Raw genomic sequence first — 288358 nt, forward strand, 5'->3', positions numbered from 1 at the left:
TGGAGGTGATATCCCCACGAGTCCCCAAACAGCAGGATAGTAGCGCCAATGGCAAGAAGCAGAATGGAGATTCAAAAGCTGAGCTGGAGCAAGCAAGGGAACATTTTCTACAGGGAAAGTTGCAATTCTCAGCTTTCCTGGATGAAATAACAAAACAGGTTATAAGTCCATCATACCTCACCATTCTCGGTGTGAACAACAAAATTACAAACAAGACCTGCGCACCAGCTCAAACGCTTGACCCAGTCAAACCTGAACTCCCACCTAAAAAAAATAAGAAAATCGCTGGTGAGGAAAGGGAACAGTACCCTAAACAACATGGGAGTGAGGAAAAAAGTCATCGCAACGTCTCAAGAAAAGATTCATCTGGCTCCAATCCGGATAAACTGATTTCCTATCCGGCAAGGAACCACCAGGGTAGCCCACCCCCTCATCAATACAGCTCCAATCGAAACCCTCACCACGGAAGAAGCCGTAAAGACAAAAGGCTATCGCCCATCGGGGGGGCCTTGTCGGAGGACAGGTACGCCCGAAGCGTTTCCCATTTAACTGATGGAACCAGCACCAGTCCTGAACCAAGCCAGCCCAAACCGCGGCACCACCACAAACCACAAGGCCATGCGTTTTATAACCCGCACAACCAGCATGTTCCAAATCCCATGCACCCCAGCACCAGCCAACGGGGGCCTAACGTGTCCCCGCCGTCCTCGGCTCATGCTGCGAGAGCCGGCCTCGGGTCAGAGTCCTCTTCGAGTAAATCGGATTCGTCCAGGAACCGAGATACGGCCTCCACTGCTACCAGCCACAGCTCGGAACGGAGAGGGCGGCACAATTCTGACCATGCAGAAAGTTCCAAACAATACAGAGTGAGTTTTTAAACCAAAAACTAGACAACATGGCCTGCGGTCTGCTGACCAATTTTAAGTGGGCAAGAGTAAAAATTAAAATTGATACTTAGGCTACCCCTCAAAATAAATTTTAATAGTCAAGTCACGTCATGTTTATTTGTATAGCCCTTAATCACAAAGAGTCTCAAAGGGCTGCACAGACCACGGACCACTGCAAACCATAGACCATTATCACACCATCCCCTGATCCAAAACCCACAGTTTTTCAAACGTCCAAACATTTTTTTTTAGGGATGGGCTAGTACCGTCAGTACTGCTGCCGATGTTAGCTTTTACTTACTATATAACAGGCGTCTTCAACCTTTTCCAAGGAGAGAGCTACTTTCTTATACTAATAGCAAATAGGGCACCCAGTTTGACACGCATTTCTAAAACATGAAGTAATCACATTACTACTGTGTTGATGCTATGTTATTACCAGGTTAATTATTGGAAGTGGGGTTAAATAGACCTAGTCAATCCCCCCAAATAATTTTACGAGAAAATCACAATAACCCAGCACTGGTGAGCCATTTTCAGAAAAGGTCCACGGGCACCTCAGCTGTATTAACAACCGGGTAAAATATTTGAGTTGAGTTACCAATTTCACAAAATCTAAAATAATGGCAGCATGACAGCTGAGTGGTTAGCACGTCTGCGGCACAGTTCTGAGGTTATGGGTTCAAATCCAGCTATCAGTGTTCCTGTGTGGAGTTTGTATGTTCTCCCTGTGCTTATTTTTTGTTAATGAGTTTATTTACCAAATAAACAACACAAACAGTTATTTAATCATCTTTATTACTTCTTTCCCCTGCTGCGGTAAATTTAGTGTTTCGTATTACAGTTAGGGCATCCGTGGCACAGTTCTGAGGTCATAGAATCAAATCCAGCTAGCAACCTTCCTGTGTGGAGTTTGCATGTTCTCCCTGTGTTTGCGTGGCCGGGCACTCCGGTTTCCTCCCACATTCCAAAAACATGCATGTCAGGTTATTTGGCTGGTTCAAAATGGTCCCTATGTGTGAATGAGCGATTGAGTTGTCTGTCTCTGTGTGCCCTGCGATTGGTTGGCAACCAGTTCAGAGTGTCCCCTACCCACTGCCCGATATAACTGGGATGGGCTCCGGCCCCCCCGGGACCCTACTTGGGATAAGCAGTGCAGATAATGGATGGATGGATAAAATAAGATTTTAATTTTGTTTATTTTTTCATAAGTCAATTCATGTTTATTTGTGACGCCCTTAATCACACAGAGTCTCAAAAGGCTGCAGAGACCACAGATTATTGCAAACTACAGACCATTATTGCACCATCCCCTGATCTAAAACCTACATGAGGGCACGGAAAAACTCAAAAACCTTAATATGAGGAACATGAAGGCCATGCCTTCACTCATTCACTACCTGGTGTAATAGATATCTGACACCGATAGCTGTCAACAGCACAGAATGAGAACAACCCCACAAATTAGTTTGTCTAATGTTCCTCAAATTACTCTACAATACTCTACTCGCTTTATTATTCCGTGTGTTTTATGAGTCAGGATGATTAATGAGACTATAAAACAGGAACATATTAAATTCTGGGGGCGGTTTTGCACACTCCAAGTGCAGAAGCTGAGTCATTCTGACGGAGGTGTCAAATACCACATGCACGGAGTCATCTCACAGCAATGCAGCAAGGCGCAGTGCTTTGAAGGAAAACTTCAGCCAAAAAGGGAGTAGACCTACCCCTAAATGGCCTCATTGCAACCAGCGGCATTTAGAAATCAGTAGCCGAGGTAGAGAAACTAACATTAGTTATCGTTTTGTTACATCATCTTTTTCCCCGGTACGGGAAAAGAGAGGAAATCGATTTGTAAAGACAGCTGTGCCACAATCGATATTAAATCATGTCTTTCGTAACGAAGCAGTGACCTGTTATGGGTGCATGTTGACTTTCACGCATAATGCTTCCTGTGTTCCCCCAAACATAAATACACAGGAAGCAAATTGAATCTATCCTGGTGGCCAACTACAACGATCCGATCAATGTTCTATATCAGGGGTAGGGAACCTATAGCCCGGGAGCCATATGTGGCTCTTTTCATGAGTACATATGGCTCCGAAAAGAAATGTAACTATTGCACACCTCTCTGTGGCGTTCCAAAGTCAAGTGATTTCATCCCGATTTTGGTCCATATAAAGCCGAAGCAACTTAATGCAGAAGTTCGATAAAAAACCATTTGAACTGATGAATAAAAACACTAGCAAACGACTTTGATTTGGTGAGCAGTACAGGTGGGCGTATCCCTGCACACAGCGCAAGGCACTTCCTCCTCTCTCTCTCGCTCAGTGCAGTCTACACCGAAAGTGAATATGAGGACACGCTTATCGTTTGCAGTCATTTGTGACATTTTTACAAAAGAACTTTGCATGCTCACTGTTTTGAAACCGTTATTAAGGACAAATTTCATGGAAAAAAATGTCTCAACACTCTTAACTGAAGGTGGAAGACAAATTGTAAATGGCATATTTACATTGATTTGGGACACAGGATTTGGCATTATTATCATTTCATACATTTGATTAAATCATTAAATGACACACAGTGAAATAAAATGTGCTGAAGAATTTGCTTTTGTCTAGAGAGTGTGTTTGGCAGTTTTTTTTTCGATTTTGTCTGAAAATATATGATGTAGCTCTCTCAATTTCTTTTTAAAACATTTTTTGCTTTTATGGTTCTTTGGGTCAAAAAGGTTCCTGACCCCTGTTCTATATGCAATTGGTGTCATTTAACGTCATATTTTCTTCACTGTCACGTTTCTATAGGACAGACTACGTGATGCTGAACAGCTTCAGTAAGTATTTCCTTTTTTTATAATGTCTATAAATCTTGCATTGTTATCACATGATCTTAAAGAAACATTGTCAAATCAAGTCAAGTCATGCTTAATTGTGACGCCCTTAATCTCAAAGGGTTGCACAGACCAAAGATTATTGCAAACCACAGACTTTTATGACACCATCCCCTGATCTAAAACCTACAGGAGGCAAGGAAAAACTCAAAAACCTCACCATGAGGAAAACGAAGAAACCTTGAGAAGGGACCACACATAAGGGAATCCCCCTTCCAGGATGACCAACGCAATGCAATGGATGTTGCATTAACAAAAAATAAAATTACAAATAAAATCTAAAATAATTAAAGCAGAAGAGAAAAATAAAAATAAAATATTCAATAAGTTGATTTAAAATCTGCCCTTTCATAAAAAAACAAAAAACAAAACAATATAGAGTATGTGATTGCTTAATATAGGATAACATTTGCTAGCGTACTGTGACAATATAGCAGGGGTTTTCAACCTTTTTCGAGCCAAGGCACACTTATTTTTTGTAAATCTCGAGGCACACTGTTAAATATGTTTAAAATGTATTCTCTCTTTTTTTTTTGCAAGCTTAAATTATATGGCCACCTAAAATTACAGTATAAATTGTTTCTTCATTTCATTTTGAGTCACGGTATTCCTGACATTTTGATTTTTCTAAATGTTAAACCTGTTTTCCATGTAGAAAAAATAACAACAACTGTGTATTATTTAGCAACTCCTAGTGATAAAAACTTCATCCATTCAAAAAACAAAACAAAACAACCTATTATTGATTTGAATAATAAGCAAAAAATACAGAACTAATCATATAAATGTGCATTGTTAAAATACCTGTAGGTCGAGAAATCTGTATTTATTTTACATAACATGAACCTCACCTAGAAGGACAGGATTCAGATTCAGATTCAGATTCAGATTCAGATTTACTTTATTGTCATTCGTGTACACGTGTATACAGAACGAAATGTCGATACATCTGACCCGCACAGTTTCTTTGAACGTCAGCCGGGATAGATAAGATTAACCATGTCTTCGTCAGAATTTTAGCGCAGCAGTTCGTCATCTCGCGGTTCGATGCCTCTTCCAGTTGTTAAATGGTCCAGTTTATTGTCCAGAGAGCGAATGTTAGAGGGGTTAGCCTTTAGCCTAGCTGTTAGCCCGGCCCGCTTCGTCGAGGGGTTAGCCTTTAGCCTAGCTGTTAGCCCGGCCCGCTTCTTCGTCGCGCCGCTGTCTTGCCACTCTGCTTCGCTGCTTTGTAGGCCGCTGGTCTTGTAGGTCTTGTTGACATAGCAGTCCGTGGCTAATAAACACTCCCGAGTGGTCGTAGCACCGAGCGCTTGATGTCGAGTGGTCGTAGCACCGAGCGCTTGATGTCCTCGTTCGGCGGTAACGCCGCCGTCTTGCCACTCTGCTTCGCTGCCTTGTAGGCTGCTGGGTCTTGTCGACATAGCAGTCCGTGGCTAATACACATCAAGCGCTTGATGTCTGGATGATCGCATATCCAGCAAAAAAAAACTGCGATCGTAACTTAATCTGCAGTTCGAGCCGACTTTGTGCGCCATCAAAACTGAGTCGAAGACTGGATCTTATGGCCGACGCGTAAAAAAACCGTTGCAAGTCGATGCGGCCGCAGCCATCAGGGCGCCACCATTTTGCTGCTACGGGTACCCAAAGTCCCCAAAACGTTTTGCTGACGTGCTGTGGAAGTCCAACCAAGTACACAAGAAGCAAAATGCTGCTGTTTGGTCGCTTTGAGTCTCCATAGTTTGTATTCTTCTTTGTGCTACACAATACAGCAACATATAATTGTCAAATATAATACGGTGTCCCTTGAAGTTCAAGTCGAGTCAAGTCATGTTTATTTGTATAGCCCTTAATCACAAAGAGTCTCAAAGGGCTGCACAGACCACAGATTATTGCCAACCACAGACAATTATTACACCATCCCCTGATCTAGAACCTACATGAGGGCAAGGAAAAACTTAAAAACATTAACATGAGGAAAATGAAGAAACCTTGAGAAGGGACCGCACATGAGGTAATTCCCCTTCCAGGAAGACCAGGCTGCAACGAATGCTGCAATAACAAATATTACACATATATTGTCAACGTGAAATATAGGCCATTCATAATCTATTGAAAAAAGTGTGTTTGAAACATAGAATCGAACAGTTCCACTGAGGTTGCAAATCGAATCTCAGTCGGCAGATCAGTCCACAGCACCGGGGGCCTGATGGAGAATCCTCTCAAACCTGAGGTTCTCTTCTTGGCTCTCGGGATAACTAGTAGACCAGCTTTGCTCTTGTTAATATCAATTTCCGCATTGTATGTGCATGAATAACATGTATTATTGGGGTTTTATTAGTGCCAAAATTCTGTATATTCACCCAATAATGATGAGGTTCCATTAATGCCCAAAATGGACGCGTTCTAAGGAATGGGCAGGGCACTTGTATGATGCGGCAGGGGTAAACCAGTGAAAGCTGTCGGGCCCTAAACAGAAGAGTGTGTTGCGTCACCCTGATCCAGGTGACATGGCCGCTTTCTTGTGTCCCGTTTCATCTGGAGGGACGAAAGCATGCCTGACTCGGGTGCCGAGGTGCTTAACTTGTTTGGGCATTTGGGTTGGCCATGGTCAATTTTTTTGTGTTTTTTGCTACTTTTTCCTTTTTTTCTTTGTTTTTGTGTATGTGTTGTCTTGCTGTCGGTCACCCCTCTCGAGGGATATGACGGTCGATAGATGTATAGATAAAAAGACGTTCCGTTGGTGCCATTTTACAGATGTTTAGTTTGCCAAAGTTTTGGTGCGCGTATGTGAAGTGTTGTTGCTTGTCTTAATGTTAAATTAACATGTAACGTGCACAAAAACTACTGAAGTTTAAATGAACACGAGATACGACACATATCCACACACCAAGATCAAAATGTCACAAGCCAGAAACGGAGACAGGACCCAGTAGCGTTCGTTTTACTCAATTTTATTGAGAAAGAGAGCAGTGCCTGTTTCCACAATCTGATGATCGTCGGACACGGGTCGCTGGTGGCAGGAACGCGGAAGTGGCACTTCCGTGTCGAGCCAGGATTGTCGTGGGCGGCAGGAAAGCTGGTCGATAGCTGGGACGAGGGAGCAAGGGCGGTAACGAGTCCAGAAAAAAGGTCGGCAACAGGTATCAGGCAGGAGAAAACAGGGCAGGAGATTGTCGGAAAGTACAGAGCTCAAAGCGTTGGTTCGCAGGACTGTCTGACAGCTTCCTCTTGGAAGCCGGGGGTTTAAAAGGAGTCAGGGAACCAATCAGCGACCAGGGCTGTTGGCGCCAATGGGGCAGTCGCAGGTGCCCCGAATCAACAATCATGACACAAAACACAAATGGAACGCCGCTTTCTTCCTGAAAATTGTTTGGCATCAATGCTACCCCTTTACATCCCCTTATTCTGTTTTCAGGGTGCTACAAGAGGAGAATACTGATCTTCAACAAAACCTACTCCAGACAGTGGTCTGCATTGAAAGCTTAGAGTCAGAGCTGCAGAGAACCAGGGATGAGCTAAGCAATGTCAAAGACAAATACAAAAGGTTTGTAACACTAAACACAAACATTTCAAACAGGGAGCACTTGCAAAGATATAAAACACAGTGTCCGGTGGAAGTAAATCTCCTTTTAAGTCTAAATCCTTGTCACATGCGCTGCAATGTGAGCCTCATCCGAGCAGAGCGTAGCTTTGGGCTCACTCATTGATTCCACAGGAAGCCGCATCAGCTCATCATGTACCCAATTGATCGATCAACCATTCTGTGGTTTGACACAACAGTTATTTATTGATCTATGGAACACGCTGAGTAATTGTGCATTTGTAAAAGGACATTCTGGTTTGTACTTGGAAATATTCTACTTTTTGCAGCCCATCCCAGCTGTCTTTGTCACGAACCAGGATGGGAAACATGAATGAGAACCCAAACGCGTAACGTTGCTCACAATTTATTGGGGAGAGGAGGAATGCACGCTCACTCGATCCGGGGATCGATGGTCGCGGAAGTAGATCGAAATCAGACCCAAGGAGTGGTCAAAATCAAACAGATCGGGCCGAAAAAAAAACCAGGATCAAAATACAGGCAAATTCACGGGACTTGGCATATCACACAGAGTCTAGCAAGAGTCTCGCAGACGCTCTGAGAACAAACAGCTCAAAGGACAGGGTTTAAGTACTCCCAGGGAGCAATCTGGTAACACGTTTCAGCCGTTGTCCATGGGCCGGGCTGATTGGGCGCCGTGGCAACTGTGACAGAACCTGGCGCCACACGGCTGGGACCAATTGGGCGCCATGGCAACCGTGACAATCTTCGGGCAGTGGGCAGGGGACACCCTGAACGGGTTGCCAGCTAATCAGAGGGCACACAGAGACATACAAGCATTCTTAGAGACAATTTGAACCGGCCAATTTACCTGACATGCATGTTTTTGGAATGTGGGAGGATACCGGAGTGCCCGGAGGAAACCCACGCAGGCAGGTGGAGAACATTGTCACAGACCAGAAACGGAAACAGGACCCAGTAGCGTTCGTTTACTCAGTTTTATTGATAAAAAGGGAGAGCAGGGCTTGCTTCCACGATCCGGGGATCGACGGACACAGGTAGCAGGTGGCAGGAACGCGGAAGTAGCACTTCCGTGTTGAGCGAGGAATAATCGTAGGCAGCAGGGATACTGGTCGCTAGCCGGGACGGGAGAGCAAGGGCGGTATCGAGTTCGGAAACGAGGTGCGAAACAGGTTGGATGTCGGGATGGCAGAACAGGGCAGGATCGAGTCCAGAAACAGGTCGGCAACGGGTATCAGGCAGAGGAAAACGGCAGGAAAAATGTCGGACGGAATGAGCTTGCCTAGCTGGGAGCATAGGGTCGCAACGATCTGACGGTGTTCTCTTGAAAGCCGGGGGTTTAAAAAAAGTCTCTTAGCCAATCAGCTCTCAGGGCTTTTGGCGCCAATTGGGCAGTCACAGGTGCCTTGAATCAGCAATCATGACAAACATGCAAACTCCGCACAGGAAGCTTCGATCCCATGACCTCAGAACTGTACCGCGGACGTGCTAACCACTTAGCCGCCGTGCTGCCCTTTCACATGAACAGTTTTACTTTGATATAAGAGAAAGACAAATGCTCAACCTTTGGCTTCCACGCATCTGTTATGTCCCTTCAAATCCATGAGCAAGTGTCTTACTTGTGTCCTCCGGCAAAACAGGCCTGGCTTTGTGTTTATTGTGAAACTGCAGCCACCCGCCAACATATGCTACATAGTATGAACAGCCTGCAGCAAAAGTCAACTTGTTTCTGACACTTTTAGGGCAGGGGTGTCAAAGTCAAAAGGATTGAAGGCCTGGATAAAAAACGCTGCTGTGAGCTGAGGGCAGGGTTGGGTAGGCTTACTTTAACTGGATTACTTTCAATTACTTTTGGATTGCTCCAATACCAAATATGCTAATAAAAGACAAAAGAAACTGAATATGAAAAAAATGATGACTCACAACACGTGGTAAGCTTTCTCTCCTGGCTTTGATCTCTTTGATCTCCGGCAAAACTAAAATAAAATGCGACAGAAACAAAATGAAAATACATCCAAACAGCTCGCCAACATCATTTTTGCCGTTCCATGTATTCCGTTACTCCCCAAGCCTGCACAAAATGTAGTCATTTTATTCCTATTTAGTTTCTTTTGTCTTTTATTAGCATATTTGGTATTGGAGTAATCCAAAAGTCATTGAAAGTAATCCACTCAAAGTAACCCTACCCAACCCTGGCTGAGGGCCATACTGATCTAATCTTGAAAATGACGCATTTTGGTTTAGTGAACATAATTGAACCTACTGAAAGGTCATGTTTATTTCTCCTTTCTCACTCTTTTTCTTCCTTCGCACTCCCCCTCCCTTTTTGCTCTTCTCAGTCTTTCTGCCTTCCCTCTCTTTCACCCTTCCCTCTTTCTTTTTCGTTATCCCTTCTCTCTCTCTTTATCTTTCTTTCTTCTCTCTTGCTTTCTCTCATCTCTTTCTTTCTCCCTTCTCACTCTCCCTTTCTCCATTTCATTCTGTTCGTCTTTATTTTTCTCTCATTCTCTCTTTCTTGCTCTGTCTCTCTTTCTTTCTCCGTCTCTTTCTTGCTCTCTCTCTCTTTTCTCTTTTTCCTGCTCTCTCTTTTCATTGCTCTCTCTCTCTCTCTCTCTCTCTCTCTCTCTATCTCTTTTGCTTTCTCTTGCTCTCTTTTCTCACTTTCTTGCTCTGTGTCTCTGTTTTGCTCTCTCTTTTGTGCTCTCTCTCTCTCTCTCTATCTCCCTCTCTCTGTCTGTGTCACTCTCTCTCTCTCTCTCTCTCTCTTTTTTTTCTCTCTTTCTTGCTGTTTCTCTTTTTTGATTTGTCTCTCTTGCCCTGTCTCTTTTTTTGCTCTCTTTTGTGCGCTCTCTTTTCTCACTTTCTTGCTCTGTGTCTCTTTTTTGCTCCCACCTATGTGCGCTCTCTTTCTCTGTCTCTGTCTCTCTCTCTCTCTCTCTCTCTTTCTTTCATGCTGTTTCTCTTTTTTGATTTGTCTCTATTGCTTTGTCTCTCTTTCTTACACTCTCCCTTTCTCTGTTTTGTGCTCTCTTTTTTTCCTCTTACATGTTTCTCTGTCTCTCTTTCTTTCTCTCTCTCTCTTTCCTCTCTTTCTTACTCTGTCTCTCTTCCTTGCTCTCTCTCTCTCCGTCTCTCTTTTCTCTCTCTCTTTCTTGGTCTCTCTTTTGCTTTTTCTCACTCTCTTTTCTCTCTTTCTTGCCCTGTCTCTCTTTTTGCTCTCTTTTGTGCGCTCTGTCTCTCTCTATTTCTCTCTTTCTTGCTCTGTCTTTCTTTCTTGCTTTGTCTCTCTTGCTTTGTCTCTCTTTCTTGCACTCTCTCTCTCTCTTTTGTTCTCTCTCTCTCTCTCTCTCTCTCTCTCTCTCTCTCTCAAAAAACCTCATTAGAGGAAAACCTCATGATGAGGTTTTTGAGTTTTTCCTTGCCCTCATGTAGGTTTTAGATCATGGGATGGTGTAATAATAGTCTGTGGTTTGCAATAATCTGTGGTCTGTGCAGCCCTTTAAAACCCCTAGTGATAAAGGGCTATACAAATAAACATGACTTGACTTGACTAAATGAGGTGCTCGTTTTTAGGCACTATATTTAATGACACTGTTGGCACCAAAAGTTAACCACTCTTGGGGGTGCCCTAGTGGTTGCAGGGCAGTAAACAGCCGTTCAGCTCGCTTATGCCCCCTTAGGGCATTATGACTAACCCAACATCCCTGCTTGTGACTTTGCAAGATGCAATACTAGCGTGTAACATATTCTTTTTTTTTATTTATTCTGATTTGCAGCCTCCTAGAGACACACGGTGGAACGAGGCAGGCTAATAATCTCCCAGGGGAGCACTTGCACATTGCGGTGAGAAAACATACAAGGCAAGAATAACACGAGGGAGCCTTTTCTTGCTGTTTGAAACACTACTTTGTCCAACCACACTCTTTAGTGCCTTGTAAATATGTGTTCTTTTTTTCACTCTGTGCAGTCGGAGAATATGAATACAGGCAGTGAAAGGAAGTACCTTCTCAATCGTGTTTCCCAGCTAAGCTCGGAACTCGAGGAAGCTCACAGGATCATGGCAGCCATGGAGAACATAAATGTAAGTATAGCTCTCTCTAGTGGTCAAAGAGTGAACAAGCACATGTCATACAATTCCGGCTCTTCTTTTTTTAGAGAACCGTCTCTTCAGATTGTTCATTGATAGATAGATAGATGGATGGATGGATGGATGGATGGATGGATGGATGGATACTTTATTCATCCCTGCAGGGAAATTCACATTTCCAGCAGCATCCCTGAGCTGAGAACAATACAATAATAAAGCAAAAAAGAATACAAGATGCTTTATTCTATCTTTTACCTTTCTCTACCTTCTATCTTTTATTATTTATCATTGCACACAAAATTACTTAAAAATGGGATGGTAAAGCAAATAAAAGAAAAGAAAGATTATAATAAAAATAGTGCTACAAAAGAAAAAAATAAAATAGAAAAAGGAAAAGGAGTAAAAAAGATAAAAAAAGATGAAAGCAAGAAAAAATGCCATGAAAAAAATCAAACAGAAGAAAATGGAAAAACGACAAAAGAAGAAAAAGTAAAAAAATGTGAAAACATGAATAACTAGGAAAAGAACAGGAAAAAGGAAAAAATAATAAAAAAGAAAAAAATCTCCCACTTGATCTAGTCTTTCTTTTTTCTCTTTTTCTGTTTTCATTCTTTCTCTATTTTTTTGTCTCTCTCTTTCTGTTTTCCTCTCTAACTGTAATCCTCGCTTTGTCTTTTTTTCTCTCCCTCCTTTTTCTCCCCGTGTCTATCTCTCTCTCTCTTTTTCCCCTCTCTCCCTGCCCCCCTCACTTTTTCCTCTATGTCCCTCTCCCTCTCTTTTTCCTCTCTCTGTCTCTCTGTCTCTCTGTCTCTCTCTCTCCTTCTCTGATTTTTTCCTCTCTCTTTCTCTCTCTTGTTCTCTTTCCCTCTATGGCTACCCCTCTCTATCTTTTTTCTCCCTTTTCTTTCTCTCTTTTACTCTCTCTTTGTTTTTCTCATCCTATTTTCTCTCTCTCTCTTTCTCCCCTTTTTTCTCTTTCTTTTGTCCCCTTTCTTTCATCCACTTTCTTTTTCTGTTTTTCTGCCTCTCCTTTTTGTCCCTCTTTCTCTTTCTTTTTTTTTTACCATGTGGGCCCCGAGCACAAACGAGTTTTAAACTCTCGATCTCGGCGTTTCGTTCTTGAACGACGCATGGATAAAGACAATATCTGTTTTTCAGCTGCCGTGCCTGATAAAGGACTTACTGGAGAAGCACTTTTCCTCAGTTGGAGTCGTGCAGAAGATTGGAACACCTTCTACTGTCACCAACCACTCCACCATCTCTGCATCTGCTCACAAGCCGCCTCTGACTCCAAAATCAGAAGCTTCGGCGCACAAGTGGTCAACAGAATCCGACCCCGGCACGGCTTTTGCTCCCTTCAAACAGGAAATCTCCAAAAGAGGAGGTCAAAACTCCCTGCAAGACCCACTCGAACCCATCGACTGCACACCTTTCTCAATGGAGGACATCAGCTCCTCTATCTATAAGAAAATAGTCAATGATTCCACTACCCCAGCACAAAACTATAAACAGCAATCCAGCCTGGGGGCAAAACACACAGACCACCCTCTTAAGCCTCAGCAGATTCACCGGTCTGACCATTTGGCTGAGAAAGGGGAAGTTCTGGTGACGCTTTTGGAGCAGGATGCTGTGGATGTGACTTCTGTGTCCGCCCAGCAGATTCTAGATGAGTTCATGCAGCAGCTGAATACTCGAGAAAGGTTGGGAGAAGGGAGAGAGCAGGAGTCGTAGGCAATGTTCCCTCTCATGGTGCGTGTGTGCACAATTGCGCACTACCCAGAGCTTTTTCGCGCACAAGAAAATCTAGCCAGCTCACAAAAATGAGGGCTCGAAATTGCTAATTAAGAAGCGAATTAAGTCAAAGTTACAGTGCATGAAGGTAAAAATACACGGGCTCCCCTGACGCTGTGTTTTAAATGCGGTATTTTGAAGTCAATGTCGAAGTAGAACGAAGTTGCGTAAAGTCAGTAGAGTTTTTTGAGAACCGGCTTCTTCGGCTCGGCTCACTAAAAAGAACCAGCTCTTTCGGGTCCCAAACGGCTCTTCTGGTTGGTTTTGCTTCTTTAATCCCTACACGACCAAATATTATGTAAAATTGTGCACAAAAAATACCAAAATGAAAAAGTAGTGAAAAGCTGAGAAAAAAAGAAACAAAATGAAGAGAAAAAAGAAGGAAAAATTCAGAAAAAAAAGCCAGAAAAGAAAGAAACAAAGGAAAAAAAGTAAATCGAGAACAAAAAGAAAAAAGTAACAGCTAGGAAAAAATAAACACAATGAGATTTTTTTAAAGGAATTCAAATTTAAAAAAAAAACAGGGAAAAAGAAGAAAAAGTTTGTGTTGCATTCAAATAATTTCCAATTATGTCAAGTGAATCTTGTTGCCAACATTGTACTTCCACTAAAAATGTAATTAAATACAGTTCTGTATTGTGCAACCGCCTAAATAAGCCCCCCAAAATGTTAGTATAATGCGTCAAAAGATACCAGGAAAAAAAAGAAATGGAAATCTTGTGAAATAATTATTGTAAAAACTAATGATGTTTGTAGGTCGTACAACCTTTGCAATAATACAATAGTCAATTCATTCAAAAGTGAAAAACAATTTTGCATTGCCGGAAACTCAGCAAAATGTAACGTGATGTCAAGTTTTTGGACATGTTTGATAATGACTTAGTTGCCACACTTGGGATTGCTGTTGCTCACTGTTGCTTCAAGCGTTGCTTACCGACTTTGTGTGAATTCTCAGACCGGTGGAAAATTAGAGGGAACATTGGTCGTAGGTAATAGGAAAACAGCAAAGAGGCAGAAAAACGATCTATTAAGTAAAATAATATAGTGCAATATATTTTGATACTTTGGAGAAATGTCATTCTCAGTTTGGCTCTGGATCTAGACTTTCAGGCCAAATCAGTAAAAGAAAATCAACTCCAAATTTTTAGCTTGATTTTTCAGTAATATGCTTTATTATTTACCCTACATTTGTCAGGACCAGAACAGAAACAGGACCCAATTGCGTAGCGTTTACCACAAGTTTTATTGAAGGAAAGAGGAAGGGCTGTTCGCTGGACGCGGGAAGCAAGTCGCTCTGGTACTCAGACTGTGATCCGAACACAGAAGTGGATCTTCCGTAGCGAGCAATGGCGGTGTCAGGGACCGTAAAACTGGTCGGTAGCCGGGACTGAGAGAGAAAGGCAAGGTCGGGGTCGGAAATGAGTTGCAAGCCAGAACGGGAGAGTAAACGTAGTCGGGGACAAAAAGAGGTCATAAGCCGGGACGGGAGAGCAGACGTGGTCAGGATCAAAACAGGTTGTAGCTGGAGACAGACGGGAGCAAAAACGGGACAGGTGGGAGTCAGGGTCGAAGAAGGCTTGCCTAGTATACACTGAAGTTCGGAGACGGACTGACAACAGGGGATTGACAGGACTGGGTTCAAATAGTGACAGGGAGCCAATCAGAACCCGCGGCGTTTGGCGCCACAATGAGCAGGCACAGGGGAATCACACCAGTAATCATGACAACATTAGTAACCCACCCTACATATTATAATCACAGATAACATGGGGTGTTTTTTAAACTCACCATTCATTCAAAAACAATGGCTTTTGGTATTAAACAAGTAAACCAACTCGACACTGCCATCTAGCGGTTGGAGATGGCACTTGCTATGCATTGATTTTCAAAACAAAATCATAACTTTTGATAGAGATGACGTAGAGACTCGCTTCTTTTGTTCTTGACTCAGAAATGTATGCCGGGCCCGATTAAATCATCCAACGGGCTGGATCCAGCCCGCAGCCCAAATGTTTGACATTTCATCTCCATCCATCCATCCATCCATCCATTATCTGCACCGCTTATCCTCAGTAGGGGTGCGGGGGTGCTGGAGCAATCCTCGGGCAAATTTTTTTTAAAGTACAGTGGAACCTCGGTTCTCGACCATAAACCGTTCCAGAACCCTGTTCGAAAACCGATTTGTTCGATCACCGAAATCATTTTTCCCATTAAAAATAATGTAAATCGTTTTAATCCGTTCTAACACCCTAAATGTTTACCATGAATGATTAACGTAAACATGAAGCTAACCCAGGCTAATCGTACGTTCGCGTTATCGTAATCTTCTGTACGAAAGATTACGCTTACATGAACGTGTAAAAATAAAAAAATCAGGTCGTTTACAAGTCATTTAGCACCCGGGTCTCCACAACAAGTGGTGAGCGGTTCATTGGAAAGGGGGCTGTGTCCCAACACCCTGAATGTTGGGCTCCGTTCTAACACCCTGAATGTTTACCTTGAATGTTTAACGTAAACATGAAGCTAACCCAGGCTAATCGTACGTTCGCGTTATCGTAATCTTCCGTACGTAAGATTACGCTAACATGAACGTGTAAAAATAAAAAAAAAGGATAAAGAAAATAATTATGCATAGGATTTCTTACCTTTGTGGTGGTCAGCAGAAGGCGCAGGTGGACGTTGGGGAGAGCATTAGACACTCGCACACCTCCTTCATGTTTTGTTATTATTTCTTTCTTAAATGCAATAGTTGTATGCACTACTTTTCTTTTTTCACCTGTGGCAACTTTGCTGCTTGCACTGACTTTCTTCTGAGGCATAATAAGGGGCTAAAACACGCAGCTCAGCATCGCACCCTAGCGTACGCACTCACGCATTACCGGCGTTCGAACTCCGATTTTTTGACCGAACAGCGAAGCAAGAATTTTCTCGAAATTTTTGGTCGAACTCCGATTTGTTCGAACTGAGAGGCGTTCGAAAACCGAGGTTCCACTGTATCTACAAATACAGTCTCGAATCTGATACCATGACCATAAATGAGGAAAAAAGAACACGTAGGCTCATCCAATTTTCATTTTATCATATGCTTTATAAATAAATACACACGCAGACGTTTACAGTTATAATCCTTTTTTTGAAACACTCGGATAAAAGGAAGAGTAATATATTATGCCTCTCTTTTAGGCACAAAATGTAATAATTTGAATATAAAAAACTCAAATTAAAACGTGTTTTTTTATTGCATGACATTTGATAAATATCCATCCATCCATCCATCCATTATCTGCACCGCTTGTCCTCAGTAGGATCGCGGGGGCGCTGGAGCCCATTTGATAAATATTGTGATGAATAATAAATAAAGATAAAAAGGATCAGCACCTCTAAGTTCAAGTCTATGGTACTCAGCCGGAAAAGGGTGGCATGCGCCCTCCGGGTTAGGGTTGAGATCTTTCTCCAAGTGGAGGAGTTTAAGTATCTGGAGGTCTTGTTCACGAGTGTGGGTAGGATTGGAACAAGAGATTGATAGTCTTCTGTCATTCGGACCCTGTACCGGTCTGTCTTGGTGAAGATCCCGGATACAAGTGGCTGAAATGAGTTTCCCTTAGAGATAAGGTGAGAAGCTTAGTCATCCGGTAGGGACTCTATGTAGAGGTCCTCCGCATTGAGAGGAGCCAGTTGAGGTGGCTCGGGCATCTGATAAGGATGCCTCCTGGACGCCTCCCTCGGGAGGTGTTCCGGGCATGTCCCACCGGCAGGAGGCCCCGGGGGCGACCCAGGACACGCTGGAGAGACTATGTCTCTAGGCTGGCCTAGGAACGTCTCAGGATGAGCTGGAAGGAGTGGCCTGGGATAGGGAGGTCTGGGCTTTCCTGTTAAGAGTGCTGCTCCCGCGACCCGACTCCGGATAAACGGAAGATAATGGATGGATGGACGACAAAAAGATTAAATTGAGGACATAAGCTGCACTTAAAAACAATTTTTACCATACACATTGTCAATATAACATACCTGTCGCGCTCCGGGGCTCCATGCCCTTACAAACTGTTGTATTTTCCCTTACAAAATACAAAATAATCTTACACCATTCTTTTTTTCAAACGTGTTTATTTATATACAGTTTAACATGTTACATTGTACGTGTGTTTCGTTATATCATATATATTGTTAATTAACATTTTGTTGCGAGATACTGAGTTGCTCGATATGAATGAGGTTTATTATGAAAAAAGTTAAAAAATGAAGTCCCTTGGACGTTCACTGTAGAAGGGAAAAATACATGCAAATATAATTAAGTAGAACAATACATTTTCTTATTCAAATTATTAATTCATTTTCTGCATTAAATTATTGTTGGTAATATACTGATTAAAGGGATAACCACAAACCTGTCTTTTTTCATTTTCTCATTTAATACTTCCCTTTTTTCTTAACTTTCATTATACAACATAATCATTCGTAATGTAATGCCTCAAAGCAAGTGAGCTGTTAGAGAGCCGGCTCTCGAATGGCAGCCACTCCAGCAGCTCCCGTGTTATTTTCGATTGTTCTCGATTGTTCTCAGCTCAGGGATGCTGCTGGAAATGTGAATTTCCCTTCGGGGATGAACAAAGTATCTATCTATCTATCTATCTATCTATCTATCTTTAATGAGTTGAGCCGAAAAAGCCGGTTCTCTAAAAAGGGACGGACTTCCTTTCACTACACAACCACCTCGTTAAATCCGATGTTTTTTAAGATCGTATTTCAAATTTACTCAATCAACCCTGCCTGTTGTTGTCAGATCAGAATGACTTACGGCGTTTTAATTCCGGTTCGGCCATTGCGACTTGATGATTGTATCCAAAGAAAATTCAAAACTATGTTGTAATGTAGGCCTACTGCTCTGTTTTGCTGTGTTCACGTGTGATCGGAATGATGCATGCTGGGAAATCACCAGGCGGCAGAAGCCTGCGCACAGTAGCATCAAACTGCTTGCTTCGTTTGCAACGAAAAAAACGATACCAAGATAGAAGCTACCGCGGCGAACTAGTTTGACTTGATTTATTTGCCGTTTCGTCATACCGGATGGTACCCATAATTGACAAATTTGCGCTTTTCTGCACAGATTTTCTCGTACGTCGTACACGTCTTAAAATGCATAATAAACGTACTTTGTACGGCAAAAACGTGCAGGTTGACAGGTATGATATAATTTCACTATTTACGTTGGGCGGGCCGGATATAAAGTCTTTTCGGGCCAAATGTAACTTGCGGGCCGTAGTTTGCCTACCCCTTGCTCTAATTGCACAGAATTCGACAACCTTAACATAAAACGGTGCGATGTTATTCAATACTACCTAAAATACAATTTTTCCCCAAATATTAATAATAATATAATAATTCGTTATAAATAAATATGCCCTGCGATTGGCTGGCAACCAGTTCAGGGTGTCCCCTGCCCCTGCCCTGCCCACTGCCCGGAGATGGTTGGGATGGGCTCCAGCCCCCCGCGACCCTAATAAGGATAAGCGGTACAGCTGATGAGATGAAAGATGAGCGATATAAATAAATAATAATAATCAATCATAATGACGTATTTTGGTAATAACAATTAAAATTGTGTATATTTATTGTTTGGATAGTTATCTCGTTATTGTGGTGTAGAATTATAAAGATAATATAAGTGCAGAAAAACTATCAAGCCTTCTGTCTGTTATAGGTGTTTTTTCCCTCGGAAACTGGTCTCTTAAATTCTAAATTAAAGGGACACTGTGTATTATTTAGCACCTTCTAGTGGTCACAAAAAAAACAATCATTAAAAAAACAGCGTTGATTTTAAAAATAAGGAAAATATATACCAAACTCTCATTGCATTTATTTTACATACCATCTTGCTGCTACGGGTACATAAAAAACCCAAAAACCTTGTAAACAAAAATTTTACAAGTAAAATTGTGCAGTTTGGCCACTTTCAGTCTCCGTAGTTTGGATCCTTCCTTGAGCTTTTAAGCACTCGTTTTGGGGTGCATTACACAATACAGCGGCATCTAGCGGTCAAATAATACACACTGTCCCTTTAAAGACACGACATCAGGCCTAAACAAGCTTATATTTTACAGATTTCTCTACTCATGTACATTTGCTAGTAATGCACTGTTGGTTTTTATGGGATGCGGTGTACATACCATATGTAGATGTAAATATTCGGAAATCTTGGGGATAAGAAAAAATGTATTTGTGTTACAATGTTGATTTGTCAATCTACACACAGTTTAGCATGTCGTGTACAATAATGGAATGTATATAATAATATATAATGTATTATATTCCTGTTATTCCTTGTTTTAATAATGTAAGTCAAGTACCGGTAAGTCATGTTTATTTGTACAGCTCTTACTCTCAAATGCACAGACCACAGACGATTATAAACTACAGACTATTACTACACTGTCCCCTGATCTAAAACCTACATGAGGTCAAGGAAAAACTCAAAAACCTCAACATGAGGAAAATGAAGAAACCTTGAGAAGGGACCGCACATGAGGATGACCAGGCCAACATGGATGTAGCATTAACAAAAAATACACAGATATTATCAACATAGGTCATCCATAAACCAGAGAATAGTAGTGTGTTTTAAGCCTAGATTTAAACAGTTCAACAGAGGTTGCAGATCGAACTTCAGGGCAGAACAATCCACAGGACCGAGGCCCGAATGGAGAACACTCTTGAACCTGAAGATTTCCTCTTGGCTCTTGGGATCACTTCTAGACCAGCATTTTCAGAGCGAAGCCTCCGGACCGGAACATAGGGGGAAAATAAATCTCCAAAATCCCTTGTATAGAAAAAAAGAATATTCCAGTAAATGTAAGGTAGGATGGTAAATTCAAGCTTCTCCATATTTCATGCGAATAAAAGTGTGATGCTATTCTAAGTCGTGTTTCCTGTTCAGTTATTATCAAAAGAGACAACTCCAACTACTCATTTGCTACTACTATCTTTATCTATTTTTACTACAGAGGATCTATCTATCTATCTATCTATCTATCTATCTATCTATCTATCTATCTATCTATCTATCTATCTATCTATCTATCTATCTATCTATCTATCTATCTATCTATCTATCTATCTATCTATCTATCTATCTATCTATCTATCTATCTATCTATCTATCTATCTATCTATCAATTTTTAGATCTCTCTCTTTCTCTCTCTCTCTCTCTCTCTCTCTCTCTCTCTCTCTATCCATCTATCAATTTTTTAGATCTATCTATCGATCTATCTATCTCTCTCTCTCTTTCTCTCTTTCTCCATCCATCCATCTATCTATCTATCTATCTATCTATCTATCTATCTATCTATCTATCTATCTATCTATCTATCTATCTATCTTTAGATCTCTCTCTCTCTCTCTCTCTCTCTCTCTCTCTCTCTCTCTCTCTCTCTCTCTCTCTCTCTCTCTCTCTCTCTCTCTCTCTCTCTCTCTCTCTCTCTCTCTCTCTCTCTCTCTCTATCTTGCAAGCATACTTAAAGCATTCCCCCAAATCCGAATCCTTATTTAGTCAAACTTACATAACTTGGCCTAAATTATCTGTGGCGCTTCACGGGCAAAACCAAAGTTGTCATAAACGCTCATCATAACAACTTAATCCAACTGATCCTTTTACTGTGTGGGCGCTATTGCATGCACTACTCGCTTAGCAGGCTCATGTCAAATGAAAATGTGCACGCCAGAGATACTTTAGAGCAGGGGTGTCAAACAGGCGACCCGTGAGCCGGATTAGGCCCTCCGAGGGTTTTAAAATCGGCCCACAAGACAACATTGAAAGAAGCAAAAAAGAGAACTGCAGTTTTAACTATGTCCACTTGGTGTTACCCAAGCCAGGAACCACTCACAAAGGAGTTTTAGCAGAATTTATTTTTCTTTTTTTTTTTTTATCTCTTTCTCCCTTTCACTCTCTATATTTTTTCTTCTTTCTTGCCCTCTTTCTTTTTTATCTCACTATATCCCCTTTTGATATTTCTCTCTCTCTTTTGCAATGTCCTTCTTTCATCTCACCTTCTCACTCCCTTTCTCTCTCTTTTTCTAATGTGCACTCTTTTTCTCTCACTATATAACACTGTCCTTTTCTCTCTTTTTGTCTCTATTTATTTAGTTTTCTTTTCCTGTATCCTTTCTCTCTTCTTTTTTCTCACTTTCTTTCTCTACTGTGGTCTTTTTCTCTTTCTCTCTCACAGACACACACACACACACACACACACACACACACACTCTGTCTCCCTTGTTCTATTTTGATCTCTCTCTGTATTTCCTTCTTTTTCTTTCTCTCTTTCATTCCTTCTTTCTCTCTTTCTCCTAAACCGACTTGCAGTGTCTGAAATTGTCATGCCCAGCATGGCACCGGCTGTAGCAGTTTTTCTATTTTGCGTGTGTGCTTCTTAAGGGCGGGTTTTGGGGATTGCCGTTTGCAGGTTCATTGCATTACTTTGCATTATTCTGTTCTGTTTGACTTGAGGAAACCTGTACTTGCCCGTTCAGAGTAAAAGCCTGTTTTGTGAGTATTCCTAGTCTGAGTTCCTGTTCGCCTGTAAGCCTGTTTTTGTTTTTGTCCCTGAGTGTTGGACAACTTTTATTTCCTTAATAAAAGTAACTGATCGTTAACGCGAATGAGTTCACCCTTCCTGCCTCCTGCCTCCGATCTGGTCCGGTCTCCTGACAGAAATAACGTCTGCCCGGACGGCCGGGCTGTGCATCTTTTACGACGAGGGTACACCTTACAAAACGTCTCCGTGCGGGTGGACACCAACCTTCACATGAAAAAAAAATCTTTCATTTTTTCCCCCCCAAATTAAACGTTTGCTTTGTTCCGATTCCGAAATCTTTCAGAAATTTATGTTCATTTTGCATCTGCATACTCGGCAGCCAATCAGAAGCCTGCATCGAACTTTCATTTCACATTTAAGGTCGTGCATTTGCATATAATTTTCCAAAGTAGATGCACAGAAAACACAAGAGAAATGGATAAGCGGTTAGGAATCAAGCCAAAACCTCAGCCCCAGAAGAAATACTCAAAAGAAGCTAACAAAATTCATGACGCTACTAAAAGTAAAAGTACATTAAAAGCATCGTGGAAAGAGGAGTTCACGTGGCTTGTAGCAGACGACGCAACGCAAACATTGCATGAATGAAGATGAGTAAATACAGCTACATACTGATGGCAGATGGAATATACATGCAATGAATGTTATAAGTAGATTTATAATAAACTAAAATTTAAAGTGTTGTTCTGTTATATATTCTGATTATCAATCCTTAATACCGGTACTTTGCAACAACGGGTTTTTTTGCGATTAGTCGTCCTTTTGCCCAATTTCGTTGTCACAATATGTTAACCCATTTTGTAACAATGACAATAAAGGTATATTCTATTCTATCTATTCTATTGTGTTCCAAGTTGCGAAAAATGGGGAAGGCAACTTTATGGCTGGGCAGGCAACTTTTCATGTAACTTTTTGTCATGAGTTTCAGACACTCCTACTAGTCCGGCCCCGGCAATTTTTTCTTCTTCTACTATGTGTTCCCCGGCTAGAACAAGTTTGACACCCTGCTTTAAAGGAACACTCACTAACAAATGTGCAAAAGTGATGCCTTGCACAGGATCCAAATTCAAGCACTTTATAAGGACTTTCAGAGCCAATTTTCCAATTTCTCCACTAAAATTAAAAGAAAAGAAAAAAAACCAGCACGTATTTTTCAGAGCCACAAATATATCTGCAATTTAGATATGGAATTTTCGATGTTGCGGGTACATTAATCAAGACATGAGATCTTGAGTAAATCGTATTTGTTTTTGAGACAAATCTCTCCACATATAGGTGTTGGGTAGAAACGATAGTATTATGTAGCTTACATTTTCAGTTACGGGAAGTTCTTCCTATTACAATTTACCACTGGGAAATGTTACCTTAATTTTTTGCATGGCTAATACACATTTTCAAAGTGCCCTGTTTGGCTTTAGCTTTCACCCGTAGGAGGCGACGACACTTCATCGGACAATGCAGTATAAACTAATGCCGGCTGCCGTTAATCGCGAGGTAGGAAAAATGCAATGGCAAAGCATAGACACCGGAGAGAAGTGGCTGCGTCATTTTTAAGCAAAATTGTTGAGAAACATGGCAAACATTTCAAACATTTACAAGAACATCCCTCAAAATTGAAGCACTTTTCAATCCTTGAAAAGAATATTAAAATGTAAGCATTTTCAAGGATTTCAAGCACCTGTATGAACCCTGCTTGCATGAAACTGTTCATAATATATGTTGAAAATATCGTTAACAGTAGAATTTAATCTGTTCACAAAAAGGGGCGGTATAAAACAAATTTCATCTCTTGGATTTTTTTTATTCGAACACTATTGGGATTTTAAAAATAATTTTAATCAATATTTATATATACCGTGTAGTGCTTTGTGGTTCACAAACGTAATGGCTCTGTTTAAATTGTTTAAAAGTTAAATTGTATGTATTTTAGTTTACTTATAGCACTGAATAATTCATATATGTACATTTTACTTAGTTTTGCATCTTTCAGCGATTCTGTCTTGCTGTTTGACTTTTGTTTTTGACTTTTGTTCACTGTATAAAAAGCTAAAATATTTTTATATTCTACAATTTTTTGGGTGGATCTGTAAATATGTTTATTTTTGGGATTTTTTAGGTATTTGTGTTTCACTTGAAAATTCTTACTTATAAAAAACCTAAAATGTAATTTTATAGTTTACTTGTTGCACTGATAAGTCAATCTTTGTTGTTTACATTTTGTTGTGTAATGTGTTTTTCAGAGATTCCGTGTTGCTTGACTTAAAAGTCAGGGTCAAGTCAAGTTAGGTTTATTTGTATAGCCCTTAGTTACTCGAAGTCTCAAAGGGCTGCACAGACCACAAATTATCGCAAACCACAGACTATTATGACACCATCCACTGATCTAAAACCTACATGAGGGCAAATAATACTCAGCTATTGTCAACATAAAATATAGGTTAATTATATGCTATAGAATAGAAGTGTGTTTTAAGCTTAGATTTAAACAGTTCCACTGAGGTTACGGACCGAATCTCAATGGGCATTCCACAGCACCGCTCTTGATTCTGTGGATCTCTTCTTGGCTCTTGGGATCACTAGTAGACCAGCATTTTCAGAGCGAAGTCTCCCAACCGGAGCATATGGGAAAATTAAATCTGAAATACATGAGGGAGGAAGTCCATGCATGTTTTTATATACTACCAACAGAACCTTGAAATCACATCTTGAGCTAACAGGGAGCCAATGCAGGTTAGCTAAAATCGGGCTATTGTGATCAAACTTTCTTGTCTTAGTTAATAGCCTCGCTGCAGAATTTTGTATGAGCTCGGGATCTTGATTTTGGACTTCGGGGGGACCAGAGAGTAGTACATTACAGTAATTGAGACAAGAGGTAACAAATGCATGAATTATAATCTCCGCATCAGATTGTGACAGCATGGGGCGAATTTTAGCAATGTTGTGAAGATGGAAAATAGCTGTTCTATTACCTCAGGGTAGAGCGATTGTCTTGGGATCAAGAGATCGCAGGTTCGATTCCCGGCTCCTCCGTGTTATATGTTGAAGTGTCTTTGGGCAAGACACTGAATCCCTAATGCCCCCAATAAGCAGATAGGCGCCTTGCATGGCGACTCCCCATTGGTGTGTGAGTGTGTGTGTGTGAATGAGTAAGTGTGAAGTACATTGTAAAGCGCTTTGGGAGGTCTTCATTGACTTGAAAAGCGCTATATAAATGCAGACCATTTACCATTTACCATTTAACGTGTAACTGGAGGGACAGATTAGGGTCAAATGTGACACATAGATTTTTGACTGAGTCACTCTGGGTAATATTACATTTGTCAATGTTTAGAGCAGTGTTTGAGAACAAGTTACAGCATTTAGATGGACCAATGGAGTTGCTTTGTATAAAAGAGTCCAAAGTAGTGAAACATTTACTTATCCTCCCTAGGGTTCTGGGGATGCTGGAGCCCTTCCCAGCTATCTTTGGGACACCCTGAACTGATCGCCGCCCAGTTGCAGAGCAAACAGAGACAGACAACTTAAAATCAATTATTAGTCTTTTTTTGTGCATGAGGTTTCATCATTATTATTGGTAATACATCACACAACATATCACAGCAACAACAAAAAATTGAAGAGCCGTTTGGGAGCTGGCTCATTTCAGTAACCCGATCACATGGAGCCAGTTCTCTAAATAGAGCTAGACTTCCCACTCATCTCACTAATCTATACTGTATTTGATTCCGCTTATCATCATTAAAGTTGATTTCCAATAAATATGAGACTTCAATCAACTGTAGTAACCTCTCCTCAGGTTGCGTGAGCACTATGCATGATCAGGGTTGGGTAGGGTTACTTTAACTGGATTACTTTCAATTACTTTTGGATTACTCCAATACCAAATATGCTAATAAAGCACAAAAGAAACTAAATATAAATAAAATTACAAAATTTTGTGCAGGCTTGGGGAGTAACGGAATACATGGAACGGCAAACATGATGCTGGCAAGCTGTTTGGATTTATTTTCATTTTGTTTCTGTCGCATTTTATGTTAGTTTTGCAGGAGATCAAAGAGTTCAAAGCCAGGAGAGAAAGTTTACCACGTGTTGTGAGTCATAATTTTATTCATATTTAGTTTCGGTCCAAATTGTCCCTAGGTGTAAATGAGCGAGTGAGTTGTCTGTCCCCGTGTGCCCTGCGATTGGCTGGCAACCAGTTCAGGGTGTCCCCTGCCTACTGCCCGATGATTGCTGGGATGGGCTCCAGCACCCCCGCGACCCTACTGAGGATAAGCGGTGTAGCTAATGAGATGAGATGAGTTTCTTTTGTCTTTTATTAGCAAATTTGGTATTCCAAAAGTAATTGAAAGTAATCCAGTTAAAGTAACCCTATCCAACCCTGTGCATGATATAATTGTCAGGTGACTAACATTTCAATCGGCCCTCCCTTTCAAAGTGTCTATCAGAACAGGTTTGCTGATCGGACATTGGCCTGCTTTCTTATTGGCCCCTTGGGTTATAATAGGATCCCAAAGACTCTGATGGGGGGATTAAGGTTCCAAATTCTTTACTTTGCCCAGTTCGTGTCCTCCAACTATAGTTATGGCGGTTTAAGGGGGGGCTGAATCCACCAAAGCGCCATCTCACCACAAGATCACAGCAAGAGGGGGAAATCTTTGATTCCGGATTAGAGGGGAAGGGGTCCACCTCTTGGTGTTTACTTCCTTCCCTTCCCTTAACGTGGTATCTCCTGCGAAGGAAGACATTTTTTCTCTTAATTATTTCAAACTTTTTTAACAGTGGACAATACGACTTGACGTTTATTTCCCAAAATTCGTCGTCAAAGTGAATTTGCGCTTTTGGATTATCAACCCAGAGACTTTCCTCAAGCATCCAAGGGATCTATCCACTTATCCTTTTCACCTGGAACAACTTAGATGAGCTCAACCAGCTAATAACTCACAATCGTAGACCTACTTTGACCGCTGGATTACAACACAACCGCTCGGTGGTTTTGTTTTTTTATGCAGCTGGCAACATCTGGATTCACAAACCATTACAGAGTACAATCACCCCTTCCTCAACTTTAACTTCAGTTCCTGGTCGTTTCTTTTCTTTTGTGTTCGGAGTGGTGAGAAGCTATGGTGCTGTTGAAGTTGAAGTTCACCCAGCAGAAGCGGGTTCGTCTGGCCCAGGGTTTGTGGCTTTTGTCATGGATGGCCATGTTATGCGGGTCTTTCGTCTTTACACTGGGGGTCTATCTCAAGATAGAGCTTCTACGGAGAGCTGAGGTAAAGCCTGAATCAAAATGTTTATAATCAGAGGTTTATAATGTCTAATCTACCATGTTTTTTCACTGAATTATAAGGTGCACTCCCCAAAAATAGTCATTTTGTTACATATTTTTCAAATATAAAACATACAAAACTACAGTTATAGATATTGTTGCATAAAAATAAATAAATATAAATTAATTAAAATATTTTATTTTATAGAACATGAATAAACATTAGGACTTACCACCAAAATGAATTTTAGCAAAAAACAATTACCATCTTAACCACAAGAGGGCCCTCGAAGACCACTCTCTGTTTCTCAAAGGTAGAGCAGTTCCCTTATGCAGTAGCATTTAAAAACAATTGAAACTAAAGTGTGTAATTTTGTACAAAACGTTACCATAAACAAAAATCTTCCTTCAAATAATCACAATACGTTAAGACTTGAGACAATTATTGTCCAAAGCAGCAACAAAAGAGGATTTTCAATGATCTTTGAAAGTTGGCGTGTGAAACCAAAAGGGGGCACTCAAAGACCACTTTGTATGTTTCTTAAAGACAGAACTGTTACTGTTTGAAGAATCATTGAAGTAGAATTCAATGAAGATTACTTAATTTTGAACAAAACGTTACCATAAACAAAAATCTTCATTCAAGTAATCACAATAGGTTTCATATTTCACTATTGTCCAAAGCGACAACCAAATTTTTTAATATATTTTTTATTTGCTTAAAGAAAAAAATAACAATCAACATGTTAAACACAAGAGGGAACTCGAAGAGCACTATATATGTTTCTAAAAGGCAGAACAGTTACGTCATTGCCAGCACCTTAAATTTATGACCATTTTTTGAGGTTTTTACGTCCGCCTTATAGTCTGGAAAATAAGTTACATAAATCTGAACACCGAGTTGGCTGAGTGGTTAGCGCATCTGCGGCACAGTTCTGAGGTCATGGGATCATATCCAGCTACCAGCCTTCTTGTGCGGAGTTTGCATGTTCTTGCCTGTGTCGTGAACCGGAACAGGGTGAGAACCCAAATGCGTGACGTTTTTCACACAAGCCTTTTGTTTTACGGGAAATGGGGAGTCATGCACGTTGGGCAGCAGTCTGGTGTGAAATGACAGGATTGATATCGAAACAGGATATCGAAATTAAACAGGACAAAAATAGACGGGAACGATACCGGACTTGAAATTAATGCAGGAAATCGGACAGAGTCAAAACCCACGTCTTGCGGGGCAGAGGTTCGTTGATGGACTGACAAAGGGAGAGTGAGAGCACTGAGCTTAAATAGAAGGCAAGGCAATCCGTCAACGAGCTGCAGCTGGCGCCACACGGGCGGGTCCAATTGGGCGCCATGGCTACCGTGACTGCCTGGGTTTTCTCCGGGTAGTCCGGTTTCCGCCCACATTTCAAAAACATGCATGTCAGGTTAATTGGCCGGTCCAAATTGTCCCTCAGTGTGAGTGAGTGAGTGAGTGAGTTTCCTGTGTTCCCTGGGACTGGCTGGCAACCAGTTCAGGGTATCCTGCCCAAGGATGGCTGGGATGGGCTTCAGCACCCCCTGCTACCCTTCTGAGGATAAGCGGTCCAGATAATGGATGGATGGATGGATGGATGTGTAAAACTGAACACTTCTTTAATCCGTCCCATTGATCAGTCAGAGGTCTGTTATTTTTGCAGTACTTCACTCATTATCTACTCTGGAAGTCTTTAGCTGTCAATGTCAGTGAATGAATTAATTCCAACAACAGCTGTCAATGAAAGCTAATGTGTTCTAGCTTCTAACATATGCCTTGTGTTGAGAGATCTGCTGTGATCACTGCAGCCATGCACGTGAAGTAGATGACCTCTAAACCCATTGCGACCTTGCTGCTGTCCTCCGGACGGACATTGATCACAAACATTAATAAGCAGCCGACAGCAGAGGACAGCTGCAGGCCATCAGCGTGCAACCTCTGCTATGTTATTGATCACCAGAGAGAGCGAATGCAGCCGTGAATCCTTAGTCGTCGAGCAAAGTGTTATCGATTTTCAGCTGGAGATGTTTGGGAAGGAGCTTTGATTGACGTAGAAAGGATACCGCAAGAGAGAAACACTTGCTTCGAAAGTCGGGAGTTTCGGCGACTATTGATTTTTATTGTGATTCACAAGTTGTACTCGTCCACATCAATCCAATTTTATTTTTCGTTCATTTTATTCAGCACAGTGCAAAAAGTCCAGATATGAGAATTGTGTCAGGACCAGAACGGAGACAGGACCCACTCGCGTAACGTTTCTCACAGTTTTATTGGGAAGAGGGGAAAGGATCACTGGTCACAGGGGAGCAGGTCGCTCTGAACGCGGAAGTGGGACTTCCGTGGCGAGCGATAGCGGTGTCGGGGACGGAAAAAAACGGGTCAGTAGCCGGGATAGAAGTGCAAAAACGTGATAGAAGTGCAAAAACGTATTCGGGACGGGAGAACAGACGTGGTCGAGATCAAAACAGGTCGTAATTCGGGACGGGAGAGCAGACATGGTTGAGATCAAAACAGATCTGTCGGGAGACAAACAGGAGCAAAAAACAGGACAGTCAAAAAAGGGGTTGCTGTGTAAAAACAGATTCGCAGACGAACCGACAAAAGGGGACTGACAGGACCGAGTTTAAATACTGACAGGGAGCCAATCAGTCAACAAGCTGCAGCCGGCGACACACGGGTGGGGCCCATTGGGCGCCATGGCAACTGTGACAAATTGAGGAAAAAAATATAGCAAAGAGGGTAAAATAATGCTCAATTTAGGAAAAATTCCCTTGCGCCACTGAGAGTTAATTTTCTGTCTATCTACCCTGGTCATATCCCTCGAGAGGGGTGAGTTAATTATGCAGAGTTTAAATATTAGTTTCATTATTTCAAATCATGACTAAATCCTTTTCAGATAAAATACACAAAACCAAGAAAAAACGTTTTCTTTTATAGTAGTTTAGTTTTCTAATTTAGTTTATGATTGAAAAATAGGAATGATAATCATGATAATAATGATAATAATGATAATAGCAAAATTATCATCAAGAAAATGTTACTTGGAAACATAAAAATTACACTAGTTTAAACTAAGTAACATAATGATTTGTGTGTTAATTTTAGAATAAATTCAAGATAAGTGATTGATCTATTATTCTTAGTATAGAAGTACAAATGTCATGACCAGAATGGAATTAGGACCCAGATGCGTAACGTTAACCACAAGTTTATTGAGATAAAGAGGAAAGGCAGGTCACAGAATCGGAACGTGTTCTGAATGCGGAAGTGAATTTTCCGGAGCGGGAAATTGTGGTGTCGAATAAAAAAATAAAAATAGGTCGACAGCCGTGACAGGAGAGCAAAACGTGGTCGTAACTGGAGACAAATGGGGAAATCAGGAATGAACGGTGGAAAACAGGTGCAAAAATCGGTACCGACGGGAGTCAGAGTCCAAGTGCTTGCCTTGTATAAACAAAGGTTCGCTGATGGACTGACCAAGGGCGAGTCAGAGCACTGAGCACAAATAGAAAGGAAGCCAATCTGTCAACAAAATGCAGCTGGCGCCACACGGGCGGGGTCAATTGGGCGCCATGGCAACCGCGGCAACAAATAAATATGACTTGGATTGACTTGACTAGATTTCAGATGAAATATTTATCTTTGGAGCGGCAGTAGCACAGGAAGTACGGCGCTCAATTGAGAGGTGGCAGGTTCGATTCCTGGATTCACCGAGTTAAATATCGAAGTGTCCTTGGGCAAGACACTGAACCCCTAATGCCGCTATCGGTGTGTGAATGGGTAAGTGTGAAGCTTATTGTGAAGCGCTTTGGGAGGTTTTCAGTCACTTAAAAAGCACTATGTGTTTTAAACCACACTCAACGCTGGCGAATCATTTCCTTAATCAGTCACGGGGTACAATCGCTGCACGGACCTTTAAGCGTCACTGCTTACGTCATCAACACACAAATCGACTCGTGGTTCATCTAAAATACTCACCTCAGGGATTCGAGCCGAGGAGCGCATCACTTGTTGCTAGCTGTTCCTGGAGCAACTGTAATGTCAATCATTATCGAAACAAACACTATTGATCTTAATGGTCTGAAGGAATAGCTGCTGGTGAGATTCTACAACGCCAGAATAGAGAGCCCCCTGGTGCGCAGGATGCTTTGCAGCAGACAGTAAAGCCCTACAGAGGATCATAAAGACAGCCTAAAAGATCACCGGCTGCCCCCCCTGCCCAGCCAAGAGGACATTGCCTGCTCTTGCACATCCTGAAGGACTCCTCATACCCCCGCCACCACTTTTTCGAACGGTTACCATCGGTCTGACGGTTCAGGTCCCACAATGCCTGGACGAACAGGCGGAGAGATAGGCCACGAAGTTTTCCGCTTCTGTATAATTTTTAACCATCTATGTAAATACTTTATGTAAGAAGTGAATACTTTAAATTTTCCCATGTATTATACAGTAGTCTATATTTGTATACTTTGGTCAACTGGAATGCAACTGTAAATTCATTGTAGCAACACATGTATTATAAAAGTGAAGCTAATTCTGAATGCTTTGTTTACCGGGTTCTCATAAAGCTTACTGCCGTGGAAATTTCCCCCAGGTTTTTCCATTCAAGTTTAAGACTTTTTAAGACTGTTAGGAATTAAATATTAAAATGTACCGTTTACCAAATTGTTCGAATTAATTATCTGACTCCATTAACCAAACACAACCAACATTCACCTAACAATGCGCGCTCGTTTCTTGATGGAAAAGATGGACAAGAGACAGATTTCATTTAACTAAGTGAACTCCATCGAATATGGCCGAATTAGCCTAATTAGTGTCGTTCGAGTCCCTGTCAAGCCTCCTCTCTCTTGTTCTCCCGCTTCTCTTCTCGGCCCACGTTTTTCCGCAAACTGGTGGGCCGTCCTCCCATGGGCGTGCCAGGGAAGCCCCTGGGCTCCACCTCAGGGACGAGCGTCCCGATGTCTGGACCAAGCGAAACAACTTCTCCAAACAATGCCTACCGTCCTGCGTCAGAGTCCTGTTATCAACATTCCGCATTCGGATCAGCGTGACCTGTCATTGAACTTAAGCCGACTCTCTGAAAATCTTCATTGCACTCAATAAATGTAACTTGTATTCAATCGTATAAAATCTTTTATTGTCATATGTACAAAATCCTTCAAGAACATATCCAATGAAATTTAGGGCCAATCTCGCACCTATTCTGGTATACTGAAGCGGGAAGCAGGTACAGAGTCGTGACGGAACCTGGCACCCGATGCTGTCCGGCCACAGGGGCGGGAACATTAAAGCCCCACGCTGAAGAAACAGAAAGGTATTGCGTACCCGGAGGCTAGGGTTTGGTTTCAAGGGCGGCTGGACCACACCGGCAACCACGGGGGACAGGCCTCTGACCTGGACACGGTCTAGCCCAGACTAAGGTTGGGACTGAGGCGGTCAGAGCAAGACCACCAAGGCGACTCGTAAGCCATAATCATCAAGAGTAAGGGACCAAGTAAAGGGCCCTAGGGAACGCTGCATAATGCAACGCACCCAGGGGCGGACACAGTGAAAAACCCCGACCACCAGGCTGCACAGGCGTGTTAGGGCGAGCTTGCCACAACCTCTAAAGCCCATATGTACTCCCGGTCTTCTTTGGGTCCGGGCGACGGACAGGCGGGCGTGGAGGCGGGTGACTGTGTGGGGGTCAACCGGGACTGTCTTGGGTGGTGTAGCAGCACGCTAATGGGACAAGTTTGGGATGTCAGCCGGGCAACCCTGTGGCAGATATCCGCCCTCGACTGCTGCCGTTATCCCTGGTGAGCCGGACAACCCCACCACGAAAGGTTATGGCATCAGCTGGGGGACCCGTACCACTCATTTCCTGGTACCGCCAGAACCCAGTCATACTTCAAATCACTCAACTACAACAGCTTAAATCCACACTTTACCAACCCAAGCAGTTTAGAGCAGGTTAGGTTAGAGACTGAATGGACGTAAAGCTCCAAATAATGCTGCATTTTCGAAAACGCGTAAATCTGGATTTTTTAAATAAACATGCATTTATCGATCAGAGAACAATAAAGTCTAAAAAAATTAAAGGTAAATTTATGGCACAACGTTCCCTTCTTTTGTTAGTGTACTTATTAGACAGTTATTAGCGCCATCACACAGATAAGACAGAAAAATTAAGACATTTAAGAGTTAAATTTAAGACTTGTGTCACAAACCAGGAATGGAGACAGGACCCAATAGCGTTCGTTTTACTCAGTTTTCATTAAGAAACAGAGCAGTGCTTGCATCCACGATCCGATGATCGTTGGTCACGGGTAGCTGATGGCAAGAACGCGGAAGTGGCACTTCCGTGTCGAGCGAGTGTAGTCGTTGACAGCGAGAAAACAGGTCGATAGCCAGGACGGGGGAGCAAAACAGAAACGGGTCCAGAAAAGAGGTCGGCAACAGGTATCAGGCAGGAAACAGAGCAAAACAGGTCGACGGCCGGGACGGAGGAGCAAAAGCAGAAACGGGTCCAGAGAAAGGTCAGCAACAGGTATCAGGCAGGAAAACTGCAGGATAATGTCGGTTAGTACAAAAGCTTGCCTAGCTGAGAGCATAGGTTCGCAGACGGTCTGACGGCTTCCTTTTGGAAGACGGGAGTTTAAAAGGAGTCCAACAGCCAATCAGGTCCCGCGGCTGTTGGTGCCAATAGGGCAGCGGCAGGTGCCCCGAATCAGTAATCATGACAACTTTTAGACAAAATTTATAACCTTTTCAATGCCTTAATTTGTGGTTATCAGATGTAAGACTTTTTCAAGTTTTAAGACCTCAGGGAACCCTGTTCCTTGTGAGGTAAATACAATTTCGCTTTTATTTCCATATTTTCTGTAACTTTTAATTTGTTCTTCCCTTGTCAAGGTAATGGACAACGCAGAGATCCACGTAGTTCCTAACCTCCTGATGTTGGTGGGCCTGGCTTCAATGGGCACCAACTGGGTGGCGGGACGAGTGTGTCAGGATTCCATGGACCCCAACCGTTTTCCCCGTTGGAAGGTTTTTCTGCTGGGTTGGTATGCTGCGGCCGCGCTTATCTGCTGCTTTCTAATCGCAGTGGTGGTGCTCAGCTATGCCCTGCAGGGACGCCTGGAAGAATCTCTGAAGGTGAGAAGACAAAAGATTTGTTTAGAGACCAATTTTACATTTTAAAGTTGGATGTTTGCGACAGACTTTATATCCTTTCATTGACAACACCTATACTTTACTGAAAAATAGGTTTGCTGTTATATGTCATAGTGCTGTTACCATGCATGATTTTTAATTTCACTAGTACTGTATTACAAAAGAAATGGCACTTACAACTCAAGCCAGTCTCCAAGCATCTCATAAATATTTTGCCTAATTATCCTAACATTGTTTTATCTCATTTCTGCCTTTTCGGTCATTTTTTTGTGTTTATCTTGTTTATCCTGGAGTCCCATGTCTAATCTCATCGTAAACAAAGCTCACTGCATGCCAACCTTTTGACATTAAAAAGCGGCACTCTATTTTTACATGTGAAACACAATCCGTCCTTGCAATAACAGAAAACAACAAAAACATGTGGCATGATTACTGATTTGGATCACCTGTGCCCGCTCATTTGGCGCCAGCCGCTGCGGGCTACCTGATTGGTTCCCTGTCCCTTTTTAAGTCCAGTCGTGTCACTCTCCGGTTGTCAGTCCGTCAGCGAACCTCTGTTGTTACAAGGCAAGCATTTTGACCCTGACTCCCGCCTGGCCTCTCCCGTCCCGGCTTACAACCCGTTTTTGATCCCGACCACGTTTTCATGTCCCGGCTATCGACCTGTTTCTTTTAATTGGGAAACAGGGCAAAACAGATCGATGGCCGGAATGGAGGAGCAAGGCAGAAATGGGTCCAGAAACAGGTCTGCAACAGGTATCAGGCAGGAGAAAACAGGGCAGGGGAATGTCGGATAGTACAGAGCTTGCCTAGCTGAAAGCATAGGTTTGCAGACGTTCTGACAGCTTCCTCTTGGAAGACTGGGGTTTAAAAAGAGTCAGGGACCAGGGCTGTTGGCGCCAATTGGGCAGTCACAGGTGCCCTGAATCAGCAATCATGACAAGTAATGGACAGTTCACAATTAAAAAAGCCAACTCTATGTATTGTGACCACCTTATACATATATTAATAACCATGTGATGTCTCAATAAAACAACCCTACTGCAGTGTCGAAGAAAAGGGTCACAAACCTTTTAGTCACAATGCCTTTCCATCCACACACTTTTTCATTTCCACAGTCATTTCAAACATGGAAACTAGCCATTCTTAATGGCTCCTTCCCTCTCCACGCAGGTTGGCTTGAGGAATGGGATCCGTTTCTACAAAGACACAGACGTTCCAGGTCGTTGTTTCCAGAAAGAAACTATCGATCGTCTGCAGATGGAGTTCCGTTGCTGTGGAAACACCAACTTCAGGGATTGGTTTGAGGTCCAGTGGGTCAGCAACAGATACCTGGACTACACCTCGAAGGATATCAAGGAGTAAGTGTGTATTATGCAGGGCACGGCTAAAAAATGATTTATGGGGAGAGAGGAAACAGATAACGATAAATATCTTATACGCATGAGTGAAGTAAAAGTGGAAACCCAAATGCGAAAAAAAGGACGAGCGTGAAGAGAAGGTCATTCCATTTAAAGTCTTAATAAAGGGAAGACAGCCTAAGCAAATAATAAGTTGGTACAACAGAAAGATAAACTTATTAATGATCAATGCCATTCTGTTTTAAATGCTATCATATAAGAACCTTTGTCAGGATCTGGTAAGCCACCTAAGCACTAAGTGAGGGGAGTGGTAGAACTGCGCACGACAGTGTCCAATCATCCAAACAGACGCTAATCATCAAAGAAAAAAACCCAGTCTTTCTTTAGTGAAATTTAATGCAAAATATATTCACTGGCCTTACTTCCCTCCTTCCTTCCCTCCTCCCTGCCATCTCCAGTCGCATCCGAAGCAACATAGACGGGCGCTTCTTGCTGGATGGCGTCCCATTCAGCTGCTGCAACCCCGCATCTCCTCGTCCCTGCCTGCAGTACCACCTGACGGACAACAAAGCCCACTACAATTACGAGTTCCAGAACGAAGAGCTCAACCTGTACAATCGCGGCTGCAGGCAGGCTCTGATCGACTACTACATGGATCTGATGAATTCGACCGGTCCTGGTGTGCTATCAGTCATCTTGATACAGGTGAATTATGCTCCTAACAGGTTCTGTAAAAACAGAAGTTCACGGTTCACAGTTCACGGATACTTTAAGTGAATGGGTCGTCGGGGCACCAATATACCTGTCGCACTCTGGGGCTCCATGCCCTTACAAAATGTTGTATTTTCCCTTGCAAAATACAAAATAATCTCACTCCATATTTTTTTCCAAACGTGTTTATTGATGTTATATTGTACATGTGTTTCGTTATATCATATATATTGTTAATGAACATTTTGTTGTGAGATACTGAGTTGCTCGACATGAATGAGGTTTATTATAAAATAGATTCAAAAATGAAGTCGCTTGGACGTTCACTGTAGAAGGAAAAAATACATGCAAACATAATTAAGTAGAACAATACATTTTCTTATTCCAATGATGAATTCATTTTCTGCATTCAATTATTGTTGGTAATATACTGTCAGGAGGACCAGAACAGAGCAGGAGACCCCAGAGCGTTCGTTACAAGTCTTTTATTTGGGGAAGCGTACAGGGTTAGCGGGAGACGCGATGACCGTCGAACGTCAGCAGCAACGCCGTGAAGACAACTTCGGAACACGTAGCCAATCGTAGCGTGGGACGGAAGCAGGTCGAGTTTACCGGGACTGGAGAGAAGATCGTAGCGTGGGACGGAAGCAGGTCGAGTTTACCGGGACTGGAGAGAAGATCGTAGCGTGGGACGGAAGCAGGTCGGATCGGAGGCAGGCAGAATCAGGTGAACAAGTCAAGAAGGCACAGGTAAATCAGGAGATCAAACGGGGAACAAAAGTAATCCTCAGACGAAGAGGTCTCGGCGTAGCGTGCTTAAAAAGGGAACATAAACCAATCAGGAAGCACATTCCAGCGCGCCAGATGAATACCCCCAGGTGGCTCCATTTAGCTAATCATGACATATACTGATTAAAGGGATAACCACAAACCTGTCTTTTTTCATTTTCTCCTTTTATACTTTCTTTTTTTCTTCACTTCTTTATACAACAATAATGATTCGTAATATAACGCATCAAAGCAAGTGAGCTGTTTGAGAGCCGGCTCTCTTTAATGAGTTGAGCCGAAAAAGCCGGTTCTCTAAAAAGAGACGGACTTCCTTTCACTACTTTAGAGCCCTTAGCTGCTACACTTGTGCACTTAGCTGGCGGCACACGGGCGGGGCCAATTGGGCGCCATGGCAACCGTGACAGTTTCGTTTGTCACATTGGCTAAGTAGCAGATGCTCGGAAGTTTCCCTGTAGCATCGCATCTCCATTCTCTGGATTTCCTTTTCTACATTTGCTGCGAGAGTCCATGTCTCGCAAGCGTAGAGGAAAACAACAACACTGTCTAGTATGTACAGTACTTATATAATAAAGTCGAGTTTGTGTAGCTTTAGAATCTAAGGATCAGGCTGTACTTGCCCAAGACATACCACAGGAAGTGGTGCCCTTACGACCCTCGTGGTTAAGGGATACCCCCATCTACAGATCATCACACTTAACTACATGTCACAGACCAGAAACGGACGCAGGACCCAATAGCGCTCGTTTTCTCAGTTTTTATTGAAAAAGAGGGAAAGTAAGGCTTGCTTCCATGATCCGGTGGCTGACGGACAAGAGGAGCGGACTATGCGGAAGTGGCACTTCCGTGTCTGGCGAGGAGGATCGGAGACAGGCAGGAATAGCAAGTCGTTGGCCGGGACTGGAGATCAAAGGCGGTGTCGAGTTCGTAAGCGAGGTCGGTAGCAGGAGGCAGTAACGGGGCAAAACAGGTCAGGTAACAGGCAGGCAGAACGGGGCGAAGTCAGGTCCGGAAATAGGTTGGTAACGAAGGTCAGGCAGAAAAAAGCAGGGCAGGCACAGAGTCGGACAAAAAGGCTTACTGGGCTGGTGGCAACAGTTCGCATAACAATCTGACGGCTTCCTTTTGGAAGGCGGGGGTTTAAAAAGAGAGTATCAGCCAATCAGCTCTCCAGGCTGTTGGCGCCAATTAAGCCGTCGCGGCTGCGCTCAATCGCCAATCATGACACTACATTGTCACATATTTGATTGATTTTAAGAAACTATTGCCTTGACATGTCAAAAGTTGACCAACCAATATACTTGTTGTCCCCATACAACAACCTGGCTCACATTTTCTCCAATTCCATCTACTCTCCTGTTTACAGATGTCAGTCTTCCTGAGCATGCGCTACCTCCAGACATCAGTGGAAGGTGCCATGTCCCAGGAGCCACCAGAAGGTGACAGTGAAGGTTTTCTTTTAGAAAAGGGAGTGAAGGAGACCTTGGAAGAAGCCAAATTCAAAATCATGCTCCTGATGAAGTTTGGCCAAGTTGACCCTGATGCAGCTGAAGGCGCTTCTGATGGAGAAAAAGCCCCGCCACCTTCCAGCTAGAATCAGTAGATTAAGAGGGAAGGAATCATGAGGAAATGTTCTAGGGAGGATGGCGGCAGGTAGATGACCTCTTGGTTTTGAAACATAAGGCTTTGTTTGTTCTCCACTGATAACAACAGCCCAAGGGAACACAAATTGAAGGATCTCATCAACAGACTTAGAACCGTTCTGTTTACCAGATTTGTATTAGGATTTGTTCTAGTTATCTACAAGTTTAGTTGGCCTTTTGACTGTCATCTTTATGTCATAGCTCATCCTCGTTAGAGTTTTTACTAAACAGCAATAAAATGCTTTGGGAATTAATCAAAAATGTGGTCATGGAAGTGAAATCTATTGAAAGTAAACATTTTTAACCGCTTTGCAGTGTCTGCTTCTATTTTGTGATGGAACAATGAAGGGGAAATAACATACTGCGGGTTATATGAGCTGTGTTGGATTAGTTTGTGAGTGCGTGTGATGCTCGGGTGCCCTATATGAAGCTGTCATCTTGTCTATGCAGCTCAGAAACAATCGGATAATCCCTGGTGTACTTTATCCAAGAAGTGCTGCACGGGCAGTATCTGTGCACACGGCAACACACTCTTCCCTATAGCAATATTGCAGCAGTGTAAGATGTTATTCCCCCTATTACATGATCAGGCTTGGGTAGGGTTACTTTAACTGGATTACTTTCAACTACTTTTGGATTACTCCAAGACCAAATATGCTAATAAAAGACAAAATAAACTAAATGTGAATAAAATGATGACTCACAACACGTGGTAAGCTTTCTCTCCTGGCTTTGATCTCTTTGATCTCCGGCAAAACGAACATAAAATGCGACAGAAACAAACTGAAAATAAATCCAAACAGCTTGCCAACATCATTTTTGTCGTTCCATGTGTTCCAAGCCTACACAAAATTTAGTAATTTTATTCATATTTAGTTTATTTTGTCTTTTATTAGCATATTTGGTATTGGAGTAATCCAAAAGTAATTGAAAGTAATCAAGTAAAATAGTAAATTCAGACAATAAACGCCAGACAAAAAATAGAAAGTGTGGATCACAAGGTGGCTCACTATTTCAATAATTGAATTTTCATAATAATATAGATTATTGTGATGAAGGAGAGAAAAATCATCAGGAAATTCTCATTAAGATTACACAAATTATTCCTATGTATCAATGAGCCAGTGCAACCCAATTTAAGTACAACATTTATTTACATGTAATATTACTGATATCAAATAAATCATTAATACAATTACGGTATTTGTTTATACGATACAAAGCTAATCTAAATGCCTGAGAATTCTTAAGTAATTCTTACCATGATTCCTTTGTTTTCAATTATGAAAACAATTCACAGTTTAGCCGCTAGAGAGCGCCAATAGACAACGTGTAAAGTAAATTAAGAGGGTGAAGCCAGAGAGTCCAAACTCTTCGTCATTTAGTATGAGTTTTTTTTTATAATGAACTGTTTTTATAATGTTGTTTTCAAATATATTCTGTTTTTAAGTGATAGTGGGTGAAATATTTTAGGACACTGGTTCTCAAATGAGGTTACGTTAAGAGGTACTTGAGATTATAAAGTATATTAAAAAATAAATCCACACATAAGCAAAGCACTTGCTTTGCAACAAATAAATACATTTAACAAACAAACGTTACATTTTCAGATTACTTTATTATAAGAATTATTTATTTTCATTTTTTGGTTGGTTGGTTGGATGATTGGTTGGATCCCTTAACCACTAGGATCATAGGGACACCGCCAACATTTTTATTTCACTTAATTTAAAAAAGAAAATTTCCAACAAAACAATACAAATAATTGTCTCATCTCATCTCATCAGCCGTACCGCTTATCCTCATTAGGGTCGCGGGGATGCTGGAGCCCATCCCAGCCATCTCCGGGCAGTGGGCAGGGGACACCCTGAACTGGTTGCCAGCCAATCGCAGGGCACACAGGGACAGACAACTCATTCGCTCATTCACACCTAGGGACAATTTGGACCGACCAATTCACCTGAAATGCATGTTTTTGGAACGTGGGAGGAAACCGGAGTGCCCGGAGGAAACCCACGCAAGCACGGGGAGAACATACAAACTCCGCACAGGAAGTCTGGAGCTGGATTTGAACCCACGACAGGTTCCCATGACATGAACTGTGCCGCACAAGCGCTAACCACTGCGCCGCCGTGCTGCCCTACACAAATAATTGTATACATTATAAATAATCGTATATATTAAATGTCATGTATTTTTAATTATTTTAAGATTTTTGTTTTACCTAAAGAGGAAGGGTTAACTACTAAAATTGGAAAAATGAGATGTAAATATAACAAACAATATGTACTTAAGAAATAATTTAAATTTAAATGCAAAATAAAATATTGATAGCTCAAAAATAATAACCTCAATATCCTTTTCCCATAGACTACAAAAACAAAAGCCTGAAATGCAAAAAATAATACACAAAATTAGTTTAAACAATGTCATATTAATTTGCACTACACAATGGCAGAGAAGAAGTCGTTTTGGGAGTAATTGGCGATAAAAACATTAACATTTCTGAAACATTACACTGGCATATTAAATCTCAGTTTTCACCACTCTTGCCTATGTAGGTATAGAAAAAAATAGATGCATATTTTTTTCATCTAATCTTATTTTGGACATATTTTGCTGCTAATGTCATTGCATTATGTGGTAATGTACATACGTAGACCACCTTGTAAATATTTTTATTATCTTATTTCTTAGTTTTTAAGTCTTTACTAAATGTAAGCGATGTACACTAAGTTATAAACAATAATAACAAAGACTATTCTAGTGAGAAAGGATAAAAAGTAAAAAATAGACCGTTAAAGGTTAAATGCTAAAGGTTAGCTTTAGCTTAGCTTAGGTAAGCTAGAAAATGAGCTTTCATTTGTATTTCTCTACCTGTAAAGAAATAAACATGACTTGACTACTCTTAATTTAAAAATCTGCTGAATTTTTGATGCTATAGAATAGAATAGAATAGAATAGTTATCATTATCATCAATTATATAAACGTAGTGAAACCTTGTATCCCCTGGGATTAGACATGGCCGTCCTAGGAAATAAAGATTCTAAAAAGAAAAATGAGACAAAAGAATGTGAGGATAAATAGGCAACAAATATTTACAACAAAGTTCTTAGAGACCAGCCGAAGTTATAATAATAGTGCAATGAAAGAATAGGCCATCATAACAGCAGTGTAATGACATTATGCAGCAACAACCATTCCCAAATGAGTCACAAGATATATACTTTCACAGTTTTGCGAGCTTGTTTAGGGTGGTGATGGCCCTGGAGAAAAAAAACAGTCTCTGAGCCTGTTTGTTCTTGTTTTAGGGGACTTGTAGCTGTCACAGTTGCCATGGCGCCCAATTGGCCCACCCGTGTGGCGCCAGCTGCGGCTCGTTGACGGATTGGCTTTCCTTCTGTTTAAGTTTAGTGTTCTCACTCTCTGTTTGTCAGTCCGTCAACGAACCTCTACCCCGCAAGACGTGAGTTCTGACTCGGTCCTGTTGCCTGTTGGTATTTTCTCTCAGGTATTGTTCCTGTTTATTTTGTCATGTTTAATATTGGTTTCCAGTTTTGTTCCCGTCTATTTTTGTCCTGTTTATTATCCTCTCCAGTTTTCATTCCTGTCTAGTTTGTCCTGTTTAATTTCTATATCCTGTTTCTATATCAATCCTGTCTGTCCCGTTCTGTCCGGTATCGACCCCATCTGTTCGATATCTGCTCGGGCAATTGGTGTCGATCTCGTCGGTCTCTGGCTTCCTATCATTCCACGTCAGACTGCTGCCTAACCCGCATGACTCCCCATTTCCTGTAAAATAAAAGCTTGTGTGAGAACGTCACGCATTTGTGTCCTGATCCTGTTCTGGTTCAGGACAGTAGCACATTCCATAGGCCAGTGAAAGAGAAGAGTCCTATATATAGTTGACAGCTCCGCCGCGGTATCGCCAGCCGGCAATGTCCTCCAGACTGGGCAGGGAGCAGCCGATGATCCTCTGGGTTGCGTTGATTACTCATTGCATGTTTTCCCTTCCTATTCTCTTGTAAACAATGTTTATTATTGTCATGATTATTGATGATATTCACCTGTGTCCGTTCATTTGGCGCCAACTGTTGTGGGTTCTGATTGGCTCCCTGTCCCTACTTAAACCCAGTCCTGTCAATCCCATGTGGTCAGTCCGTCTGCGAACCACAGTGTATACTAAGCAAGCCTTTTTCGACCCTGACTCCCACCTGTCCCGTTTTTGCTTCTGTCTCCAGCTACGACCTGTTTTGATCCTGACCACGTCTGCTCTCCCGTCCCAGGTTACGACCTCTTTTTGTCCCCGACTACGTCTACTCTCCCGACTGGTTTCCGACCCCGACCACGCTTTGCTCTCCCAGTCCCGGCCACTGACCAGTTTTTCCTTCCCTGACACCGCCATCGCTCGCTACGGAAGATCCACTTCCGCGTTCGGAGCACCATCCGAGTACAAGAGCGAATCGCTTCCCGCGTCCAGCAAACACCGGACCGTGGGCGCAGCCCTTCCTCTCTCTTTCAATAAAACCTTTGGTCAACGTCATGCAATTGGGTCCTGTTTCCGTTCTGGTCCTGACAAATATGTCGTTATCAATGTCTATTCCTCATGTTGAGGTTTTTGAGTTTTTCCTTGCCCTCGTGTCGGTTTTAGATCAGGGGAAGGTGTAATTATAGTATTTGGTTTGCAATAATCTGTGGTCTGTGCAGCCCTTTGAGACTCTTTGTGATTAAGGGCGTCACAAATAAACATGACCAGAGTTGGGTAGGGTTACTTTAACTTGATTACTTTCAATTACTTTTGGATTACTCCAATACCAAAGATGCTAATAAAAGACAAAAGAAACTAAATATGAATAAAATTACTAAATTCTAGCAGGCTTGGAAAACATGGAACGGCAAAAATGATGTTGGCAAGCTGTTAGGATTTATTTTCATTTTCTTTCCGTCGCATTTTATGTTAGTTTTGCCGGAGATAAAAGAGATCAAAGCCAGGAGAGAAAGCTTACCACGTGTTGTGAGTCATCATTTTATTCATATTAAGTTTCTTTTGTCTTTGATTAGCATATTTGGTATTGGAGTAATCCAAAAGTAATTGAAAGTAATCCAGTTAAAGTAACCCTACCCAACCCTGAACATGACTTGACTTGACTCAAAATTCTAAATCAAAATTTACACAAAATTGACCACAAAAACAAAAGAAAAACACACAAAAAATCTTATTTTTTCCAACACGTGAGAATATCAGGCCTCGTCATGGGATGTCAGCGCATGATTGCCAAGCAACCCTACGGCATCGGGGGAAACAAGCTAGCGTGGAAAGAAGACAAACTTAAAGAACGCAAGGCCAGTCTTTTTCACGATTCCGGTGTGGTTTTGCAATGAAACACGAGTCGTGGCACATATAGAGGAAGAGGAGGGCCAGGCAGTAGAGGCGGGGGGGGCGGCGAGGGCCTCACAAATGTCAAACGACTTCACTTGACAAGAAGATGGACTCCGGCAGAGTCTCTACATTAAAGCGCTGATATTGTTTGTTAATCATCTGCCTGACTGCAGTAGTGCCTCTCATCTATTGTGGCTCTACAATGGACTCAAGTGTGATGGAGATAATAGAAGAATTCACCGAGAGTGCCTTGGTGCACTGGGTATGTCATTTAACATTTATCGCTCTCGCCCAGAGAAAAAGGTCAACATTATTTTTTTTTGGTAACAATGCCGTGCAGAAAGTGTAAAAAAAACATGGCTGCAGTGGATAACTCCCACCCAGTCTTTATCAGTCAGCCGTACGTTCGGCTAAATGAAGAGAGGGTTGCTAAATATATCAGTTCATTATGTGCAGTGCCATAAACAGCCCACTTCTGCTTTTTTTTTGAAGCTTCTTCATAACTGTTTTACTTCCTTGTCCTTAGCCGGCTTCTTTGTTTTTTCAGTTGTTCTTGTCTTCTTCTAAAAAAAGCTAAAAGCATTTGTACAAAATGATAGAAAACCTCATCTGTTTTCCTCATGAGATGATAATCAGCCTGAAGTGTTTTTTTCCCTTTCACTCAATGTGTGATATTAAAAAAGATGTGGAGTGTACACGCAACTTGGGGAGCAGGTGCTTGAGCCTAAAAAGGGCATCTGATAAAGTAGGGGTGGGCAAACTGCGTGCTGTGGGTCACATGCAATCCGTCAGGCTTTTTCATCGGGCCTGCAAAAAAAAAATATGACAGTATGTATAAAATGGGGCAGCGTGGCGGTGCAGTGGTTAGCGCGTGTGCGGCACAGTTCTGAGGTCATCAGATCGAACATTCTTGTGTGGAGTTTGCATGTTCTGCTTGCGTGGGTTTCCTCCGGGCACTCCGGTTTCCTCGCAGATCCCCAAAACATGCATGTCAGGTTAATTGGCTGAAATGAAATGAAATGATCTGCATTTATATAGCGCTTTTCAAGTCAATGACTTCCCAAAGCGCTTTACATTGTGCTTCACATTTCCCAATAGCGGCCATGATCTGTGCAGCCATGTAAGGCGCAAACCTGCTTATTGGGGGTAATTGAGGGTTCAATGTCTTACCCAAGGACACTTCGACATGTAACACGGACAAGCCGGGATTCGAACTGGGATCCCTTAATCCTAAAATTAACTGGTTGCCAGTCAATCGCAGGGCACAAAGGGACAGACAACTCGCTCATTCATTCACACCTAGGGACAATCTGGACCGGCCAATCCACCTGAAAATGCATGTCTTTGGAATGTGGGAGGAAGCCGGAGTGCTCGGAGGAAACAGGCGAGAACATACAAACTCCGCACAGTAAGTCAGGTAGCTGGATTCGAACCCACACAGGAGGTTCCCAAGACCTTAGAACTGTGCCGCACATGCGCTAACCACTGCGACGCCATGCTGCCCTGTCTGTACGTTTGTTTATTCTAAAATGTATATCGTCACTGCTATTCTAAAAAGATTTATCTCCGCATTTTTGTAATTGTTACATTTTTGCCTGAATGGAATATGCTCGAATATAAAAAATTAAATGATCTTTTCCCCCTCATTCAAAACAACGAAAAATGGGTTGATTTGTTCACTTTGAGTCTCTGTAGTTTGCGTTCTTCCTTGTTTTCTGCAGCACTACACAATACGGCGATATCTAGTGGTCAAATATTACACAGTGTCCCTTTAAGAATGTGTCTAAAACAGGAAAAAAAAAACAACCTCAAGATTCATACATGGCCTGTTCCTTTTCTCTGTGCTTTCGCTGCCTTTCTTTCCTCGCTCGGCTTTACGCTGGGAGGGGAAACTAAATCAAATCAACATTCTGAATAATAATCAGCACCAACTGACTAAATCACCATCAAGCTGAGAAACTAGGAACACTCAATTCATTATTGTTTTCGGAATAAACCCTACAGTAATAACCTGACGTTAACTTTATTGTTATTCTTTGCCTGTCGTACATCACAATTTAAGACTTACCTTTCATTTCAAAACAGAAAACTGTTTGTGTGATTTAATGGGTCTTTTATTATGGTTTGTTTTGGTGATTGTTTATATGAATGCTAATGCTTTTTTTTTAATGTTATGTATTGCATTTTAATTTTGTAATAATTGATGAATGGAGAAAAGGAATGGCAAGAAAAAACAGGCTTTAGCAGGTCTTGGGGTGCACGTGCTTGATATCCAGTAGCTGTATCCAGGGTTGGGTAAGGTTACTTTAACTTGATTACTTTCAATTACTTTTGGATTACTCCAATACCAAATATGTTAATTAAAGACAAAATAAACTAAATATGACGAAAATTACTGAACTTTGTGCAGGCTTGGGGAGTAACGGAATACATGGAACGGCAAAAATGATGTTGGCAAGCTGTTTGGATTTATTTTCATTTTGTTTCTGTCGCATTTTATGTTAGTTTTGCCGGAGATCAAAGAGATCAAAGCCAGGAGAGAAAGCTTACCACGTGTTGTGAGTCATCATTTTATTCATATTTAGTTTCTTTTGTCTTTTATTAGCATATTTGGTATTGGAGTAATCCAGTTAAAGTAACCCTACCCAACCCTGGCTGTGTCCCCCCGGGATACAGCAACTTCACTTTATGGTGTGGAACAGTGTCTGAAACTCAGGACAAAAATGTACCGAACAACAGGGCAGACAATTCTGAAAAGTTGCCTGCCTAGACAAAAAGTTGCCTGCCCCATTTTTCACAACTTGAAACACAATAAGACGACTAATACAAAAAACCCCGTTGTTGCAAGGAATATATAACAGAACAACTCTTTGAAATTAAGTTTATTATAAATCTATTTATAACATTCATTGCATGTGTATGACATCACTGTTTTCCATCTGCCATCAGTATGTACCTGTATTTACTCATCTTCATTCAAGTAATGTTTGCGTTGCATCATCTGCTGCAAGCCACGTGAACTCCTCTTTCCACGATGCTTTTAATGTACATTTACGTTTTGTAGCGTCATAGATTTTGTTAGCTTCTTTTGAATCTTTCTTCTGGGGCTGAGGTTTTGGCTTGATTCCTAACCACTTCTCCATTATCTTGTGTTCTCTTTGTGCCTACTTTGGAAAATTATATGCATTTCTTTTGAAAAAGTTGTCGGCCACCCGGGTGGAGACGTTTTGTAAGTTGTACGCCCAATGTAAAAGATGCACGCCCCCGGGCAGATGTTATTTTAGACACTGTGTGGAATAACATGTTCATAGGCTCCTCTTTACAGCATCTTCTCCATTATCCAACATGGACAACAAATTACTTTGTGTGTCAGAAAACTTTGCAGGGTTTCTTTGTCTATAGAGTTACATCCTCAAGTTGCCTGTCTGCTATTGGTCAACATCATACAATCGGCTGTTATGTCAATTCTTTGCATCTCGGTATCATGAAGATGCAGTTATGCTATTTGCTGATTTAGTTCCTAGAATTCCTCTCTAGTTCAGACAGACTTTGCGAGTCAGTAAAAAATGTTTGTACAGTATTTATTTACGATGGGTCCCGTGGCTCACTCTAATGCTTAAGGGGTAAGCAAAAACATGCTAACTATGGAAACAAGGCTTGCGGTTATCTAGCATTATGAAAAAGTACACAGATCACTACCCACTCTGGTCATAACCAATCAAAAATCGGTAGTATTTGTCATGATGACTGATTAGTATCACCAGTGCCCGCTCGTTTGGCTCCAGCCGCTGTGGGCTACCTGATTGGTTCCCTAACCTTTTTAATCCCAGTCTTTTCACTCGCCTGTTGTCAGTCCGTCAGTGAACCTCTGTTTCTACAAGGCAAGCATTTTGACTCCGACTCCCGTCGGTCCCGCTTTTTGCACCCGTTTTTCCACCCGTCCGTTCCTGATCTCATTCTGTGAACGGCTTGCTTCCCGTGTCCGGCGAGCACCGGATCGCGGGCGCTGCCTTTCCTTGTGATTAAGGACATCACAAATAAACATGACTTGACTTTACTAAGTTGGATGCAGCATGCAAATAATAAATCCAGTTTTTAAATTTAAGGATTGGAAAAATATTGTGCCCCTTACCTGTTCCACAAAAAGAGTGCAATTCATTTATAAATAGCAACATTTTGAAAATGTACAGCAAATAAAATTCTATTATTACAGTTTGAGTTTGATTTCCGCGATTTACTGTCATGTCCTGCACGGTTGTCATGGCGCCCAGCTGGCCCCGCCCCTTGACACCGGCTGACCTGATTACTCCCATGGGTACTTAAACGTGCCTTTTGGAACTGCCCTTTGCCAGATCATTGTTTACCATTGTTGAAAACCTGTTTATGCCTGTTTGATACCTGTTTATTCTTGTTGTGCTTGTTGGGCTTTGTTGCACTTCGGTGTAACATTCTGAGAGATTCCTGCAAGTTCTGTTTAATCCCGTTAAATGCCTAGTCTGTAGTTTTGCCTGCATTTGAGCCTGCTTTGTTTTGTTTTTGGTCCGTTTGAGTGTTGGACACCTTTTCTTTCTCAATTAAAGTGACAGATCATCTACGCAAATGAGTTCCAACTTCCTGCTTCCTGACCCGTTTCAAGACAGTCCCGTTCCGCTTCGTGACGTTTACCTTTGGTCTCCATTGCCGTTACTACCCACCTTTGGCTCTCGCTGGCCAGTAGTCACGCGCTAAGTGACGCGCAGACCCTTGTTTATACACTCAAGACCTCAAGCACGTGGTCTCACCTCAGATGTGCAGCCACCCCCAGGTTGTGTGTTTCTGTTTACGGACGGTGCAGGTGGAATTCGACTTGATGATGCTGCCATTTGCATTGGCAGGCGCTTCTCAGCAGAGCTTCAAACGTTGGCTGCGGGCCATTTGGCCGCTTGTCAGCTTGAAGCGCTTTCTAAAGCCCACCTGTCCACCTGGGCGTACGCGGCTCCTGTGTGGCGTTTTTGAGTGAAGAGGCTCCCGCTTTCTTTTGTGCCTGTCTCAGGGATCCTGGTGATCTCCAGAGATTCATCAGGACCAAATGCTCGGTGCTTTTTCCAGTCTGCACTTGGAGCTGGTTTGAAGCTCCTCGTGATGATGTATGCTAAAATCTGTTGGAAAAATGGGTTGTTTAAGAGTTAGAAGACAGACAGCTGAAGTTATCCATCCACCCATCCATTATCTGCACCGCTTATCCTCAGTAGGGTTGCGGGGATGCTGGAGCCCATCCCAGCTATCTTCGGGCAGTGGGCAGGGGACACCCTTGAACTGAAAGAAAATGTCAAAGAGCAGACATTAAAATAAGACAAATCATATTTCAAATGAGGGTGGCGTGGCGGATGGGTGGTTAGTGCGCAGACCCATGGTGCAGAGGTTCGGGGTTCAAGTCCAGCTACCTCCCTGTGTGGAGTTTGCATGTTCTCCCCATGCCTGCGTGGGTTTCCTCTCACATCCCAAAAACATGCATGTCAGATTTACAGGCCAGTCCAAATTGTCCCTTGGTGTGAATGAGTAAGTGAGTTGTCTGTCTCTGACTGGCAACCAGTTGAGGGTGTCCCCTGCCCACTGCCCTAAGATAGCTGGGATGGACTCCAGCATCCCCGCAACCCTACTGAGGATAAGCGGTGCAGATAATAGATGGATATTTCAAATGAGCATTTTTATCTGTTAAAAAAACAAGAATTTGTGTGATTAATTTCATTTGCTAAATGACCCCCGCCTATTGTTGAGCAGTTTAACTTTTTCTAACATTAAATACAAGGAGTGAATATATTACAAGCAACACATATTCAACAAGATGGCTTCACTTTTGTCCACGCCAGGTAAAACCGAGAAGGAAACATGATTATGGTCTACCCAAATTACCAGTGTAACAATAATGTCCATTAAATGCATCAATTACCAAAGATGGTGTTTTGCAAAATAAATCCTGTTTCAGTTTGTATCTGCTTTTTAACCCTCCCCCCCTAAAAACTGTAATCCTCTCTTAGGTCCACCTCTTTGAGAAGATGGTGGAAATGGAAAACGTTGTTCTACTCTCCAACCAGGACCTCAATGACGACGCCACTCCTCACAATCCTCGGGAACGCTACCTAAGACTGACAAACGGGATTTTCCTTAACCATGTCATGAGGATCATGTAAGGCTTTTTTTCAAAAAAATCATGCAACACGCTAAAAAAATGTCATCTTGTCACACGGACCGGATTTATTTTTAAATCTTGTTTTGGAGGAATTTAAATGTTTTGCTACTTTGCAAAACAGCAGGCCCCTGAAAAGCGGCATTAATCCGATAGAAACGTATGCTGATGCGTAGCTAATGCGTTCCCAACACCTGATACCCTGGAATCAGGGGTGTCAAACTCATTTTAGCTGGGGGCCACATGCTAGAGAAAACCCCCACAGGGGTCTGCACAAATAGGTTTAAGAGAGAGAGAAAAAGAAAGAGAGAGAAAGGAAAAATAGAGAGAGAAAGAAAAGAGAAATATTATAATTATTATTATTATAAATATTATGTTTATTTTTATTGTTGTTATTATCATTGGTGCCGCAGTGACATTTGGTAACTAGACACATTATGACGTTGAGGGATGGGTATTGCGAAGATTAGTGTATAATATATGTGATTATTGTAATTATTATAATTATTGATATCTGACCTATGTAATAAGTATATCCATGAGATTTTGTTATATTAGACATAAGAGGAAAGGAGGATTTGTAAAATGTATTTAATAGGGAAGATAAAGGGGTAGGAAAAATAAGCATTCGAACATGTTATGTGACATTATGTAAAGTTGGCCGTTTTTAATATGTGCATTTCTCAGCATTCAATGCAATAAAAATAACTTGTTTTTATATTCCTAAATATAAAAACAATCTTTCTCACACACACACACATAAAGTAACGTTTAAATCATCAGTCTAATTACATCTTTTATACGTTTATTAATCTTATATTCATTTATTGTGCAGTCGTGCTCATGTGTGTGTGTTCCTTTTCCTGTTTTCTACTGACGAATAATAAACCACGCCTACGGAGTGGTAGTTCCTGTTCGCCGAGAGAAACAGCCGGGTGAGCATGGCGCTACCACGAAGTAGTTTTATAACTTAATATCTGTTTTTACTTGGGAAATACAGCCACCAAAGAGTTTTTATAATGTTTAACTTTAACACATTATTTTGTTGTTGACTCATTGTTTGTGTCCTGTTTTTATTTTAATGTTCGAAATAAAAGTTTTCATTCATTCAAATATAAAAGAGTGAGAACGCAGCACGGGGACGCAGTGGTTAGTGCGTGTGCCGCACAGTTCTGAGATCCTGAGATCGAACCTCCTGTGTGGAGTTTGCATGTTCTCCCCGTGCTTGCGTGGGTTTCCTCCGGGCACTCCGGTTTCCTCCCACATTCCAAAAACATGCGTGTCAGGTAAATTGGCCGGTCCAAATTGATCCTAGGTGTTAATGAGCGAGCGAATTGTCGGTCCCTTGTGCCCTGCGACTGGTTGGCAACCAGTTCAGAGTGTCCCCTGCCCACTGCCCAAAGATAGATAGGATGGGCTCCGACACCCCCGCGACCCTACTGAGGATTAGCGTGGCAGATGGTTGCAATGGATGTTAAATTAACAATAACATAAATTAGATGGCAACACAGCGGCGCAGGGGCTAGCGCGTGAGTGGCACAGTTCTGAGGTCATGAGATCGAACCTCCTGTGTGGAGTTTGCATGTTCTCCCCGTGCTTGCGTGGGTGCCCGAAGATAGCTGGGATGGGCTCCAGCACCTACGCGACCCTAGTGTGGATAAGCGGTGCAGATAATGGATGGATGGATATAAAATAAATAAAATAAAAAAGAAGAGCAGGTTACAGTGGATGTTGCATAAACAATTAAATTAAAAATAAAATAAACCAAGTATAAAATAAAAAATAAAATAAAAAAGAAGACCAGGTTGCAATGGATGTTGCATTAACTAATAATACACAGATATTGTCAACAGGAAATATAAGTCATTCATAAGCTAGAGAATAGAAGTGTTTTAAGCTTAGATATAAACAGTTCCGAAATTAGCACAAATACATCGCAACTAGATTTGAAAAATGATGCCGCATAAACATAATATCCACTATTAAAAGGAAAAAGATTTTCTATTGCCTTGCATGATTACAATATAACATTCATCACACTCACATACCTAATGCTTGCATTGTTAAAGAGTCCTTTTGATAAATGGCATTCATACGCATCCCATTCATTTTTGCCGCAAATACCCAGCGAAACATGAAATGAATACTGCATATGAGTCACCACGACTAAACTCCTCATCAGCTTGTTCTCCAAAACCCCCCCCTCCATCTTTTTTTTGCAATTGACAAGCCGGCATCTCCGGTCAGCAGTTGGCGGAAGGCTGATGAATTTGGCCTGACTTAACCTTGGTTATTTCAACAGCTAATTGCATGAGGATTCTCACTGGCAGCGCGGAGGGCTCATTAAAATTGTATTCATCGACTGCAGGATTCCAACGCCGCATACAGATTTTCTTTTCTTCATCTGGGGCCGAAATGCGGCAATGGTCTGTTTGATCAAGCTGTAGTAAATATACTTTCCATGCATATGTGTTTCAGAGATCCCAACCCGAGGGTGGAGAGGTTGTTCGACGGCGACGCGGACGACTACATGCAGAGAATACAGAATTTCTCCGTCCTAAATCGACATTTGCGAGCCTTTTATCAGGTAGGGGGGAAGAGCAAGATGCTACGTTTTTAGATTTGGGAGTTCTACGCATGTAAATCCGGTTTGGATTCCGAATGTGAGCTTAGAAAGGGCCACTATGAGCTTGAAAGCAGTTGGCTAGCATATAGCATGTTTCCGGGTAGTACACAATTGCTCATTTTATAAGTTTAAAGTTTAGTAGACACTCAAAATAAGGAGAGAAGACATCAATTTGTTTTGAGCTTGCCAGGAGAACAGGGGAAGACCCCGAACTGAATGTACCAAAACATGACCCACAAGTGTAGCCATGTCTTACATAATCAATTTACACGGAATAGGACTGCAGCGAAACCACTACAAACCATTCAGTATGATTGTATTAACCGCTCTCAACCACATGCAGCCATCGCAGTGTTTTCGCTTGTTAACACTACTGGTTACATATTGAAAATGAAAACAGTGAAAACGTGATATTTGATGAGTGTTTGTGAAGCTTTTTGGGAAACAACAGTTAAAAAAATGGTTGGTGTTCATTTTAATGGAAGTGAAAAAGCTACCTTCTGACAATAACAACATACTTTAGCTAGCGGCATCGAACGGCTTTTACAACAAATACACGAAACCACACACACTTAGCCGTGTTTAGGTAGTACAAACAACCGCTCGCTTTTGGTATAAAAAAGTCAAACTTGAGATGAAATGTGACGGAAGAGAATATACTTACATCGCGTCGCCGAGTTCCTCCATGATAAACAGCGCCACAGAAGAAGGGGGTGAGGTGGGAGGAGTTGAAGGAGGGGGGGTGAGCAAAGCGGTAACTCACCATGACTAAGCATTGTGTCAGGGCCTCCCCCTCCCCTTCACAATAAGAGTGTCCACACCGTGTCCTCAGTTGACATAAGCTCGCGCTTGCTCAAGTCAATAAATGCTTTTATTAAGTAGGTAAGGTATATTTTTTAGACCCGCGAAGCTCTGAACCCGCAAAAGTGGAACCGCGAACTAGCAAGGTTCCACTGTATAGTCTCTCATCTCATCTCATTAGCTGCACCGCTTATCCTCAGTAGGGTCGCGGGGGTGCTGGAGCCCATGCCAGCAATCATCGGGCAGTGGGCAGGGGACACCCTGAACTGGTTGCCAGCCAATCGCAGGGCACACAGGGACAGACAACTCGCTCACTCATTCACACCTAGGGACAATTTGGACCAGCCAATTCACCTGAAATGCATGTTTTTGGAATGTGGGAGGAAACCGGAGTGCCCGGAGGAAACCCACGCAAGCACGGGGAGAACATACAAACTCCGCACAGGAAGTCTGGAGCTGGATTTGAACCCACGCAGGAAGTTCCCATGACTTGAACTGTGCCGTACATGCGCTAACCACTGCGCTGCCGTGCTGCCTCACTGCATAGTCAAATGTATAAAATCCTTTAACTTCTTAAAGCTACGGTAAATTATTGAAAAATGTTGGATTTTTTTTATATTTTGGGTACAAACTTCTATTATTTAGTGGCTACTCTACAGACGTTTTAGGGAGTGTCTTATATGCGATTTAGGCTTAAACGCGAGTGTATACGGTACTTGAAGTCGTTTTGGTTTTGTTCCTTGCAACGGTTTGATTTTGACACCCCTGTGCTGGATGAATCCTCGGCTTTATCTTTCTCAATTTCACATACTCGGCGTTTTATTTTTAGAAAATCAAACACAGCAGTCTAGTTATTAACTCCACTCAGACTGTTCTCTGTGATGTTTGATATTCACAGGAGACTTTACTTTACTGGGACTCCGAATGAGATGTTGGAAATTAAAGGCTAATTAGTTAATGAGACTTGCTAATGAGATTTGCTTTGCCCCCCCCAAAAAAAAACTGCAAACGTGGTTTAAAAGCATTTCCAGATGATAAAAAGAGGTGCAACGTCTCTTTTCGGGGCAAGAACTGAAACGACTTCCGACTCATTATAAATAGAGAAGCCTTTTAAAAGGCAGAGACATTCCTCAGCTAAAACATAACTCAAGGCTACAAGGGAGAGGGAGGGAAGGAGGAGAGCGTTTTTCGCTGGAAGGTTGCAAAAACACGGAGGAAGATGGAAAAGCCAGGCAACTATTAGTCTCACTACAAGAGCATTCCTCCTAGGGAGATTGTAAATAGTTGCAAGTGCACTCAGGGGATGGCGGGGCATTTGCACGAACAAGAAGATGAAACAGAACATCTCCTTCCTCTATTATGGAGCAAATTGGGTGATTTGCTTTTCTCTGCCATCCTGGTTGGTCGTAAGGGCTAGTTTTGGGGCAGGAGGTCCAGTAAATAAGTTGAATTTATTGGTTTCCCTCCAGAAACGCCAGTCAGGTGGAGTCTGCAATTTTTTTGTGTTTCACTTCCTGTTTTGCGGTGAATCATTTGTGTTTTTGAAGGCTTACAGCAGGGGTGTGAAACTCGTTTGAGGCCTACATGTTAGAAACATACTCTAATCTAGATAGATAGATAGATCTAGAAATAGATAGGTAGATAGATCTACAAATAGATAGATAGATCTAGAAATAGATAGATCTAGAAATAGATAGATCGATAGATCTAGAAATAGATAGATCTAGAAATAGATAGATAGATCTAGAAATAGATAGATAGATCTACAAATAGATTGATTGATCTAGAAATTGATAGGTCTAGAAATAGATAGATCGATCTAGAAATACATAGATAGATAGATCTAGAAATAGATTGATAGATCTAGAAATAGATTGATAGATCTAGAAATTGATAGGTAGATGGATTTAGAAATAGATAGATAGATAGATCTAGAAATAGATTGATAGATTTAGAAATTGATAGGTAGATGGATCTAGAAATAGATAGATAGATTCCAGCAGTATCCTTGTGTTGAAAATAAAACAATAATAAAGTAAAAGGAGTATAATACATAAATACCCGTGTTAAAAAGTTGGATTTTTTAACACGGGTATTTATGTATTATACTCATTGTGTTAATATAGAGTATTTAAATAGTGCTACAAATACACACTGTGATAAAAATAGGGTAATATGCAAGGTTGAGTAGGGTTACTTTAACTGGATTACTTTGAATTACTTTTGGATTACTCCAATACCAAATATGATGTTTGCAAGCTGTTTGGATATATTTTCATTTCGTTTCTGTCGCATTTTATGTTAGTTTTGCCAGAGATCAAAGAGATCAAAGCCAGGAGAGAAAGCTTACCACGTGTTGTGAGCCATAATTTTATTCATATTTAGTTTATTTTGTCTTTTATTAGCATATTTGGTTTTGGAGTAATCCAAAAGTAATTGAAATTAATCCAGTTAAAGTAACCCTACCCAACCCTGGTAATATGCAAATGTGGGGGATGTGGTTTAATGTGGGCTTTTACTCCCCCGGGTGGAGTTAAAGAGCCTCATGGCATGAGGAAGAAATGATCTCCGCCATCTGTCCGTGGAACAAGAAGTAATCTAGAAATCTAACCTAATCTAAAAAGTGGCCGAGCGGTCTAAGGCACTGTATTTTAGTCGCAGTCCCTCTCGGTCGGAATCCCACTTCTGACATACCATTTAGGATTAAACTGATTTTATTAAACGGCCAGTGCAGTTCATTTTACGTAAATTTAAATGTGTTTAAAATGGCTGAGTGGTATAAGGCAGTCCCTATGGATACATGGGTCCGAATTCCACCTTAGACATTCCATTCAGGGTTGACCATGTGAACGCAATCGTTTTGCCTTAAACAGCGCATCCGTGACTTTTACTTTACGATAATTACAACGAACTGGGTGTGTCCTTAAATGTTATCTGCTTGTTAAAGGGTAGTCAGCAAATTATAGCTACAGTGGGTGCTTTGCTTTAGTAGTGGCGTAGTGTCGCGACGGATCACCACCTTATCGTGGTGGGGCTTTTTGCACGTCTCCATGACCCCTAGAGCTATGTCGGCGGGAGTCTCGTACTCCTGGTAGGGTTACCCAAGCCGAACAGGTCGAAGGGTAGAGTCCAGACTAAGAGTGATCCCAAAAGCTGGTGGCGGCACGCTTTGAGGCGGTTTCCTACAGACCTGGATCCCGTTAGCCGCCTGCAGTTGTAGAAAGATGCCGGTCGTCTAGGGTCTCCCTTGCCACTGGAACCATCTTCTTTACAATCAAGATAGTGGCGTTGGGGAAAGCACACCCCTTACGCCACTTTAAAAACCATCAATTGCGCAGGTATCCTCTTTTACCTGAGTCTCTAACCACAATCCAGGATCGGACTGTTCAAACATCTGCAGACTCACAAATAAAAGAAGATGGTCATCATCGAATCGATGGACAACCCCAACAACGAGTGGCGCCTGGGTTTGGAGACATCAAGTGGACATATTTAAAACTGCAAGTCATTGTTTGACAAGGATGCGCCTCATTTTTCTCCTGCGCTTCTCAGCATTGTCGCGCAGGCCGGATTGAATCCGTTTGCGGGTCTTATCCAGCCCGCCAATGGTATTTTTCACACCTTTGGTTAAGAGACACATTTGATTTAACCAATATAAGACAACGTGACATGTGTGCTTGACACCCGGTCTCTAGACGGTAAGATTTTTCACACATCAAATGTGCTTGGGACGAGTATTCTTCTACCGCCCAAACCATCGGGGATTCATTATAAAAGTTCAGAAGTGAAATAAAGTTTGAACGTGGCGTAGCATGGACTAAAAGTGTCAAGGGAGAGAGTGTCAAGTATTTGTAGCTTTAATCCACCCTTGGCTCCCTGAGTGCAGTTCTGAACTCTCTGGGAACCAAAACAATCGTAGCAAGCGTATGTAATGAGCTACATTTGTTTTAGGGTCGAATGACAGATAAACATACTGAGACTCGTTTGCTTTGTGCTTCACCGTTGATTTTTTTAAAAAACTCCCCCCTAATAATCAAAAACAAAAATGAAATACGTTGAACACTGTGTCAGTCTCAAATCACTTGTATTTGTAGAGCACATTTCAGGAAATTAAGTGCTATATAAAAACATTTAGTATACAATAAGATTATAAAATCCTCTCCTTAGCCCTACTGTCATGTCCTGCATGGTTGTCATGGCGCCCAGCTGGCCCCGCCCCTTGACACCGTCTGAGACGCATTGGACTGATTGCTCTTGGAGTACCGTATTTTCCGCACTATAAGGCGCACATAAAATCTGATTTTTTTTAAAAAAGCTGACTATGCGCCTTATAATCCGGTGCGCCTTATATGTGGATCAATATTGAATTACAGGGTCTCGCAACTTACGGTAAGCAGCCACGGACTCCATTTTTCGCGTAGAAGAAGAAGTGCGCTGTGCATACTGGGAAATATTAAACAACGATTCTCTTTTAACTGTGACGAACCACAGAAAACAACCTCTTGAAGCTTATCTTCAAAAGTAAATATCTTTATAGAGCTTATTATTTTATGAAATGTTTATTTTTTAGAACAAAACAATACAGGCTACTTATACAAGCCTTAAACATACTTATCTAAACCTTAAACATACAAAATATAGCACTGAAGCAACTTATGAACATACTCAATTTACAAACGATCGTCTGGTTCGTAAGTCGGGCAGCGTCTGTACATTCATACAAACATACACAATGGTTAAAATACAATAAAACACATAATAAATAGTAATACAAATAAAATATAATCATGGCAAGGCACAGACTAACCATGTTAGTTATTCAAACAGATAGGGATGGCAACGGATTTTCAGCCATTGAAGCACATCCTAACAGTGTGAGCCCCTCAAATGAGAAAACACTGTAATATAAAAATAGAAATAAAAACCACTGCTGAAAAAAACAGTGCCTGAGTGGTTAGCGCGTCAGGGGCACAGTTCTGAGGGCTCCACCAACCCGGCAACCTTACTGAGGATAAGCGGTGCAGATAATGGATGGATGGATGAAAATTCAGGTACAAAGTAACAACAAACACAAACAAACAAGTACCGTATTTTCCGCACTATAAGGCGCACCGGGTTATAGGGCGCACCCCCAAAAAATAGTTTTTGGTCCTATATTTTCCATACATAAGGCGCACCGGATTATAAGGCGCTACAATGGGAACGTCGACAAAACAGTCAGATAGTTCAGTCAAACTTATTAACCCCTTAACATTCCAAAAGCTTGCAAAGAAGCAAATACGTGTCCCAGACATATACGGAAACAGTGTCTGTAGGATGTCACCAATCACTCAAATGCATCGTTCCAAATATCATTCGCAAGGTTAAAGTCTTGGGATTCAAGAAATGCCAAACAGTTCTTAGTTTCCATTTTATTTTTTGCTGGCAACTGTGTGGACAGCAAAGTAAGAATTTTATTGTTCAGGGAAACGGGGTTCTTTACTGTGCATATGACAATAAACACTTTGAATTGAATTTAGTTTAAAAATAGACTCATCACAGAAACATCAACATCGTTCTAAAACAAGATACCGGGAAAAAAAAGCCGCATAGCTCACCTGAGTTCTCTTGCAGCCATCACGTTCAATAATGATACATAACCATGGTCTTCTTACAACCGTGAGTGTAGTAAATCCAGGAGAGTCATACAGAATAGTAAAAAATGTTTTCTCTATGCCGTAGTGCAACCCAACGTGTGATTCACATTCATCTTTTTTGGCCAATTGCAGGCTTTGTTTCGCCCCTTTAGCCTATGCGAGCCTGTAAATGATAAAAAGGATCCGCCCCCTTTACCTCCGAATAACTTTAGCCAATAGTGACTGATTCAAATGATGATTGACACATTGGTTAGGAAATGAAACGCCGGTATCTAAATCCCAGCATACACCGCGGACTACTTCGCCTTCGGGGAAAAATCGAGTCGGCGGCTGCTTGCCTTAGTTGCAAGACTTTGCGACTTAATATTGATCCATATATAAGGCGCACTGTATTATAAGGCGCATGGTCAGGTTTTGAGAAAAATAAAGGCTTTTAGGTGCGCCTTATAGTGCGGAAAATACGGTAGTATAAAAAACAACAACAAGAAAGAAGAAATGGAAACAAACCTGACGAGAATACAGCAAAAACCTGACGACCTCTGCTGTCGGATACAGTCAATATAAAGAGCCGCAATAACGAAGTGCAGGTGTGGAGATAAATTGGGTTCAGGTGGGTGCTCTACCTCCATTCGTCCCAGGTTAGTGCCATCCAGGGGGGGAATAGTGTGCCAGATCCTGACATTAGGATCTATTTGGACCCTAACTGTAGGTAAGTACAGTCCCAAACCAATTGCAAGGTTTATCGAAAAGAATCTCCATCCATCGCTTCAACCCCCCAGATGTAAAGCTAATGAGCATCCGCAAGCGACATTTTAATTAAGTTGGATAATCTACGGAGGAAATCTGGCATATAAAGCGCTTCAATCCGAATAGCCAAACTCCACGATATGGAGATCATAATGTCACAGATGGATTTTAATTCTTTTTACTGGCGCAGCCAGAAGCCTGGTGGGATTGTTGATTCTTGAATGCAGAACTCTAAAGCGGTTGATTATTTTCAGAGGCGGACTCGTAACACAGATTAGAACAAATTCCTGCCTCTCTGTATTTGTTATGGAAAACGGCACTTGCCGCTCTTGATCCCGGCTGGCAGATGCCGGCGTGTAGCGTGGCGGCACGTGATTGCACGCGTATCAACCGTGTCGTTAATCTGTGGAATAAACGCCGTCTTGATGAGGACGCCAAATGGTTATGTTTGCGCAAAACTAGGCGACATTTTCAAGCAAATCGCCCAGGAGAATGACGACAGCAATGGTAATCTTTGACTGTAAACTGTCAGGTTCTGCACGGTTGCCATGGCGCCCAGCTGGCACCGCCCCTTAACACCGGCTGACCCGCATTTTCTGATTACTTCTGTGGGTACTTGAACGCGCTCTTTTGAACTGCGCTTTGCCAGATCGTTGTTGGAAAGTTGTTTATGCGTGGTTATACTTGTTGGACTTTGTAGCACTTCGGTGTAACATTCTGAGAGATTCCTACAAGTTCTGTTTGATTCTGGAAATGCCTAGTTTGTAGTTTTGCCTGTGTTTGACCCGTTATGTTTTTTTGGTCTGGTCCCTTTGTGTTTTGGACAACTTTTCTTTCTCAATTAAAGTGTGAGGACGTCTACGCAAATGAGTTCCTACTTCCTGCTTCCCGGTCCGTTTCATGACATAAACAGCTATATTGTCAGGACCAGCACGGAGACAGGACCCACTTGCGTTACGTTTCTTTCCGTTTTTTTTGGGGGGAAAGTAAAGGTTTGTACCCACAATCCGGTGGGCGCTGGGCACAGGTCACTCTGAGCGCGGAAGTGGGACTTCCGTGGCGAGCGATGGCAGTGTCGGGAAAGGAAAAACGGGTCAGTAGCCGGGACAGGAGAGCAAAAATGTAGTCGGGGTGGGAAACGAGTCGTAAGCCAGGAGAGGAGAGTAGACGTGGTTAGGATCAAAAACGGGTCGAAGCCGGGGAACAGACAGGAGCAAAAAAACAGGTGGATGTCAGGGCCGAAAAAGGCTTGCCTACTGTAAACTGAGGTTCTCAGATGGACTGACAACAGGTGACCGGAGTGGGTTTAAATAGGGGCAGAGAGCCAATCAGAGTCCGAGGCAGTTGGCGCCAAAGGAGCGGGCACAGGTGCATCACATGGGTAATCATGACATATATTTCCTATGTTATGATGGACTGATCTTGCTATATGTAGAAATAAATGTATAAATAAACGCCTACAAATAGATGCCATAAAAAAACTCCCGCCGATGAAGAAATTACTCAATACCTTAATATAAAACCATTGCAAAGTATTCATATATCTATGCATTTTGTCATTTATGTCACGACCAGAACGGAATCAGGATCCAAATGCTCAGCGTTAACCACAAGTTTAGTGATAGAAAGAGGAAGGGCAGCGCCTGCGATACAGTGCTCGCTCACACAATTGGATCGTGATCCGAATACGGAAGTGGATCAAGGACGGAAAAACAGGTCGATAGCCGGAACAGGAGAGCAAAAACGTGGTCAGGATCAAATACGGGTCATAAGCCGGGACGGGAGAGCAAACGTGGTCGGGGTCAAAAACAGGTTTTAGCCGGAGACAAACGGGGAGATCAGGAACGGACGGGTGGAAAAACGGGTGCAAAAAGCGGGACCGACGGGAGTCAGAGTCAAAGGGCTTGCCTTGTAGAAACAGAGGTTCGCTGACGGACTGACAACCGGAGAGTGACAGGACTGGGGTTAAAAAAGGACAGGGAACCAATCAGGTAGCCCGCAGAGGCTGGCGCATAATGAGCCGGCACAGGTGATACTAATCAGTTATCATGACAAATTATTTGACCATTTGGGTCTTTAATCATTTTTTATAATGTTTATTTTATTATGTAACTTGTCTTGTATTTCGTCACGTGTTTTTCATGTATTTATGTGGTTTGTGGCGACAAAATAAACAACAAAAACACCTCACACAATTATGATAAAATAATGAGATAATACACCACAAAATACATGTAAAAATACACAGGAACAAAAAATACATTGATGTAAATAATTATGTTCTTATGTATTTTGTCGAAAACAAAACATAACTATATAATGACATAATACACGATAAAATACTGGCCAGAATAAATGACAAAATACATAACAGAATGAATGAAAGAATACAGAGCCCAAAAAATATTTGCCCCCTTCCTGAATTCTGTGTTTTATGCATATTTATCACTCACAAAGGTTTCAAATCATCCAACCAATTTAAAATTTCAACGAGACAACCCGAGGAAATACAAAATAGAAGTTTGAAATATTGATTGCTTTTATTAAGGCCCTAAAAAAATCAAAACCTATCTGGCCCTGCGTGAAAAAGTAATTTCCCCCAGTCTTCCTAAATCACAAAATAACTGTGACGAACCACAGTTTTAAAAAAGCTGTGGTCAAATCCACAGACCACATCCAAAATAGTTTGCCACCACCTGTGTTGAATCAAGAAATCATTTTCTGATGAATCTGTTAATATCAAGAACACGATTGACATGCCACGATCCAAAGAAGTTCCAGAAATAATTAAACAAAAGATTAAAATCTATCATTCCGGAAAAGGTCTCAAAGGGATTTTCAATACTGTGTTTTAAGTCAATCACATAGATATGTTATCTGACTGATAGTGGTAGGATGTAAGGTTGGGGAGGAGGACGTTATCTTGCATTTGCGCATCAAAGGTTGCCGTGAAAACTCCACCATAGGGGGTCCACCCCTCCCAGGAGGCCGGAACCGAGAGCTGGTACACGTCTCACCTGGCAAGGGCAGTCTGATTTTGGCCAGCCAGAAGGCAGGAGGGATGTCCTAACAGGAGGAACTGGACCAAGGTCCTGACCAAGTCTCAGCTCAATGGGCAGCCAGAGAGCCTTACCAAGTCAGCAGCCAGGCTTCATCAGGCTAGCGGCCAAAAAGGTTGGACAAGGCCAGTGATCTCAGAGAAGCCTCTGGCCACCAGCAGTTAACCTCTGCTTCAACACCCTGCATCCTGTGGTCCTCGTCCCAACCGGCTCTCAAGACTACCAGGATTCCTCATCGTTCTACAGCCAAGGAGATCAAAACAAGGCTGTCATCTTCATCGAAGCAGAACTTCGCAGAACATGTCGTTGTTGCTAGGCATTGGTATTGTGACGTAAAAGGGGGAACTCTATCAAAATACAATAACGTAATAATCAAGCCAACATTGTTGTCCATCCAAATGGTGCCAGATTAAGTTCTCAACTTCTTGTTTTGTTTTGTTTTATTGTCTTATTATTGTTTTGTGTTCTATTCAAGTTTCTTCTGTAGATGGTTAGTAAAATAAAACTCCATAAATCTGTGAGTGTGTGTGTGTTGATTAAAGTATATTGAACTATCAAAAACGGTAACAAGAATTTGCCTAAAGTGTGTGTAGCCACCCTTCAGAATAACTAAACAAGGTTCTACTGGCAATGGACTCCGGCGCTTCATCACTCTTGCTGCTGCTGACTTTAGTGATGCCTTTGACACTGTGACCATAATATCAAACTAGAACGGTTGGAAAAATGGATTGGTCTCTCAGGAACCGTCCTCTTATGGTTCAGATCCTACCTTTCAGATAGGACCCACTGTGTTAAATATGGCGAAATGACATCTGAGCCCTTTAATGTTACCTGTGGTGTTCCGCAGGGTTCAGTACTTGGCCCCCCTTCTTTTCAGCATTTACATGCTTCCATTAGGTGATATTGTACGCAAGTATAATATAAGTTTTCATTGCTACGCAGATGACACTCAACTATATCTTCCGATGGAGGAATCTGCCACACTAAACTGTGGAAATTTGGAGGCCTGCCTCACTGAGATAAAAGTATGGATGTCATTCAACTTCTTGCACCTTAACTCTGAGAAGACCGAAATGCTAGTTATTGGTCCATCTAAATGCCGTGACTTGTTCTCAAACGCTGCTCTGAATCTAGACAAATGTAATATCACCCAGAGTGACTCAGTGAAAAATTTAGGTGTCATATTTGACCCTTATCTGTCCTTTCAAACACACGTTAAGAATATTACTAGAACAGCTTTTTTCCATCTTTGCCCTATGCTGTCTCAGTCGGATGCGGAGATTATAATTCATACGTTTGTTAGCTCCCGTCTCGATTACTGTAATACACTACTCTCCGGTCTCCCAAAGTCCAAAATCAAGAGCCTTCAGCTAGTACAAAATGCTGCAGCGAGGCTTTTAAGAAGAGAATGTTTGGAATGCTCTTCCCCCTGAGATTCGATCCGCAACCTCAGTGGAAATGTTTGAATCTAACCTTAAAACACCATTCTACTCTACAACATGAGTAACCTATATTTTATGTTGACAATATCTGTGTATTATTTGCCCTTGTGTAGGTTTTAGATCAGGTGATGGTGTAATACTTAGTCTGTGGTTTGCAATAATCTGTGGTCTGTGCAGCTCTTTGAGACTCATTGTGATTAAGGGCTATACAAATAAACATGACATGACTTCATCCGTTTCCTGACATAATGATCTCAAAACATATGTGGTGCTCCAAAAAGGCAAGACGAGTTTTGAAAAAAATAAACTCTGCTCTTTTATCCAGCTGTTTGATAAATTGTTAGAATAATTTATTTACCACCTATATTCGCTACATAAGTAATCAGCGTACATTTCCAATCGAATGATCTCGGCCTTGTGTTGTTTCCCTCAAACAGGGCACACTTAAAACACGTGCAATGCGGCATTAACCAATAATTTGGACTTTTCCCCTCCCTGTCCACAATCTAATGATCACGTGTCCATGGATACAGCAGAAAAATGCGAACAGGTGGTAAAGCAGCCAGCCAAAGTCACTATGTGGCTCCGTGACAATAAGCATTTTTAATTAACGGCAAAATAGTTTGAAGCTCGTTCTCTACACATGGCAAATTAGCAGCTTGGAAGGAGGCACAGTTTGTCCGTCTTTAGCGTGAAAAAAACAAAACAAAGGCTCCACTTTGTTCCCGCCAGAAATGACAGGTTTCTGGACGGGGAACGCGTGATAATATCCAGTTTGATTTAATAATATTCAGATTTTGCATGGAGGTTTGTGAAAACTGTTGGCATTGATACCAACTGTCTCTTTATTACTGATTTAATTGGTTGACTGAAATGGAAAAGATTTGTGATAATCATGCCAGACGTCTCGATATTGATACTATGAGATAGCGGGTTAATTGAAAACTAAGCATTAAATTCACATTTTGATGTGTTTGTTTCTTTGTTGGGACGATATTCTGTATTTTCCTGACACGTTTCTGTCAAGACCAGAACGGAGACGGGACTCACTTGCTATTCTCAAAGGTTTTATTGGTAGAAAGAGAAAGGGTTGCGCCCACGATCCAGAGGTTGCTGGACGCAGGAAGCAGGTCGCTCTGAACGCGGAAGTAGATTTCCCGTGACAAGCGATGGCGGGAACGGAAAAACGGGTCAGTAGCCGGGACAGGGGAACAAAAACGTGGTCGGGGGTCGTAACTGAGTCGTAAGCCAGGAAAGGAGAGTAGACGTGGTCGGGGACAATACAAAGTCGAAAGCCTGGAGGGGAGAGTAGACGTGGTTAGTATCAAAAACGGGTCAAAGCCAGGGGACACACAGGAGCAACAACAGGTGGGAGTCGGGGTCGAAAAAGGCTTGCCTAGTGATGACTGAGGTTCCCAGACAGACTGACCAAAGGGGACAGATAGGAGTGGGTTTGAATCGGGACAGAGAGCCAATCAGAGTCTGAGGCAGTTGGCGCCAAAGAAGCGGGCACAATTGGGGCAAAGGTGATGCATATCTGTAATCATGACAGTTTCTGAGCTGGAGAATATGTATTTGAGAGTGTTTTCAGGACCCACTTGTGTTGTGTTTGTCACAAGTTTTATTGGAAGAAAGAGAAAGGGTTGCGCCCACGATCCAGTGTTGCTGGACGCGGAAAGCAGGTCGCTCTGAACTCGGAAGTGGATCTTCCGTGAGAGCAATGACGGTGTCGGGAACGGAAAAACGGGTCAGTAGAGCAAAAACGTGGTCGGGGATCGGAAGCGAGTCGTAAGCCAAAAAAGGAGAGTAGACGTGGTCGGGGACAAAAACGGGTTGAAGCCGGGGGACAGACGGGAGCAAAAACAGGTGGGAGTCATGGTCGAAAAAGACTTGCCTAGTAATAATCGTAGACGGACGGGCCAAAGGGGAAAGATAGGAGTGGGCACAGTTGGGGCACAGGTGATGCATATCCGTAATCATGACAGTTTCTGAGCTGGAAAAAATGTATTTGAGAGTTTTTTTTTTATGTACATCCTGCACAAAAAAACCCAGCTGTAGTTTAGTTGCCCTTAAAAAAGAAATTCCCCTTGAGAAATTTAGTCATAATTGCCGATCATCGTGTGGAATTTCCTTTAAGAAAAAAACAAAACACAAAAATAAATTAAAACATGATTCGCAAAGCATTCGGTTTTATCACACTATTTTTTTTCATGGTACCAAAAACGAACTTCAGAGAATGGCAAATACTGTCACCGTTGCCATGGCGCCCAGTTGGTCCCAGCCGGGTGGCACTGGGTTCTGTCATGGTTGCCACAGCGCCCAATTGGCCCTACCCATGGACACCGGCTGAGACGCGTTGACTGATTGCTCCTTTGAGCCGTTATTTGTCTGAGCGTCTGTGATACTTCTGCAAGACTCCTGTTAGAACTCTGTGAAATGCCTAGTCTGTGAATTTGCCTGCGTTTGATCCTGTTTTATTTTTGGCCTGATTTGTTTGATTTTTACCACTCTTTTGTTTGTATTTCAATCCACTTCTGCGACCATCGATCCCCGGATCGAGTGTGCGCGCATTCCTCCTCTCCCTAATAAATTGTGAGCACGTTACGCTATTGGGTTCTCAATCCAGGTTCCTGCCCTGTTTCGTGACAAATACAGAAAGTCTTTCGAAAAGATATAAATAAACGCAAAAAGCATGATGAGTGAAACCACTTTTTGGTGCATCTGATGATAAATCACGCTTCAAAGGATATTAGGTTAATTCATCGTGTTGTATATTAGGAGTGAACCCGAACGCAGGCGACATGAAAAGGCCAAGTACTAAAAACAGGTTGCATTTAATCACAAAATCATCAACAAAGTAAGAAACAAACGGTCAAAAACAAAACAAATACTGTCAGAACCAGAAACAAAAAAAACAAACCACATAAATCAGACACTGGGATAAGTGATGGTGATCTTGATGGTGGAAAATGAATGTCGAAATTGAAACTCACCTGACCCTTGTTGCTTTTCAAAATGTCCTTGAGAAGGGTCAGGCTATTTAGGGACAGGTGTCTGGTGATTGGACACAGCTGTCCCAATTACAAATTGATTAACACGCGTCAGACACTGTAAATTTTATGTTGGTATTGTGATCGTAGTTTACGTTGTCAATAAATGATTTTAAACTTGGCCGAACATATTCAACAACGTTTGTCTCTTACAATGCTGAGTTTGAGCTGAAAAAAAGTGAAAATACATTTTATATCCATCCATCCGTCCATTATCTGTACCGCTTATCCTCAGCAGGGTCACGGGGGTGCTGGAGCCCATCCAAGCTATCTTTGGGCAGTGGGCAGGGGACACCCTGAACTGGTTGCCAGCCATCGCAGGGCACATAGAGACAGACCACTCCCTCACTCATTCATACCTAGGGACAATTTGGACCAGCCAATTAACATTTCTTTGGAATGTGGGAGGAAACCGGAGTGCCCGGAGGGAAACCCACACAGACACGGGAGAATATGCAAACTCCTCACAGGAAGGTTCGATCTCATGACCTCAGAACTCTGCCGCACACGCGCTAACCACTGTGCTGCTCCATTTTATATCAGTTCTTTTAAAAAATTATGGGTGCGTATTATACACGAGTGTGGATTATACAGCAATCCCCTTTTTTCGCGGGTGGTGCATTCCAAAAACGTCCTGCAAAAGTCAAAACACGCAAGATAGAAACCGTTATTCATTTATTATGATTATTTTTTTGTATTGACTAGCCAAGAAGAAACCCGAATTATAGGCTTAAGTATTTGTTTAACAACAAAAGTACTGTAATTTATAAACGTTTACAAATGACTTCTGTTGTAATTTGCAAAAATGTAAGGACACGATCCACTTGACTTTTGATGATACTTTGTTATGGAAAACTGCATTTACTTTTCGGATCCGTCCGACAGAAACCATATATTTTATTATCATAGAACATGAAAGAGTGCCAGGAAGCCACTAGGGAGCCCCAAAGACCCACACGTGACTGCAGAGCAAGTTTAGCGGGTCAGGAAGTCCAAATCTGTTGCTTTTGTGCTCTTCAGTGTTTTGTTTACATGATGAAAGCGAAACTTGAAAATTAAAACGATTCATGCATACATAATGTTCATAAAGCGGTTTTACAAATGTGTCCAACTCAGACTGCAATGTCATTGACTCAGGCAGACACAGGCAGAAACTGGTAGACACAGGCAGAAAAGGGGCAACTGTTTAGCCAATCAGAATGTAGAACACTATGCACTATGAAAATCAAGGAGTACTGAAACTATGATTGGTAAACTGTGATACAGCAAGGGATTACTGTACACGAAAAAATATAGTATATACAATTAAAGCTAGCCTACAAGGTTGGTTGGTTGTATTGCTTAACCACCATGGTCGTAGGGGCACCATTTCCTTTGGTGTACATTGGGCAAGTTTATCTCCAGACAGAAGAGCAGCTTCAGCGACACACTGCTGTCACAGTCTTGCACCACGGACAGACTGAGGAGATCTTTTCTTCCTCATGCCATGAGGCTCTTTAACTCCACCCGGCGGAGTGAAGGCCCACATTAAACCACACCCCCCACATTGCATATTACCGTATTTTTATTGGAGTGTGTATTCTGTGTAGCGCTATCTAGATACACTATATAACACGCTACATTGGGTATTAACACGTCACATTGGGTATTTGTGTATTGTATTCTTTTTGCTTTATTATTGTATTATTCTCAGCTCAGGGATGCTGCTGGAAATGTGAATTTCCCTTCGGGGATGAATAAAGGATCTATCTATCTATCTATCTATCTATCTATCTATCTGTCTGTCTGTCTGTCTGTCTGTCTGTCTGTCTGTCTGTCTGTCTGTCTGTCTGTCTGTCTACAGCCTTGTGGCACCCATCCCTTTCAAGGCTAACATATACAAGGACCATCTTGTAAATAGTGTTTATCCAAATAATATTTTTTATGTTTGAGGTCTTTATTAAAAATCTATACTAGAGTTTCACGTGTAATTTTGTTCTAAAAAACACTACACTACATTGTAATCAATGACAATACAGACGCTGCCCTACTTACGACCATTCGATTTACGAAAAACGGTGATGCCGAAAAATATCCCGACATTGCTGTAAGTTAGATTATGTATTGTGCACCTTTTTCCGAGTACAGGACGGTACTGTAGTGCTTCTTTCCGCCGCTACTGGCATGTGGTGGCACTGTAGGAGGTCACCCAGCATCCACCTGGAAATTAGCTTCCTCTTCCTAGTTTGTGTGTAAACATTCTATACTGTCTATACTATGTCTATACTATACTAGCACCCTAAGAACGTTTTTATTGTTCAATATCTCGTGCATCCATTCAATATGGTTGGTGTCAAGTGTAAAGAAGAGGCGAGCTGTTTCATTTAAAATGAAAGTGGAATAAGAAAGCTTGATGCGGTTGAGAAAATGGTTGGATCGCTTTTTTTGGCCACTTTTTACCACGGAGGAGGAAGTCGCCTAACTCTTGAAGCTCATCTTCCAAAAGTAAGTTTAACTTAACTTTATTTTTATAAAGCAAATTATCTTATGAAACGTTTTTTTTTAGTACAAAACAATACAGGACACTTATACAAGCCTGAAACATACTTATATAAACCTTAAACATACAAAATATAGCACTGAAGCAACTTACAAACAAATTCAACTTACGAACGATCTTGTTCGTAAGTCGGGCAGCGTCTATAAAGACAAATCTATTAAAGAGAAAAGTAAATGGGGCTTTCCCTTCGACTGAGCCTCAGCTAGCTAACCAGCTGTACATATATTTAATCGACTGAAATTTAGAAACAAAAAGTTCCACTTCCCTAACTAAAACACATTTTGTTAAAGCACTTTCCATGTTTTCCCGTGGGAGCGAATGTTGAACAATCTTGAGTTGCCGGCTCATCCTGCACGTCGGGTTTTCAGTGAACCGGCATCATCATCATCCAAACTGTGTTTGTATTGGAAACAAAAGCCAGGAGCTTTTGCTTGTCTAGTACTTTTCAAAGTGCTTTTTTTTTCCCACACTAGAACAGATTGTTAATAGAGCCGAGCCAAGCGCGTTATGTCGCTACAGACAGACTCAAGACCTCATAAAAGGGAAAATAACTTGACAAGGGTTCTGCTTTGCGCTCATAACAAGGAGTTTGTGTCAGGGCGGCGGTAGCGCTGTTGTCCACCTTGCGTCAGGCTGTGTTGATTATTGTTTTTCTGAACTTTGGAGATGTGAACACGCAGCCGGGGTAAGGGTGGAAAAGTAAGCATATGGTTTCACACCCGGCCACAAATCTGCTTCACCTACGTAGAAGTGGGTAGAGTAGCCGGAGGTTTTACTCAAGTAAAAGTACTGTTCCTTCAGAGTAATATCAAGTAGAAGCCAAATGTAGTCATCCAAATAATATTGTGAGTAAAGTAACAGAGAAAAACTAACCTAAACAAACCTGGCGTAATGTAATGTATTTATTCAACCATAACATGTTATATACAAGAAATCATTTGACACGCGAACTCTCAATAATGATAATATAATAGACGTAAAAGAATAAAAAGAATAGAGTAAAAAACATATTGCAGTGTATAATACAAGGTAATTATATAGAATAGTTTAAAAAAAAAGAATAAGTAAATAACTAGACTAGAGGTGAATAGTTCGGAGGAACGTCGTTGGCATAATAATACTATACATAATAATCTAATCATTTCTCGTTAAACATGCAAATAGCGGAAGGGTAAAAACTCTCTTTAAGACGTGTGGTCTTGCTCCTAATGGAGCGAAGACGGCAACCTGACGGCAGGTAAGTACCTGTGAGCAGGGTGACTGGGATTGTCCATAATTTTTAGTGTCCGTTTTCTCGTTCATTCGATTTAGATATTATGCAGGGACGGAAGGCCAGTACCTATTATTTCCTCTGCCGTCCTCACTACTGATTATATCTTTGACAATTCTTTCTGATTGACGCGAGCAAACCAAACTGTGATTGACCTAGTTGAAACAGATTCAATGATAGCGCGATAAAAATTGACTAGAATGAATTGACGGACTCCGAATGATTTGAGTTGACGAAGGAAGTAGAGCCTTTGTCTGGCTGACTTTAGAATATCAATAGCATTGACAGTCCATGTGAGGTCAGCTGACAAGTAAGGACCTAGAAATTTGAATGAATGGACCAGTTCGACCTCACTACCATTAATTGACGGAGGCACATGCTGTGGAGGCTTAGTGCGGAAATCTATTATCATCTCCTCAGTTTTACCTACATTCATGGTGGTGGTGGAATGAAATGACAATGACCTAACTGCGTGTAATATTGGAAACATCCTTTTAAAAGCTTCTGGATAATTGGGCACAGGTGTGATTATATGACACACTTCTTTCTAGTTCAATTCCCGGTTGGGGCCACCCGGTGGTAGGAGGTATGTCAGGGCCCGGTCACACAGCCGTTTGCGTCTGTATCGCGGGTAAAATTTTATTTTGCGGGTTTTTTTTGCCCGTGGTTGCCCGCGATGGAAAATGCGCAAAATTGGCCAACCCGCTCTTCATCGGTGGTATGCCCGCAAAACAGACGCCGGCGACTGTTCCGCTTCCTCATCGCGTCATATCCGCGTCATTTTCCCGTGTGGACCACGGGTATAAAGGCTGCCGAGCCGGCGTTATGCCGAGAAATGCATCCTTGCCGAGATTTGCATCCCCTCGCTACTACAACCACTTTTACCTCGTTTTATCTAACTTTTATATCACTTTTAGGGAATTTAATGGCGAACATATAACCAAAACCACTTCGTTTTGCATTGGTTGGGAATGTAATACAACTTAAACCATTCCGTCTTTGTATTTGTTGTGAATGTAATCGAACGGTAATGCACGCCGTATACAAATCACTTTTAAGCAGGTTACATGTTTATTTTGCCTTTTTCTATTCAAATCGCTCGTATTGAAACTGTTATGCACTCTACCATAAAGCTTATTTCTGCATAATAAGCATTACGGTAGAGTGCATAACAGTTCTCAAAAGTGATTTATATGCGGTGTGCATTACCGTTCGATTACGTTCACAACAAAAACAAAGACGGAATGGTTTAAGTTGTATTACATTCCCAACAAATGCAAGACGAAGTGGATTTGGTTATATGTTTGCCATTACATTCCCTAAAAGTGAGATAAAACGAGGTAAAAGTGGTTGTAGTAGCGAGGGGATGCAAATCTCGGCATAACACCGGGCTGTAGAAATCATAATCGCTCAAGACACAGTCCCGTGAAGATCAAGATTTCAAGCTATGGCACCGAAGAAGCCAATATGTTATTATTGTAATAGTTTTTCATTTTTATTTTATTATCTTGTTATGAAATGAAAAGAAATGTCAAGAAATAAAAATGGATTAAGACGAGGTCACTACGGTGACGGGGATCCATGTCCACCCCTTGACGTCTCGAGCACAACTGACGTGTGCTCGGCAAATCGCGCTGTATTTACGCGGAGAAAGGCGTTTGACCGTCACACGCGTAACACGCTAATTTCACGTAATAACACCGCGATACAGGCGCAGAACATGCTATGACCGTGCTCCACCCAAGATTACCCGCTGAAATTTCGCATCCTACCCATGTGTAACCACGTCCTGGCCGCGGCCAGAGCACGTCGTTCCGCGTCATTTCCGCGTCATTACCTCGTGTGCCGCCCGCGGTTAACACGTGCTCAAAGTTTTGAGCAGCTCAAAACTTTTTCGCGCGGCCAACCGCGTGTGAATTTCCGACCGCGTGTAAAACACTGCTGTATCTCGTCTATATGGCGATCTCAAAGCGTCCAACATCGTCTGTTTCACGGGCAAAAATTTCTGGCCGTGATTCAGCCTCGATACGCCCGTGAAAGGCTTGGTGACCGGGCCCTAAAGTTTTGAGCAGCGCAAAACTTTTTCGCGCTTCCAACCGCGTGTGAATTTCCGACCGCGTGCAAAGCACTGCTGTATCTCGTCTGTATGGCGATCTCAAAGCGTCCAACAGCGTCTGCGTCACAGGCAGAAATTTCTGGCCGTGATTCAGACGCAAACGGCTGTGTGACCGGGCCCTTACCGACCACAAGCCACTATTTCTTTTCCACATTTTTAACCACAGTGTTAAATACGATGCGGGTATATTTTTTTCACTATGGTGTCGAACATCCATCCATAATCTGCACCGCTTATCCTTAGGAGTCCATCATTTCAGACAGTGGGCAGGGGACACCCTCAAATGGTTGCCAGTCTGGGGCAGAACCCGACAACTCACTTCATTCCTTAGGACAATTTAGACCGACCAATTAACCTGACATGGATGTTTTGGAATGTGGGAGGAAACTGATGTAACTAGAGGAAACCCACGCAAGCATGGGGAGAACATGCAAACCCCGCACAGGAAGGCTGGTGGCTGGTTTTGTACCCATGACCTCAGAACTGCCTCTTTAACGAGGTGCGAAGGTTGTGGATCTCCATCTTCTTTGTCCCCATTGTCCAAGGTGGCAAATACCAGTCAGGCCCCCTACCCCCATGGTCCTGGCAGCAAGTGTGAAGAGAAGAGTGAGAGCAGGCGCTCGCTGATGTCACTGGAGGCGTGTCCGGAGACTAGTTGGAGTTCCTGTTGTTGCTTTTCAAAATAATGGTTGATTAATTGGTAATAGGCAAAATTTAATTTGGACATAAATCTCTGGCATGAAACATGACACACATATGCAAATGATTAATCTTTTGATTACAAATGAACTTCAAAACCTTATTATACAGCTGGAGTTTGTGAGTGAAGGGACCTTGGTGTGCACACAAGAGCATGCACACCAAGACAGAAAAAGGAAGGGTTTTGAGAATGAATTGTGGGTCTTTCATGTTGGCAGAGTTGGTGGTAGAACTAAGTTATGTGAAATGCATTTTGTAGCAGGGTAGTATAGTACCCTCCAAAGGCCAAAACGTAAAACAGAGACATAAGATTTTTGTTCTTATAGGAGGACCTACAGCAGTTGATATTGATGCCTCTCCCGAACGTGGCCATTTTGGGCCAGGACCCCTTCACAGGTAGGAGATAATGTTGTGATGCTATCAGTGTGGCAGGAAAGTGTTCCTCCTTTATTCGGTAGTCCTTATCGCTGCAAAGCGCCGCAGTGATAATGACAGCGTGGCTTTGATGGTGATGATAATGATAATGATGACACTTACTGTATCTCTGTGTATTCAGAGGCAGCCGTGGAGGAACTGAGGCGGCTGCTTCTACTGCTGCTCGGATGTGCTGTGCAGGTGAGGCAAAAATATTCTGCGCCGATGTTTGAAAACGGTAGACCCCCACGATACGGGACGCAACGTTTTTGACACCAAATTGTCATTATTACCCGATCCGCCATCCGCCATTGTTGTTTTGGTCTCGCGGCGATCTCGGCAAACGAGATCTCCTTGTTTCGAGATGACCTCATTGTTGTGGCGGTTGTCGAGTGAAAGAGAAGCATGCCTCCAAAAAAACAATTGGTATTAGGTGCAAATCAACAAAAAAATGGTAATTTCTTCAGTGTCGGTAATAAGTCGAAACATAACACAGAAAGTGGTAACAACGGCAATGATTCCGGGACGAAAAAACGGCGGAGAAATTCTTCAGAAGACCGCGAAGGCAAGGAAAACACGTGTTTTGAAGCAAACGATTCGACGAAAGAAAATAAACAAAAGAATACTAGCAAGAAAAGGTCTTTTCTGCCAAAGTTGACTAAATTATATTCCTGGTTACACTATGAGGAGGATGATAATGGACTGGACCTTGAGAAGGCATTACAACTGTGGCGGGACAGCAAACCACGAAGAATATATGAACTGAAAAATGTGAAGTGAAAACTGCTTTGTATTTCCAATTAACTGTGCTGATTAAAACTGCATGAATATATAAATATTTCAGCAATACTATTTTGTATAGTGTACAATAGTGTGAACTGCAAAATCTGAAGTGATAACTGCTATGTATTACCAATTAACTGCTATGATTAAAACTGAATGAAAATATAGATTTATATAATTATTTCAGCAATAATATTTTGTATAATGTACAATATTGTTGTGAACTGAAAAATCTTGAAGTGATAACTGATTTGTATTACCAATAAACTGTGATGATTAAAACGGATTAAATATATAGATTTATATTACATATTTGTCACCGATTTACAATTTCAACCTCGATAACACTAAATTTTGGGGACCCATAGATCTCTGTTGGGACCCATAGATTTTTGAGCATGCGAGTCCCTGGGACCCATCACTGTTCAGAGGTAAAACGAACACTGACAATGTGGAATAGTTTTTGTCAAGGTGTTTTCCTCAGTACATAACATCAATAACGATCGATATGAGTTTTATTTGGAAGAAAAATCTTGCATACGACGGAAAACACAGTTCACAAGCATTCCCAGTGGCTACCGCTAGAGACCGCCAGAGATCACTCTCCAGCCCCATCAGCGTTCAAGTTGATGTGTCATGTCATGTGTCATGTCATCAGCCGTACCGCTTATCCTCATTAGGGTCGCGGGGGGGCTGGAGCCCATCCCAGCCATCTCCGGGCAGTGGGCAGGGGACACCCTCAACTGGTTGCCAGCCAATCGCAGGGCACACAGGGACAGACAACTCATTCGCTCATTCACACCTAGGGACAATTTGGACCGGCCAATTCACCTGAAATGCATGTTTTTGGAACGCGGGAGGAAACCGGAGTGCCCGGAGGAAACCCACGCAAGCACGGGGAGAACATACAAACTCCGCACAGGAAGTCTGGAGCTGGATTTGAAGCCACGGCAGGTTCCCATGACATGAACTGTGCCGCACAAGCGCTAACCACTGCGCCGCCGTGCTCAAGTTGATGTAATTAATGTTATTTAATTAAAGAAATAGGTGCTTACGTATCATCAACAGTTTCTCAATCTTGGAATTCCCCTTTTTAAGCGACACTAAACGTTACCACACACAATGTGGCACTTGTTTACTCATATCAAGAAAGACTATGTAGAATACAGCGAATTAGAAATCTACAATGACAATGTCATCTGTTACCGGTGACAGTCACGGTCAGGATTAGAGCTAAAATGGGCAACACAAAATCAGTCTTTTTAAGATAAAATTCTCCCGTATAAAAAATTGTTGTACGCAATTTGAAATGATAGAAAACATATAAAATACTGGGTAAACGTTGACGGGTATGCGATCCCTGCCTCTGTTCTTTGTACTGAATTTCTTAGCTATGAGTCCCAAAACATGCAGAGATGCTAAAGACAAAACCAAAAACCTAATAACCATGGAAACACAGATTGCGATCATCAAAAGTATGAAGCCATTGGCATCGTTGTCACTGCTAAGGAATGTGGCTGTAACCAGGGTTGGGTAGGGTTACTTTAACTGGATTACTTTCAGTTACTTTTGGATTACTCCAATACAAAATATGCTAATAAAAGACAAAATAAAGTAATATGAATAAAATGATGACTCACAACACGTGTTAAGCTTTCTCTCCTGGCTTTGATCTCTTTGATCTCCGGCAAAACTAACATAAAATGTGACATACACCCAACCCTGGCTGTAACCAATCAAGGATCAGGGCAATTATTAAGAGTAAGGAGGTGATTAAGGCAACAAAGTATTCTAAGACCATGTGCGGTCCCTTTTCAAGGTTTCTTCATTTTCCACATGTTGAGGATTTTCAGTTTTTCCTTGCCCTCATGTAGGTTTCAGATCAGGTGATGGGGTAATAATAGTCTGTAATTTGCAATAGACTGTGGTCTGCAGCCCTTTGAGACTCCTTGTGATTAAGGACGTCACAAATAAACATGACTCGACCAGACTCATGTTGTGGTTTTTGAGTTTTTCCTTGCCCTCGAGTAGGTTTCAGATCAGGGGATGGTGTAATAATAGTCTGTAGTTTGCAAAAATCTGTGGTCAGCGCAGCCCTTTGAGACTCCTTGTGATTAAAGGCTATACAAATAAACATAAACACTTGACTTGACTCATGTGCAGTCCCTTCTCAAGGTTCATTTTCCTCATGTTAAGGATTTTGGGGTTTTCCTTGCCCCCATGTAGGTTTCAGATCAGGGAATGGGGTAATAATAGTCTAATTTGCAATAGACTGTGGTCTGTGCAGCTCTTTGAGACTCCTTGTAATTAAGGGCTACACAAATAAACATGACTGAATTTGACTATATACTGTACCATATGTTTCTATTCACTGCCATACGATAACAAACCTTTCAATCTCCATGTCCGAATGAATTAATGTTGTAACCTGAGGGTCTATTCATTGTATTGATTTTTTTTTAGTTTAAAAGTGAGTGGGAGGGAACGTACCAATCAAAGTGGACCTAAAGCAAGATCTGCATTATTCCCAAATCAACCTTGAGGTCAGCCCAAGGATACATTTTTTAAAAGGGAAGAAAAAAATATGACAGAATTGATGTAGTTGAGTAAATGCAATCTGCATTTCATAAAGTCAGGCTTTATGCAAGGGGAGAAAATAAGGCAGATCTAAGAATACGGAATGCGGAGTGTGGGCTTCCAAGCGGATCACTGAAGCCTTGAAACCTTCGGTGGCATTTGGAAACTTGGCATCTGAGGCGCGAGGATTATTTCATGGAAAAGAAAATTGGCAACTGAAAGAGCTTGTCCAGCAAAAACAAAGATTGGTGAGGCGGTTCATTTGCAGATTCAAGGGCAAGTGAGGGTTTCTCCCTTGTTGCTGTGGTTAAATCTAGTCATTAGCGGTGTGTGTGTAAGCCCAACTTTATACTTGAAATGTTTTACACAAGTGCACAAGTCACAGAGAGACCTCCATCTCTATAATTCTTTTTACCTCCCTTTATCTTTCTTATCTTTCTATATCTCCCTTTATCCCTCTTATTTTTCTATACCTCTATCCCTCTTATCTTTTTATTGCTGTCTTTCTATAATATATGAAGTTTTAGATAAGGCTTACAAAAGCACAGCTAATAACTACATTTGACCACAGCAGCAAAGAAGAATAGATGGATAGATATGTAGATAGATACATAAATAGATAGGTAGATCGATAGATACATAGATAGATACGTAAATTGATAGATACGTAGATAGATACGTAGATATGTATATACGTAGATAGATACGTAGATATGTAGATACGTAGATAGATACATTGATATGTGGATACGTATATAGATACATATAGATATGTACATGCGTAGATAGATACATAGATATGTAGATATGTACATAGATACATAGATAGGTAGATACGTAGATAGATACGTAGATAAGTAGATACGTAGATACGTAGATAGATACATAGAGAATAGAATAGAATATACCTTTATTGTCATTGTTACAAAATGGGTTAACATATTGTGACAACGAAATTGGGCATGACACTCCAGTTTTACACATTCACAGTGAGGTATGAGCCAAGAAGATAAAGGAACAGAGAAGATAAGGTTATAAATCAAGGGGGATAAGGCTATAGTTATCATTGACATGGTATTTACACAAGAAATGTCGGCATGTGGGATGTTACATACAGTGTTGTCGTGATACCGTTGGTATCGTAAGGGTTGTGCAATATTGCGTTTGGTGCAAAGTCATCATAGTGCAAAAAATAGTCAGCATATGCATTGGTGCAAACATAGACAACATAGTGCAGAAAAAAGGAAATGGTCAGACATTGTGCAAGGTGAGCAGTAAACGTAGTGCAGTCGACATGTGCAAGAACATAGACATTAGTACCATTATATTCGTATTTTCCATGATGATGTTTTCTGCTCTGCTGAGGTAGCGAGAGCAGGCAATGTCCTCCAGACTGGGCAGAGAGCAGCCGACGATTCTCTGGGCTGTTTTGATGATCCTCTGGAGCTTTTTCCTGTCTGCTGCTGTGCACCCAGCATACCACACCGTGATGCAGTATGTTAGGATGCTCTCCACTGTGGCTTTGTAGAAGGACACCTGATATAGATAGACATAGATAGATAGATACGTAGATAGATACATAGATAGATAGATATGTAGATCAATAGATGCGTAGATAGATACGTAGATATTTATATAGATGTGTAGATATGTAGATAGATTAGATGGATAGAGAAGATACATAGAGAGATGGATAGATAGAGAAGATGCATAGAGAGATAGATAGATAGATAAATAGATAGATAGATTTAGAAATGCATAGATCTATAGATGATAGATAGATCTAGAAATGAATAGATACGTAGATAGATACGTAGATAGATATGTAGATACGTAGATAGATACATAGTTATGGTGATAGATACGTAAGTAGACGATAGGTAGATCTAGAAATTGATAGATCTATAAATAGATGTAGAAATGAATAGACCTATAGAGATATCTATTATTAATATAGATGCTTTCTGCCCGTCTTTCTGTCTCTCCATCTGCCCGTCTGTCTGTCTGTCTGTCTGTCTGTCTGTCTGTCTGTCTGTCTGTCTGTCTGTCTGTCTGTCTGTCTGTCTGTCTGTCTGTCTGTCTGTCCGTCCGTCCGTCCGTCCGTCTGTCTGTCTGTCTTTCTGTACCTCGATCTTTCTATCTCTATCTTTCTATGTCACTATATATATCCATCTTTCTATTTTTCCATCTTTCTTTCCAACTTTCCAACTTTCTATCTTCCTCTTCTTTTTATCTCTATCTTTGTATCCATCTGTCCATCTCTATCTTTCAGTTCTTCGATCTTTATCTTTCTCGTTCTCTACTTCTATCTTCCTGTCTCACTATTTTTCCATCTTCATCCCTCTATTTGTATCATACATTATCTCTTTCCCTCTCCAACTTTTTATGTCTCCAGTGCTCTCTTTAACTCCTTAGGGCGATTATAGATGTGTATTATAAGATAATAAATTAAATTTGCTGGTTTGGAAAAAAATGGAAAGCTCCACTGAAATCAATGATGTTCCCATGCCACTTGTGAACACATCTAATTGAGTTTCCCTTTTTGTATCCGCAGTGCGAGCATAAAGAGACGTTCATTCAGCAGATCCAGTCGCTGGGTATCGAAATGCAGACCGAGCTCGCCGTTTGCATCCAACAGGTGCGTTCAGGTGCAAATTTGAACCTAACTCACAAGGACGTTAATATTATTCACAGATTGACCCTCAGTTCCAAGGAGATTTTCCATGGGGATTTTTATTCTTTGAAAGGATTTAGTAGACTTTTTTTCCTTTACCTGAAGCGTGAAAATGAGCTCTTTTTCATTCAGGCCACATTGCTCTTTCTGCCCTTATTTTCTGTCAAAATGTCCCTTTCAATAAAGCATGGATGCCAATTGGACGTTTAGGAAAAAAAAAACGCCCCGTGAATAATTGCCCACATTACAGAAACAGCATGCTGCAGAGCAGCGTGACTGAATTACAGTAACAGCATGCTGCCCACGAGTCTTTTTCGTTCCAGGCTTCTTTGCCTCATAAATCAGAGCGGTGAAGAGGTGTCCTCCCTGTGTGGATGGATGCACCCCCGCTTGCTTCTTAGAACTTCCACTTGAGGATGTTTTCAGACCTTGACTCCTTTCCACGCCATGATTCCTTTTGCATGCATTATTGGGCCGTTCACAGGGTCTAGCGAATATTGCTTCATTTCAGGCTTCAAATTTCAAGTTAAGAATCTGAAAATATATCCCGAGAATCCACAACATGTGAGACAAAATCGTCAAGTCAAGTCAAGTCATTTTTATTTGTATAGCCCTTAATCACAAAGAGTCTCAAAGGGCTTCACAGGTTATTACACAGACTATTTTTTCAGACTATTATTACATCATCCCTGATCTGGAACCAACATGAGGGCAAGGAAAAACTCAAAAACCTTAACATGAGGAAACTGAAGAAACCTTGAGAAGGGACTGCACATGTGGCATCCCCCTTTCAGGATTACCAGACAGCAAAGGATGTTGCAATCACAAATAATACAGAGATATTGTCCACGAAAAGTATAGGTTATTCATATGCTATAGAGTAGAAGTGTTTTTTTAAGCTTAGATTTAAACATTTCCACTGAGGTTGCAGATCGGATCTCAGGGGGGAGAGCATTCCACAGCACCGGTGCCCGGATGGAGAAAGCTCTCGAACCAGTGGAACACTTCTTGGCTCTTGGGATTACCAGAAGACCGGCGCTCTCAGAACGAAGGCTTTGGACCAGAACATAGGGGGAAATCAGACCTGAAAGATATGAGGGAGCAAGTCCATGTATGATTTTGTTTAATACTAAGAGAACCTTGAAATCACATCTTAGGCTAACAGGGAGCCAATGCAGGTTAGCCAAAATCGGCGTGATGTGATCGGACTTTTTTGTCCTAGTTAAAAGCCTCGCTGCGGCATTTTGTACCAGCTGAAGACTCTTGATTCTGGAATTCGGGAAACTGGAGAGTAGTGCATTACAGTAATCGAGAGGCGTGAATTATGATCTCCGCATCCGACTGAGACAGTATAGGACGAATTTTAGCAATTAAGTGTAACCTAACTATTTAAACATTTTATATTATATTATCAAACGAAAAAAACTGTAGGTGTTTCAAAAATATTCACTCAGCTGAGTCAACTGACTTAAGAATATCTTCGATGACATGTAAATGACCCAATGTCAACTTAAATAGAGGGCACCTGAGTGTCATTTAGTCTCTCTGTAATAGGCTCAGAGGTCTGTGAAAGGAAAAACTGGAAAACAGACCACATTATGAATACCAAAGAACATACCAGGTAGGTGTGGGACAAATTTGTGGAAAAGTTCAGAGCAGAAATGGTTTACAAACAGATTTCGCAACATTGCAAATCTCCCGGAGCACAGTGTGAGCAAAAATATTAAAATGGACAGAGCATAAAACCACTGCAAACCTGGCCTTACTAAACTTTCGGCCCGAACAAGGAGAAAACTAATCAGAGAAGCAACCAAGAGGTCCATTATCGCATGCAGGCATACACAGCTGAGGTGGGACAATCTTTGCATAAGACAACCATTAATCGTACTCTGAATAAATATCCTCCAATGGAAGAGTGGCTAGAAGAAAGCCCATTGGTGTTTGCAAGAAGCCACATGGTAGACACAAATAGTATGTGGAACATAGTGTTCCGGTTTAAATAAGACCAAAATTGAACTTTTTGGGTTGAATCCAAAGCGTTACGTTTGGTGTAAAAGAAACGCTGCACATCACCCTCACAACAACATCCCCACTGTGAAACATGGTGGTGGCAGCATCATGCTCTGGGGTTACTTTTCTTGGAAGATCATTAGAGTTGATGGGAAGATGGATGGAGTGAAATACAGGGTGATTCTGGCAGTAAATCTGTTGGAGTCTGCAGGGGACCTAAAAATGGGGCGCCGGCTCACCTCCTAACAGGACAACGACCATAAACATAAAGCAAAATCTACAATTGGATAGTTTAAAACAAACAACATAACAGTGTTAGAATGTTCAAGCCAAAGATATGAAAACTGCTGTGCACAATCACACTTATACTTTTTTGCTATTTAAAGCAACTAGGAGGCACTGAATAGTACACACTATCCCTTTTAGTGGAGCCCAAACAGATTATGGATTAAAATATTACCGTTTTTTAATTTATTTTCATATATTTCTTTTTTTTTTCATTTTTAGATCGTGTTTCATGTAGGAAAAAAAAAAAGAAACGGTATCTGAGAAGAGCAAAAGGTTTAACAGAACTTTATTGTGGAAAACCCGATACGGTCTTCACCTGGACCTTAACTCTGGCGGTCCACCGAATAAATCGAGTTTGAGACCCCTGCACAGGATAATTTACTTTGCATGCATTATAGGGCCATTTCCAAACATGTATATTTATTTAGTTCGATACATAAAAAGAAAGGTTAATCTTATTTGTCCTTAACACCGCTGAGTAAAAGATTACCTCGTTTACATCCCGTCGAGTCACCGTGTTTTCACTGCAGGTGACTCAGGATCCACTGTCGGTGCTGCCGCTCCGGTGGGAAGACTTGCTGGAGGTGGATGGTGCAGAAATGAAAATGGTGTTTAGTTCTATGGCCAAACAGATTCAGAATATGTTGGCTCAGAGAGACACTCACCTAGAGGTAAGCAAATTCGAATCAGAATATTCTTTACTGTCATTGATAACGTAGTGTACGTGAGTGCAGTGAAAATAGTGCATTAGCATTTAGCAGCAACATTGCGCAAGAAAATAAGGATAAAGGATAAGATATGATTATAACTTTTTCCAGATAGTAATCTTTATCCATTTTCTTCTATAGCACCTGTTAAAGATGTCATTAAAACATAAGTTTTTAAGAAAACCCATGCAAGCACAGGAGAAACAAGAGCAGAGTGTGCTTAGGGACAGCCTATATAAAAGTGTGTAGTACTGCACCACGTCCGAAGGTGGCGCTGCTCTGTTTTGGTTACAACTCTGGGACACTTTTCACATTTTCTTCTATAGCACCTGTTAAAGATGTCAATCAAACATCAGTTTTTAAGAAAACCCATGCAAGCACAGGAGAAACAATAGCAGACTGTGCTTAGGGAGAGCCTATGTAAAAGTGTGTAGTACTGCACCACGTCGGAAGGTGGCGCTGCTCTTTTTTGGTTGCAACTCTGGGACACTTTTCACATTTTCTTCTATAGCACCTGTTAAAGATGACAATCAAACATCAGTTTTTAAGAAAATCCATGGAAGCACAGGAGAAACAAGAGCAGAGTGTGCTTAGGGACAGCCTATGTAAAAGTATGTAGTACAGCACCACGTCAGAAGGTGGCGCTGTTCTTTTTTGGTTGCAACTCTGGGACACTTTTCACATTTTCTTCTATAGTACCTGTTAAAGATGTCATTAAAACATCAGTTTTTAAGAAAACCCATGCAAGCACAGGAGAAACAATAGCAGACTGTGCTTAGGGAGAGCCTATGTAAAAGTGTGTAGTACTGCACCACGTCGGAAGGTGGCGCTGCTCTTTTTTGGTTGCAACTCTGGGACACTTTTCACATTTTCTTCTATAGCACCTGTTAAAGATGACAATCAAACATCAGTTTTTAAGAAAATCCATGGAAGCACAGGAGAAACAAGAGCAGAGTGTGCTTAGGGACAGCCTATGTAAAAGTATGTAGTACAGCACCACGTCAGAAGGTGGCGCTGTTCTTTTTTGGTTGCAACTCTGGGACACTTTTCACATTTTCTTCTATAGTACCTGTTAAAGATGTCATTAAAACATCAGTTTTTAAGAAAACCCATGCAAGCACAGGAGAAACAATAGCAGACTGTGCTTAGGGAGAGCCTATGTAAAAGTGTATAGTACTGCACCACGTCAGAAGGTGGCGCTGTTCTTTTTTGGTTGCAACTCTGGGACACTTTTCACATTTTCTTCTATAGTACCTGTTAAAGATGTCATTAAAACATCAGTTTTTAAGAAAACCCATGCAAGCACAGGAGAAACAATAGCAGACTGTGCTTAGGGAGAGCCTATGTAAAAGTGTGTAGTACTGCACCACGTCAGAAGGTGGTGCTGCTCTGTTTTGGTTGCAACTCTGGGACACTTTTCAGTTTTTCACTTTTGCAATGCAAAAAACTACAAAATCTTATTATCTTTGCAGAAAATTGAGCTTGTTGAAATGTAGTTTTTTTCTATTTTAAGATATTTTATCTCGTTTAGATAGTCATAAGAACACACTTGTGTATTATCTGCTAAATAAGATTTTGCCCATCTAAGAATTATATTGACATTTTCATTTTTTATCTGACTTTTTGAACACTATTATTTACTCATCTCATCTAATCTCATCTCATCTCATTAGCTGCACCGCTTATCCTCAGTAGGGTCGCGGGGGTGCTGGAGCCCATCCCAGCAATCATCGGGCAGTGGGCAGGGGACACCCTGAACTGGTTGCCAGCCAATCGCAGGGCACACAGGGACAGACAACTCGCTCGCTCATTCACACCTAGGGACAATTTGGACCGGCCAATCCACCTGAAATGCATGTCTTTGGAATGTGGGAGGAAACCGGAGTGCTCGAAGGAAACCCACGCAAGCACGGGGAGAACATACAAACTCCGCACAGGAAGTCCGGTAGCTGGATTTGAACCCACGCAGTAGGTTCTCAAGACCTTAGAACTGTGCCGCACACGCGCTAACCACTGCGCCGCCGAGCTGCCCACTATTATTTACTTTATTTTTTTAATCCGCTTCTTTCACCTTTACAGTGTAAACCACCTTTGTGCTGCCATCTCGTGGCTTGGAGGAGAATTATACCCAAAGTTTACAACGATTTTGTTAAAAAGTTAACAAAGTTGAACAGTGAAACCAAAACAGGAATTTTAGTATTATTTAGCACCATTTCGAGACATCTTTGACTATGGCAAGGGACATCAATTGGGTTCCCAACGGCACTCGGTAGCTCTTAAGGAACACCTGCTCACCAGTGTTCGGTCATTGTGATTTTCTAGAAAATAAAAAAATGAACAGAAAGCATTTCCTGTTGGTAGTATCTGTTTTTAAAGTGATGTGAAAACATTAGGCAGCATGTCAGCGCAGTGGTTAGCGCTTGTGCGGCACAGTTCTGAGGTCATGAGATCGTACCTTCCTGTGTGGAGTTTGCATGTTCTCCCCATGCTTGCGTGGGTTTCCCCTGGGCACTCCGGTTTCCTCTCACATCCCCAAAACATGCATGTCAGGTTAATTGGTTGGTCCAAATTGTCCCTAGGTGTGAATGAGCAAGGGAGTTGTCTCTCTCCGTGTGCCCTGCGACTGGATGGCAACCAGTTCAGGGTGTCCCCTGCCTGTTGCCCAAAGATAGCTGGGATGCGCTCCAGCACCCCCGGGACCCTACTTAGGATAAGCGGTGCAGATAATGGATGGATGGATAAAAACATTAACATGAGTATCTTCAAATACCTGATTAATTCTTACAAAATTTCTTTCTAAAATTAGCCTGTAATTTATATTATTTATATATATGTTGATCACTCTGTGCCTTCATACAAGGCAGATGGTTCTGTGGTTGACTGAGCCTGTTTAAACCCAACTTTTAATAACTTCAACCTTGTAATAACATAGTAACAACATAGTAATAACATGATGAAACTTGCCTATAAAAATGGCAGCCCGTTGCATAAATCAATTACAAAGAGGTATCTCTCAGCTTCAAAATGGTTGCTGTTACTATCGTGCGATGACCTGCAGGGAGGCAATTTGAACAGATGGAGCATTGCACTTTCAAATGGAAAAGATGGACCCATAAAATTCTGTCCAGCGATCCTCGGTTTCAATCTATGGGGTCATCCAGACAATTTAGGGTTGTCCATGGTAAACTCGCACATTTATTTATGAAATGAGTTGTTCAATGTGTGTTTTTTTGCCCATGTAAATCTCTTCCCCTAGTTGGCCGGACTCAAATATGCCCTTTTGCCACTCTGCCTTGAAGGCCAGCATCTCGGAGTCGCCTCTTCTCAGTAGATGTTGACACTGGTGTTTTGCGGGTACTATTTAATGAAGCTGCTAGTTGAGGACCCGTAAGGCGTCTAATTTTCAAACGACTGACTCAAATGTACTTGTTCTCTTGTTTTGTTCTGCCTCCCACTAGTTAAAAGCCTGTTTTTGTTCTATGAAGGGAGTAGTATACAACGTTGGAGGAAATCTTCCTTTTCTTTGCAATTCTTCACAGGGAATAGCCTTTCTTTCGTCGACAAATAATTTTTACACGAAAGTTTTCTTTTTCTGCCCATTCTGAACTTTTATCAAACCCATTAATTTCATGCTCCAGATACCTGACTAGCTTAAAAAGGGTTTTTTTCATAGCTTCTTGAACCAGCTAAGATGTTTTCAATTGTGCACATGTCACGATTTGTCAATTGCCCTCACATGCGCTCACTCTTTCAGCTCAGCTGCCACTTGTTCCCTAATTAGCCCTTCTCCTATTTAAGCACTTCAATCTCATTCTCTCCTGGTCAGTCCATCTGCGAACCTCAGCGCATGCAAGGCAAGCACTTTTGACCCTGGCTCCCATTTTGATCCTGACCTGTTTCCTGTATCTATCCCCGATCTAAGCTCCAATCTCCGGTCCCAGCTACTCGTATCCTGATTCTGTGTCCTGTATCAATCTCCGATCCAAGCTCCGTTCTCCTGTCCTGGCTGCCCGTATCCTGATTCTGTTTCCTGTATCGATCCCTGATCCAAGCCCCGTTCTCCTGTCCCATCCACCCGTATCCTGATTCTGTTTACTATATCGATGCTCGATCCAAGCTCAGTTCTCCTGTCCCGGCTACCCGGATCCTGATTCTCTTTCCTGTATCGACCCCAGATCCAAGCTCTGTTCTCCTGTCCTGGCTAACCGTATTCGGATTCTGCTTCCTGTATCGATCCCCAAACCAAGCTCCGTACTCCTGTCCCAGCCACCCGTATCCTGATTCTGTTTCCTGTATTGATCCAAATCCAAGCTTCGTTCTACTATCCTGGCTACCCATGTCCTGCCCGATTATGTTTCCTCTTGTTTCCTTGGCTTCCCACTCGTCCCATCTACCCGACTTGTTCCAGTCTCCGACCACGCTCCGTCTCCCTTCCCGGCTACCCGACTTGTTCCGACCACGCTCCATCTCCCATCCCGGCTACCGGACTTGTTCCGATCTCCAACCACACTTCGTTTGCGAGGGCTTTCCGCTCCTCCTGCCCAGCGAGCACCAGATTGCAAAAAAAACTGAAAAACTTGCAAAAACACTACCTCACACTAATGTAAAATGGTACTCAGGTCTATGTTCTTGCACATGTTGACTGCACTATGTTTACTGCTCACCTTGCACAATGTGGACCAAATGCAAAATTGCACAACCCTTACGATACCAACTGTATTACGATACCAACTGTATGTAACATCCTACCTGCCGACATTTCTTGTGTAAATATCATGTAAATTATAACTATAGCCTTATCCTCCTTGTTTTATAACCTTATCTTCTCTGTTCCTTTATCTTCTTGGCTCATACCTCACTGTGAATGTGTAAAGCTGGAGTGTCATGCCCAATTTCGTTGTCACAATATGTTAACCCATTTTGTAACAATGACAATAAAGGTATATTCTATTCTATTTTCCCTCTCGCCCTGACTTCCCCAATCCATTAATAAAGCATTGTGTGAAACGCTACGCATTTGGGTCCTCTGCTTCTACCGATCGTTCCAGCACAAGGGTTTTCTAATCATTCAGTAACTTTCTAACACAATTAGCAAATGCACTATTTGAATGTTTTTAGAGTGTTGGTTGCTTGAAATAGGACTCTATGCAGGTTTTGCATTAAAAACAAACATTTACAGGTAAAATACTCCTTTACCATGGTAACAATTTATGGGGTGTATTTTTGATCAGTTTATTGTTTATTAAGAAAAAAAATCTTGATTTTCCCCATATAACACGTGTACATGCTGCTTGCTGCACACTGAATTTCTTATTTCTGAAACTGTCTTTTCTGCTGACCTACCCTACCCTTTACCCAGCGCATCGCCGAGTTGTGTCGAGAACGGGAGGGGCCCGCTGACTCACTTTTGGCCCCCCCGGGTGGTCAAAGTGCCGAGGCCCCCCGAGGTCTGGCACTGCAGCTGGCAGACAGCAAGGCCAAAGTGCGTCGCCTCAAACAGCAACTGTGAGTGTGTGCACATTCATAAGCATAGATTAAACACGGGCACCCGCGGGTGCTGCCACCACAGTGTTTTGGAAGGACTCATGTGAGAATTATTTATGTTGATGATTGCACATGCAGCCTCGGATACAATGAATAACAAAGTGTTTGTCACTATGCCGAAAAAAAATGGAGATTTGGGAGTTTTACATATGCAGTTCTAGTTCAGGTTTCTGATGTGAGCCCCTATTAGCTTGCAAGCTAGCAGGTGGCTATCATGCAGAAAGCTGTGGGCTAGGATATCGTACAAAAATAAATCGAAACTTTTCCTGCTTAAATTTGTATCAAACTTTATCCATTTTGCATTTAAAGGTCTAGGAACCAGGTGATTTTATTTTATTCTGTTTACTTTTTATATCTAGCAAGTCACCTATGTCCTCTTTCAACTGAAATGAAAGATTCATTTCAAGGAAATGCTGACTAACTATTTTGGAGAGGATGTTGTTGGCAACGCCCCAAAATATGCGCAGAGACGAAATATGGCAGAGAGGGAACGTCCTTTATTGCAACATTCACTCAGCAACATTCAGCCATGTTCAAATTCGTCCAGGAGACGCTGGGCTTTTTATACTGTGTTCTCGTGATCACGTGATGTTTTTCTCGGATTCCAAAGTGTTTTTCTCAGAATCGACTCGCTTAGTCAGCAACTTGTGATTTCTTGCGTCAACATTGTTTCATAACATCCTACCAGATGTCTGTTTTCAGCTCTGTTATCAGCTCTGTTAATCCATAACAATTAAGCCATTTCTTAAAGGAACAGTGTGTATTATTTGACCATTAGATCTTGCTACATTGTGTAGTGCAACCATAAACGAGTGCTACAAAGTTAAGGGAGATTACAAACTACGGAGACTCAAAGCAACCAAACCACAACATTTTGCTTCTCATTTTTTGCTCAGCCGCTAATTGAGCCTTATCTTATGTAAAACAGATACAAATTTCTCGATGCACAAGTCTTATAAAAAAAAAAGCACGTATATATGATTGATAAGTTTATAGTTTAGTAGACCCACAAAATAAAGAGAGAAGACATCAATGGATTTTCAAGAAGAGCAGGACAGGACCAAACCCTCAAACCCTCACATAAGAAGTTCTAACCTGTCTTCCCCAAGCCCTTTCTGTTAACTAAATCTTCTATGTAACAAAAAGCAGCCTTAAATGTTGTGGTCGTCAAAGAACAGCAACGTGATTGGCCAATAGTGAAAATGATGTAAGAGTCAAAACAATGATCAATGGTGAGCAATGATAGTCAAGATAACAAACTGGGATCCCATTACATCTCCTTTGCAGGTTTTCTAATATTAAAAACAGAATAAACCTACCAAGCATTTAATAACAGAATCAAAAACAAAGTAACAAACTAAAAAAAGTTAAAATAAATCAACAAACTATCCAAACCAGAAAAACAAAAAACAAAACCTTGATGTGAATATGGAAGTGAAATACAGAATGGAAATGACAATAGAAACAAGGTTGACAGACTCTGCTGTCAGCAGAGTCCTTAAGTCAGGGGTCTCAAACTCAATTTACTTAGGGGCCGGCGGAACTAGGGTCTGGGCGAGGTTGTACTGAATAGGGTTTTTCAAAATAAAACCCCTGATTTAAACATTCCACCATTCTCCTAAATTTTGAAAAAAATGCTACACAAAATAAACACCCGAAATTATAGTGCATAAAAATCAAATGTGAACCTGCAAAAAAAAAAATCCTGATTTGCGTGCCTGCCTGTGCTTGTGTGTGGCTTATAGACTCCAAAACGGCTGAACCGATTTTCGTGAAAATTTACACAGTTGTACTTAAGGTATCCGGGAGTGTTTTTAGCTAGGTTTCATGTCCAGGCGCCCCCAATAAATACTAACAAATTGATAAACATCTGCTTTCTTGTACAAAAGGCTCTGGAGCTGTGTCTCTTTTTCAACAAACCGCAGCCTCCAACAACCTCGCCCAAGTAGAATGCCCGACAACGCCATTATGCTTGTAGCTACTATTAGTGTGAAATAACAGACACAACAATGAACATTGAGCCAACAAAAAAAGAAACAACTGTGGGGCAAAATAACAAACAACCTCCTGATAGTAAAAACAGAATAAACGATATACTTATCATAAGTTTGTGTATTGTTTGGTTATATTTCAAATCAATATTGTTATTTCTAAAGAATCACGTTTCTTTTTACCCCTAGGAGTCCTTAAATAATACACAATGTCCCTTTAATGAAGTCCCCTGCCATTGAGCAACCAACCAAGACTCTCATTGATCAAGGTTGACTCCAGTTCAAATTAATTACGCCTGGAAAAAGGGTAATGTGTCCATTAGCGAGGGGTTTATTTATTAATTCGTTACTTTTTTTTTCAGGTTCCCAACCAGGGTGCTCCCTATTTTACTTCCCATAATTGCTCATGCACTTATCTTGTCTAGATTGTCATTTTGATGGAATCATTCTCTTTGTCGGAACAAAAAAAAAAAGAGGAACGGCTTCTTTTTTGTCTTTTAGGGAGGACAAAGGCGATCAATTGTTAGACTACAAGCAAGAGGTCCAAATGATGGAGGAGCAACTGAGAAAGCTTCAGAAAAAGGTTTTTGTGGGCTACATTTTGCTTGTCAACTGAAACGTACGATATCTTTGACAGGAACGCATTAGCAGCAGTCAACCGCACCGGTTTAAGTCGACAGATGACTTGTTTCAAGTTGGCTTACGGTAGTTGTGAAGCTCTTCTTTATTTGTGTTCGATTAACTACATCATAAAGCCAATTTAGAATAGAACTGTTTATAATAAAAGTGTTTTATTGCCATTCGTTACAACATAGTGTATATTGTTCAGAGCGGGATTAGACGTTGCACTCCGGGATAAACTTCTGCTAAAACACTTAAAAGAATAAAAATAAGATAAAAGGAATTCTTGTACAGCGGAACCTCGGTTCTCGACCATAATCCGTTCCAGAACCCTGTTCGAAAACTGATTTGTTCGATCACCGAAATAATTTTTCCCATTAAAAATAACGTAAATCATTTTAATCCGTTCCAACACCCTGAATGTTTACCTTGAATGTTTAACGTAAACATGAAGCTAACCCAGGCTGATCGTACGTTCGCGTTATCGTAATCTTCCGTACGAAAGATTACGCTAACATGAACGTGTAAAAAAAAAAAAAAAAAAAAAAGGATAAAGAAAACAATTATGAATAGGATTTCTTACCTTTGTGGTGGTCAGCAGAAGGCGCAGGCAAGATCAGACACTCGAACACCTCCTTCATATTTTGCTATTATTTCTTTCTTAAATGCAATATTTGTACGCACTACTTTTCTTTTTTCACCTGTAGCAACTTTGCTGCTTGCACTGACTTTCTTCGGAGGGATAATTAGGGGCTCAAACACTTGGTACACCTATATTAAAAGCGAAAGCAAAACGAAGCACGTCCGCACGCGATAACAGTTGGTCAGGAAAAGAGCGATCTACACCCGTACGCCGCTCAGTATCGCACCGTAGCGTACGCACTCACGCTTTACCGGCATTCGGACTCCGATTTTTTGACCGAACAGCGAAGCAAGAATTTCTCGAAATTTTTGGTCGGACTCCGATTTGTCCGAACTGAGAGGCCTTTGAAAATCGAGGTTCCACTGTATATATATATATATATATATATATATATATATATATATATATATATATATATATATATATATATATATATATATATATAATATAGTCCTCCTCTTGTGTTAGGGTCGCTATTGACCTGTTTTGGATTTTAAATGCATACAGAAAACACATACATTTGAAATAAAGATAAAAAATTAAAAAAAAAACTCTACATTAAAAAATGATTTAATTGAAATTGTTACATTTGTATTGCTAGGGTTGGCCATCAACTTTAAATAATGTTAGTGCAAAAAATGACACTAAAAGTGACAATATATATTTGTATTGATATGGGACACAGGCCCTTGAATTATTATTGTTCAATAGATTTTGTCAAATCATCCAACGTCACACAGGAATATGCTGATGAATTAGCTTTCTTCTGTAGAGCAGGCTTGGGATTTTTATTGAGTGTTGTCTTAAAATATACCGTGTGGCTCTCCCTCTACTCAAGAAAATCTAAATGTTTTCCCATTATGGAACTTTGAGTCAGAAAGGTTCCTGGCCAATACTATACATTGCTTGAATACAGTATTTAATCAACATAACAAATAGTTCTATTCTGTGAGACACAATGTCAACTTTGAGAATTGCTCAACAACAAATGCAGACACAATTTAGGCTCTAATCAATGGCCTTTTATTCGATCAGATACACGCTGTGCCGACCTCCTTTGTTGTTTGCTTCTGCAGAACCGCTCCCTGCAGAACGATTCCAGGGGCTTACGAGCTCTGCGGGACGAGCTGGATTGCACCCGAGAGAGAGCCGCTCGGTCCGAACAGCTTCAGAACGAGCTCCAGAGCTGTAAACACAGATTGCGCAACCTGGAGGTGATGCGCACTCAGCTCAAGGTACATAAAGAATAGAAATAAATCCTGCCGTGTGTAGAAAAAAAATGAATAAATAAATAAACACCTTTGCCATATGAATTAATAAACACATAAATAAATCACGTAATACCTAAGTATATGACATGAATGCAATTTATTCTTTTATTTTTGCATTTTGTCATTGATTTCTGTATTTATTTTGTCAGGAATTTCGTTTTGTGTTTTAACCTTTACCCGATTGGTTCATCACTGATCAACCAACACAAAAAGCTCAGGCTTTTTGACCCACCCCCTCATTTGAATACCATTTTGTTGTGATAAAATACATGACCAATCCACGACAAAATACGTGTAGAAAATAATTCCACTAGAAAATCCAGGACTAAATCCACAAGACAAAATAAATTTTGAAATAAATACACGACGAAATACAAAACAAAATTCACAGCAAACTACTCAAACAAATACATGACAAAATAAATGACAACATACATGACAAAATCCACGAACAAATACATGACAAATGAGAAAATACACCCACAAAATTCACTACAAAATATAACAAAATACATGTGACAAAATATAGGACAAAATTAAAACACGACCAAATACACAAGAAAATATACCACGATTGTTACATTTTTGTGTCACGGTTGCCATGGCGCCCAATTGGTCCCAGCCGTGTGGCGCCAGGTTCTGTCACGGTTGCCACGGTGCCCAGTTGGCCCGCCCATGGACACCGGCTGAAACGCGTTGACAGATTGGGAGTACTTAAACGCGGTCCTTTAAGCCGTTAGTTGTCAGCGCGTCTGCAAGACTGTGTGAAATGCCTGGTTCTGTGAATTTGCCTGTCTTTGATCCTGTTTTATTTTCGGCCTGATCTGTTGACCACTCTTTTGTTCGGATTTCAATCCACTTCCGCGACCATCGATCCCTGAATCGAGTGTGCACGCATTCCTCCTCTCCCTAATAAACTGTAAGTCCGTTACGTGATTAGGTTCTCCATTCCTGTTTCCTGACCTGATTCGTGACATCTTGGTAGTAAGTAACTAACTAAGTAACTGAGTAAGTACGTAAGTACCTACCTACCTACCTATCTACCTACCTTTCCATCTATCTAAATAAACATGTTTTTTCACAATACTTGTAGGATGAAAAACTATTGTTGTTTGCTCTCAATTGAAAATAAAAGATTCCAGAAAGCAAAAAGGGCAGCACAGCGGCGCAGTGGTTAGCGCTTGTGCGGAACAGTTCATGTCATGGGAACCTGTCGTGGGTTCAAATCCAGCTCAAGACTTCCTGTGCGGAGTTTGTATGTTCTCCCCGTGCTTGCGTGGGTTTCCTCCGGGCACTCCGGTTTCCTCCCACATTCCAAAAACATGCATGTCAAGTGAATTGGCCGGTCCAAATTGTCCCTAGGTGTGAATGAGCGAATGAGTTGTCTGTCCCTGTGTGCCCTGCGATTGGCTGGCAACCGGTTCAGGGTGTCCCCTGCCCAATGCCCGGAGATGGCTGAGATGGGCTCCAGCCCCCCGCGACCCTAATGAGGATAAGCGGTACGGCTAATGAGATGAGATGAGAAAAATAAAAAAAAAATCTGTTACGAAAAACCAGAAAATTGAATATTCAGGAAACACAAAAAACTAATTATTTCCAAAAGTACTAGGAAAAACGATCTAGAATGAAAAACTGAAAAATAACAATAAAACAGAACATCAGAGATAAGTGAGTGAGTGAGTAAGTAAGTAAGTAAGTAACTAAGTAAGTAAGTAACTAAGTAAGTAAGTAACTAAGTTAGTAAGTAACTAAATAAATAAGTGATTAAGTAACTAAGTAAACAAGTAACTAAGTAACTAAGTAAGTAAGTATTTAAGTAAGTAACTAACTAAGTAACTAAGTAAGTAAGTAAGTAAGTAACTAAGTAAGTAAGTACCTACCTACCTATCTTTTCATCTATCTAAATAAACATGTATTTTCACAATACTTGTAGGATGAAAAACTATTTTTGTTCACTCTCAATTGAAAATAAGATTCCAAAAAGCAAAAGAAAATCTGTTACAAAAAACTAAAAAATTGAATATTCAGAAAACACAAAAAACTAATTATTTCCAAAATTACTAAGAAAAACCATCTAGAATGAAAAACTGAAAAAAAAACAATAAAACAGAGCATCAAAGATAAGTGAGTGAGTGAGTAAGTAAGTAACTAAGTAACTAAGTAAGTAACTAAGTAACTAAGTAAGTTAGTAACTAAATAACCAAGTAACTAAGTAACTAAGTAACCAAGTAAGTAACTAAGTAAGTAACTAAGTAGGTAAGTAACTAAGTAACTAAGTAGGTAAGTAACTAAGTAACTAAGTAACTAAGTAACTAAGTAACCAAGTAACCAAGTAACTAAGTAACTAAGTAACTAAGTATCAAAGTAACGAGGTTACTAAGTAACTAAGTAAATAAGTAACGAAGTAACTAGTAACTAGTAACTAGTAACTAAGTAAGTAAGTAACTTACTAAGTAACTAAGTAACTAAGTAAGTAACTTACTAAGTAACTAAAATCTGTTAGGAAAAACTAAAAAATTGAATATTCAGAAAACACAAAAAACAATTATTTCCAAAATTACTAGGAAAAAAGATCCAGAATGAAAAACTGAAAAAAAAACAATAAAACAGAACATCAAAGATAGGTGAGTGAGTGAGTGAGTAACTAAGTAACTAAGTAACCAAGTAAGTAAGTAACTAAGTAAGTTAGTAACTAAATAACCAAGTAACTAAGTAACTAAGTAACCAAGTAAGTAACTAAGTAGGTAAGTAAATAAGTAACTAAGTAGGTAAGTAACTAAGTAACTAAGTAACTAAGTAACTAAGTAACCAAGTAACCAAGTAACCAAGTAACCAAGTAACCAAGTAACCAAGTAACTAAGTAACTAAGTAACTAAGTAACGAAGTAACCAGTAACTAGTAACTAGTAACTAAGTAAGTAAGTAACTTACTAAGTAACTAAGTAACTAAGTAAGTAACTTACTAAGTAACTAAAATCTGTTAGGAAAAACTAAAAAATTGAATATTCAGAAAACACAAAAAACAATTATTTCCAAAATTACTAGGAAAAAAGATCCAGAATGAAAAACTGAAAAAAAACAATAAAACAGAACATCAAAGATAAGTGAGTGAGTGAGTAACTAAGTAACTAAGTAACCAAGTAAGTAAGTAACTAAGTAAGTTAGTAACTAAATAACCAAGTAACTAAGTAACTAAGTAACCAAGTAAGTAACTAAGTAGGTAAGTAAATAAGTAACTAAGTAGGTAAGTAACTAAGTAACTAAGTAACTAAGTAACTAAGTAACCAAGTAACTAAGTAACTAAGTAACTAAGTAACAAAGTAACGAGGTTACTAAGTAACTAAGTAAATAAGTAACGAAGTAACTAGTAACTAGTAACTAGTAACTAAGTAAGTAAGTAACTTACTAAGTAACTAAGTAACTAAGTAAGTAACTTACTAAGTAACTAAAATCTGTTAGGAAAAACTAAAAAATCGAATATTCAGAAAACACAAAAAACAATTATTTCCAAAATTACTAGGAAAAAAGATCTAGAATGAAAAACTGAAAAAAAAACAATAAAACAGAACATCAAAGATAAGTGAGTGAGTGAGTGAGTGAGTAACTAAGTAACCAAGTAAGTAAGTAAGTAACTAAGTAAGTTAGTAACTAAATAACCAAGTAACTAAGTAACTAAGTAACCAAGTAAGTAACTAAGTAGGTAAGTAACTAAGTAACTAAGTAGGTAAGTAACTAAGTAACTAAGTAACAAAGTAACGAGGTTACTAAGTAACTAAGTAAACAAGTAACGAAGTAACTAGTAACTAGTAACTAGTAACTATATATGTGTATATATATATATATATATATATATATATATATATATATCGCCAGGCCACCCCTGCTCCCCCCAGCACCCCCTTCACATGCTCTGTCTGTAACCGCATCTGTGGATCCAGGATCGGACTCTTCAAACATCAGCAGACTCACAATTAAAAGAAGATGGTCATCATCGTATCGATGGACAACCCCAAGCAAGCAGCATATATATATATATATATATATATATATATATATATATATATATATATATATATATATATATATTTATATATATATATATGTGTGTGTATGTATATTTGTATGTATATGTGTATATAATTTTTTTTGCCACTCGTCAGGATAAAAAGCAAACAGTGTGACATCACAACATTGTTCGGTAGTATGATTGAGACGAGGAAGCTGCTTAAAAAGGGAGAAAAAGCAGCAGAAAGTCCGCTTTGTCATAAGAGCTTTTAGTCACACATGAGACTAACTTGGCTATGCTTAAAGTGGTGAGCTCACGTCCCTGCTGTTTCCCTGCTGTCACCTTCTCACTCAGCTTTCATACATATATTTTTTTTCGCCTTGGCTGAGTAGCGCTCTAGATTAGCAAGAGTGATGTTTTTCTCCACTCTTTTGTTTGGGCGTTATCATTCGCACATGTAAATTAAAACAGCGGAGAGTGGAAAATATATGCAGATTCGAAAAAGACAAAGCATCAAGAAAAAGGCAAGATCCTGAGGGAAATCATAAGAAAATTGTTAAATGTTTTTTATACATTCGTCTAAAATAGTGTTTCGTTTGTATTTTTTTGCGAGGAAGAATGGTTATAATGTCAGGGTAGTTCTAGTTTGTCTATTAAACGCTTGCTAAGACGAACCCTATATGTACATTTAGGAAAGACGAGGAATTTGGAAAAGACAAGATTTTTGAGTAGAAATGTTATTTTATTCTGCTTGCAAAGAAGAACGCTTATAATGTCAGGGTAATTCTAGTACAGGTATTTACTTCACAAGTTTTGCCATTGTTTGATTGTTTTCTGATATTGCAAAACAAGATTCTGACCAAACGTTGAATACTCTAAATACAAAATTTTGAGTAGAAAAGATAACAAATCATTGAATGTTTACTATTCTTTTTTCAAAATTCGTGATAAATATCTTTTTTTTTTTTGCTTGCAATGAAGACTGCTTACAGTGCCAGGGTAGTTGTATTTTGACTATCGAATGTTTTTAGGAAGAATGCTATATTATATTATATTATATATATTTAGAAATATATATTTTAGAAAGACAAAGAATTGGAAAAACATGAGATTTTGAGTATAAATGATAAGATTTGTGGAAGTGAGTGTTACTTTTGATTGTATTATGTTTCCAAAGAAAATGCTTCTAAAACCATGTAGTTCTATTTTAACTATTAAACATTCGCTAAGAACAATGCTACATGCAGATTTTTAAAAAGACAAGGAATCACGAAAAGGCAAAATTTTTGTATAAAAGATAAGAAATAGTTTGATTTCTATCACACATTTGTCAAAATGAGTGTTCCATTATTTTTTTTCCTGCTGGCAATTAGGAATTTTTACAATGACAGTGTAGTTCTATTTTGATTATCCAATGCTTGCAATGAAGAATGCTATATGCAGTTTTAGAAAGACAAACAATTAGGAAAAGACATGATTCTGAGTAGAAATTGTGAGCATTGGCAATTGTTAGCAAAGTATTTCTCTATAATGAGAAGCCATACTCTAAATTATTTTAGTGTTTATAATAAAATGTCTGACACAACAGGTTAAATTTGACTCTTGAATGCCTGATTTTGACTTGCACTTGCAATTCAGAATGCTTGCGAGTGTAGTTCTAGTTTGATTATAAAAGACCTTTTAAGGAGAAGTCTTATAATGCAATGATTGGTTTATTTTGACTATTGATTGCTTTGTTTTGAGTATAATCGAGTGCTTGCAACAAAGAAAGCTTAAAATGGAAAGCTAGTTCTATTTTGACTATCATAGGCTTGCTACGAAGAATGCTTAAAACGCCAAGGTTGGGTTATTTTGAGTATTCATGGTTTGACTATAATCCAAAATCTACTGTACAATGAAGAATGCTTATATTGCCAAATTAGTTCTATTTTGAGTAATAAACAATTGCGAAGATGAATGTTTTAAAAGCCAGGGATGGTTTATATTTACTATACTATGAAGTGCTTGACTTAGACAATTATTGAGCATTTCCAATGAAGAATGCTTATAATGCCAAAGTATTTCTATTTTGAGTATCAAACGCTTGCTTAGAAGAATGCTTATTAAGTCAGGGATGGTTTATTTTGTCTATTCTGAGCTTAATTTTGACAACTATCGAGCTCTTGTTTTATTTGTGATCACTGTTTGCATCATTGTTGGCCAATCAGATTGCTGTTCTTTGAATTCCTTAACGTTTACAGTTGATCAGGTTTTGGTAACCTAGGAGATCTTAATCAAAATAAAGGGTCCAGTGGAAGACCTTTAGAACAGGTTGTGTTTTTTCTAGAACTTCACCATTGTCACGAACCAGGAACGGAGACGGGACCCAGTTGCGTTCGCTTACTTCGCTTTATTTGGAAGGAGGAAAGGGCTTGCAACCACAATCCGGTGATCGTTGGTCACGGGTAGCAGATTGCTTGGAACAAGGAAGTGGCACTTTCGTGTCGAGGGAAGGCAGTGTCGAGAGCGAGGAAAAAACAGGTCGATGGTCGGGACGGTGGAGCAAAAACGTAAACAGCTTCAGAAAAGAAGTCGGCGCCGGGAATCAGACGGGAAACAGGGCAGGATTGAGTCAGGAGTCAAAAAGCGCTTACCTAGCATGGAGCTGAGGTTCGCAGACGAACTGACAAATATTGACCATCGCGATTGTTAATTATATTACTAAAATAAGAATAAATGAATAAAATAAGTCAAGAAGCAAAATCAAAGAAAAGAAAAGTTACTGTTTAATATCCCCACAATAATAGGAAGGTCCTATCTTTGCACATCTTTCCACCTGCAGGAGCAGCAGCTTCTGTGTGCAGCCCTGCAGGAGACCAAAGTTCTTTTGGAGGAACAGCTGGCGGACGCCAAGACCCGATGCTCTACACTACGGGAGCTGGAGAGGGACAACTTGATGCTGCGTCAGCGAATTATAGACGTGGAAACGGTGGGTACGGTCAAAAAATGTAAAGGCATTTCCACAACTAGTGCACAGTATAAGCAACTCGACATTGCTAGAAAACTTTGTTCACAAGTGTATCACAGGACGGCTCATTTTCAGACGATATTTTCACGCAGCACAAATGTTTTCATAAAAATGATAATAACACTTATAAAGTTTATTATAATAACAACATTAATAATAAGAATGAGCGTTAATCCACTGTGTAGTCATGTGGAACATTTACAGTGCCGTCAAAACATACTTGTTTCTGTGATATTTGCATATTTATCACTGGCAAAGGTTTCATATGATCAAACCAGTTTTAATATCACAGAGACAACCCATGGAAAAACAATGCAGTTTTAAAATGCTGATTTGATTGAGTGAGACAAGTGAGTGGTTCTCTGTGTTGACCGGTGTGAGACAGGGCTGTGTGATGTCACCATGGCTGTTTAATGTGTACATGGATGGCGTTGTGAGAGAGGTGAATGCAAGTGTATTTAGCAGAGGTGTAGAGATGATCGATAACGGAACGGTGTGGCAGGTAAGTCAGTTGTTGTTTGCAGATGATACAGCGCTTTTGGCTGATTCTGAGGAAACATTGAGAAGGTTGGTAATGGAGTTTGGAAGGATATGTGATAGACGTAAGCTATGTGTGAATGTTGGGAAGAGTAAGGGGATGAAGTGCTCACGTAATGGAGTGGGCATGGCGTTAAAAATAATGTTGCATGGACAGGTGCTGAAAGAAGTTTAAAGCTTTCGGTACTTGGGTTGTGATGTGGCTGCTGTTGGTGGAATAGAGTGCGAGGTATTGCACAGAGTGAATCAAGGAAGCAAGGTGTTGGGTGCTCTGAGGAGAGTGATGAGCAACAAAAGTATGAGTATGGATGTTAAGAGGGGACTTTATGAGTGTGATAGTGCCAACTGTGTTGTATGGTGCAGAGACTTGGAGCCTGAACGCAGATTTGAGAAGGAAAATTAAATGTATTTGAGATGAAGTGTTTGAGTAGTATGTTAGGAGTGACACGATTGGATAGATTGAGGAATGACATTGTGAGAGACAGAATTGGAGTAGCAGTGGAACTGAGTAAGCGTGTGGATAAGAGAGTACTCGGTTGGTTTGAACACATGGAGGGGATGGATGAGGAGCAAATATCTTGAGGGATATAACCAAGGTAGATAGATATATAAGTCATGATTACGGATGCAAGGCACCTGAGCCTGCTCCTGTTCAAGGACACACCAGGGCATCTCAATTGGATTTAAATCTTGACTGGGACCTGTCCACTCCAGAACCTTCATTTTTTTGTTTGTTTGTGTCACGGTTGCCAGGGCGCCCAATTGGCCCCCGACGTGTGGCGCCTGCTTCTGTCACGGTTGCCAGGGCGGCAGATTGGCCCTGCCCATGGACACCAGCTGAAACTCGTTGACATATTGCTCCCAGGCACTACTTAAACGGTGTCCTGAGAGTCGCCTTTTGTCGGAGTGTCTGAGGAACTCTGTTTTGACACGTCAAGCCCTGAGAATCTCCATTTATCCTGTGTTTTTGCTTTTGATTTGCCAAGCCCTGTGAATCTCTGTTTTTTTCCTGTGTTTTTGCCCCTGTTTTGCTTTCGCCTCGATCTGCTTGATTTTGACCACTTCCGCGTTACGAGCAATCTACTCCCCGCGACCGACGATCTCGGGATCAAGGGTGGACTCCTTTCTGTTCTCCCCAATAAACTGTGAGTAACGTTACGCGAGTGGGTTTTGCTTCCTGTTCTGGTACCTGACAGTTTGAGCCATTCAGAGGTGGCCTTGTTGGTGTGTTTCGGATCGTTGTACTGCGGAATGATTCAAAAGCACTTGAGTTTAAGGGCACAAACTGATGGCCGGTTGTTCTGCTTCAGGATCTTCTGGTAAACACCAGAACTCATTATTCGGTCAACCAAGGCAAGTTGCACTGGTCCTGAGGCAGAAAAGAGCAGTGTTTTTCGCCAGGTAATGCTCCCACGGATTCCATTTTTGGCCAGTGTTTTTCCTTATAGTCGAGTCATTAGCACTGACCTTAACTCAGGCTACTTAGATGTTGCTAAGGGGCCACCAGATGCCCGTTGGCACAATGTTGGCGACCCCTGCTCTGTTGGGGTTTCACTTGGTCTGTATTGGAACTTTTACTTTTCTACCCTGATAATTGGCCCAAATATGAGTTAACAAGAAAGCCTGCACACCATTCTACCGATCACATTTTCCAAAAAGTAGGTGCACTTACTGTGTGGAGTTTTTTTGTAAATGCCACATTTGTGTCAGGATCAAAAGTTCAATGCTGCTTAAACGCTCGTCAACAATCACGGCAAAGTCATTACCGTGGAGGCGTTTGCAGCCCCCCCCCCAACACTTGCAGCCATTGAAGGTCGCCCATGTGAACGTGTAACCTTTCGCGCGCCGTGAACATTAATTACCATTAGATTCCCACTGATCGCGCCCGGGCCCCACAAGGTTGGAGTGGTTCTGTCTTAATGAGGGGATCAGGTCTTTCATAATGGCAAGATACACTTGTAATTTGCAGAGGGATGGCTGTATATCATTCAGGAATATGCATTTATAGTGTAATCAGTTATTTTGCATTGTCTTTCGGTGCACTTTACTCGTAGCATTTTGTGGGTAAGGATTTTCTTTGAATTAAAAGGTTATGTTTATTAACCGGGGTATGGTGACCCCACCTTATGACGTTTTTACTTTATGTAGTGAAATAAAATATGTTGTCGGCCTCTTTATACTCCATTTTACGCACTTTTCATGATTACTGATGTGATTCACCTCAGACTCTGATTGGCTCCCTGTCCCTATTTATACCCTTTCCTACCTGTCCCCCTTTTGTCAGTCCATCTGTAAACCTGCATACTAGACTCCCACCTGTCCCGTTTTTTCTGTCTCCAGTTAGACCCGTTTTTGATCCCGACCACGTTTTTGCTCTCCTGTCCAGGCTACCGACCTGTTTTTCCGTCATTGACACCGCCATCGCTCGCTACAGAAAATCCACTTCCGTGTTTGGATCACAATCCGAGTACGAGAGCGACTTGCTTCCCGCGCCTCGTGAGCGCAGCCCTTCCTCTTTCCTTTAATAAAACTTGTCAGAAACGTAACGCAATTGGGTCCTGTTTCCTTTCTGATCCACCACGATACCAAATTAAAACAAATTAATGCGTTTTCCGGACTATCAGGTGCACCTAAAACCCCCAAATTGGCCAAAATTTGGAAAATGCGCCTTATAATCCAGTGCTGCTTATATAACAGAATTTACGGTGAATCAAATTGGAAATGCATTGTTATAATTAAATGATACTGCATACGGTAACTGTGCTGCCTTTTAGATACATGTAGGGTGGTCTTCGAGTGCCCTCTTGTGGTTAACATATAAATTGTTTGTTGCTAAAAGGAAGCGAAAGAGAAGCGCTGAACTTCAATTACAGCTCAGATGCCAACTTTTTAACCCTCATTGAAAATTGTCTTTTGTTATTGCTTCGGATAACTGTCTGTAAATATGAAACATATTGTGATTTTATGAATGAAAAATGTTTTGTTATGGTAGCCTTTTGTCCCAAATTTTTGTTTGAAACTCCCGTTTCAATTGTTAAATGATACCGCATTTGGTAACTGTTCTACTTTTGGGAAACATACAGATTGGTCTTCGAGTGTTTTCCTGTGGTTAACATGTTAATTTTTTGTTGTTAAAACAAATTTTAGTGGTGAAACCATCTATCCATCTCCCCATCCATTATCTTTCCCTTATCCGGGGCTGGGTTATGGGGGCAACGGCCTCAGCATGGAAGCCTATCCCCAGCCACTTCATCCAGCTCATCCAATGGGATCCTGTGGCGTTCCCAGGCCATCCTAGATATGTAGTCTCTCCAGCATGTCCTGGGTCTTCCTAGGTTGGACATGTCCGGAACACCTCCCAAGGGAGGCGTGCATGAGGCATCCTTATTAGATGCCCGAGCCACCTCAACTGGCTTCTGTCAATGCTGAGGAGAAGCGGCTCCACACTAAGTCCCTCACGGATGACCTAGCTTCTCAGCCTCTCTCCAAGAGAGACCAGCCGCCCTGCGAAGGAACCATGGTCTCGGATCTTCATCCTGGCCTCTTCCTAAATCCTGCGATACCTAAAGCCAAGATTTGACTTCCTGACTGACCCTCCTCTCTAGTACCCCTGAAAAGGGAGGCTAATAAGTGGGATGTCATAATGTTATTCCATGTTCTATGGTAAATGGTCTGCATTTATACAGCACTTTTCAAGTCAATGAAGACCTCCCAAAGCGCTTTACAATGTGCTTCACACTTACCCATTCACACACACATTCACACACCAATAGCTGCGCTCTTTCTGTATTCTTAACTCCATGTGCCATAAAGTCCAGTGCGCCTTTTTATATGAAAAATATCTCACAAAAAACTATTTTCGCGAGGGAAATATATACCGTAAATTACGGACTATAGAGCGCACCTGATTATAAGCCGCACCCACCACATTTAAGAGGAAAACCGATTTGTACTTACACAAGCCGCACCTGTATATAAGCCGCATGCACCCACATTTAAAATGTAACACAAACACAAAATTAACCCAAACCCGACTTTAAGTCCCCCGCGATTGAAACTAAATGTCCTTTATTAAAGTACAGATTCCAAAAATCACAGCCGGCAAAATGAACGGAAAATGATACCGGTACTTAAGGTTTGATGCAGACCTGAAGAGTCCGGGTCCCTTTGAAAGTAATCCAAGGAAAAAAGTGTATATTTCCAAAGGTAAGGGTGGGAAAAATATATATCCACTATTGTCCACCGCGTCGACAAACAGGTCTCACCTTTACTCCACTTCCCGTCACCCCGCATTTGTTCCGCCCCTTCTTTTTTATTCGCCCGTGCTAAACATATCAGAATAAGTTTCTAAAATGAATACAAATAAACACATTACAAAAATATACAGTTGCAAGTACATATTATACACGGTTACACATATTTACAAAGAAAGACGGTACACCGAGAGAGTTTTCAAAGCTTTCATAATAATAATTTAACTTTCATCCCAAACGGTGCCTGTGACAGGGCAGTTAATGGTAGCAACACGCTAGCAACACGCTCACAACACAGTAAACGGGTCTGTTAAAAAAACACACCGTACTTGTAAAAATCACGGTAAACCGTCCTCATATTTCTCCTTAGAACTGAAGCCATCAAAGTCGTCTTCCTCAGTGTCGGAACGAAACTTTGTCATATAGACGTTGTCCCACGCTCCCGCAGCCTCACTCGCGCAAAATTGGCCGCATCACTGAATAAGCCGCAGGGTTAAAAGGTTTGGGAAAAAAGTAGCGGCTTATAGTCCGGAATTTACGGTAGTTTTTCAGGACCGTGCCTGTATATACTTCATGAATATGTATTGTAGGATTACTTATGGTGTAATCAGTCATTTTGCATTGCGTGCTATATTTACTGTTTTTTTTTTTTTTTTTTTTTTTTTTTAATGTTTTGATCTGGGATGCCAGGGGTTTGAAACACATTAGCTATGCCGTAGCACAGGTTTCTATCCTTCCCTACGTCAATTTCACTTTACGATCTACACCTCAGACCCAATTAATATCATATCTTGGGGATCTACTGTGCTGTCATGACATTGCCAAAATATTTCAGGGGACAAATGGAAAAATCTGGGCTGTTACTTAATATGTTTTACCTCCGCAGGAACGTGAAACAGAGAGGCAGCGGGTCGACGAGCTACTGGAGCTAAACATGAACCTGGAGGCCGATCTACGGCAGTGCGGCGGCGTTCCTGCTCTAGTTCCCCCCGCCCACCGCCGCTTCCTCCAATCAGACGATTCAGACGAGGAGCTGAGGGATCTCATTGGTCAGAGCGCATGCTTCTCTGCATCTTGCTTAGGACATTTAATTAACTGATAAGAGAAAATGTTACAGAACAACAGTGTCTGAAATAACGTCTGCCTGTTTGCTTTATTCCGATTTCCAAATATTCGTTCAGTTTGGAAATTTCGGTTCGTTTGGCAATTTGCATACTCGGCAGCCAATCAGAAGCCTGCATCGAATAACTTTGTGCATCCGGGCATTTCCGAGCGTTATAAGGTCGTGCATTTTCATATCATTTTCCAAAGTAGACGCGCAGAGAACACACTAAAAATGGATAAGTGGTTAGGAATCAAGCGAAAACCCTCAGCCCCAGAAGAAATATTCAAAAGAAGCAAACAAAATTTATGACGCTACAAAACGTAAACGTACAGTAGAAGCATCGTGGAAAGAGGAGTTCACGTGGCTTGTAGCAGACGACGCAACGCAAACATTGCATGAATGAAGACGGGTAAATTGGAGGTACATATTGATGGCAGATGGAAAACAGCGATGTTATATCCATGCAATGAATGTTATAAGTAGATTTATAATAAACTTAATTTTAAAGTGTTGTTCTGTTATATATTCTGATTATCAAACCTTAATACTTTGAAAAAATGTTTGTTTTTTGCGATGAGTCGTCTTATAGTGTTTCAAGTTGTGACAAATGGGGCAGGCAACTTTATGGCTGGGCAGGCAACGTTTCAGAGTTGTCTGCACTGGTGCCAGGTAACTTTTTGTTACGAAATAGAAAACAGGATGATATCATAATCAATTTCGAGCACTTTTCTCAAATTAAAACACATTTTTTTCTCTTCCTTTTTTATACTCAGATCACAAACCGTTAAGTGTAGAAGTGGATGAGGCGTCGACGCTGAGGCTGCTGGGAGCCGAGCAGGAAAACGCAAAGTTGAGGAGATGTCTGGAGGAGCTGCAGGCTCAGCAGGAGGTTAGAAGTCAGAAAAGGGCAAGATGATTATGACACCCGGGAATGATTACTGCCTGCTGAGGTTGGAGGTCAAAACCACACTTTTTTTAATCTAACTGCAGACTTAGTCGATATTGGCGAGAATCGGAATTGGAATGCTAATATGCACCCACAGATTTGCACACCCTTTATATTCTTATTTACCCAAATCTGACTTTAAGGGGGTTATAATTTTGAAGTGACAAGGTACAGTTGTACCATTATATATGAACACCTCTAGACACAAGAATTATGAGATTTATTTGGAACGAAAAACTTAAACTCCAAGGTTAAAAGCATACCTTGAGGCTAGAACTAAAGGATGATCAAGGCTATGGCTGCAACTAACGATTACTTTAATAATTGATTATTCGGTTGATTATGTTTTCAAATAGTCAATTAATGGGAATTAAACATTGTTTTCTTCTCAATTCAAATATTGAGGTGTCATGATTACTGATGTGACTCAGCTTGCCCGCTCATTTGGCGACACCCACCGCGGGTTCTGATTGGCTCCCTGTCAGTATTTGAACTCAGTCCCCTGTTGTCAGTCCGTCTGCAAACCTCAGTTTATCAAGGCAAGCCTTTTTCAAACCTTAACTCCCGCCTGTCCCGTTTTTGCTCCTGTTTTTCTCCGGCTGCAACCTGTTTTGATCCCGACCATGTCTGCTCTCCGTCCCGACTTACAACCCCTTTTTGTTCTCGACTGCGTCCACTTTCCCGTTCTGGCTTACGACTCGTTTACGACCCGATCATGTCTTACTCTCCCAATCGGACCAGTTTTCCGCCCCTGACACCGCCATCGCTAGCTACAGAAGATCCACTCCTGTGTTCGGATCACAGTCCAAGTACGAGAGTGACTTGCTTCCCGCACCCAGCAAACGCTGCATTGTGGGCGCTGCCCTTCCTCTCTCTTTCAATAAAACTTATGGTAAACGTCACGCAAGTGGGTCCTGTTTCCGTTCTGGTCTCTGACATAAGGTTTTGGACAGATAGAAAAATAGTAAACAAAACAAGAGAATATTCTATAGATTAAACAATAATGTAAATTTTAAATCTGGGGATGGTGTAATAATTGTCCGTAGTCTGTAATAATCTGTAGTTTGTACAGCCCTTTGAGACTTTTTGTGATTAAGGGCCATACAAATAAACATGACTTGACTTAAAAACAATTCAAGTGTTTGTCAAATAGCTTTAAGGTGCAAAAAAAAAATGCCAAAATTTGATAAGAATGTGAGTACTTTGTCAGAGCAAGAGCACCTCTTCCATTTTTAACGTTTTGTAGGGTCTAAATAGTAAAATGTGTGGGAGAGCTATAAAAATTGGCTAACGCTAGAAAATACACCAGGCAAGAGACTTGTTAAGTTTTTTAACCTGCTGCAGCCAGGGATGCAAGCAAGGAGTGGACAAGCAACTCGCTCGTTCATTCTCTCACTTAGTCTCGGTCACCCCCCGTCTGCCTCTGTGTTTTATTGAAATAACAAGACATGGAAAAGTACTGGTATGTTGAGACAAAGACAAAAGACCACCCTTCTGGAAAAGTACCAACACCTTTAAACAAAAGACAGGAAGACTAAGAGACGCCAAAAGGAACATCAAACTGATTAGAAATACACACCTTGAGCAAATACGTTTAGGCTTACTTTACAATTTTTATCCTTTTATGTTTACCATTTTATTTTATTTTACTTCCACTGAAAGGAGATGTCCTCCAATTGTGTTCAAAGAAAATAAATGTCATTCATTTATTTATTCATGTATCATTATACGATCTTGAGGAGTCCTCTGCTGGACCAAAAAGTGCTACTACAAGTTCGCCGTCGGACAAGAGTATGTCGCACAACAATAAGTAGTCTCAAGTCACCCTCTGTTGGATCAAACTGGTTCTACAAGCAATGTCATGAGAAATTCAAATTTGTATTGAATTAACGTTGTCGAGCAGCGCATAAATCTCACGACACGACACATTTGCCTTACTGGCTGTTATTATTAAAAATAGTAGGCCCCAATTGGCCATTTTCGACCCTGTGGGTTGAATGTTTGACACCTCAGCTTGAAGTATACTCCATTTTGTTACATTGATTAGCCCTTTAGTACACTACAGTGAAATTGATTTTCTCCATGGCCAATTATATGTATTTAATATGAGCTCTATTAAAAAGTACATTGCATCATTTTATCATTAAGTAGTTTCTATGGTTACATGAGTTACGATGATTACGTACGGACGGAACATTTTCTCATTTTGAAACTTTTTGTGAGAAAGTGTTTTTGATTCTCCCAATAACAGAACAGGGTTGCCAAACTACAGCCCACAATGTCAGGACCAGAACGGAAACAGGACCCAAGTCACTCTTGTACTCGGATTGTGATCCGAACACGGAAGTGGATCTTCCGTAGCGAGCGATGGCGGTGTCAGGGATGGAAAAACGGGTCGGTAGCCGGGACTTGGAGAGCAAGGCGTGGTCGGAGTCGGAAACGAGTCGTAAACCAGAACGGGAGAGCAGACGTAGTTAGGGACAAAAGAGGTCGTAACCCGGGACGGGAGAGTGGGAGTCAGGGTCAAAAAAGGCTTGCCTTGTATAAACAGAGGTTCGCAGACGAACTGACAACCGGGGGCTGTCAGGACTGGGTTCAAATCCTGACAGGGATCCAATCAGAACCCGCGGCACAAGTGAGTCACATCAGTAATCATGACACGGCCATATCAGGTGCACCAACGCACGATACTATGAGAAGTATAAGAAAAAAATTTAGACGCATCCCTTCAAACATTTTTGGAAATGCTCATCCCGATGTTGTATTATTTGAAATAGAAGTCTTTGTTTAAGGAAATCCAATTTCACTCACCTGAATTTCTCAAACCGTGACATTTTGATTTAAAAAAATAAAATAAAATCTATTTTACTTATTACGATTTACAGTTTCATAACATAAAACACTCCCTAAGTAGCCCCTATTGGAGCTTTTCAATGAAAATGATCAAATTTAGAGCTTAAAAAGCGTGATTTTACATTAACTATTACCTTTGATTCAAGTTTTTATTTGTATATGAATACATGCATTTGTATATTTTGACTGTTTCCAAACCAATTAGTTAAACTTTATAAACAAATAGACAAATGAAACACAAGTTGTGCAGGTAAATGTAAACTAGAATACCATAAATTCCGGACTATAAGCCGCTACTTTTTTCCCAAACCTTCAACCCTGCGGCTTATTCAGTGATGCGCCCAATTTATGTAATTTTTCTAACAGCCGCCAGCGGCGCTTGAGTACAAAAGGTAAGATTTAGACCGTTGGAATATATGCGCCGAGGAAGACTGCAACTTCTTAGCATGTGCACAAATTAAACTAGCGTAGACATATTCTCATCATGCGAATTGCAAAAAGAAAGGCACATGACGTAGCTTTCAAGCTAAACGCAAACGAACAGTCCGATAAAGAAGGAAACAGAGCTACTGCACGTAAACTTCACTTTGCGAGCGTGTTGCCAGCGTGTTTTTGAGTAAGCGAGCGTGGGACGACGTCTATGTGACTAAGTGTCTTTCCCATACTGAAGGAAGACGTCTTTGATGATGTCATTTATAAGGAGGCAGATGAGGATGGTTAACCGTGCTTACCACAAGTACGATATGTTTTTTAACAGAGTCGTTTACTGCGTTGCGAGCGTATTAATAGTAGCGTTTTGCTACCCTTCACAGGCATGATTTGGGATGAAAGTTATGATATTATTATTAAAGCTTTGAAAACTCTCTCGGTGTACCGTCTTTCTTTGTAAATATGTGTAACCGATGTATAATATGTATTTGCACCTGTATATTTTTGTAATGTATTTATTTGAGACACTTATTCTGATATGTTTTGCGAATTAAAAAAGAGGGGCGGAGCAAACGCAGGCTGACAGGAAGTGGGGTAAAGGTGAGTGAGACCTGTTGTCGCGGCGGACAATAGTGGCTATATATTTTTCCCACCCTTACCTTTGGAAATATAGACTTTTTTTCCTTGGATTAGTTTCAACGGGTACCCAGACTCTGCAAGTCTGCATCAAACGTTAAGTACCGGTATCATTTTCTGATCATTTTACCGGCTGTGGTTTTTGGACTGTGTACTTTAAATTCAGTTACAATCGCGGGACTCAAAGCTGGGTTTGGGCTAATTTTGTGATTGTGTTACATGTTTTAATGTGGGCGCATGCAGCTTATATACAGGTGCGGCTTGTGTAAGTACAAAATCGGTTTCCCTCTTAAAATGTGGTGGGTGCGGCTTAGAATCAGGTGCGCTCTATAGTCCGGAATTTACGGTAAATTGATTAGCTTATGATATCTATTTTCCTCAAGACTCTCTATCGACATAAACAAAAAACAAAATATAGTTAATCAATCAGCTATTTTCTTCCTTCTGGCCCGTCCCCTGTGCAAACTATTTAAAACTAGTGTGGTCTCAGATTCAAAGGGTTTGCCCACCCCTGGTTTATAGGAATATGAATGCTAATACTCACCCGTTTTGTCTTATGTAATTGACAGAATCTCAAAATTGTACAATAACCGACATTTAGAACCTCTGTCGGTTCCTATCTGATGTGTTGTCATTTTACTCGGCAGTTTCACAACCTGAAGAACGAAAATGCCACTTTGAAGCTACGTCTTGAAGAGCTGACGGCCCACCTGAAGAGTGCAGGAGAAAAACAAATTGATACAGGGACTAACAAGCCGCATGGAGCTGTCCAGGATTCTGAAACCTGCAGGGGGGAGGGTGAAGGGATGGTGAGAATGATAGCAGGGAAGGAACGCCGACCAGAACTTATGGTAACCCAGCGGGAATCTGGAGTTGGGGAAGAAATTCTTCAAGTTGATGAGGAAAAAACAGAACCACATGATGAGGCGATAAAGCCCAAAAGAAGAGGAGAAGCTGAAGGTGACCATGAGGAAACTCTGGAGGAGTTGAAACTAGAAATTGTTCATCAAACTCCCCATCAAGAACCCTCCACTGAAGATCAAACTGGTGCAGAACCTTCTTCAACAAAACGTCTCCATGAAGCCCTGGAAGAAGTTGAAAAACAGTCCACAATTGCCCAGCAGTTGCGCTCCAAACTGGCCGAACAGACCGGAAAAACCTCGGAGGTGGAGCAAAGGATGACCCTCCTGGAAACGGAGCTACAACATCTGAGGAAAACGGCGGAGGATCTCCGGGAGGCCCGGAGACAAATCGAGGTACAGATGATGGAATGTTGGGCGAGGGAGCGTACAAGGGAGCGGTTTGGAGATTGATGGAGGTAATAATAGAAATCAGGAGTCGCGTTGCTGCTAGGAGAGATGATAAATTAGCAGCAGGAAAGAAAAAATGCATGCGAGAGACAAACAATGAGTTTCTTTAGAGTGGCCTGAAGTCATTTAAGAGGGAAAATAACACAACAGTGACAACAGGCATTTATCATAATATAAATGATACTAATCTGTTTTGATTGCACGTTTGAAATGTATTCTTCTTGTGGTGTCGTGTTACACAGGATCTTAGAATAAATGGAAAGCATTTTCCACTTTTAAACTCTATAAATCAAAACGTGAGAAACAGCAAATGCAAAAATATAATCAGTAATATTTATGTTTTTGTAAAGAACCACAACAGGATCAGGACCCAAACGCGTGACGTTCTCACAAAAGCCTTTTGTTTTACGGGAAATGGGGAGTCATGCACGTCAATGAGCGGTCTGGCGTGGAAAGACAGGAAGCCAGAGACCGACGAGATCCATTCCAATAGCTGAAGTTGATAGCGAAAAGATGGGGTCGATACCGGACAGGGCAGGACAGACAGGACAGATAACGAATCAGGATATCGAAAATAAACAGGAAAAACCAGACAGGAACGAAAACTGGAGAAAATGATAAACAGGACAAAAATAGACGGAAACAAAACTGGGAACCGATATGAAATAGGACAAAATAAACAGGAACAATACCGGGCAGGAAATGCTAGTAGGAACAGGACAGAGTCGAAACCCACTCTTGCGGGGCAGAAGTTCTTTGACGGGCTGACAAAGGAAGCGTGACAGCGCTGAGCTTGATATAGACAGAAAGCCAATCTGTTAACGAGCCGCAGCCGGCGCCACACGGGCGGGCCAATTGGGCGCCATGGCAACCGTGACAGTTTTACATCTTGATTTTACAAAGTATCTAGAAACATTTTTTTTAATTAGAATAACAATTGTTGTTATTGTCATAGATGAAAACGTACTGATCATTGTTTACCAGAAATTAGACAACCCACTCCAAGAAAAGCATCTAATAAAATCGCTAGAGATATCAAAAAAAAAGGATTTTAGGATAAGTACTGTAGGCAAATATAGACACTTTGTATTGTGTGCGCCTCTTTCTGAGTCCAGGACAGTACTGTAGTGCGTCTTTCCGCCACTACTGGCGTGTGGCGCTGTGAGAGCTCACCCAGTGCCCACCCTGAAGAAGAAATCCACTTTCTCTTCCTAGTGCGTGTGTAAACATTCTATACGGTGTATACTATGTCCATACTATCTCTAGCGCGCTAAGAACTTTGACATTTTTATTGTTTAACATCTAGTGCATCCATTCAATATGGTTGGTGTAAAAAGTAAAGAGGCGAGCCGTTTCTTTTGAAATAAAAGTGGAATAAGAAAGCTTGATGTGGTTGAGAAAATGGTCGGAACGCTTTTTTTTCGGCAGTTTTTACCACAGAGGAGGGAGTCGCCTAACTCTTGATGCACATCTTCCAAAAACAAGTTAAACTCAATTTTATTCATCTTTATAGAGCATATTATTTTATGAAATATTTATTTTTAGTACAAAACAATACAGATTACTTATACAAGCCTTTAACATACTTATATAAACCTTGAACATACAAAATATAGCAAATAAACAAATAACAATAAAATTCAACTTACGAACGATCGTCCGCAATCTATCTACTTCGTAAGTAGTGCAGGGTGCGTATTTTTTTAGGAACTGGTCTTTAGTTTTAAGTGCATCAGAAAGAGAATAATGATAATACAGACTGTTGTTAGCAACAGCGTAAATGCCGAAAATTTAAATACAGTCCCTTAAAATAGACGTTTTAGTTTATGTGTTCACATTCACAAATTGTCATTCCAAATGTTTGAAAGTGTAATTTTTTTTACACGGAAGTTGTGTTGACCTAACACTATATAGTGTTACAAAAAGTAACAATTAAAAAGAATAGTACCAATACTTTCAGGACTAGCGATGCTTTAATTCAGTTCAGAATCGCACGTGCTTTCGCAGACATTGCAAGTTGGTGACGGAATACGGTATTTTTTGTACTGTTTTTGTTTGCTTGCAATGATGCGTGTGACATCATCCACTCCGCTGTTGCTAAACAACAACACAGCACCCTGAGGCCATCCTGTTAATCTGTCAATAAACAATAAAAGGATACTGTTGGAAGTGTTAATTTCCCTAGGGGGATGAATAAAGTTTCTATCTATCTATCTATCTATCTATCTATCTATCTATCTATCTATCTATCTATCTATCTATCTATCTATCTATCTATCTATCTATCTATCTATCTATCTATCTATCTATCTATCTATCTATCTATCTATCTATCTATCTATCTATCTATCTATCTATCTATCTATCTATCTATCTATCTATCTATCTATCTATCTATCTATCTATCTATCTATCTATCTATCTATCTATCTATCTATCTATCTATCTATCTATCTAAAGAAAGAAGAAAAAGACAATAACAACGAAAAGAAAGCTTGGGATGAACACATTAGCCAAAAATTTGCACTATATATTACCATCTTCCTGTTGAGTCTTTGGCCTCATCACATCAGACATTTTCCTCTCTACTACATCATCCCGCCTGCTTGTGTCAGGTTCTTCAATCAGAAGCAGGGGTGGCTGAGGAGGAGCTGTGCCGTCTGCGGGGTCAAGCCGAGCTCCATGGCGTGCAAACTACCGTCATCGCCAGGCTAGAGGCAGAACGGGCGTCACTGGAGAGGGACAGGGACACGCTTCGCGGCACTGTGGACGTCCTTCGTGCAGCTCAGCGCAAGGTTGGAGGAAAACAAGTCCATGCTTATATTTGGGACAAAAACTTTTTTTGTATGGAAGATAAGAGGGAAAACATGGTAGACCCCCGGGGTACAGTGTCCCCGCCTTAGGATGTTTTCACTATACAGTATGAGTGTCTAACCGGTTCCAGGTCAACATGATTGAAAAAAAATGCTTATGGTAATTAGTAATTTATTGGCATAAAATGTGCGTGTTAGCTGGACAGCTGAAGGTCTTTTTGGAGGGTCACTATTTAATTCTGATTAAAGCATTTCAGATTTGATTATAAAACGATTATTAAAGGGTTTCTCTTTTGAATATTTTTTTTGAAACAGGGATAAATTTCGCAGTAACAATACGCGTTATAATTTTTAATGATTTTAACGTAACGATTAGAATTCCGCCCTGGGCACGTCCCCAGTGTCACGACCAGTACACAGGGTAGACCCTAACGCGTAAAGTTTTCTCAGAATTTTATTGAAATAAAGAGGAAGGGCTCACTGGACGCAGGAAGCAAGTCACTCTCGTACTCTGATTGTGATCCGGACACGGAAGTGGAGCTTCCGTAGCGAGCGATGGCGGTGTCAGGGACGGAAAAACTGGTCCGTAGCCGGGAATGGGAGAGCAAGGCGTGGTCGGGGTCGGAAACGAGTCGTAAGCTAGAACGGGAGAGTAGACATAGTCGGGGGACAAAAAAGGTCGTAAGCTGGGACGGGAGAGCGTGGTCAGGATCAAAACAGGTCGTTGCTGGAGACAGACGGGTGCAAAAACGGGACAGGTGGGAGTCAGGGTTGAAAAAAGGATTGCCTAAGCCACACTGAGGTTGGCAGACGGACTGACAACAGGGGACAGACAAGACTGGGTTTAAATAGTGACAGGGAGACAATCAGAACCTGTGGCGATTGGCGCCAAATGAGCGGGCACATGTGGATCACATCAGTAATCCTGACACCCGGATGTCAAGCCGCGCTGCTCCAACAAACGAAGAAGTCTCTTCCATTCCTTGAAGCTAATGTGGCGTAGCAAGCTAGTGATGGAAAAGAGAAAAGAAAGACTTTTTGGTTGACAGTTTCGCTTTAAAACTTTGTCCGATGGGAATATTGACAAGGGGAAAGTGATATGTACGCTTTGCAAAGCTGAATTGAATTAAGAATGTGGAGAGGCTAGTGTGAAAGAGGCACAGGGTTAAATTAACTACGGACGCCCCCCTACTTACGACCACACGATAGTGTCAAGAACCGGAACAGGAGGAGGACCCAGATGCGTGACGTTTCTCACTCAAGCTTTATTTTACGGGAAATAGGGCAGTCATGCACGTTGAACCAAACGCCAATGATTCGGCGATCGTTGGGCGGAAGACGTAAGGCAGCAGTCTGGCGTGGAATGACAGGAAGCCAGAGGCCGACGAGATCGATACCAATTTCTCGAGCAGATATCGGACAGATGGAGCGATACTGGACAGGACGGGACAGACAGGATTGATATAAAAATTGGATATCGAAATTAAACAGGACAAACTAGACTGGAACAAAACTGGACAGGAAACACAGGCAGGGAACTGGACAGAGTCAAAACCCACGTTTTGTGGGGCAGATGTCGTTGACGGACTGACAAAGGATGAGTGTGAGCACTGAGCTTAAATAGAAGGGAAGCCAATCCGTCAACGAGCCGCAGCTGGCGCCACACGGGTGGGGCCAATTGGGCGCCATGGCAAGCGTGACAATTTTGAGTAGGCGGGATTCACAAGACATTAGCTAATTACCATAGGTTTCTATCCCCGCTGTACGTCAATTTTACTTTATGTTCCCATTTCAGAACGGATTAATGTCATATCCCGTGGGTGTCCTGTATTATAACTTCTATCGTCGTCATGGGCAATAAAGGAGTTGCATACTTTTGCACTCTAAGCCGTCTTGAAGCTTTGACTTCTATTTTTTCTAAACGTGTTGCAAAACAAATATCTGTTCTTAAAGGTGCATCTATTTATGTGATGACAAGAACGCCCCCACTCCGGAAAGGTCACCGCACTGCTTATTACGAGCACTTACGTTTGATATTTCACATGTCCGTGTTTCTTGCGAGGGATGTGCAAAAGAAGACAAACGTCTCACATAAAAGGGAAAAAAAAACATGGAGAAGGACCTTTCCTGCGCTGTTTGCAGAAGACCTCGAAGTCATCAGAGAGACCGCAAGCTACAGAAACGAACAGCGCTTAGTCAGCGGGAGAGAAATACTATAAAAGGATCTATGAATAGCTTCCACTTAAGAGGTTGCACCTTGGCTTTTTTCCTTTAATGTACAGCAATGTTTTGTGGGCAGTTTAACGGATGAACATGTTAAGTCAAGTCAAGTCATTTTTATTTGTATAGCCCTTAATCACAAAGAGTCTCAAAGGGCTTCACAGGTTATTACAAAGACTATTTTTTCAGACTATTATTACACATTCCCCTGATCTGGAACCAACATGAGGGCAAGGAAAAACTCAAAAACCTCAACATGAGGAAAATGAAGAAACCTTGAGAAGGGACCGCACATGTGGCATCCCCCTTTCAGGATTACCAGACAGCAAAGGATGTTGCAAACACAAATAATACAGAGAGATTAGCTGGAGAGCAACGAGCCGCAGCATCCATCATGTGCGCCGCCATCTTGTGATCTAAGTGAAGTCAAGTCATGTTTATTTGTAGTCTGAAAGGGCTGCACAGACCACAGATTATTCTACAGACTGCAGACTATTAATACATCATCTCCTGATCTAAAACCTACACGAGGGCAAGGAAAAACTCAAAAACCTGAGGAAAATGAAGAGACCTTGAGAAAGGACTGCACATGAGGTCATCCCCCTTCCAGGACGACCAGGCTGCAAGTGATGTTGCAATAATAAACAATACACAGCTATTGTCTACATAAAATATGGGTTATTCATAAGCTATATAATTAAAGTGAGTTTTAAGACTAGAATTAAACAGTTCCATTGAGGTTGCAGATCAAATCTTAGAGGGAAGAGCATTTCACAGCACCGGGCCTCGAATGGAGAACGCTCTTGAACCTGCGGATTTCTTCTTGGCTCTTGGGATCACTAGTAGACCGGAATTCTCAAAGTGAAGGCTCCCGACCGGAACACAGGGGGAAATTAAATTTGAAAGATATGAGGGAGCAAGTCCATGCATGATTTTTTATACTACCAACAGAACCTTAAAATCACATTTTAAGCTAACAGGGAGCCGATACAAGTTAGCTAAAATTGGGGTAATGCATTTCAACTTTCTTGTCTTAGTAAAAGCCTCGCTGCAGCATTTTGTATGAGCTCAGGCTCTTGATTTTGGACTTCGGGGGGACCAGAGAGTAGTACATTACAGATACGCATCAGATTGGGACAGCATAGGGCGAATTTTAGCAAGATTGCGAAGATGGAAAAAAGCTGTCCTAGTAATATTCTTAACGTGTGTTTGAAAGGCCAGATTGGGGTCAAATGTGACACATTTTTGACTGAGTCACTCTAGGTGATATCACATTTGTCAATATTCAGAGTAGTTTTTGAGAACAAGTCACGGGAAACCATCTGATCCTCGTTTCAAGAAATTCAGCACCCACATATTGTATGTTCTAGAAAACTCGACCAAAAAGCTTTTGCAAACCGGACTTAAATATAATGCGATACAATCAGAAGTTAAATTGCAAGTTACTTTAGGACTTATTTACATTCAACAGATACAAGAACCTTTCATATGTATTTTAAGGTAAAACTTGAGATGGAATTAGGATGAAGAAAATAACACACTCTGAGTCGTTCCATGATCAGATAAGGAAGGAATTATGCTCCGCCCGTTGCTAGAGATTCATTTATTGAAAAACACAAGAATGAAACAACAGATCCGATTGGCTTAAGCAAGATCACATGAATACAATAAAATAATCTGATTGGTTTAGACAGAAAGAACATGTTTAAATGAAGTGAATGATGCCGGTCGCTAGATGACGTGCGAGCATGACAAATGGACAGTAAGGAAAAGAAAGGAATGTAGGGAGGAAAACTCTTGAGCACGCCTTCCGGCAGTTCCCAGCACCAAAGCAAAGGCCATCTTGATTATTAGTTAGCAGGCCCCATGAGGATACAATCGTTGTAAGAATCCAAACAGCACCTGGATATAATCTTTGACTTCGTTAAGCCACTTTTTATGATAAAATCATTCAAAGAAGGGTTCAAACTATAATTAATCTATAATTTCCCTTACAAAATAACTTACAACAAACAAAATAACTAACAAAATAAGTATGATCACAAGTACCGTATTTTCCGCACTATAAGGCGCACCGGGTTATAGGGCGCACCCCGAAAAAATAGTTTTTGGTCCTATTTTTGACATACATAAGACGCACCGGATTATAAGGCGCTACAATGGGAACGTCGACAAAACAGTCAGATAGTTCAGTCCAACTTATTACCCCCTTAACATTCCGAAAGCTTGCAAAGACGCAAATACGTGTCGAGAACACGTGCGGATGCGGTGTCCGTACGATGTCACTCAAATGCATCGTTCCATCATTCGGAAGGTTAAAGTCTTGGGATTCAAGAAATGCCAACCATTCCTTAGTTTCTATTTTCTTTTTCGCTCGCAACTTTACTGTGCATATGACGATAAACACTTGGAATTGAGTTTAATTTAAAAATAGACACTCCATTCCACCCATTATCTGCACCGCTTATCACAGAAACACCAAGTTCAGTCTGAAACAAGATACAGGGACAATATAAAACCCGGAGTAGCTTACAGAAGTCGTTGTGTTCATAATAATGTGCAGCAATGTCCTCTTACATCCGTGAGTGTAGTAAATCCAGGAGAATAAAATATTTACAAATACAGAATAGAAAAAAATGCTTTCTCTATCCCGTCAGCCACGTGCTATACACATTCGTCTTTTTCGGCCAATTGCAGGCTTTGTTTTGCCGTTCAAGCCAATGCCAGCCTGTAAATGATAAAAAGGATCTGCCCCTTGACCTCCGAATAACTTTAGCCAATAGTGATCGATTCAACTGATGATTGACACATTGCTTAGCCAATGAAACGCCGGTAAATAAATCCCAGCATACACTGCATACTACTTGGCGTTCGGGGGAAAATCTAGTCGGCGGCTGCAAGTTAGTTGGAAAACTTTGCGATTTAATATTGATCCATAAATAAGGCGCACTGTATTATAAGGCGCATGGTCAGCTTTTGAAAAAAATAAAGGCTTTTAGGTGCGCCTTATAGTGCGGAAAATACGGTACTCAGTCAGCCGACAATAACAACCCATTTGTTTGTGATGATGTGATGCAATGATCTGAAATTACTTTCAAAAGTTACTGTAGTACTCGGATACTTTCAGAAGCTTTTGTCATCACTGAAAATGCCTTCGTAGATTTACAAATTACTCAAGATCTTACCAGGTTTGTGGTGATGTGACGCTAGTTAGTGAGATTAGTTAACGGAACTAAATACAATTAAAAGTGACGTTACTACTTAAATACACCCAGAAGCTTGTCAACCAACTGTAATCACTTAAAGTAACTAAGGGAAATTGCAAGTTAAGTTGTTTACATTGTTTAGTTGTTAGTGATATAATGCAATCACCTAATATCACTTTTTGTATACATTAAAGGTTCAAACCCTGTCATTTATCAATCACCTGCAAATACTTTTAAATTACAAGTTACCTCTAGTACTTGAATAAATTCAGCAGTTACAACTCTTTTCATTGGTAAATACCATGTACTCACCTCAAGTAATTAAGTATAATCACAAGTAACTATAAATACTTTCTTACATTTATAATTTCGCCGTGTTGTGATGCCATCACATGAAGTTACATAAAGTAATTACTGTTAAGTTGTTTTAATTAGTTTAGTTATTTTATTTTAGTACTTTCTTAAATTCAGCAAATATTAAATACAGCTTCAAGTTACTTTAGTAATTAGTTGAATAATTTATTACTGATTTTACACAAATTTTTCGATAATATGACAAATGTTTTAGAATAAGGCGGCTGAGTGGTTAGCACATCCGGAGCCCAGTTCTGAGGTCATTGGTTCAAATCCAGCTACCAGCCTTCCTGTGCAGAGTTTGCATGTTCTCCCCGTGCCTTTAAATTTTCCCTAGGTATATGTGAGCATATGATTGGTTGTCTGTGTGTGCCCTACCGGTTAAAGAGGTCCCATGCCTGAATATCGCTAGGATGGGCTCCAGCACCCCGCGAGCCCGGTGCAGATGAGCGATGGATTGAATTTAGAATAAGGGTGGCAGTAGCTCAGGAGGTAGAGTGGTCATTTTGGGATTAAATCAATTGCTGGTTCGATTCCCGGTCCCTCTGAGAACACCTGATATGGAGGTAGGCGCCTTTCATGGTTGACTCCGCTATCGCTGGGCTAGCCGCTAGCGTGTGTGTGTGTGTGTGTGTGTGTGTGAATGGGTAAATTATAAGTGTTGCAAAGATCTTCAATGACTAGTAAAGCACTATATAAATGCAGCCCATTAACCATTACCACTAACCAAAAGCACCAAATGAAATGAAATGAAATAATCTGCATTTATATAGTGCTTTTATAAATTAATGACTTCCCAAAGCGCTTTACATTGTGCTTCACATTTCCCAATAGTGGCCGTGATCTGTGCAGCCATGTAAGGCTTATTGGGGGTATTGAGGGTTCAGTGTCTTACCCAAGGACACTTTGGCATGTAACTGGGATCCCTTAATCCTAAAACGATCGCTCTACCTCCTGAGCTACTGCCGACAAATGGACAGTAAGGACTCACATACGCCCTAAGAAAATCCGTCCTGGGTTAAAAAAAAAAAAAGCAGCCACCTTGGTTATTTGGTGAGGCTGTTCCACAATCCCTTGACATTTTCAAAGTCCTCCTCGAGGACTGACGGCATTATAAAAATGACATCCAAGAGTCAAAGTTGCTTCAGTGTCAAAGTCTATAAAAAAACTTTCACCGAGTGGCCGAGAGCGGAGAGTTTTCAATGCCGCTCGTTCCGTTTTATGTCCCGGGGGCCCGGCTCGTATTTTCGATATCACCGGCACGGCGTCATTAACGCTTTATTTGCTCTCATATACACAAAACGCTCATGTTGTTCCTTTTCTAACGTTAGATGACGACGAGCTGTATGTTGTTACTTCTCGGCTAACTGCTATCATATTTGCAAAGTGACTGCATAAGCAGATCATAAGTTATCCCCTTTTAGCGAGTACCCAATAAAAAGCCAGCGTTAGAATCGCTGGCTACACTTTTTCACACTGCACTTAGCAAGCTGTCGACAAACTCGGTTTATGTGTATGTGTTTAATACGCAGTAGACCGCCGGGATCCAATTTAACTCGTTCTGAGGTGGGGATTGACATATAGCGGGGGATAGAAATGGTAGCTAGCTAATACCTTCAAAAAACCTTTACCCAAGAAAAAAAGATTAGCTGACTACCTTAAATTCCGTACTATAGAGCGCACCTGATTATAAGCCGCACCCACCACATTTTAAGAGGAAAACCGATTTTGTACATAAACAAGCCGCACCTGTATATAAGCCGCACGCGCCCACATTTAAACATGTAACACTAACACAAAATTAACCCAAACCCGACTTCAAGTCCCGCGATTGAAACTAAATGTCCTTCATTGAAGTCCACAGTCCAAAAATCACAGCCGGCAAAATGAACGGAAAATGATACCGGTACTTAAGGTTTGATACAGACCTGCAGAGTCCGGGTCCTGTTGAAAGTAATCCAAGGAAAAAAAGTGTGTATTTTCAAAGGTAAGGGTGGGAAAAATATATCAGATGAACGCATTTACTCACGCAACTCCTTTTTCTTTAACCAACTTTTTACCCCCTCTTCTTTCCTTGTTTGTCCCTCACCTTTAGCGATCCCCACTTAAACTCGGCACCCCGCGTTTGTTCCGCCCCTCATTTTTCGTTCACCCGTGCAAAACATATCATAACTATATTTTGTTTTTTGTTTATAATAATAATAATAATAATAATTTCCTTTGTATTGTCATTCTTTGTAACAATGTACACAGAACGAAATGTCGATACACCTGACCCGTTGTAGCGAGTCGATGCAGCCGCAGCCAACAGAGGGCGCCGCCATTATACCAATTAGGTATGTCTCGGCCGAGGCGCGAACCAGCGACCTCCCAGTCTCAAAGCGGGCACACTACCATCTAGGCTACTGAGCTGGTTGTCGATAGTCTTGAGGAAAATAGATATCATAAGCTAATCCATTTACCGTAAATTCCGGACTATAGAGCGCACCTGATTCTAAGCCGCACCCACCACATTTTAAGAGGGACACCGATTTTGTACTTACACAAGCCGCACCTGTATATAAGCCGCATGCGCCCACATTAAAACATGTAACACAATCACAAAATTAGCCCAAACCCAGCTTTGAGTCCCGCGATTGTAACTGAATTTAAAGTACACAGTCCAAAAACCACAGCCGGTAAAATGATCAGAAAATGATACCGGTACTTAACGTTTGATGCAGACCTGCAGAGTCTGGGTACCCGTTGAAACTAATCCAAGGAAAAAAAGTCTATATTTCCAAAGGTAAGGGTGGGAAAAATATATAGCCACTATTGTCTGCCGCGACAACAGGTCACACTCACCTTTACCCCACTTCCTGTCAGCCTGCGTTTGCTCCGCCCCTCTTTTTTAATTCGCAAAACATATCAGAATAAGTGTCTAAAATAAATACAAATAAATACATTACAAAAATATACAGTTGCAAATACATGTTATACATGGGTTACACATATTTACAAAGAAAGACGGTACACCGGGAGAGTTTTCAAAGCTTTAATAATAATAATACAGCTTTCATCCCAAACGATGGCTGTGACAGGGCAGTTAATAGTAGCAACATTCGAGCGCCGCTGGCGGCTGTTAGAAAAATTACATAAATTGGCCGCATCCCTGAATAAGCCGCAGGGTTGAAAGTTAGGGAAAAAAGTAGCGGCTTATAGTCCGGAATTTACGGTAGCTGTTTGAGTGGAGTAGCAGATGGATGCGCATGGGGGGAACCCGGTGATGGGGATTTGAATATGAAAATATGAAACTCCCACTTACAAGCATGATCTTGCCTTTACAAAATCAAGCAAGGGGAGCAATTCGTGAGCACTTCTTGTATTTTTTGATAACGGCAAACTTCCTGTTTTTGCTTCTACACTCAGTATCTCTGCAAGCCTTGGACCCATAGTGAAAACATATACTCAAACAAAAACACTATTGTAGTATATAAACATTGCAAAATATTTACAAAGCACACAAGATTCTGAACTGAATCATCATAAAGGCATTGTGGGACAGAGTTCGGCTAAAAGTATAACAGCATTTTCATGATGCTGTTATACAAACTAATAACAGAAAAGCATTTTATCTGAGGTGAACCAATAGGAGAGAGGTGTTTTAGAGAATTAATACGCACAAACAACACAAAGTTTGAAATGTATTCATTTCTAGGGAATACAAAAAAAATTCTCGTAACAGGGTCTGAAAAAAAAAATCTACACCACAAATTGAAAACTATGTAAGGCGGGATTGCCGTATCCCAGGGGTCTACTGTCCAAACCAGACAAGACTCAACTGGATGAAGAGAGAGAGGGGCATTGTGGGAAGGAGTTTAGCCAATAGCATATCAGCATTTACATGATACCATCACGTTAACCAAAAGCAGATGTTTTTTGCCATGGGAAATAATTTGTACTTAATGTTGTGAAGAGAGGCAGATTTTTTTTTTCACATTAATTCCCTGTTAGTCATGGGGTTTACGTTCCAAACATGTCCCGCGATAGTCAAAGCCACCAATGTAGAAATATTTACATGTTTATTAAATACTCTAATGTACTTTGAAACAGAAGAACATACCGAATTTACAGTCTCGTGCATTTGTTGAATAAATAGAAGTACTGTACCTTATAAACGTTTTTTTTTAAGACAAATAACCTCTGTACCGTCAAATCTAAAAATCATCATGCTGCATGTATTGCACTAGGATGATACGTTTTTATTTCAGTTGACACTTTGTCATAAGCCATCATGCATGTTATGGATATATACATATTTTTCCATGATCAAACATTTTGAAAATTGGACCGACAAGAAACCACATATGGGTCCAGACCAAGTTTAGCTGTCCAACTTTGTTGGCAATAGAAAGCATCTTCCTTTGCCTTCTAGCCCCGATTTGTGCATACGTAATGTAGGTTTGTCAAGCTGTTTTACGTCTGTGTAAAACTCAGACCGCAACATTAGTGACACATAGGCAGACACAGGCAGAAAAGGGGTGGGGTGGACTGTTCAGCCAATCAGAATGCAAAACACAATTTTTGAAGTAGCCAAACCACAATAAGTAAACAGCCATACGGCATAGTATTATTGTATTCCAACTGTAAAGTGAAATGGTTGTATGCAGTGTTGTGAATAACGCGTTATTTTTTCAGTAACGGGGTATTCTATCAAAACTTTATATTTCCGTTTCCATACATTTTTGTGCGTGTTTATGTACGTTTTGGTGTGTACTTACAGTCGTTTTGGGTGTATTTACGTACATTTTATGTGTTTAGGTACGTTTTATGTGTTTACGTACTTTATTGGGTGTGTTAACGTTTGTTTTTGTGCATGTAAACGTACATTTTTTACGTACAGTTTTTACGTACATTTTTTACGTACATTTTTAACGTACATTTTCGTCCGTGTTTATTTATGTTTTTGTGCGTGTTTACATCTGTTTTTGTGTGTGTGTTTACATACATTTTTGTGCGTGTTTATGTATGTTTTGGTGTGTATTTACATTTGTTTTGAGTGTATTTAGTTACATTTTCTGTGTTTTGGTACATTTTCTGTGTTTACGTACTTTATCGTTTTTGTGTCTGTTTTTGTGCATGTTTCCGTAATTTTTTTTGTGTGTTTAAGTCCATTTTTGTGCGTGTTTACGTCCGTTTTTGTGAGGGCGTTTACGTACGTTTTTGTGTGTATTTACGTTCATTTTATGTGTTCACGTGTGTTTTGTGTTTTTACGTATTTTATTGTGTGTGTGTTTATGTCCGTTTTTGTGGGTGTTTACGTACGTTTTTGTGCGCGCATTTACGTATGTTTTTGTGTGTATTCATTTACGTTTTTGTGTGTAGTTACATTCATTTTATGTGTTTACGTACGTTTTGTGTTTCTATGTACTTTATCGTGTGTGTGTGTTTTCGTCCATTTTTGTGCGTGATTTTTGTACATTTTTGTGAGTGTTTACATACTTTTCTTTGCGTGCATTTATGTTTTATTTAAGTTTTTGTGTGTATTATGTACATTTTTGTGATTACGTAAGTTTTTTTTGTGCTTGCGTACTTTATTGTTTGTGTTTACGTCTGTTTTTGTGCAAGTTTATGTACGTTTTTGCGCATGTTTATGTACGTTTTGGTGTGCGTTACGGAGGTTTCTTTGCATGCGTTTATCCAAGTTTTTGTATATATTATGTACATTTTTGTGTTACATACATTTTATTTGTTTACGTACGTTTTTTTGTGCTCACATACTTTTTTGTGTATGTCTACATCTGTTTTTTTGTGTGTTTACGTACATTTTTGCGTGTGTTTACGTACTTTTTTTTGTGCGTGATTATGTACATGCTGTTTGTTATTTTATCAAAATATATACTGTTTATTTTTATTGCATTTTAAGTGTGGGATAAATCTGTTGCTAGTGAGGTGCAATAGGTTGTATAACCTGTCTGCTCCGGAATTTCAAATTCCTTGACATACAACCTGTTTTTAAAGGAATATAAATAGTTACTATCCCTGGTAACTATTGACTTGTACTAAAGAGTAATTCAGTTACTCACTTAGTTACTTTTTAGAAGAAGTACCGAGGAACTATAAATAATTCCTTTTTTTCAATGTAACATGCCAAACACTGGTTGTAACTCGAAAGGCAGGCAAGCCATAACCTGGGGGTCTTCATTAAATAACCCCATGTTTTTGTTGTATTTTTTCCAAAGGGCGAGCAGTTGGCGTTGACCACCCAGACTCTCCAGGCAGAGCTGGACCGTCAATGTCGCGCTCTGGAAACTTCTCGCCGCCGTGAGGAGGAACTGGAGGCGGAGGCCCGCGAGGCCAGCCTGGAGGCCCAAACAGCGAGCCGGGCCCGAGACCAAGCGCTGCTGGACGTGTCTCGCTCGGAACAAGAAAAAGAAACGTACCAGGCGGAACTGGACAGACTTCAGAAAGAAGCCCGGCAGCGTGAAAGGGAGGCGGCCAGGCTCAGGCAGCAGCTGGAGAGCACCAACGTGGCACTGGAACATAGCAACCAGAGAGGGAGAAGCTTGGATGCTGATTACAGGTAAATCCTCATATAGGTTTAATTTGAAACTCCTAATACAGGGGTGTCCAGACTATTCCTAAAGCCGGACAGATTTGGTAAATTGAAAATAATGTTAGGGCCGACTAGTCAGCCTGGCATTCCTTGAACTTTAATAAATTCACCCATTCATTCAGTGTTCATTTTACCTCTGAAAAGTGATGAGTGGACTCGCATGCTCAAAAATCTATGGGTCCCAACAGAGACCTATGGGTCCCCAAAATTTAGTGTTATCGAGGTTGAAATTGTAAATCGGTGACGAATATATAATAAAAATCTATGTATTCATTCAGTTTTAATCATCAAATTCTTAATTCATTTTCTGCATCAAATTATTGTTGGTAATATACCGATTGAAGGGATAACCACAAACCTGTCTTTTTTTCATTTTCTCCTTTTATACTTCCTTTTTTTCTTAACTTCTTTATACAACATCATAATTCGTAATATAATGCATCGAAGCAAGTGAGCCGTTTGAGAGCCGGCTCTCTTGAATGAGTTGGGCTGAAAAATCCGGTTCTCTAAAAAGAGACGGACTTCCTTTCGCTACATCAAACTGCTCGCTTCGTTTGCAACGAAATAAAACGTTACCGAGATAGAGGCGAACTCTTTTGACTTGATTGATTTGCCGTTTGGTGATTGTCGGTGTATACCGGATGGTAACCATCATTGACAAATTTGCGTTTTTCCGTACAGATTTTCTTGTACGTCGGATGCGTCTTAAAATGCATCATAATTGACTTTTTAGATAGATAGATGGATAGATACTTTATTCATCCCCGTAGGGAAATTCACACTTCCAGCAGTCTACCCCGTTGTTTTTTTAACAGATGAACATGATGCCCTAGGGGTGCTTGTAGCGGAGTGGATGACGTCACGCCAGCCCAAAAGTTCGACATCCCTGCGGCAGATGGAAAACTTTTCTTTGTGAAAATCCAGGGATACACCACCTCGTGTTAGCAAGTCCGCCTCCTCTCTGATTCCCCCCGGCTTTCGTGTCTCTGTTTAGCGGCGTTGAAGCCGGATTGCTCCGGGTAGCTCCGGGTGGCTACACGTTAGCGTCCGGAATGCTAAACGTGAACCACGTTTCCGCAAAACACAGCAACTGCGCTCCCTGTGCGCTTCGATGTTTTCCACCAGCACTCGATGATCTTATTTGGTCGTGAGTTCGCATTTACCACGATTACGGATGGTACCGAAGACTAATAACGCCGCTAGCCGCTTCGCTAGCTCCGGCTCTTCTTCCACGATAGGCCCCTTCATCACGCCGGCACGAGAATTCTTCAGGGCAAGGAGTTGAAATTCCTTGAATACACGCATTTCTTGTGGGTTAAGACCCATGTCCATAGGATAGAAGTAATCCATAGTGTAGTTGTCAAAACGGGAAGAAAAAACACCGAAGATAGGAGCAGACAATAAAACAATAGGGCAGCTGCTGGAAAAGGCCGCCAAAAACGTACAGGTTGACAGGTATGTAGTAGCAAGCAGATAAAACAAAAAAATCTTGACGTTCATGTTTTTCTAGTTTACTTTAAAATACAACCCCGACCGCATTGTACCAACCAATGACCAGTTCTTGGCGTGTTTTTGCACGTAGGCGCGTGTGTCAACAGCTGTCCGAATCGAAGGAGCTGCGCAATCGCCTGGAGGATGTGCAGCGAGAGCTCGGCACTCGATTAAGCAGCCTGGAGGAGAGTAAACAGAAGCTGGAGGAGCAGTGCACACAAGCACAGGCCAAAATTCGGTCACTCTTGCAGGTATGTGCGCAAATGTTTGTGTACACGGCAGAGCTACTAAATCCAAAGCAATGCTATTTAATAAAATGACAATCAAGGGATTTGTGAAACTCTTTTGATTATGTTCAGCGGTGTCTGAAACTGCCATCTAGTAACGATATGTCAATTACCATGGTGGTACTTTAGGTTGTGTTTACTGAAGGATAAACTATTAAGTGTCTTTTTTGTGTGCACTCCGCATTGCGCAACGGCACCCTTGAGGGCTTTTCCTTCACATTAATGGACTCTTACCATTGCTTTTCCTCCGATGAAAGACACAAAGACATGGATATCTGATTATAGCAGTTTTTTGAAAATACATGAAATTAAATTCATTTTCTAGTGTGGGAAACGCCTCATCTCATCTCATCTCATCGCTTATCCTCAGTAGGGTAACGGGGCTGCTGGAGCCCATCCCAGCAATCATCGGGCAGTGGGCAGGGGACACCCTGAACTGGTTGCCAGCCAATCGCAGGGCACACAGGGACAGACAACTCACTCGCTCATTCACACCTAGGGACAATTTGGACCGGCCAATTCACCTGAAATGCATGTTTTTGGAAAGTGGGAGGAAACCGGAGTGCCCGGAGGAAACCCACGCAAGCACGGGGAGAACATACAAACTCCGCACAGGAAGTCTGGAGCTGGGAAACACGATAACCTGAATGTCTACTGTCAATTTCAGAGTGCCCCATGAAATGATTTCACGCCCCCAAGAACTTTTTGTGCATGTTTACGTCCGTTTTTGTGCTCGCGTTTTTATACGTTTTTGTGTGTATTCATTTATGTTTTTGTGTGTATTTACATTCATTTTTTGTGTTTACGTATGTTTTGTGTTTTTCCGTACTTTATTGTGTGTGTGTTTATGTCCGTTTTTGTGCGTGTTTACGTACGTTTTTGTGCGTGTTTACGTATGTTTTTGTGCGTCCTTAAGTGCATATATGTAAGTTTTTGTGTGTATTATGTACATTTTTGTGTTTACTTACGTTTTGCGTTTTTCCGTACTTTTTTGTGTGTGTTTATGTCCGTTTTTGTGCGTGTTTACGTACGTTTTTGTGCGTGTCTACGTACTTTTTTGTGCGTCCTTAAGTGCATATATGTTAGTTTTTGTGTGTATTATGTAAATTTTTGTGTTTACGTACGTTTTGTGTTTTTCCGTACTTTATTGTGTGTGTGTTTATGTCCGTTTTTGTGCGTGTTTACGTAAGTTTTTGTGCGTCCTTAAGTGCATATATGTAAGTTTTTGTGTGTATTATGTACATTTTTGTGTTTACGTACGTTTTGTGTTTTTCCATACTTTATTGTGTGTGTGTTTATGTCCGTTTTTGTGCGTGTTTACGTACCTTTTTGTGTGTGTTTACGTACGTTTCTTTAAGTGCCAATATGTAAGTTTGTGTGTGTATTATGTACATTTTTGTGTTTACATACTTTTTTGTGCTTGCGTACTTTATTGTTTGTGTTCATGTCTGTTTTTGTGCAAGTTTATGTACGTTTTTGTGTGTGTTTATATATGTTTTGGAGTGTGTTACAGAGGTTTCTTTGCATGCGTTTATCCAAGTTTTTTTTTTGTACATTTTTGTGTGCATTTATATAAATTTTATGTGCTTACGTACTTTATTGTTTGTGCTTACATCTGTTTTTGTGCAAGTTTACAGACGTTTTTGCACGTGTTTCCATATGTTTGGGTGCGTGTTTACGCAGGTTTCTTTGTATTCGTTTATCCAAGTTTTTGTGTATATTATGTACTTTTTTGTGTGTATTTACATAAATTGTATGTGTCTCTGTACGTTTTTTGTGCTCACGTACTTTTTTGTTTGTGTATATTCTCGTGCGTGTTTCCTTATGTGCGTGATTATGTACACAAAGACACAGAACTCGTTTGACTTGATTGATTTGCCGTTTTGTCATAGTCAGTGTATACCGGATGGTACCCATAATTAACAAATTTGCGTTTTTCCGCACAGATTTTCTTGTACACGTCTTAAAATGCATAATAAATGTACTTTGTACGGCAAAAAGGTAGAGGTTGACAGGTATATAGAATGGAGATTTATTTGAAAACAAAAGTCATAGATTATGATTTTACCGAGCTAAGGTTTGATGACTGCTGTCACTTTTTTATCAGGATCTCTCCAATGAGCAGTCTCGCTCTCACAGTCTTACATCGGAGGTCCAGCTTCTAAACCAGGAGCTCCAAAAAGCCGAAACTCAGCTAAAAGCTATGACGGACTCTCAAAACCTGCCATCGGGTGGAACAGAACTACGTGATCTCCAATTGGAATCGACCAGTGAGGGCCATTCTGCCGGGACGCCATTATCGACGCCGGATCAGGACAAAGGTCACAAACTTTCCATGTCGCTCCAAGACGCTAGCGGCGATACTGAAAGCAAGCTCACCAACAGGCTATCGGAGCTGGAAAAAGAGGTTCGTATTCGGATTTTATCGGGCGGCGCGAGTTTCCGATCGTATCAGCGGGACGTAATCGTTGTTTATGCGAGGAATAACGATCCGTGTTATGCGGAAAGTCTTTTGCCGGAGGGCTTCTTGACGACTCTCCACTTCTCCGCCGCTTTATTTCCAGATGCTTAATCTCCCCTCATCACTTTATAGAATGTCACCTCGGCAACTCTTCATCTCCCTTATCTCGGCCGCTTCTCCCTTCTGTTTCCCGACGTCCGAAAATATAACTTACGCCTCCAAGGTCAGGAATGGTGTTCATTTTTATTTGCGGGATTGGAAGGCAGCGAGGCGGGTGAAGTGAGGAATGATTGATGCTACAAGTTGTTGAAAAAGTTGTAATCCCTTCGGTCTCAAAGACTAACAGGTCGTGCCGAGGTTTTCCAAACAAACAACACACTCCGAAAACAAATAGAGTATGAGAAGAGCTTTTCTTCTTCTCCGCGTGATTCCATCAACATCCGGATGACTACAGAACTGCCTGAAGTATTTTATACATTTTACTATAAAATATTTTATATGATTAAATACAGGGTTGGGTAGGGTTACTTGATTACTTTCAAATACTTTTGGATTACTCCAATACCAAATATGCTAATAAAAGACACTAAATATGATAGAAAAGATGACTCACAACAGGTGGTAAGCTTTCTCTCCTGGCTTTGATCTCTTTGATCTCCGGCAAAACTAACATAAAATGCGACAGAAACAAAATGAAAATAAATCCAAACAGCTTGCTAACATCATTTTTGTTCCATGTGTTCCGTTACTGTCACGAGGAGACCGGACCAGAACGGAGGGAGGAGGCAGGAAGGGAGAACTCAATTGCGTTGACGATCAAAACTTTTATTTGGCAAAATAAAAGTCGTCCAAAACTCAGGGACATGACAGAACAAACAGGCTTTAACTAAAAACGTGCAAACACAGGTTTTTTCCGACTCAAACAAAACAGGACAGAGCAAAACAGAACGGGAAATGCAGACAGAAAATGCAAAACAGAAAATGCAATGAGCCAGCACCCGCAAAACCCAAAACCCCCCTTAAGAAGCAAACGCGCAAATTAAGCGATCTGCTTCAGCTGTTTCCCAGGGGGCGGGGCCAGCCGGTTGCCACGGCGACCACGCTGGACACGACAGTTACTCCCCAAGCCTGCACAAAATTTAGTCATTTTATTCATATTCAGTTTCTTTTGTCTTTTATTAGCATATTTGGTATTGGAGTAATCCAAAAGTAATTGAAAGTAATCAAGTTAAAGTAACCCTACCCAACCCTGATATTTAAATACAAGTTACATTTATCGAGTGCAATGAAGATTCTCACTGAGCGGGCTTCAGGTCACGGTGTTCCAAATTCTGAATGTTTTGGCTGGGGAATTTTGATAACAGGACTCTGACGAAGGACGTCAGGCATTGTTTTAATAAACGCTCGGTGTTGATTTGAGTTTCATCAGACATTGAGGCGTGGGGGCTTTCATTGGCACGCCCATGGGAGGAGCCGGCAGCCAGCTTGCGGAAAAAACGTGGGCAGAGGAAGAAAGGCGGAAGATCGAGAGAGGAGGCTTGACGGAGACTCGAGCGACGCTAATTCGTCTAATTCGGCCATATATTGGATGGAGTTCACTTAATTAAATTGTTTAAGAAATCAAATTTGCCCTGGTATGAAAATGTCAGGTATTCTTGTCCATCTTTTCCTATCAAGAAACGAGTCCGATTGTTAGGAGAATGTAGGTTGTGTTTGGTTAATGGAGTCAGATAACTAATTTGAACAATTTGGTAAACGATAAATTTTAATATTTGAATTCTTAACACGCCGAAACTAAGCATTTCCGTTTAGGTTTTTACCACAAGTAGTTTGGACACACTTACTTTGGGTCCTGTTGTACAAAACAAACCCAAAAAGTTGTAATACAGAAACTCCCCTACTTACGACGATTCGACTTACGCAAAGGGTAGATACGAACGTTTTTTCGGGATGTCGAAAGATTCCCGGACATTGCTGTAAGTTACATTTTGTATTGTGTGCACCTTTTTCCGACTACAGGACAGATAGTTCACCCAGCATCCACCCCGAAGAAAAGAAATTAGATTCCTCCTCCTAGTTCGAGTGTAAACATACTACTGTATATTGTATCTCCAGCGCGCTAAGAACGTTTTTATTGTTTCTCGTGGATCCATTCAATATGGTTGGTGTAAAGTGTAAAGAAGAGGCGAGCCATTTCTTTTTAAATGAAAGTGGAATAAGGAAGCTTGATGCGGTTGAAAAAATGGTTGGATTACTTTTTTCGATGTAGTACACTTAGTTAAATTGTCAATGAAATTAAATCTGCCCCAGTGTATAAATGTCGGCTTACCTGTTCATCTTTTACGTCAAGAAACGAGCGCGCATAACTTGTTGGGTGAATGTAGGTTGTGTTTGGTTAATGGAGTCAGATAAGTAATTCGAACAATTTGGTAAACAGTACATTTTGATATTAATTCCCAGGGTTGGGTAGGGTTACTTTAACTTGATTACTTTCAATTACCGTATTTTGCGCACTATAAGGCGCACCGGGTTATAGGGCGCACCCCAAAAAAATAGTTTTTGGTCCTATATTTGACATACATAAGACGCACCGGATTATAAGGCGCTACAATGGGAACGTCGACAAAACAGTCATAGTTCAGTCAAACTTATTACCCCCTTAACATTTCGAAAGCTTGCAAAGAAGCAAATACGTGTATTAGACACATGCGGATGCGGTGTCCGTACCATGTCATTCAAATGCATCGTTCCAAATATCATTCGGAAGGTTAAAGTCTTGGGATTCAAGAAATGCCAACCATTCCTTAGTTTCTACTTTCTTTTTCGCTCGCAACTTTACTGTGCATATGACAATAAACACTTGGAATTGAGTTTAATTTAAAAATAGACACTCCATTCCATCCATTATCTGCACCGCTTATCACAGAAACATAGAGTTCAGTCTGAAACAAGATACAGGGACAATGTAAAACCCGGAGTAGCTCACCGAAGTCGTTGTGTTCATAATAATGTGCCTCTTATATCCGTGAGGGTAGTAAATCCAGGAGAATAAAACATTTACAAATACAGAATAGAAAAAAATGCTTTCTCTATGCCGTCAGCCACGTGCTATACAAATTCATCTTTTTTGGCCAATTGCAGGCTTTGTTTCGCCATTTAAGCCAATGCCATCCTGTAAATGATAAAAAGGATCCGCCCCTTGACCTCCGAATAACTTTAGCCAATAGTGATCGATTCAAATGATGATTGACACATTGGTTAGCCAATGAAACGCCGGTAAATAAATCCCAGCATACACCACGGACTACTTTGCGTTCGGGGGGAAATCTAGTCGGCGGCTGCTGCATTAGTTGCAAGACTTTGCGACTTAATATTGATCCATATATAAGGTGCACTGTATTATAAGGCGCATGGTCAGCTTTTGAAAAAAATAAAGGCTTTTAGGTGCGCCTTATAGTGCGGAAAATACGGTACTTTTGGATTACTCCAATACCAAATATGTTAATAAAAGACAAAATAAACTAAATGTGAATAAAATGATGACTCACAACACGTGGTAAGCTTTCTCTCTTGGCTTTGATCTCTTTGATCTCCGGCAAAACTAACATAAAATGCGACAGAAACAATATGAAAATAAATCCAAACAGCTTGCCGACATCATTTTTGCCGTTCCATGTATTCCGTCACTCCCAAAGCCTGCACAAAATTGAGTCATTTTATTCATATTTAGTGTCTTTTGTCTTTTATTAGCATATTTGGTATTGGAGTAATCCAAAAGGAATTGAAAGTAATCAAGTTAAAGTAACCCTACCCAACAGGAGGCTGGGAATGGATGAATTGTTTTTCAGTTATTTCTAACGTGGAAGATTCATTCGAGACACGAGAAATTCTACATACCAGCTCAAGCCATGAACAAATTACCCTCCCATATAAAAGGGCCAGTGTATTTGAATATTTTGACCGAATTTGGAATATGTTTACAGCTATGTTTTATTCATCGAAATGTACCAAACCCAATTTGCCACCTGCCACTCACACAATAATTGGAGGATTTTGCAACTGTGAAGATCCCTATTTGCGATTCCGCGGCAATTACACCAAACAGACCTTGATCTCGGTTTTGAAGCCGGGTCATCGACACATGTAGCGGAATAATATCTCGGCGTGGGCGCGCAACCAGAAGCGGGCCCGGAAAACAAGACGGCGGCTACTTTGCCGTAGGAGGATGAAACGTTTACCTGGTACGCTCGCCTTTGTTTTGCTGACTCTGATCCCGTCTGCCTCAGAGAGCCGTGGCACTGGCAGGACAGGAGTCTTTGTTGTCGCGTCTGTCGGAGTCTCGGGAGACGTGCCGGCACCTGAGGGAGCAGCTGGAAGCGCTACGAAGACATTCAATCAGCCTGCAGGACTCGTGTACTCGACTGCAGGCGCTCAACACTCAGCTACAGGTGACACAACACACGAAACAACAGAGAGAAAATGGTGGTATCGTCACATATCAGCTAGGGACTTTCGAACCTTGGATTTCAACACTACTGAAAATAGAAAGAGTTGTATAAAAATGTATTCGGTTTACTGCACTATAGGCAGTGGTGGGTATTAACAATGTCAATTTACTCCGTTACATTTACTTGTGTAGGTTTTGGGAAATTTAGTAGTTCTAGGAGTATATTTAAAAAATGGTACTTTGACTTTGCTACATTAGCATACCTGTCGCACTCCAGGGCTCCATGCCCTTACAAACTGTCGTATTTTTTCTTACAAAATACAAAAAAATCTTACACCATATATTTTTTTTCAAACGTGTTTATTTATGTAGTTAAACATGTTATATTGTACATGTGTTTTTTTATATCATATATATTGTTAATTAACATTTTGTTGCGAGATACTGAGTTGCTCAACATGAATGAGCTTTATTATAATTTTTTTTTAAATTATGTAGCTGGGAGGTTCACCGTAGAAGGAAAAAACTACATGAAAATATAATTAGATAGAGATAGATAGAGAGAGAGAGAGGGAGAGAGAGAGAGAGAGAGAGAGAGAGAGAGAGAGAGAGAGAGAGAGATAGATCTAAAACATTGATAGATGGATAGGGAGAGAGAGAGAGAGAGAGAGGAGAGAGAGAGAGAGAGAGAGAGAGAGAGAGAGAGAGAGAGAGAGAGAGAGAGAGAGAGAGAGAGAGAGAGAGAGAGAGAGAGAAGATAGATAGATAGACAGACAGACAGACAGACAGACAGACAGACAGACAGACAGACAGACAGACAGACAGACAGACAGATAGATAGATAGATAGATAGATAGATAGATAGATAGATACTTTATTCATCCCCATAGGGAAACACACTTCCAGCAGTTTACCCCGTTGTTTATTAACAGATTAAGTAGAATAATACATTTTCTTATTCAAATTATGAATTAATTTTCTACATTAAATTATTGTTGGTAATATACTGATTAAAGGGATAACCACGAACCTGTCTTTTTTCATTTTCTCCTTTTATACTTCCTTTTTTTCTTAACTTCTTTATACAACATCATCATTCGTAATATAATGCATCAAAGCAAGTGAGCCGTTTGAGAGCCGGCTCACTTTAATGAGTCGAGCCGGAAAAGCCGCTTCTCTAAAAAGAGACGGACTTTCTTTTACTACATAACTACCACATGAAATCCGAGGCGGCAGACGCATGCGCACTGTAGCATCAAACCGCTCACTTCGTTTGCAACGAAAAAAAACAATACCGAGATAGAGGCTACCGCGGCGGACTCGTTTGACTTGATTGATTTGCCGTTTGGTGATAGTCGGTGTATACCGGATGGTACCCATAATTGACAAATTTGCGTTTTTCTGTACAGATTTTCTTGTACGTCGTACACGTCTTAAAATGCATAATAAACTTACTTTGTACGGCAAAAACGTACAGGTTGACAGGTACGCATTAGGCAACTTTAAGGTCATCACTTTGTCACTTAATAAATCCCCTCCACTTAAGTACGCGTCTGTCTGTCTCCGCTAAGGCGTATTTATTCTGATGCAGAACTCCTTCAGGCTCTGCCCAGTTTAACGTAGCAGCCTCGTCGCCTGACCCTATTCAGCTCTAGTGGGGGAATGGGGGGATTGTTTGCGGAGGAAACAGATCTAAAATGTCGCTTAGCAATACTGACTACACAGGAAAGGAGGATCACCCTGGCCTCTTATCAAAAGCTTGTCCCCCTTAAAAAGGGTGCCAAACACCAGGTACAATATGCAATATCTCCTTTGTTTAAGTTCATGGGCTAGCTTGTTGTTCTGCTTGAAAGGTATTGGGGCTTTAAATGTGCCACTTGGAGCTATACTCATCTCATCTCATCTCATTAGCCGTACCGCTTATCCTCATTAGGGTCGTGGGGGGGCTGGAGCCCATCCCAGCCATCTCCGGGCAGTGGGCAGGGGACACCCTGAACTGGTTGCCAGCCAGTCGCAAGGCACACAGGGACAGACAGCTCATTCGCTCATTCACACCTAGGGACAATTTAGACCGGCCAATTCACCTGAAATGCATGTTTTTGGAACGTGGGAGGAAACCGGAGTGCCCGGAGGAAACCTACGCAAGCACGGGGAGAACATACAAACTCCGCACAGGAAGTCTGTAGCTGGATTTGAACCCACGACAGGTTCCCGAGACATGAACTGTGCCGCACAAGCGCTAACCACTGCCCCGCCGTGCTGCCCGGAGCTATACTTTATACGTTAAACTATTTTCATTTTATTTTTGATTACTTGAATTTCCGTGGATTATTTTAATCTACTTTTGAATGAAATGTATTTTTGTTGATTGGATGGACTTTGATAATTTAATGATCTCATTGGTTGTTTAAAAAAAATCCAAAAATACGACAATGTTTCAATTACTCAGTACTTTTTTTCCCAAGTAACTTTTTACTTTTACTCAAGTAAGTATTTGGATGACTATTTTTACTTCTACTTGAGTAATATTGTTCTGAAGTAACAATACTTTTACTTAAGTAAAATCTTTGGCTACTCTACACGCCTCTGACTATCAGGCGCACCCCCAAAATATAGCCTTTTGTCATATCTTGTCATATATGAGGCGCACTGGACTATAAGGCGCTGTCATGATGATTGATTAATTTCACCTGTGCCCGCTCGTTTGGCACCAGCTGCTGCTGGTTACCTGATTGGTTTCCCGTCCTACTTAAGCTTTGTCCTTCCACCCGTCCGTTTCTGCTTTCCCTGTTTGTCTCCGGCTACGACCCGTTTTTTGACCCCGACCACATTTTGATCTACCGTCCCGGCTAACGACTCGTTTTTTTTTTTACCCCGACCACGTTCTGCTCTCACGTCCCAGCTAACGACCCGTTTTTTCCGTCTACTAAACTTTGATCTCCCACTCCGTAAGATCCACTTCTGCATTGGAAGGATGTTCCGATTCTGTGAGTGGCTTGCTTCCTGTTTCAGAGAGCACCGGATCGCGAGTGCAGCCTTTTCTCTTTATCTCAATAAACTTGTGATTAACGTTACGCATCTGGGTCCTACTTCCGTTCTGGTCGTGACAGGCGCATTGGATTTAAACTACAGTAAGAGCTAACGTAGATAAGAATAACCGTTTTTTTTCACACTTACTGTGTATACAGTGCCGTGAGTATTTGGCCCGTTCCTGATTTCTGTGGTTTTTGCATATTTATCACTCACAAAGGTTTCAGATCATCAAACCAATTTTAATACCACACAGAAACAACTCGGGCAGCACGGCGGGGCAGTGGTTAGCGCTTGTGCGGCACAGTTCATGTCATGGGAACCACCTGTCGTGGGTTCAAATACAGCTCCAGACTTCCTGTGCGGAGTTTGTATGTTCTCCCCGTGCTTGCGTGGGTTTCCTCCGGGCACTCCGGTTTCCTCCCACGTTCCAAAAACATGCATTTCAGGTGAATTGGCGGGTCCAAATTGTCCCTAGGTGTGAATGAGAGAATGAGTTGTCTGTCCCTGTGTGCCCTGCGATTTGCTGGCAACCAGTTCAGGGTGTCCCCTGCCCACTGCCCGGAGATGGCTGGGATGGGCTCCAGCCCCCCCGTGACCCTAATGAGGATAAGCGGTACGGCTAATGAGATGAGATGAGACAGAAACAACTCAAGGAAATACAAAATTCACTTTTGAAATGTTATGAGGCCCTATGTGAAAAAGTATTGTATATTCACGACCACAGGGTGCACCGTGTTAAAAGGCACAGTCTTCGAAGCTGATTCTATTTTTTTTTTCTCTATTTTTTCCCCATTCCCTGATGACCAAGCACGTGAAACATACGGCACACGGGCTGGAGTCGACCCGCCATGAATTTCAATTTATATAAAAAAAAGTAGCAAGTCTGAAGGTCATTTGTATCAAAAGTTATGATTTGTTGAAATAAATGCAAACAAACAACTCTCTCTGGACGCTAAAGGGTTGGAGAAGTTTGTATAGTGTGGTAAGTTGGTTCAGGTGTAAAACTGCAATTCCTCAAATGTTAAAAAAAAAACAGTTAACACATTCAATGTCAAACGTGAAAATCTTTTTTTGCCATTTTTTGAGAATAATTTTTTTTTAGAACAGATTCCTTGTCATCCGTCATTATAATATGTAGGGTAAGTTTCTAATGTAGGCTAATTAGAGGTAAGATCTTGGCCCCGAACCCGACCTGGCCTGAATTTTTTTTTTCCCTTCATGGAGGAACTAAACAGTATGCACTTACTTTTACTCACGTAATTATTCAGATAAAGAAAATGGTTACTAAGTCAACTAAGTTTTTCAGTTTAACTCAAAATCACTAAACCTAAATTAATGTCCCTCTTTGGTGTAAAAGACCTGCGGCTTCCTCCTTCCACCTCCCTCACGTCAGACGTAATTTCTCCTTCTTGCCAATAGCTTACAAGCTTTACAAACTGTCTTTCTGATTGTTGGCCAAATCTTTCACTATTTGCAGTTTGTAATAATTTGATTTTCTTTTCTGTGCCGTTTTGTTCAGTTTCTCTTTCGTTCGCCGCACGGTGCCGAGATGCGCATTTCGACAGTGCACACTTGATTTGAGGGACTCGGTCCCAAGTGAACCCCAAGCTGTGTAGTTCAGCCAAAACGCACAGTTTAGCGCTGGCTGAAGTACGCACGGCCAGAGGAAATCTTAGTGTTTTGGGACAAATTTAAGCTTCGGGATTATTCCCAGCTCGGTTATCAAATCAAGTTAATCCGTCCGGTTTGGGCGGGTTCGGTTTTTATACCCGCGACTCGGGTCGGGTCAGGCTGCATTTTTTTAGGCCCTATCTTACCTCTAAGGCTGATTGATTAAGCATGATACTGAAAATCAAAGCTAATTATTTGTTGACAGCCATTTTTTTTACTGGTCCGGCCCACCTCCGAAAAGAAAGTCTGGATCAGGTCCCAGAGCCAAACTGAGTTTGAGATCCCTTCTGTAGACTCCTCATTGCTAATAACTATACCAATATAGAAAATGAACACGGGGTCGGCAACCTATGACACGCGTGCCCGCAGTGGCACGCGAGCGTACGGCAAAATAATAATGATTTTTTTTTTTTAAAAACGCATTTACCTGAAATTGAGACATTTAGCTTTACGTTAGCGCCTTTCCTCCTCTACCTCGTGTGTAAGTGTATGTTTGAGCGTGGCGCCTCGCAGAGGAGAGCTCCGTGTTTTAACGCAGCCAACGAAACACCGGCGCGTGATAAATGAACAAATCATGACGGCTCCTCGAGCAAAAACATCTCGTTCTTTCCAGCCAGCGTATACAGACGAATGAGGCTTGGTGCAAAAAATGACCGTGCTGTTTTGTGCATTATGCCTGGAGAGCGTTGTACCTCACTCATCAAGTGTTTAACGTCATTACGGGACAAAATATGACTATGTGTGTGCGTGTATCCGTGTGTTTGTGTGCGTGTGTGCGCACGTGCCTTCTGCTTTGCTGCTGTTTTTTCAAGTTTTGATATTTTCTGCAACAAGATTTCATTGATGAATGGTATGCTAGCTGTCCATAGCACTTGTTTTTTGATTGTAGTTCATTGTTAATGAAGAATGGTTGATCCTGGTTAATTTTTGTGACAAAAAGTTGGAGTCCATGGATGACTACAGGCCTTTCCACTTGTTATTCACATTCATTTTTTAGTTGATGGATGAACAAGAATAGCGGATGATAAATTGGTCAGTTATACCAGTGTTTTTCAACCAGTGTGCCGGGGCACACTAGTGTGCCATGAGACTTTTTCTATTGTGCCGCTGGAATTTGCCCAATTTTATTATGATTCCTAAAAATCAGGCCATTATTCAGTATTTTTGCAATCTTCAGACAAGGAACTCTAATAGTCATCCATATCAGTAGGTGGCAGTCGATTTTTATATACTTTTTATGTACTTAATATCTGCTCTTGAGGTAGCACAGTACATTTAATAACTCAATTAGTTTAACAAAGAGGTTTAAGATTGCACTGTAAAAAATAAAAATATAAAACACATCATTCTTTAGAATGCTCTTCCCCCTGAGATCCTATCTGCAAAGTCAGTGAAAATGTTTAAATCTAAGCTTAAAACACACTTCTACTCTATAGTTATATGAATAACCTATACTTTTTGTGGACAATATCTCTGTATTATTTGTAACATCCTTTGCATTCTGGTAATCCTGAAAGGGGCATACCACATGTGCGGTCCCCTCTCAAGGTTTCTTCATTTTCCTCATGTTGAGGTTTTTGAGTTTTTCCTTGCCCTCATGTTGGTTCCAGATCAGGGGATGGTGTAATAATAGTCTGAAATAATAGTCTGTACAATAACCTGTGCAGCCCTTTGAGACTCTTTGTAATTAAGGGCTATACAAATAATGACTTGACTTGACTTTTAATGTACTAACTATCTGCGTATGATGTAGTACAGTGAAATATTTGACATAACTTCATTTTCATACATTTTCGAGGGACGGTGTGCCACGGAACTTTTTTATAAATAAAAGCGTACCTTGGTTCAAAAAGGGTTGAAAAACACTGAGTTATACGATTAAAATGTCTATACATGTTGTATATTTAAACTGGTGTAAAATTACAGCTCTCTTGGATATTAAAAAATGTTGTGAAATTTACACCGATCTACAAGGACATTTGAAAGTGGCACTCCACACCAAAAAGGGATGCTGACCCCTGAAATAAACAATTGGCTGGACTGATTGTCCACAACACAATTCTTTCATTGACACCATTAAATTAACACGATTACCGTTAACACTAGCACTAGGTGATGTAGCATTTTCGATTGCTGCCTTAAGGACAATAGCTGAGATCGTAGGGAAGAAAAACAAGTTAACAGCCTCCGCAAACACGGTTATGGATGTGAAGAGATCGAGATTGAGTGTGAGAGTGTGGGAAATCCCTCGGGTGGTTTGGCCCTACGGCGCCACAGAACTAAGGCACGATGCGCTTTAATAAAACACAAAGGGCCCTTTATTAGTCCCCTACAGGAGAACTTTGACAGTGACGCATTTGTTGAACATGCAACAAACAGGAAGGCGACACGGAGATCCGTGCGCAAACACCTTCTGGCAACGACACGAGATCTCACTCTGACTTCTTTTCGAGTACTTCTTGAATCGTTCACGTTGGCTCTTAGGGGAAAAACAAAATCAGTCTTCACTGCTCCTAACATGATTGCTTTTCGGAGGTAAAAATGGGGCCAAGATTTACAAACACCTATGATGATTGCTTTTCGGCTGCGGGAGGAAAAATGGATGTATGCGTTTTTATTTATTTAAAGAATAGAATTTATTGTTATCGAAACACGAAACGGTTGTCAAAAATTCCCATCCTGAATTGTAAAATAATCCCAAATAAGATAAAACACCACACTGCTTAAGTGCTGAAGGTGTCAGGAACCAGAACTGGATCAGGACCCAAACGCGTGATGTTCTCACACAAGCCTTTTATTTTACGGGAAATGGGGAGTCATGCACGTTAGACAGCGGTCTGGCGTAGAAAGACAGGAAACCAGAGACCGAGGGTGATTACTGCCCGAGTTGATATCGGACAGATGGGGTAGATACCGGACAGGACGGGACAGACAGGATAGATAAAGGAACAGGATATTAAAAATAAACAGGACAAACTAGACGGGAACAAAAACTGGAGAAAATAATAAACAGGACAAACATAGACGAAAACAAAACTGGAAACCGAAATTAAACAGGACAAAATAAACGGGAACAATACCGGACAGGATATACCAACAGGGAACAGGACCAAGTGAAAACAGAGGTTTGTTGACGAACTGACAAAGGGAGAGTGAGAGCACTGAGCTTAAATAGAAGGGAAGCCAATCCGTCAACAAGCCGCAGCTGGCGCCACACGGGCGCCACACGGGCGCCACACGGGCGGCCAATTGGGCCCATGGCAACCGTGACACTTAAGTGCTGAAAGCAGCTCGACAGCAGTGATAATAAAATAAGAGTAACACAATAGGAATACATTATATTTAAATAGAAATAGAAATAAAGGGCTGAACCATTACTTGTCATTTTTATACAATTCCTGTGTAAAAGCATGGTAACCAAAAACATCATTGTTTTGGAATTTTTTTCCCATGTTTTTTACTTATGTCAAAATAAAATTTATAGTACAAAATGAATAAGTTACAAAAATAATGACTTCGATGAAAAAAAAAATATGAACTCAACAAACAAATAAATTATGAAAAATGTACATAATCAGTAAAAAGCCGATCTGTTTGTCTCTCTCTCTCTCTCTCTCTCTCTCTCTCTCTCTCTCTCTCTCTCTCTCTATCTATCTATATATATATATATATATATATATATATATATATATATATATATATATATATATATATATATATATATATATATATATATGGAGCAGCACGGTGGCGCAGTGGTTAGCACGTGTGCGACACAGTTCTAAGGTCTTGGGAACCTCCTGTGCGGAGTTTGTATGTTCTCCCCGTGCTTGCGTAGGTTTCCTCTGGGCATTCTGGTTTCCTCCCACATTCCAAAGACATGCATTTCAGGTGGATTGGCCGGTCCAGATTGTCCCTAGGTGTGAATGGGCGAGCGAGTTGTCTGTCCCTGTGTGCCCTGGGATTGGCTGGCAACCTGTTCAGGGTGTCCCCTTCCCACTGCCCAATGATTGCTGGGATGGGCTCCAGCACCCCCGCAACCCTACTGAGGATGTTTCTCCCTCTCTCTCTTCCTTTCTCTCTCTCTTTGTCTATTTACCATCCCTAATGTTGTCATTTTTTTTGTCCTCCATAAAAAACACCCGCTACTGTAGTCCCCATCACTAGCCCCAAACTGGCGCAGATGGCTCTAATGGTCCCGCAGCAAGTAGTACTTCAGTCTTAGTGTACAAACAATCCCTCTCAGTGTCTCTTCACATAAGTATTTTTCTTGAAATTTCTCGTTGTGACAGCACTTGTAATTAGATTTGTAGGACTCTCGAAATTCAGGGTCAGCGATACTCTTTTGCAGCCTGGTATTCTCCGGTATAGTCTCCATTGACGGATACGAATTGAAGGACATGTTAGAACCATTTATACTGTTACTATCGCGTCACAATCAACACCAGACAAAAACACGAGGAAATATCACTCTGCTGTGACAAGTACTGATACCTGGTCTTGGTATTGTGACTCTTTCATGGTATCAGTTCTCAAAATGGTAGACAATACCCATATAGGCTGATTCCTTGAGGCTACCTAATACCGTAAATTCTGGACTATAAGCCGCTACTTTTTTCCCAAACTTTCAACCCTGTGGCTTTTTCAGTGATGCAGCCAATTTATGTAAATTTTCCAACAGTACAAGAGGTAAGATTTAGACTGCAACTTTTTAGCTTGTGCACAAATCAAATTAGCATAGACATATCTTCATCATGCAAATTGCAAAAAGAAAGGCACATGACGCAACATTCAAGCGAAACGCAATCGGGCAGTCCGATATAGAAGGAAACAGAGCTATCGCGCGTAAACTTTACTTTTCGAGCGTGATGCTAGCGTGTTTTTGAATAAGGGAGCGTGGGACGGCGTCTATATGACAAAGTCACTTTCCCAGACTAAAGGAAGATGACTTTGATGACGTCAGCTATAAGGAGGAAGATGAGGGGGGGGGGGGGGGGGGGTGGTTATTTTTTAAGGGTTATTGTCCTATTTTTTTTTATTCATTATCAATTATCTGTTATCGGTCAGTTCATAATACGCCACAAAGCCTAGGAGCCGGGACTCTTACTCTCAGCCAAAAGGCCAAGCTATGGTTCTAGCCTTAAAGCCCTGCTGCGATCATTGCGAATGCACCGTGCCCGGAGGTACTGCAATACCAGGCCGGTGTGTGGAGTGGACAGAGCAAGCTCTTATTCCATCTCCGGATTGCAAAAATCAACTTCATGTCGCAGAATACCGTGCTCACTACAAGTACGGCATGTTTTTTTAATAGATAGAATAGAATAGAATATACCTTTATTGTCATTGCTACAAATGGGCTAACATATTGTGACAACGAAATTGGGCATGACACTCCAGTTTTACACATTCATAGTGAGGTATGAGCAAGAAGATAAAGGAACAGAGAAGATAATGTTATAAGACAAGGGGGATAAGGCTATAGTTATAATTTACATGGTATTTACACAAGAAATGTCGGCATGTGGGATGTTACATACAGGGTTGTCGTGATAACGTTGGTATCGTAACGGTTGTGCAATATTGCATTTGGTGCAAAGTCATCATAGTGCAAAAATAGTCAGCATATGCATTGGTGCAAACATAGACATCTTAGTGCAGAAACAGGAAATGGTCAGACATTGTGCAATTTGAGCATTAAACGTAGTGCAGTCGGCATGTGCAAGAACAAGACATGAGTAACATTATATTCGTATGAGGTAGTGTTGGCATGAGTTTTCAGTTTTTTTTTTTTTTTTGTGCGGTGTCTGTTTGAGCAGTGAACAAGCATAGTGCAGACAGCATGTACGTGAATACCATTTACATACGTGTGAGGAAGTTTTTTGCAACAGTTTTCAGTTTTTTGTGCGGTGTCTGTTTAGGGTGGTAATGGCTGTGGGGAAGAAACTGTCTCTGAGTCTGTTCGTTTTTGCTTTGTGTGACCTGTAGCGCTTGCCGGAAGGCAGCAGGTCGAAGAGATGGTGGCCGGGGTGAGAAAAGTCCTTGATGATGTTTCCTGCTCTGCTAAGGTAGCGAGAGCAGGCAATGTTCTCCAGACTGGGCAGAGAGCAGCCGACGATTCTCTGGGCTGTTTTGATGATCCTCTGGAGCTTTTTCCTGTCTGCTGCTGTGCACCCAGCATACCACACCGTGATGCAGTATGTTAGGATGCTCTCCACTGTGGCTTTGTAGGAGGACACCTGCAGCTGCTGTTTTAGGTTATTTTTCCTGAGCAATCTCAGGAAGTGCAGTCGCTGCTGGGCCTTCCCTACCACCGCTCTGGTGTTTGCAGACCAGGAGAGGTCGTCGGAGATGTGCACGCCCAGGAATTTGAACGAGTGGACTCTCTCTACACAGTCTCCCTTTATGATGAGTGGCGCTGGATTCCTGCCATTCCTTCTGAAATCCAGAATCAGTTCTTTTGTTTTTGTGGTGTTCAATATGAGGTGGTTTTCCGAACACCACGTTGAAAGTGACTCAACCTCATCCCTGTATGCCGCCTCATCCCCTTCAGAGATGAGGCCGATCAAGGTGGTATCGTCAGCGAACTTAATGATAGTGTTTGTGGGGTGGGTCGGTGAGCAGTCGGAGCTGTAGAGGGTGAAAAGAAGGGGGCTCAGTGCACAACCTTGGGGGGAGCCAGTGTTCAGTGTTAGGGTGGGAGAGACGTGGGTACCGAGTTTCACCGACTGTGGGCGGTTGGAGAGGAAGTCCATTATCCAGTGGCAGATGGAGGGAGAGAGTCCTAGGTGTGCAAGTTTCTCCACCAGGATCTCCGGGATAATGGTGTTGAAGGCTGAGCTGAAGTCCAGGAAGAGCATTCTGGCGTAGCTCCCCCGGTGATCCAGGTGTTTCAGCACGGTGTGAAGTGCTGTGTTTATGGCGTCGTCAGTGGAACGGTTTGCCCTGTAGGCAAACTGGTGGGGGTCCAGTGTGAGTGGCAGGGAGTTTTTGATGTGCCGGGACACTAACCTCTCGAAGCACTTCATGACCACAGGCGTAAGAGCTACAGGCCTGTAGTCGTTGAGGCTTTCCACTGCTGACTTTTTGGGGATGGGAATGATGGTGGAGGTTTTGAGGCAAGGTGGGACGGTCGCCTGTGACAGGGACCGGTTGAAGATGGTGGTGAAGACCCCAGCCAGCGGATTGGAACAGTCCCTGAGTACCCTCCCTGGTACTCCATCCGGGCCAGTTGCCTTCCTGGGGTTTATGGTATTCAGCGCACGCCTAACTTCGTGCTCCTGAAATGTGAGGGAGTTGCTGCTGGTTGTTGGTGGGTGTGATGTGGCTGTTTGTGGCCTACCAGCTTCAAAGCGAGCGAAGAACTGATTAAGGTCCTCAGCTAGTGAAGCCTCAGCCTCAACAGTTGCCAGGTTGTGGCCTCTGAAGTTGGTGATGTGTTGGAGGCCCTGCCACATCCTCCTCGGGTCATTTCCAGCGAAGAGGTGCTCGATCCTCCTTGTGTAGGCTGCTTTTGCTTCCTTGATGCCTCTCTTCAGGTCAGCCCTGGCCACCCCGTAAAGAGCCTTGTCTCCAGACCTGAAGGCGGTGTTGCGGTGTTTGAGGAGGGTGCGCACCTCGCTGGACATCCAGGGTTTTTGGTTTGGGTAGTTTTTGATTTTTTTATATACTGTGACTTCATCCGTGCAGTAACGGATGTAAGATAAAACAGTGTCAGTGAATTTCTGGAGGCCATGGTGTTCAAATACCTCCCAGCAAGTTTGATCAAAACAGTCCTGCAGCTTGGAGAGGGCTCCCTCAGGCCACGTTTGTATTGTCCTCGTTACAGGTTTTGTTTTCCTTCGGATGGGGGTGTATGAGGGGGTAAGGGATAGGCATAGATGATCCGAATTTACTAGGTGGGGGAGGGGGGAAGCTTTGTATGCGTTTTTAAGGTTGCTGTAAACGCGGTCCAGAGTTTTTTCACCCCTTGTTGCACAGTTCACATGTTGATAGAATTTTGGAAGAACAGTCCTTAAACATGCCTTATTAAAGTCGCCAGCGATAATGAAAGCTCCGTCGGGGTGTGCAAGCTGTTGAATGTTTATGGCAGCGAGTAGAAAGTTTAGCGCTGTGCTAGCGTTAGCATCCGGAATGTAAACAGCTATCACAATGAGCACAGTTAGCTCTCGCGGTATATAGAATGGTCTACACGATACCGCCAGAAACTCTAGATCGGGCGAGCAGTGTGCATCAATAATTCTGCTGTTATTGCACCACGCATTATGTACGTAAATGCATAGTCCCCCACCTCTTTTTTTGCCGGAGTCTTCGTTGCGGTCGTATCGGTGTAGCGTGCGTCCTGCTAGCTGAACTGCAGCGTCGGGGATCCACGGGTCAAGCCATGACTCCGTGATCACAAAAATGTTGCTATTCCGTACGAAGTTGTTGGTAGCTATCCACAGCTCAAGCTCACTGATTTTGTGCACGATGGATCTGGCGTTGGTCAGGAAGATACTCGGAAGCGCTTGTCGGTGTGGTCGTCTTTTTAGCTTCTTCGCTAGGCCTCCCCGAGAGCCTCGTTTTTGTTTACGTTCCCTCCGCCGTCTCCGTCGCTTGTTGGGCGGGCAGGTAACCCAGGGAGATCCCGGTGGTCTTCGTATGTCCTTTGGGATGTTGTTGTTGGTGTTGTAATCGTGAAATGAGTCGAAATCTAATCTTTGACCCAGGTTAATAAGTTCCTGGCGACTTAAGGTGATAGTTGCCGAACAGGTATTTATCAAAGAAAGGATGAGAGATAAAAGAACACTTAAAGTAAAAAGATTTACTGGAGAGCCAATTGAAGCCGCTGCGTATAGTCGCGCCGCCATCTTGAAAAAAAAACAAAAAAACAAAAAAAAAAACAGCTGTTTACTGTGTTGCGAGTGTGTTGCTAGTAGCGTTTTGCTACCCTTCACAGGCACGGTTTGGGATAAAAGTTATGATATTATTATCAAAGCTTTGAAAACTCTCTCGGTGTACCGTCTTTCTTTGTAAATATGTGTAACCATGTATAATATGTATTTGCAACTGTATATTTTTGTAATGTATTTATTTTAGAAACTTATTCTGATATGTTTTGTACGAGCAAATGAGAAAAAAGGGGCGGGGCAAACGCGGGCTGACGGGAAGTGGAGTAAAGATGAGACGTGTTTGTGGATGCGGCCGACAATAGTGGATATATATTTTTCCCACCCTTACCTTTGGAAATATACACTTTTTTCCTTGGATTACTTTCACCGGGCACTTGGACTCTGCAGGTCTGCATTAGATGTTAAGTATCGGTATCATTTTCCGTTCATTTTGACGGCGGTGTTTTTTGGACTGTATCAGGTATGGGTTAAGTTTGTGTTTGTATTGCGTTTTTTCAATGTGGCCGCACGCGGCTAATATACAGGTGCGGCTTGTGTGTGTACAAAATTGGTTTCCCCCTGAACTGTGGTGGGTGCGGCTTATAATCAGGTTCGCTCTATAGTCTGGAATTTACGGTAATCTGAAGTTAAAGAAATGGTAAAGATCAGGTATTTGTGTAATTTTGTAATTGTAATCCTGTGCAGTCCTTTGAGACATTTTTGTGATTAAGGGCTATATAAATAAATGCGACCTGACTTGACTTGACTTATTCAATAAATCAAATACTGTAATTTCTAATTTAATGCGATATGCCAATAATCTACAAAGTAACCCCTTTAAATTTTCATCTGCACTCTGAAAACCTGTTCCCAATATTAGTCGACCGGGGATAACGTATCACAGCCGCACAAGTGCTGTTTATTTTACAAGGAAAGATTGGGAAAAAGAGCTGCCAAGTATGACACAAATTTGCTGCATCGCTCTGAGCAACAGTTGACTGGGGATAATGGATCATCGCCAAAACATGCACTTCATTTAAGGCAGGCCGCAATGTCGTCCTTCGGCAATCTGAACCTAAAAAGATTTTCTCTGCATGCCACTGCTCTCATTGTCACGAACCAGGGCAGGAAACAGGATTGAGAACCCAATAGCATAACGTACTCACAATTTATTAGGGAGAGGACGAATGCGCGCACACTCGATCCGGGGATCCGAGGATCGGAGAGGTGGATTGAAATCCAGACAAAAGAGTGGTAAAAATCAAACAAATCAGGCCAAAAATAAAACAGGATCAAACGCAGGCAAATTCACAGACTAGGCATTTCACAGAGTCTGACTCAAGGGTCTGTCTTTCGTTCGTTCATTCATTCATTCATTCATTCTTTCATTCATTTTTTCTTTCCTTCTTTCTCTTTCTTTCTTTCTTTCTTTCTTTCTTTCTTTCTTTCTTTCTTTCTTTCTTTCTTTCTTTCTTTCTTTCTTTCGTTCGGCCTGAAATGATTTTTTTATTCATACAGGTTGAACAAGCAAGCGCAAACTCCCAACATGCAGTTCTGCAGGCGCACCACAGCGAGAGTGAGGCTAGGTGTGCGGCGCTGGAGGCGGAGTCTAAAGTGTGGGCGCGGGAGAGGGAGGAGTCAGCCGCGAGAGGGGAGGTCCTCAGACGGGACCACGAGCGAATGACGTCGCTGCAGCAGCGTCAGGAGGCGGAGCTTGAAGAACTTCTAGAAAAACACTCGAGTCTACGGAGTGCTAATCGCTGTTTGGAGGCGCAACATCGGGAACTGGAGGCCAGGTACACCGAACTAATTTCCGATACTAACAGTTCGAGTGTTAAGCGATAATAATGTAATAATAACACAAAATGATAATGTATAATCATAATATGAATTTTACAATACCGATATTACTTCTGCAACTAATACCATTACTACTATTAATAGTATAACAATAGGGTAGGTTCCCTTAACCACTTCCTGTTCCATTTCCTGTGGTGTGTCTTGGGCAAGTACAGCCTGGGGGCACCCATCCCTCTTCAGGCCATCCAATGTTTCATCCCGGTCTCAAACCGGGGACCTTTAGCTAGTACTATTACTAGTACTGATGATAATATAACAATACTACTAAGACTAATAAAATACCATAACAATGCTACAATTATAGGTAATTTTAATACAATACTCATACTACTTCTACTAATAATAATGGTATAACAAACTGTTTATAATAATAAGATGAAAATACTACAACCACTAATACAACCACTACTACAACTAATATATTTCTAATAATACAACAATACGACTACTACTACTCCTACTATTATACGACTACTCCTACTACAAATACTACTACTATTAATAATAATGACGATACTATTACTTCTACTACTTTTCATAAGAATACTACTACTGTTACTATTATGAATAATGCTAATATAGAACAATACTACTACTTCTTCTACTACTACTACTACTATTACTACGACTACGACTACCACCACCGCTAATAATAGTATAACAAAACTATTACTTCTATTACTACAACTACTACTACTATTACTATTAATAATAATGACAATACTATTACTTCTACTACTACTCATAAGAATACGACTACTGTTACTATTATGAATAATGCTAATATAGAATGCTACTACTACTACTTCTACTATTACTACGACTACGACTACTACCACCGCTACTAATAATATAACAATACTATTACTACTATTACTGCAACTACTACTACTACTAGTACTATGGATAAAAATAAAACAATACTACTACTATTAATAATAATAAAACAATATCTACAATTACTAATTTTACTACTACTGCTAACTACAATATAACTATACTACTAATAATAATAACGCAACAGTACTAAAGCTAATACAACTGCTACTAATACTATAACAGTACAATTACTATTATTGCTACTAATAATATAAAATAACAATACCACTACTGTCATGAACTGGAACAGGAGGAGAACCCAGATGCGTAACATAAGCTTCATTTTACGGGAATGGGGGCAGTCATGCACATTAACACAAACGCCAGTTATTCGGCTATCGGTGGGCGGAAGAAGAAAGACAGAAGTCTGGCGTGGAACAACAGGAAGCCAGAGACCAACGAGATCGATACCAGTTACACGAGCCGATACCGGACAGATGGTGACGATACCGGACAGAACGGGACTGACAGGATTGATAACAGATATAGGAGACTGGAGACAGAGATCAGACAGAACGAGATAGACGGGAACGATACCAGACACTGGAGACTGGAGACCAATATCAAAACAGGACGAAATAGACGGGATCGAAACTGGACAGGATACACAAACAGGATAGTGGACGGAGTCAAAACACACGTCTTGCGGGTGCTGAGGTTTGTTGACAGACTGACAAAGGGAGCTTAAATAGAAGGGAAGCCAATCAGTCAACGAGCTGCAGCTGGCGCCAGACAGGCGGGGCCAATTACTACAACTTCAAATATGAAAAATTACTACTACTAATAAATACTACTACTGCTAATCATTTTTACTACTACCAACTTCAACAATGCTACTATAACAATAATACTGCTAATAATAAAAATAATAGAACAATACTACTACTAAAAATACAAAATAATATACCAATACTAGTACTCCTATCTATAGATTTCTACTACCAACTATAAGAATACTTCTAGTACAAATACTAATACAGCAACTTTTTTACTAATATTACAACTAATTGCAGTAATATTGCCACTTATTCTAATACTAATATAATAATTCTACTGTTTTTTTGCGTCAAAACTCGTTAAAAGGGTCATTTATGACACTGTTATTGCACATCAACATTTAATCGGGTAAATGCTGGAAGACAAGCATTCAGATTTTTCGTGTTTTTTAACGTATGGTAAAACGGAATTAGGACCCAGGTGCGTAACGTCAATCACAAGGTTATTGTGATGTAGAGGAAAGGCAGCACCCGCGATTCGTTGCTCGCTGGACGCGGGAAGCAAGCCGGTCACAGAATCGGAACGTGTTTCGAATGCGGAAGTGGATCTTCGGAAAATCAGGTCGATAGCCAGGACGGGAGAGCAGAACGTGGTCGGGGTCAAAAACCGAGACAAACGGGGAAATCAGGAACGGGCGGGTGGAAAACGGGTGAAAAAGCAGGATTGACGGAAGTCAGAGTCAAAAATGCTTGCCTTGTTGAAACAGAGGTTCGCTGACGGACTGACAACAGGCGGGTGAAAGGACGGAGCTTAAGTAGGACGGGAAACCAATCAGGAAGCCAGTAGCGGCTGGCGCCAAACGAACGGGAACAGGTGAAATCAATCAGTCATCATGACATATACATTTGGAAAGTATTACTAATATTATTTGGATTAAACTGTTTTCTGAATAGGGCAGAACGTCGGGGCGGTGGTTAGCGCGTGTGCAGCACAGTTCTGAGGTCATGGGTTCAAATCCAGCCACCAACATTCCTGTGTGGAGTTTGCATGTTCTCCCCGTGCTTGCGTGGGTTTCCTCCGGGCACTCCGGTTTCCTCCCACATTCCAAAAACATGCATCTCAGGTTAATTGGCCGGTCCAGAATGTCCCTAGGTGTGAATGAGCGAGCGAATTGTCTGTCCCTGGGTGCCCTGCGACTGGCTGGCAACCAGTTCAGGGTGTCCCCTGCCCACAGCCCGAAGATGGCTGGGATGGGCTCCAGCACCCCCGCGACCCTACTGAGGATAAAGCGGTACAGATAATGAATGGATCGATGGATGTTTTCTGAATACAAAGAGTAAATAAACGTATTCCCGTCCATCACGAGAACCGAGCATTCCCCGAAAATTGGCCCGAATGCTGAGAGACAAGCATTGGCATTAATATTATTGCGTGTCAAAAAATATTTCTCGCTCCGTTTTTATTGCGTTTTGTTTTGAAGTTGATGACTTTCCTCTTATCTTTCGGAGTGACGCGGCAATATCGCGGCGTCACCTCGAATCAATTGCATCCAGCGCTTTACTGTGAACCGGTATTGATTTGAAATTGGGAAGATGCTGTAAGTGAAGAACAAAAAACAATTAACAAACCATCAATACCAGAAACCATTTGTCACGGTTGCCATGGCGCCCAATTGGCCCCGCCCGTATGGCCGGGCCAGCTTCTGTTACGGTTGCCATGGCGCCCAATTGGCCCTGCCCGTGTGGGGCCAGCTGCGCTTGTTGACAGATTGGCTCCCTGTCAGTATTTAAACAGTCAGTCCCCTTTTGTCGGTCTGTCTGCGAATCTCTGTTTTTACACAGCAAGCCCTTCTTCGCCTGCCCTGTTTTTGCTCGAGTTTGTCTCCCGTTTCGATCTGTTTTGATCTCGACCACGTCTGTTCTCCCGTCCCGAATAACAATCCGTTTTTGATCTCGACCACGTCTACTCTCCTCTCTTGGCTTTCGACTGGTTTCCGATCCCGATCACGTTTTTGCTCTTCTATCTCCTATCTACTGACCCCTTTTTTCTGCTCCCGACACCACCAAGGCTCGCCACGAAAGTGCCACTTCCGCGTTCAGAGAGACCTGCTCCCCGCGACCAGCGATCACCGGATCGTGTGTGCACTCTTTTCCCTTCTTCCCAATAAAACTGTGAGAAAGGTTACACGAGTGGGTCCTAGCTCCGTTCTGGTCCTGACACCATTATTACTCATCCATCGAGAGCCAGGTGGACCCAAATGCTGGGAAGCAGGTCCAGAGACTGGGATGCTCCTAGAAAGATGGTATTTAATAACCAAATCATGAACAAAGCAAACAAACAAGTGATCAAAAAACAAATTAACAAACCATCAAAAACCATCGAAAGCCTGCTGTGCTACTGTGTTTCTTCCCAAGAGCTATTACTTTCCTGAACTCTTATCCACAGCATCCAGGAGCACTGTGTACTCTAAAACTGGTACTGTGAATATTAATAAATCTATTATATATGATTACTAAATAGTGTTTTACGTTTTTAAAAAAAACATTTTGCACAGCATTTTAATTTTTTTTTACTTGCACTGAAAGCCCTCCAATTTAGTTGTACTGTTGTATAGTAACGAGACAAACCATTGATTTAGTAATTGAAAAACAAATGCCAAAAACCTGGAAATTAATGACAAAATGGAAATGATAACAGAATACAATGACTCTACAGCTTCTGCTGATAGCACAGTCCTTAAATGTCTTGATTAGTCAGGGGTGGAACAGGTGTGTGTGTCATGATTACTGATGTGACTGCTCATATGGCGCCAACCGCCGCGGGTTCTGATCGGCTCCCTGTCACTATTTGAACCCTGTCCTGTCAATCCCCAGTTGTCAGTCAATCTCCGTGTATACTAGGCTAGCCTTTTTTGACCCTGACTCTCGCCTGTCCCACTTTTGCTCCCGTTTGTCTCCTGACCACGTCTGCTCTCCCGTCCCGGCTTACGACCCCTTTTTGTTCCCGACTACGTCTACTCTCCTTTCAGGGTCGTAAACGAGTCTTAAGTTCTGGCTTACGACTCGTTTACGACCCTGATCTCGTCTTGCTTTCCCAGTTTGACCAGTTTTCTGCCCCTGACACTGCCATCGCTCGCTACAGATGATCCACTTCCGTGTTCGGATCACAATCCGAGTACAAGAGCAAATTGCTTCCCGCGCCCAGCGAACACCATATCGTGGGCGCTGCTCTTCCTCTCTCTTTCACTAAAACTTGTGGTAAACGTCACGCAAGTGGGTCCTGTTTCCGTTTTTGAGGATGATAGCGTTACTATTACATTACCCCCACCTGAAAATAAAAATAAGATTTGAAAGAAACAGAACAAAAAAGAACAGTAAGATAGGCAATACTCTCAAGAGCGGCCATGAAAAGAGAAGTCCTTAATATTGTAGTTAGCGCTGCTGCAATGTCTTACAGACCGGGTAGGGACCAACCAATGATTTTTTGGGCTTTCTTCATGACTCTCTGATAGCTAAGATTTCACACCAAGCAGAAATGACGGCCCAAAAAGAAAACAAAAAATAAAGCATTGACTTTAGAACTTCTTTCTCTACTAGAACAGGGGACAGAAACATCTGAAAAACCGTCTGCTAGTGTTTAAGGACTGTGCCGACAGCAGAGGCCGTCGATCAGTGCCTTTCCTTTCTTTAATTCAGTCTTTCACTTTCACAAGGTATGGAAATGTGGAAACAAATTCTGAGACATTCCCTAACATTTAATTTCTTTATTCTGCGAAACTGAAAATCCATGTTGTTTGTTCCCTAGCTACAAAGAGCTTCTGGACGCTAAAAGCCAGCTGGAGGAAAAAGAGCGAGAGTTGCAATCCGAAAGAGAGGAAATGGAAGCGGAAGCCCAAAGCCGACTGGAGCAAGAACGAGAGTTGGCGAGGCTGAAAGACGACAGCGAGAGGTGACAAACGCTCTCGCGTAAAAAAACAAAACCCAAAAAAAAACCACGTTATCGTTTTACTACGGATCGCAAACAAGAGAAGCGGGTTCGATGCCAAAGCAATTCAAAGCTTATTGCTCATCGACGTAGGCGCTAAACACAAAGGATGCCAGGACAGGAAAAAGCATAACGGGTTTGAAAAATGAGTTTGCACGCTCACTCTGTACTTAGGATTGAACCGGAGAGCAATTGTCCCATTATGGCTTGTCGCCGTCATATCGAAATCACAGATTAATGACGCTTTAAATAATGACGGGCTGTCACGGTGATGTCCTCAAGTTGTCGGTGCTATTTAGCTAATAGCTGGTCCGCGCTTACAAATTTGCCCCTTCGACTTGTTAATCAGCAAGCATTTTCCCAAATCAATAATGGACTCTTGATTGCCTAACCAATCATTTTTTTAAAGTAGTAATTCTAAACCATTGTACTTGGTCAATAAGAATACTCCTTTAATAGCTTATCCAAGCCATTGACATTTTGTTATGTTACAGCCTCATTCCAAATTGTATTAATTTAATCTCTTATCTCAACATTCTACACAAAAAACTCCATTATGACAATGTGAAAAAGTTTTTTTTACTTATTTTGAATTGATTAAAAATAGAAAACTAAGAAATCACATTTACATAAGTATTCACAGCCTTTGCCACGAAGCTCAAAATTGAGCTCGGGTGCATCTTTTTTCCACTGATCATCCTTGAGATCCTTCTACAGCTTAATTGGAGTCCACCTGCAGTAAATTCAGTTGATTGGACATAATTTGGAAAGGCACACATCTGTCTATATAAGGTCCCACAGTTGAGTGTGCATGTCAGAGCACAAACACCAAGCATGAAGTCGAAAGAACTGTCTGTAGACCTGCGAGACAGGATTGTCTTGAGGCACAAATCTGGGGAAGGATACAGAAAAACTTCTGCTGCTTTGAAGGTCCCAATGAGTACAGTGGCCTCCATTATTCGTAAATGGAAGACATTTGGAACCACCAGGACTTTTCCTAGAGCTGACCGGCGTTCTAAACTGAGCGATCGGGGAAGAAGGGCCTTAGTCAGGGAGGTGACCAAGAACCCGATGGTCACTCTGTCAGAGCTCCAGCGTTCCTCTGTGGAGAGAGGAGAGCCTTCCAGAAGGACAACCATCTCTGCAGCAATCCACCAATCAGGCCTGTATGGTAGAGTGGCCAGACGAAAGCCACTCCTTAGTAAAAGGAACATGGAAGCCCGTCTGGAATTTGCCAAAAAGCACCTGAATGACTCTCAAACCATGAGAAACAAAATTCTCTGGTCTGATGAGACAAAGATTGAAAACCCCTCATAACTTTAGCTTTACCACAAGCTTTAAGGTAACAAATAATGACAAAAACAGAAAAAGACACAAAAAAAAAACAGGCAAAGATGTCATGAAACGGAACGGATCTGTCTTGAAACGGGTCGGGAAGCAGGAAGTTCAAACTCAATTGCGTAGACGATCTGTCACTTTAATTGAGAAAGAAAAGTTGTCCAACACACAAACGGACCAAAAACAAAACAAAGCAGGCTCAAATGCAGGCAAAATTACAATCCAGGCATTTCTCAGAATCAAACAGAACTTGCAGGAATCTCTCAGAATGTTACACCGCAGTGCAACAAAGCCCAACAAGCAAAAAAAAGAATAAAAAGGTATCAACAAGTTTTCAACAAGGGTAAACAACGATCTGGCAAAGGGCAGTTCCAAAAGGCATGTTTAAGTACCAATAGAAGTAATCAGGAAATGCAGGTCAGCCTGTGTCAAAGGGCGGGGCCAGCTGGGCGCCATGACAACCATGCAGGACATGACAAAAGAAGACCTAAAAGAAGGAAAGTATTGAGTTTCTTATAGTATTGGTGAAAGTCCTCTTTGCTTTAAATAGAGAGATTACACTATACTGGCCCCTAGTGGCCAAGTCGATATCTTCAGCTTTACCACTAGCTTAATGCTAACAAATATTGACAAAAACAGAAGAAGACACAACAAAAACACGTGAAGAAGACCTTAAAGAAGGAAAGTATTGAGTTTCTTATAGTATTGGTGAAAGTCTTCTTTGCTTTGGATAGAGAGATGACACTATACTGGCCCCTTGTGACCAAGTCGATATCTTTAGCTTTACCACGAGCTTAAATCTAACAAATAATGACAAAAACAGAAGTATACACAACAAAAAACGCAAACAAGACCTAAAAGAAGGAAAGTATTACATTTCCTATAGTATTGGGGAAAGTCCTCTTTGTTTTGGATCGAGAGATTACCCTATACTGGCCCCTAGTGACCAGGTCGATATCTTTAGCCTGACCACTAGCTTAATGCTAACAAATATTGACAAAAAAAACAGAAAAAGACACAACAAAAACACGTAAAAAAGACCTCAAAGAAGGGAAGTACTGTATTGAGTTTCTAATGGTATTGGTGGAAGTCCTCTTTGCTTTGGATAGAGAGATTACACGAACTGGCCCCTAGTGACCAAGTTGATATCTTTAGCTTTACCACTAGCTTACAATGAGATTAGACGTGGCACTCCGGGATGAATATGTTAAAATTGACTTAAAAAATAGATTTTAAAACATATTCATTCACAATACTTAATTAGATAATTTTTGTGGACTGGCCTGGATGAATAGAGTCCTTTATAATGTTTTCGGCTTTGCTGCGGTAACCCTACTCGGCAATGTCCCCCAAACTGGGCAGAGAGCAACCTAGGTTTTTCTGGGCTGTGTTGATGACTCTCTATAATCCAAGATTTCACATTGTAGCCAAGCAGATAGAACATGCTTCGCAGGAACCCAATTAAAACCAGAGCTAGGCCGTTATGCGAAGCTGTAGAAAAGTGAACGAGCTATCCATCAGCTCCTCTTTTTATATGGACCAGGGACGCTTGCCCAGTTCATGCCTCTTTCAGCGTGGTCTTAGATATCTGATACTCGCAGTATCAGGCGGCGGTGTTTCTAATTTTGTGTTGCGGAACGATACAAGAACGGCTTCTAATTTTCAGGGCAGATGATCTGAAGTACATATTTTGCGATTGTGTGTTCAGGCTTCAGGCCCAGCATCAAGAATTGGTGGCGTCCCAGGCCGAGCTGCTGGCTCAGGGATCGGTTTTGAGGGGGGAATTGAGCGCTTCCTTGCTGGACAGGACTCGCCTGGAGGGGGAGCTCAGCACCTTGAGGGAAGCCAACCAAAACCTGGACCTCAGCAACGCTCGACTCACCAGCCAATTTCAGGTATTGAGCCCACTCATAAGTGACCGGTGGTGGTGAGTCGTTCGCGAACGTAAAGGCTTTATGAACCGACTCTTTGAAGTCAACCGCGGGAGCCGGCTCTTGATTGGTGGGGAGAGAATTTATTTTCCCTCTTTGTTTTTTTCTATTTAAGGCGTACGTCAAGGGCCGCAGGGGTTAGCTCGGGGGCCAGTAGAAAAAGCACTCTCGCCTGGGCTGGACTTGAGAATTAGAAAGAAAGAGAGAAGAGAGAGAGAAATAGAGAAAGTGAGAAAGAGAAAGACAGAGTGGGAGAAAAAGAGAGGGTGGGCAAGAGAGAAAGAAAGGGAGGGAGATGGGGAGAAAACGAGAAAGAAAAAGAAAGAGATTAATATATTTAGAAAGAGAGAAGAGGGAAAATGACAGAAATAGACTGAGAAAAAAAGAGAAAGAAAGAGAGAAATGGAGAGAGATAGAAAATGAAAGAGTGAATGAAGAAAAGAAAAAAGAGTCATAAAGAAAGAGGAAGAAAGAGATAGAGAGCAAAAAAGAGAAGAGGGGGGAAGATAACGAGAGAAATAGAGTTTACCGTTATAATGCCAGTCGGTTTGGGGAGATTCCCTTGACCAGAAAAAAACGCTCATTCCCAAGAACCATAAAAAGTGGTGTTGAATCTGAAACCATCCTCTTAGATTTGGTCTCATATTCCATAAGGTCACAACGTGAGATCCACGTGCTGAACTCAAGGCCGAAGTGTAGGCCTGCAAGGCCGCTTGGCCGTCATGTGAGACTGTAGAAAAGAGAACGAGCTATCCATCAGCTCCTCTTTTTATATGGACCAAGGACGCTTGACCAGATCATACCTCTTTGAGCGTGGTCTTAGATATCTGATACTCTCAGCATCAGGTGACGGTGTTTGAAACGACTAAACTTGTTAGAAAACCAAAGAAGTGAGAAATTTGTGTAATGTTCTGTACTTCAGAATGCCCCTCTAATCGACATAATTACATACGGTGGGAATATTATTTTATCACACATAGCCTTGGACGTTTTAATTACATCCAAAACCTCATGTTATCAGATTTCATTAAGGTACATGGTGAATTAGTATGGCAGAGAACTGTACAAAGGAGGACAGAGTCGTTTAATCCGTTCCAAAATGAGTAAGTCATTCATTTGCTGGGCATTACAAGTGCCAAACAAATTTGATTGATGAAGTTCCCGTACAAAATGGATGCCGTCTGCTACTTTTGACACTGGCTTCATCTGCGAGAACTGGTCAGTCACTTTTTGGCCTCAATTGCTTTCATTTTCTATCCCAAAATTTCCCAGCCTGAGCTCTCCTCTGGGAAATTAATCTCACTCATTCGGTGTGAAAGCTATTCATTTACTCCCAGTTATCTATCTTTGGTCGATAATTATTTCTACGCCTGGGGTCTCAAACTAACTTTCACATCGGAGTTCATCATTAATATGGATTTCCTCAGAAGTCGAAATTTATGGGTGTCCATTTATGATCATCATTGTCACATATAGTAAATACAAATTCTCTTGTATTTGATCACATTTAATCAAGTACGCCGTCGAAGTATAATCTTGACTCTTGGGAAAAAATAGTCTTAACTGGTTTGAACATGATTGCTTCTGGGATGCTGTAAGGAAAAATGGGGCCAGAGTTAATAAATATATAAAACATGAACCCAAAAATATAGATTCTCATTAACGAAAAAAAAAGTGAAATAAATAAACGAATTAATGGTGAGCTAATTTGGAAACAGCGTGCACCAGGTTGGTGACCCGTGGTGATTATACGTGATCATTTTCAGGATTTGTTATTAATCTACCGTATTTTCCGCACTATAAGGCGCACCTAAAAGCCTTTATTTTTTTCAAAAGCTGACCATGCGCCTTATAATACAGTGCGCCTTATATATGGATCAATATTAAGTCGCAAAGTCTTCCAACTAACCTGCAGCCGCCAACTAGATTTTCCCCTCGAACGCCAAGTAGTCCGCGGTGTATGCTGGGATTTATTTACCGGCGTTTCATTGGCTAACCAATGTGTCAATCATCATTTGAATCGATCACTATTGGCTTAAGTTATTCGGAGGTCAAGGGGGCGGATCCTTTTTATCATTTACAGGCTGGCATAGGCTAAAGCGGCAAAACAAAGCCTGCAATTGGCCGAAAAAGATGTGTCAATCATCAGTTGAATCGATCACTATTGGCTAAAGTTATTCGGAGGTAAAGGGGGCGGATCCTTTTTATCATTTACGGGCTGGCATAGGCTAAAGGGGCAAAACAAAGCCTGCAATTGGCCGAAAAAGATGAATTTGAATAGCACGTTGGGTTGACGGCATAGAGAAAACAGTATTTTACTATTCTGTACTGTATTTGTAAATATTTTACTATCCTGGATTTACTACACTCACGGATATGAGGACCATGGTTGCACATTATTATTGAACACAACGACTTCGGTGAGCCACTCCGGCTATATATTTTCCCTGTATCTTGTTTCAGACTGAACTTGATGTTTCTATGATAAGCGGTGCAGATAATGGATGGAATGGAGTGTCTATTTTTAAATTAAACTCAATTCAAAGTGTTTATTGTCATACGCACAGTAAAGTTGCGAGCGAAAAAGAAAATAGAAACTGAGGAATGGTTGGCATTTCTTGAATCCCAAGACTTTAACCTTCTGAATGATATTTGGAACGATGCATTTGAGGGATTGGTGACATCGTACAGACACTGTTTCCGTACATGTCTGAGACACGTATTTGCTTCTTTGCAAGCTTTGGGAATGTTAAGGGGGTAATAAGTTGGACTGAACTATCTGACTGTTTTGTCGACCCATTGTAGCGCCTTATAATCCGGTGCGTCTTATGTATGGAAAATATAGGACTAAAAACTATTTTTTCGGGGTGCGCCCTATAACCCGGTGCGCCTTATAGTGCGGAAAATACGGTAATCTCATTTTCAGCTATTTTCTTGTAACTAATTGGAAGGACATTTTAACATATTTCGATGTTTTAACAGAGACTTGCAAATATATTAGGTATCAGGCAGGAAACAGGGCAAACAGGTCGGTGGTCGGGATGGCAGATCAGGGCAGAAACGGTTCCAGAAACAGGTATCAGGCAGGAGAAAACAGGGCAGGAAAGATGTCGGACGGAATGAGCTTGCCTAGCTGGGAGCATAGGGTCTGACGACGTCCTCTTGAAAGCCCGGGGTTTACAAAGCGTCTCTTAGCCAATCAGCTCTCAGGGCTGTTGGCGCCAATTGGGTAGTCACAGGTGCCTTGAATCGGCAATCATGACATTTCAGAGTCTGAAATAATGTCTGCCCAGACGCCCGGGGCATGCATCTTTTACGTCGGGCGTATAACTTACAAAAGGCCTCTGCCCGGGTGGCCGACAACTTTTTCAAGAAAAAACTAAAAGTAAAAAAATGTTTCAGGTTTTTTTTTTTTTTTTTAAATCAAACGTTTGCTTTATTCCGATTTAAATATTTTCGTTTGGTTTGGAAATTTCGGAATTTCGTTTGGCAATTTGCATACTCGGCAGCCAATCAGAAGCCTGCATCTAATAACTTCGTGCTCCAGGACTTCCCCGAGCGATATAAGGTCGTTCATTTGCATATCATTTTTCAAAGTAGATGCACAGAGAACACAAGAAAAATTGAGAAGTGGTTAGGAATCAAGCCAAAGCCTCAGCCCTAGAAGAAAGATTCAAAAGAAGCTAACAAAATTTATGACGCCACAAAATGTAAACCTACATTAAAAGCATCGCGGAAAGAGGAGTTCACGTGGCTTTTAGCAGACGACGCAACGCAAAGATTGCATGAATGAAGATGAGTAAATACAGGTACATCCTGATGGCAGATGGAAAACAGCGATTAGTCGTCTTATTGTTTTTCAAGTTGTGAAAAATGGGGCAGGCAACTTTATGGCTGGGCGGGCAACTTTTCAGAGTTGTCTGCCCTAGTGTCCGATAACTTTTACTCATGAGTTTCAGACTCTGTGATTATATATTATTATCATCTTGAAAACATTCAAAATTGGGACGGACAAGTATTAGTACTAGCAATAGTCGCCGATTACAGTGATAGCTGCCTTTCAGTTTGTATTCAACAATCAGGAAGCCGAAATTAAAGGAATTGGTAAATAGTTACTTAGATAAACATTCATATAGGGATGGTCGAGTAGTGATAACAGCTGTCAGTGTCTGTACAGCCTTTTTAAAGTATCAGTACTTGCAATGGTAGCCAAGTCCAAGGGCTAAGGGCTATGTAACCAGGGTTGAAATACCCAGTAATCTGTTTTTCCGTGCCCAATTGTGTTTTTTTACCAAAACTACTAATGGTCCCTGGATATGCCCTGGCACATGATACGCCATGATGACCATTACCCAGTGTACGATATAAACTGCTTATGGCAACTAAGGAAGTTGTGTGGGAGAGAGTAGCAGCTGCAGGTCAGTCTCAAGTATTTACAAAATTCCAACCGTAGTACTTTACTGGATACTCCAATTGTTTTTCCACAACGTTTCGAACTAAACCTTTGCCGAATATTTACACAATTTCACCCATAGTACTTTACGTGATATTCCAATTTTATTTCCACAACTTTTCGAACTAAACCATTGGTGAGTATTTACAAAATTCCAACCATAGTAGTTTACTTTATACTCCAATTTTTTTTCCACGACTTTTCAAACTAAACCATTGCCGAATATTTACACAATTTCAACCATAGTATTTTACATAATACTCCAATTGCTTTTCCACAACTTTTCGAACAAAACCATTGCCAAATATTTACAAACTTCCAACCATAGTACTTTACTTGATACAATTGTTTTTCCGCAACTTTTGGAACGAAACCATTGTCGAGTATTTAGAAAATTCCAACCATAGTATTTTACTTGGTACTCCAATTGTTTTTCCACAACTTTTTGAAATAAACCATTGTCTAGTATTTACAAAATTCCAACTATAGTACTTTACTTGATACTACAATTGTTTTTCCACAACTTTTTGAACTAAACCATTGGTGAGTATTTCCAAAATTCCAACCATAGTACTTTTTTAACCTAACCATTGCTTTTCTTGGTTACCTGCTTGTATGCCTTATGACCAGGGTAACTTGATTATTTTCAATTACTTTTGGATTACTCCAATAGCAAATATGCTAATAAAAGACAAAAGAAACTAAATATGAAAAAAATGACTACATTTTGTGCAGGCTTGGGAGTAACGGAATACATGGAACGGCAAAAATGATGTTGGCAAGCTGTTTGGATTGATTTTCATTTTGTTTCTGTCGCATTTTTTGTTAGTTTTGCCGGAGATCAAAGAGATCAAAGCCAGGAGAGAAAGCTTACCACGTGTTGTGAGACATCATTTTCTTCATATTTAGTTTTTTTTGTCTTTTATCAATATATTTGGTATTGGAGTAATCCAAAAGCAATTGAAAGTAATCAAGTAACCCTACCCAACCCTGCTTATGACCAACTCAACTGTTGAGTTTGAATCGCTAGTATTAGCTCTAGCCACTATTAGCATTCGACCTAATGCTAACTTATGTTAATGCTAACTTAGCTCTTGTAATACTGTTTTTGCTTACATATACATTTTTCTTTAATATGACTAATTATGCTAAGTACTAGCACATTAGCATAATGATGTAATTCAACCCTGGTTACAGCTACTTCATATATTTTCACATCTCACCGGGTTTTGGATCCCCATAAACCGCAAAAAACGAGGGATGACAGTATTTCTATTTGTTCAATGGCCCTTACAAATATTTTTTTATGTATTTGCTATCCTCCAAAATAGTATTTTCACACTACTGTGAAAGTTATATCACCGTTATTCGGCCTAAAACGCCAGCATCCCAGACAGTTTTACATCTCATAGCTTTCCCATCCATTACGCAACCAACAGCAATATCGTTTGTCCAGTCCTCTATAAAGTTCAGAATTTTTGTAATGAATAGGTTATCCTCTCATTTTTTTACATAATCATCCCCGACAAACAAACCGACTAATGACGCTCAGCCCTCCGTAGCAAAACACGACCGCCATAACAAACAAACTTACAACTTTGCTATGGAGTGAATTATTCATGCGAGAAACGCTAATTGTCCCCTCCGCGGGGGACCCCGTCACACCAGGCCGGAAATAATTAAAAGACGTCTCTTTCTCGAGACGTTCTCTACCAAATGGCTCGGCCGTTTCATAAAACGGTGGGCTTGTAAACAATGTTCCCTGTAATTTTCCACGGGTCTGAGCGTTCACGCAAAGTCGGTGAGCAGCGCTTGAAACAACAGTGAGCAACGGCAATCCCAAGTGTGGCAACTAAGTCATTATCGAATTTGTCCAAAATTTGACATCACGTTACATTTTGCGGAGTTTACGGCAATGCAACATTATTTTTCACTTTTGAATGAATTGAATCATGTACTATTGCAAAGGTTGTACGGCCTACAAACGTCGTTTGTTCTTACAATTCTTTCACAAGATATCCATTTCTTTTTATTTCCTGATATATTTTGTCGCATATTATTAACATTTTTGGGGGCTTATTGAGTCGGTTGCAAGATACAGAACTGTACTTAATCACATTTTTTTTGTGGAAGTACAATGTTGGCAACGAGATTCACTTGATATAATTGGAAATTATTTGAATGCTACACGAACTTTTTCAGTGTTTTTTATCTATTTTTATTTGATTCCTTTAAAAAAATCTCATTGTGTTTATTTTTTCCTAGCTGTTATTTTTTTTTCTTTTTGTTCTCTATTTACTTTCTTTCTTTCTTTTCTTTTTTTTCTGGCTCTTTTTTTGAATTTTTCATTCTTTTTTTCTCTTCCTTTTGTTTCGCTTTTTTCTCAGCTTTTCACTATTTTTTCATTTTGGTACTTTTTTCTTTTTTGTTTTATTCCCCCTTTCTCTAAGTCATTTTGTGCATAATTTTACATAATATTTGCTCATATAGGGATGAAAGAAGCAAAAACAACCTGAAGAACCGTTTAGGACCCGAAAGAGTCGGTTCCTTTTAGTGAGCCGAGCTGAAAAAGCCAGTTCTCAAAAAACTCTACCGACTTTACTCAACTTCGTTCTACTTCGACTTCAAAATACCGCATTTAGAACACAGCGTCAGAGGAACTTGTGTATTTTTACATTCATGCACTGTAACTTTGACTTAATTCGCTTTTTAATTGGCAATTTCAAGCCCTGATTTTTGTGAGTTGGCTAGACTTTCTTGTGCGCAGAAAAGCTCTGGATAGTGCGCAATTGCGCACACTCGCAGTTTAGAGGGAACATTGCTTGTAAACAAGAACAATGCCGTCGATTGGGATTGACCGTCGAGACGAGTTAAAGTTCACAACTGCAGGGGGAGCCCTAGAGCGATACACCCACTTATCCCTTACTGCTACTTCCAATCTTAACTAAAACAACCATTTAGTGCGAGCTGCGGTATTTGCGTTCCCAATACCCACCAGAGCGGTAAAGCCGGAACGCACCGTCCGACCAGCGATCGCCCTCGGGTGTTTAATATCGCGGGTGGAACATTTGTATGCAAAGAAGGATTTAATGCTTGGCGGAGGGGACACTTGGAGACATTACGCTCTCCGAATAATAAAGTTAATTTATTTGAAGCATTATCGGGCAATTAAATCAAACATATTCGAAATTTACGGCAGGTTTTAGAGGCCGTTTCTCATCGCCGTGGTCAGGGAGGGAACGTTAACGTCTCATCCGAGTCCGCCGGATAGAAGCTGACGTCGGCTTGGAATTGTTAGGCCCGCTTCGAATTATAAATGTTGGAAATGATTCTCGTGTGCGCCGGTCCCGAGTTGCAGATGTGCAAATTGACTTTTTATAAAAGGGCCGAAGAGGAGAAGCTCTGATAAACTACCGTATTTTCCGCACTATAAGGCGCACCTAAAAGTCTTATTTTTTTTCAAAAGCTGACCATGCGCCTTATAATACAGTGCGCCTTATATATGGCTCAATTTTAAGTCGCAAGGTCTCGCAACTTTCGCAACAGCCGCCGACTCGATTTTCCCCCGAACGTGGAGTAGTCCGCGGTGTATGCTGGGATTTATATACCGGCGTTTCATTGGCTAACCAATGTGTCAATCATCATTTGAATCGATCGCTATTGGCTGAAGTTATTCGGAGCCTCGGATAGGCTAGAGGGCCAAAACAAACCCTGCAATTGGCCGAAAAAGATGTGTCAATCATCCGTTAAATCGATCGCTATTGGCTGAAGTTATTCGGAGTCTCGGATAGGCTAGAAGGCCCAAACAAACCCTGCAATTGGCCGAAAAAGATGTGTCAATCATCCGTTAAATCGATCGCTATTGGCTGAAGTTATTCGGAGCCTCGGATAGGCCGAAAAAGATGATTGTGAATAGCAAGCTTGCTAAAGTACGCCATAAAGAAACATGTTTCATTAGTCTGTATTTGTAAATATTTTACTATCCTGGATTTACTACACTCACGGTTGTAAGAAGACCATGATTGCGTATCATTATTGAACGTGAGAACTTAGGTGAGCTATGCGGCTTTATATTTTCCCGGTATCTTGTTTTAGAATGATCTTGATGTTGCTGTGAAGAGTTGAGTGAATTCAACTCAATTCCAAGTGTCTATTGTCATATGCACAGTAGAGTTGCGAGCGAAAAAGAAAATAGAAACTAAGGAATGGTTGGCATTTCTTGAATCCCAAAACTTTAACCTTCCGAATGATGGAACGATGCATTTGAGTGACATCGTACGGACACCGCATCCGCACGTGTTCTCGACACGTATTTGCATCTTTGCAAGCTTTGGGAATGTTAAGGGGGTAATAAGTTGGACTGAACTATCTGACTGTTTTGTCAACGTTCCCATTGTAGCGCCTTATAATCCGGTGCGTCTTATGTATGTCAAAAATAGGACCAAAAACTATTTTTTTCGGGGTGCGCCCTATAACCCGGTGCGCCTCATAGTGCGGAAAATACGGTACTTTAGAGACTAATTGTGATTAAGGGCTATACAAATAAAAATGACTTGACTTGACTTGACTTGACTACTTTAGAAAGAAACGGTAGGTTTGACACAGGTCTATAATTACATAAGCTTTCTGAATCAAGGTTGGGTCGTTTCAGTGTGGGTTTAATAACGGCGGACTTAAAAGCTGCTGGAACAACACCTGAGGAGAGTGATATGTTTATAATATTTAGAACTGAAGGTCCAAGGTCGCCAAAAAGACTTTTAATATTGAACCTGGGAGAGTTGAACTGGCAAGTTGTCGGTGTGGCAGCATTCACCACCTGTTTGAGATCATCAAGTGACAGTTCACTAAAACTGGACAAATTCCCTGGACAGCCACCCTGTGGTGCATCTGTAGATTTCCGCGCTTTAGTATGTGTTGTATTAATACTGTCTTTAGCAATTTCTTCCTGTATGCTTTGGATCTTCTTAGTAAAGAAGACCATTAAGTCATGGGCTGAATGGGTGGGACTATCTGGGATAGTCTGTAGCTTTGTAAGCGATGCTACAGTGTCGAAAAGGACTTTGGGATTGTTCTTTTGAGACGCAATCACCTTCGAAAGGTAGGCTGATTTTGCAGAGGCAAGGGCCACTTTATACTTCAACAGACTGTCACACCAGGTTTGGTGGAAAACCTGACGCTTGGTAGCGCGCCATTTTCTTTCAGATTTCCTGCATTCTTGTTTACTTGTTAACACGGAGGAGCCAGGAATCGTCTTGTAAATTGTTCCAAAGTTTGACTCCACACACAGACACACACATACTTTTCCTGGTGGTTCTCACCTTTGGGATTATGAATTTACTACAGCCCCTTAAGTTATAATTTCCCTCTTTCTGTCATGATTACCGATTTATAGGCGGCAACGGCCAACGGCCCGGACAGCTGATTGGCTGATGCTCTCTTTTTAAACCCCCGGCTTCCAAGAGGAAGCCGTCAGATCGTTATGCGAACTGTTGCCACCAGCTCAGTAAGCCTTTTCGTCTGACTCGGTTCCTGCCCTGCTTTTCTCTGCCTGATCTTCGTTACCCACCCGTTTCCGGACCTGACTTCGCCCCGTTTTGCCTGCCTCCCTAGAGAACAATACAATAAACACAATGCATTATAGTTTAAAATGAATTTGCCTTTATTAATTATTGAAATGCGTTTAGATACTTTAGTTTGTATGTGTCGTGGACAAATGAGCTAGCGTTGGCAGGTAGCAAGCGAATGTCATTCTCTCTAAGCCTTGAATTCTTCCTTTTCAGCTGGATTTTGCTTCTTTTTTCCATTCCCGTTCTGCGTGACGGCAAAGGCAATAAATCGTGGCAGAATGTGAAGGGGGGGACGCTCTTAATGCAATGTTCGGAGCGTGTCGAGACTCGCAATCGCCAGGCTGCCGTTTGGCTAACCTTCCGACGGAGGAGAAGTGTCAAATGAGAAAATCCACATAATAAGGGAGGGATGTGTTGCCGTCGGCGATTAATATCATCATTTTTTAAGGGGGCCCCTTCACCGTGAACATAGTTCGGATCAGGGTGGTCTCTGGCCCGACCACTGTTCCTTTTAAAGCAGGGGCGCCACGTGGTAAAGAGTAGATTGAAGAGAAAGAAAGAAAGGGTGGGACAAAAAGACAGAGAAGAGAAAAAGAGGGAGGGAGATGGAGAGGGGGAAATGGACAGGGAGAGAGAAAGAGGAAAAAAGAAAGAGGAAGAGAGAAAGAGAAAGAAAGAAAGAAAGAAAGAAAAAAGAGGGAAAAATGGAGAAAGTGCAAGAGAGAGAGAAAGGAAAGGATAAGGAGAGAGAGAAGGAGGAAAAAAGAAAGAAAGCAAGAAAGCAAGAGGGAGAAATCAAGAAAGTGCATGAGAGAGAGAAAGGTAAGGATAAGGAGAGAGAGAAGGAGGAAAGAAAGAAAGAAAGAAAAGAAAGCAAGAGGGTCAAATCGAGAAAGTGCAAGAGAGAAAGAAAGGAAAGGATAAGGAGAAAAAGAAAGAGGAAAGAAAGGAAGGGATAAGGAGAGAAAGAAGTAGGAAAGAAAGAAAGCAAGAGGTAAACTGGAAAAAAATTAAAGAAAAGGGAGGATTAGGGAGAGAAAAGAGAAAGAAACACAAAAAGAGGGAGAGAAAGAAGGGAAAATGAGAGAAAGACAAAAAATGGAGAGAGAGAGAGAGAGAGAGAGAGAGATTGAACATAAAAAGAAAGAAGAAAGGAAGAGCAAGAGGGAAAAATTGAGAGAATTAAAGAAAAATGACAATGAGGGAGAGACATATAATGAAACACAAAAAGTGGGAGAGAAAAAAAGGGGAAAATGAGAGAAGGAGAAAAGAGAAAAAGAAGAAAAATTGAGAGAATCAAAGAAAATTGAGAATTAGAGAGCCAAAAACAGAAAAAGAGGGAGAGAAAAAAACGGGTAAATGAAAGAAAGACAAAAAGAGAGAACGAGACATAGGGAGAGAGTATTTATTTCTCTCTCTCTCTTTCTCACTCTCTTCTCTCTCCGTCTCGTTCTCCCTTTCTCTCTCTTCGTCCCACCATCACTCTTTTTCTCGCCTTTGCTTTCTCTCATTTCTTTCTCTTTTTTTATTCATCTATTTTTAAAATTTTACACGAGACAATCATTTTATGTCCTCCTACATTTAACCAATTTCTATATAGCAATGTTCAACCAACGTCCTCCTTTCACTTCCTGAGTGAGAAAACAAAATGGACGCCCCTGATATACAGCAACACATGTTATTCTATTTCTATACTGTCATGCATTACAGCGTTTTTCACTCACTAAAGTGCAGCTTTACTTGCTAGCTGCGTATTTTTTGGATGATTTTTCGGACACTTTCGTTCTTCCGCCATGGAATAAATCCACTTTAAAAGCTTTGCGTCCAATTCCTCTCCCTAGACTGAGTGAGTGCATACAGCAGCACTTTCATAATAAACTCCAAACTCTGCTTTAAAGGTACCGTGTTTGCTGAGAAATGTTGTGGAATAGATGGTTGCAGTGGTCTCTGGGAAATAATTGCCATCCATTATCTGCACCGCTTATCCTCAGTAGGGTCACGGGGGGTGCTGGAGCGCATCTTTGGGCAGTGGGCAGGGGACAGCCTGAACTGGTTGCCAGCCAGTTGCATGGCTGAAATGGTTCAAAAAAGAAATAAAGAGATTAAGAGAGAAAGGAAGGAAGGAAGGAAGGGAGGAAGGAAGGAAGGAAGGAAGGAAGGAAGGAAGGAAGGGAGAGAGGAAGGAAGGAAGGAAGGAAGGAAGGAAGGAAGGAAGGAAGGAAGGAAGGAAGGAGGGAAGGAAGGAGGGAAGGAAGGAAGAAAGCAAGAGGGTCAAATCGAGAAAGTGCAAGAGAGAGAAAGGAAAGGATATGGAGAGAAAGAAGGAGGAGAGAAAGGAAGGGATAAGGAGAGAAAGAAGGAGGAAACAATAAAGCAATAGGGAAAATGAGAGAATTAAAGAAAAGGGAGGATTACGGAGAGTAAAGAGAAAGAAACAGAAAAGAGGGAGAGAAAAAAGGGAAAATGAGAGAAAGACAAAAATAGAGAGAGAGAGAGAGAGAGAGGGGTGAACATAGAAAGAAAGAGGAAAGGAAGAGCAAGAGGGAAAAATTGAAAGAATTAAAGAAAAAGGACAATGAGTGAGAGAAAAGAGAAAGAAACAGAAAAAGAGGGAGATAAAAAAGGGGGAAATGAGAGAAAGAAGGAGAAAATAAATAAATGAGCAAGAGGAAAAAAATTGAGAGAATTAAAGAAAATTACAGCCATCCATCCATCCATTATCTGCACTGCTTATCCTCAGTAGGGTCACGGGGGTGCTGGAGCCCATCCCAGCCATCTTTGGGCAGGGGGCAGGGGACACCCTCAACTGGTTGCCAGCTAGTATCATGGCTGAAGTTGTTTAAAAAAGAAAGAAAGAGAGAAAGAAAGAGAGAAAGAAAGAAAGAAAGAAAGAAAGAAAGAAAAGAAAGCAAGAGGGTCAAATCGAGAAAGTGCAAGAGAGAGACAGTAAAGGATAAGGAGAGAAAGAAGGAGGAAAGAAAGGAAGGAAGGGATAAGGAGAGAAAGAAGGATGGAAGAAAGAAAGAAAGCAAGAGGTAAACTGGAAAAAAAATAAGGAAAAGGGAGAATTAGGGAGAGAAAAGAGAAAGAAACAGAAAAAGAGGGAGATAAAAAAAGGAAAAGGAGAGAAAGACAAAAAATTAGAGAGAGAGAGAGAGAGAGAGAGAGAAAGAGAGAGGGGGGTAAAGAGAGAGAGAAAGAGGAACGGAAGAGCAAGAGGGACAAATTTAAATAATTAAAGAAAAAGGACAATGAGGGAGAGAAAAGAAAAGGAAACAGAAAACGAGGGAGATAAAAAGGAGGAAAATGAGAGAAATAAGGAGAAAAAATTGAGAGAATTAAAGAAAATTAAAGCCATCCATCCATCCATTATCTGCACCGCTTCTCCTCAGTAGGGTCACGGGGGTGCTGGAGCCCATCCCAGCTATCTTCAGGCAGTGGGCAAGGGAAACCCTGAACTGGTTGCCAGCCAGTCGCAGGGCTGAAATGGTTCAGTCTATTTGAATTCTAGCACTGCATTGCAGTACTTCTGCAATAGTATTTTCCTAGTATTTTATATACTAGAAGTGTTGTAATATAGTATTACTGCAGTTGTATGTTTGTACTATTTAAGTAGTGTTGGGAATTAATATCAAAATGGACCGTTTACCAAATTGTTCGGATTAGTTATCTGACTCCATTAACCAAACTTACATTCACCCATCTATTTATGCGCGCTCGTTTCTTGAGGGAAAAGATGAACAGGAAAGCCGACATTTCCACCAGGGGGCAGATTTCATTTCATTAACAATTTAACGAAGTGTACTCCATCGAAAATGGCCGAATTAGCGTCGTCGGAGTCTCTGGGAAGCCCTCTTCTGAAGTCCTTTAGCTCTCTCTTATTAGCCATCTTCTCCCCGCATAATGGCATGCCGACTCCTCCCATGGGCGTGCCAAGGAAGCCCCCCCCAGGGATTCACCATCTCGGAGAATAACGCAGCGATGTCTGGAACACCCGAAACAACACCGAGCATTTCTACGTCCTCAGGGCCTTGTTCTCAAAACAACGCCTGCTGTCCTCCGTCTGGATGTGCTGATTATCTTATCAGCAGTACGTCCCGTTCCGTAAACAACATCTTCCACCACTCATGCCTGGCCTGAACTTTCACTGCCCATTGAATAAAGGCACAGTCAGTAAATAACTACAGCATTAAACTCAATAAACGTAACTTATTATTCAATCATCAAAAAAGACTTGCCGTGTAAAAAGAGAGATTCGCAGACGGACCGACAAAAGGGGACTGACAGGATAGAGTTTAAATACCGACAGGAAGCCAATCTGTCAACAAGCTGCAGCTGGCGTCACACGAGCAGGGCCAATTGGGCGTTATGGCAACCATGACACACGGGCGGGGCCAATTGGGTGCCATGGCAACCGTGACAGTTTATTTTTCATATTTTTCATATTTCATTATTTGTTTTAATAAATTATATTAGTAAATTAAGAAAATCGTTCTTGAGACTAGAATACAACCCTGCTCATTTTAAGTAAGCATTTTAAGTCAGGTGAAACAAGGAAAATGATACTTGTGTCACGGTTGCCATAGCGCCCAATTGGCCCCGCCCATGTGTCGCCAGCTGCGGCTCATTGACAGATTCGCTTTCCCTCTATTTAAGCTCAGTGCTCTCACTCTTCGTTTGTCAGTCCGTCAACGAACCTCTGCCCCGGAAGACGTGGGTTTTGACTCGGTCCTGTATCCTGTTGGCATTTCCAGTCCGGTATTGTTCCCGTTTGTTTTTATCCAGTTTAATATCGGTTTCCAGTTTCGTTCCCGTCTATTTTTGTCTTGTTTATTATTCTCTCCAGCTTTCATTCCCGTCCTGTTTAATTTCAATATCCTGTTTCATTATCAATCCTGTCTTGTCCCGTCCTGTCTGGTATCAACCCCATCTATCCGATATCAACTCGGGCAATTGGTATCGATCTCGTCAGCCTCTGGCTTCCTATCATTTCACGCCAGACTGCTGCCTAACTTGCATGACTCCCCATTTCCCCTAAAATAAAAAGCTTGTGTGAGAAGCGTCACGCGTTTGGGTCCTGATCCTCTTCTGGTTCATGACAACTTGAGCAGATTCTAGTACCAGTAAACTATATTGCTTATATATTGCTATTAAAGCAGGATTATATAGGTATCCGTATTGATAGGAAGAATACTACTACTCCCACAACTACTACTACTACTACTACAAATAATAATTATATATTTATCATTATTTTCTGACCTTCCTCTTCCTTGTGTGTGTTTGCAGCTACTCACCCAGCTAAAAAGCAACATGGCGGAAGAGAACCGACACTTGGCTGAGCAGAACCGTAGTCTGCTGAAGGAGAACCGGGCCTTACTGGAGCAGAGCCTGGAGCGCCGAGACCTCCACTACACTCAACAGAAAGAATATCAGTTAGTGCACACGCACAAACAAAATTGCACGTTCACGCATGCAAAAAAAAAAAAATGGACCTTGTTGGTTTTCCTGACTACTTGAGTCAGCTAGGAGTCAAACATATACAGGAATGGCCAAAGTCCAATGACAATTTATACTGAAAATCCCAAATAGAATAGAATAGAATAGAATAGAATGTCAGGTTCAACCCAACACTTGTAATAAAAACCTGTATACAAAAAGGACATAGAAAATTGTGCATAGTTTACTTGCAAGGGAAGCGAACGGAAAACTGCTTTTGGTTACAGTTCCTCCAACTCACTCCAAAGCAGCCTTCCCTCACCTTGCCTTTTATTCAGAAAAGGAACGCCCTAGTTACAAGGTGGTTTCAACACTAAGGGTTAGGGGTTGGTTGAAGGTTGAATTTCTCCATTGAAACCAGTTCTTGCACAGCAACTTGTTATTTGAAATGTGGCTGATTAACTCTCTTTATGCTATACTTCAGGAAAAGATCCTTGATCTTCAGGTCAAATCTGTAACGGATTCACACCCTTTTATTCTCTCTTGCCAGGGTGTAGTGGAAGACTTTTGCTGAGAGAATATCTTATTTTGTAAGCACAATATCTCATAAGAAAACTTATAACACACATAATTTATAGTAAAGTTGAATAACTTATGTACATTATTCCAGAATAGAATAGAATATACCTTAATTGTCATTGTTACAAAATGGGTTAACATATTGTGACAACGAAATTGGGCATGACACTCCAGTTTCATACATTCACAGTGAGGTAAAAAAGCCAAGAAGGTAAAGGAACAGAGAAGATAAGGTTATAACAGAGAAGATAAGGTCATAGACACACTACTCTCAGATTCTCAGACTAACACATGCGCGCAAAAAATAGACCTTGTTGATTTTTTTGACTACTTGAGTCAATGAGGAGTCCAAAATATGCGTCAATTTTGCCTTGTTTCAATGTTCTCTCTTTTCTTTAACAAATGAGTTTGATTGTAACTGAAAAGTCTTTTATTTCATCCGGACATCGTTTTGAACCTGGCAATTACCATGCTCTAAGTATACGTTGTTGCTTTAATTGCCTCTTATTAACAATATTTCCGATTATCGATTGGTTTGCCTATGCATCTTAGCAATTAGTTATTCGTGGGCCCTCATCATATTTGATAATCACAAACTTCGTTGAGATGGTTATTATATTTTTGCTTCTCCCTTTAGCATCACTGCAAGTCTAAGAGCCCCTGGCAAATAAATACAGTAAAAAACATACAGTATCGCATTCGACTTGCAAAGTTTTTATAAACCAAATGAAATTCTGAACTGAAGACAGAGAAAGGCATTGTGGGAGGTAGTTCAGCCAAAAGCATATTAGCATTTAATGATGACACAAACCAATAGCGGACTAGGATTTGATGTTGACCAATAGCAGACAGGCATCTTAGTTTTTTAATTTCTTGATAAGACTTTATTTCCACAGTTATCATGTTTTCGCTTCTCACATTTTAGCAAGCTTTGGACCCATAGCTAATAAAATGGGTACCGGAAAACAGGATTGTACAGTATTCTGAACTGAATGAAGTACGAGAAAGGCATTATGGGAAGTAGTATGTCTGCATTTTCATGACGCCGTCACAGAAATCACTAGCATGCATGCAATATTTGGACCTTGTTGATTTTTTGACTACTTGAGTCAATGAGGAGTCCAAAATATGCATCAATCTCCAAAATTCATTGAAGGCTAATACTGAAAAGCACAAAAACACATACCCACACAAACTGTACGCACAACAATTCCATCTATCTATCTATCTATCTATCTATCTATCTATCTATCTATCTATCTATCTATCTATCTATCTATCTATCTATCTATCTATCTATCTATCTATCTATCTATCTATCTATCTATCTATCTATCTATCTATCTATCTATCTATGGATCCATCTATCTATTAATATCTAGATCTCTCTCTCTCTCACTCTCTATCTATCTATATGTCTATTTCTAGATCTATACATCTATATCTATCTAGATATATCTACCTATCAATTTCTAGATCCATCTATCTATCTATCTATCTATCTATCTATCTATCTATCTATCTATCTATCTATCTATCTATCTATCTATCTATCTATCTATCTATCTATCTATCTATCTATCTATCTATCTATCTATCTATCTATCTATCTATCTATCTATCTATCTATCTATCTATCCTGACTTCTTGAGTCATCTAGTAGTCCAAAAAATGCAGGAATGGCTGAAGTCCAATGAAGATTTGTACTGTCGTTTTGGGACGCAATACTCACAGACTAACACGCAAAAACTGATTGGACCTTGTTGGGGTACTGACTACTCGAATAAGGTAGAAGTCAAAAATACACAGTAATGGCCAATGTTCAATAAAGACATATACTAAAGTCAAGTCAAGTCATTTTTATTTGTATAGCCCTTAGAAAAAAGCGTCTCAAAGGGCTGCACAGGTTATTGCACAGACTATTATTACAGACTATTATTATACCCAGTGTTCCCTCTAAGCTGCGCGCGTGCGCAATTGCGCACTCCTCGCACTTTCTCAGCGCACAAGAAAATCTAGCCAGCGCACAAAGTTGAGGGCTCGAAATTACTCATTAAGAAGCGACTTAAGTCAAAGTTACAGTGCATGAAGGTAAAAATACACGGGTTCCCCTGACGTTGTGTCCTAAATGCGATATTTTGAAGTCGAGTCGAAGTAGAACGCAGTTAAGTAAAGTTAGTAAAGTTTGTCGAGAACCGGCTTCTTGGGCTCGGCTCACTAAAAGGGTCCTACCTGGCTCTTCGGGTTGTTTTTGCTTCTTTAATCCCAACATGACCAAATATGATGTAAAATTATGCACAAAATGACTTAAAGGAATGGGGGAATAGAACAAAAAAGAAAAATATACCAAAATGAAAAAGTAGTGAAAAGCTGAGAAAAAGAAGAAACAAAACGAAGAGAAAAAAAGAAGGAACAATTTAGAAAAAAGCCAGAAAAAAAGAAAAGAAAGAAATGCAGGAAACAAGTAAATAAAGACCAAAAAGAAAAAAGTAACGGCTCGGAAAAAATAAACACAATGAGATTTTTTTAAAGGAATTAAAAAAAAAAGTGGAAAAAACACGGAAAAAAGAAGAAAAAGTTTGTGTTGCATTGAAATAATTTCCAATTGTATCAAATGAATCTTGTTGCCAACATTGTACTTCCACTAAAAAAATGCGATTAAGTACAGTTCTGTATCTTACAACCGACTGAATAAGCCCCCAAAAATGTTAATATTATGCGACAAAATATATCAGGAAAAAAAGAAAAGGACATCTTGCGAAAGAATTGTAAGAACAACCTTTGCAATAGTACATGAGTCACTTCATTCAAAAGAGAAAAATAATTTTGCATTGCCGGAAACTCAGCAAAATGTAACTTGATGTTAAGTTTTGGACATGTTTGATAATGAATTATCTTGCCACACTTGGGATTATGGTGGCTCACTGTTGTTTCAAGCGTTGCTCACCGACTTTGCGTGAACGCTAAGACCCATGGAAAATTACAGGGAACATTGGGTTGGATGGCTCTTTGGGTCAAAAACTTCCTGATCTCAGGTCTACGCCAACAATTGTTATATTTAATGTAACACACTACTTTTTGGTGTCAGTATTCTGGAGTGGGTAATTGAGTTACTTTGAAAATAAAATAATCAGTAACTAATAGTTATTTTTCAGTAACACATCTAACACCGTATGCCAGTATGCTGTCCACTGGTTTTATAAATGATAAAAGATCTTGAGTTCTTAGGTGTTTCTCCAGTGCCGTGGTTAGCACATGCATTTAACATGCGAAAGATCCCAGGTTCGAGACCGGGTGGAAATATATGTTGGCCTGGAGAGAGACGAGCGCCACCAAGCTGTACTTGCCCAAGTACAGCCCAAGGGATTATGGTTGCTCACTGTTGTTTCAAGTGTTGCTCACCGACTTTGCGTGAACGCTCAGACCCGTGGAAAATTACAGGAAACATTGATTACACAGGGCAGCACGGCGGCGCAGTGGTTAGCGCTTGTGCGGCACAGTTCATGTCATGGGAACCTGTCGTGGGTTCAAATCCAGCTCCAGACTTCCTGTGCGGAGTTTGTATGTTCTCCCCGTGCTTTTTTGCGTGGGTTTCCTCCGGGCACTCCGGTTTCCTCCCACGTTCCAAAAACATGCATTTCAGGTGAATTGGCCGGTCCAAATTGTCCCTAGGTGTGAATGAGCGAATGAGTTGTCTGTCCCTGTGTGCCCTGCGATTGGCTGGAAACCAGTTCAGGGTGTCCCCTGCCCACTGCCCGGAGACAGCTGGGATGGGCTCCAGCCCCCCCCCCACGACCCTGATGAGGATAAGCGGTACGGCTGATGAGATGAGATTGATTACACATCCCCTGATCTGAAACCAACATAAGGACAAGGAAAAACTCAAAAAGAGCGCACACACACACATACATAACACACAGAGACTGGCACGCAGCGGCACAGACTCAGGGCTGACAGGATCAAGTAGATTGAGAGGTCTTGTTACACGGGCTGCAGGGCGTCTTAACCGGATTGACGGAATTAAAGCAACAAGAAGGAGCAAGTCGTACACAACGCGTGCGATTCCGCTTTTCCTAGGCCAGAGCGTTTCACGGTCCAACAGCCTCCAGCAGCGCCGCTTTAAAATGTTAAACAGACTGCTCGCAGATTATCCAGAACTAATAGCCATCATGCAGAGCTGCTTCACCCTGTAAGACTAATGAGTCACGTTGCTCCCAAATTACATTATTGCCCTCCCAAATTTTTACCGCGCTCGTTAAACCTATCCAGGCTAGATTTTTTTTCTTTAAAATTGCGAAAATGAGCGCAAATAAAATAGACCCCCGAGATATGAGATTCTGAGGTGGGGATCGCAGATTGAAATGCCGGAAAGTGTTCGATAGAAACCTATGGTAATAAGCTAATGCCTTCTGAAAACCCTGTACTTCTTATGCAGGGTTCGGTAGGGTTACTTTAACTTGATTACTTTCAATTACTTTTGGATTACTCCAATACCTCATCTCATCTCATCTCATTAGCTACCCCGCTTTTCCTCAGTAGGGTCGCGGGGGTGCTTGAGCCCATCCCAGCAATCATCGGGCAGGGGACACCCTGAACGGGTTGCCAGCCAATCGCTGGGCACACATGGACAGACAACTCACTCGCTCATTAGCACCTGGGGACAATTTGGACTGGCCAATTCAACTGAAATGCATGTTTTTGGAATGTGGGAGGAAACCGGAGTGCCCGGAGGAAACCCACGCAAGCACGGGGAGAACATACAAACTCCGCACAGGAAGTCTGGAGCTGGATTTGAACCCACGCAGGAGGTTCCCATGACATGAACTGTGCCGCACATGCGCTAACCACTGCGCCGCCGTGCTGCCCTATATTCTATACTTTTACATTTATATTTACTCAACAATTTTGCAGTTGCGTTTTCAAGTTGTTTCTGGAGCGAGCATCTCCAAGCTCAAGACCATCAGCTTCCCAAGCCAAAAGAACTTTGTCTTTACAATTTGGAGGCGACTGGTGGGCTCCCTATTTGTTAGCAAACAGGTGCACAGAAATCCTTTCAGCTAACCCATACAACCCAAGGACAGGAGCATAAGCTTCCCAAGCCAAAGGAACTTTGTCTCTACAGTTTGGAGGCCACTGGTATTCTTCTCAAGACTCCTGTCTAATTTCAAACAATAAAGTGCTGTGTCAAGTCAAGTCAAGTCATTTTTATTTGTATAGCCCTTATTCACAGGTTATTACACAGACTATTTTTTCAGACTATTATTACACCATCCCCTGATCTGGAAACAACATGAGGGCAAGGAAAAACTCAAAAACCTCAACATGAGGAAAATGAAGAAACCTTGAGAAGGGAGCGCACATGTGGCATCCCCCTTCCAGGATTACCAGACAGCAAGGATGTTGCAATCACAAATAGTACAGAGGTATTGTCCACAAAAATTATAGGTTATTCATATGCTATAGAGTAGAAGCAGTGGGAAGGGACACTCTGAACTGGTTGCCAGTCAGAGACGGACAACTCACTCACTCATTCACACCTCGGGACAATTTGGACCGGCCAATTAACCTGACATGCATGTTTTTGGAATATGGGAGAAACCGGAGTGCCCGGAGGAAACCCACACTAGCACGGGGAGAAATTGCAAACTCTGCACAGGAAGGCTGATAGCTGGAGCTGAGGTCATCAAATCCAGCTACTTGCCTTCCTGTGCGGAGTTAGCATGTTCTCCCTGTGGGTTTCCCCTGGCCCCTGCTCAAAGACAGCTGGGATGGGCTCCAGCACCCCCGCGACCCTACTGAGGATAAGTGGTGCAGATAATGAATTGATATATATGTATATATACATATTTTTTTACTATGAAGGGAATGCGTTTAAAAGAGCTTTTATTTTGTCGGATTAAGTGGCAAACGCTGTCGTTTATTTTCCGAAATGAACCTCCCGCACGGGTGACAACTGTTATTAGAAAAGCAATTTAATCGCAATCATGCGCTCAAACATTTTCAATTTCCGACCGCACGGACCAAAAATTCATCCCTCAGAAATATTAAGGCGCATGACAAAACTAAAATTGTGTGAGGATTTTTTTTTCCTGGGAAGTCACGTTTTCCTTCTAGAAGTTTCGGAATGAGCCTTTTTTTCAATGCAGATTGAAAGATTTATCCAAACCTTTGGCCCGAGGGCCTTTTGTAGGCCCTGTGGGATATAGTCAAATTGCTGCTAAAGATTTGGTTGATGCACTGTAATATATTTTGTAATATCCTAAATAACTGTTAACAGACTGGGGTAAGCATACTATGGCCCGGGGGCCACAAATATTCGTATTAATCCGGCCTGCTGAACAAAAGAGGTAAAAATATAATGTTAATATATAAATATATCTCATCTCATTAGCTGCACCGCTTATCCTCAGTAGGGCCACGGGGGTGCTGGAGCCCATCCCAGCAATCATCGGGCAGTGGGCAGGGGACACCCTGAACTGGTTGCCAGCCAATCGCATGGCACACGGGGACCAGACAACTCACTCGCTCATTCACACCTAGGGACAATTTGGACCGGCCAATTCACCTGAAATGAATGTTTTTGGAATGTGGGAGGAAACCGGATTGCCCGGAGGAAACCCACGCAACCACTGGGAGAACATACAAACTCCGCACAGGAAGTCTGGAGCTGGATTTGAACCCACGACAGGTTCCCATGACATGAACTGTGCCGCACAAGCGCTAACCCGTGCTGTTTTGGTTTTGTTGCTCCCTTTGAGCTCCCTTGTTTATGTACTATATTTTAAACTTGTTTTTTAGTAAATTTGAAAAAATAAAATGTAGTAAGCTACACAACCGTCCCAAAATCTTAAACAGTTTACCAGTTTAAGAATTTTTTTTCTTTTGTTTTATTATTTGGAGATTTTAAACATGAAAATAATAATAGTATCCTAAAAAAAGTTTTAAAAAATAGGTGATGAAAAACATAGAGCTTCTTGAACTGTTGGTCCATCAAGGCATTCTAAATATATTTAAACAAATCGGACAGAATATGAAGAATTTGAAAAGATAAACTTACAAAAAAAATAACATCAGATTAGCATTTTTTGAATGACTTAACTTAAATAAAAATGACTCAAAAACATGCATTTATTCTTTATCCTCTACTAGGAAATGCAATTTACTGTTATCCACAGTCAAGGGCAGACTGGATATCAGTAATTTTAGGAGTTTCTTGAGCTGATTGGAACTACAAGTCAAGTCGTGTTTATTTGTGTGTTGGTTCTAAAAACGACCAATTACATGTGGGAGAGCTATACAAATATATTGGCTAATCGTAGAACGAAATTCAGGCAAAGACTTTTTGAGTTTTTTTCCAACTACAGTTGGAGAAAGAGAAAGAAGGTCAGATCAGCTCGCTAGCCCATCTCTTTCTGACCCTCCCCCCTTCTTCCTCTGTGTTTTATTGAAGTCACAAGGGTGGAAAAGTACTAAGACAAAAAGGAAAAGTGATTATCCCCCTGGACAGCCGTGGGGGTGGTGAGAAACAAAGGCAGGAGGACTAGGTAACGCCAAAAGGGAAACATGAAACTGATTTAGAAATACACACCTTTGAGCAAATACATTTAAGCCCACTTTACATTGTGACGCCCTTAATCACAAGGAGTCTCAAAGGGCTGCTCATACCACAGATTCTTGCAAACTACAGACTACTATCACACCATCCCCTGATCTAAGACCTACATGAGGGCAAGGGAAAACTCAAAAACCTTACTAAACACATTATACAGACTACGATCAGGACCCACGTTCTGTCGGAAGCACAGCGCTAAAAAGTATAGTTCATACAACATACTTAGATGTATTCATATGTTATTTGCCTATTTCCCATGACGACTCTGATAAACCTGGCCTCTTGGATGCAACAGTAGGGGGCAGTCACGACAACTCGATGATGAAGACTGGAGCCACCATTGGTGTCATTTTTACACACTTTTTTTTCTCCTTCATTCAAAAGAGTGGTCTATCGAAGCAAACTTCCAGTGAGCACGGCAATGGAATAATTTTAAGCATTTTCAAGCACTTTACCCATAATTCAAGTATTTCCCTGACCTTGAAAACACATTAAAATTGAAGCATTTTCAGAGATTCCAAGCACTTGTACAAACCCCGTTCTTAAAAGCTCTGCAGAAACGAAGAGAAGTGCAGCAAATACTCAATTGAAAAGTATTGAACTCCCAACACTGCCGCTGGGGCATACCAGTTTAAACAAGGGAGCTGGGTTCACACTCCCTCCAGCACCCAGCCTAACACTTAGTATAAGCGGACAAAAAGTGAAACGAAAATTTGATACCAATTTTCAATGGAAAGTGAGGGGTGCGCGCTCTACTGTCAAGACCAGAACGGAAACAGGACCCATTTGCGTGACGTTTACCACAAGTTTTGTTGAAAGAGAGAGAAAGGGTTTTGCTCACGTTCTGGTGATTGCTGGCCCTGAGAAGCAGGTCGCTCTGAACGCGGGAGTGGATCTATCGTGGCGAGCAATGGCGGTGTCGGGAACGGAAAAAAGGATCAGCAGCCGAGACAGGAGAACAAAAACATGGTCGGGCTCGGAAGCGAGTCGTAATCCAGGAAAGGAGAGAAGACGTGGTCGGGGACAAAAGAGTTCGATAGATGGGACGGGAGAGTAGACGTGGTCAGGATCAAAAACGGGTCGGAGCCGTGGGACAGACAGGAACAAAAAACGAGACAGGTGGGAGTCAGGGTCGAAAAAGGCTTGCCTAGAGTTAACTGAGGTTCGCAGACGGACTGACCACAGGGGACTGACAGGACTGAGTTCAAAAAGCGACAGGGAGCCAATCAGAACCCGCGGCAAATTGCGCTAAAAGAGCGGGCATAGCTCAGTCACATTAGTAATCATGACATCTACTGGAATAAATGCGTTGCCTAAAATGTGGGTGCCCACCATGATGAGGCATGAGCCATGTTTTTAAACCCAAATATTTGTTTTTTACGCAGCAGACATTCAGGAACAAGACGACAGAACACCAAATTTTCAGCTTATACTTCAGGGAAAAAACGTTTCCGCTCTAGGGTCGAGTCAGGAAAAACTCAATTTTTCCCCCCATAAAAAAACAAATGTAAGTAGCAGACCGGTAGAGTGTGCCTCGTCCTCTGGGACAAATAACAGTCCATAAATGTAAACTCCCACTTAAGTTCCAAGCGGGTGACATTCTGCACAACAAAGCTGGTGCAACGATAAAGTAGCTTGGATACTAAAGTTTACGTTCCGTTTTCCCGCGCTTGAGTCCGCTGACCTCTTTTAACATGACCCGACTCGGCCGCCCACTTTCGCGCACCCTGAGTGTCGGCCTTGCTCGCATATTTTTTCTATACGTTTATTATACCAGCCAGGTTTTTTTCTTCTTCTGTGGCTTAAACATTGTTCTTTATGGAGGATCCATCTCGCCATATTAAGAGGTAAATTCATACATAGATAATTACTTAGAAAAAAATTTATATACATAGATATAACCATAAAGAAATCGGGTAATACGTTAATATATAACATAAATGCATTTTTTTTTCATATTTATGCATTTTGTCAATCATTTTGTATTTTTTTCATTTTATTGTGTATTTTGTCAACAAAATGTTATTCAAATGAGAAGATATCTGACATATCGGATGTTGTTGCAGTTTATCGGTGCACTGGTCAATTAACCAATAAGAGAAAAGCTCAGAAAGTTTGACTCAGCACTTCATTTCAATAATATTTTTGTTGTGACAAAATACTCAATATAATACTTGATGAAATACAAAATACATGAAGAATTACCCAACATGATGCACGACCAAATGCACGAGAAAATACACGACAAAACACATCAAAATACATGACGAAAACAACGAAAAACACATAAAAACATGACAAAAAATTAAAAAGACTTTCAAATACATGACAAAGTACATGACGAAATACACAACAAATTAGACAAAATATACGACAAAATACATGAAGAATTACTCAACATGATGCACTAGAAAATGCACAAGATGATACAAGACAAAAAACATATCAAAATACATGACATAATACACTAGAGAAAACACGTCAACAAACACATCAAAATACATGACAAAATACACGACAAAAACACATCGAAATACATAACAAAATACATGACGCGATGCACGAAAAAATACACGACAACAAACACATTAAAACATGCCAAACTACATGACAAAAAAGGAATTTAAATACATGACAAAATACATGAAAAAAGTACTTGACAAAATACATGACATAATACACTACAAAATTCACGGCAACAAACACATAAAAACGTGACAAAATACACGACAAAAACACATCAAAAATCATGACAAAGTACATGACATAATACACGACAAAATACACAGAAAAAAACACATTAAAAACTTGACAAAAAACCCGACAAAAACACATAATAAAACATGACAAAATACATGACAAAATACACGACAAAAACACATGGAAATACATGACAAAATACATTGAAAAATACATTACAGAGTACGTGACAAAATACATGACACAACACACTACATAATACACGACAACAAACACAAAAAAATAACAAAAACCACGACAAAAACACATCAAAATACCATGTTTTCCGCACTATAAGGCGCACCTAAAAGCCTTTATTCTTTTCAAAAGCTGACCATGCGCTTTATAATATAGTGCGCCTTATTTATGGATCAATATTAAATCGCAAAGTTTTCCAACTAACTTGCAGCCGCCGCCTAGATTTTCCCCCGAACGCCAAGTAGTATGCGGTGTATGCTGGGATTTATTTCCTGGCGTTTCATTGGCTAACCAATGTGTCAGTCATCATTTGAATCGATCACTATTGGCTTAAGTTATTCGGAGGTCAAGGGGCGGATCCTTTTTATCATTTACAGGCTGGCATTGGCTTGGACGGCAAAACAAAGCCTGCAATTGGCCGAAAAAGACGTGTCAATCATCAGTTGAATCGATCACTTTTGGCTAAAGTTATTCGGAGGTCAAGGGGCAGATCCTTTTTATCATTTACAGGCTGGCATTGACTTAAACGGCAAAACAAAGCCTGCAATTGGCCGAAAAAGATGAATGTGTATAGCACATGGCTGACGGCATAGAGAAAGCATTTTTTTCTATTCTGTATTTGTAAATATTTTATTCTCCTGGATTTACTACCCTCACGGATATAAGAGGATATTGGCTGCACATTATTATGAACACAACGACTTCGGTGAGCTACTCCGGGTTTTATATTGTCCCTGTATCTTGTTTCAGACTGAACTCGATGTTTCTGTGATAAGCAGTGCAGATAATGGATGGAATGGAGTGTCTATTTTAAGTGTTTATTGTCATATGCACGGTAAAGTTGCGAGCAAAAAAGAAAATAGAAACTAAGGAATGGTTGGAATTTCTTGAATCCCAAGACTTTAACCTTCCGAATGATGGAACGATGCATTTGAGTGACATCGTACGGACACCGCATCCGCACGTGTTCTCGACACGTATTTGCTTCATTGCAAGCTTTGGGAATGTTAAGGGGTTAATAAGTTTGACTGAACTATCTGACTGTTTTGTCGACGTTCCCATTGTAGCGCCTTATAATCCAGTGCGTCTTATGTATGTCAAAAATAGGACCAAAAACTATTTTTTCGGGGTGCGCCCTATAACCCGGTGCGCCTTATAGTGCGAAAAATACGGTACATGAAAAAATACATGACAAAATACATGACATAATACACTACAAAATACATAAAAAAACACATGAAAAACATGACAAGAAACGACAAAACACGTCAAAAACATGACAAAATACATGGCAAAGCACATTACAAAATACACGACATAAACGCATCAAAATACATGGCAAAGTACATGACAAAATACACGACACAAACGCATCAAAATACATGACAAACTACATGACATAATACACTACAAAATACACGACAAAAACACAAAAAACATGAGAAACTACATGACACAGTAAACGACAAAATTAGCAACATAATATGTGACAAAAACACGATAAAATACATTAAACATTGCACAACATATGACAAAATACGCAATAAAATAAAAAAAAAAATAAAAACCACAAAACAAATGACAAAATGCATAATTATATGAATAAATTTCTACATTTAGTTATTATGTTATTTATTTGAGTTGATATGACATACAGTATATTTCTCAGTATTTATTTCTACATATGTCAGGATTGGTTGTCAATAAAGCATCTGACTCTTTATGGCCAAAAAAATGGCAAAAAGAAAGTCATTTGATTGACGTTATTAATAAAGTATTAGCGAAAAAAACTGCATGTGTTTTTTTTTTTAGGGAGAAGCTTAGCGAGCTCCGCCGGGAGAAGCAAAAGCTGGTGGAGAAGATTATGGACCAATACCGAGTTCTGGAGCCCAATGTGCAAACTTCACCTTGGAAAGCCAAGTACGAGCGCAATTCCCTTCTCTTAACTATGTTCGAATATTGACACTTTCACAGGACGAACTAAAACTGGAAATAGCAATATTCAATAATATACTGCTTTATACCTTGATCAATACCTGGGCGGTACTCGGTGGTAGTCCATAAAATAAACATAAAAGTAGAATCACTCAAATAAAACGTACGGAGTGGATGATTTTTATGGCCTGAGCTGAATCCCGATGAAATTTACTCCAAGGTTTTCTGGAAAAGTGCTTTCTGACGTCTGATCACTGAGAAAACAATCGCTGGTGTTTTCTTATTTGGATGCCACCAGAACAAAAGTAATACATGTAAACTATAATAAATGTAATCTACAATGTTCTTAACACACATTTTTTTAAAAATTATAAAATTATAGTTTGAGTAAATGTGTCTACCGACAGTTTCTTACTAAATTTGGTGGGAGAAAATATAGTATACAGACGTCCCTTACTTACAACTATTCGACTTATGATAAACTGAAGATACTACATTACTGTAGTGCTTCTTTCCACCACTACCGGCGTGTGGCGCTGTGAGAATCCACCCGGAAGAAAAAAATTCCACTTCCTCTTCCTAGTTTGTGTGTAAACATTCTATACTGTATCTCCAGCGCGCTAAGAACGTTGACATTTTTATTGTTAAATATCTCGTGCATCCATTCATTTATGATGGTGTAAAGTGTAAAGAAGAGGCGAGCTGTTTCTTTTGAAATGAAAGTGGAATAAGAAAGCTTGATGTGGTTGAGAAAATAGTCGGAACGCTATTTTTTCGGCCACTTTTTGTCACAGTTGCCATGGCACACAATTGGCCCCGCCCGTGTGGCGCCAGCTGCAGCTTGTTGACAGATTGGCTCCCTGTCAGTATTTAAACTCTGTCCTGTCAATCCCCTTTGGTCGTTCCGTCTGCGAATCAGCAAGCCCGTTTTCACCCGTGTAAAAATGGAGATTCGCAGACGGACCGACAACAGGGGACTGTCAGGACAGAGTTTAAATACTGACAGGGAGCCAATCTGTCAATCAGCTTCAGCTGGCGTACACGGGGGGGCCAATTAGACGCCAAGGCAACCGTGACAGAAGCTGGCGCTACAAGGCGGGGGCCAATTAGGCGCCATGGCAACTGTGACAGGGGCAGCACGGCAGCGCAGTGGTTAGTGCGTGTTCGGCACACTTCTGAGGTCATGGGATCAAACCTTCCTGTGTGGAGTTTGCATGTTCTCCCTGTGCTTGCATGGGTTTCCTCCTGGCCCTCCGGTTTCCTCCCACATTCCAAAAACATGCATGTCAGGTTAATTGGCCGGTCCAAATTTTCCCTCAGTGTGAATGAGCGAGTGAGTTGTCTGTGTCTGTGTGCCCTGCGACTGGCTGGCAACCAGTTCAGGGTGTCCCCTGCCCACTGCCTGGACATGGATGGATGGATGTTTACAAAAAGTTGGACAGCCCTACAGGGTGTGTATATCAAAGGACAGAATGATTGGCCAATAGAAACAACAATTTGAACAGCGCATAATAGTATAATAATGAACAACAGTAAGGGCAGCACAGCGGGGCAGTGGTTAGCGCTTGTGCGGCACAGTTCATGTCATGGGAACCTGTCGTGGGTTCAAATCCAGCTCCAGACTTCCTGTGCGGAGTTTGTATGTTCTCCCCGTGCTTGCGTGGGTTTCCTCCGGGCACTCCGGTTTCCTCCCACATTCCAAAAACATCCATTTCAGGTGAATTGGCCGGGTCCAAATTGTCCCTAGGTGTGAATGAGCGAATGAGTTGTCTGTCCCTGTGTGCCCTGCGATTGGCTGGCAACCAGTTCAGGGTGTCCCCTGCCCACTGCCCGGAGATGGTTGGGATGGGCTCCAGCCCCCCCGCGACCCTAATGAGGATAAGCGGTACGGCTGATGAGATGAGATGAGATGAACAACAGTGATAGATAGATAGATAGATAGATAGATAGATAGATAGATAGATAGATAGATAGATAGATAGATAGATAGATGGTTGAAAAGATAGATAGATAGATAGATAGATATAGATATAGATAGATGGATAGATAGATGTTTGAAAAGATAGATAGATAGATAGATAGATGGTTGAAAAGATAGATGGTTGAAAAGATAGATAGATGGACGGACGGACAGACAGACAGACAGACAGATGGTTGAAAGACGGACAGACAGACAGACGGATGGTTGAAAGACGGATGGTTGGAAGACGGATGGTTGAAAGACGGATGGTTGAAAGATGGATGGTTGAAAGATGGATGGATAGATGGATAGATGGATGGATGGATGGATAGATGGATGGATAGATGGATGGATGGATGGTTGAAAAGATAGATAGATAGATGGATGGATGGTTGAAAAGATAGATAGATAGATAGATGGATGGATGGTTGAAAAGATAGATAGATAGATACTTTATTCATCCCTTTCGGGAAACAGTAAAAATAATGAACAACCCCGGCGTCCTATACAATTTCATATGCAGGAGTACTAAAGTAAAAACGGAAGTACATTATTTAGCAAAAGCAAACTTATCAAAGGTAAAAGTGCATTTATAATATGGACACATTCAAAGCTATCACATTCAGCCTTCCCTCTGCCCTCTGTGTCCTCCAAGGAAATCTAACTGGATTGCGGACCGCATGAAGAAGCTCATCAAACCCCGCGGAGGGGCTCGAGAGGGGGGCCGGGGCCCCGTCACGGCTGCCGGCAGCGTGGATAACTTGGCCGACAGAGCGCAATTGACATCGGACGCACCTCAGAGCGGTGAGGGGCCACACGAACCGGCGCTATCTTTTGCTTTTTTTCTGCTAACACCAACCGGCGAGGCCACGGGCGTTGACGTCTCTTCATGACTAACAATGTTCCCTTGGGTGTGCTCAGGTTTTGATTTCCATTTTCTATTCGTCTTTTGTGCACTCTGACTGTGTGAGGAATTCGAAGGGGGGAAATCAGTCGGCATTTATGGTTGTTGATAATCAGTATTCTGATAGGAAGGAGATTTTCTCTCCTCTCTATCTGCGCATACCTTATCTTTTAGTACCTTACCTAAAGTCAGTTTGAAATACTGGAGACCAATGTACCCTCTAATTTTCCACGGGTCTGAGCGTTCACACAAAGTCAGTGAGCAACGCTTGAAACAACAGTAAGCAACCATAATCCCAAGTGTGGCAAGATAAGATAATAAATTATCAGACATGTCCATGACATCAAGTTACATTTTGCAGAGTTTCCGGCAATGCAAAATTATTTTTCTCTTTTGAATGAATTGACTCATGTACGATTGCAAAGGTTGGACGGCCTACAAACGTCCTTTGTTCTTACAATTCTTTCACAAGATATCCATTTCTTTTTATTTCCTGATATATTTTGTCGCATAATATTAACATTTTTGGGGGCTTATTTTGAAAGATACAGAACTGTACTTAATCACATTTTTAGTGGAAGTACAATTTTGGCAACAAGATTCACTTGATATAATTGGAAATTATTTGAATGCAACACAAACTTTTTTTTCTTTTTTCCGCGTTTTTTTTTCTACTTTTTTTTAATTCCTTTAAAAAAATCTCATTGTGTTTATTTTTTCCGAGCTGTTACTTTTTTCTTTTTGTTCTCTATTTACTTTTTCCTACATTTCTTTCTTTTCTTTTTTTCTGGCTTTTTTTCAAAAATGTTCCTTCTTTTTTTTTCTTCCTTTTGTTTCTTTTTTTCTCAGCTTTTCCCTACTTTTTCATTTTGGTATTTTTTTTCTTTTTTGTTCTATTCCCCCATTCCTTTAAGTCATTTTGTGCATAATTTTACATAATATTTGGTCATGTTGGGATTAAAGAAGCAAAACAACCTGAAGAGCCGTTTAGTGAGCCGAGCCGAAGAAGCCGGTTCTCGACATACTCTACTAACTTTACTCAACTTCGTTCTACTTCGATTCGACGTTAAAATACCGCATTTGGGACACAATGTCTGGGGAACCTGTGTATTTTTACCTACATGCACTGTAACTTTGACTTAAGTCGCTTCTTAATTAGTCATTTTGAGCCCTCATTTTTGTGAGCAGTGCGCAATTGTTCACGCGCGCAGCTTAGAGGGAACACTCCTGGAGACCCCACGTTACCACGTCTGCACTTGACTAGAATTGAATAGAATAGAATAGAATATGCCTTTACTGTCATTGTTACAAAATGGGTTGCACATATTGTGACACCAAAATTGGACGTGGCACTCCAGTTTCACATTTAACAGTGAGGATAAAAGAAAACAAAGAAGATAAAGGAACAAAGAAGATAAAGGTTATAATTTACACAATATTTATAACTTTTATCTTCTTTGTTCCTTTATTGTACTGTACTATGTTTTCATGTCACGATATAGATACGATTTCCCCCCCTGCTCCTTATTAACTCCTTGCTGTTCCTGTAAAATTCCCAATCCGAGACATACCAAAGTAAATTGAATGCTGTTTTTCAACCAGTTGTCTCTTTTGAAAGGTAGCACTCGGACATTTTGTCCCAAACTGAAATAATAACTGCAAGTGCTAGTAACATCGAGTAATCATATTTGGAACACACAGAAATAGAAGGTTTTTATTCTCGCCTGAATTTTATCTTGTAATCAAATGTCTGTAGATAAATGTAGCATGGCTGGAAAACAGGTGAGACAGTAGCCTGAATTTGATCACATTCTAAAAAAGTAAACATTATATCTCGTACATTTTCGTAATATGTCTAGGCGTTTGGAAATGAATGTGAAAAACATTGCATTTGTCTATTTTACTTTGGCCAGTTTGTAGACATTGTGAAAGAGTTGTAAATGTTTGACTTCTCTTTCCAGATGTCAATCATTGATTACACAGTATAATTGCATGTAAAAATGAACCCCCGACGTCCATTTCGGCTCTGATTTCAATACAGCTTGTCAAATTGCATCATTTTACAGTGGGAATTTCTTTGGCTCACCAATGTGTCAATCCACATTTGAATCGGTCACTTTTGGTTAAAGATTATTGAAGCCAAATTGGTCATGACGGTTTTTCAATACAGACTCTCATAGGTTGTCAGAGGCTATGGACCGTAAAAAAAGCTTGCAATTGGCCAAGAGTGGTGTCTATCTAAATGTCAGAGGCTAACGTCCTTATTGCAAATCATCTGACGAGTCTGTTTATTTGTAAACAAACATCATCAAATGATGCAGGAATGCTTTTAGGCATTTTTTTTTTATCTGTCGGCATAATTGTGTGTTTTTGAGTAAATATTTTACCTGGTTGGATTCACTGGACTTTCGTGAATTTAACCACACCATATTTGCGGGGAATTGTGTCATGAGTACAATTTCCCAGTTTTAGGTGAGCTCTCCTGTCTTTTTATAGTTGCAAAAATCTTGTTTCCGAGTCATGGTGATGTTTCTGTTATTAGTATATTTTGAAATGGTCATATTTGAATATCATATTTCAGTAACTGGTGACCTCTTTAAGACACAACTTTTTCAACAGTCTGACGCCCGGCCGTCGGAACGTTAAGAGATTAGCATTTTCTCCAGCATACGACATCATCAACACATTCTTCTGTTTGCCCTAAAACTTTAAAAATTCAAACCCTTTAAGACAGGGTTCACCAAACTTTTTCAAGCTGAGAGCTACTCTTTGCTTTTATTTAGCGCAAAGGGCACCCAGTGTGCTATAAAACTAAACTAGATGTCTTGCTAAATTTCTAAAAAAGTAGCTTGATAGTTAGCTAGCAAGGTACACGGGTATATAAAAAACTAGGAGCTAGATGGCTTGCTAAAAGAAAACAAAGCTATATAAATAGCCAGATAGAAAGCTAAAAAACAAGCGTGTTAGCTAGCTAGTTAGAAAGGAGGTTGAAATTTAGCTTGATAACTAGCAAAAAAAAAGTAAAATTTAAGCTGAATTGCATGCAAAAAATGTAAAAAGTTAGCTAGATAGCTTGCTCAATGGCTAGAAAGGTAGGGAGATACCCACCTTCAAAGCTAAAAGGTCAGCCAGATAGCTAGCTAAAAAAATGCACATGTTTTTCCGCATTCGCTTTATAAAACCCAAAAATTGAAATTGAGTTTGTTTTATTTTCTGGAAAATAAATGAAAAAAACAGATAAATGCATATAAATCCTGAAAGGAAGGGGACCTAGTACTGAGCCCTGCGGAATGCCACACATTACAATAAAGGACTTAGAGGTCATAGCACTGTAAAACCATGATATTTTTTCCTGATATTTAAACATTTAAAAATAATTAATAAAAAAAATAGGTTAAAAAAGTTATGATGTATGGCAGAGAAAAAATGACTTTGTATTAATTCATTTTTAACTAATTTTTTTAATAATCTGTATGTAAAATTTTAGATCAGATAATTTTAGGTAGTAGAAAAGGGTATATTATAAATGACACAAAATAATACACACATACCTGAATTAAAAATAGGCAATTAAAAGAATAGCGTCCCTTTTTTTCTCCCGCCCGTAAGAAAAACAGCGCGACGTTTTATTTATTTTTTTATCGGAAACAGCGACGATCCAAAGCTGGCAATTAACGCAATTGAGCAAAGAGGCTCCCTTAAGGCACTAATAGCACCGCTTAAGTCTGTCTTTGATACTCCGAGAACGCTTGGCTCTTTGTATAAATAAACCTCGGCTGAGATCAATCTTCAATTTATTCTTAGCTCGGAACGCTTTCATCGTTACCTCACGGACCCTGCCTACCATTGACTCCATATACGAAAGAATTCCGCGTTTTCTAAAGGCGATGTATTCTTCTCCAGTGGCTCGATTCTTGAGACGAGTAAAATGAAACCGGATCAAGGGCGCGGTGTAAGGAAAGCAAAATACAGATGCTGCCCTACTTACAAACGTGATAGAGTCCGGATGATCGTTCGTAAGTTGAATTTGTTCGTAAGTTTTTTTCAATTTTTGTATGTTTAAGGTTTATAGAAGTATGTTTAAGGCTTGTATAAGTGACCTGTATTCATTTGTACTAAAAAAATTAACATTTCACAAAATAATATGCTCTATAAAGATAGATAAAATTAAGTTTAACTTACTTTTGGAAGATGGGCTTCAAGAGTTAGGCGACTTCCGCCTCCGTGGTAAAAAGTGGCCAAAAAAAAGCAATCCAACCATTTTCTCAACCGCATCAAGCTTTCTTATTCCACTTTCATTTCAAAAGAAACGGCCCGCTTCTTCCTTACACTTTACAACAACCACATTGAATGTATGCACGGGATATTAAAAATCAATACAGTATTCCAGTGTTCTCGTTTGCCCGCGTCCCTGCGTACTAGACGCATCATTTTTGCCGGGGACGCATTGGGTCAAATCAATTTGCGTCCCCGTGACGCAACGTTTTTGACACCAAATTGTCATTATTGCCCATTTCCTTTTTTTTTTTTAACAAAGATTTACCACACTCCAAACTTTTCGTCAGGCAGATCCGCTGTTGTTGTTTTGGTCTCGCGTCGATCTCGGCAAACGAGATCTCGTTGCTTCGAGATGACGTCATTGTTGTGGCGGTTGTTGAGTGAAAGAGAAGTATGCCTCAGAAAAAACAGTTGGTGTTAGGTGCAAATCAACAAAAAATTGGTAATTTCTTCAGTGTCGGTAATAAGTCGAAACATAATACAGAAAGTGGTAACAACGGCAATAATTCCGTCACGAAAAAACGGCGGAAAAATTCTTAAGAAGACCGCGATGGCAAGGAAAACACGTGTTTTGAAGCGAACGATTCGATGAAAGAAAACAAACAAAAGAATACTAGCAAGAAAAAGACTTTTCTGCCAAAATGGACTAAATTATATTCCTGGTTACGCTATGAGGATGATAATGGATTGGACCTTGAGAAGGCATTACAAATATGGCGGGACAGCAAACCACGAAGAATATATGAACTGAAAAATTTGAAGTGATAACTGCTTTGTATTACCAATTAACTGTGATGATTAAAACTGCAAGAATGTATAAATATTTCAGCAATATTATTTTGTGTAGTGTACAATATTGTGAACTGAAAAATCTGAAGTGATAACTGCTTTGTATTACCAATTAACTGTGATGATTAAAACTGAATGAAAATATAGATTTGTGTTATATATTTATTTCAAACGCGATAACACTAAATTTTGGGGACCCATAGATCTCCGTTGCGACCCATAGATTTTTGAGCATGCGAGTCCCTGGGACCCATCACTCTTCAGAGGTAAAATGAACACTGGTATACGTAGTATGTTAACACACAAACTAGGAAGACGAAGCGGATTTCTTCTTCGGGGTGGATGCTGGGTGAGCTCTCACAGTGCCACATGCCTGCAGTGGTGGAAAGAAGCACTACAGTAATGTCTTGTACTCTGAAAAAGGTGCACACAATACAAAATCCAACTTACAGCAATGTCTGGATATTTTTCGGCATCCTGAAAAAAATGTTCGTATCTACTGTTTTTTTTCGAGTCGAATGGTCGTAAGTAGGGGAGCGTTTGTATAAACCTTAGCGCGTTCATTTTGATGGAGTGGTCTGTAACCATGTGGGCGGATTTCAATGCGATCTCGTTATAATGACAGAGTAGTAAGGATGCACGTTTAACCGAAATCTCATCGGTATCGCAATGTGACGTAGTGCGATACTGTCGTTTTTTTCAAGGATTCCTAGTTTCAGTTCGTTATTTGAGTGATGGAGTGTTTGGCCAATACGAATTGTCACATTTTTGGAGGGATCGTCATTGGGCGTTGCCCCAAAAAATACGCAGAGAGGAGATATGGCGAAAAGGGAACACGCTTTATTGCATTCGGGACATGCTCAAAGTTCCAGACGTTCAACATTGGTTTTTATAGTGTTCTCAAATAAAGTTAAGATATCTCGTGAAGGTCATTCTCCCCGGCTCCCTAAGCATATCAGCTTGTGACCTCTTGCAACAACCTCATCCCACAACCTTCACCAGATGCCTACATACCTACCATAAGTTATTATCCACATTCCACAACAACATTTCGTGTTTTAGTGGTGCCGGCCAATCAGAAGCAAGTTTCAATGGCACCTACCAATAAAGCCAAAATGTTTGCAAGACGTGTGTGCACGACTTTGATAGGCTGGTGTAACCTGCCTGTCAGTCAAATAGCCCTTACGCAAATGGCCACCAAAACGAATGCTACAGCTCCTAGCTTTAGCAGCACGTTACATTAAAAATAAATTCATTAATTTAATCCGAATCCGAGGAAAATCAGCAAAGAAAAGCGGGTGCTGCCTGGATTTTTATCACGTCTGGGAATTTGCGTCGGAAGGGAAAGCTAAAGGCTAGGCTAACAACCCTTAACTTATCTTGTCACCAAAGCCAAATCCATTTCCCGTGAAACGGACGACTTGGAGCTACTACTCGTGCGACATTTGTGACTCTCGTATTTTAATCATCACAAAGATCCAACGTTATCACGTAGCTAGCCAGCCTATCTCAAAATTGTTTTCTTACACTGAAAGAAATAGCCCTCCATTTTCATTGTACTTTTGTATAATGATAATATAGACTATTTATTCAGCTGCAATTCTGTTTTTAGTTATAGCGCTAGTTATTTTGTCGCAGTCGTATACTCTCAGTCATCTTGAGGTAAGTTTGTATGTCACTAAGTTTAAGTTCTCCCACAAAAACAAACAAGCACAGAAATGCATTTTCTTCTTTTAAAATCGAAAATCGTATCAAAATTGCAGTGCAGATCTGAAAAATGGCAATTGAGTTTTTTTTCCAAAATCGTGCAGCCGTACAGAGTAGCCATTTTTTTGTTTCCATATTGCGGAGGTTTACTGATAAATCACACTTTCATCAAGAATCCCCTTCTGAGGGGCCACTTTGCTTAGTGGCAGACTCAAATATTAAGGGGGGGGGTGCTTAAGTAGAGCTGGACTCTAGGGGGGTTTCTACTCTACTTCTACTCAAAAACCCTCAAAGCACTTTACAAAACTGGACCCTTCAGTAAGATTATTTATATTGTTTATATTATTTATTATATTATTATTATTTATGTTATTTTCCGCACTATAAGGCGCACCTAAAAGCCTTTATTTTTTTTTTAAAAGCTGACCATGCGCCTTATAATACAGTGCGCCTTATGTATGGATCAATATTAAGTCGCAAAGTCTTGCAACTAATGCAACAGCTGCAGACTAGATTTTCCCCCGAACGTGAAGTAGTCCGCGGTGCATGCTGGGATTTATATACCGGCGTTTTATTTCCTAACCAATGTGTCAATCATCATTTGAATCAGTCACTATTGGCTAAAGTTATTCGGAGGTAAAGGGGGCGGATCCTTTTTATCATTTACAAGCTCGCATAGGCTAAAGGGGCGAAACAAAGCCTGCAATTGGCCGAAAAAGATGAATGTGAATCGCACGTTGGGTTGCACTACGGCATCGAGAAAACATTTTTTACTATTCTGTATTTGTAAATATTTTACTCTCCTGGATTTACTCCACTCACGGTTGTAAGAAGACCATGGTTAGGTATCATTATTGAACGTGATGGCTGCAAGAGAACTTTGGTGAGCTATGCGGCTTTATATTTTCCCGGTATCTTGTTTTAGAACGATCTTGATGTTTCTGTGATGAGTCTATTTTCAAACTAAAGAAATGATAAGTAATAAGTTTGACTGAACTATCTGACTGTTCGTCGACGTTCCCATTGTAGCGCCTTATGATCCGGTGCGCCTTATGTATGGAAAATATAGGACTAAAAACTATTTTTTGGGGGTGCGCCCTATAACCCCGTGCGCCTTATAGTGCGGAAAATACGGTATATTCATATTTATATTTACTTCATGGGGCTCTGAGCAAAATCAGATTTGGGGCCCCCTATTACTTGATAATTTGCATACCTACCCATTCCGTGTTCTAATTCAGGGATGGGCAACTATTTGGAGTCAGGGGCGGCATTGGGTCCAAAATTTGGGGCCATCGGGCCGATCTTGGAAAAATATCCAATTTTAAAATTTGGAATGAATATAAATGCAGACTTGTATACGGTATAGTTGTTTTGAACTAGATTAGTCTCATCAAATTGGTTTTGAAATGATCATATTAAAGCAAAACGATATATAAGGCCCTTATTTTAAGAAATTCATTTGATATTGAGTTTTCAAGCGATGTACTTCTCTAAAAGTATTTCTTTTAGTGTTTTTGTAGTCGGATTTTGTTGAAGTTCAGTAGTTTTTTTGTAGTATTTCTGTAGTTTTATTTTTGTACGATTTCTGCAGTTGTTTTCTTGGTAGTTTTTCCATAGTAGTATACTCTCAGTATTTCTGTAGTATTTTTGTTGTATTACGATGGTAGATTTTAAATAAAGCTCTGTGTGAAAACGTTGCACGTTTGGGTCTACCGTCTGATCGTAATTCTTTCTTAGTAGTATTTGTGTAGTAATATTTTTCTGGTAGTGTTTTGTATTATAGTATTATGAAGTGGTATTTTGGAATTATTTCTGTAGAAGTATTTTTATTATATATCCAAAGCAGTAATTTAGTAATATTTTTCTCACGTTCTGAAGTATTCACATAGTATTGTTTTTGTCATATTTCTGTAATATTACTGTAGTTGGGTTTTTGTAGCAATTCTGGGGTAATATTTCTGTAGTATTTTGTATCATAGTATTTTTGTGTTATTTCTATACATTTTTTTCTTTTCCGAATGAAAGCATAATATAAGAGGTCCCCGTTTTTGGGGTTCTTTGTTTCTTTTTTGTCTTTTGTTTTTCTTTCCCCAACTTTATCTCCCTTCTGACTTTGTTCCTTTATTTCTTTCATCCTTGTGTACTTTTCCTAATTTATTTTTCTTTTGACGGTTTGCTTGTTTCTTTCTCTCTTTCTATTCCTTTTATTTTGCTTCCTTCATTCCTTTATTTTTTCTGCCTTTTTCTTTTTTTCTTTACCATTTTTGTTTGTTTGTTTCTTTCGTTCTTTTTGCTTTGTTCCATCCATTCTTTTTTTTTTCAAATATTTTTTCTTTTCCCTGTTTGTTTCTTTGTTCCGTCCTTCATTACTTACTTTCAGGAGTTTTTGTTAATTCTAATGTTTTCTTTCTTCGTCTTTCTTTCTGTCTTTTTGATTTTGTCCTCCCTATTGACTTTATATTTTTCCTTTTGCTTTTTCTCTCTCATCTGTTTGTTTGTTTCTTTGTTCCTTCCTTCCTCCAGTCAATCATTTTCCTTTTGTTGATTTTTCTATTTTAGTGTTTGTTTTTTATATTTCTCTCTCTTTTTGTTCATTTGTTTGTTTGAACGTTCTTAAAACCTGACTTGGTATATGTTTTTCAGCACCTTAAATTTGGTATTTGTTTCCAAACTGAAATCAATCAATCAATTATTAATTAACAGGAAAAAAAGCATCCTGCTGTGTGAAACCCTTTTGAAAATTCATTTAACAATGTGATTTGCTTTTTTCTTTGAGTTATTTTAGAGTAATTATCTATATCTGCGTTTGCCTAGTTGGGTTAATTATTTTTGACCCAGCAGATTGAATTAAACTCCAATCACAAAGAGCAATGTCTGGCAGAGTGTCAATTAAGCTGAAAATTATTATCCTTAAAAAGGACATCGTTTAGCTTATCATATAAATTCTATTTTATCACAAAAATCTTTAGATTTGTGTAACATACTGTACCTGACTACAATTTATTTTAAAACCCAATTCCACATGCTCATCCGCCGTAGAACACAACCGAAAACACACTCGCTAGGTGAGATAATTATATTTTATGTCGTCCCCTGCTACAACATGGCCTCCGAATGCCCCCAAAGATATAAAAAAACAAGTGCAGCGAGATCTGGGAGGACACTTCACAAGAAAAAAAATGAAAGAAAAAAAATGAAAGCGACTGAAAGCTACTTATCTACCCACCACCACACCAGAAAACTATAATGAGATGGTGGTCCATCGAGCGACTTGGATAGTTAGTGTCTTTGTTTTTGCAGAAATGGACAAAAAATTGCTTTTTGGCTTTAAAGTAGGGGGTATTCGAACTTCCATGAAGGAAATAAAAACAAAATTGACTTTGAAACAAGGCCCATCGAGTAGAGTGTATTGTATAAAGAAATTCATTTGGAAAAAAACGAAAATAAATCACGTACTAGCAATAGTACAAAAGCGGGTATGTAATATATAGTAGTGAGGTATGTTTGCTCAGATATGCGAGAGCGGCTCGGTGCATCGTGGGAAATCACCCAGCGGTCTTTGCATACAGTAACATAACAAAGGCGTGATTTACACAGTGGAGATTTTTTCCCGCAGTCTTTGTAATATGGATTTGCAAGATTGCACCCTGGTTGGGACAAATGCATGGATTCCATATTTTTTCATGACGTGAATTGCTGCAAGAAAAATGATCTTTATAATAGGAGTGAATGGAAATGTGTATTTTCTGATAAGATTCTGGCTAGGACATGATCTAGGCGTCAAACAGGCGACCCGCGGGCCAGATTAGGCCCGCTAGGGGATTGAATCTGGCCCGCGAGACAACACTCAGAGAAGCACAAGAGAAGAACAAGCTGCAGGTTGAAATATGTCATCTTGATGTTGCCAAAGCCAGGTGCCTCTCACAAAGACACTGTACCTGTATTTATTTCTCTCTCTCTGTCTCTCGCTCTCTCACTCTCTCTCTCTCTCTGTTTTTTTAACTTCTTTTGCTCTGACTTCATTTTTTTCTCTCTTTTCTCTTTCTCTCTTCCTACCCTTCGCGCTTTCTTTTCTCTTTTCTCTCCTTCTGTCTTTCTATTTCTCTTTGGATTTCTTTCTTCCTCTCCCTTTCTTTCCCCCTCTCTCACGACTTCTCTTTTTATCCCTTTTGTTTCTCACGCTCTCAGCCTCTCTCCTTCTTTGTCCCGCCCTCTGTCTTCTTTTCCCTACCTCTTTCTCTCATTTCTTTATCTCTCTTTTTATTTTTCTTTAATCTACTAGTCCGGCCCCCGACAGAATGTTTGTTCTATCGTGTGGCCCCAGAGTTAAAATGAGTTTGACACCCCTGATCTAAACCTATCATGATGTCAGAGGTGGACCCAAAACCGGCACGTAGCAGCACGGCAACACTATTTTGTCAGCCAGTTGACATAGCGGTTTGTCAGGGTTGCCATGACGCCCAATTGGCCCCGCCCTTGTGGCGCCAGCTACAGCTCGTTAACAGATTGGCTTTTCCGTCTATTTAAGTGCTCTCACTCACCGTTTGTCAGTCCGTCAACAAACCTCTGCCCAGCAAGACGTGGGTTTTGACTTGCTCCTGCCTCCTGTTGGTATTTCCTGTCCGGTATTGTTCCCGTTTATTTTCTCCTGTTTAATATTGGTTTCCAGTTTTGTTCCCTTCTATTTTGGTCCTGTTTATTATTTCCTCCAGTTTTTGTTCCCTTCTAGTTTGTCCTGTGTAATTTGGATATCCTGTTCCCGTCCTGTCCAGTATCAACCCCATCAGTCTGATATCTGCTCGGGCAATTGTGTCATGGTTGCCATGGCGCCCAATTGGTCCCCGCCGTGTGGCGCCAGGTTCTGTCACGGTTGCCATGGCGCCCAATTAGCCGCGCCCAGTGACACCAGCTGAAACGCGTAGACAGATTGCTCCCTGGAAGTACTTAAACGCGGTCCTTTGAGCCGTTAGTTGTCAGAGCGTCTACGTAACTCCTGTTAAATTCTGTTTGAAATGCCTAGTTCTGTGAATTTGCGTGTGTTTGATCCTGTTTTTTTTTCGGCCTGATCTGTTTGATTTTGACCACTCTTCTGTTTGGAATTCAATCCACTTCCGCGATCGTCGATCCCCGGATCGAGTGTGCGCGCATTCCTCCTCTCCCTAATGAACTGTGAGTACGTTACGCTATTGGGTTCTCATTCCTGTTTCCTGCCCTGGTTCGTGACAAATTGGTGTCGATCTGGTCCGTCTCTGGCTTCCTGTCTTTCCACGCCAGACCGCTGCCTAACGTGCATGACTCCCCATTTCCCGTAAAATAAAAGCTTGTGTGAGAAACGTCACGCATTTGGGTCCTGATCCTGTCCCGGTTCATGACACAGTTTACCTCTACAGTTACCATAGTACAGGCAGTATTTGTACAATTAATTCGAATTGTCTTTATTTTCATATGATAACAACATATTCATAATTGTTTTCAATGATATTAGACATGGGACTCCAGGATCACCCTATATTTGATATAACAACAATAAGTTGGTGGAGGAGTAAAGTATCATTATGATTCAAGTACTTGTTTAGTATTAACCATAATTGATATTTGGATCGACCCTGTCACGACCAAAAGGGAATCAGGACCCAAATGCGTAGTGTTAACCACAAGTTTATTGATAGATAGAGGAAGGGCAGCGCTCACACAATCGGATTGTGATCCGAATACAGAAGTGGATCTTCCGGAGCGGGAGATGGCAGTGTCGAGGATGAAAAAAAGAGGTCGATAGCCGGGACAGGAGAGCAAAACGTGGCCGGGATCAAGGAAGGGAAGCACCTGCAATCTGTTACTCGCTGGACGCGGGAAGCAAGCCGCTCACAATCGGATCGTGTTCCGAATACGGATGTGGATCTTCCGGAGCGGGAGATGGGCTGTCGAGGACGGAAAAAAAAAGGTGCTCGGGATCAAAAACGAGTCGTAAGCCAGGACGGGAGAGCAAACGTGGTCGGGGTCAAAAAACAGGTTGTAGCCGGAGACAAATGGGGAGATCAGGAAAGGACGGGTGGAAAAACGGGTGCAAGCAGCAGGACCGACGGGAGTCAGAGTCAAAGTGCTTGCCTTGTAAAAACAGAGGTTCGCTGACAGACTGACGACAGGTGAAAAGACTGGGCTTAAAAAGGACAGGGAACCAATCAGGTAGCCCGCAGCGGCTGGCGCCAATGACAGACCCACCCACTAATGGAAAACACTCTAAATCCTTATTCTTTTTTTCAGGAAAAAAAACATTATTCATTCTTTTTATTAGGAAGCAATTCTAGATTTAATATTGGCATTTAAAAAAATGTTTACTCCTTAATAAACCTTCGAGAAAAGATTTAGATAAGGAAGAAAGAGATTTTTTTTTTCACGTGATGTCAGGACCAGAACAGAGACAGGACCCACTTGCGTTGCGTTTCTCACAAGTTTTATTGGAAGAAAGAGAAAGGGTTGCGCCCACGATCCGGTGATTGCTGGATGCGGGAAGCAGGTCGCTTTGATACTCGGATTGTGCTCCGAACGCGGAAGTGGATCTTCCGTGGCGAGCGATGGCGGTGTCGGGGACGGAAAACAGGTCAGTAGCCGGGACAGGAGAGCAAAAACGTGGTCGGGGTAGGAAGCGAGCCGGAAGCCAGAATAGGAGAGAAGACGAGGTCGGGGACAATAAAAAGGTCGAAAGCCGGGACGGGAGAGTAAACGTGGTCAGGATCAAAAACGGGTCGAAGCCGGGGAACAGACTGGAGCAAAAAACGGAACAGGTGGGAGTCAGGGTCGAAAAAAGCTTGCCTGAGGTTCGCAGACGGACTGACAAAAGGGGACGGACAGGACTGCGTACAAATACTGATCAGGAGCCAATTAGAACCCGCACAGCTAAATCACATCAGTAATCCTGACACGTGACACATTCGATATATTTTTTCCACATCTGTTTAGAAACTGTGGCCCAATAAGCCCACCCGGAAGCACAGATTAAAAAAGAGTTCCCATAATTACCCTTCCTTGCTCTTGACAACATTAGATGATTGGACTAATTCTTTACGGTAAATGGACTGAATTTATAGAGTCACTTAAACAGCTTATATGAACTGCAGGTCATCCATGTTTTATGCATGATATGGAATGATTATGTATATAATACATATTAAATGTTCCCTCACACTCACAGATCCTTGCAGTGCCTCCGCTTCTCCCATTCCCTCGAGAAAAGCCATTTCTTCTCCCACCAATCTACGATCGGTACCAGGGGGGCGTCGGAAACTGGGATCTCGTCACGGTTGGGGTTTGACCAAAGGGGGCGCCGGACTTTCTCATTCCTTCAGCCTGGGCGACCTGAAGACCTCGCCTCGCCTCCGCCTGCAGAACGTTTCCGGCGTCCTATGGGAGAGGCAGAACAACGAAACAAGCGCTCCCCTGCAAGGTCGAGAAAGTCCCGAGGAGCAAAAAAAACCAAGGTGAAGAGGATGCGAACAGGTGATGAAATTGGAGAGTTTGCATTATTTATGGAAGTCTTTTTTATTTTTCAGGTCTGATTTCCAGCAATGACACATGAAAAAGACTCAATGTAATTGTATTTAACAAAGGAGTTGCACTCAAATTTACCGAATACATCACTCAGGTTTGCTATTCTAAATTCATTATGATCTTTTTGTAATACTGAAATGATTAAAAAGAGGTTAATTTTTCAACATGAATTCCTTTGCCTTCATAAGATGGATTAATAAAATGTTTTTTGTAAGTATCGGTGCTTCTTTTGTGGTTTGTGGTCGACACAGTGTCACGGTTGCCATGGCTCCCAATTGGCCCCACCCATGTGGCACCAGCTGCAGCTTCTTGGCAGATTGACTCCCTGTCGTTATTTAAACTCTGTCCTGTCATTCCCCTTTTGTCGGTCCGTCTGTGAATCTCTGTTTTTACACGGCAAGCCCTTTATTTTGCCTCCAGCTACGATCTGTTTTGATCTCGACCACGTCAGTTCTCCCGTCCCGAATAACAATAAATTTTTTATCTGGACCATGTCTACTCTCCTCTCCTGGCTTTCGACTTGTTTCCGTTCCCGACCACGTTTTTGCTCTTCTATCCCGGCTACTGACCCGTTTTTTCCGTTCCCGACACCGCCATCGCTCGCCACGGATGTCCCACTTCACGAGTGTAGAGGTGCTCTTGTAAAGATCTCCCAGTGTTCTTGAATGCTTTTCTAGTTATGTCTTATTCTTCACATAACAGTCAATCATGATTGGAGAACAAGAACTTTGGGTGCTCCAAACACTATCATGGTCTTTGCTAGTGTCTGCTATGGTAGCTAAGCAGTGAAAAGCGTCGAAGTGGAGTAGACAAGTGCACTTTAGCTTTGCTCGCCCTGCGTCATCTCGTCCGCAATAAACCTTGATGGGATTATCTCAAACGTCCTGCTGATTGATCTGCTCTGAGTCGGCTCACTTCAAGGTAGAAACCCGTTAAAGACTGACGGTGCTCACTCGATACCGACTGATATTCGCTCGGAAACCAGGAGTGATGAGAGTCCTGCAAAGTCACGTCTGCGGCGAAGCCTACGCCTTTAAATTCTTGTGGTTGTGTCCCCCTCCCTGACCCTTCGCTTATCTCATTCTTCCGCCTTATCTTTTATTCGGAGTGTTAGATAAACGGTGAAGAACCTGGGCCATCTGGCTCACATGTGGTTGACTTAAGGGCTCCTGTAAAGCCAGTCAGTGGGCTAATGCTAAATGATCTAATGGCTCGCGAGCACCAAATGCTTCCCTTGCACAGCTGACACTCAGACAGATGGGTGGGGGGCGTCAGGGATCTTACATGGGGAGGGGGGGCTGCAGATTTAAACAGTGGAGGATATGTCTTACCGCATCCTTTGTAATATGGTTTCGCAAGATTGCAACCTGGTCGAGACATATGCATGCATTCCATATTTTTTTCAAGACTCGAATTGTCACAAGCCAGAAACGGAGACAGGAGCCAGTAGCGTTCGTTTACTCAGTTTTATTGATAGAGAGAGCAGTGCTTGCTTCCACGATCCGATGATCGACGGATACGGGTAGGAGGTGCCTGGAACGCGGAAGTGGCACTTCTGTGTCGAGCGAGGATAATCGTAGGCAGTAGGGATACTGGTCACTAGCCGGAACGGGAGAGCAAGGGCAGTATCGAGTCCAGAAAAGAGGTCGGCAACAGATATATGGCAGGAAACAGGGCAAAACAGGTCGATCCTGGGGATGACAGAACAGGGCAGAAACAGGTCCAGAAACAGGTCGGCAACAGGTATCAGGCAGAAGAAAAAAAGGAAATGAAATAAAATGAAATGATCTGCATTTATATAGCGCTTTTCAAGTCAACAACTTCCCAAAGCGCTTTACAGTGTGCTTCACATTTCCAAATAGCGGCCTTGTATTGCAGCCATGTAAGACGCTAACCTGCTTATTGGGGGTATTAGGGGTTCAGTGTCTTACCCAAGGACACTTCGACATGTAACACGGACAAGCCGGGATTCGAACTGGGATCCCAAGATGAGCGTTCTACCTCCTGAGCTACTGCCGCCCCCAAATGGCAGGAAAATGTCGGAAGGTATGAGCTTGCCTAGCTGGGAGCATAGGTTCGCAAACGGTTTGACGCCGGTAACAGGGAGCCGGGGGGTTTAAAAAGTGGCACGGAGCCAATCAGCCACCCGAGCTGTTGGGGTCAATGGGGCAGCTGCATGTGCCCCGAATCAGTAATCATGACACGAATAGCTGCGTGTAAAGAGGTTTCCTAGTTTTTTAGTAAAATTCCAGACAGAACACGATCTAAACCAGTGTGCAGCAGCCCGGCAACAACATTTTGTCACTCAGCCGGCACGGCAATCTATCATTACACTCAGCATAGTACAGGGGTCGCTAACCTGGTGCCTGTTGTTAGCCCCCAAAGAAGACCGAAGGAGGATGTGTTGTGGAATGTGGATAATAACTAATGATATGTATGAAGGCTTTCCAGGTTGCTTTTGTTGTTTAATGTGTATATTACCATTTATTATGTATTATTATGAATGACTTAAAAAGGGCAAGAAATAGTGCAAAATTAACACTTACACATTAACAATGAAAAGGAAACATAAATTAAGATATGTATAAACCAACAAAGAAAAACATAAAATAAAAAATAATGTTAACCTCTTATATAATCAGGAAAATCAAAGTCAACTTCAGAGAATCTATGAAAAAAACACATTTTGACTAATCACAAGAGAAAAATAGCGTTTCGAAGAGAACCGGCTCCCAATTGGTGGGTAGCCCACTTCCATAAGGCAACTCATAGAGCCGTTTTGTTTGCGAACTACACAAGTCGGTCGCCGCGTTCACCAAACGCCTTTTCTTTCGGCGGTTTAGCAACCACTGTATTCGGAATCGCTATCCAACTATAAGGAAGTCCCTGTTTTAAATGGTGACATGAGCCGAAAAGACGTAACGTAAACAACTCGGGGGAAAGCGAAAAACCACGCCGCTGAAACACCGCCATTGGCGTTTTGCAGCCAAATTAATGCACCACTTTTGACCATCAGTAACCAAAACTGCGTTGTATCTGTCACGACCAGAACGGAATCAGGACCCAAATGCGTCACGTTAACCAAAAATTTATTGATAGAAAGAGGAAGGGCAGCACCTGCGATCCGTTACTTGCTGGACGCGGGAAGCAAGCCGTTTACAATCTGATCGTGTTCGGAATACGGAAGTGAATCTCCCGGAGCGGGAGATGGCGGTGTCGAGGACGGAAAAAACAGGTCGATGGCCGGGACAGGAGAGCAAAAATGTGGTCAGGATCAAAAACAAGTCGTAAGCCGGGACAGGAAAGCAAACGTGGTCCGGGTCAAAAACAGGTTGTAGCCGGAGACAAACGGGGAGATCAGGAACGGACGGGTGGAAAAACGGGTGCAAAAAGCGTGACCGACGGGAGTCAAACTGCTTGCCTTGTAGAAACAGATGTTCGCTGACGGACTGACAACAGGCGAGTGAAAGGACTGGTCTTAAAAAGGACAGGGAACCAATCAGGTCGCCCGCAGCGGCTGGCACCAACGAGCCGGCACAGGTGATACTAATCAGTCATCATGACAGTATCAGCATAAAGGTAATAAATTAGATAACCTCGTTACTAGAAAAAATAACGCAGTTACGTTAGTCCCAACACTGGTAATAACATAATAATAACACCTTCACAGTAACCAGTCAGCAAAAAAGTAGCTTCCGGCTTCGAAAAGGTTGATGACACCTGCATTCGAACATGCAGATGGATGATCTCACCCTTTTCCTCCGTAGAGGACGCGAGGGAATCACCGTCCGACTCCCAATCCGGAACCCCGATCAGCTAATGGACTGCTAATCCACCTCATCAATTATAAAGCTGACAGGATGATGTCATTCAGGAAGGAGGAAGAGCTTCACTTTTGAGTTCCTCCCCAACTTCAAGTAACAAACACCACGAAATATCGTTTTTAATCCAGAGCAAAAAGTTCTCCACAACCACAGGCTCTTGTAAATACGAGGAGGGAGATGATCAATTTTGACCTTTGTCCATTCAGCCGGAGCGAAAAGACGAGCGCGGAGAAAAAAAATCATTGGAATAAAGCCTGTGAGAAAGTAAATAGAGAAATAAAATGAGGGAATTGGATGCCATTGTTGCTCCTTGATTCCTTAAGCGATGAATGATGGATGTGCCGCCCACGGTTGACATCTGAGGACGAGGCTCCGCTCGCTTCATTAGCGAGCGCCCGAGGGTGATTCCTTCCCGTCTTTTCGAGCCGACGTGTTTGCGTCCTGCTCATTATTCCCAGAATCCTTTTCTCAGCCATCACATTTTAATGACCGCGTCTCACTAAAGGGCCCCTGCTGAGCAAAAAAATCTCACTTGGGCCACTTAGCCTGCTAACTGAGCGGGCTAGGCCTCATAAATACAATGTTTGTTGAGTCGGCCGTGTCTTTGACATATCGCCTGTTTTCTTCGATATGTGGGGACGTTTACATGCGGTCCAAGATCCCATCGGAAACGGAATATTGCCAGTACGGTGAAACATTGGTCCTTGAATGACTCAAACAGTTCGATATTTGATTTGAAGTCCAAACCCTAACTCTATCCCTAACCCCTAGCCCTAACCCTAACCCCTAACCCCTAACCCTAACCCTAAACACTAAACACTAAACACTAACCCTAACCCTAACCCTAATCCTAACCCACTTTTGCATCTGTATTCGAATGAAAAATGGGAAACACACCCAAACATAGCCGAACAGGCTCCTGAGGCACAAGTATCAAACTAACCCTAACCGTAACCCTAACTCTAACCCTAACCCTAACTCTAACTCTAGATTAGCACAACACATTTACAACATCAGAAACAGCAGGGAAACTAACACACACTTAGTAGCCCACTACATACAACATGGGCTACAGGCACTAGAAATATAGGGCCTACAAACAAACAGCAATTGGACGCAAGAAGAAAGACGCAAGGCAGAAAAACACTGGATAATAAAACTCAACACTCTCTTTCCAGATGGGCTAAACAAACGCAGGTAAAACAAGAAAAAGCTCCAGTTTCCTGATTGGCCAGTGCAAAAACTTACTTTCCCAAGGGCCTCAGATTTAGTGGACCTTGGGAAAGAAAGATTGCTTCCTAACCTAACCCTAACCCTAACTCTAACCCTAACCCTAACCCCTAACCCTAACCCTAACCCTAACCCTAACCCCTACCCCCTACCCCTAAAGGAAACACACCCAAACATAGCCGAACAGGTTGCCTATCAAATTCATGACTCAGATGTGGCCGACCACATCATTTTATGTGGCCCAAGAGAGACAATTGTGCCACAATGCCCTGCAGTTTTTAATAAGTCCACTAGATATGTAGCAAAAGTCAGGCTGTACAGACGCTCCCCTACTTACGACCAATGGACTTACGAACATTTTCTTTAGGATGTCAAAAAATATCCGGACATTGCTGTGAGTTATATTTTGTATTGTGTATACCTTTTTCCGAATACAGGACAGTACTGTAGTGCTTCGTTCCGCCTTTCCAGTTGTGTGGCGCAGTGAGTAGCTCACCCTGCATCCACCCCAAAGAAGAAACTTGTCTTCCTCTTCCTGTCACAGTCCCCGTTTCGTGTGTAAACATGCTGTATACTGTATCTCCAGCGCGCTAAGAACTTTGACATTTTTATGATTTAATATCATGTGCATCCATTCAATATGGTTGGTGTAAAGAAGAGGCGAGCCGTTGCATTTACAATTCAAGTGTAATATGGAAGCTTGATGCGATTGAGAAAATGGTTGGATCTATTTTTTTGGCCACTTTTTACCTCTATATCGGACAGATGGGGTCGATAGTGCGGGACGGACAGACAGGATATATAATGAAACATCCATCCATCCATTGTCTTCCGCTTATCCGAGGTCAGGGGCAGCAGCGTTAAAAGGGAAGCCCAGACGTCCCTATCCCCAGCCACCTCTTCCAGCTCATCCGACGGGACCCCGAGGCGTTTCCAAGCCAGCCGAGAGATATAGTCTCTCCAACGTGTCCTGGGTCGCCCCCGGGGCCTCCTGCCGGTGGGACATGCCCGGAACACCTCCCGAGGGAGGCGTCCAGAAGGCATCCTTATTCGATGCCTGAGCCACCACAACTGGCTCCTCTCAACGCGGAGGAGCAGTGGCTCTACACCCTCCCGGATGACTGAGCTTCTCACCTTATCTCTAAGGGAGAACCCAGACACCCTGCGAAGGAAACTCATTTCGCCCACTTGTATCCGGGATCGTGTTCTTTCGGTCATGACCCAAAGTTCATGACCATCGGTGAGGGTAGGAACGTAGATCGACCGGTAGATCGAGAGCTTTGCCTTTCGGCTCAGCTCCCTCTTCACCACGACGGACCGGCCGAAGATAATGAAACAGGATATCGTAAATAAACAGGATAAACAAGACGGGAATGAAAACTGGAGAGGATAATAAACAAGACAAAAATAGACGGGAACGAAACCGGAAACAGATATTAAACAGGACAAAAATAAACGGGAACAATACCGGACTGCAAATACCAACAGGAAAACCGGACCGAGTCAGAACCCACGTCTTGCTGGGCACAGATTCGTTGACGGACTGATAAAGTAAGAGCCAAACTCTTCCTCTTCGCTCCGAGAAAGGTATAGTTTGAGTTCTGGCCCTCTGTGCAATTAAGTTTGACACCTTTGCTTCAGAGTATGACTTTGTCCCCGTGACTGGATCAGAAAGTTGCGATTCACAACTCCCACTTTGGGGGAGTGGGTCTCCGGTGGAGGTGAACTGAGGTAAATTCAATTAAGGATATTTCGCCCAGGAGCGTCGGGAGAAAACAACAAGTAACCCCCTCGACCTCTCCTCTTCACAAAACTGTCAACAACCTCCTCTCCCTTCTCAGCGGGCTTTTACTCAATGAGGTGAGATGGGCATCTATAACTTCTCCCCGTCTCCATCCTTAGCACCCCTCCCTCACTTCTCTTCGAGTGTATTAAGGGGGCTCTGACGCACTCTGTAAAAAGCTGATTTATACCCTCGGAGGTATCGATCGTTTTTTGCATTAAAGATTATAATTCATTACCTCGGAGCCTTTTAATACATTAAACGCTCCGAATAAAAAAACAAAACAGACTCACCCGCCTTCCCGCAGTAGCACCTTCCCAAGGGCAGGGTTGGGTAGGGTTATTTTAACTGGATTACTTTCAATTACTTTTGGATTACTCCAATACCAAATATGCTAATAAAAGACAAAAGAAACTAAATAGGAATGAAATGACTAAATTTTGTGCAGGCTTGGGGAGTAACGGAACACATGGAACGGCAAAAACTGATGTTGGCAAGCTGTTTGGATTTATTTTCATTTTGTTTCTGTCGCATTTTATGTTAATTTTGCCGGAGATCAAAGAGATCAAAGCCAGGAGAGAAAGCTTACCACGTGTTGTGAGTCATCATTTTATTCATATTTAGTTTCTTTTGTCTTTTATTAGCATATTTGGTATTAGAGTAATCCAAAAGTAATTGAAAGTAATCCAGTTAAAGTAACCCTACCCAACACTGCCCAAAGGTATGCAAAAACACTCGCGTGTTGCAGTCCTCTTGAGAGGCGCTAGCGAGCCCGAGTGCAAAAAGACGATGACAGGAAAGAAAAAACAGCTCGGTTGTTTTGTTTTTTTCGTACATGAAACAGGACAAAGTGATAATTGCCGTACCTGAGGAACGACGGGCGGATAGCTAGCAGCTCAGGTCTTGACTCCACAACTCGACAGCTGGCGGAAGGTAATTGGAACTGCAAAACGGCAAAAAACTAAAACAGGGACAATGTGTATGGTTGGACCACTGGATATTGCTAAAATACGCAGGGGAAAATACAAAGTACAGAGACTCAAAGTGACCAAACTACACTATTACCGTGTGTCACCCGTGCCCGCTCCTTTGGCGCCAACTGCCTCGGACTCTGATTGGCTCCCTGTCCCTATTTAAACCCACTCCTATCTGTCCCCTTTTCAGTCTGTCTGCGAACCTCAGTGTATACTAAGCAATTCTTTTTTGACCCTGACTCCCACCTGTCCCGTTTTTGCTCCCGTCTGTTTCCAGCTTACGACCCGTTTCTGACGCCGACCATGTTTTGCTCTCCTGTCCCGGCCATCGACCTGTTTTTCCGTCCTTGACACCGCCATCGCTCGCTACGGAAGATCCACTTCTGTGTTCGAATCACAAACTGAGTACGAGAGCAACTTGCTTCGCGCGACTAGCGAAAGCCGGATCGTGGGCGCAGCCCTTCCTCTTTCCTTTAATAAAACTTGTGAGAAACATAACGCAATTGGGTCCTATTTCCGTTCCGGTCCTGACACTTCTCATTATTTTCCCCAGCCTTTTGTGAGTTTTTGGTGCATTTGGGGTATCCGTAGCAGCAAGGTGGCTGACAATAATGTCCGCTCCCTCTAAGTGAATTGTATTGTATTGTATTGTATTTATTTATTCAGCCAGTATAAACCATAAACATGATACAGTATATACAAGAAATTATTTGACAAGCGAACACTCAATAATGATAAAATAATAGATTAAACGAATAAAAATAATAGAGTAAAAAATATATTGTAGTGTATAATACAAGGTAATTATATAGAAAAGTTTAAAAAGAAAGAATATGTAACTAGAGTAGAATAGGTCGGAGGAACGCCGTTGGCATAATAATACTATACATAATAACCTAAATCAATTCCCGTTGAACATACGGATAGCGTAAGGGTAAAAACTCTCTATAAGATGTGAAGTCTTGCTCGCAAGACGGCGACCTGACGGCAGGTAATCAAAGTACCTGCGAGCAGGGTGACTGGGACCGTCTATAATTTTTAGTGTCCGTTTTCTAGTTCGATCAATATAGATACTTTGCAGGGAGAGGGGGCCAGTACCTATTATTTCCTCTGCCGTCCTCACTACTGATTCCATCTTTGACAATTATTTCTGATTGACGTGACCAAACCAAACTGTGATTGACCAAGTTAAACGGATTCAATAATAGCACGATAAAAATTGACTAGAATGGATTGACAGACTCGGAATGATTTGAGTTGACGAAGGAAGTAGAGCCTTTGTCTGGCTGACTTTAGCATGGACAGTCCATGTGAGATCAGCTGACAAGTAAGTACCCAGAAACTTGAATGAATGGACCAGTTCCACCTGACTACCATTAATTGACAGTGGCACATGCTGGGGAGGCTTAGTACGGAAATCTATTATCATCTCCTTAGTTTTACCTACATTCAATAACAGATTACTCTCATGACACCAGGTGGAAAGTGAAGTTAATGATGTGTAAGATGAATACAAATTTCTCGACTGATAAAGTCAAAACTTATATAATCTCTATGTTGGCAGAATTACTCAAATAAAAACAAGCATTAAGGTAAATAAATTTAATAGCACTGTCCGGTGGCCCATCGGGGCCACCACCTCGGCCGAGTGCCCCGGTAGCACTGCCCGCCCCCGTGTGTCTAGTTAACTTCATTCACACAGGAAACAGAAAAATACACCGGAAATGCGACTTCAAAATAAAAGAGTACAAGACTGATAATCGTACAAGAGATGGAATTAGACTGATTATTGAAACGTTACTTCATGTGTGTGAAAGATTGTTTTTATATTTAGGAATATAAAAACAAGTTATATTCACACAGTGAATTCTGAGAAACGTTACAACCAAAACGACCAACCTATCACGACATACGAGTAAAAAAAAATTGCGTGCTTGTATTATAGTTCATCTATTTTTGCATGATGTTTTTTTTTTTAAAATGTATGAAGTTTTTTTTTACCACTAGGTCATAAATAGTACACATTGTCCCTTTCAAGTAAAAAAGCCCCGACAATACAGCTAACTTGGCTCTTTGAATGTTTCGGAATACGAAGTTCGTGCCTGACTGAAATCTTCCTTGTGATAAGAACATTTTTCCATTATCCAAAGTTGTGGGCCGTATGTGACGCTATCACTAAAGGTTTGCACCAACAGCATCTTGCGTGAATCAGCTGGGGGAGACCCTTGCAACCCCCCTGCATCAAATTGCCAAATGGTATAGTCGGTTAATTCGTGGCTACAGCGTTCATTTTTACCATTTTGCATTGTTTGTTTTCATCCACAGGTCTTGCGAAAAGAGAAAAAAAGAGAACCGGGGCTCCACTCACAATCGAAACTGTAACAAAACATGAAAGGAGGACAGCAATAAATAAAAATATGGAAAAGTTGATTATGACGAAAAAGCTCGGTGGGGGCCCAATCACGTTATCGACGGCAGACATTAAGGAAGCGTTCGCCTGCTGGGAAAAACTGCAGTCTTTTATCACAAAAAGATAGATAAAGCCAGAAGCGGATAGTCAATGGAGATACTCGATGAAAACATTTTGAAAACGTTCTGAGATCTAGAGAGAAATAACAATCGCTGGATTGCTGTTTTATGCGTCCAACGACCGAACTGGCACAGTGAGTGGAAATCCATTTTACTGACTTTTTACATGTTAACATTTTCATGTTTTTCTGAAATAGACTGTGTAATTTTGGAGCTTTAGATACATGCTAAAACATTTGCATTTATTTATTGTTCATGTATTCAATTTTATCATTACTTTGTTTTCAACTAGGATACTACATTTCTTTGAAAATCATCTAAGTGCATTGTAAATATTTTGGTATCCTTGTTTGCAGTATTTTATGACATTTTACAAAATAACTTTGCTTGCACCTTGCTTTGAAACCATTTTTAGGACAAAACACTTTTAAGTCGCTGCGAGAGGGAGAATAATTTCAAGTTGTAAAGCTTTGTACTGTACAGTAACCTCATATTTGGTATTTGTTTAGCCTTATTTCTTGTTGTAACTTTTTCAGTCCCATCTTATTTCTTGGTACTAGTTGGCTTGCGCTATGTGGGGAGTTCCGACCACCTCTACCAGTCACCCAATCAGGTAGCCCCGGGTACTTGGTTGGCTTTTTTTTGGGTGTTTACAGTTTGTTGTTTTATATTTATAAAAAAATGACTGAACATAATTGTACCAACAGGGCAGGTGCAGTCGGTTTAATGGGGGTTTGGTTGCCTTTGATGATTTTGGAACGGATCAATCCCATTTCAATTCATTTCAATGGGAAAATGCGTTTCATTTTACAACGGTTTTATTATACGACGTCACTACCGGAAAGGTTTACCGTAAACTCCGGACTATAGAGCGCACCTGATTATAAGCCGCACCCACCACATTTTAAGAGGATAACTGCTTTTGTACTTACACAAGCCGCACCTGTATATAAGCCGCATGCGCCCACATTGAAACATGTAACACAATCACAAATTTAACCCAAACCTGACTTTGAGTCCCGCGATTATAACTGAATATAAAATACACAGTCCAAAAACCACAGCCGGCAAAATGAACGGATATTGATACCGGTACTTAAGGTTTGATGCAGACCTGCAGAGTCCGGGTCCCGTTGAAAATAATCCAAGGGAAAAAATGTATATTTCCAAAGGTAAGGGTGGGAAAAATATATATCCACAATTGTCCGCTGCGTCCACAAACACGTCTCACCTTTACTCCACTACCCAACAGCCCCCGTTGTTTTCGACCCTTCTTTTTGATTCGCCTGTGGAAAACATATCAGAATAAGTCTCTAAAATAAATACATTACAAATATATACAGTTGCAAATACATATTATACATGGTTACACATATTTACAAAGAAAGACGGTACACCGAGAGAGTTTTCAAAGCTTTAATAATAATATTATAACTTCCATCCCAAACCGTGCCTGTGAAGGGTAGCAAAATGCTACTAGTAACACACTCGCAACACAGTAAACGGCTCTGTTAAAAAAAATACATACCGTACTTGTAGTAATCACGGTAAACCGTCCTCATCTTCCTCCTTATAACCGACATCATCAAAGTCGTTTTCCCAGTATCGGAAAGAGACTATGTCATATAGACGTCGTCCCACGCTCCCTTATTCAAAAACACGCTAGCAACACGCTCGCAAAGTAAAGTTTACGTGCAGTAGCTCTGTTTCCTTCTTTATCGGACTGCTCAATCGCATTTAGCTTGAAAGCTGCCTTTCTTTTTGCAATTTGCATGGTGAGGATATTTCTACGCTAATTTAAGTTGTGCACAAGCTAAGAAGTTGCAGTCTTCCTCGGCGCATATATTCCACCGGTCTAAATCTTACCTTTTGTACTCGAGCGTCGCTGGCGGCTCTTAGAAAAATGACATAAATTGGCCGCATCACCGAATAAGCCGCAGGGTTGAACGTTTGGGAAAAAAGTAGCGGCTTATAGTCCGGAATTTACGGTAATTTGTAAATAGAGGTACCACAGTACTTGAAAATCAAATTTCAGAAGCATGTCGTTTCTATTGTTGATTTCAGTCACACCCATTCCCCTACAGCAAATAAGATTCCCATCCCTTCTTCTTCAGCTCGGACAGATTGATTCAAGAGGACTTGAAGAGCAATCGCGCTGATTTTTTCCCTCTTTGGAGTGTCACTCGCTCATCACCCTTCCCTCCTTCCATTAAAGGACTCGAACGCCTCCAGACTGGTGTCCACTCATCTCCTCCCCTCAAACGTCCCCGTCCCCCCCATCACCCACTGACAGGCTTTCAGACACTAAATCAGAGACATTGATCCAGGCCGGCCCGAGTGTCCTGGATTCTGCTAAAGAGACATTTTCATTTCACAAGCCGTTTACAAGCTGGGTCCGTCCCGCCTCCTGACGCGTAAACAAACATCGTTTTCCTCCCCTTGTGTCCTTCTCTTCCGATGATAAAAAAAAATATTAGAAACAATATATAGATGCTCCCGTCCCTTCCCGCTCTACGTAAAACGGTAGATACGAACATTTTTTTGAGGATGTCGAAAAATATCCGGACGTTGCTGTACGTTAGATTTCCTTTTCTGTACACCTTTTTCCGAGTACCGGACAGTACTGTAGTGCTTCTTTCCGCCGCTACCGGTGTGTGGCGCTGTGAGGGGTCACCCAGCATCCAGAAAGAAGTAAAGAAGAAATCCGGCTTCTACTTCCTAGTTTGTGTGTAAACAAAATTCGTGCACTGTATCCGTAGAAAAGAACTTTGAGGTTTTTATTGTTTAATACCTCGTGCATCTATTCAGTGTAAAGAAGAGGCGAGCCGTTTCTTTTGAAAGGAAAGTGGAATAAGAAAGCTTGATGCGGTTGAGAAAATGGTCGGAACGCTTTTTTTCGGCCATTTCTTACCACGGAGGTGGACCTCTTGAAGCGCATCTTCCAAAAGTAAGTTTAACTCAACTGTATTTATCTTTGTCTATCTATCTATCTATCTATCTATCTATCTATCTATCTATCTATCTATCTATCTATCTACCTTGGTCATGTCCCTCAAGAGGGGTGACCGACAGCAAGACAAACACATACAATAACAAAGAAAATTAAAAAAAGGGAAAAAATAGCAAAAAACACACAAAAACATTTTTGGACCATGGCCAACCCAAATGCCCAAACACCCAAACAAGTTAGGCACCTCGGCACCTAAGTTGGTCATGCTTTCGTCCCTCCAGATGAAACGGGACACAAGAAAGCGGCCCTGTCACTCGGGTCAGGGTGACACAACACATTCTTTTGTTCAACAGCAGGGCCCGACAGCTTTCACTGGTTTACCCCTGCCGCATCATACAGGTGCCCTGCCCATCCCTTAGAAATGTATCTTTATAGAGCATATTATTTTTTTAAATGTTTTTTTTTAGTAGAAAACAATCCAGGTTACTTATACAAACCTTTAACATACTAATATAAACCTTAAACATACAAAATATAGCACTGAAGCAACTTACGAACAAATTCAACTTACGAACGGTCGACGGAACCTATCCCGTTCGTAATTAGGGCAGCGTCTGTACCAATTGATTTGTCTAAAAATTTAGATTCTTATTTATTTTCTCAATATGAGACACAACAAATATTTTAAGATTGAATTCAACAAAACCCCCAAATCAGCTCTCCAGACAAAAGGTTTTTCTTCAGCACATTTTATTTCACTGTGTAACATTTGATGATTTGATCAAACGTATGAAATAATAATAATATTGCCAGAGTCTGTCTCCCATATCAATATATTTATACCATTTAAACTTCGTCTCCCTCCCGCAGTTGCTTAACAGCGTTGAGGCTATTTTTGATCGCCACTTTTGTCCTAAACAGTGGTTTCAAAACAAGGTGCAAGCAAAGTTCTTTTGGAAAAATGTCACAAAATACTAAAAATGAGGTATTTACCTTCGGCGCAGACAGGGAGAGAGAATAAAAGGCTTGCGCTATGTGGATAGCTCCACCCACCTCTACCGGTTACCCATTAAGATAGCCCCGGGTACTCTGCTGGCTTTTTTTTGATGTTTACAGTTTGTTGTGTGGGTTTTAATTATAAGGTGTAACGACTTACAGCCAAAATGGGGTCTGTTGCTGTAAACTGGAGTTGAGACTGTGCATTATATATACTAGACCGAACCACACATATTTTCAGTGTTTTTTTAGTTTTGCATGTACCGAAGTCAGCTTTGCATAAAGCCAATTTGGAACATTATACGACTAAGTTACATGTGTTAGAATCTCCGAGTCAGCTCTACTCTCGAAAAGAGCCATTTAAGACTCGTGAACACTGGGTTCCCAACTCTGCTCTGGGGCCACATACAGAAAATGCATGGATACTGATGGCCTTTTTTGTGTAATTTACTACATTTCTCAACCTTATGAGTATTTTCAAAAAATGCATGTTTAGGTGTAGGATGTACCGTATTTTCCGCACTATAAGGCGCACATAAAATCTGATTTTTTTTTTTTTAAAGCTGACTATGCGCCTTATAATCCGGTGCGCCTTATATATGGATCAATATTGAATTGCAAGGTCTCGCAACTAAGAGAAGCAGCCACCGACTCCATTTTTCGCATAGAAGAAGTGCGCTGTGCATACTGGGAAATATTAAACAACAATTCTCTTTTATTTGTGCGTTTGTAAAAAGACCCTGAAATGGCTCCTATTAAGAGACACGCTTACAACGCAGAGTTTAAACTCAAGGCGATCAGTCACGCAGTAGACACGGAAATAGAGCAGCAGCAAGAGAGTTTAACATTAATGAATCGATGGTGCGGAAGTGGAGGAACCATGAGGATGAGCGGTTTACGTTTTACATTTTACACTTATTATGTTATTGCTTTATTGTTATTGTTTTGCACTTGTAATTGTTTTTGCACATTACGAGTGTCACCATATTGCGATTGCACTAACGTTTAATTTACCATAACAGTATCAGACGTTGTTTTGCGTGTTGACTAAATGGAGGAAAAGTAAAATGTTATGCCTTGCTGTTGTTCAAAGATGTTAAAGATGTGTCACGAAAATGCTTTACCTCAGAGAAAATAATAAAACGGCTGTTTATTCATTTTGGGAGTGAATGAAGATTGTGGAAAGCTTGTTTGTTATCTATTAATAAAGTTTGACTGACCTATCTGACTGTTTTGTTGACATTCCCTTTAGCGCGGCACCATCTAATGGTTGCATAACGTAACTACAGCCTCTACTGTAGCCAAGTCAAGTCACTTGTATTTAATCACAAAAATGTCTCGAAGGACTGCACAGGATTACAATTACAAAATTGCACAATTACCTGATCTTAAACCAGCATGCACTTATAGCGCCTTATAATGCGGTGCGCCTTATGTATGGAAAAAGTTTTAAAATACATCATTCATTGAAGGTGCGCCTTATAACACGGTGCGCCTTGTAGTGCGGAAAATACGGTACATGACATTGAGGGTTTCTCCTGATTTCCTGACGCTTCGAAAAACAAAAATCCACTAAGCTATCCATATTACATTGTTTTTCTTTTTAATACTAACAAAAATACTAAAGGAAATCCATTACTTATGTGTTCTCTAATCTTATTTACTGACCACATAAAAGTAAACCCACTTGAACGCTCAGTCCCCTCAAATCTCTTTAAGTCAATAAACTTAATGATCGCTTATTTCCAATAAGAAGCGCACTCAGACAGTTTTTATCCATTTCACCATTTACTTGCGTCATGAGAAGCAATTAGAAGCTGTCAGCGGGGGCACCAGGATGTTTATCGCGGTTTAAAAGCCGGTCAACTATTCATAGTCGCCGCTTTCCCACTTTATTTTCCAATCTTTTAAAAGAGCGCCGGTCGCAACTTAAAGGCCGGTCTCGGTCCGACACTAGGAGATTTACACGAGCGCTAAGCGTCAATTTCTGAAGGGACTTCGGGGAAAATACCGTCCCGGAGCTTTGCCGACTCGCCTGGTCGAGCGCGGGTGTCACGGAAGGTGCTAAAGACCTGCCGGGTCACAGTTGACAGCTCGGACTGGCTAACTGTCATCTGGTATTGTCGGAGGTTGTAATCACACCTTTGGACTTGAGCTACTGTTTCAACTCATGGAAATAGCGGAAACTAAAAGAAAAAACACCTGAAGTCTAGGAAAAGCCTACTAGAATCAGTGTTAGACATGTCCCTGAAAGCAAGTAATTTGTTACAGAAACTCAGTTGACCTCCAAATTACTGAGAGTAAAAAGTAATTGAAAGTATGTACAGTGGTACCTATGTGTAATCAAGTCTCTGTATAAATGCACCTGCACTGTGATAGTCTCAGAGGTCTGTTTAAAGCGCAGAGAGCATCATGAAGAACGAGGAACACACCAGGCAGGTCCGAGATACTGATGTGAAGAAGTTTAAAGCTGGATTTGAAAACAAAAAGATTTCCAAAGCTTTAATCATCCCAGGGAGCACTGTGCAATGATCCATTTCAAGCTCCACAAAAATCTAAGTTTTTTTAAATAAATCATATAAAAGCATGAATCAAATACAGTGGAACCTCGGTTTTCGAACGCCTCTCAGTTCGAACAAATCGGAGTCCGACCAAAAATTTCGAGAAATTCTTGCTTCGCTGTTCGGTCGAAAAATCGGAGTTCGAACTCCGGTAATACGCTAGGGTGCGATGCTGAGTGGCGTACAGGTGTAGATCGCTCTTTCCGTGACCAACTGTTATCACGTGCGGACGTGCTTCGTTTTGCTTTCGCTTTTAATATGGGTGTACGAAGTGTTTTAGCCCCTAATTATGCCTCCGAAGAAAGTCAGTCCACGCAGCAAAGTTGCTACAGGTAAAAAAAGAAAAGTAGTGCGTACAACTACTGCATTTAAGAAAGAAATAATAGCAAAATATGAAGGAGGTGTGCGAGTGTCTGATCTTGCTAGGGAATACTCCACCGTCCACCTGCACCTTCTGCTGACCACCACAAAGGTAAGAAATCCTATTCATAATTATTTTCTTTATCCTTTTTTTTACTTTCAAACGTTCATGTTAGCGTAATCTTTCGTACGGAAGATTACGATAACGCAAACGTACGATTAGCCTGGGTTAGCTTTATGTTTACGTTAAACATTCAAGGTAAACATTCAGGGTGTTGGAACGGATTAAAACGATTTACATTATTTTTAATAGGAAAAATGATTTCGGTGATCGAACAAATCGGTTTTCTTACAGGGTTCTGGAACGGATTATGGTCGAGAACCGAGGTTCCACTGTATGTACAGTGGTACCTCTTCTTACAAATGTCAATTTTTCTGGGAGTAGCTTTGTAACCTGAAACATTTGTAAGTTAAGGCACCTTTTTAATGTACAGTGGCTTGCAAAACTATTTGGGCCCCTATGTGTAATCAAGTCTCTGTATAAATGCAACTGCACTGTGATAGTCTCAGAGGTCTGTTTAAAGCGCAGAGAGCATCATGAAGAACGAGGAACACACCAGGCAGGTCCAAAATACTGTTGTGGAGAAGTTTAAGGCTGGATTTGGATACAAAAGATTTCCCAAGCTATAATCATCCCAGGGAGCACTGTGCATTGATCCATTTCAAGCTCCACAAAAATATGGCAGTTTTTTAAATAAATCATATAAGAGCATGAATCAAATACATGTTAAATTTAGATCACCGCACAATAAACATAAAACGAGAGGCACATCATGTAAATAAAGAATAAAAGGAAATTCATATACCACTTGCTGGTGCTCAGCAATGTTTTCTTCCTTGAGTTTCTGGAAAAACTGATCCAATGACACCTGCTTTTGACATGCATGAGGCGGACGTCATTATAATGAACGATAGCCCGACTTGTCAAAAGTTTTTCTGGGTTATTTCTTTCCACGAACTCCGGGATATTTTGCCAAAACACTTTTGATACAGGCTGGTGAAATGATAGCAGCGTCATCCTCCCACAAATGCTTTCCATCTTTATACCTTTCTATTATTTCTTGATTTGTTTCGATGGCCAGACAAAGGCTATTTATACAGTATATGGAACACAGGCTTCAGCATTATTAATGTTTTATAGATTTGATCAAATCATGAATCATAAAAAAATCGCAGAATCATTTGCTTTTGTCTGGAGAGCTGGTTTAGCGGTTGTGTTGAATTTTGTCTAAAAATTTATGGTGTGGAAAAAAAAAGAAAAATTCAAAAGTTTTGTTCTTATCGCTCTTTGGGTCAAAAAAGGTTCTCGACCCGTGGTCTAAAAGAAACTCTTCAACCTTTGGCGACATAGTTCCTTGGCATTAGAACACAAGGTAGATGCAACAAAGGACTTCTTTAGTCTAAACAAAAATTTTCAACATTTAAAAAAACATAGTTCTGAGGATAAGCGGTACGGCTAATGAGATGAGATGAGATGAGTTCCTCAACTTCAAGACAACAAAGCATTTCTTTAATCTCAATGAAGCTCCTCAACCTTCAACAACATAGTTCATATTTATCCTGAACATTTTTATGAACGTTTTTACATTTTTAGAAATGCTTGTTTGTAGGGAAGGCCCAGCAGCGACTGCATTTCCTGAGAGTGCTCAGGAAAAAAAATCTAAAACAGCAGCTGCAGGTGTCCTTTTACAAAGCCACAGTGGAGAGCATTCTGACATACTGCATTACGGTGTGGTATGCTGGGTGCACAGCAGCAGACAGGAAAACGCTCCAGAGGGTCATCAAAACAGCCCAGAAAATCGTCGGTTGCTCTCTGCCCAGTCTGGAGGACATTGCCTGCTCTCGCTACCTCAGCAGAGCAGAAAACATCATCAAGGACTTTTCTCACCCCGGCCACCACCTCTTCGACCTGCTGCCTTCCGGCAAGCACTACAGCGGCAGTGGCTCAGGAGGTAGAGTGCTCGTCTTGGGATCAAGAGATCTCAGTTCGAATCCCGGCTCCTCCGTGTTACATGTCGAAGTGTCCTTGGGTAAGACACTGAACCCCTAATACCCCCAATATGCAGGTTAGCGCCTTACATGGCTGCAAGGCCGCTATTGGGAAATGTGAAGCACACTGTAAAGCGCTTTGGGAAGTCTTGACTTGAAAAGCGCTATATAAATGCAGATCATTTCATTTCATTTCATTTCATTTCAAATCAAAAACAAACAGACTCAGAGACAGTTTCTTCCCCAGAGCCATTACCACCCTAAACACACACCGCACAAAAAACTGAAAAACTCTTGCAAAAACACTACCTCGTACGAACGTAAATGGTGCTCATTTAGGAACTTTTGCTTAAGAGTGTACTCACTTTTGTTACCAGGGGTTTAGCTGTTAATGGCTATACTGTACATTAAAATAATGAGGGGGGAAAATGCATTTACACTTCTATATAAGCTGTTGTGTATGTAGTAAAATTGTAGTAGATTCAAGACTGGCACGGACGGTACATTCATAGAGTGTTTACCTAACTTCTTCCTCGGTAGTTCTCAAGCACAAGTTCAAGGCTGCACATTAATTATTTTCCCCCCATTTTATTAACACTCCACTTATTGAAACATGAATATTTTGTTTGTTTGTTTGTTTGTACATGATTCAATTGTTTGTTTGTTTGTACATGATTCAAATTGAATCTTTTCTTCCGGCGCCGTCACGAATGGCAGCCACTCCAGCAGCTCCAGTGTTATTTTTCGATTGTTCTCGATTGTTCTCAGCTCAGGGATGCTGCTGGAAATGTGAATTTCCCTTCGGGGATGAACAAAGTATCTATCTATCTATCTATCTATCTATCTATCTATCTATCTATCTATCTATGTCTATGTTTCTTGCACAATGTTGACTGCACTATGTTTACTGCTCACCTTGCACAATGTTGACAATCTTTTTTTGCACTATGATGACTATTTTTGCACCAAATGCATATTGCACAAACCCTTACGATACCAAACTGTATGTAACATCCTACATGCCGACATTTCTTGCGTAAATTTGGTGTAAATTATAACTATAACCTTATCCTCCTTGTTTCATAACCTTATCTTCTCTGTTCCTTTATCTTCTTGTTTTTTTTACCTCACTGTGAATGTGTGAAACTGGAGTGTCATGCCTAATTTCGTTGTCACAATATGTTAACCCATTTTGTAACAATGACAATAAAGGTATATTCTATTCTATTCTATTCTATTCTATTTTGTGTGTGCCCTACACCAGGAACGAGATTTAAACATATACATTTTCCCTTCCCTCTTTTTTTCCCGTTTCCAAGCATTTTTGAAAAAAAAAGCCACTAGGGCGGCGCTAAACAGCGACATGTAGTGTTGCAGGTTGCTGACCCCCCTGTTGTAAACTCTCCCCAACAAAAGCTGGTGAAAAAATACACCTTTGTGATGAAGCTAATAAAATGCTATTAAACAGCGAGGCGCCTGTCAGCCATTTTTTTTTTCACCCGACAGAATACGACACAGCTTTCCAGCCTTCCTGTTAGCCAAACAGTCGGCGTAATTGCTCCTCATGTGTCAAGGAAAAAAACGGGAAGGAAAGCCGGCGAGACGAAGATTACGGACAGGACAGTGATGAAAATGGGTGGTTGGATAATGAGACTGGTTTTCTTTTCATCCTCCCATCCTACCTCTTACTCTCTCTTTTTTTTTTTGCTCTGCTCATTATTCAGATTGACTGCTTGGAGATTAGCTTCACAGTCTGCTGCTTATTAAAAAAAACAGAGTCCCTTCAGATGAGTTCATCATGCTCTCCTTCCCGGTTTTCCCTTCATCTTCCCGGCGGCTTTGCATCCTCTCATCCCTTCGTTTTTTTTTCTGTGCCTCTCGGTTTGAACTACGTCCTCTCTCTCTCCTCCATCTGTTTGTTTTCGGTTGTAATTTGGAAAAAGGGGAGGTAAGGTAGGGTGAGGGACAGTGTTGGGCGGATAACTGAAAACAAAGTACCGGTAGTTAGATTACCGTAAATTCCGGACTATAGAGCGCGCCTGATTATAAGCCGCACCCATCATATTTTAAGAGGAAAACCGATTTTGTACTTACACAAGCCGCACCTGTATATAAGCCGCATGCGCCCACATTAAAAAATGTAACACAAACACAAAATTAACCCAAACCCGACTTTAAGTCCCGCGATTGAAACTAAATATCCTTCATTAAAGTATACAGTCCAAAAATCACAGCCGGCAAAATGAACGGAAAATGATACCGGTACTTAAGGTTTGATACAGACCTGCAGAGTCCGGGTCCCGTTGAAAGTAATCCAAGGAAAAAAGTGTATATTTCCAAAGGTAAGGGTGGGAAAAATATATATCCACTATTGCCGCGTCCACAAACAGGTCTCACCTTTCCCCACTTCCCGTCACCCCGCGTATGTTCCGCCCCTTCTTTTTCATTCGCCCGTGCAAAACATATCAGAATAAGTGTCTAAAATAAATACAAATAAATACATTACAAAAATATACAGTTGCAAATACATATTATACATGGTTACACATATTTACAAAGAAAGACGCTACACCGAGAGAGTCTTCAAAGGTTTAATAATAATAATATAACTTTCATCCCAAACGGTGCCTGTGACGGGGCAGTTAATGGTAGCAACACGCTAGCAACATGCTTGCAACACAGTAAACGGGTCTGTTAAAAAACCATACCGTACTTGTAAAAATCACGGTAAACCGTCCTCATCTTCCTCCTTAGAACTGAAGCCATCAAAGTCGTCTTCCTCAGTGTCGGAAATAAACTTTGTCAAATAGATGTCGTCCCACGCTCCCTTATTCCAAAACACGCTAGCAACACGCTCGCAACACAGTAAACGGGTCTGGTAAAGTTTACATGCAGTAGCTCTGTTTCCTTCTTTATCGGACTGCTCGATTGCTTTTAGCTTGAAAGCTGTGTCATGTGCCTTTCTTTTTGCATTTTGCATGATGAGGGTATGTTTACGTTAATTTAATTTATGCACAAGCCAAGAAGTTGCAGTCTTCCTCTGCGTATATATTCCACCGGTCTAAATCTTACCATTTGTACTCGAGCGCCGCGGGCGGCCGTTAGAAAAAATACACAAATTGGCCGCATCACTGAATAAGCCGCAGGGTTGAAAGTTTGGGAAAAGAGTAGCGGCTTATAGTCCGGAATTTACGGTAGTTATAGTTAGTTACTTAATGTAAAAAGTAATTGTGGTACCCCCAAATATAATATTAAAAATATTTGGAGAGTAACTATGACACCACATTTTCAGCTTTGAATTCAAAGCTTGAAAAATTACAATATTTCCTAAGAGTATAGACAAAATATTTTCGATTATCTTAACAAAAAAAGGAAAAATAAGTAGGTGTTGCAAAAATATTGGCCCCCTGATCTCCCAGCTCAGCCAACTGACTCCAGGAAAATCCCTGATGTTTTCTAGATGATCCAATGTCAACCTAAATGACTAGGTATGCCAAACAGAGTGCAACTGTGCGGCATTAAGTCTCCATCTTCTTTGTGCTGGGCTCAGGGCTCTGTGAAAGGAATCACGGAAAACAGACAGCATTATGAAGACTAAAGAACACACGAAGCAGGTTTTGGATAATGTCGTGGAAAAGCAAGAATGGGATACAAGATGATTTTTGTAACATTTATACAACTCATGGAGCACTGTGAGAGCAATAATGTCAAAATAGCGGGAGTAAAAAAAAACACACAGAAGAGTTACCAAGATTTGGCTGTCCCTCTAAACTACTAGTCCAAACGAGGAAAAAACTAATCAAGGAAGCAACCAAGAGTTTTTATTGGGTGGTTAATCAATTATTTGAAAACATAATTTAATTGATTAAACAATTAAACCATAGAGAGAGTTAATTATTTTTAATTGCGTCTTGCCTTTTTGGAGCTCCACAGACGTTTTTAGACCGTTATGGCATTAAAAAAAAAAAAAACCGTGAAAAGTTATTTTGAAGAATGGCTACACACAACTTTCTGTAAATTTTTGTTAACCGTTTTTGATAGTTATACTTTAATCAAGGCACACACACTCTCGGATTTATAAAGTTCTATTTTACTAACCATTTACTGAAGAAACTTGAATAGAACACAAAAAAAAACAAGAATAAGAAAATAAAACAAAGATCGAAGTTGTAATCTTAACTGGCACCGTTTAGATGGAAAACAATTGGCTTAATTATTGTGTTATTTTAATTTGATAGAATTCCAACTTAAGGTTTCAAAGGAATCTTTATTAGAAAGAGTTGTCGGAACTGGCTTTGGACGCCGGCGTCTGTCGGTCATCAACCGCTTCGGACGGAATGGCAGTTCCGTGACAGGTAGGTGGAATCGGTACAGCTTAGCGGGCAGGTCGATGGCCAGGGCGGGAGAGCAGGTCGAAACGTGGAACAGAAACAGGTCAAAATCAGAAGGCAGGCAGGAATCAAGCAAGAGTAGTCTTTGGTACTTGGTAATCTGGAAACAAAGACAGGAATATAGAAGTACGGTCTGACGTCCTCCTCTGGACGCTGACTGCTTAAGAGTAGAACGTCAGCCAATCAGAGAGCGCGCCAAACAATTGCCCCCAGGTGACTTCACTTTGGCAATCATGACAAATACCTAGCACCATGAGATGGGCTGTGGTTCGATGAAGGTGAAGGCCCGGTCTGAATTGAGCGGTGAGGGACCCTTAAGGCTGGAGACCCGGTCAGGAAGAAGACCACAGAATGTAGTGTTTTGAAGCCGTCGTTGGCTGAAGGTGGCTTCAGGCTTTTTTAAGATCACTGGCTGTGTCCCACCGGGTGGGCCGCTCTCTCGATCATGCTAGGGCACTGGCCAGCAAAGTTTTCTGGTTGCTTTTTAAGTTGGGACTGGGTCAGAACCTTTTTGGTTGCGTGCCGGCCAGGATTTGGTCCTGTGCCTCTTGTTTGACCGGGCCTCTTGCCTGGCTCTCGTAAGCAAGACCTTTTGTTCCCTTGCTGCCTCCTTTGAAACTGGGTTGCAGGTATTCCGGTGCCCTAGTTCACGGCTCTGGTCTGGCCGGCCCCCTGGGGGGGAATTGTCACGGCGAGCTTTGATGTGCACGTGCAAGATAACGCCATACCACCCCTCATGCCAGATAAAAAAGCGTATGCCCCGGTGTTATAGGATAACTCAATCAGTGTTTAGAATTGAATTGAAGCATAGATCCAACATTGTCTCATCATTTCCCATGACATTGCAAAACGTAATTCTGACCCAACGTTGAAAGTGCTACAAGACAATTGGATGACCTGCATGAATACACAGCTAGGGTCGAACAATCTGTACAACTAGTCCTCATACTCTCCATAAATCTGTCTTTATGTGAGAGTGGCAAGAAAACTGCTTTTCTGAAAGAATACCATAAAAAGGCCCATTTGGTGTTTGCATGAAGACACAAATGACATGCGGAACAAGGTGCTTGGCGTAAAATTACCGTAAATTCCGGACTATAAGCCGCTACTTTTTTCCCAAATGTTCAACCCTGCGGCTTATTCAGTGAAGCGGCCAATTTATGTAATTTTTCTAACGGCCACCAGCGGCGCTGGAGTATAAAAGGTAAGATTAAGACCAGTAGAATATGTGCGCCAAGAAAGACTGCAACCTCTAAGTTTATGCATACATTGTCTGTAAAGTAAAGGTACGTTCCAATAATGAGGAAGACGCCCTTGATGGCGATAGTTATGAGGAAGAAGTTGAGGACGATCTACCGTGAATTTCACAATTACGGGATGTTTTTTTATGGCAGGCACGTTTGATGCATTGCGAGCGTGATCCTACTAGCGTGTTGGTACCTTTCAAAGGCACGGTTTGGGATGAAAGTTATATTATTGTTATTATTTGTAGAGGTTTATTATTCTATATTCGTTATTTATTGAGGCTAGGAGTCTAGGACCTTGACTCAGCCTCTTGGCTGGGAACAAGTGTCTCGGCCTATTGGCTTTGGAGTATATTATAATTTGACCGGTAATGGATAATTGATAAAGAATATAGAACAATAAACCTCTATAAAATCACAATCGTGGAATTTACAGCCTGGTCTGGGTTAAACTTGTGATCATGTCACAAGTTTTAATGCGGGCACACGCGGCTTATACACAGGTGCGGCTTGTGTAAGTACAAAAGTGGAAAATCACTTAAAAAGCGGTGGGTGCGGCTTATAATCAGGTGCGCTCTATAGTCCGGATTTTACGGCAACAATGCACATTTCCCTAAAAATGGGAATGGTGCCCACTGTCAAACATGGTGTTCGCAGCATCATGTTCTGGGGTTTATTTTTTCCAGCAGGAATTGAAAAGACCGTTAGAGTTAATAGGATGGAGCCGAATACAAGGTGATTTTTGGCAGAAGTTTGCAAGAGACCTGAGAATTGGGCGCAGGTTTACCTTTCAACAGGACAACGACCCTAAATGCAAAGCCAAATCTACAATGGAATGGTTTAAATTAACAATCCAAAGGTTTTAGAATGGCCAAGCCAAAGTCAAAACCTATAGAGCATTTGTGGACAATCAACATGATCTGTTTTGTAAGGAACAATGGGCAAATATTTATGTTTCAAGATGTGTAAAACTTAATAGACATACCAAAAAGCAAAAGGAGGTTGTGCATAGTCCTAACTCAAAAGGGGCCAATAGAGCAGTGTTTTTCAACCAGTGTGCCGGGGCACATTAGTGTGCCGTGAGACCTAGTCTCGTGTGCTGCTGGAATTCGCCCAATTTTATCTTTCCAAAGAATTATTCAGTATTTTTGCTATCCCCAGATGAGGAACTGTAATAGTCATCCATATCAGTAGGTGGCAGTAGATTTTTATATACTAATTATCTGCTCATGAGACAGCACAGTACATTTATTATCTTAATTTGTTAAACTAAGCGGTTTAAGATTGCAAAGTAAAAAATAAAAACATAAATAAAGCACATCATACTTTTTTATTTCAAGTATTATTTTCTATTTATTAAATAATGACCTACTCACGAGGTAGTACAGTGAAATATTTGACAACTTAATTTTCAAAGATTCGTAACTTTTTTATAAATAAAAGTGTACCTTGGTTCAAAAAGGGCTGAAAAACACTAAAATAGAGAGTTTGTCTCAAATGTTGTTGTTTCTTAGCAAATATTCCGAGTTTGAGTTTGATGCCGGAAATATGATATGAATATCATTTTGTTAGTCATTTAGGTTGACGTTGGATCATTCAGAAATCATCAGGGAACTGGAGTCAATTGTCTGCGCCAATATTTTTGCAACACCAACTATTTTAGCAGTTAGTATATTGAAATAATTTGATTCCACTTCACGATTGTGTCTCACACGTTGTTGAACCTTAGTTTTAGCTTTAAATTCAAAGCCTGAAATGTGGCAACGTGACAAAAATTTCTTGGAAGGGCCAATACTTTCGCTAAACACTGTATATTTATAATGCGCTACAATACTTGTGACCAGTGTTCCCACTAAGCTGCGCGCGTGCGCAATTGGGCACTGCTCGCACATTCTCGGCGCACAAGAAAATCTAGCCGGCGCACAAAAATGAGGGCTCAGAATTACTAATTAAGATAGATAGATGGATAGATAGATAGATACTTTATTCATCCCCGAAGGGAAATTCACAAATTAAGAAGCGACTTAAGTCAAAGTTACAGTGCATGCATGTAAAAATACACGGGTTTCCCTGACGTTGTGTCCTAAATGCGGTATTTTGAAGTCGAGTCGAAGTAGAACGAAGTTGAGTAAAGTTAGTAGAGTTTGTCGAGAACCGGCTTCTTCGGCTCGGCTCACTAAAAAGGGTCCTAAACGGCTCTTCAGGTTGTTTTTGCTTCTTTAATCCCAACATGACCAAATATTAAGTACAATTATGCACAAAATGACTTAAAAGAAGGGGGAATAGAACAAAAAAGAAAAAATACCAAAATAAAAAAGTAGTGAAAAGCTGGGAAAAAAAAGAAACAAAAGGAAGAGAAAAAAAGAAGGAAAACTTTAGAAAAAAGCCAGAAAAAAAGAAAATAAAGAAATTTAGGAAAAAAGTAAATAGAGAACAAAAAGAAAAAAGTAACAGGTTGGAAAAAATAAACACAATAAGATTTTTTTTAAAGGAATTAAAAAAAAAAGAAGTAGGAAAAAAAAACACTGAAAAAAAGACTAAAAAGTTTGTGTTGCATTCAAACAATTTCCAACTATATCAAGTGAATCTTGTTGCCAACATTGTACTTCCACTAAAAATGTGATTAAGTACAGTTCTGTATCTTACAACCGACTAAATAAGCCCCCCCAAAATGTTAATAATATGCGACAAAATATATCAGGAAATAAAAAGAAATGGATATTTGGTGAAAGAATTGTAAGAACAAAGGACGTTTGCAATAGTAAATGAGTCACTTCATTCAAAAGAGAAAAATAATTTTGCATTGCCGGAAACTCAGAAAAATGTAACGTGATGTCAAGTTTTGGACATGTTTGATAATGGATTAGTTGCCACACTTGGGATTATGGTGGCTCACTGTTGTTTCAAGCGTTGCTCACCGACTTTGAGTGAACGCTCAGACCCGTGGAAAATTACAGGGAACATTGCTTGTGACTGAGTATAGTAACTGCGTTCCAGGAAGGTGTTCCTTTGTACTGTGTTACCACCAATGAGGAACAAATAAGAGGGGGAGGAAGCAGCGCAGGTTGAGACATGGAGAACCATCAAAGAGCTCAAAATCCCTTTAAGACAAATGAGGCTTTTACAGAAAAAAGGGCTTTTCTTACACAATGTCCTCCCTGCTATTCTTTGTATCTGATTTTTTTTTTTCCCAGGCCCGTACTAGAACACCTCGGCAGGCCCGAGGCAGCGGCTAGCTCGGTTCCGATCGATAAACGCGCTTGTCGGCGGATGATAGCGGCCAACACTCATCACGCGTGTCACATCCTCCAGCAAACAATGAGATGGACTGATGGAACATCCGAGTCACTCGGGGGAATGCAGAAAAAAGAAAACAATAAAAAAGTGAACAATCTGCTACCAATGACGAACAGTGTTGGGCCTAACACATTATAAAGGTAAGCATTCCTGGAATGCAATTCCTTTTTTAAATAACGATGATCAAATTTAGTGCCATCAATTCCAAACTACAGAGCACAATTGATTAAAAGCTGCACGCGCAAATTAAGAAAGAAACTGAACTTAGTTTTGGTACACCGGATTTTATCCAGCATGCTTAAACAGTAGGGTGGTCCTTATTTTTCGACTTTTAAAATTTCATGCTCTGACCCCTTGAATATGTTCCAATATATACAAAACGTAATTAGGCAAAGTTTCATCAAAATCAAAGGATATTTAGAGGTCGCTCAAGGCCTCTGAAATTTTGGTATGAAAAATAAGGATTTTTCGCACATTATATCAGACCTAGTGTACAAAGTTACTTGTAACTTTTCTTGTGTTACAATTATAAGCAATGGACTGAAATTGGATGTTCTAAAACGGCGTACACATAGGGTTAAGATTTCCGTTTTTTCTCGAAAATTGCCAAAATTGTACCATTTTGGGAAATTTCAAAGTCGTTGAGCTACCTCTAAATATTATCCAAATTGTTCAAAATTGCACACAGTGTGTTTTTATCAATATAAGAACATATGCGGGGGGTCAGAGCCCAATATTTCAAAAAAAAAAATTTCGACCCCCATTAAGGACCACCCTATTAAACAGCCATAAAAATCAACTCAGTCACGTCCATTTCTTACAGTTTTTTTTACAAATCAGTGGGGAAATGTCGAGAACAGAAAAGTAACACAGTGTGCCCCGATTAAGAGACTTTTTATGCCTACTATGTCCGCAGCTTCAATCTCAATCAACTAGCGAAGCTCTCAATTAAAATTGAAATGGCAGAGAGGGACTCAGTCAAAAATGTAAGTGTCATATTCGACCCCGATCTGTCCTTTCAAACACACATTAAGAATATTACATTACAGCTTTTTTCCGTCTTCGCAACATTGCTAAAACTCGCCCTATGCTGTCTCAGTCGGATGCGGAGATAATAATTCATGCGTTTGTTACCTCCTGTCTCGATTACTGTAATGCACTACTCTCCGGTCTCCCGAAGTCCAAAATCAAGAGCCTTCAGCTAGTACAAAATGCTTTTAACTAAGACAGGAAAATTTGATGACATTACCCCGATTTTAGCTAACCTGCATTGGCTCCCTGTTAGCATAAGATGTGATTTTAAGGTTCTGTTGGTAGTATACAAAATCATGCATGGACCTGCTCCCTCATATCTTTCAGATTGAATTTCCCTCTGTGTTCCGGTCCGGAGCCTTTGCTCTGAAAACGCTGGTCTACCAGTTATCCCAAGAGATCCGCAGGTTCGAGAGCGTTCTCCATTCTGGAATGCTCTGCCCTCTGAGATTGGATCTGCAACCTCAGTGAAAATTTTTAATTTAAGCTTAAAACACATTTCTGTTCTATAGCATATGAATAACCTATATTTTATATTGACAATATCAGAGGATGTGTCATAATAGTCTGTAGTTTGCAATAGTCTTTGATCTGTGCAGCCCTTTGAGAGTCTTTGTGATTAAGGGCTATACAAATAAACATTAATGGACTTAAATTGGCAGAAAGATACTTATATAAATGTAGTAGTACTATATATATGTAAAATAATGCTTTGTTTTTAGCGAGGTTGCATCCCAAAAAAGTCAAAACCTGTAAATTAGAAACATCTGTTCATTTATTAAATATCATTGACTTATAATATATAAGACTGTCATATAATAACAAAAGAGCTACACAAAAAAACTCGGAACAAAGAATTGCAGATCAATGAAAGATTTTGATTGTCATTATGTAACGGGTGTAATAATACGTTTTGTTTTATTGAAATTCCTGCTGAAATATGTGTATAGTTTTTGGTAAATGTCCTGCAATGATGAGTCCAACAGTGCTATCTGCTGGTATGGGGTGGGGTTTGGTTTTGGCTTCTGACATGTGACCGGGAGGCGGGGTTTGTTGGCAGTCTTACCAGAGAGAACTGCAATGGTAAGGCACATCTTTTGGTGCTCCACAAAAGAAGTTAATTTTAAACATTATAACCCCAGCTGACAAATCTCTCAACATGCACAGTAATGTGATTGATATTGTCAAGCTGTTTAGGTTTATTTTCGTTTTGTTTCTGTTTTACTAAATTATGAATTCCCCTTGTAGAGATCAAAGAGATCAAAGCCAACAGAAAAGCTAATGTTGTGACTCATCCATTTGCAGGTAACTTGTACCCGTTTTTATACTCATTATTGTTTTTATTTCTATTTTTTCATATACATTAAAAAAGGATGATGTTGGTTAAAATTCAGACGAAAGAAAAATATGTTGAATCCATTGTAAACGTTAAAAATCCACTATACGATCTCTTGTTAAAAGTATCTGGTTAAAATGTAAAGATGTAAAAATGTATTGTGATATTCTAAAATGTATTTTCTGGAAAGTGAAAAGAGAGCTCTTTGATATGCTTTGTTGGCAGTCTTACCAGAGAGAACTGCAATGAGATCAAAGAGATCAAAGCCAACAGAAAAGCTAATGTTGTGACTCATCCATTTGCAGTAACTGTAATAAAAACCTCATCATCCAGTCCAGCATGAATGTGGATCTTTGGTGGGACAAGTACACCGCGGCTACAATTATACAAAAGTACAACAAAGCTGGAGGGCTTGTCCTTTCAGTGCATGAAAGTGATGGAGAAAGCTGCCAACTAGCATCGAGGATCCCTGGATTGGGTTAGGTCTCCATGATGATTAAATACAATCCTCCGAAATGTAGCGGTTTCTTTGAAGTATAGACTCCAGTTCATCAGGTTTCATGGGTATTGGATCTGAAGTTGGTAAAATACAGGCTTGGCAGGGGTGGCCTGTGAGAGTTGTTACATATCCTAACCGCAGAAGTTGCACCTACAGCTCCACTATTGCTTTCTTTCCTGACACACCTCAGTCTGTTCCTGGCCTCAATAACAATCCACGGGGCACCCAGTGGTGATCAACATTTCCTTGCACTCTTCTGACTTTCCTCACAGTGCAATTATCTGATGAATCTGAAAATAACTAGCTGACTAGATATTAGCTATCGCGATGGTCCGCAGTTTGTTTTTGGTGGACCCATTGACTAACAGCATACACCAGCCTATCACAGTCACACATACATAGCCCTCAGCAACTTTTCCTAATGATAGCATTTGCTGCGTCTAGTTTGCTGCATATCACAACACACGATGAAAACATCAAAACTGTGAAAAGTAAACCACGATACAGCGAGTCTTACTGTATACCGTAAATTACGGACTATAGAGCGCACCTGATTATAAGCCGCACCCACCAAATTTCAAGAGGAAAACCGATTTTGTACTTACACAAGCTGCACCTGTATATAAGCTGCATGCACCCACATTAAAAAAATGTAACACAAAATTAACCCAGACCCGACTTTAAGTCTCTCGATTGTAACTGAATATCCTTCATTAAAGTACACAGTCCAAAAATCACAGCCGGCTAAATGAACGTGAAATGATACCGGTACTTAAGGTTTGATGCAGACCGGCATAGTCCGGTTCCCGTTGAAAGTAATCCAAAGAAAAAAGTGTATAATTCCAAAGGTAAGGGTGGGAAAAATATATATCCACTATTGTCCGCCGTGTCCACAAACACTCACCTTTTCCGGTCCCCACTTCCCGTCAGCCCACGTTTAAAACGCCCCTTCTTTTTAATTCGCCCGTCCAAAACATATCAGAATAAGTGTCCAAAATAAATACATTACAAAAATATACAGTTGCAAATACATATTATACATGGTTACACATATTTACAAAAAAAGACGGTACACCGAGAGAGTTTTCAAAGCTTTTCTTAATAATAATATAACTTTCATCCCAAACTGTGCCTGTGACAGGTAGCAACACGCTAGCAACACGCTCGCAACACATTAAACGGGTCTGTTAAAAAAAACATACCGTACTTGTAAAAATCACGGTAAACCGTCTTCATCTTTCTCCTTAGAACTGAAGCCATCAAAGTCGTCTTCCTCAGTGTCGGAAAGAAACTTTGTCATATAGATGTCGTCCCACGCTCCCGCAGCCTCACTCGCGCTGTCACTGTCGCTGGTGTGCCCTCCTCTCCGTCACGGCTTTTCGGAACCCGTTGGTGATGGTGGATTTTTTGATGCTGCCCCACGCTGTCAGGATCCACTGGCAGACTTGCGAAAAAGTTGCTTTTCGCATGCGGCCAGTTTTTGTGTAGTTGCAGTCTTCCTCTGCGCATATATTCCACCGGTCTAAATCTCACTTTTTGTACGCGAGCGCCGCTGGCGTCCGTTAGAAAAATTACATAAATTGGCTGCATCACTGAATAAGCCGCAGGGTTGAAAGTTTGGGGAAAAAGTAGCGTCTTATAGTCCGGAATTTACGGTAAATAAGTGTAGAAAAGGATGTCAATGGTAACTCCTGTTAGCGGCTAATTGCTATTGCCAAGAGTTTGTGAAGTATAACACAAGCACAGGTCAACTTAACCTGGTTTATTATAAAAGAGATTAGAGCATCGAGCACCGCTACGTTGTAGCATTAGCAATAACCTAGGTAGGCGGACACCAATTTTAAAGGCTTTTATTTGTACCCGGGGAAAAATGGAGACCAAAATTGTGCAACTGCAGCGACAAATACTTGAGTGGAGTAGAGTAGAAACACGGTCTGGCCATCATAAATGGAGCTCTTTCTGTTTTTCGAAGGCGCGATAAATCGACGCCGTTACGGAAGGTGTACGACAACTCCTTTGCGAGATGCCATAAATCTTGAAAATTACAGACTGGGTGCTGCTAGCAAAAAGAGCCGTAACATCAAACAAGTTATCTTGACTTTTTGTGGAAAATTTCCTTCATGCCGTAACACTGTCACTATTAAAATACTGAATGAAAAAGATAGATAAATGTCGCTTTTCTCCAAAACGGAGGTCCAAACTCGATTGACTTGGGGACCATTGGAGCTAGGGGCCAAATCGGTTAATCCAGCAAAATGCGCTGATACAAATATTGCACTGTTCCTAAATATCTTTTTGGTTTTAAAATTGCTACCCAAAACTAGATCGAACAAATAAATGAATCAAAAATTAATGTAAAAATATATCAATTAGTAATAATAAATGATGGATGATAATAAATGAATCTATAACTTGTAATAATAATTTTAAAACTTTATGTCGTGTGACTAAAAATGAGTGCTACAAAGCACAATGAAAGATACAAACTACGGGAACTCAAAGTGACCAAACTACAATACTTTCTCCTAATTTACTTGCCTGGAGTTTTGAGAGGAAAAAAAGGAATAAAAAAAGAGGAAAAAGGAAAGATGGAAATAAAAACAGCAAACAAAGTAAAAGAAAATTAAGAAGTGAAAGAAAGAAAACTAAAACAAAAATTGTCAAGATTCTGTCACTTGCCGCCAGATTTCCCTCACTCTCTCAGCCCTAGCTGCCACTCATTCCCTAATAATCCTTCTCCCTATTTAAAGACTTCATTTCTGTCACTCTTTGTCAGTCTGTCAGCAAACCTCAGCACATGCGAGGCAAGCACTTTTTGACTCTGGCTCCCCTTTGATTCCGACCTGTTCCTGAGTCCTGCCGTATTCTGTCCCCCGTTTCCCGTACCGATCCCCTGTCCCTGGCTTCCCGATCATCTCGGGTTACCTGACTTGCTTCCGATTCTCGACCACGCTTCGTTCTCCTGTCCCTGCTACACGACTTGCTTCCGATCCACGACCACGCTTCGCTGTCATGTCCCGGCTACCAGACTTGCCACCTGTCACCGGCCGCGAGGGCTTCATGCTCCTCCTGCCCAGCGAGCACCCGATCGCTGTCTTTTTCCTCTCGCACTGACTTCCCTGATCCCTTAATAAAGAAACGTTACGCATTTGGGTCCACTGCATGTTCTGGTCGTGACAAAAATGAAAAAAAGAAGCATGAAAAAAGGAAAAAAAAGAGGAAAAAGAAGATCAAAAGGGAAAAAATAGTTAAGGAGGGAACGAAGTAACGACTTCAATGTTGCCTAATGTAGCGGAGTAAAGGTACCGCTTTTTCTTCACAAATTTACTCAAGTAAAAGTAAAAGTAGAGATATTTCAAAATACTCCTAGGAGTATAAAATCTCCCAAAACTTACTCAAGTAAATGTAACAGTGTAAATGTACTTCGTTACCAGGGTTGGGTAGGGTTACTTTAACTGGATTACTTTCAATTACTTTTGGATTACTCCAATACCATATATTATTAATTAATTATTAATTATATTAATTATATTTAATATACCAAACATTAAACAGAGAGAATATTAAACAGGACAGAAATGGTCGGGAACAATACCGGATTGGAAGTACCAACAGGAAAACAGGACCAAATCAGAACCCACGTCTTGCGGTGCAGAAGTCCATTGACGGACTGACAAAGTAAGAGAGAGCGCACTGAGCTTAAAAAGACGGAAAGCCAATCTGTTAATGATCCGCAGCTGGCGCCACACGGGCGGGGCCAATAGGGCGCCATGGCAACTGTGACATTATCACAAAATTGTTATTTTTAGAGGGATTTCTTTATTTTATTAAGATTAAGATTATTTATTTATTTTTTTTCCCAAAAAAACAAAACTAGTCATAGAAAAACGAATTCATTACAAGGTGTATATATTCAGAAATATATTTATTATAGACCAAAAGAGGCTCCGAAATTAAAAATAAATAGCTCTATAAACAGGGCAGCACGGCGGCGCAGTGGTTAGCGCTTGTGCGGCACAGTTCATGTCATGGGAACCTGTCGTGGGTTCAAATCCAGCTCCAGACTTCCTGTGCGGAGTTTGTATGTTCTCCCCGTGCTTGCGTGGGTTTCCTCCGGGCACTCCGGTTTCCTCCCACGTTCCAAAAACATGCATTTCAGGTGAATTGGCCGGTCCAAATTGTCCCTAGGTGTGAATGAGCGAATGAGTTGTCTGTCCCTGTGTGCCCTGCGATTGGCTGGCAACCAGTTCAGGGTGTCCCCTGCCCACTGCCCGGAGATGGCTGAGATGGGCTCCAGCCCCCCCGCGACCCTAATGAGGATAAGCGGTACGGCTAATGAGATGAGATGAGATGAGCTCTATAAACAGGGTTGGGTAGGGTTACTTTAACTTGATTACTCTCATTTACTTTTGGATTACTCCAATACCAAATATGCTAATAAAAGACAAAAGAAACTAAATATGAATAAAATGACTCAATTTTGTGCAGGCTTGGGGAGTAACGGAACACATGGAATGGCAAAAATGATGTTGGCAAGCTGTTTGGATTTATTTTCATTTTGTTTCTGTCGCATTTTATGTTAGTTTTGCCGGAGATCAAAGCCAGGAGAGAAAGCTTACCACGTGTTGTGAGTCATCATTTTATTTAATTTCTTTTGTCTTTTATTAGCATATTTGGTATTGGAGTAATCCAAAAGTAATTAGTAGCCTAGATGGTAAGGCGCCCGCTTTGAGACTGGGAGGTTCGGGTTCGCGCCCCGGCCGAGTCATTCCTAAGACTTAAAAAGTGGTCGGCGGCGCCCTCTCTTGGCTGCGGCTGCATCGGGTCAGATGCAATCGACATTTCGTTCTGTGTACATTGTTACACAGAATGACAATACAAGGAAATTATTATTATTATATTATTATTATTAAAGCAACCCTACCCAACCCTGTCCTTTACTACCCACCTCTGGTAAAAAGTAACGCGTTATAATAATAATAATTTCCTTTGTATTGTCATTCTGTGTAACAATGTACACAGAACGAAATGTCGATACACCTGACCCGTTGTAGCGAGCCGATGCAGCCGCAGCCAACAGAGGGCGCCGCCATTTTACCAATGTTATAAGTCTTAGGTATGACTCGGCCGAGGCGCGAACCAGCGACCTCCCAGTCTCAAAGCGGGCGCCTTACCATCTAGGCTACTGAGCTGGTATATTACCCCGTTACTGAAAAAAATGACGCTGTTACGTAACACTAAAGCAGGGGCCTCAATGGATCATCCTACCAGCCGAAATTGGCCCCTGGGCTGCTCAGTTTGAGACCCCTGCTTCTAAAAGAAAAGACAATCCACCCGAGAGTATTCGGATTGCAGGTCGGTGACCTGCAAACAAGGAGAAATAATCAATTCATACACAAGGAATCTGCGTGATGAGCTTTAATAAGATCCTCCTATTGATCGTCTGAAGCTCATGCTGATGATGGAGATGCCACGATTCTGACTTTGCTACGCTTACGATTAATTTGAGGACGGAAAAAAAAGCGGAAAGAAAATTGGCGCTCGCTGAGCTGAGCGAGGGCAAAGAAAACCAAAAAAATAAAAAGCAATTGCCTACTTATGAGTCATCTTCCTGCTGCTAGAGGTCTTCATCTGCCTACAGCGAGGGGGAAAGTGGGGGGTGGTCAAGAAGACACTCTCACAGTTTGCTCATCAAGGGGCTTTCTGTTGGTTCTGCAAAGCAAAGATTGAGATTAGTTAAACAAGCACCGGGGATTAGGATTATTAGCAAAATGGGTTTACGTGCATGAATGATACTATATCATTGAAAATTAGCATTAGCATTCTAGTGCTCAGGTAGCAATCAGCATACCTGTCAACCTGTACGTTTTTGCCGTACAAAGTATGCTTATTATGTATTTTAAGACGTGTACGACGTATAAGAAAATCCGTACGGAAAAACGCAAATTTGTCAATTATGGGTACCATCCGGTGTACCCCGCAAATCAATCAAGTCAAACGAGTTAGCCGAGGTAGCCTCTATCTCGGTATCGTTTTTTTTCGTTGCAAATGAAGCGAGCGGTTCGATGCTACTGTGCGCATGCACCTGCCGCCTCGGATTTCATGTGGTAGTTATGTAGTGAAAGGAAGTCCGTCTCGTTTTAGAGAACCGGCTTTTTCGGCTCGACTCATTAAAGAGAGCCGGCTCTCAAACGGCTCACATGCTCTGATGCATTATATTACGAATTATGATGTTGTATAAAGAAGTTGGGAAAAAAAGGAAGTCTAAAACGTTAAAATTCAGGCATTTTTAAGGATTTCAAACACCTGAACGAACCCTGAAACTACACAGCAACTCAATGCTAACAGCTAGCGAGCAATATGATCTTAATTTTTTAACCAGGGTCTTCTGTGGGGCTGTTAATTAGCTTGTCATTTAAATTCAGCGGTACCTCTACTTACGAATGTCTCTACATATGAAAGTTTCAGGTCACAAAGTAGCTTACAAGGAAAATATAGCCTCTAGTTGCGAAGTGAAAAATACAGTACAGTACAGTACATGCTGCTATTTGCCCTTCCCAGGGTTTCCCCAACATAAACAAACTAACTATTGCTTTGAATCTGCTGTGCGACTCAGTTCACATGCGTTATCCCAGCATGCTCTTCAGGTCACCGTCACAGTTCAGAGTTTGCAGAGGAGGAGGAGTAGCGTTTCCGGCAAGATAGCAGGGAGGAGAATGCACCCATCATTCCAAAAGCCCAAAATGAAGACATTTTAGCAAAATCGCACGAAGTCTCAGAATTTATGGAAAGGAATCACTCGGAAAAGACGGATTGTCGAAAGCTAGTTATATCGGACGTCATTGGATCAGTTTTTCAAGAAACAGGAGGAAACAAGGCAAACTAATGTTTTTATTATTTCCTTAATTATTTGTTTTTTCTTTACATTATGTGCATTTTGTTTATATCTATTAAGGGCTAATCTCGTTTTAACATGTACCGTAAATTCCGGACTATAGAGTGCACCTGATTATAAGCCGCACCCACCACATTTCGGGAGGAAAACCGATTTTGTACATACACAAGCCGCACCTGTATATTAGCCGCATGCGCCCACATTGAAAAAACGCAATACATACACGAAATTAACCCATACCCTGTACAGTCCAAAAAACACAGCCGGCAAAATGAACGGAAAATGATACCGGTACTTAACATTTAATGTAGACCTTGGATTACTTTCAACGAGCACCCTGAGTCCGGGTGCCCGTTGAAAGTAATCCAAGGAAGAAGGTGTATATTTCCAAAGGTAAGGGTGGGAAAAATATATATCCACTATTGTCGACCGCGTCCACAAACACGTCTCAACTTTACTCCACTTCCCGTCAGCCCGCGTTTGCCCCACCCCTTCTTTCTCATTTGCTTGTGCAAAACATCAGAATAAGTTTCTAAAGTAAATACATTACAAAAAATACAGTTGCAAATACATATTATACATGGTTACTCATATTTACAAAGAAAGACGGTGCACTGAGAGAGTTTTCAAAGCTTTAATAATAATATTATAACTTTCATCCCAAACCGTGCCTGTGAAGGGTAGCAAAACGCTACTAGCAACACGCTCGCAACACAGTAAGCAGCTCTGTTAAGAAAAACATAACGTACTTGTGATAAGCATGGTAAACCGTCCTTATCTTCCTCGTTATAGCTGACGTCATCAAAGTCGTCTTCCTTCAGTATGGGGAAGAGACTTTTTCATAAAGACGATGTCCCACGCTCCCTTGTCTGAAAACGCGCTAGCATCACGCTCGCAAAGTATAGTTTACGTGCAGTAGCTCTGTTTTGTATCGGACTGCTCGATTGCGTTTAGCTTTAAAGTTGCGTCATGTGCCTTTCTTTTTGAAATTTGCATGATGAGGATATGTCTACGCTAATTTAATTTGTGCATAAGCTAAGAAGTTGCAGTCTATATCTTACCTCTTGTGCTCGAGCGCCGCTGGCGGCCGTTAGAAAAATTACAGCCGCATCACTGAATAAGCCGCAGGGTTGAAAGTTTGGGAAAAAAGTAGCGGCTTATAGCCTGGAATTTACGGTAATTGTTCGATGTTCTGATGATCTTTTATGATTTAGTAAAAACATATACTGTATTTCTGCTGGGCTTGGAAAAAATATACAATACATTCATATGATAGTTGTGTATTTTTCCTCATTGTGTTAAATAAATGTAGTTTTCAATGTTTTTTCTACCACTAGGAGGTGCTAAGTAACACAAACTGTCCTTTAAAGTATGTTTTTCTTCAGTTTCAGACCGGCACAGTCAGGGAATCAAAGCAAGCGTGTTCAATTTTACATTAAAGAAAAACTTTATTCCTTTTCTTTTCCCAGCGGCCTTGTAGTCGACGGCAACCATCAGAGAGCTAGCTAGCAGGCTTTGGGGATAGATCGCTCGCTATTTATATGCAGGGAGCGTAGGAGACGTTTCAAGTTTATACATCGTATGGAACGTATGCAGTGAACAGTAAAAGTTGACACCACCGTGTCTCACATACAGTGGCGTGAAAAAGTATTTGCCCCCTTCCTGATTTCTGTGTTTTTTGCAGTATATCACTCACAAATGTTTCAGATCTCATCTCATTAGTTGCACCGCTTATCCTCAGTAGGGTCGCGGGGGTGCTGGAGCCCATCCCAGCAATCATCGGGCAGTGGGCAGGGGACACCCTGAACTGGTTGCCAGCCAATCCCAGGGCATGTTTCAGATCATCAAACAATTTTAACATCTCACAGAGACAACCCCAGGAAATAAAAAAAAACAGTTTTGTAATCTTATTTATTAAGGCACTAAAAAAATCAAAACCTACCTGCCCCTATGTGAAAAAGTAATCCCCTTAAACAGGGTTCATTTTACCTGTGAAAAGTAATGGGTCCCGGGGACTCGCATGCTCAAAAATCTATGGGTCCCAACAGAGATCTATGGGTCCCCAAAATTTAGTGTTATCGAGGTTGACATTGTAAATCAGCGACAAATATGTAATATGAATCTATATATTCGTTTAGTTTTAATCATCACAGTTTTTTGGTAATACAAATCAGTTATCACTTCAAGATTTTTTAGTTCACAACAATATTGCACATTATTCAAAATAATATTGCTGAAATAATTATATTAATCTATATTTTCATTCCGTTTTAATCATCACAGTTAATTGGTAATACAAATCAGTTGTCACTTCAGAATTTTCAGTTCACAATATTGTAAATTATACAAAATATTATTGCTGAAATATTAGTTTATATATTCATGCAGTTTTCATCACAGTGAATTGGTAATACAAAGCAGCTATCACTTCAGATTTTTTCATATATTCTTCGTGGTTTGCTGTCACGCCACAGTTGAAATGCCTTCTCAAGGTCCAATCCATTATCATCCTCCTCATAGCGTCACCAGGAAAAAAATTAAGTCCATTTTGGCAGAAAAGTCCTTATCTTTTAGGAGTATTATTTTTTTTATTTTTTTTTCGTCGACACACGTGTTTTCCTTGCCTCTCGTGTTTTCCTAGCGATCTTCCGAAGAATTTCTCCGCCGTTTTTTCGTGCCGGAATCATTGCCGTTATTATCACTTTCGGCATTATGTTTTGACTTATTACTGACACTGAAAAAATGACAGATTTTGTGTTGATTTTCACCTTAAATCGCCGACAACCACCACAACATTGACGTAATATCGAAGCAACGAGATCTCGTGTGCCGAGATCGGCGTGCAGACGAAAACTCCAACCGTGAGACTAAAACAACAATGGCAGATCTGCCTGACGAAAAGTTTGGAGTGCGGTAAATCTTTGTTAAAAATCAAAATAATCGGGTAATAATGACAATTTTGTGTCGGAAAAAGTTGCGTCCCGGGCAAACGAGAACATTGCCCCTAAACCTAAGATTGAGTTGGGACACCTTTGGCAGCGATAATCCTCCCAAAACGTGCAACTACAACCATTAACAGGGTAGGATATCAAGATCATACTCATATTTTATTCCTGCAGTCCAAATTATTAAAATTAGATGATTTAGTACAATTTTTCACTGCACAACTGCTAGTTAAGGTCAACAAAAACAAAGTGCCAGAAAACATCCATAAATTATTCATTCGGAAAGAGGGAAATTATAACTTAAGGGGCTGTAGTAAATTCATAATCCCAAAGGTGAGAACCACCAGGAAAAGTATGTGTGTGTCCGTGTGTGGAGTCAAACTTTGGAACAATTTACAAGACGAGTTCAAACAATGTCCAACTATTCACTTGTTCAAATTTAAATACACAAAACATTACTGGCGGAATACAGAGATGAAGAAAATGGGGTATGAGTGATACGAGAGATTGGGAATAGTGCGTCTAGAACTATGGTTAACTTTGTGTTATTGTTGCTATTGTTATATCATAACTGTTATTATTAATATTATTACAATTGTTGTTATATCATTGGTGTATTTAATGGGGAAGATGAAGGGGTAGGGAATATAAGCTTCTTACTACCACTCTTTTTCTGTTTGTTTGTCGAAGCCAACTTACTGTACTAATATTTTTTGCTATTATCTGTCCAACAATGATCCTATATTTTTGATCATTTCTACAGCAGATGCATCATTTCCAATGCTAAACTAGTAAATGAAATACTTTCTGTGGCAAGGCTCAAATCAAAAAGCTGACCCCTTCTCAGCATAATCATCTCCTTACAGCAGGGGCGTCAAACTCATTTAAACCAAACGATAGAACAAATATTCTGTCGTGGGCCGGACTAGTAGATTAAAGAGAAAGAAAAGAGATAAAGAAATAAGAGAAAGAGGAAGGGAAAAGGAGATAGGGCGGGACAAAGAAAGAAAAAGAGAGGGACGGAGAGACCGTGAGAAACAAAAGATAAAAAGCTGTGAGAGAGGGGGAAAAGAAAGGGAGAGGAAGAAAGAAATCCAAAGAGAAATAGAAAGACAGAAGGAGAGAAAAGAGAAAAGAAAGCGCAAAGGGTAGGAAGAGAAAGAGAAAAGAGAGAAAAGGAAAAAAGGAAGTTCGAGCAAAAGAGGTTAAAAGACAGAGAGAGAGAGAGAGAGCGTGAGAAACAAAAGATAAAAAGCCGTGAGAGAGGGGGAAAAGAAAGGGAGAGGAAGAAAGAAATCCAAAGAGAAATAGAAAGACAGAAGGATAGAAAATAGAAAAGAAAGCGCAAAGGGTATGAAGAGAAAGAGAAAAGAGAGAAAAGGAAAAAAGGAAGTTCGAGCAAAAGAGGTTAAAAGACAGAGAGAGAGAGAGAGAGAGAGAGCGTGAGAAACAAAAGATAAAAAGCCGTGAGAAAGGGGGAAGAGAAAGGGAGAGGAAGAAAGAAATCCAAAGAGAAATAGAAAGACAGAGGGAGAGAAAAGAGAAAAGAAAGCGCGAAGGGTATGAAGAGAGAAAGAGAAAAGAGAGAAAAGAAAAAAAGGAAGTTCGAGCAAAAGAGGTTAAAAGACAGAGACAGAGAGAGAGAGAGAGAGAGAGAGAAACTAAAGACAAACAGCCGTGAGAAAGGGGGAAAAGAAAGGGAGAGGAAGAAAAAAATCCAAAGAGAAATAGAAAGACAGAAGGAGAGAAAAGAGAAAAGAAAGCGCGAAGGGTATGAAGAGAGAAAGAGAAAAGGAAAAAAGGAAGTTAGAGAAAGAGAGGTTAAAAGACATAGAGAGAGAAAGGGACAAAGAACAACAAAGCAGGAGAAAAAGAGAGACACAGAGGGTGAAAGAGACAGAGACAGAGCAGGAGAAAAGGGGTGGAAAAGAAAGAGAGAGAGAAAGAGAGAAATAAATACAAGTACAGTGTCTTTGTTCGAGGCACCTGGCTTTGGCAAAATCAAGTTGACATATTTCAACCTGCAGCTTGTTTTTCTCTTGCGCTTCTCTCAGTGTTGTCTCGCGGGCCGGATTCAACCCCTTAGAGGGCCTGATCCGGCCCGCGGGCCGCCTGTTTGACACCTGTGCCTTACACAGACCAAAAAAAAAAGAAGAAATCTCTAATCAAATCCTTTCAGAAGCAACGTGTGGTCAAGAGCTTCATTCTTCCCCGTTTGTAGACAAACACGGCGCTTGAAAGTGAAAACGTTTTCTCTCACATTGTACTTTTACTGAGCTGTTGCTTAGCAACAAGTGGAGACTCCAAGAGACCCTTGCCTGCTACATTAACGCAATATAAACAAAATATATTACATTTGAGGGGTTTTTTTTGGACAACAGATTAAACCTGAGGATTAGCATGTTTATTACACAGCTTTAGCTAAGCAGAAGCTAAGGTAAATGTTATGTTATCTAACTCAGAGGACGAGTTAATGACTTCAAACCAGGCTGTGGGGCCGGATACGGACTTTATGTTATCAGATGGGCTGGATCGTGAAATAATTCAAACCCCACATTTTAAGCTTTGTTTTTCGGTATTTTACACCTGAACCAACTCACCAGGCCATACAAACTCAACACTGGCCTCTAGCGGCCGGATAAAGCATTTGGTTTTCATCCATTCAAGTCAAGTCATTTTTATTTGTATAGCCCTTAATCACAAAGAGTCTCAAAGGGCTGCACAGGTTATTGCACAGACTTATTTCAGACTATTGTTACACCATCCCCTGATCTGGAACCAACATGAGGGCAAGGAAAAACTCAAAAACCTCAACATGAAGAAAATGAAGAGACCAATTGAAAACAAAAAAAATCATAACGTTTGATAGAAGTGTTCTAAAGATTGGTTCTTTTCTGACATACTCAGAAATGTATTGCAGGCCGGAGATATTAATCCAACGGGCTGGATCAGGCCCGCAAGCTGTCTGTTTGACATGGCTGCTTTAAACCGTCTTTGGCAGGAATAATTTGTTGCAAATTTCTAAATAAAATTATGTCAAATATTTATCACATATCCAGTAGTGTTAACGTTTTTAATGCTATTGTATTTTTTTTTTGCTTATAAACTGTCATGAACCAGAACAGGATCAGGACCCAAACGCGTGACGTTACTTACACAAGCCTTTTATTTGACGGGAAATGGGGAGTCATGAACGTTGGGCAGCAGTATGGTGTGAAATGACAGAAAGCCGGAGGCCGGCGAGATCGATACCAATTGCCCGAGCAGATATCAGACTGATGGGGTCGATACCGGACAGGACGGGACAGACAGGATAAAAAATGAAACAGGACAAACTAGACGGGAACAAAACCTGGAGAAAATAATAAACAGGACAAGAATAGACAGAAACAAAACTGGAAACCAAAATTAAACAGGACAAAAAAAACGGGAACAATACCGGACAGGACATACCAACAAGAACAGGACCGAGTCGAAACCCACGTCTTGCGGGGCAGAAATTTGTTAACGAGCTAATCTCTGGCTTCCTGTCTTTCCACACCAGACCGCTGCTTAACGTGCATGACTCCCTATTTCCTATAAAATAAAAGGCTTGTGTGAGAATGTCACGCGTTTGGGTCCTGATCCTGTTCTGGTTCATGACAGGTACCTCCATGGGCCTTATAGTCCAGTGTGTCTTGTTTATGAAAAATATATCACATAAGACTGTTTTGGGAGTTCCACTTTACAAAAGTCAATTCCATTGAAGTTGGGAAAAAGTTTAAAATGTCAGTAAAATTAGAATAGAATGACTTGCAAACCTTTTCTAACCCATATTTAAATGAATACACCACAAAGACAAGATTATCCATGTTCAAACTCATAAACTTTATTTCCATAAGCAAATAATGATAAACCTAGAATTTTATAATTGCAACAAGTGCCAAAGTAGTTGGGAAAGGGGCTTCTTCACCATTGTGTTACATCACCTTTCCTTTTAATAACACTCAATAAACGTTTAGGAAGTGAGGAGACTAGTTGTTGAATCGTTGATAGTGGAATCCTTTCCCATTCTTGCTTTATGTACAGCTTCAGCTGTTCAACAGTCCGGGGTCTCCTTTGTCTTATTCTGCGCTTTATAATGCGCCACACATTTTCAATGGGAGACAGGTCAGGACTGCAGGCAGGCCAGTCAAGCACCCGCACCCTCTTACTACGAAGCCACGCTGTCGTGAGACGTGCAGTGTGTGGCTTGGCATTATCCTGCTGGAAGAAGCAAGGGCGCCCATGGTAAAGATTCTGTTTGGATGGCAACATACTTTGTTCCAAAACCTGAATGTACTTTTCTGCATTAATGGTGCCTTCACAGATGTGCAGGTTACCCATTCCTTGGCCACTCATGCACCCCCATACCATCACAGATGCTGGCTTTTGCACTTTGCGTGCATAACAGTCTGGGTGGTTCTGTTCTTCTTTGGACCGGAGGACACGACGTCCACAATTTCCAAACACAATTTGGAAAACTGACTCATCAGACCACAGAACACTTTTCCACTTTGTATCAGTCCATTTTAGATGGGCTCGGGCCCAGAGAACCCTGCGGCGTTTCTGGATGTTGTTGATGAATGGCTTACGCTTTGCAACATAAAGTTTTAACCCACACTTACGGATATAGCGTCGAACTGTATTGACTGACAGTGGTTTTCCAAAGTGTTCCTGAGCCCATGTGGTGATGTCCTTTACACATTGATGTCGGTTCTTAATGCAGTACCGCTTGAGGGCTCGGAGGTCACGGGCATTCAATAATGGTTTACGGCCATGCCGTTTACGCACAGTGATTTCTCCAGATTCCCTGAACCTTTTCACAATATTATGGACTGTAGATGATGATATCCCTAAATTCCTTGCAATTGTACTTTGAGGAATGTTGTTTTTAAACTGTTCAACAATTTGCTCACGCAGTTGTTCACAAAGAGGTGAACCTCGCCCCATCCTTGCATGTGAATGACTTAGCTTGTTCGGGTCTCCCTTTTTTATACCCAGTAACAACTCTCACCTGTTGCTAATTCATCTGTTCACCTGCAAATAGTTGGTTGATTTCCATTCATCCACTTTCTGAGTAGTTATTGACACCTGTCCCAACTATTTTGGCACGTGTTGCTGTCATCAAATTACAGAGTTGATGATTTTCTCCCAAAACAATAAAGTTTATGAGTGAAGACAATAAATATGTTGTCTTTGCTGTGCATTCATTTAAATATGGGTTGAAAAGAATTTGCAATTTACTTGGATCAATTTTTATTTGCAATTAACACACTTTCCCAACTTCATTGGAATTGAGTTTTGTATAATGTGGTGCACTTTATAGTGCGGAAAATATAGTATATTTAAATACCTAATAAAAAAATGTCACTATTTTATTTTATCTTGTCAATAAAATGGCCGATTTTGAGAGGTTATTCAAAATAAAACAGCCCAATTGGTAGTTTTTATGGTGTTGCTTCAAACACAGTTAAATTGACTTCTATAGCTGTGATTGGATTTTGATGTGTTCAAATTAAGCCCAGGTTAAAATAAATGAAATAAAATAAATAGCGTGTTGAAATGTAATAATAAGGCTGAGCACAGTAAAGGTAAACAAAATCTTTACTTGAGTAGAATCAAAAGAATATGGTCATAAAAAAAAAACATATTGAAGTTGTTTCCCAAATATAAACTCAAAAATATACCTGAGGGGGAAAAAAAGGAAATGCATGTCTTTATTTATTTTGTCATTTTGACGATATTAATTTTAATAATGAGAGTAAATTTGCACAGGTAACAGGTCCCCTCTTTTTATTAACTTTCGGACCACCCCTCCCCTCTAAAAAGAATCCCTGGACACAGCTTTGCTGCAAGCTAAATGTCCTGCATGAGCGCAACAAAACCAAATGCTGAATAAGCTCAATGAGAAAAGGAATACTGCAAGTGCAAGTCTCCTTGACAATGTGCAGGATTTTGTTTCCAAACATAAGGACATGGACCTAAATTAAGTTTAAGAATGATGCACTATAAAATTCAGTGAAATTATGAAATAAATGGCAAAATTAAGGATAACGAGTCATGTTCCACGGACAGACTGAGGAGATAATTTCTTCCTCATGCCATGAGGCTCTTTAACTCCACCCGGGGGAGTAAAAGCCCACATGAAACCCCACCCCTACATTTGCATATTACCTTATTTTTTATAACAGTGTGTATTTTCCGTAGCACTATTTAAATACTCTATATCAACACGTTATGGTGGGTATTTTTGTGTTCTATATCTTTTATTTTAATATTTTATTTTTCAACATAAGGATACTGCTGGAAGTGTGAATAAAGCATCTATCTATCTATCTATCTATCTATCTATCTATCTATCTATCTATCTATCTATCTATCTATCTATCTATCTATCTATCCATCTATCTATCATTAACTCACAAGACACCATGGACTGTTATAGGCATTAAATCAGTTTTAAAAAATGAAAATATTAATTGACAACATAATGAATATGATAGAAGAAATAATTCTCTTATTTTAAACTAATTTAATTTTCCATTTTTTTCATCAAGTTTATAGTTTTTTTGTATTATAGTATCACTATCCAGTGTTATAAGGGGGAAGACAACAGGTCAGCAATAATAATAATGAAAATAAAAACCCCAATATTTATTATTACCCTTTTGCGTCATTGGCTATATAAAATCAAGCAAACATTAGTGGAAGCCTCCTAAATCATATTATTTTTTTAAACAGCCCTTAATCACAAAAAGTATTAAAGGGATCCATGGACCACCCGTTTGTTGTATTTTTGTAGTATTTTTCAGTATTTCTGTAGTCATATTGTCACGGTTGCCATGGCGCCCAATTGGTCCCAGCCATGTGGCCCCAGGTTCTGTCACGGTTGCCACGGCGCCCAATTGGCCCCGCCCATGGACACCGGCTGAAACGCGTTGACAGATTGCTCCTTGGGAGTACTTAAACGCGGTCCTTTCGGCTGTTAGTTGTCAGAGCGTCTGTGAAACTTCTGCAAGACTCCCGTTAAACTCTGTGAAATGCCTAGTTCTGTGAATGTGCCTGCGTTTGATCCTTTTTTAATCTTCGGCCTGATCTGTTTGATTTTGTCCACTCTTTTGTTCGGATTTGAATCCACTTCCGCGACCATCGATCCCCGGATCAAATGTGCGCGCATTCCTCCTCTCCCTAATAAACTGTGAGTACGTTACGCGATTGGGTTCTCAATCCTGTTTCCGGCCCTGGTTCGTGTCACATATACTCGTAGTAGAATTCTGTGTTGACATGCTCATTAGCAGTTAATGGCCACGTGCAAACAGATTGCCCCTAAGTGACACCAGCAAATGTTTTTACCTGGATTCAAGAATCAGCCAGCTAAAAAAATAATAAAAATAAACAAATAACACGTTTTAATCATGCTGAACTCGGCGATGTGCATTTTAATCAACGGCTTCGGCCTCTCTTCCCGTCGGTGAAAATGAAATCAGCGTGACGTCTATTTTTGTGTTTGTGCAGCAGTTGTGGGAGAGAACAGCGAGGTTATTTGCAGATGCGTGCGCATAATGATTGTCTTCATAATATTGTTTTTTTTTTTTTTTTTTTTTTAGTTCTGCAACGTCCCGGATGTGCAATTAGCACATGAGGGAGAGAGACTGAAATTCATCACGCCGTATGTGTGTGTGTGTGAGTGTAAGCGAGAGAGAGAAAGAGGAAATAGAGAAGGAGAAATATGCTGAGAGAAAGAGTGAAATTGAGAGCAACAAAGGAGAAAGACAAAGATAAGAGAGGGAGACACAGAAAAGACAAAGGCAGAAAGAGAAACTGCTGGAGAAAGAGAGCGAGAAAAACAAAAGACGGGATAGGAAGAGAATAAGAGAGTGAGGGAGAGACATAGACAAAGAAAGAGTGAAAGAAAGAAAGAAAACATGAGATCGAGAGGGGAATAGAGAAAGACAGTGGGAGAGAGTAAGAGAGAGAGAGAGATGAAGAAAAAGATCAAGTGAAATAGAGAGCAAAACAAGAAAGAGAATAGAGTGATAGACATAAAATAAAAAGATAAAAAGAGAGAAAAGCAACAGCTGGAGAAAGAAAGCAAAATAAACAAAGACATAAAATAGGGAGAAAATAAGAGAAAGGAAGACAAAGAAAGAGTCAAAGATAAGGAGAAAGAAAGAGAGAAAGAAAAAAATGACAAAAAATGAAAAACAGAAAGGAATGTAGAGAAGAACACAGTGAGAGAGCGAAAAAGAGAGCAAAAGAAACAAACAGACAGCAAAAGAGAATGATACAGAGAGAGTGAGAGAGAGAGAGAGAGAGAGAGAGAGAGAGAGAGAGAGAGAGAGAGAGAGAGAGAGAGAGAGAGAGAGAGAGAGAGAGAGAGAGAGAGAGAGAGAGAGAGAGAGAGAGAGAGAGAGAGAGATGGGGGTAGGGGAAGGGAGGGGGATAGATTCAAGACAAATAAATAGTTAAAGGAAATGGAAGCAAAAAGACAGAGAAGGAGAAAAAGAGACGGAGAGAGAGAAATAAAAAGTGAAAAGGAGTCAGACAGCGAGCAGGACAAAGATAAAGTGAGAGAATGGGAAATAATAAGAGGGATAGAGAAAGAGATTAGCAGTAAGCAAAAAAAAAGATGAAATACAAGGAGGAAGAGAAGAAAAAAACAAAGAGAGCAGACAGAGACAGAGAGGGAACAGAAAGACAATGACAATGAGAAAGAAAAATAGAGAATGATGAAAACATGTAAAAGAGAGAGGGATATAGAAAGAAGGACAGTGAAAGAGGGCAAGACAGGTATAAAGAGTGCACAAGAGAAAAAGATAAGAAAGAGTGTGTAAGAGTGAACGAGAGACATAGAAAGATAATAATAGAAACGGAGAGAGAAAGAGAGAGAGAGAGAGAGAGAGAGAGAAAGAAAGGCAGAGAGCCAAACAAAGAGTGAAAAAAGACACAGAGAGAAATAAATAATAGAGCGAGATAGTGAGCAGGAAGAAAGATAAAGACAAAGATAGTGACAGAGACGCAAACACATAGTGTGAGAGAGCAAGAGAGAAAAAAACTAAGAAAAAGTAAGTGTAAACAAAACAAGAAAGAAAGTAAGAGAGAGAAAGAAAAACAGAAAGAGAACGAAAGAGGAACAAAGTGAGAGAGTATGAGAGAGAGAGAAAGAAAGAAAGACAAAAAAGAACACAATAGAGAAGTAGCTTTATCAGATTGCTATCTGGTATCGTCTTTGATGAGTACTCATAACTGGAGTATCTACATTGGTCAGAAACATAAAGTGTTCTGATAAAAGCAAATCTGGTATCAGTATAGATGACTGAGATACGTGTAACACCACCACAGTGTGAATACATACCAACAGGAAAGTAGAGAGGCAGGTTTCGCAGATACAACTCTCGGTCCTTCGGCAAAAACACGCAGAAGATAACTCTGTCCAGCTGACAAACACAAAAACACACAAAATTAGTCACGTGAGTACCCTAGCATAGCCACGATAGCGTTAGCTTTATAGTGTACCGTATGTATCCTTTACGACCTGTACACGGGAATTTCTCAAGGCCGCCGCGCACTTACATCCCATAATGTCCCAACCTAGTTGCAGACGCCATCTTATTTTGCTGTTGTGGGCGATCAAGTGTGATTTATACTTAGGTGGCTTTGAGTTGCCTTGCACTCGAACAGAAGTTCAAGCAAGCCTTGAGGCACATAACACATGTTTTTTAAAAGTATTTTTTTAGTAGCTAGCAGGCGAATGAATACTACTTGTGAAAGATAACCCTGTGAGCTGAAGTTCAAGAGCTTTCCAGGAGAATCGAATACACAAAAGTAAAAATGAATGATTGTAGCCTCGTGTATGTAAATAAACATTTTCTAAGAGGTTTATATTCATAGTGCTGTTGGGAATTAAATATCAAAATGTACCATTTACCAAACTGTTCAAATTAGTTATCTGACTCCATTAACCAAACACATCCTACATTCACCCAACAATTTATGCGCACTCGTTTCTTAAAGGGAAAAGATGAACAGGAAAGCCGACATTTCCACACGGGGGCAGAATTAATTTCATTTACAATTTAACTAAAGTCAACTCCATCGTAAACGGACGAATTAGCGACGTTGGAGTCTCTGGGAAGCCTTTTTCTCAAGTCCTTTAACGTCCTCCAATTGGCCATCTTCTCCCTGCATAATGGCGTGCCGACTCCTCCCATGGGCGTGCCAAGGAAGCCCCCTTGGGCTTCACCATCTCGTCGAAGAGCGTCGCCATGTCTGGAATACTCAAAACAACACCGAGCGTTTCTACGTCATCAGGGCCATTCTGCGTCTGGATGTGCTGATTATCTTATCAGCCTTACTTCCCGTTGCCGCCGTTCCTGTCAACAACATTTTCCACCAGGGTGCCTTGACATCGCACAACAGCCCAGCCAGTGAATATCTTTTGCTTTAAATCTAAATTGTATTCGATCGTATAAAATCCTTTATAGTCAAATGTATAAAATCCTTCAGTTTGAAACAAAGACTTTGCTCCTCTACTGTTGTGTTTGGGTCATTGTATTGTTGAAACACCCATTTCAAGGGTGTGTCCTCTTTTAACAAAAGGAAACTTAACGTCTTCAAGTATCTAAAAATACACAGACTGATCAATGATCCCTTGTATGCGATAAATGGGCCCAGAAGGAAAAACATGCCCGGATCATGATACTTCCACCACCATGCTTCACTGTCTTTAAAGTGTACTGAGGTTCGAATTCAGGACAAGGACAATTTACCTTTCATCAGTCCACAAACTGTTTCTTTAGGAAAGTTGATGTGTTCTTTGGCGAATTGGAACCTCTTCTGCACATGCCTTTTTTTTTTAACTGAGGGACTTTGCATGTGATTCTTGGAAAATACATTTACAGCACTTACAGGTAACTGCAGACTGTGTTTGAACGTCCTGGAGGTGCTCATTGGCTGAGCCTTTGCTATTCTGGTTATTCTACGGTCCGTTTTAATAATTGTCTTCCGTTTTCTTCGGTTTCTATGTTCTAAGAATGCCGTTCTTCGGAGCAGTGTCTTGAACGACCCATCTCATCATCAGCTGTACCTCTTATCCCCATTAGGGTCGCGGGGGGGCTGGAGCCCATCCCAGCCATCTCCGGGCAGTGGGCAGGGGACACCCTGAACTGGTTGCCAGCCAATCGCAGGGCACACGGGGACAGACAACTCACTCGCTCATTCACACCTAGGGACAATTTGGACCGGCCAATACACCTGAAATGCATGTTTTTGGAATGTGGGAGGAAACCCACACAAGCACGGGGAGAACATACAAACTCCGCACAGGAAGTCTGGAGCTGGATTTGAACCCACGCAGGAGGTTCCCATGACATGAACTGTGCCGCCGTGCCCTTAAACGACCCATTTTCCTCAAATGCATGTTCATCCTGCGCTGGCTTCATCATCCTTAAATACCCACGAGGTATTTTTTCTTTCTCTCTTTCTTTCTCCTTATCTTTGACTCTTTCTTTGTCTTCCTTTCTCTTATTTTCTCCCTATTTTTGTCTTTGTTTTTGTTTTTTTAGTTTCTTTCTCCAACTGTTGCTTTTCTCTCTTTTTATCTTTTTATTTTATGTCTATCACTCTATTCTCTTTGTCTTTCTTGTTTTGCTCTCTATTTCACTATCTTTATCTTTTTCTTCATCTCTCTCTCTCTCTTACTCCCTCTCACTGTCTTTCTCTATTCCCCTCTCGATCTCATGTTTTCTTTCTCTTTCTTTCACTCTTTCTTTGTCCATCTCTCTCCCTCACTCTCTTTGTCTCTCCCTATCCCGTCTTTTGTTTTTCTCGCTCTCTTTCTCCACCCAATTTAAACCTGATGGACACTTGCTTTTGCTTTGTTTTTTACCCAAAATTGATGAACTCAGAAATTGGTTACCACACTGCTATTATTCTGAACACACCCCTTTGAACTATTTTCCTAATTGCACAGCCTTTGAAGCGTGCCTATTATGAATGCTGAGTCTTGTTTGTTCCCCTAGAATCTACTGCATCTACTGGTAAATTGTCTGGCATGTAACAATAACAAATATACCGTATTTTCCGCACTATAGGGCGCACCGGGTTATAGGGCGCACCCCCAAAAAATAGTTTTTGGTCCTATATCTTTCATAGATAAGGCGCACCGGATTATAAGGCGCTACAATGGGAACGTCAACAAAACAGTCAGATGATTCAGTCCAACTGATTACCCCCTTAACATTCCCAAAGCTTGCAAAGAAGCAAATACGTGTCGTAGACACGTGCGGATGCGGTGTCCGTACGATGTCACTCAAATGCATCGTTTCAAATATCATTCGGAAGGTTAAAGTCTTGGGATTCAAGAAATGCCAACCATTCCTTAGTTTCTATTTTCTTTTTCGCTCGCAACTTTACTGTGCATATGACAATAAACACTTGGAATTGAGTTGAATTCACTCAACTCATCACAGCAACATCAAGATCGTTCCTTAAACAAGATACCGGGAAAATATAAAGCCGCATATCTCACCTAAGTTCTCACGTTCAATAATGATACGCAATCATGGTCTTGAGTGAGTGTAGTAAATCCAGGAGAGTAATAACAAATACAAACTAATGAAACATGTTTCTTTATGGCGTACTTTAGCAAGCTTGCTATTCAGTCATCTTTTTCGGCCAATTGCAGGGTTTGTTTTGGCCCTCTAGCGTATCTGAGGCTCCGAATAACTTTAGCCAATAGCGATCGATTTAACAGATGATTGGCACATCTTTTTGGGCCAATTGCAGAGTTTGTTTTGGCCCTCTAGCCAATCCGAGGCTCCGAATAACTTTAGCCAATAGCGATCGATTAAAATAATGATTGACACATTGGTTAGCCAATGAAACGGCGGTATATAAATCCCAGCATACACCGCAGACTACTCCACGTTCGGGGGAAAATCGAGTCGGCGGCTGTTGCGTAAGTTGCGAGACCTTGCGAATTTAATATTGAGCCACATATAAGGCGCACTTTATTATAAGGCGCATGGTCAACTTTTGAAAAAAATTAAGACTTTTAGGTGCACCTTATAGTGCGGAAAATACGGTAATAAAAACCAAGGATATTCTGGTTGGTCATATTGCACTGCTATTATTTTGAAAAGCACTGTAGATGACGTATCGCAGGGGTCACCAACATAGTGCTCTCTAAGAATACCTGCAAAGTCCACAAAATAGCTAAACGATGGTGATAACAGATAAAGGCCATAGTGCAGTTCACCTTTTGGGGGACAGTACACCAAATAAAGAGCTCCCAGTCCTAACAAAAGTGAGCCAATACACAATTTGGGATAATGGTGAGTGGAGCTAATTCCAGGTGGAAATAACAAAAATAAATAAGATCCCCTTCCTCACTGCAGTATGGAATCTGGGATAATGGAGTGCAGCCACATGGGTGCAGTGCATTTTATTAGGAAATAATGGCATAAAAGAGACGGCAGACTCCACAAGAATGCACTCTTCCGTCAGTGCTTCTTAGCAATTTGCGATTGTGGATAATGGATTGTGGCAGCACGAGTATAGTTTAATTTTTGGGTGACGGCATTGCAAAAAAAGAACTGCCAAGTTCAACAAAATTGTGAAGCATAATGCGTATGGGTAGAATAGATCACGGTCATATTGCAGTTCACGTTTGAGTACACAGCATGGCAAAAAAAAAGTTATGAGGCCCGACAAAAAATTGCTCTGCTAAAATCCACTCACAGTAATATGCAAACGGGGATAATGGATTGCAGACGCACGAGTGCAGATCATTTTAGACAAAAACAAATACATAAGAGGAGACACCAGGTCTACAAAAGTGCCCTGTCCTGGCACTTGCTCACAGCAATTTGTGATAGAGGATAACCGATCAGGGCCGCACGACTGTAAGTCACTTTTTATTCAAAAACACAGCAAAAAAGAGCTGCCAGGCTTGACAAAATTGCGCTTTGCCATTCCCTGCTTACAGAAACAAATGATAAGGGATAATGGATTGCAGCCGCACGACTGAAGTTCAATTTAGGCGGAAATAATGGCAAAAATGCACTCGCAGCAATATACGATAAGGGATAATGACAAAGAAGTCAGGCCTATAAAAATGTGCTCTGGCAATAAAAATGTGCTCTGGCAGTCCCCACTTGGAAAATATGCAATCTGGGATATTGGATTGCGGCTGCACGAGTGCAATTCACTTTCGGTGAAATAACGGCAAAAAAGAGCCACCAGGCCTGACAAGCGTGAAATCCCCCGGTCCCTGCTTGCAGCATTATACAATCAAGGATAATGGATTGCGGAATAGTTTTCACCCACAACGCACAAAGTATGAAACGGGAAGCAACGAGGGATTACTGTACGGAATCAACAAAAACTCCGAGCAACTTGAAGCTAGCTTGTTTTGTCCTTTTCCATTTGTTTAGACGTTTCCGTATTTGAATAAGTCCAAACCCGTAAAACGCCCGTCGCCGAGCAACGGGCCCACGCTGACTTCGCCCGGGGCCCCCCGGGGCCCTCCGAGCTAACAATAACCTCGTCAACAGCCTCTCCGGGAGGCGGTGGGCGGAGTCGGGGCGTTGGCGGAGGGGGCCCCTTTTACGATCGAAGGGATCAACCGCGCATCATTTGCTTCTTTCTCTTCTCCGGGAAGTCGGAGGGCACGTGTCGGCAACGGCCACGTTTCTGTTCCTGGCGGGGCCAATTAAACGCCGGCCCCCCGGAGCAGCAGGGGCGTGTCGCCACAGGCCGCCTACCTTTATTTTCGGTCCCGACACGGAAAACAAGAACCGTGACGGAAATAATACCGGCGGGGGGCGATCGTAAAAATTGCATATCGGGAAGACGCTCACCTTGTCGTGACGTTCGTCCAGAAATTCCCTGACGGCGGCCATGGCCTCGTGCACAGCCTGCTCAGGTGGATAGCCTGCAACAATAAAGGATTATATTGAATAAATGGATGGCCGGATAAAAATCTAATGACACAAGTGGGTCCGTACTTGCTTCCTTCCTCCCAAACTGTCTTTCTTCCTTCCTTGCTGCCTTGCTTCCTTCCTTCCTTCCTTCGCTCCGCCCTGCCTCCTTTGTCCTTTCTCCATTTTACCTACTTCTTTGCTTTCTTCTTTTCTTACTTCCTCTATTCCACAGGTGTCAAACAGGCGGCCCGCGGGCCAGATCAGGCCCGCTAAGGGATTGAATCAGGCCCGCGAGACAACAACCAGAGAAGCGCAAGAGAAAAACAAGCTGCAGGTTGAAATATGTCAACTTGATTTTGCCAAAGCCAGGTGCCTCCCACAAAGACACTGTACTTGTATTTATTTCTCTCTCTCTCTCCCTCTCTCTCTCTCTTTCTTTTCCACCCCTTTTCTCACACTCTGTCTCTTTCACTCTCTGCATCTCTCTTTTTCTCTTCCTTTATTGCTCTTTGTCTCTTTCTCTCTCTGTGTCTTTTAACCTCTTTTGCTCTAACTTCCTTTTTTCCTTTTCTCTCTTTTCTCTTTCTCTCTTCATACCCTTCGCGCTTTCTTTTCTCTCCTTTTGTCTTTCTATTTCTCTTTGGATTTCTTTCTTCCTCTCCCTTTCTTTCCCCCTCTGACACGACTTCTCTTTTTATCTCTTTTGTTTTTCACACTCTCTCCCTCTCTCTTTTTCTTTCTTTGTCCTGCCCTCTCTCCTTTTTCCTCCCTATTCATCTTATTTCTTTATCTCTCTTTTTCTTTCTCTCTAATCTACTAGTCCGGCCCCCGACAGAATGTTTGTTCTATCGTGTGGCCCCGAGTTAAAATGAGTTTGACACCCCTGCTCTATTCCTTACTTCTTTCCTAACTCACTGCCTCATTCCTTCTTTCATTCTTCTGTCCTAGTGTCCTCCTTCCCCCATCCCTTCCAATTCTTCTTCACTTCTTCCCCCTCCTTTCCTTGTCTTGTTTTTTTCATTCAGTTGTTTCCTTCCTTCTTTCATATTTCCTTCCTTGCCTCCTTCCTTCCCCCTCCTTTTCTTCTCTTGCGAATTCATACTTCCTTCCTTCCTCCCTGACAGCCTCCCTCCCTCCCTTCTTTCCTTCCTTCCTTCGTTTCTTACTTCCTTCCTTCATTCCTCCCATCCTTCCTTTCTTTCTTCCTTCTTTCCTTCATTTCCCCACCTCCCCTCCACATAAACACCTTACCAAATTGTAATACTTCTTTGCTTTCTTCTTTTCTTACTTCCTCTATTCCTTACTTCTTTCCTAAATTCCTGCCTCATTCCTTCTTTCATTATCCTGTCCTAGTGTCCTACTCCCCCCATCCCTTCCAATTCTTCTTAATTTCTTCCCCCTCCTTTCCTTGTCTTGTTTTTTACATTCAGTTGTTTCCTTCCTTCTTTCATACTTCCTTCCTTGCCTCCTTCCCTCCCCCTCCTTTTCTTCTCTTGCGAATTCATACTTTCTTCCTTCCTCCCTGACAGCCTCCCTCCCTCCCTTCCTTCCTTCCTTCCTTCCTTCCTTCCTTCCTTCATTTCTCCCATCCTTACTTCATTTCTCCCATCCTTCCTTTCTTTCTTCCTTCTTTCATTCATTTTCCCACCTCCCCTCCAAATAAACACCTTACCAAATTGTAATATAACTATATAATCATAAAAAAATATACAGAATTTAACAGAATAAATAGATAAACAAATACATAATATTAACCAAACTTTAAATTAATATCCGAACTTAAATAAACACATGACCTTATGAATGCATTAAAATAAGATTCATATACAGCAAATATCTCATCTCATCTCATTAGCTGCATCGCTTATCCTCAGTAGGGTCGCGGGGGTGCTGGAGCCCATCCCAGCAATCATCGGGCAGTGGGCAGGGGACACCCTGAACTGGTTGCCAGCCAATATATTTAAAGAAATAACAATACCCCCGGGTATGTCACGGGTATGGTAAATCAAACATCAATTTTAAACATTTTTTAGTATTTACAAACACAATTTCCATCGATTTTTGTTAGTATTAATCTTTTCAGGATCTGTTTTATTTGAACTACATGATTTGCTCGCCGTATAATGTCATATTTGAAAAGAATCACCAGATTTTCGCAGGTCAGCGACTTCCACATCCGATCTCGGAGCTATTTTTAAGGAATACAAACAGTTTTCTAACACATTTCAGGTGTTAATTTGCTTGTTTGCTGTCGAACTATTGTGCCAAACTCCCCTGCTGAGATTTTCTCAGCACTGCCCTTCGTGGCGGAAGCGAGCGAGCGAGGATTATGTCAATCCGACACCATCAATTGAGTCCTCTGCTTTAATCCAACGCTTTTAAACTGAAATTTTCACCTGGGAATCGCTTTTGGGTGGGAGGGAATGGAACCGCTCCTTTTTTTTTAAGATAATCCGAAATAAGAAAACAAATTGTTAGGAATTTAATTATTAAAATGTACCGTTTACCAAAATTTTCGAATTAGTTATCTGACTCCATTAACCAAACACAACCTGCATTCACCTAACAATGCGTGCTCGTTTCTTGATGGGAAAATATGGACAAGACACCGGCATTTCCACACGGGGCTAGATTTAATTTCTTAAATAGTTTAACTAAGTGAACTCTGTCGAATTAGCCGAATTGGTGTCGCTCGAGTCTCCGTCAAGCCCCCTCTCTTGACCTTCTGCCTATTTTTCCTCTGCCCACGTTTTTTCTGCAAGCTAGTGTGCCAGCTCCTCCCATGGTCGTGCCAACAAAAGCCCCCACGTGGCCCCACCATCTCGGAAAAGAACGCCCCGATGTCTGAAAAAACTCAAAACAGGAAAGCGTTTCTTCCTCATCAGGGCCTTGTTCTCCAAACGTAGCCTGCCGTCCCCCTGTCAGAGTCTTGTTATCAAAATTCCCCAGCCAAAACATTCCGCATTCGGATCAGCGGTCACTGTCATTGAACTTCAGCCTACCCGGTGAAAATATTCATTGCACTCGATAAATGTAACTTGTATTTAATCGTATAAAATCCTTTATAGTAAAATGTATACAATCCTTTAACACTCACCGTAGATTCCGGTGGAGATGCACGGGAAGGCCTGCAAAGAAAAACAGACATCAATAATCGATGCGTTATTTTATTCTGAAATGAAACACCGATTGAAGAGGTCAAAATGACAGACTGAAAACAAAGGCCAGACAGCGGCACGGAAAAAAACACCGTCATTTATGAAACGTTAATAAATACCGAATCAAATGACTACCCCCCCCCCCCCCCCCAGCAGGCACTTTCATTATTTCCCTGCAATGGAACGACGAGACGAAGCGAGACAAATGGTCTCACTTGTAAACATTTCATCCCCGCCGCTAAATATTCAGTCTGGTTGCAAACGACAGCTGTCAGGAATGTTTGTTTCGCTTGAGGGCGCCGTACGTAATACTGTATATATGGTCGACGCAGCCGCAGCAGCACGATTAGCCAGGCCTCCTTCAATTAGCTATGTTCACAAGCGGCCGACCGCGACTTTCCTGTCGATCCCTCGAGACTCTGCTGTTGCGTTTCATTGGACACGAGGGGAAACCAAAAACATTGAAATACATTGAAAAAGGAGTGTTTGTTTTATGTACTGTGTAGCCCAGGGGTCCGGGGCCTATGGCTCGCGCTTTATAGTACAGATAGCTCAAAGAATAGAATTTATAATAACTTAGGAACTGTAAGGTTTTAACATTTATTGAACTGAATTCTGACTCCTAATTCCTTACAGTTGGAGCGTATTCAGAAGTCAGAGAAATTATTGAGCTGAGTATAGTCCACATATTAATTTATTAGCCATATCCAAGAAATGAACACATATTTCTTCCTCGCCAGTTATAATCGTGTGTGTAGAAATAGAGCGAGCGGCAGGGGCTCCTGGTTGCCCACTTTTATGACACAGGGGCGATCAAATGTCCAGCCCCATGATCAAGCCTCTGGCTGATTGGTCCGCGCCGTCCTTGATGCAAATATCCCAATCGTCCTTTGAAGCTTGGGAGAAGGGTGAGAGGAATGGGGCACGACACAACCATTCTAAACCCCAGGTAATAAGTAAACCAAACAAATCATTCCAAAGCACAGGCGTTTAAAAGGTTTCACTCAAGGCTGCGGTGACAAGTATATTTGAGTATAATTGTTATTAAACAGCGTATTAAATAGTATACAACTTCAGAACTGATAATAATTTAATGTAGTTACGCACAGAAATGATTGTCAAATGTGTGAATTCGAAACATAACTGGTTACATATACTGAGGTTTGGTCCAGTAAATCGAAGACACAAATTTCACGACAGTCTGCAGTCAAGGTTTCACACAAACAAACCTCGTTTTTGCTGTAAATCGTTGAACAATCCTGTATATGTAAGCTCACTAAGCATTTGATGTTTATTTCTTTAGACATTTTATGATGAAAACCCACAGAACAAAGCCTAAATACTCAGAAGATCGAGCAAGGCACCGGGAGAAATTTGATAAGGTGAGAGGTAAGAATGGGTGGCGCTATAAACAAGGCAAGTTGACACAAAAAAGACATTAGTTTTCTATTTGGAAAATATAGAAGCTAAAAAGATGACGCTAGTTTTTGGCCTAGATTACCACACTTTTAGTTTTCAGTGTAGAGGATGCTATCTTCAGAGTGCTAAGAAATACAATACAGACGCTCCCCTACTTATGAACATTCGAGTTACGAAAGACGGAAGAGACGAAACTTTTTTTTCGGGATGTCGAAAAATACTTGTAAGTTAGATTTAGTATTGTGCACCTTTTTCCGAGTACAGGACAGTATTGTAGCGCGTCTATCTGCCACTACCAGCGTGTGGCACTGTGATAGCTCACCTAGCATCCACCCCGAAGAAGAAATCTGGCTTCTACTTCCTGGTTTGTGTGTAATCATACTGAATACTGTATTTCCAGCACGCTCAGAACTTTGACGTTTTTATTGTTTACTATCTCGTCCATCCATTCAATATGGATGGTGTAAAGTGTAAAGAAGAGGCGAGACGATTCTTTTGAAATGAAAGTGGAATAAGAAAGCTTGATGCGGTCGAGAAGATGGTTGGATTGCCTTTTTTTGGCCACTTTCTAACACGGAGGAGGAAGTCACCTCACTGTTGAAGCTCATCTTCCAAAATTAAGTTAAACTCAACTTTATTTATATTATTTTAGGAAATGTTTATTTTTCAGTACAAACAATACAGGTTACTTCTACAAGCCTTAAACTGTCACGGTTGCCATGGCGCCCAATGTGGTGCCAGCTGCGGCTCATTGACAAATTGGCTTTCCGTCTATTCAAGCTCAGTGCTTTCACTCTTCCTTTGTCAGTGCGTCAATGAACCTCTGCCCCGCAAGACGTAGGTTTTGGCTCGTTCCTGTTTCCCGTTGGTATTTCCTGTCCGGTATTGTTCCCGTTTATTTTGTCCTGTTTAATATTGGTTTCCAGTTTTGTTCCCGTCTATTTTTGTCCTGTTCATTATTCCCCAGTTTACGTTTACGTCTAGTTTGTCCTGTTTAATGTCTGTTTCCGGTATCGACCCCGTCTGTCCGATATTTGCTCGGCCAATTGGTGTTGATCTTGTCGGTCTCTGGCTCCCTGTCTTTCCACGCCAGACCGCTGCCTAGCGGACATGACTCCCCATTTTCCGTCAAATAAAAGCTTGTGTGAGAAACGCCACGCATTTGGGTCCTGATCCTGTTCGGGTTCTTGACATGAACATACTTATACAAACCCTAAACGTAGAAAATGTAGCACTGAAGCAACTTACAAACGACCGTCCGGAACCTCGTTTGTAGGTAGGGCAGCGTCTGTACTGTAAACAATACAACCTGGTTTTTGAAAAAAAGCTCACTTGGGTCATTGTGATTTTCTCGGAAATCGGATTTTAACTGGCATGAGAAATCATGTCTTGAAATCTCAAAATATGTATTAATACTAGACTGTCATTTACGTAACTCACTCCATACGTACATATTATGCAAGGAAGATGTTTTAGCGTTCGACTGTCCCTACTAAAATAATTACAACCGGGTAATGACATTATAATAACATTGTAATAACACGATAACTTTATTACAACAAAGTAACTTGAATAGAGACATTATTAAATTTAGGAAACCCATGGATCAAAATACGATATTGACCACAAATCGTTTTAGTTTCTAAGAATTCAAAGTACTCTTTCGGTGAGCCTTTTTTTACGACTCTCATATTTCACGGCAACATTTTCCATTTCATCCATTTTCATAGAAAACGTAAAGGACGGCCGCTCCATCTTCACGCAATTCCCAGATTTCTCAACGGCGAATACGTTTTCACCGACTCCTGCTTCCATTCCTCTTTCCACACTCTAGAACCGAATCGGAATTTGTCATTTGATTTGAGGTTTTATTTTCTGCCGCCTTTTCCATTTTCACGTCAGTGTTTTTGTCCCACGGCCAAGCCCCCCCGCCTGAAGTGTTTCATAAAACCGTCACACGAGCAAGAAGAAGCTTGGTTGGAGTGCAAAAGAATATGTCCAAACACCCTTTTTTTAATCAGTTTTTTTCCTCCCGATCTGCATCCATTTCGTTTTCTCAACAATGGACAGGTTTTCTCACCAAAGAGCGTACGTTGTTTTCCATCGCCTTCTGCAAGCTGTTGTTGTAGCATGACCTGAGGGCCATTCTCTCCGCCTCCCCAACGCCGCCTCGCGCTATTGGCCCCACTGTGTGGATCACAACTGGAAAATGAAAAAGAAAAAGACTTGGACTGAAAAATAAACAGATTTGGGGTTGGGAAACAACTAAAACAACATGCGAGCTTGTATTTAGATAATTTCTTCAAATGTTTATACAAAGTTGACTGCTCTTCTCCACAATAGTCCCCCCTTTGATGTTTCTAAAATCAATAATCACACATGGCTGAATCTGTGGTTGCTGTTTACGTTCCACCGGATGCTAACGTTCCACCGGATGCTAACGTTAGCACAGCGCTAAATCTCCTGCCCGCTGCTATCAATAAACAGCAGCTTGCACACCCCGACGGAGCTTTTATCGTCGCCCGCTACTTTAATCGGGCATGCTTAAGGACTGTACTTCCCAAATCCATTCAATACGTGGACTGAGCAATTAGGGAAAAAACACTGGACCGTGTAGACAGTAAGATCAAACATCTAGTTGGATCCGGCCATCTCTGTCTGTCCCTCACCCCCTCATTCACCCCCCTGCGGAAGGAAAACAAAGCCTATGCAACAAGAACAGTACAAACATCTTCTTTGATTCTTTATCTCTTTGTTTTCTTTATCCTCACTGTAAAATGTGGAACTGGAGTGCCAAGTCCAATTTTGTTGTCACAATATATTCAACCCATGTTGTAACAATGACAATAAAGGTATATTCTATTCTATTCTATTCTATCCATCCATCCATCCATCCATCCATTATCTGCACCGCTTATCAACAGTAGGGTCGCAGGGGTGCTGGAGCCCATCCCAGCTATCCTCGGGCAGGGGACACCTTGAACTGGTCGCAGGGCACACAGAGACAGACAACCCACTCGCTCATTCACACCTAGGGACAATTTGGACCAGCCAATTAACCTGACATGCATGTTTTTGGAATGTGGGAGGAAACCGGAGTGCCCGGAGGAAAACCCACGCAGGCACGGGGAGAACATGCAAACTCCACATGGGGAGACTGTGGTAGCTGGACTTCAACCACGCGTCGGCTAAACCCCAATTTTAGCAATTTCAGAACAAATAAAGTTACAATTTAACATGACTTTTATCAAAGTGTTTGATGTCATTACATTTCTTTAAATAGTTGTAAAAAAACTAAGCCAAATGAGGTCAAAAGGAGAATATTGTTAAGTAAAAAGCTTGAGTTAAACTGATATATGATAAAAATGAAAAAAAAAAGAAGATATTTTGTAAAATGTTTATGATTTTGGGTTACTCACCCAAAACTGGTGAATTGACAAATGTGGTGACCCAAAAGTATGCAGAATTTTGAGCAAAGGTGTCAAAAACACGGCCCACAGGCCGATTCGGGACGCCAAGGGTTTTAATCAGGCACATGAGACTACGCAGAGCGAAGTTCAAGAGAAAAACAAGCTACAGATTTAAATATGTCCACTCAATGTCGCCAAAGCCAGGCGCCAGAATCAAGACAACTGGAGCTGTGTTTCTCTCTCTCTCTACTCTCTCTTGCACTTTTTTCCTCACTTTTTTTTCTTTCCCTCTCCCTTTCTCCTTCTCCCTTTGCTTCTTGTTTTCTCACAATCTTTCTCACTCTTTTTTCTTTTATCTCACCTTCTCTTCCTTTCTTTCTCTCTTTCTTACTCTCAGTTTTATCTTTCTGTCTCACCCATTTCTCTTTTTTTTTATTACTCTCTTTCACGCTTAATAGTTTTGTACCTTGCCTCTCTCTGTCTTACGCTCGCTCTTTTTCTCTTTGTCTCTCCTTCTCTTTGGTCATTATTTTCTCACCTTATTTCTTTCTCTTTCTCTCTCCCTCTTTCTCTCTCTCAATTTAGCTCTCTTATTCTCTCACTTTTCTCCCTTCTTTCTCCGTTGTGCTTTCTTTTCTGCTCTCTCTATTTCTCTCTCTCTTTCTTCCTCCCTCTGCTCTGTCTCTTTTTTTTATCTTTCTCCTGATTCATTCACTCTCCTTTTTTCCTTCTCTGTCTTTCTTTATCTTAAATCTACTAGTCTGGCCCCTATGAGATATTTTTCTCTAGCATGTGGCCCCCAGCTAAAACGAGTTTGACACCCCTGTTTAGAGTATCCAAAAGTGGTTGAATAAATAATAGTCAAATTTTGGGTCAAATAAAGTCAATTTTGAGGGTTATTTAACCCACAAGTATGGGTTTACCAACCTAGTTTGAAAAATAGCTCACTTGGGTCATTGTGATTTCCTCGGAAATCGGATTCTAACTGGCATGGAAGTAATGGATTTGATTAGTGTCTTGAAATACATGGTTGATTCTTTTCAAATTATTTATTAATACTAGACTCTCATCTATATATGTAACTGACTCAGTGCCCTTATACAAGGAAGATGTTATAGCGTTCGACTGTCCCTATTAAAATAATTACAACCTGGTAATAACACTATAATAACACTGTAATAACACGATAACTTTACTACAACAAAGCAACTTGAATAGAGAATTGTCTTTGGTCACATGGCAGAAAAAAATGGCAAGCCCTCACCCCAGAAAAATACTTTCAGTATCCATGAGCAAAGAATTCTGTTTCAGAGTGACAGATTCAACTCATTTAAAACGTTCTTCAATGGAGACAGAAACCTCCTGAAAAACTCTACTATGGCCTTCGGACATTGTGCTTTTTTAATTTTGAAAAGACTGAATTCAATCCAAAGAGAAATAATGGACAAAATAGGATGTTTTGTGGGACGGACAGGTTTTTTTGTCCTTTTGAAAGTTTCTCAGATTACAAAGACCAAAAGACCGCCGGGTCTACTTTTAACGGTGCAATGTTCTGTTCTTGAACGCTCGTAATCCTCCTTTAAAAGGGCAACAAAAATATAATAGAATATTAAACCAAATGAACTCAAACCGGACCTTTTTCAATAATCAAAAAATGTAAAATACTAAACATAAAAAAATAATACAGTATCAATTATTTCTAGCAGTAATCCCAGAAAGTGTTCCTTTAACTTTGACAAACACAGCCGCCTGCCAAGGTTATCTCGTACCCGAAACCAAAATTTGAGCTATGAAGACAATTAGCCCTCAAGCGACTAGCAAACCAAATTAGCAATTAGAAGCTACTGTGGCTAACAGCTGCTGACCTTCACTGCCGCATGCAGGAAAAAAATGTAAATATGTCTCTGTGTCAGCTCGTAATCTTTAAGGAAAAATGCTAAAACATTCTATTTGATTTTAAGAGACTATATTATTAAACATTTAATAGAATAGAACGGAATAGAATAGAATATACCTTCATTGTCATTGTAACAAAATGGGTTAACATATTGTGACAACGAAATTGGGCATGACAGTCCAGTTTCACACACTCACAGTGAGGTAAAAAAACCAAGAAGATAAAGGAACAGAGAAGATAAGGTTATAAAATGATATTTAGGTCTAATTACGGAATTAATCGATGTGATAGAAGAACATATGTTTGCTTTGGCTAAAGAGCAATGGTTTCATTCATCTCCCTTCTGTAAATTTATTTTTGGGGTTCACAAAAACTGAGACAAATTGAAGCCAGAACCATAGCAACAATTATAGGCTAGCTTAATTTGTTCATAACGAATCAGCAGGATCTGAAACAGTGTCACTTAAAACAAGTTAATTTTCACATATCACGCAATACTTCAAAATAAGTCTGATGCTAAATGCTATAATTATATTGGGACACTTGTTTAGCAACAACAATTAGCCGCTAACAGCTAGCCCTTGGTCACAAACATTGGCTAGACCCTCTGCATATCCAACGTGTCAGTATAAGTAGTATTTTATATTTTCAACAATCAAAAATAGCTTTAAGATGATTCTGTTGCTTTTTGAGACAACTGTTTGTAGCGGCAACTTGAAATTAAAAATACAGAATCTATCTCTCTTATATAAATGGATGGTTGGATTATTTCAGTAGTCGGATATACTGTATATATGGATATCCAGATATATAGATATCGAAAAAGATATCGAAACAGATATCTAGACATATAGCCGGACAGATAGCCGGACGATAGATAGATAGATAGATAGATAGATAGATAGATAGATAGATAGATAGATAGATAGATAGATAGATAGATAGATAGATAGATAGATAGATAGATAGATAGATCTTAAAATTGATAGGTAGATAGATAGATAGATAGATAGATAGATAGATAGATAGATAGATAGATAGATAGATAGATAGATAGATAGATAGATAGATAGATAGATAGATAGATAGATAGATAGATAGATAGATAGATAGATAGATAGATAGATAGATAGATAGATCTTGAAATTGATAGGTAGATAGATCTTGAAATTGATAGATATATCTAGAAATAGATAGATAGATAGATAGATAGACAGATAGATATAGATAGATAGATAGACAGATAGATATAGATAGACAGATAGATATAGATAGATAGATAGATAGATAGATAGATAGATAGATAGATAGATAGATAGATAGATAGATAGATAGATCTAGATAGAACTAGATATTAAAAGATAGATAGGGTTAGAAATTTATAGATAGATCTAGAGATAGAGAGATAAAGGGATAGAGGGATAGAGAGATAGATGGGAGAGAGAGAGAGAGAGAGATAGATAGATAGATAGATAGATAGATAGATAGATAGATAGATAGATAGATAGATAGATAGATAGATAGATAGATAGATAGATCTAGATATTAATAGATAGATAAGTCTAGAAATTGATAGATAGATCGAGAGATAGAGAGATGGAGAGATGGAGAGATAGAGAGATAGAGAGATAGAGAGATAGAGAGATAGATAGATAGATAGATAGATAGATAGATAGATAGATAGATAGATAGATCGATAGATAGATAGATAGATAGATAGATAGATAGATAGATAGATAGATAGATAGATAGATAGATAGATAGATAGAGGGCGAGAGACTCAGTGTGGCAGACAGACAGACAGATTGAAAGGGATTTTGATGTACATACTTTCTGGATTACAGTTTTAAAAAAAATTACTCCTTGTAATTTTCCTTTTTTGTATGTGATCCTCGATGACATTCGTAAAGTTCTAGTCTTCATAATATATTTTCATTTTGAAGAAACATATTACTAAATGATCCATTTTAAAATGATCCATTTTAACGTCCTCCAAATTCTTAAATAAACTCTTCTATATTATTCGATAGAAATGCATAGTCACTGTCATGTGTCAAAAAAACAGCAAGGATTAAAATAAGAAAAAGAAAAATGATAATTCCCTCCCGGAATAAATTTGGGAGGCCTTGTGAATACAGTACTCTTGAATAACTCTTTCGGAAACCATGCAGGGAGGATTTCGATAAGAAACACATTTTGGAGATATGATTTTTCACCTGACACCAACACTATATACATTTACGCGTATTTTTATGTCGGTGTGTATCAAAGTAATGCGATATAATGCAGCATAACGACAAAAATAACCAAAAGGAATGAAAACGACGCGTTCCGTAGTACTAAAGACTGTTTTCCCTTTTCTTTGACAAATCAATTTACGGCACGCTTTATTTCAAATGATTCATAGGACAGGGTGATTAAATAAAGTGCATAAGAAGGGCATCAAAGTGAAAATATAGGAGAGGAGGAGAGAGAGGCCCAGAAACAGGCCTCAGCGGAGATAAATCAGCAGTCAGCATAAAATCGACTTTGTACGATGACGCTGCAACAAAAATTTGATTTGAGTCTCTGTCTCGACGCCGTCAGACTTTGGTTTGTTTATTTGACGTTTTACGAACCCCGCCCGAGTCACCTTTTTATATTTTTATTCAATGGCACTGGAGCTAGTAAAAAAACTTGAGGCCTAGATATGTTGGGCCAATACAAATGTATCAAGATATTAATACAGTTGTTTAGAAATCATTGCTAGTTTTATCCTGTAAAAGTACCTTTTAAAATGTTTTAAAAAACAAAAACATAAAGCACGTAATGCATAACACAGATACATATACAATATACATACCGTATATTCCGGACTATAGAGCGCACCTGATTATAAGCCGCACCCACCGCATTTTAAGAGGAAAACTGATTTTGTACATACACAAGCCGCACCTGTATATAAGCCGCATGCGCCCACATTTAAACATGTAACACAAACACAAAATCAACCCAAACCCGACTTCAAGTTCCGCGATTGAATTTACTTCATTAAAGTACACAGTCCAAAAATCACAGCTGGCAAACTGAACGGAAAATAATACCGGTACTTAACGTTTGATGCAGACCTGCAGAGTCCGGGTCCCGTTGAAAGTAATCCAAGGAAAAAAGTGTATATTTCCAAAGGTAAGGGTGGGAAAAATATATCAGATGAACACATTTACTCACGCAAATCCTTTTTCTTTTTACCCCCTCTTCTTTCCTTGTCTGTCCCTCACCTTTAGCGGTCCCCACTTAAACTGGGCACCCCGCGTTTTTTCCGCCCCTCATTTTTCGTTCACCCGTGCAAAACATATCAGAATAAGTGTCTAAAATAAATACAAATAAACACATTACAAACATATACAGTTGCAAATACATATTATACATGGGTTACACATATTTACAAAGAAAGACGGTACACCGAGAGAGTTTTCAAAGCTTTAATAATAATAATATAGCTTTGACAGGGCAGTTAATAGTGGCAACACTCGAGCGCCGCTAGCGGCCGTTAGAAAAATGACATAAATTGGCCGCATCACTGAATAAGCCGCAGGGTTGAAAGTTAGGGAAAAAAGTAGCGGCTTATAGTCCGGAATTTACGGTATATGTATTCAATAGCACTTCAGCTTCGGTATTTAGCTAGCGTATAATTTCCTTTTTTTATAATAGCTTCTCTTCTACCATTTCAAATAACGACAATTGCTTTTTGAATTTGACTTTTTAATGAGCCCGAGTTATTAAGCCCGCTTTAGAGTTTTCAGCTAACATGAAATTGAGGATTTGATACAAATGGAACATTTTGCAATAATTAACCAAAATGTCAATACTTCTGCTTAGAAATCGTGCACATTTTGTTACCATAGTTACAATTACGAACAGTGTTCCCTCTAAGATGCGCGCACTGCTCGCACATTCTCAGCGCACAAGAAAATCTAGCCAGCGCACAAAAATCAGGGCTCAAAATTACTAATTAAGAAGCGACTTAAGTCAAAGTTACAGTGCATGAAGGTAAAAATACACGGGTTCCCCTGACGTTGTGTCCTAAATGCGGTATTTTGAAGTCGAGTCGAAGTAGAACGAAGTTGAGTAAAGTTAGTACAGTTTGTCGAGAACCGGCTTCTTCGGCTCGGCTCACTAACAGGAACCGGCTCTTTCGGGTCCTAAACGACTCTTCGGGTTGTTTTTGCTTCTTTAATCCCAACATGACCAAATATGAAGTAAAATGATGCACAAAATGACTTAAAGAAAGGGGGGAATAGAACAAATAAGAAAAAAATACCGAAATGGAAAAGTAGTGAAAAGCTGAGAAAAAAAGAAACAAAAGGAAGAGAAAAAAGGGAAACATTTAGAAAAAAGACAGAAAAAAAGAAACAAAAGAAATGCAGGAAAAATGTAAATAGTGAGCAAAAAGAAAAAAGTAACAGATCGGAAAAAAATAAACACAATGAGATTTCTTTAAAGGAATTTAAAAAAAGGCGGAAAAAAAACACAGAAAAAAGAAGAAAATTACAGGGAACATTGATTACGAATGTCAACTAGCTAATGCTAACTGACGCTAACGTTTACTATCCTAAGGTATTTTTTAACATTTGGAGCTAAATCTAGATAATGAATCTCCTGTGTTGTTTGGCGTCGGACAAAATGAACAGCTTTCTCATGGGTGGCATTTATCTGCGCTTAATTAAGATGGACATTTACACAGAGGCGCTAGCCCCCGCATGGTTAACAAGCACTCCGGCATGGTCTAATCCGAAGACCCCCCTCGAGGCCCGCCGTGGTTTAATCCGAAGACGCCACCCTCGAGGATCGCTAAGCAAACAGGCTTAAAGGGATAGTGTGTATTATTTTGTGCCGCCTAGTGGTAAGAAAAACATATTTCATTTAAAGGAAAGCGATACTAATTTTAATCATTAAAATGTGCATATAAGTCTCGTATAAATGTGCATTTATTTAAACTATCGAAGGTGGAGGAATGTGTGTTTATTTAACGTAAGATGAGGATCACTTACACTCATCTTGTTTTACTCATTTACTCCTACTTCTTGAAAAAGCCTCTTTTTTTTCCTTTTTCTTCTCTTTTTTTTGCCATTATTTAAAGGTTTTTCTTTTTTTTTGTGTCTCATATTTCTTTTACTCTTTGCGCCCTCCTTTTCTCATTTTATTTCTTTTCTCTGATTTTCTATGTATTTATTTTTTATTTCTTTTAACCAGTTCCTTATGTTTTCCATTTTTCCCTTTCTTTCCCCTTTCTCATTTTCCCTTTTTCTTTTTCTATTCTTCCCGTTTCTTTCATTTTTTATTTGTTTCCCTTTTTCTTTTCTTTTCTTTTTTTTTCTTTTTGCCTTTACTTATGGTTTTTCTTCTGTTTTCTTTCTTTTTTCATGTCCCATCTTTCTTTTACTCTTTGCGCCATTCTTTTCTCCTTTTGTCTCTTCTTTTTCTTCCTTTTCTTTTCTTCTTTTATACCTGATTTTCTATTTTCTTATTTTCTATTTTATTTATCCAGTTTTCACCTTTCTTTCTTTTTTCCTCCTGTTTTCCATGTTTCCCTTTCTTTCCCCTTTCTCCTTTTCCCTTTTTCTTTTTCTATTCTCCCAGTTTCTTTCATTTTTTATTTGTTTCCCTTTTTCTTTTCTTTTCTGTTTTTTCTTTTTGCCTTTACTTATGTTTTTTCTTCTGTTTTCTTTCTTTTTTCATGTCTCATCTTTCTTATACTCTTTGCGCCATTCTTTTCTCCTTTTGTCTTTTTTTCTTCCTTTTCTTTTCTTCTTTCATACTTGATTTTCTATTTTATTATTTTTTCATTTTTAATTTTCTTTTATCCAGTTTTCTTCTTTCTTACTTTTTTCCTTCTGTTTTCCATTTTCCCTTTTCTTTCCCTTTTCTCTTTTTCTATTTTTCCAGTTTCTTTCATTTTCTATTTGTTTCCATTTTTCTTTTCTTTTTTTCATTCACGACAGGCTGGGCAAAAAAAAAAAAATAAGAAGGTAACACGGTGCATTTCGGTCACTATGAATTTCAGGGGTTTGTATTGTTCCGTGTGCTTCACTGCACAATACAGCGACGTCTTGTCAGGACCAGAACGGAAACAGGACCCACTTGCGTAACGTTTACCACAAGTTTTATTGAAGGAACGAGGAAGGGCTGCGCCCACGATCCAGTGTTCACTCTCGTACTCGGCTTCTGATCCGAACACGGAAGTGGATCTTCCGTAGCGAGCGATGGCAGTGTCAGTGGCGGAAAACTGGTCGGTAGCCGGGACTGGGAGAGCAAGACGTGGTCAGGGTCGGAAACGAGTCGTAGGTCGGGACGGCAGAGCAGACGTTGTCGGGATCAAAACAGGTCGTAGCGGGAGACAAACGGGAGCAAAAAACGGGACAGGCGTGAGTCAGGGTCGAAAAAGGCTTGCCTAGTATACACGGAGATTCGCAGACGGATTGACAACAGGGGATTGACAGGACTCGGTTCAAATACTGACAGGGAGCCAATCAGAACCTGTGGCAGTTGGCGCCAAATGAGCGGGCACAGGTGATTCACATCCGTAATCATGACACGTGTAGTGGTCAAAAATTACATACTGTCCCTTTAAGACACTTAACATGCTGATCTCATGATCTAGCCTTAGCAGCAGACATTAGCGCATCAACATGAAATCAGTATTCCCACGTAGCGTTCTGTTCCCCGAACTAATCAGTGGGAAAAACTCGAAAATGATGGTGCTTTGTTTGCAGTTTTTGCTAAAAAAAAAAATACATATGAAATAGATTTTACCGCAACACAAACCAAGCAATAAAAGGGAGAAGGTACTAATAAAAAAAGAAGAGTTTATTTAACTTTAAGAAAGGCACATTGAGCTTTGTATAAATAAAAAAGCCAGGAAATCTATTCATCCCTGCGGGGAAATTAAAAGAGCAGAGTTTGCAACTTACTCAATAAAAGAAAAAACACCAAATATATATAAAGCTGTAGAATGTGCTGGACTAAATTCCAATCCCGTTAAAAGAAGGAGAAACAATTGAAGTTGCTTTAAAATGTAAATCAACAAAAAAGGCCAGTTGCAAAATCCTGTAGTGTTTTTTCTGAACATTATTATTTCTATTTTAGGATTTATTATCAGAATTGTTTCCAGTAAAAAAAAAATATATTTTATTTTACCTGAAACTCAAAACAAATTGAAATTAGTGTATGGTCAAAAGTATTTAATTTAACCAAAATCAAGTGAAAACATAGTTAAATAAAAATGAGACTTATTTAAAATGCAATAAATTAAACATAAAAAAAACAAAAATGAATACAATAAATAAAATACATTTTGGGAATGTAATATATAATACATCGCAACTTTATCCTGAATGTTCATTATACAAAAAAAAGGGAAAATGAGATGCAAGGTTGTGGTTGCAATCCATTATCCCCAGTTGACTACTGAATAGATCAGGGGCAAGCTGAGCACATTTTATTTTCGGTTCTGGCCGCTGAAACATGACATTGTGGCTGGCCTAGAATTAACAGTACTGTTTCGGTCGTGATCCATCTTTTTTCCAGTTGATTATTGCAGAGAGTGAGGGAGCAAATTTGTGTCATAGGTAGCAGCTCCATTTTTCTGTTGTTTTTACCGAAGATGAGCAGCATCCGTGTGGCCAAGATCCATTATCCATGGCCGACTATGCCTGAGAGCATGGAACAGCAGAGCGCATTTTGTTTTCAGTTTGGTCAGCTCAGGTTTACCAATTTGGCCTGCCAAAGATGAACTGCATTGTTTTGGCCGCGATCCATTATCCACGGCCGACTATTGCTGAGCGCATGGGCCAGCAGTGCGTATTTTGATTTCAGTTCGGTCGGCTCAAGTTTGCTATTTTGGCCTGCCTAAGTTGAACTACATGGGTTTGGCCGCGATCCATTATCCACGGCCGACTATTGTTTAGAGCAAATTTGTGTCATGCGTCATCCATAATTGCCTGTGAACTATAACTGCGATCTTGGGAAAATGGTTGGATTTACCAACGATCGTCCTATTTCATCTCCGAGCCATATATACCGCATTTTCCGCACTATGGGTCCTATATATTCCATAGATAAGGCGCACCAGATTATAAGGCGCTACAATTGAAACGTCGACAAAACAGTCCGATAGTTCAGTCACACTTATTACCCCCTTAACATTCGCAAAGCTTGCAAAGAAGCAAATACCTGTCATAGACACGTGCGGATGCGGTGTCCGTACAATGTCACTCAAATGCATCGTTCCATCATTCGGAAGGTTAAAGTCTTGGGATTCAAGAAATGCCAACCATTCCTTAGTTTCTATTTTCTTTTTTGCTCGCAACTTTACTGTGCATATGACAATAAACACTTGGAATTGAGTTTAATTTAAAAAAGACCCATCACAGAAACATCGATACCATTCTGAAACAAGATACTGGGAAAATATATAGCCGGAGTAGCTCACCGAAGTTGTTGTGTTCAATAATAATGTGCAACCATGGTCCTCTTATATCCGTGAGTGTAGTAAATCCAGGAGAATATAATATTAAGACTTTTAGGTGCTCCTTATAGTGCGAAAAATACGGTACTCATAAAAAGAGGCGTATATGACTATAGGTTCCAGAACCGTGCATTAGAGTACAGTAAACGACACAGCTACAGCTCATTTTTAATAGCGGTTACCTATGTAAAATGCTATCGCGTGGCTGAAAATGACTCTTATATTTGAGATGTGAGAGCGGCGCATAAAAGCGTGCGAGTCGACAGACGAGAAATGAAAGAAGGTCGCGACGGCCGCTCATCAAACCGAGCAGCAGTCCCCGAGAAATCACTTAGCCAGGCTCCGAGCGGGAAATGAAAGTTCTTGGCTGGAGGACATCACAGGCTCCGACGTGGATATTACGCGCTAATATTCCGCCAACGTATCACTTGTCCGATTTTCACTGACGGGCTTTTTGAGACGACGATGCCGTCTTGACTTTTTGCCGAAGCTGAGTAGAGGGAGGGGGCGGGATGTCTCATTTAATGAAGAACCCCTTACTTTCTGATGAACAATCAATTAGTCATGGAGGCCTTCATTTAAATACGCCTACACTCACCGCACTGGAAACCTTACAATATTTTATTTATGTAGGTCAGGGGTTGGCCCGCGGGCAACATGCAGCCCGTGAGGCCTACAAAATTGGCTAGACATTTCAGGGGGCGCCTTATAATCCAGTGCGCCTTATATACCGGAAAATACGGTGGTTAATGTTGGAAGTGCATACAGTATTCAGTGTTCATTTTACCTGTGAAAAGTGATGGGTCCCGGGGACTCGCATGCTCAAAAATCTACTGGTCCCAACAGAGATCTATGGGTCCCCAAAATTTAGTGTGCTCCATGCCCTTACAAACTGTCGTATTTTCCCTTACAAAATACCAAAAAATCTTTTGTTTTTCAAACATGTTTTATGTTGTTTAACATGTTATATTGTACATGTGTTTCCCTATATCATATACCATATTTTCCGCACTATAAGGCGCACCGGGTTATAGGGCGCACCCCGAAAAAATAGTTTTTGGTCCTATTTTTGACATACATAAGACGCACCGGATTATAAGGCGCTACAATGGGTCGACAAAACAGTCAGATAGTTCAGTCCAACTTATTACCCCCTTAACATTCCGAAAGCTTGCAAAGAAGCAAATACGTGTCGAGAACACGTGCGAATGCGGTGTCCGTAAGATGTCACTCAAATGCATCGTTCCATCATTCGGAAGGTTAAAGTCTTGGGATTCAAGAAATGATAACCATTCCTTCGTATCTATTTTCTTTTTCGCTCGCAACTTTACTGTGCATATGACAATAAACACTTGGAATTGAGTTTAATTTAAAAATAGACACTCCATTCCATCCATTATCTGCACCGCTTATCACAGAAACATCAAGTTCAGTCTGAAACAAGACAATATAAAACCGGGAATAGCTCACCGAAGTCGTTGTGTTCATAATAATGTGCAGGCAATGTCCTCTTATATCCGTGAGGGTAGTAAATCCAGGAGAATACAATAGTTACAAATACAGAATAGAAAAAAATGTTTTCTCTATGCCGTCGGCCACATCCTATACGCATTCATCTTTTTCGGCCAATTGCAGGCTTTGTTTGCCGTTTGAGCCAATGGCAGTCTGTAAATGATAAAAAGGATCCGCCTCTTGACCTCCGAATAACTTTAGCCAATAGTGATCGATTCAAATGATGATTGACACATTGGCTAGCCAGTGAAACGCCGGTAAATAAATCCCAGCATACACCGCGTACTACTTGGCGTTCGGGGGAAAATCGAGTCGGCGGCTGCAAGTTAGTTGGAAAACTTAATGTTGATCCATAAATAAGGCGCACTGTATTATAAGGCGCATGGTCAGCTTTTGAAAAAAATAAAGGCTTTTAGGTGCGCCTTATAGTGCGGAAAATACGGTATATTATTAATGAACATTTTGTTGTGAGACACTGAGTTGCTCGACATGAATGAAATTTATTATAAAAAAAAGTTCAAAAATGAAGTGGCTTAGACGTTCACTGTAGAAGGAAAAAAAATACATGCAAATAAAATTAAGTAGAATAATACATTTTTGTATTCAAATTATGAATTCATTTTCTGCATTAAATTATTGTTGGTAATATACCGATTAAAAGAGATCACCACAAACCTGTCTTTTTTCATTTTCTCCTTTTATACTTCCTTTTTTTCTTAACTTCTTTATACAACATAATCATTCGTAATATAATGCATCAAAGCAAGTGAGCCGTTTGAGAGCCGGCTCTCTTGATTGAGTTGAGCCGAAAAAGCCGGTTCTCTAAAAATAAACGGACTTTCACTACACAACTGGACCTGGAGATCAGCGTGCAGACGAAAACTCGAACCGCGAGACCGAAACAACAATGGTGGATCTGCCTCACGAAAAGTTTGGAGTGCGATAAATCTTTGTTAAAAAATGATAATGAAGATTTCGTGTCAAAAAAGTTGCGTCCCGGGGACGCACGTTGATTTGACACTATGCGTCCCCAGCAAAAATAATGCGTCTAGAACGCAGGGACATGGGCAAACGAGAACACTGAGTATTTAAATATGTAGTGAATATGAGGATTTATGCAACAGGAAGCGAACCTGGGTCACGGCGGTGAGAGCGCCGAAACATAACCACTAAAACACCAGTGGTACAAATGACTTACAAAAAGGCATTGGATTTTATTTTGTACATGGTAAGTGGTCTGCATTTATATAGCGCTTTTCAAGTCAATGAAGACGCTTTACAATGTGCTTCACACTTACCCATTCACACTCACTCACACACACACACCAATAGGGGCCTTGCAGCCATGCAAGGTGCCAAACTGCTTATTGGGGGCATTAGAGATTCAGTGTTTTGCCCAAGGACACTTCGACATATAACACAGAGGAGCCGGGAATCGAACCTAAGATCTCTTAATCCCAAGACGAGCGCACTACCTCCTGAGCTAATGCTAATGCCGCCCTAGGTGAAATTCAGACATTTTCAGTTGCGCGCTGTGCTATCTAGAGGCTTTACGGTAGCGCCACTCCTCTTCTGCTCCGTGTGAGGGTGTCTGCGCCGCACCTTGCAGAGGAGGAAAGATCTGTGTTTTAACCCACCCACAGAAACACCGGCGCGCAATAAATGAACGAATCACAACAGCTCCTCCAGCGAAAAAATTGGACTAATGACTGAGGCTTTGTGCAAAAAATGACCGTGCTGTTTGTGCATTATGCCTCGAGAGCGTTGTACCTCGTACGTCAAGTGTTAAGTCATTACGAGACAAAACATGAACATGCATTCAAGGACGAGTCTGGAAAGGCGGAGACAATAAAACGCGTTGTGTCCAGGTACAGCAAACATGCACAAACCCTGAAAACATTTGTTACTGCTACAAACGTCACCACTGAAGCAAGCTATCACCTTGCTCACTGCATGGCAAAGCACGGACGACCATTTACTGATGGCGAATATATTAAAGGTGTGTGTGTGTGTGTTTCAAGTTTTGATGGTTTCTAAAATAAGATTTTATTGATGAATGTTATGGTAGCTGTCCATTTCACTTGATTTTGATTGTAGTCCATTGTTGATGAAGAATAGTTGAAGTCAGGGATGTCTACAAGCCTTTCCACATGTTGCTCACAGTATTTTTTTTGTTTTTTGATGAACAAGAACAGGGTTGGGTAGGATTACTTTAAATTTTTTTGGATCACTCCAATAACCAAATATGCTAATAAAATACAAAATAAACTAAATACGAATGAAATGACTAAATTTTGTGCAGGCTCGGAGAGTAACGGAATACATGGAACGGCAAAAATGATGTTGGCAAGCTGTTTGGATTGATTTTCATTTTGTTTCTGTCGCATTTTATGTTAGTTTTGCCGGAGATCAAAGAGATCAAAGCCAGGAGAGAAAGCTTACCACGTGTTTTGAGTCATCATTTTATTCATATTTAGTTTCTTTTGTCTTTTAATCGCATATTTGGTATTGGATTAATCCAAAAGTAATTGAAAGTAATCAAGTTAAAGTAACCCTACCCAACCCTGGATATATAGTACATACAGACAAACAGGAGTACACTACGCCTGCTTCTCATCGCCTGCACCTGACTCTAATAAATCTAAAGGAACCAGTAAACACCAATATTCAAGGACCGTGCCCACAGCAAAAGCTGTCAGATGAGTCTTAAAACAAATTTTGTGGATATAGTCAGGGTTGGGTAGGGTTACTTGAACTGGATTACTTTCAATTACTTTTGGATTACTCCAATACCAAATATGCTAATAAAAGACAAAAGAAACTAAATATGAATTAAATGACTCAATTTTGTGCAGGCTTGGGGAGTAACGGAACACATTGAACGGCAAAAATGATAGTTTTGCCGGGGATCAAAGAGATCAAAGCCAGGAGAGAAAGCTTACCATGTGTTGTGAGTCATCATTTTATTCATATTTAGTTTTTTTTGTCTTTTAATCGCATATTTGGTATTGGAGTAATTCAAAAGTAATTGAAAGTAATCCAGTTCAAGTAACCCTACCCAACCCTGAACAAGAATAGTGGAAAATAAATTGGTCAGTTATACAATTTCAATGTATATCCATTGTTGTATATTCGGACTGTTGGATATAAGAAAAAATAATATTGTGCGAAAAATTAATCTTGGTGTGGCACACGGATTTACAAGGACACAACCGAAAAGGTTGCTGAACCTTGATTTGGACTGTTTACTTTCCATTCAAACTCTTCATGATCTCCACGGCGTCCGGGCTTATTTGCGATATCCAAGGTCTTTCTCCCAAGAGTGATTCCATTCATACGCTATGTCGACCGCTAGTACAGAATCAGTGAACTACCAAAACCCAAAGAGCCATAAATGGCAGTTATTCATCAAGCATGATGTGTTTCGCCTTCAATTTAATTAGCCCGGCTGATGAAACCGGTGCAAAATGAAGCGTATTAAATGCGTAGTTTCGGCCGATTATTTGTTGATAAGAGGGAGGGCCGCGCGGAAATTAAACTTATTGTATCGTTCCGTGCTTTACTCGCGATAAATGAGTTCCGCTCAATACGATCATTTCAGTCACACAAAGCCAAAATCACCCGAATTACGCGTTTGTTTGTTTTTTCGTTCAGGAAAATGTAATTGACTGTTTAATCAAATTAAAAAATGATTGATTTTGTTAATGTTGGCAGTAAATGGAAACAAGCTAAAAGGTTTTTTTCCGCTGTTTGGATAGAAAATAATTAATTACACAAAAAAAAGCTTAATGATTAAAGTTTTATTGAGCTAAAGAAGGCTTTTAAGACACAAAACAAGAAATGAGGCCTCAAAATAAGAATTTAATATTACCTTGAAGCCAATGTCATTTATTTTTTTCTACTTTGAGAAAAATTCCCTACTTATAATCTATTCATTTTCTATAAACACGTTTTTATGACAGTATTGCTGAAAGCATTTTATAACGTTAGATTTGAAATTTATGGCTGTCAGTGGCAGTCAATGTGTTAAATTCTACACATATTTTTTTCTACTCTGAGAAAAAATGCCCTACTTATGAATCTATTAATTCTCTATAAACACGTTTTTTATGACAGTATTGCTGAAATCATTTTATAACGTTAGATTTGAAATTTATGGCTGTCAGTGGGAGTCAATGTGTTAAATTCTACACATATTTTTTTCTACTCTGAGAAAAAATGCCCTACTTATGAATCTATTAATTCTCTATAAACACGTTTTTTATGACAGTATTGCTGAAATCATTTTATAACGTTAGATTTGAAATTTATGGCTGTCAGTGGGAGTCAATGTGTTAAATTCTACACATATTTTTTTCTACTTTGAGAAAAAATGCCCTACTTATGAATCTATTAATTCTCTATAAACACATTTTTTATGACAGTATTGCTGAAAGCACTTTATAACATTAGATTTGAAAATTTTAGCTGTCAGTGGCAGTCAATGTGTTAAATTTTAAACACATTTATATCTACAAAAAGAAAAAATGCCCTACTTAGAATGTATTCATTTTCTGTTCTTTTATGACAGTATTGCTGAAAGCATTTTATAATGTTAGATTTAAAATTTATAAATGTCAGTGGCAATTAATGGGTTAAATTAAATACACATGTTTTCCTACTTTGAGAAAAAATGCTCTACCTATAAATCTATTAATTCTCTATAAACACGTTTTTTATGACAGTATTGCTGAAATCATTTTATAACGTTAGATTTGAAATTTATAGCTGTCAGTGGCAGTCTATGTGTTCAATTTTAAACATAATTTTTCTACTTTGAGAAAAAATGCCCTACTTATAAATCCATTAATTCTATATAAACTTGTTTTTTTATGACAGTATTGCTGAAAGCATTTTATAACGTTAGATTTGAAATTTATAGCTGTCAGTGGCAGTCAATGTGTTCAATTTTAAACACATTTATTTCTACAAAAAGAAAAAATGCCCTACTTAGAATGTATTCATTTTCTGTTCTTTTATGACAGTATTGCTGAAAGCATTCTCTAGTATTAGATTTAAAGGCCAAAAACCATCAGCAGTACTAAAAGTGTTAAATCGTTTGACATCTATAGTCATCAATGGCACTTCATGTGTTAAATTGCACCCGCAATTTTTGTATAATTTTACAAAACAAAGCCCACATTTTAAAGAAGTTGTCGGTAGATATACTTTTATTAAAGTATTGCTGAAAACATTATAAAATATTCGATTTGAAATGTAAGTCTATCAGTGGCACTCAATGTATAAATTGTATACCGTAAATTCCGGACTATAGAGCGCACCTGATTATAAGCCGCACCCACCACATTTTAAGAGGATAACAGCTCTTTTACTTATACAAGCCGCACCTGTACATAAGCCGCATGCGCCCACATTAAAACATGTAACACAATCACAAAATTAAACCCAAACCCCGCGGTTGTAACTGAATATAAAGTACACAGTCCAAAATCCACAGCCGGCAAAATGAAAATGATACCGGTACTTAAGGTTTGATGTAGACCTGCAGAGTCCGGGTACCCGTTGAAACTAATCCAAGGAAAAAAGTCTATATTTCCAAAGGTAAGGGTGAGAAAAATATATATCCACTATTGTCCGCCACGACAACAGGTCTCACTCACCTTTACCCCACTTCCAGTCAGCCCGCGTTTGCTCCGCCCCTCTTTTTTTATTCGCAAAACATATCAGAATAAGTGTCTCAAATAAATACATTACAAAAATATACAGTTGCAAATACATATTATTCATGGTTACACATATTTACAAAGAAAGACGCTACACCAAGAGAGTTTTCAAAGCTTTAATAATAATCTTATAACTTTCAGCCCAAACCGT

General features: G+C 40.9%; 4 protein-coding genes and 1 pseudogene across 6 annotated transcripts in view; 3 read left to right on the plus strand and 2 right to left on the minus strand.

Moving 5' to 3' along the window:
• The window catches only part of LOC148360075 (uncharacterized), a 20272-nt gene extending 2556 nt beyond the window's left edge, over positions 1-17716 (plus strand). Inside the window, exons 2-7 of the mRNA XM_088343509.1 lie at positions 1-866; positions 3695-3723; positions 7196-7324; positions 11119-11185; positions 11310-11423; positions 12588-17716. The exon at positions 1-866 is cut by the window's left edge and continues 698 nt beyond it. Of these exons, the coding sequence (XP_088199635.1) occupies positions 1-866; positions 3695-3723; positions 7196-7324; positions 11119-11185; positions 11310-11423; positions 12588-13160 (1778 nt within the window). The 3' untranslated portion in view covers positions 13161-17716. The remainder of the gene's footprint in view (positions 867-3694; positions 3724-7195; positions 7325-11118; positions 11186-11309; positions 11424-12587) is intronic.
• Positions 17717-26334: 8618 nt separating this feature from the next.
• Positions 26335-39053, plus strand: rom1b (retinal outer segment membrane protein 1b). The gene is made up of 5 exons (XM_088343510.1): positions 26335-27076; positions 33983-34225; positions 35417-35604; positions 36063-36309; positions 38468-39053. Exons 1-5 carry the CDS (start codon positions 26927-26929, stop codon positions 38693-38695), a joined length of 1056 nt encoding a protein of 351 aa, XP_088199636.1. The 5' UTR covers positions 26335-26926; the 3' UTR covers positions 38696-39053.
• A 5178-nt stretch (positions 39054-44231) lies between these two features.
• Positions 44232-206806, plus strand: ccdc88b (coiled-coil and HOOK domain protein 88B). 2 transcript variants are annotated; one of them, XM_088344141.1, is made up of 27 exons: positions 44232-44387; positions 50143-50291; positions 52770-52878; positions 74603-74672; positions 74833-74891; positions 80605-80688; positions 83553-83693; positions 89089-89234; positions 91766-91847; positions 93605-93763; positions 100626-100772; positions 106488-106650; positions 107480-107595; positions 112218-112826; positions 115496-115675; positions 127695-128035; positions 129651-129810; positions 131954-132253; positions 136594-136755; positions 151844-152121; positions 157586-157729; positions 160812-160998; positions 176344-176489; positions 189434-189541; positions 192172-192320; positions 206387-206672; positions 206745-206806. In XM_088344141.1, exons 1-27 carry the CDS (start codon positions 44328-44330, stop codon positions 206761-206763), a joined length of 4554 nt encoding a protein of 1517 aa, XP_088200267.1. In that variant the 5' UTR covers positions 44232-44327; the 3' UTR covers positions 206764-206806. The 2 variants fall into 2 exon arrangements, with proteins under 2 accessions (XP_088200267.1, XP_088200268.1); XM_088344142.1 differs by lacking the exons at positions 44232-44387; positions 50143-50291; positions 52770-52878; ... (2 more) ...; positions 80605-80688; positions 89089-89234 and having other exon boundaries at positions 83654-83693.
• On the minus strand, positions 146620-146773 carry LOC148360078 (U2 spliceosomal RNA; annotated as a pseudogene).
• A 36412-nt stretch (positions 206807-243218) lies between the features above and the next one.
• macrod1 (mono-ADP ribosylhydrolase 1) overlaps positions 243219-288358 on the minus strand; it is a 381584-nt gene continuing 336444 nt past the window's right edge. For both annotated transcript variants that reach the window (XM_088343515.1, XM_088343514.1), the window contains 5 exons: positions 269240-269361; positions 265680-265710; positions 262520-262593; positions 257014-257095; positions 243219-243509 (listed from right to left, as the gene is read on the minus strand). In XM_088343515.1, the coding sequence (XP_088199641.1) occupies positions 243475-243509; positions 257014-257095; positions 262520-262593; positions 265680-265710; positions 269240-269361 (344 nt within the window). In that variant the 3' untranslated portion in view covers positions 243219-243474. The remainder of the gene's footprint in view (positions 243510-257013; positions 257096-262519; positions 262594-265679; positions 265711-269239; positions 269362-288358) is intronic.

Source organism: Urocampus carinirostris, chromosome 9, assembly GCF_059441175.1.
Source record: "Urocampus carinirostris isolate Australia breed hairy pipefish chromosome 9, RoL_Ucar_1.0, whole genome shotgun sequence".
NCBI lineage: Eukaryota > Metazoa > Chordata > Actinopteri > Syngnathiformes > Syngnathidae > Urocampus > Urocampus carinirostris.

Coding starts and splice junctions, on each gene's coding strand:
- rom1b (XM_088343510.1), top strand. CDS start 26,927: ATGGTGCTGTTGAAGTTGAAGTTCACCCAGCAGAAGCGGGTTCGTCTG. Junction 34,226..35,416: donor GCCTGGAAGAATCTCTGAAG/GTGAGAAGACAA, acceptor CTCTCCACGCAG/GTTGGCTTGAGGAATGGGAT. Junction 36,310..38,467: donor TATCAGTCATCTTGATACAG/GTGAATTATGCT, acceptor TCCTGTTTACAG/ATGTCAGTCTTCCTGAGCAT.
- ccdc88b (XM_088344141.1), top strand. CDS start 44,328: ATGGACTCAAGTGTGATGGAGATAATAGAAGAATTCACCGAGAGTGCC. Junction 52,879..74,602: donor ATTTGCGAGCCTTTTATCAG/GTAGGGGGGAAG, acceptor TTGTTCTTATAG/GAGGACCTACAGCAGTTGAT. Junction 152,122..157,585: donor CATCGGGAACTGGAGGCCAG/GTACACCGAACT, acceptor TTTGTTCCCTAG/CTACAAAGAGCTTCTGGACG.